This window comes from Triturus cristatus, chromosome 10 (assembly GCF_964204655.1).
Source record: "Triturus cristatus chromosome 10, aTriCri1.1, whole genome shotgun sequence".
In the NCBI taxonomy this organism is placed as follows: domain Eukaryota; kingdom Metazoa; phylum Chordata; class Amphibia; order Caudata; family Salamandridae; genus Triturus; species Triturus cristatus.
The window spans coordinates 863,648,443-863,932,935 of record NC_140593.1 but is presented as its reverse complement, the minus strand read 5'-3'; the positions used below and the strand labels follow the sequence as shown (position 1 = coordinate 863,932,935).

At 43.4% G+C, this 284,493-nt stretch overlaps 1 protein-coding gene and 1 pseudogene across 2 annotated transcripts; both read right to left on the bottom strand.

Moving 5' to 3' along the window:
* Positions 1–66,556: 66,556 nt before the first annotated feature.
* Positions 66,557–67,514, bottom strand: LOC146796123 (uncharacterized; annotated as a pseudogene).
* On the bottom strand, positions 66,762–283,897 carry LOC146796122 (stonustoxin subunit beta-like). Of its 2 annotated transcripts, none has more exons than XM_085628493.1 (3): positions 269,901–270,122; positions 226,629–226,763; positions 66,762–71,072 (listed from the first exon to the last, which is right to left on the bottom strand). In XM_085628493.1, exons 2-3 carry the CDS (start codon positions 226,726–226,728, stop codon positions 69,019–69,021), a joined length of 2,154 nt encoding a protein of 717 aa, XP_085484619.1. In that variant the 5' UTR covers positions 226,729–226,763; positions 269,901–270,122; the 3' UTR covers positions 66,762–69,018. The 2 variants fall into 2 exon arrangements, with proteins under 2 accessions (XP_085484619.1, XP_085484618.1); XM_085628492.1 differs by lacking the exon at positions 269,901–270,122 and adding an exon at positions 283,857–283,897 and having other exon boundaries at positions 67,782–71,072.
* Positions 283,898–284,493: the final 596 nt, after the last annotated feature.

Here is a 284,493-nt window from a genome sequence, read left to right as displayed (position 1 = left end):
ATTGTATTTCGCCTGTGATAAAACTCTGATCGAGTTGGGAAAAATGGATGGGAGGAGGAGGGAAACGCTGGACGGGGGTGCTTTACATTTCCAATTTGTAACCCCGTACGGTTTCCAGGATCCAGGGATCCTGCGAGAGCGTTTGCCAAGCATGCAGGAAATATTGAATGCGACCCCCCAACGTTACTTCTGAACAAAGGATAAGTCTCACCTGCTGATCCGGAATCATGGTGGTTTCCCAGGTTGCCACCGAACCTGCCTCTGCGGAAACGGTTCCGCGCCCGTCTGGAGGGGTAGAAGTTAGAGTTCCCTGAATAGTTATCTTGGTAACCTCCTCTGTTGTGTTGTTGCCCACGCGGGGCGCCTTGGGGCTGACCTCGGCCGGACGACCGCCCTCGATTTCGTCCGGCCCTGGCGAAAACCGGTCGGAAGGCACGTCGCAGCGATTCCTGCGCCTTATCCAGGCCGCTGAAAGTAGCCACGAATTTGGTGAGCTCTTTCAAAAAGGGTTGCCCGTAAAGGAGACCCTGGGCTACTGGATCTGCCTCCGAGGAAGATAACTCCGCCAGTTTAGAGTCTAGCTTCAGGAGGATCGATCTCCTCCTTTCGCTAGACATAGCGCAGTTGGCATTGCCCAACAAGCACACCGCACGCTGCGCCCAACCAATGAGGTCGTAGGGATCCACTGGAGACCCGGACTCTTTTGCCTGGAGACCTATCTCGAGAATTTTTGCCAGAGGCCCTGACAAATCTAGAAGCTTATCTTGCATGACCGCCAGGCGCGGTCAATGCCCTTTTTCGAGTCCTTAGAGTATTTCTTAAGATAGGTCATCATGGTCGGGTCCACTTCAGGGGTCTCCGCCACACGGGCTGCCAGGTCAGGTCTGGGGCACTCAGACTTAAGGCGTGCCCTGACGTCCTTTTCGAAAGGGCGTCGGAGGTTTGACTGGAGATAGTCCGCCACTTCTTGCAAGGGGGTCCATGCCGTAGAATTGGGGTGAATGATATCCGTTGGGTCGAAGGTCAGATGTCTAGGCGGTGGCGTGGGCTTCACATGGTGCTCCTTCCTAGTCTTTTTAGCAGGCTGAGCGCATTCCTCCTGATCGGACTCGCCGTCAGCCGAGGAATCTACCTCGTCATCGTGAGAAGACTCAGTCTGGCCAGTTTGCGCCAAATAAGCGTGATCATTCGCTAGGGCCTTGGATAGCTGAGCGAAGTCCTCAGAGTGAGGGTTAGCAGCCTCCTTACCCGTTGGCTTGGGGCGGGTATATGCGGCCGGAAGCCAGCCCTGCTGCCGCGTGTAGTCATTCAGATGCTGCTTAAGGGGTGCAATCGCCCTCACAAGCGCCGAGCTTACAGAATGCTGCACTCCAGCATCTAGGGCTTCAACAAGCTCTTGCTCAAACTAACCCGCAGTTTCAGACTCAAAATACTCCTCCTCGTAAGAATAGTCAGCCATGGTGCTAGCAGCAGCTGTCACCTTTATAGCACAACAATGGTGCGAAGGGAGGAGCAAATCAGGGGGAGAGGAACAACCCCAAGCAGGCCAGGCAAACAAGTGCCAAAATAATGAATTTAAACAGTGGAGGGAGGGCCTGCTACCTCTCTCGGCAGAGCCTATGCAGTTATTATTCAGCCCTTAGCTAAAATCCAGCTTTGGACGTCAGTTGGGGCAAAATACGGGCTTGCAAGTTTGAATACTGAGCGTTTCCTGCTCCGAAACGAACTCCGATAGCAACCAAGTCAGAAAATGGCCGCTGCGCATGCGCAGTAACGGCCGCTCGTAACAATAGAAAGAGGACGCGCGCGAGTATAGACGCGCCGTCCTCAGGCCCCCATACACTCCCGCTCCACTCCGAGACAAGGCCACGGGCACAGAGCGCCCGGCCAAGGAGGCCGAAGCGCTCCCAGACTACCAGACACACACGCGAGCGATCCGCTGCATGAGCAGCGCGAAACCCAAACGGAAAAGGAGCACTAGCGTCTACACCCTAAAACACGACAAAGACGAACGCTAGTAAGCAGGCAAAACGCTTTGGCAACGCTAGTCTAGTGCCAAGACATTAAAATAGAATTTTGTAAATAATTATCATAAACAGTGCGCGTCAGACCCATACACCACAATCATAATAAAAGCAGTAAGGGAGAGGCACTTAACTGGCTGCGGAGCAGCAAAGAAAGAGGAGGTGTTTGCCTCAGCTGGACTTTATATAGTGATAGTCTCTATGGTATTGTGATGCATTGGATTCATGGGATTTGTAGTTTGGAATAAAAATGATGTTTTTTATTGGCTGCTGTTGTAATAAAGCAAAGAATGAGAAGCATAATCGGAGCCTCCGGTCCTGACATAGAATTCAAACAGTTCAACTTTTAGTTTTTAAAAAGTATTATTTGGTTCAAAAAGCTTCCGTAATGTGTATTCGTCTAAAGAGCTGCGTTCCACGATGTGCCCAAAGGCCAGATGCTGTAATTTTACGTTTCACAGTAAACGAGCGCGCACCTGCAATTAGCAGAATTCAACTTCAAATAAAGTTTGAAGAAATATAGCTGCCAAATGTTTCATATTGATATGTGCGACATTTTTTAAATGCCATTGTAATTAGGAGTGACATTTCAAAGACTGAGAGGCAATTTCTCCCGAGCAAAATCAAACAATGAAGACGAGGGAAACCTATAAATATCAGGAATTACAGTGTAGTGAAGACTGACACAAGGTACGCAGAATATATCCTTTATTGAGCAACCTCGTGGGACGCAGGTAGACTTGTACTGTACATACACCAGTACTCCCCAGCGTCAATTCGTCCCCCACATTCCAAACTATTACCTATATACCTAGAACCCACTAAGCAACCTTCTATATGACTAATACAAGAAAGTTAGACATTCTACTCTAGCCCATTACCACACATTCCTTCATTTATAAAATAAAACAAAGAAATTAAAAAACAAATATTCTATAAATAGAACGTAGGAACTACGTCTCCCAAACAACTGTAAATAGAAACAATTACATACTACTATCGTAAATTTTTAAATTCTTAGGCCTCTCAGTACTCCCCCCTAAGGTACTTGTTCTAATTTCTTCTGAAGGACAACTCTGACTGAACAGATTATTCCGACTCTCCACCTCTCTCATACAAATCCTATCATTACCACAAACATTGAACTGTTCCTCGCCTGCAATGTCCTCACCATATGCAACTTCAGCGCACATCCACCAGTACTTGTCTATCCAATCGTTCTCATTGTACTTCCTTTCCTCCATCCTACGAATTTTACCCCTTGCTAACGCTAACCAACTCATAGGAAAAAAATACTGCCATCATCCAATTCCACCGCACTATTTCTTACTTTTACCATTTGTTTAGGCAAGCTAATGATAGAGGGAAAAATAGGATACATTTTGTGCGAACACACATGGAGTTAAGGCTTGCAACTTCTATGGAGAAGTTCTAAGTTAAAAGCAGCTTTAGGCCTCAGTAGAAATACAGGCCCAGGCCTCTGCACGAGAAATAGGTCAGAAAATAGCATGTTACGACGGACAATGAGTTTAGCTGAACTTATCAGATCACACAGTTTGTTGAAAGGTCAGGAAATGGCCTGCAGTCACAAAGATAAGCTACTGCATGAAGAGTAGATCATATCTTCTTCCAGACTCAGGAAACCAGTAGTGTTTTAAATGTTGGAACTACAAAGACCACAAACCACAAGCCCATGTGCTAGAGAGACTGAGCTGGAAGGTAACAATCATGTCTTTTGCAATCGTGTTACTAATGCATGCACACATAGATTAAGCATGCACACAGGATGGACTGGCCCAGGTGCAAGCCTTGCCACTGCTCATAATGACATGGATGTTGCTTCAATTGAAAATGTAAATGTGCAGATATTTATATAGCGCAAATCACCAACTGGTCTCTAAGCGCTTGCTTAGGGAACCCGTCCTGGTATTCCCCTGTGAGATAACCCAGCAGGCATCCACAAGGTGAAAGCCAGGCATCCCGCCACGAGGGGCCATTGTGGAGATTAAGCAAGCTATTGCCCAGAGTCGCAGAGTGTGAACCCATGAATCGAGTATGCACTGGAGCGAGAATTATCAAGTCCATGGACAATTTATGGACTCAAGACCCAGCCGAGCCAGGAATTGAACCCTGGTCCCGGGCTGACTTCTGCTTCCAGGTCTGCCTACTCTAACCAGTGAGCCACACTTCTCCACATGTCACACTTACACGATGCTAGGCATGATGGATGAAACCACAGGTCAGAGGTCAGATAAGCATGGCCAAAAAGGGTTAGGCAAAAATATAACCACTTGCTTCACAGGAAAAACGATGTGTGTAAAAAGTTGCTAATAATGTCTGAGAATAGGAAAACCACGAGGAGGTTTCCACCAATGTGAGATGCGAGGGCCATGTGGCCCATATCTATATGTGCTTTGTTTTCATGAAATTGTTGTAACTGCTGATTTTAATCTACTCATTTGTGACGTAAATCCTATGCTTGTAACTTATTTCTCTTGTGGTTTTAGCGTATATAAGCCACTGCTTTTGAACTGTTTGTTGGACATCAGATTTCAGTCTCTGCTGAGCCTGGTTGATCTCCCCAGCTGATTAATGCATTAAACCATATTGTATTGTCCACCTGCTCCTGTGTTATTCTTACAGAGATCTTTTCCCTTCAACACTAAATTAGCTTTTTCCTTTTGCAACTTTCTTAATTGACTTCTTCATCCATCCAGGGTTTACTTTAGAATGTGGTACTCGTCCTCTCATCAACCCAAAGGGACTTTCGCCCACCGAGCCATGAGATGTCACTCTATATGTCCAAATCATTTTGATCAATTCTACTTCCCAATCTTTCTTTCCTTGACTAGCCAATTGCAAAATACCTTTAATTAATCTATCTGTTTTCTCAACAGTGCCATTTCCCCAGGGAAGATATACCACTGGGAATTTGTCCTCAATACCTGCAATAAAATTCCTAACTTTTTCTGATCGAAACTGTGCTCTATTATCCGTTAAGGACGCTGGAAAACCCTCTTTCAAAAATATGTTATCCAAAAACTTGATCGCTGCCTTAGTGTCCACTTTGTCCACCTCTTTTACCTCCAACCTTCTAGAGAATAAATCCACCAACACTAAAATGCACTTGCAAAACTCATTACTCCATGCAATAGATCCCATGATGTCAAATGCTATTTCTTCTCATAGTAAATTGGAACATCCTAAAGAACCAAGTGAAGGATTTAAAATCTTCTGAGACTTATCAGATCCTTCACAATCAACACAGGTATGTATGAACCTCTCTGTTTCTATGTCCACCTTGGGCCACCAATACAATGCCTTCGCATTGCGTTTGGTACATACCATGCCAGCATGTCCTTGGTGACAAAGTGAAACAATTTTATTTCTGACACTTGTAAGTATAATTTTGTCACCTCTCACTACATAATTTTCCTCAACACCTAGTTCATATCTGTCTTCCCAATATGATTTCATCTCACCCAATACTTGTGTCATATCACACTTTCCCCATCCTTTAAACACTCTCTCCTTAACTTTTTTACCATCCTTGTCATATGCTTACACCCACTCCTGCAAGTGTTTGGCCACATTTAACATAAATATTCTGCAACACAGGTATCATTCCAATGATTCAAGTCAGTCTCCTTGATGGGTAACAACATTCTGCTTAGAAAATCTGCCGTTACTTTTTTTTTGCACCAGGCATATACTGGACCTCATATGAAAAATCCTGCAAATGCAATCGTGCAATTCTTGCTGAGGCACCAGATAACCCTTCTTTTGTTAACAGCTTGGTCAAAGATTTTTGGTCTGATCTTACCACAAATTTTCTTCCCCACAAGAATTTTCAAAAATGCTCAAGTGCCCATACACATGCCAGTGTCTCTCTTTCTATTACTGAATACGTCTCCTCTGTTGGGGGAAAGAAACCAGTGTCAGTTGGTGCCCTCTCAGGATATGACGTTCATTGGGGCTTGTTTTCGCACCAACCTCATCAGGGTGTCCCGCCCGGTCCTAGGATTTAGGTGCTTCAGTTCTTTGCCCAGGAGGCGAAGAGCAAGTCCTGTCTGACAGCGCACCTGTGGTTATGGATGTTGCGCTACATGGCAGCAGCAGTGTTTTTGGTACCGTGGGCTCGGTTTCACCTCCATCCTCTGTAGATGTATTTGCTGTCGGTGTTGGATTCTTGTATCAGCAGCTTCGATCTTGTGGTTCCATTGTCCCTGGCAGTGTGCCAGCAACTGGAGTGGTTGACTGTGCTGGACAATCTGGATCGGGGGTGCCTTTGCAACCACCCCTCGGTGTTAACAACGGATGCCAGCGCTTTTGGTTGAGGGCGACTCTGGAGGACAGGTCCTTGTAGGCCCGCTGGTGTCTGAGGGAGGGGCAGCGTTCCTCCTACTGGATGGAGCTGATGGCTGTTTCCCAGGATGTTTTGGGGTTTCAGGACCTGCTGGAGGGTCACAACCTGGTGGTGCGTTACGATAACCAGGTCACTGTGGCTTATTTGAACAATCTGGGGATACGTTCCAGGTCCCTCAATGCTTTGGCTCTGCCTTTGTTCTAGTGGGTGGAGCAGCGCCTTCAATCCCTGCGAGCTGTACATATTCGGAGGGTGGACAATGGGGTGGTAGATGCCCTCAGCCCGGTGATACACTGCTCAGGTGCACCTTTCCTGGACCTTTTTTCTACCCAACACAATGCTCATGTTCCTGGGTTTTGTTGTCTGGTTCCTCAGGACGGGGTGTGGGGGCTGGATAGTCTGGGGTACCTTTGCCCATCCGCCGGTTGTATGCCTTCCCTCCAACTGCGCTGGTTTCCCAGTTTCTGACTCATCAGATGAGCGAGTCCAGGTTGGTGATTGTGGCGGTGCCCTTTTGGCCCCGTTGGGAGTGGTTCCCCAGTCTCAAGCTGATGGCTGTTTAGGGGCTATGGATGGTTCCGTACTTCCCCTCTCCTCTACGGTCTGTTTCGCCTCTGGCTTTCCCGAGGCTCCATCTCTCAGACTGGAAATTGAGAGGAGAGAGTTGCAGAGCAGGGGGCTGCCTCAACACCTAGCGGTTGCTATCCAGCAGTCCCGTAGACCTTCCACTCTTAAATCCTATGAGAGACAGTGGGGGAATTTTCGGCATTAGTGTAGTTTCCTCCAGCTGTCTAAGTTGGACTGTTCCTTAATGGATGTGTTAAAGTTTTTGTGGTAGGGGTTTGAGAGTTGCCTGGCGGTGCCTACCATATGGGCGCAATGGGCAGCCATTAAGGCTTTTCGGGCCCCGTGGGGTAATCTGCCTGATGTGGATGATCTGGTGATGCGCTTGCTGTGCGGTTTCTGTCTTACCTGTCCTGTGGTGAAGCCACTGTTTCCCTTATGGGATTTACTGTTGATGTTGAAGTCTCTGGTTTCTGCCCCTTTCAAGCTCTTAGAGTTGATTGATATTAAGTTTCTCACCTTCAAGGTCATTTTCTTGGTGGCGATCGCTTCCGCTCAGCGGATTGGTGAGCTGGATGCTCTGATGGCCAGGGAACCCTACTTGTCGTTTTCTGAGGATGGAGTAGTTTTGATATTGGAAGCCTCTTTTGTGCCTAAGGTGGCATCTGAATTCCCAAAGTCCTAGGAGCTGGTTCTTCCGGCTCTGGCGGTGGTTCCTAGCTCTTACAGTGATTTGGATTGGTCCCTGTTGGACGTGAAGAGGACGCTACTGATATATCTGGAGCGCACTCTGTCTTTTTGTAAATCTGTTTGTTTTTTTGGGTCCTCTTCTAATGGGGAGAAGGCCTCCTTTCTGTCCATCAGTCGGTGGCTGAAGCAGTTGATTGAGCTGGCTTATTTCCTGGCTGGTGCTCGGTTGTAAAGAAATGTCCTCCATGGTATATGTAGATAAGAAAAGTACTTTATTGGAAGCACAAAGAAGCGTTGGCAATCCCACACAGATCAGCTTACACTGGCAATACTCCAGAATACAGTTATGTCACTGAACATAGCAACACTACAATGATACGTAGAACTCTATACTTAAAGTAACAGGACACATGTCCTGTAACATAACAACTTAAGATTACAACATGCTCCTCCTCCGGCGGGGGTGCAGGAGCATTCCACAAGGGGCTGGCATCCTCCTGGGCAGATTTGCAGAGGGTGTCCATTGCTGAGGTTTGTCGGGCTGCAACATGGGCTTCCTCCAATACCTTAGTTAGCCATTATCGCCTCCAGTATGTTTTGGTGGAGAAAGCCAATTTTGGGTTGGCGGTGTTGCAGGCTGTGTGCTCCTAACTGTGTTTTGTTTTTCTGTACCTTCCTTGAATAAATGCACTTGTGTGCTGCTTATGTGTGTGGTCCTTGGTGTTTTGTTTTGAGTTCAGAAGGTTGAATGTCAGGCCTTGGTATTCTCCATTTGTCATGAATGGGATGAGGACTTAGGGAGCTGGGGGTAATGCCTTTTACTTACTGGTAATCTTCATTACCCCTGGTCCCGTTGTCCTTGTCCAATTCAATACAACCCACCCTCACTCCCAAACTGTTGGCCTTCCATGGTGGACTTGGTAGTTCAGAACAAATGCTTGGTAAGTACTATTATGTACTTCCGGTGGGATGGGTGGGGTAGGGGTAACCAGCATTCCTTGTGTTATTTTTTCTGTCTATGTCTATGAGAATATACCTCCATTTGTCATGAATGGGACGAGGGCAACGGGACCAGGAGTAATGAAGATTGCTGGTAAGTAATAGGGGAATGCCTGAAATTAATTCTTTGAGAGCACAGAATAATCTCAATAACCAATGGACTGACCACTAACTTTGGGGTTCCAGTTAGAGTGTTTCTCGCTGTAAAGCACTTTAATGCCTTGTCAAGGGTAGTGAGTGAAATATAGATGAAATTTCAACATGATAATAAAGCGAGCAGAGGGCCAAAGCTTACCATGACAATCAGTTCTTCACTTCAGGCAGAGATGAGCAAGCTGGCAGCATATAAATGTCAACTGCTGGCGAGTGGCTGACAAACATTTTACACAACTGTACATCAGAAATCACAAATGAGTTTCCACGAATTCCTTGGGGTCAATGTGATTGTAAGTAATAATTTGCGATAGTCTAAACCCTCCTTTGCCCCTCCTCTGCCCTGCCTTGATAATTAACACTTGGCAGAGCTTCATTTATTATCCTTGCGGTATGTTTGTACTTGTATCACAAATTTTTTACAAAGTTATATTTATAATCGGAAATCATTATAATGATAGAAAATTATTGTATATAAAAGACTAGTAATTAGTTACATTGTAAATACATTAATTTGCTTAAAACACAAGAATAGCTATGAATACAATCTATTATAATTTCATGCATTTGACGCTAGTCATAGCAAATTTTATTATTCTATTATTTAAATATTGATTGGTTTTAAGTATCTTTTATGGTTGACATTTTGCAAGTATAAAGATTTAAGTGAATCGAATTGAATTATAATGTGTTAACACAACTGCCTTTTGCAATTGAGAACTTTCTGTGTGCTGGCAAGATAGCCCAGTGGATTCATGTGCCGGCTGCAGAGTACTGTTCATATCGTCAGACTTAAACTTATATTTCAAAACCCTTTATTACCCCTTGAGCAGTGGTGGCTCCTCCGCTAAGGCGGGGAGTTTCGCCCCACTGCTTTTTGGAGAGACACAAAGGAAAAATAAAATATTAATAACTCACGTTATTATCATTTTATTTTCTCCTACCTCCGCCTGCTTTGTGTTAGGGGGCAGGGGAGGAGTGGTAGCACCCTCCTAAAATGTGATCAGGCCGCCCAAAACAGTCTTGCACACTTCGCATGATCTCCGTGCAGACTCCATTACAGCCTACATGGAGAACATGCCCAGGCCCCCAGTCAGCGTCTGAGTGTCGAAACACAATGCTCAGACCAATCACAATGCTTCTAAGGCAACGTTGTGATTGGCGGACTGGTCGCCTGGGTGTGCTTCCGGTAAGACCGAGTGAGGGAGGACTACAGAGGCGAGGAAGCGGCAAGAAGGTAATTTTTTTTATTATTCCCGCTTCCCCCGCTTTCTCCCACCCACCCCATCCCCCTACCTCATGCGTCTTCCCCCTCTCCTGCCCTGCCCCCTACCTCTATATCTTTTACATTATGTTGGATTTTGTGGAGTGTGTCTTCGCTGTCTCTCTTCAGCACGTTGCTTCTTTTTGTAAAGTATGTTATCAATTCATATGGATATGAATCACAGATTATATGATATATATAGACCATTAGGAGGGCCATTGATTGCCCATAAATTTATAATGGTAGATTCTGCACCGTGTACGAAAGATCCTGGTCACACCAATTGGGTGGTTTGCGAATGTTTGGGATTGTTTGAGAGCACACATTTATTAAATTTTCTTTGTATTTTATATTGGTTGCCGGAAACAATTGTTGTTTTTGTTTTGTCTTTTGTCTTTCAGTTTCTATTGGAAGAGTAAAGTTACAAAAACACTCCAAACTCACAGGTGGAGTATAGCCCATTACAGTGGGCAGTGAGAGGGGTTTTGGAAAAGTAGCATAGGGATCCAACTTGTCCTGATGAATGCCGGAGAATAAGCTTTGAACCGGCAGAAACGTGTTGACCGCTATGCAGAATGGAGGGGTGGTGAGCACTTAATTTACTCACACCACCACTATCCAATAGGTATATACTTTCTTATATACCTTTTTAACCCTGACTAGGGAATCTAGGAATAAAATTATTATAGAGATATCCCTTAGCCAGTTTTTAAATTCACGACTTTTCTGCACTTTAGGATCCTGTCTTTTCCATTTGCCTTTATTACTGTTGTATTGTTTACCCCTCCCTATTGCTCCGCCTCTAGCGTTGGTTTTGCGCAGAGGCGTTAGTAGCAGCCCTATGATGAAGCATGCCCCAACTTGTTGTGGGTGAGGGCAGTTTTTACAAAGTGTGTGTGCTCTCTTAAATCTATTACATTTGCAAACATACATAGGCCGACTTTTGGTTGCTCTACCTCCTTGTGTGTGTTTACGGATCACTGTTCGATCCCCGGCACCGGCGACAGATTATCCCAGCACCATGTGACTCTGGGCAATAGCTTGCTTAATCTTCCCGACGGCCCCCAGCGCCTAGAGACCCTTACGGATGATTGTTCGCGCTTAACAAATGTGGATTATCATAGGGTGAGGCAACGCCGTGACTTGCGCTGCGTTGCCTCAGTCCATATCTACAAGGCCATGAAAAGCTGCTCCGGGTGGCTTTATGGCCCTGCAGTGTGCACCACCGGAGCGTGACTAAAAGTGACGTCCCAGCGGTTCAGGGGCCTCGTAAAGGAGGCCCAAGAGCATATTTACAATATTTGTCGTAGGGCATGCCGCAAGCTTTCTAGGTGCACTGCCCTATGTAAAAAAAAGGCAGGAATGCGCCGTATCTACAACAACTGTCCTTTCTGACAGCACTGCAGCACAAACTGCAGCCAAGCACCAATGCAGAGACCCTTGCACCATGGTGCAAGGATGTCTGTGTCATTGGCATGATTGTTTTGTGCAGGAAAGGACATCTTCCTACACAAAAACAATAAAAGGAGGTGTTTTACTCATTCTATGTGTGCTTCAGAATGCAGCAGACGTGGAAAGAGGAACAAACAAAGAGAAATGTTAACATTTCTCCTCGTTTTGCCTGCTTTGGAAAGGCGTCCATTTTGGCACTGCCCCAGATTTATGCTATATAGTAAATCTGGGGCAGTTAAAAAAATCAATGGTGTGGAGTGGGAACACTCACAGCAACACCCATGGAACACCCTACCACGCAGAGTAAGCATTGCCTTACTCCATATTTACAAGGCCATCAAAAGCCACGCAGGGTGGTTTTGCGTGGACTTGTAAATATGGGCCGGTAAACTGCACTACCAGATTGTCACAAAAGTGATGCTCTGGCGATCTAAAATATGCCCCAGGGTGTGCGCAGAGGGGGCCGGACTCAACAGGATTGGATCTCTGTCACCCAGGCGTGGCCAGTGCGGGTTAGCACAGTGGGGCAGGTGGGGGCGGTGTGGGGGGAGTCTACAGATGACGACGAGGAAAAATAACAAAAAAAAAAGAAAACCACTTACCTTGTGCTCGCCGCTTCACCGACATTGGCGAGCGCAAGGTAAGGTTTTATTTTTTTAAATGTTGTTTTCCCTCGTCATTGTCTGCCAGCCCCCCCCCCCGCATCACCGCACTTACTTGCACCAGCCGCTCCTGGTGTCAGCAATTTGACAGAACAGGCCATTCAATTACCAAAGCGCTTTCTTCTAGCATATCTTTTGTTCAGATAGTGGCAAACAGTGTTGGGGATTTGCACGCTTTAAAAAATTCCCTAATATTAACATGATGAACAGATGGAAAGTGGCCCTACAGTCCCAAGGGAGGAAGAGTTAGTCCTCTTTGGCCTTCCAGATGTCCCTCCCTTCTGCCGCACATGAGCGTTAATGTCCGACTATTTCTCTAGCAAAATGTGGTGAAAGATGGGGCAGATGGTTATCATTCATCAAGATGAGGCTATATCAACAGGGTTGAGAACCCCTAAAATTCACTATACAGGAATGCTTGTGAGGTGATTTTCATGAGACAGATTATCACACTTTGGGTGTCCATTAAATAGTGGATGTTTGGTGATAGGAAACTGAAGACCCCTAAACCTTGCTTTATAACCCAGTGAGAGATCTGAAAGTACCTAACGGGAACTCCGCCAACCCTACATGCTTTCATTTGACTTTGAAGGACAACTCAGTGCTTTTCATTACACACATAATGATGCACGTGTTAATAGAAGGGGTTGTTTCATGCAAACTATGGTAAGGTATGGCAATATGTCTCCGCCACCTTCTGGGTTATCATTACGCTTTTAGGTTTGTATAAGGACAGCCGAATGGCACCTAGACCCCGCACACAGATTCCCATGCATGTGCCTCCCCACCTGAACTCTGGTTATCCTGAGCATGAGATCACAGCAGTCTAATTTATCATCGGGTCCATGAGTTTCCACCCTGACACGTTTGGGCAGCCTTGTGCGATCCTACATAGGAAGTTTACAATGACATTTGCATTTTTCCACCTTCAGTTTTCTCAATGGAAAACGATTTCTTGATAGGCTTAAAGTATAGACGCGCATGTGAGTGCTTGTCTGCCCTTTTCTGCGCTAGGGATTGATTGTGCCTTCTGGTGTGGTCGTTGCTATCTCCTGGATCTTGTCATGGTCTTCCACTGTGTACTTGACCAATTACTGGAGTGGGCTATCCCTTTATTTTCTGTGAAATCAGGCTTTGAACCAACTGAGTCTGTTGCAGATTACAAGTACCAGGTCCCCATAGGCTTCACTCAAGGCAAACATGGTGCAGAGGTTTTTTCCTTGGTATAGTGCACGTTATGTTGATGGTCCATGAGTGTATCTTATAATGGTTTTTGGGTGCGAATAGGAGAGCCCAACACATGCTACTGTTGAAAACGTATACATGTTTTCTCTAGCTGATAAGTTCATTTCCTATGTAATTTAATTACAGTAGCTAGAATACTCTCTTCAGTGTTTAAAATTAAATGCCCCTTTTTAGTTTGAGCCTAGCGTTGCAGCGCAGGTGCTGCTCGCTTTGCGAGGCATGCAGTATTCAGTATAGCGTGGAAGCTTTGTGGAAGTTCCGCCCACTCTCCGCTCATCTTTTTTATTGTCTTAGTTCCCAAATGCGGCCTTCCGATAGGTTTTAGGTTTGTTAGTCCCTCCTCATGACGACCATGTCATCATTTGTATTCTTCCATGGTTACTGGCCCCTTTACTTCTAGCACTAATTTCTTCCCATGCCTCAGCTTTCCTGTTTATGGTCCGAGCTCTGCTGCTATCTCGGAGGGCCATCCGTGTTGACTTTGTTTCCGCCTCGGAGCTCCATCCGTGTTGACTTTGTTCCCGCCCCCCTCTTGCCGTAGTTTGTGTTTAATCCCACCCACTCCTGCTGTCCATTTTCACTTTCTTCCCGGCCCTCCTGTTCGTGTTCACTTTCTTCAATCCCCCCCTCTCGTTGTCTGTGTTCCTTTTCTTCCCACCCCCCTCACGTTGTCCATATTCACTTTCTTCCTGCCCCCGCCTACTGTTCATATTCAGTCACAGGCCGTTCACTTTAATGGGGCTGTCGAATTCCTGGCAGCTTGCGCAGGAGGCAACCTGCAAAAGGCCGAGGCCATGCTCCTGGGCAAAGGTGGAAGCGACCTACTCAATAACACCAACATCAATGGCATCACACACTTCTTCAGGTGAGGGATGTCATGGGTTGCATAATATCACTACCTGACCGTGATGTTAGTTACTGGGCGTAGTATTGTGTGAGTGATGTGTCTGGGAATTGGCATTCTGCCCCCCGGTTTGGTTATCGTATTTAGGGGATGTGACATCATAGCCATTGTAAAGGACTCACTCCTTTTGGCGAGTTTGTTTAAAATTGTGATTCATAGGAGGTGCAGTGCTGGGATGGATGTTTGAACTGCCCTTTCTGTTTGTCCTGAACAGTGGACAGGGCTGATAGTGATCACAACCTCCTTAGATTGGAATTACTGCATTACTTGGGCCCTAAACGAGTCCCAGGGATCCCGGACCAATCTATAGCACCTAATCTAACAGTGGTGGCAGGCGGTCGTCGTATCAGGTGGTCAAAGTTTTTGACTACCCCAGATAAAATCGCAGTACTTATACTGCCATGTGGCCAACCTCCTAGCTGAAGCGTTTGTTCTCACGGAGGGTAGACAGGATCCATTATACATCCAAGCGCTAGAGATTACCCACACTAAACTCATTACGATGGCCGCCATTTTTTTTTATGTTGCGGCCAATTCCAAGCCGAATGGGGTGAGGAAACAAGTTAACTGGTTTAATTCTAGTTGCAGGGATGCAAAACGGGCACTTATGCGGGAGGTGAAAAGTGGTACCCCGCACAGTATTAGAGGAGCCAGACTCTTGTATAAATCTATAACATCGGAATCTGAAAAAGACTGGGAAGCTGCCAGGTGGGCTAGTATAAAGGACGCCCTGGATAACCATGATTCCAGGACCTTCTAGGAATTTAGTTAGGTGTGGCAGACAAGAGGGATCTTCTGCTATAACTCCCGGCTTGAGTGAAGAGGTTTGGCTGAGGCATTTTAAGCCTCTTTTTTGTCTCCCGACAAGTGAAATCGTAATTGAATCAGCACCAATTTTGACTGGTTTATCTCCCCAAGTGCTTAATGAAGTATGGGTGTCTGACCCACCACTCTGCACCTCTTGTGAAATTCAGGCTGCCTTAAAGAGTCTTTCCCCTGGTAAAGCTCCCGGCTTAGATAGGATTCCCGGGGATTTATTTACAAGTGAACCGCTGGTTTGGGTACCATACCTACAGTTATATTTTAATGCAATCTTCCTGGGTATGGACATCCCTTATACTTGGAAGGGCGCAGGAATTATTCCCATCCACAAGAAGGCCTCTCCACTAGACCCGGCAAACTATCGGCCCATCAGCCTTATTGACGTCTTACAGAAAGTGTTTGCCCATCTCTTGTTAACTAGGCTTGAAGGTTGGATGGATGAACATCATATCCTATCCTCCCTTCAAGCGGGCTTTCGCTTTAGGGTTTCAACAACTGACCAACTGTTCAGGTTACAGCTGGTATACTGGAAGACGGTGCTTTTGGGGAAGGGTTCCCGCTACCTGATCTTTGTGGATCTTAGATCCGCATTCGATCTGGTTCAGAGGGACAAGCTCGGGTCAATCTTGTTTGAGATGGGTGTTCCCCCATACCTTTGTGACCTCTTTAAGCGTCTCCATTCTGGAACGTATGCGAGGGTCCGCTATGGTAGGAATGGTGAGCTCTCTGCTCCCTTCCCGGTAGACAGGGGTGTAAGGCAGGGGTGTGTGTTGGCTCCCACTTTTTTTCCCCTGTTTATTAATGGTCTGATTTCACACCTATTGGGGGTAAAAGATCTAGACTCTCCGATTCTAGTAGCGCGCAGAATACCCGCCCTAATGTTCGCTGATGACACCCTTCTACTTTCAAAATCTCCAGTGGGTGTCCAGCGAACTTTGGAGGCCTTTTGTTCTTTCTGCCGCTCTAGAAATCTGGAGATAAATCTTTCAAAAACCAAATTCATGGTTTTCAATTCTAAACCATCAACTTATCCCCACCCACACTTAGAGGGATGCATTTTGGAGAGAGTCTCCACTTTTGATTATCTGGGAGTCACCCTGAATGATAGGATGGAGTGGGATTCCCATATGGTTAAGGCCAACCTTAAGCTGACTCAATCAACAGGTGGCATCCTAAAGGTTTTTAATGAATGTTCCTATAAACCTCTAGGTTCCCCAGTTGAAATATATAGGGCACAGGCTAGGGGAGCGGCTCTATATGGCGTAGAGCTTTGGGGCCATGTTAACGCCAGCTCAATGTCCATTACTGAGAATAACTTCATCAGGCGTCTCTTAAACCTTCCCAAGAGTACTCCTTTGACCCCTCTAAGATTGGACCTGGGATTGGCTCCTATTCAGGAGACCATCCTACACCGACCTTTGCTATATTGGAGGAGACTCTGGTCCACTCCAGAGCTGCTAAGATATAAGGAGTTAATCGATCTACTGTCTATAAGGGGATCGGGCAACATCTCATGGCTCAAACATGTAAAACAGCTCTGCTATGATTTGCACAGGGCAGATCTGTGGACTTCGCCTGAAACATCTTGTCCTTTGATTAGTAAGAGGGCGTTGGGGGTTATTCTTAAACAGTACCACCTGAATCTCCGTGATCTGATTTGTAGCTTGGGCAGGTTGTCCCTCCGATTTCTGGAGGTGAAAGATCACTATTTTTTTGAAATTTTTTTGAATGACATCCAGCCCTCGCTAGCAAAAAAATTATACCTTCAATTCAGACACGGATCTCTCCCACTCCGGGCCTTGTTAAACAAAAGGTCAAGCTCTTCCTCCATGTGGAGCCCTTGCCCTGGTTGTGACTCTGTAGAAGAGACCGATCTGCATGTTTTGCTTTTTTGTCCCTCTTACATCGGGGCACGAACTAAATGGATTGTACCCCTCTGTAAATCGAGAGGCCTCAGGGACTACAGGGAGGTTTACAGATTATTAAAATATGACACGACCCCTGTGTTTGTATTCGCAACTTCGAGATTCCTCCTTTCTATATGGTATGCAAGAAGTGCAATAATCAAGTTAAAAGGTGTCTAGTTCTATGACGCTTTACCCTGATATTTATTGTACTCAAATTGGCCCTTGATTGTCTTAATGTTTTATCTTTTTAGTATATTTTATGTATTTTAATTAATATATTGTGGAATAGTATGATTTATGAACCCCTATTAATGTGCAATAAGTATTGTATATATGTGCTTTTATGGTTTTTAACCGAAATAAAGCTTTATGATGATGATGATGATGTTTTTCCTGAACACTTTCATTTCGTAAATATGAGTGGAATTCGAGTTACATCAATTGCGGTGAAGTGCAGCTTCACCGGTTACTTGCAGTGTGACCCGTCAGTCACAGGCGGATGTTTGGAGATGGGAGATCACCGACTGCTTCTAACCCACTGAGCTATCCACAGATGTTATTTAAGGACAGGAGCAGGGAGGTGCATGACTAAGAGTTAGGTTACACAAGGCCCCAGCTAGCCCACCTAAGTAGCTTCCAGAGAACCCCTTACCTGCTTTTGTGAAGCCACCAGACGCGTGACTGCTCCCCTGTTAATCCCTTAAGGATCTTTGGAATCTTTCATCCACCTATGAAACACTATGGCCCTATGGACACTAAATTTAAACTACTACCCACCCCTTCACCCCCCCTCCGCCTCCTACAAGTGTATTCCTATCATTTGCATAAGAAAAGTATACCTCTCAATGAATGCACTGGCAACGGATCGATACTGCCACTCTGCACCCTGCACTTTATTGAGAGCCCCTGCCTGGGCTACCGGAACGCTGCACTTTCTGCCCGGCCCCTGCATCACCTTATTTGAATCAGAGCCGGTCACGGAAGGTGGGAGACCGCTCCGCAATGGACCAATACTGCCGCTCTGCACCTTGCACTTTATTGAGAGCCCCTGCCTGGGCTACCGGCACGCTGTACTTTCTGCCCGGCCCCTGCATCACCTTATTTGAATCGGAGCCGGTCACGGAAGGTGGGAGACCGCTTTGCAACAGACCGATACTGCCGCTCTGCACCCTGCACTTTATTGAGAGCCCCTGCCTTGGCTACCGGCACGCTGCACTTTCTGCCCGGCCCCTGCATCACCTTATTTGAATCTGAGCCGGTCACGGAAGGTGGGAGACCGCTTCGCAATGGACCGATACTGCCGCTCTGCACCCTGCACTTTATTGAGAGCCCCTCCCTGGGCTACCGGCACGCTGCACTTTCTGCCCGGCCCCTGCATCACCTTATTTGAATCGGAGCCAGTCACGCAACGCGGGACACGCGGACGGCGCGCGGGCGAAGACCAGGCCAAGAGGTGCCCGTCATCGTTCGGAAGAGGCCAGGTTGGGCCACAGCTCTTGGCTGTCTGTTGAAATACACGCTTATGAAGGTACTGTGTTCCTGATTTCACTTATATCAAGCGCAGGGGCATTGTCTTGTTTCTGCACTCGACCCCTTGAAATCAACAGACTATTTATTGACTATTGGATTACCTGCAGTTTTGTGGGCCCTCCTGAAGTACTGTTAAGGATTTTGTTGGAATAATAAGATCAATTGTAGTATTTGTAATTAAGGTGATTATATTTAATTATATACAAAAAAATCCCCAAAATCCGAAGCTGAGTAAATATGGGGAAGAGAAAAAATACCTATTACTCAACATAAGAAGAAACGGAACAAAACAGGGGAAGGACCTTGTTTGACACTATTAAATTATCTGACAGGCGCTATGGGTGCTATAGAAAAGCAAATCTTAACTGTAGAAGAGGCTATGAATCCAGATACGATTAGTATTGCTGATGGCCCCGACATGTCTGATAACAAAGGGTTAACTGATCCATTGATTGAAAGGCACAGTAGAATAGATAAATCAAATGGTTGTGTCGTGAATATTTCAGATCATATTCTAGATAGTGATGTCGAAAGTGATACTCAACCGCCCTGCAAGCGTCCTAGAAACCCAGACATTTCACCCAAGTTGGATAGGGGAATTAGTACAAAGGACATGGCAACCCCACGTGTAATACAAAGTAGAGCCCCAAAGAAAAATAGGACATTGGCAACGAATAAGATATGCGGTTGGGAGAAGGCCCTAGTTAGCTCTAATTCCCGTACACAAAATGAAGTATTGAAATTGAAAAATAAATTGGATGCCCTAGATAACTATCTTAGGGAGACCTTAAATAACATAAGCAGAAGATTGGGGGCAATGGAAGACGCTTTGTCAAAATGCCAGGATAAATGTAAGCCTATTTTACCTGATTCTAATGATAGTCAGAGTATAAATCCTAGTACCCGGATAAATACCTACACTCCCAGGGAGTACATTAATAAGCGGTTGATTCAAGATCCACCAACACTTAACACTGATATGGGGGCACGACATAAGCCAACTACTTTAAGTGCAACTATACCTAACCAAGTGGATGGTCCTAAAGTGAGTAAAGAGCCAAGATCTATGGATGATTCTGAGCTTGATAATTTGCCAACTTACATAGATTTACCACCGGCAGCAACCCCCTATACAGTGGTATTAGTAAACGTCCCCAGACTGCACCAGGGGATGGTTGAAACCTGGGAGAATCTGAGAAATAAGTAGTTATCTTGGCTCGGGAGCAGGACTGGCTGAACAGATAGACTCTTTATAGAGTTAAAAATGGCAAGAAGGGTGAGCTGACTAGGGAGGGGGCGTAAGAATATGGCTGGCGATTGTGTTATATTAAACTTTAAGACTCCGCAACTTGTCCAGTCGATTTTGAGTAGGGCTGGAAATCACTCTATTTTAGCACAATACATTAATACTGTACCACTAGGATATTTTTACAAACCCAGTTATCAGAACTATATTAAACCAAGCGGCGTTTCTACCTATTACTGTTTTGATGTACTCCCGAACCTGGAAGAAGTGGACTGACTGAATGTATCTCCCATTAGCATAGCTAAACCTAAGGATAGGATCATCTCGCCTGAACATACCTCTGATATTCTAGCCACAGACATATGTATCCAGGCTAAAGTATCGAGGACTTATAGGGATGATGTTTTTATATGGGGAACAGGATCAATTGTTAGATATGAAAATGTAGAGTAATATGACATACCAGACACACATTTAGTGTCGACTATTTGTAATATGGATGCCCTGACCCCTTATAATAAGAGAGCTATTATCCCTTCATCTATTATAACGGCTGTTCCAACATTATATCCTATACCAGAAGCTAATTATTTGACTTCTACTAGAGGAGATAGCACAGATGCAAATGTAGTTAACATCGGGAATGGTAGGTGTAACTTCATGTTCTGGAATGTCACCAGTTTAAAATCTAAGGTGGCAAATAGAGTATGGAATGATTTCATCCGGAATTTTGATCCTATTAGCTTCCAGGAAACATGGGTGGTGGAGCCTATCCATATAAATGGTTATAAAACCCTACACACACCAGCTGTAGCATCAATGCATGGAGTAGCAAAGGGGGGTCTTTATACCTATGTCTCGAATCTAGAATTTTTTTGGGGGAGAATTAATAAAATCGCCGAGGACTTTTTTTTATCAGATTATCTGTCTACCTGTGGACAAATCTTGTATAGCAATAATAGTGAATTATTATAATAACGTTCCTCATAACTTAATTGAGGGGATTGTGAAGACCATACGTAGTCACCTACAAAATTTACAGGTGTCTGGAAATAAGGATTTGTTCATAGTATAGGGGGGGGGATTTTAACTCTGTACTATGTCAACAAGCAGATACTGGGAATTGTGGTATTGTTCATGATAATGACATGATTTTTTCCCATTTTCCGCATTCAAGGTGCGGTGACATACTAAATGAAACGGTGTTTCAATTTGGTCTAGGATTTGGTAACACTCCTATGTACCCCCCCTGTTCCCTTTGGCCCCAGCTTTAATGGCCGTGGAATCTTCTCTACAATAGATTTTATTCTGATACCTAACGGCATTGTTCAAGAATTACCGATTTCTGTATCCATGAGATATCCTTAAGCGATCATTTTCCGCAGAGCTTGGGCATTCTCTTATTTAGCCAAGGGACATACAGGGCTAATAATCCCACACCTATGGTGTGAAATATATCCCTGTCTAGGCAAAATGGCTATGCTTTACGCTGGGACAGAATAGAACCAAAGGAGTTTATGAACAAAGTTGTATCAAACTGTAATGATAAGATCATGGTCTGTTTGGATGAGAAGACTACATGTAAGGAAATTATTGATGGTTTTAATGCTATCACAGATTACATTAAGAGGGCTCTTACTCTTAAAATCAACAATAAGAAAGGAAATTTAGGGAAAGAAGGATGGTTTGACTCCAATTGCACAAAGGCATATAGGAAGCTCAAGCACGCCCTGCACTTAGAAGGGAAAAATAAGGATAAGATCAGAGAGGCCCGGCGAGAGTATAAGTATGCCTTAAAATATAGAAGAAATGCGATAAAAGCAGAGGCCTGGTTAGCATTGCGCGAAGCCTCTGTTGACAGAGACTCCAGCGCATTTTGAAAGGCAGTTAATGCTCCCTTCTTGATAGATAGAGATTTAGCCACTGTTGAGGTAGCAATTACTGAGCAATAGTGGAAAGAGCATTTTCCTTCCCTGTATAATGATCCACATTTTGGGTTGCAAGAATGAATGAATGAATGAAGAAGCATTTGTAAAGTGCCTGGTTACCCGGAGGCATCCCCGCGCTAAGCAAGACAATATAGATCATGAGAATGAGCATGAACTATTGTCAAAGGCTCAAGGGGAATATCCGTCTTTTGAGCTTAGTGAGGTAAATTTGGCCATTACTACAAGTTTGGGCGGAAAGGCCGCAGGGCCGGACGGCGTTCCTGTCGATCTCTTTAAATCTAATATTGCGTTATGGGGCCCTTTGTTGACACAAGTTCTTAATGCTTGCAGCTCTGCCGGTTTTTTATCTACATGGTATGAATCTATTCTGGTACCAATTTTTAAAAAAGGAGATAGGGCCGATCCGGCCTGTTATCGGCCAATATCCATGTTGGATTCAACCGTGAAAATTGTAGGTCGAGTACTATTGAACAGATTGCAGGACTGGGCTGAGAACCGGTCAATAATAAGCGACCTACAATATGGTTTCTACAAGAGGTTAGGCACAATTGAGCAGGGCCTTAATCTCAACATTTTAATGAATAAATACATTAAGGCAAAAAAGGGAACTCTATACTGCATACGTCGACTTGACAGCGGCGTTTGATTTTGTGATACATAGTAAATTGTGGATGATTTTAGAGGGGATGGGTGTAGATGCAGTTTTAATTTCCTTCCTAAGGCAGCTCTGTTCAGGGGCAAAGGCAAGGGTCCGATTCGGGGTTGGGGGAATGCACAAGACACTTTAGAGTGAGGAGAGGTGTGAGACAAGGCTGTGTTCTTGCACCTTTCCTCTTCACATTGTATATAAACAGTCTTGCTAAGTTTTAGTTCAGGAATGTAAGGATCTACCGGTAGCTGGCAAACGACCCATCCCTGTGTTATTATATGTAGATGATGCGGTCCTTATGGCTCGTACACCTTTGGGACTCCAAAAGGTCGTTACCAGTTTTACAAATTCTATGTCGGACGGGGCCTTACTATTAACTCATCAAAAACGTTTACAATGAATTGTGGTACAGGGTGCACAAAGTCTAGAAGAATATTTATTGATAACAAGCGGATCTAAAGTACAAAGACTTTTTCCTACCTTGGAATTTTATTTGATCGTACGGGCTCTTGGGTACAGGCAGTCAAAACTAGGAGACATTTGTATATAAGGACTTTATCTGCCTTATTACATTTTAGTAGGAAATTGGGCAGATGCCCCACGGTCGAATTGCTAAATATTTATAAAGCAAAATGCGTAACTGTTGCCTCCAATGGAGCTGGTATATGGGGGTATGCTGATGTGGGCCCTATTCAGGTAGCCGAAAACATGTTTTTACGATTCCTGTTGATGGTCCCAAACAGTACCTCCTCTTTCATATGCCACACAGAACTAGGGTTGCAATATCTAGAAGATAATATAAAAATTCAACCTGTTCTGTTGTGACATAGGATATTGACCACTGAGGAAATGCAGTTTAATTGTTGGATTTTAACAGATTGCATGGGCCTGGACGGGGTGAAGCAAGTTAGGTGGCTGTCATACGTGAAATCCTTTTTATATAATTTAGGCCACCAAGAATTTATGACAATCCTTGTACTATGAATATGATATCCAGGAAAGACCTTAAAAATCATTGTCTAAATTTATTGAGCTGATGGAGCGCAAAAACCCTGGTAAGGAGAAAGCAAATCCGTACCGGTATCCTCCCCTGCGTCACAGACCCGACGTCACACTAACTCATTCTCACATGCAGTCATTGGTGGGGCCCATAACACCAACACTCACACTAACCATGTACAGGTCTGCACACAGCAGGAGGGATGAGCGGTTCAAGCGCTCGACATGTGAGGGGAACACCTTATAACCTACAGGGAAAGAAAAGTTATTTTACAAAATGTACATCAACACCCTTTTCCACCTACAGATTTCAATTCTAAACATCAAGGCACTCCTCCCACATGGTCAATGGACCATTTAGTTGGATTGGTTGATGGTGATTTAAAACCAGCTAAAACACATTCAAGATTTAGATCTTACCTTTTTCAATAAACCACAAACTCATTTCTTGTTAATCAATATCTGTTTATCTAAAATTTCTTGAAGAGTTAGGTTCGCATTTGGAAAGTGTATATCAAATTTCAAATAAATCGCAGAACATCATATTTACCTAATCTGGCTATCTGGAGTCCTCTAAGTCATTGGGTCTGCATACTTAAATCTGTCGTCATTCGTCTAAGCAGATCAAAGTTCAAAGTTCTTTACTCAGCACGCTACAGTCTCAATGGATCGGCAAAAGACCAGAGACGTGCAAGCATCTATCAGTGCCCATAGAATTAGGAAAAGTTCGCAGTCATCAGATAATTGGGCAGCATCCAGACCATCTAGGATTCAGGAAAACGCAGTCAGTCGCCTAAGTAGCGTCATGAGTAGCGTCGTCGATGTAGGGAACGGTCGAGAGCGCGATTAACCCTCACTATTCTACCATGTACTTTTATAATAAAATAAAATCAAGAAGATACATTTTGTAATTTCAGCATGGTTATGATTGGCTGGTGCGATCGTCCGATGCTAAAGTTTGAGACTTTAGTACAGTTCGAGGGGTGAGGTCATCAAGTCAGTGAAAAGTCAGTTTGTTCCGGTTTTACTAAAATCAATTGTCTTCATTCTTGGCCGTCTTCCCACAGCGTCCTTGCTTGGGTACATGGAGATCACAGTTCACGACGGGGTCTGGAAGACTTTGTCGCTTCTGCGCATTTCAATCCGTGCCTTGTGTGTCAGTGGCCACTTCGTCGTGTCGCGTCAGCGGCCATTTTGGAATTAGGCCCAAACGCCAACTTAAGCGAAACAAACATGTGCTTGTATTTATCTAGCGTATAGCAATTTTTAAAGCATTTATATTCACCCTTTTGGTCTTCCTTCTCGGGTAACATTACAAGACATTTTAAAGCAACATATATCATGCAGTATTCTATTTACTAAATATACTACTGTTAGTATGCGTACGTATTTTAGTCATGTAGGTTATTTAGCCATGCAATATGCAAATCCCACGTATAATTTGGTTATTAGTTATGTTGATTTAATATACATGCAAACTCGTTTAATAATATTATAATTAATAGATTATTCAATTAGTATTCTCTTGCAGAATGGGGGATGTATACAACATTTTGTATTACCCGCTCCATCAATTCCCCCTTTGGTGATTTTATCACCACACCATTAAATATTTGTATCAATTTGTCAAGAAAGTGAAATGAATTCTTTTTAATTAGTTTACATCTCTGTTTCCCCAATTTCTTCTCTTCTTGCTGTTTTATACATACTTTCTTTCATTTCTTCTAATTCTACTTCTTCAAATTCCCTCTCTTGTCTCTTATTCTTTCTTCTTTTCAAATTTTCTCTTTTTAACTTTTTCTGTATTTTCTTTCTTTTATGACACAAACATCCTAGTCTTAAAGTTAATACTATAAAAATTACACATGTTAATGGAAATAAGATCCTACCTATAAAGGTACCACCTAAGTTTAACAGGAAATTTTTATTAGAAGAAAGTTTCTTCCCAATCTTTTCCCAAACACTTTCAACCTCCAGTGGTGTAATTTCCTCATGCAATTCAGTTATATTTTTTATGTAAATTTTCAGATCTTTACTTTCGTCAGGAATGTAAGTACAACAATGTTGAAGTTTTAGCATTCCACAGACTCCACCCTCTTTTTCCAATAATATATCAAGGGCAAGTCGATTTTGCATTAGCATAGCACGCATGGCAACCATTTCAGTATTTACCAATAAAACTCCTCCAGCGGTGCTTGTTGACAAGTGATCCACTACTGTTTATAGTTTTCTAATTTTGTGTGCATTTAGAGATATTCCCACTGCTGGTATCAATGCTCCAAAAATGTCTCCTACAATTTCTGACCAAGATTCTCTCTTTCTACATGCTAGATGACTACCTAACTTATGTACACCATCTTCTACGCTTCCCATGTGGAATATCTTTGGGAAAACCAGACCTACATAACATGTGCCATACCAATGGTCTGGCAAACGATAATATGCCTTGTTCCCGCAGATAAAGTGTAACCCAGGAAAAACTGGATCATTTCCTCCTTTAAATCGCCAACCACCCATGATTCGGTATGTATCATGGCACTCACTGTTACCTACAAAATAATTATCATATGCAGTTTGATTCCTTCTAATACACAACTTCCCTTTCGGAGGCCAATCTAAAGCCATAGTTGGACCAGCTTCTCCCTTCAAATGTTTTTCCATTTCAACATCCCAGACTGTCTTTCCCGCCTTTCTCTCAGATGCTTTCTTTTGCATTTTCAACCTCCTTTCTTCAACCATATCCAAGAACGTCTTTTCTTCTTTCTTTAAATTACAAGTCAAATTATTCCTACATATATATTCTAATGTTAGTTCTTTAGTTTCTAAGAAAAATTCACCTAACACCTTTGCAGGCTTTACTTTATTCAACTTGTTAATTGCAGGTACTTGTGAAAATATGTTATCTACATCTGAAAAATAATATGCTAATTTCCCTATTTGGTAAAACAGACTAGCTATTACGCTACATGTTTTCCATATGTTACTGGGAGGTGATGGTAGGTCACTCCCTCCGATACAGATGCAGGTAGCTGCATACAAACATAACAATCCCTCACATCCATTGTCTTTACATATTCATACAAAAGTTATGAAAACACATTGTTAGAGAAATCATTTATAGACCTGTCTTTATGTAGATAATTTCTATCTATTTTAGTCTGATATACTTTCTGAACCTTCTCTATATTAGTTTTATTCTCACTGTGTCCTTCTACTGTGTCTATTGTAACTTTAAATGAAATCAGTAATGCTAACACACTCCATAGAAGCATTAGTAATCCTGTACAACAACAACACATTTTAAACCATCGTTTTAGAAATACACATTTAGCTTTTCTACGTTCTGTGTTTGCCATTTCGCAAAATGATCAGTGTCTTTTGACTTAGCCTCTTCTACTTCACAACTAGTTTTGTCTAACCCAAGGCTCTAAGCACCTACTTGGTTCTATCAGTTATGTCTTTTCCTGTACTCTATTTTTTTTCCATTAGCAGCACTTTCGTCTTATTCAGTTTGGCACTTGATCGTCTTTCACTTTTCTCTCATAATCTTGGTACTGAACTTCCTGAACATCCATCTCTTCTCCAATATCGGACAAGATAACTCTCAGGATTTCCAATTCTTCGTCTTCCTCAACCACTTCCGGTACAGTCACCTCTGGATTTTCTTGGCTATCTGCCTCTTCTTTTATTTCAGGCAGGGCCACATATGACCATTCTGGCGACTTATACTTCTGGTTGGGCTTTCTTGTTCTTTTGTTTTCATCTGCTGTAGTTATTTTCTAATTTTTCCATTTTTCTTGACTTGATACTTCATTCACCTGCTCTGCTCTTGGTGAATTCACTCATGTCAGTCGGTATCTTAATCTCTTTATCTTATTAGGCCAGATTTCATCTCTTGATGGTCTTTTCGATTTGTTTCCTTTATCATTCTTTTCAGCTCTCCATGCTCTTTTCTCAGGACTCGACCTTCTGGTACTTCCTCATCACTTTCCTCTGATTCTGTTTCAACTTGTTGTCTGCTTTCAGCTGTTCTTCTTTCCACCACTTCTTTTATTTTCCCTACTTCTGTCCCTCCTTGTGTTTCTTGCACAATATCTTCCTGCTGACTAACTGTCCCTTCTTCTAACTGGATGTTGGAATTCCCTACAACTCCTCTGGGGTCTTCCGCAAGAATCTTTCCCTCACTTTCTGTATCTGGCACCTGTTCATCTACTTTTGTTATTTCGGGTGGAATTTCTCTCAGTTTTTCTTCAGGAATTTCCTTATCAATAACTTCTTTGATTGTCCCTTCACTGCTTTTCTCTTTTCCGGAGCATACCGGTATTTGATCAGTCTCTGAGTCTGAGCTGGTATCAGAAATCTGCAATCTTCTTCTCAGGGGAATATTCTCCGGGGCAAATGTCAAGTTTGGCTCTGTCTCCCCCCTTTCAGGAGTTTCTCTTGTTCTTACTTCTGCATCTGATTCAGAACTACTTTCTGACTCTTCATAATATTCTCGTTCTTGGTTATCCACTGGATTTGGGATTCTCAATGTGTGACTAGCATGGATCCAGTTCTTGATCCCAGCACACTTCACAGCTGTTGTTGTAGTCAAGATCACTTGTCGTGGTTTTCCCCAACGAGGGACCAGACAGTTCCTTCTTCTGTGTACTTTAATTCTCACCCAGTCTCCTGGGCTCAGATCATGAGCTTGCTTCTTTTCAAGGGTGGTGGCATCCGCTCCAACCTGATGAAACACAGAATGAACTGCGTCAGCCAGCCCCTTACAGTAATCCAACACCAAGTCATCAGATATAGGCAACAGCTTGTTGACTGGTATGAATACATGGCTCATTGCTCTTCCCATGATAATTTCATGTGGACTCAAACCTGTGTTCCTATCGGGAATAGATCTAATAGTCATGAGTACTAGAGGCAAGACATCAGGCCATTTCAAACCTGTGGCTAAACACATTTTTCCCAATCGGTTTTTAATGGTGCCATTCATTTGTTCCACCTCACCAGAAGCCTCTGGGTGATAGGCACAATGTAGTTTCTGTTGTACATTCAATGCTTCACAAATCAACTTCATGATCTCATTATGGAAATGCTTTCCTCTATCTGATTCAATTGTAACTGGGAACCCGAATCTAGGGATGAAGTCCCTCAAAAGCAGTTTTGCTACAGTAATTCCATCACTCCTTCTTGTGGGATATGCTTCTACCCACCTTGAAAACAAGCAGACCATCACTAGAACATACCTCAACCTGTTCCAGGGCAGCATCTCAATGAAATCAATCTGCATTCCTGAGGAAATATGAATTTTGTGATCAGTTATGTCCCCTATCGTAGACCCCAACGGCTCCATGTACATGCTATAAGTACATGTATGTTCCCTCCTGCTCCAGTTCTGAAGACGCAAATATATGTGCGTCCACCGCCAACATGTCCTCTTTCAGATCCGCCATGAATGGGTCAGATATTCCATTCCTAAGTATGAAAGGCCACCGACTTTATGTGGTTCACGTTCCACATTTTACAGATTCAGGCGAGTAGGCCCGAATTCTGTCATCAAGCCTTTTCTGCCTTCTGCCTCTGAAAGCTCCAGTCTGAGCCTGCATCTGTGACCATGAACTTTGTCTTACTCCCTGCGCGGCTAACGGTGCCTGATCCAGCCCGTCGCCTGCCAAAAACTGTATTTCACCTTCAAGATTATCTCCTCCGCCCCTCATCCGATGCATTCCTGTCTAGTAGTTTAGGTAAACATTCCTCCAGCTACCGTGCACAGGGCCAGGCCTCGCTGCCCTCATGCAAGTAATTCATAGCCCCGTTACCATGGAATATTCCTACCCCCTCGCATCTAGTGTAGACACTTAGACGCTTGTACACGCACTAACAGTCAGTATAGTCAGTATAGAATAAGATTCTATCCTAAGAGACCTCTCTTTTTGGATAACACAGTTCTTTAAACATAGGATATTAGATATGATTTGGGATTAGGTTGACATAACCCCAGACTTCTGTCTCCACATGTAGAGCTAAATGTCAAGTCCCCTTCACCCTCTAGTTGCACGTCAATCACACGTCATGCGGCTGCGCGCGCATCTCTGCCAACTATTTCTGCTGACATTGCAGGATTCTCTTATGGATCCACCCACTTGTGACATCATGTATGATGACGTTTATTAAATTACGCCCTCTATTAGCTACGTATGCACCTTTTATCTGCTGTTACGCCTCCTGCATCTGTTTCATTGTAATGTATTTTCTATAAAACTGCTTATCTGTCAATAATATATGCCCCTTCCTTCCTGAACTTTCGTGGTGATGGAATAGAAGGCCCACAATTCGAATTGTATTCCTTTGTATAGGAATAAAGCCTTTTTAAACCCTCTAATACCACGGATTCTGCCTCTCATTTTACTGAGTTGTTCTTAATAGACTTTACCGCATAAAAAATAGTACCGGTAACGAAATATTTACCACATAAATTGGCGCCCGAATAGGGACACTTTCTCATCTCACGCGCCGGCGGTGCGTTGCAGGCCCGGTCTCCTGCCACAGCTGAACGGACAAAAACGCGTACCCGCAGGATTTCCTGTATCTCCCTCCGGCCAAGCGGGGACGACTGAGGCTGCGATCAACACCCAGACGAGGCGGTGAGAAGTGCGAAGTATCCCGACCAGAGCCTAGCTGAGAGAGCAAGATCCGAGGTATACAGAGATCCGCCAGGTTCCGAAGTTCCGAGTCCAGTCCGGTCCAGTCCAGTTTCAGTTCCGTTCCGAGGCCTTCCGTTCCGAGCTACCCGGTGAGTACCATTACCGGGGAGGCATTTTACGTGCACATAGTCTGTACCGGTCAAGACGGGTTTGGGTACACAAATCCGGTCTGCACTGTTTTAGCAGTGTATCTGTACTGTTTAGCAGTATATATAGTATGTTTTGCATATAAATAAGTATAAATAAGTATTATCTAGTGTCAGTATAATGTCAGTAACTAGTTTTCTATTAGTTATCATTGTTCGTAAAACTGTTAAGTGTTAAATGTTTTAAATACGCTCTATATACTGTGGTGTGAATGACTGTTCATTATCGTGTTTTCTTGTATAAAGTGTGTTCTAGTAATAAGGTCTAAAAAAATGCCGCTCTTCTCGAAACTAAGACAGATCAAAACTAGGAAAGATGTACTCGAAGAAGCTGTTCCCATCCCACCGAGGGACACTCCAGGGTACTTTATGTATCATAAGCATGGCCTAGATGCCGTATTATTTCTTGATTTATGGGTGGACTACACCAAAGAATTACCAGAGAGTCAGAGATGGCCCGCAGCGGGGACCTGGGATGCAGATTGCATCATGCGAGTAGAAGAAGAATTATGGAAAAAGAAAGCCAGACAGTCACAGAAAGATGCCATTGAATTATGGCGTAAAGAATCGTATAGACGTACGGAAAAAGCACTTAGACAGGAAGATAAGAGTAAGGAGAATTCAAATAAAGTCCGAGAAAATCTGTTAATTGAGGAAGGTACCCGAGTAAAATCAGAACAAATAGATAGACAGAGAAATGCCCTTATGAATGGTATGTATCCACTTCTGGCCGAAGGGTTACCTAAGGCTACTCCGGAAATACCAAAAGACTTGCCACCCCCATTGTTTCCGATAAAAGTACACCCCAAGGGGCATCCCAGAACCGCAGAAGATGTTTTCCTTTCCTCTTATTTAGATGACGCAGCTCCCGAGTATGCTAATACCGCACCACATAGACCGCTTGCCGATGATGTGCATCGCCAAGATTCTCCGTCTGTACCTCCACAACAACCAGCTCTGACACACATTCCGACGAGCACATCTGTTTCTACCGCTTTTCCCGCAACGACGGTTGCTGTCTCACCTTCAACAAATCCTTTCACGTCCAGCACCCCAGACGGTGCTACAGGAGGTACAACAGACATTTTTTCTACGCCACCCAGAGGAAATAAATTTTCCCTTAGAGAATTAGCACACCAACGTACGCCCAAACTAGCAACTCCCGACATGCTTAAGGAACTTCTAGTAGATTGTAGATATGATCCTGTGCCCGGTAAACGGGACGAAATGCTGCTGTCATCATTACGTATTAGACGAGCTGCGATATATTTAACGAAGCTACCAGGAATGGCTACACATTTAGAAAATATATATCACTTTGTTCAGTCAGGACGAGGTCCTGAAAGTATTAGCAGAGCCATGGAGTACCAGAAAGCGGAGGTACAGGGACAACTGTTACGTTTCCTCATAAACTGTGTAATCAGAAATCAAGACCGGCCTGGGGTAAATCCGGAAGAAATGCAAAAGCTTGTCACTTGGGGCCAGAATATATCAGAAGGGAGACATGATAAACAGTTATGTATAGTAGCTATGTACCGAAAGATCCGCAAAGAAATAGAAAGAATACACGAAGAAAGATTAGAGATAGACGCCGCTGACCTAAACAGAGAGGAGGGGGAGCAAGAATCAGACCAATTAGATACAATAGCTTATGTAGGTAGAGGAAGATCCCATAATAATACCAGAGGTTTTAACGACCCAATACGTCCAATACGTCCAGAATGTAATAGACATCTTCCAAACCCTATGCTAAATACAAAATCCCCTGAACACTTATTCCAAGCCGCTGATAAATTACTCCGAGATCGAAGGGGATACCACGTGCTTGATTCCATGGACGAACAAGAATTAGCCAGGTCAGCAGTACAATGGGCTGACAGTCCCGGCGAATACAATGACGATGTACTTGCACACACGTTTCTGAATCTAGACCCATATGAACAGCGTTTAGCTAGTATATACATGATTCAACACCTCCTTATATTATATAAAAACCAACACTCCGATCCAGGACCCTTACCTGACATATTGACAGAACTACTCACGAATATATGGAGAGGGTCAGGTACTGATTTGATTAAGGAAATTCTAGAATCCCAAAACCAATATTTAAATTTCGTATGCCCAGAACACGTTCCAGTTCCCATCATGGGAAGAAAAATGTATCACATAGATAGACAGAACCCGTTACGCGAAGTACACCCAATTAGAGGTGCCGGTGATAATTTTACACGCGTGTTTGTGTACACGCCTATAACTAAACTGGAATTATTAGAAATGAAGAAAGTAGTACCCAGCCATGACAAGGACCCAGCAGGTTTCCACCGTGAGATAAAAGACATGTTACTCATGGGAGAGTATACCTACCCCGACATTATGAAAATATTAAAGGTCCTATTACCTGCCGGTGTTTATGAGAAACTCAAAGAAAAAGAATGGGAGGTGGGAGACCAAAAGATAGATTGGACAGCATTAGAAAACGAAGAAAAGGCCCGAGCTGCAGGAGCAGGGCTTGGGGAAAAGACTACAGCACTAGCAGGATTACTAATACAGGTATTGCCACGTTTATTAACTACGAAAAAGGAAGACTGGGGTGCAATCTCAGCCTGTAAACAAAAACCAGATGAAGACACTAGTGATTTCTATTCCCGATTTGAAAAATGTTTTAGTATAAATAGTGGCATAAAAGCCAGTAGTGAGTCATATCCACATCTGTTTGTGACAAAATTAGTTGAAAATTCTCTGCTACAAGTCAAGAATAGAGTATTGAAATTCGAAAGTACCTGGCAAGGTAATACCCCATCACAAATGCTACAGATGTTACAATATCATCACAATAGAATTAGAGAAGAACAAGAACACGAACAAAGACGTATGAAAGATACAAAAATGAAAATGCTTGTTGCACAGTCAGTTCCAGCTGATAGTCATCAAAAGGGTGATTCCACAGGTCCTGCAAAAGGGACATGCAACTATTCTAAACAACCAGGTCATTATATACACGATTGTCCAGTCCTGAAACATAATATAGCCACAGGTAGAACACATGAGAGACCACGTCCACCCAGACAGGATCAGAATCAACAACAGACGCCTCAGCAGGCACAACCTAGGTTAGCTCCGCAACAATTAGCTCCGCAACAGGCAGCTCCACAACAGATCGTAGTACCACCACAAGCGCAGCCTACTGCTGCAACTCAAGCAACAACACAACAAATGTATCAGTATGCACAAACAGATTATCCCGATTACCAGCGATACTCATGAGATAGCCTAGAGAGGGAAGTCGGCTTACCCCTTATAGAGGTTCCTGTAGACCAAGAGGGACCTTATGTACATAGTGAACTATTAGGGGAAGACAGAAAGTTTTTACTTGATACAGGGGCAAGCAGAACAACTATAAGACGCAGTGAAGTTCCAGGGGCACCCCTCTCAGGCTCACAGAATATTTCCCTTGGATTCTCAGGAAAACCGATAATAAATGACGTAACACAACCTCTTCCACTTACAGTCGGTCCATTAACACGTACTACAGATTTATTGCTTACTAAATCATGTCCAGAAAACTTGTTAGGTATAAAAACATTGAAAGCTCTAGGAGCCATAATATGTTGTTCTCCGGAAGGAGTATGACTATTTTTACGTGACTTTAAAGGTCACTACGTATCTAGAGACATGGATCACCGACTGCAGAATTTACCTACACATTTGTGGGCACAAGGCCCAACTGATGTTGGTTGCATGAACATTACACCATATCGAGTCACACTGAAAACAGGAGTAGTACTACCACGAATGCGACAATACAAGTTACCTCCAGATGCTGTAGTAGCTTTACTGCAAATCATTGACGAGCTTATTACCCAAGGAGTGGTTGTGGAAACTGACTCCAATGTATGTAATTCCCCGATAATTCCGATCCTTAAAAGAACGGATCCAAAAGCACCACCAGTATATCGACTAGTTATTGATCTGCGCGAATTAAATAAATGTATTATACCACAATACCCTGTGGTCCCGGATATCTCCTCATTACTCACAGCTATTGACTCAGAAGCAACGTTCTTCACTGTAATTGATCTCAAGAATGCTTTCTTTAGTGTCCCAATAGATTCAGAAAGTCAATATTTATTCGGTTTTAGTTTAAATGGACGAAGATTTAAATTCACACGCGCACCTCAAGGATTTACAGAAAGCCCCAGCATCTATAGCCAATCACTGAAACGAGAACTTGACAGTATACACATGCCAGTTAACACTGCCTTGCTTCAATATGTCGATCTACTGATCACCGCCCGAAGCGAGCCTGAATGTGAGACAGCGTCACTGACGGTTTTGAAATTTCTGGCTGACAAGGGGCACAAGGTGTCCCCTTCTAAGCTGCAATTCTGTGTCCAGCGAGTTGTTTACCTTGGGCACTCGCTGTCCAAGGAGGGAAGGCAGCTTACATCCGACCGCATCCAGTTAATTGTTAACATGCCAGCACCCAAGACACAAAAGGAGGTGCGGGCTTTTATAGGCCTCACTTCATACTGTAGGCAGTGGATCCCTCAATATGCATTTCTAGCAAAACCACTCATCCAGTTGACAACACAGGAGGCAGCCACATCGACTGTCCTCCCTTGGACTCCAGAACATACACACGCTTTTGAAAGCTTAAAGAAAGCTTTATGTCAAGCACCTGTCCTAGCAACACCATGTTACAGTAAACAGTTTACACTCTTTGTTACAGAACGCGAAGGTACTGCTTTGTCAGTACTCACTCAGGAACAAGCAGGATCACACAAACCGTGTGCTTATTTCTCTAGTACATTAGATCCAGTAGCGCAGGCACTTCCAGCGTGCCTGAAATCAGTGGCAGCAACAGCTTTAGCAATCAGACAAAGCGATGCCATAGTGTTAGGACATCAATTGACAGTACAAGTACCACACGCAGTAGAGGTTCTCTTGAACCGCACACAAACGCAACACTTGACTATAGCAAGACTCACCGGTTACGAATTAACCTTGTTTCAGCCACATATAGAAATCAGACGTTGTAATACGTTAAATCCTGCCACACTGTTACCAGTAGGCGGAACAGATCCATTGGCACATGATTGTGTCGAAGTCATTACTATCACGACGAAACCCAGACAAGACTTGACAGACATCCCTTTGTCGGATCCAGACTTAACATTGTATGTAGATGGGTCATGTATGAGAACAAGTACAGGAGAGTTAGTGGCCGCTTACGCAGTCACAACAGACACTGAAGTCATTGAAACAAATTGCATTAACACTTTGTCAGCTCAAGCAGCAGAGCTCATCGCTCTGACACAAGCCTGTATTCAAGCCAAAAATAAGAGAGTTAACATATACACAGATTCACGTTATGCATTCGGAGTCGTCCATGACTTCGGCGTACTGTGGCGAGAGAGAGGTTATTTAACTTCTCACGGTGCCCACATCCAACACGGACCCCTCATTCAAGCTCTATTAGACGCCATTCATCTACCTACTGCAATATCGATTATGAAATGCAAAGCCCACACAAAAGTTACCGATATCATTTCTCAAGGTAATGACCTAGCTGACAGAACAGCTAGACTGACTGCTCAGAATCAGACTCACACAACTGACATGACAAAGACAATAGTCCTGACACCAACACATTGCATGACAGTTAAGGATCCCGCCCTTGATGTAATTGACATACAGACACATGCTACACCAGAAGAAATAAAGAAATGGACTGAATTAGGAGGGATCCAAACAGATCAAGGATGGATGACGAAGGAAAAATCTATATGGTTTCTTCCTGACTCAATGGTCCAAGTCATCATTAACACTATACATAGTCCAGCTCACCTAGGAGAAAAAGCTATGCTAGACAGCATTCAACACATTTGGTTCAACAAACATTTACGAGCCGCAGCTAAACAGAAAGTTCGTACCTGTATGATATGTTGTCAGTTTAATCCAGGTAAAAGCATTCCCGTAGAACAGGGTGGATTCCAAACTCCCGATCATGCTTTTGAAGTCCTCCAGATGGATTATATCCAGATGGAACGATGTCGAGGATTCAAATATGTTCTCGTAGTTGTCTGTGCTCTTTCCCGTTGGACAGAAGCATACCCGGTTTCAGATTACACTGCCCCGACTACTGCCAAACAGTTAGTTCGAGAATTCTTCCCACGGTACGGTTTACCACGTGTTGTCTACTCAGATAACGGCCAGCCGTTCTCATCCGAACTAATGAAACACGTTTCCCTTCTATTAGGATACCAATGGAAATTCCACTGTGTCCGACATCCCGAGGCGGCAGGTCTCGTGGAACGCCATAATCAAACTCTGAAAATTAGATTGTCCAAAATATGTAGAGAGAAAGGAGTCGATTGGATAGTAGCCTTACCAGTTGCGCTCTTTTACATGAGAATGGTAGCACATTCTCGAACAGGGCTATCCCCGTATGAGGTGATCTTCGGTAGACCACCAAATACGTGGGGGACGCCTATACCTCGCAAAATCACTGATGTTGACTGTAATATGCTGACAGATTACCTGGCTTCCTTGATGTCTGCACTACAATCTTGTCGTTCACAGGTATCCGCAGCTTTTCCCGACAATACTGAGGTGAAACCCCATGACGTGGTTCCTGGTGACCTGGTTTTGGTCAGGAACTTTGACCGGAAGACCCAACTGGATCCTAGGTGGAAGTCACCGAAGTTGGTTCTACTTACCACAAGGACAGCTGTGAAAATCGAGGGAAGGAAAGGGTGGTTGCACTCGAGTCATATCAAGAAATTTTATGGACTACCATCCAGCGTAGAGACTCAACCCTGTATTCCCTCACAGACAAACTCAAAGCTCCCCTTGGTTGAGCAATCGAACTCGGAAATTTATAAACTAAAATTGAGGTCTAGTAAGTCAGACAATTTGATTGTTTAAGTCCTCTCCAAGGTGAATCGGTTGAATTTGTCTCTGACATGTATCCTCTGGACCGGAATAGAGAAAGAAATAATCAAATGCTGCTCAAAAAGCATGCGTATTGTAAATCATTTCGTAGTCATTGTACAGTAACATTATTAATTTTGTTTTTTCTAAATCTTCTGATCATCATTGTCAGCATCCTATTGCACATGTATTACCCTATTCCTAAGCGTGCTTATAATATAACTGCAGAACATTCTTTTAGTGAATTACCTCCACATGAATTGTCCTATAGATTTGCGCTGCGCAACAACACATTCATTAGTATGCTACATCATTCCCATCAAACCAGCAATGCCACAAATTGTTGGATATGTGGCCGACTCCCTCCCTATCAGAACTATAAGGGAGTTTTGCCCCTCTTTCCCTATCCGTTCACACACAATGGCTCCTGTGGAGCATGGTTTAGTTTGATTAATTCCCTAGACTCAAATTCCGCAGTTTATCAAGACAGCTGGGTATGGGGAAACCTGAACTTAGTTTTGCTTAAAGTCTGCTACCCTAACAAGGAGGGACTTCCCAAAAGAACAGGAACTGATCTAGAAAATGAAGTATATGGATTAGGTAATTTTACACTTAATCTCATGATCCTGAACGTTGAATCTGAAGCTACACCAATCTTGCCCGCCATGTCAGTATTCCCAGTAAAGGGGGAATTATGTATAAGAAAGAATGGTTCCATACACATGGGCCATAGTAAATGCACCACTGTAATAAAATTCAGTGATCAAGGCAAGTCTACATTTAGAGCTTCTCGTCATTCCTACTTTATATGTGGCCAGACCGCATATATACGTCTACCTTTGGATTGGGATGGTACCTGTTACATAGCATTCCTTCTGCCACCTGTTTTCCTAGCCCCTCCTGATTATCATAGAAATACCCATTTAGTACACAATAGACAGCAGAGAGATCTCCCAATTGTCGATTACACTGAAACAGCATGGGAAAAATACACAGATTTCAATAAAGGATTCTTTCCCTATATAGGTACAGTCACTAATAGTAAACTGATACGTAGATTAACCAGAACCCTTGAAGCAGTAGTGAACGAAACTATTTCCGCCTTAGGCAATTTAACAGAAGAGCAGTCTGCTATGCGGATTGTTGTGCTTCAAAATCGTCTTGTCCTTGACGTCATCCTGGCCGATAGGGGCGGAGCTTGTAGGGTCATCGGATCAAGTTGTTGCATTTTCATACCAGAAAATTCGCCGTCAGTATATAAAGCCATAACCCGCCTTCATAAGATTGTAAGCCAGATACACCAGAGTCCAGGCACCTGGACTTGGTCCGGTTGGTTCTGGGGCGTGTTGTCAGCCTGGGGATGGAGAATCCTATCCTTCCTTGGTATTGGCTTTCTCATACTATTCAGTTGCTGCTTATGTCTACAATGTGGGCCAGCGATTTGTGGTCTGTGTGCCACCTCGTGTATCCCACATCCAAGTTTTCGCTCAAGATCCCGGAAGAAGAAAGAAGAACAAATGATGCTATATGAACAGATCGATGGATTGATGAAGATCGATATCTCCTAAGGGTCCGAAGGGGACAAGGAGGGAATGAGGAAATATGAATTTTGTGATCAGTTATGTCCCCTATCGTAGACCCCAACGGCTCCATGTACATGCTATAAGTACATGTATGTTCCCTCCTGCTCCAGTTCTGAAGACGCAAATATATGTGCGTCCACCGCCAACATGTCCTCTTTCAGATCCGCCATGAATGGGTCAGATATTCCATTCCTAAGTATGAAAGGCCACCGACTTTATGTGGTTCACTTTCCACATTTTACAGATTCAGGCGAGTAGGCCCGAATTCTGTCATCAAGCCTTTTCTGCCTTCTGCCTCTGAAAGCTCCAGTCTGAGCCTGCATCTGTGACCATGAACTTTGTCTTACTCCCTGCGCGGCTAACGGTGCCTGATCCAGTCCGTCGCCTGCCAAAAACTGTATTTCACCTTCAAGATTATCTCCTCCGCCCCTCATCCGATGCATTCCTGTCTAGTAGTTTAGGTAAACATTCCTCCAGCTACCGTGCACAGGGCCAGGCCTCGCTGCCCTCATGCAAGTAATTCATAGCCCCGTTACCATGGAATATTCCTACCCCCTCGCATCTAGTGTAGACACTTAGACGCTTGTACACGCACTAACAGTCAGTATAGTCAGTATAGAATAAGATTCTATCCTAAGAGACCTCTCTTTTTGGATAACACAGTTCTTTAAACATAGGATATTAGATATGATTTGGGATTAGGTTGACATAACCCCAGACTTCTGTCTCCACATGTAGAGCTAAATGTCAAGTCCCCTTCACCCTCTAGTTGCACGTCAATCACACGTCATGCGGCTGCGCGCGCATCTCTGCCAACTATTTCTGCTGACATTGCAGGATTCTCTCATGGATCCACCCACTTGTGACATCATGTATGATGACGTTTATTAAATTACGCCCTCTATTAGCTACGTATGCACCTTTTATCAGCTGTTACGCCTCCTGCATCTGTTTCATTGTAATGTATTTTCTATAAAACTGCTTATCTGTCAATAATATATGCCCCTTCCTTCCTGAACTTTCGTGGTGATGGAATAGAAGGCCCACAATTCGAATTGTATTCCTTTGTATAGGAATAAAGCCTTTTTAAACCCTCTAATACCACGGATTCTGCCTCTCATTTTACTGAGTTGTTCTTAATAGACTTTACCGCATAAAAAATAGTACCGGTAACGAAATATTTACCACATTCCGGTGAAAGGCCCTCCTTCTTGACCTATCGTTCCTAGGCTTACCACTGTCTTTCTTCCAGGATTGAACTGCTGACATATAAGGCATCTTTGACAAAGGCTCTCAGCTACAAGTCTAAATTTTGCATTGTACCACGTTTGCTTGAAGGACCACGTTTGCTTGAAGGACCGAATCATCGCCTCCCTCCCTATGTGTCCCTGTCCATGATACATCCGTGCCATGGCAGACACCATGCTATCAGGCATGACTGGTCTTCCATCTCGATAAACCCACACATGAAAGGAGCGGAGTAATATTATATACTATAAACAAATAAATGCTGTAATCCAAAAGAAATGGTCCACAGAATATTGTCCATTCCAAAATAATTCTTTATTTTTTATTTTTTATTATTTTTTATTGTTATTTTTATTATATAGCTCTTATAACTCCTTCCTGCTTATTTCCCAATTAATCAATTGTTCAGTAGTATTCCAATAAGCTAATACATTGGTTTACACCTAAATCATCACATGTAAGTCTGTTACATAAATTCAAAAATAGCATTCAATCGATTTTCATAATTGAAAACACAAAAATGTTTGTAACATCAGTTTTGATATATCCATAGAGCAAATATTATTCAAACTACACAATCTAGTATTCAGTCACTTTCAAAGAAGAATATTATATTCATTCTAACACATCCGTTGAGTAAATATTTGCTCAATATACACAGCCACAAAGCCAACGCGTTTCGTATCTAGGACATCATCAGGGCTGTAATAAAAGGAAAAAAGAAAAGAACATCATATCACTTGTACAATACTAAGTGTATAATCCACCTATACAAGGAAGAATATATCCATAATTTGCAAAATATGCCTATTTAACAATACATTCATTCAATCAAAGTTAGAAATATCCATTTATGATAGAACAGTGTTAACAGATATTTTCTATTCTAGCAGTGATCTGATTGTCTCACAATTTTTTTTTTTCCCATCACGTCCGTTACCCGTTACCTCATTTAATAGATCCCCTGATTTCCCAGTTGTACTAGTATTCCTACCCACAGTTTATCATTCCTTTTACATGTTCTAATTTTCAGGAGGATAACCAACAGCAATCTGTCAACGACATACCTTTTTCCAAGTTTGTCGTCACTTTTAATTCTCACAATTTATTTTCTAGATAATTCAGGAAGATGTCATGTATCATTCAATGTGAATCTTCTCCAAAGTCACACCTTTTAATTTTCAAACATAAAAGTGCGATCTAAAAATAAAAATATATTACCTCAATGTTGATCCGTTCATCATAAATCAACCATACCATTTCCCTATCACCAATAATATCCAAAAGCTTCCATGTCCCCACTAATTATTTCTCACCTCAGTATCGAATTTTTCAAATCTATGCTCTCCTTTACTTCGATACGATTTTCAATCCTCCGTTACTTAGCACTTGTCATAAATTTTTCATCCCGTTCAATCCTTCTGTATGTGATTAATTAGTCTAAAAATATAACAAAAAGGCACCCCATTAGTAGTACTTCTTCTATCTCTCCGGTAAGAAAGTGAAGCGCCCCATTTCAAGCTCGTACCTTGCAACAATATGTCTTCGTGACTGTCACAGCCGGTCCGATAGCCCTGCTCTGTAGCCTGAATCCGCCATAGTTCCATTTAAAACAATCAAGCATCAATCATTATTCCTGGTATTTCCTCCTGTTCTATCCTCCTATAAGCAATTAATTAATCTGAAAATATAACCAAAAAAAGGGCACCCCATTAGTAGCACTCCTTCTATCCCCCCGATAAGAAAGTAAAGCGCCCTATTCCAATCTCGTACCTTGCAGCAATATGTCTTCGTAGCTCCCACAGCCGGTTCCATAGCCCTGCACTGTAGCCTGAAATCGCCATGGTCCCATTTAAAATAGTCAAGCACCAATCACTGATTCTGATTTTAAGGCCTCATTACCATATAACTTCGAGTGTTCCCAATCTGGTCCGCTAGTTTAAACCACCAATCAAATCACGTTTTACTGTGTCGAATTCTGAGCGGAAACCTTCCAATACGATCCAGGACCAATCATTATTCCTAATTTAAAAACCTCATTGGCATAATGCTTCAGTAGCTCCCTATCTAGTCCGCTAATTTGACCACCAATTCAATCACTATGTAATATTCTAAACATTATCCGGAAACCCTCCGATTCACGTGACTTTTCCCCAGCACTACTCACCACTGGCCCGTCCTAATTCGTGATACAAAAGCACCAATCACTGGTTCACCCAATGCCAGATCCAATCATGACGTTCTTACGATATTCAATCACAATATCTATTAATTCAAGCTCCTTAACCATTCACTTCATTTTTCTGAAGCAGGACCTACTGTTTTTTCCTCATTACTGTCTCTTGGGGTTTCTGATATGGAATCTGTAGTCATTATCAATCTTTCGACTGAACCTGGATTTGCTGGCAAATTTGTAGGCATACTCTGTTCTGATGTACTTACTGTTTGTCTCCATGGGTTTTCTTCAGAATTTATCCTTGGCCTCTCTGTCTGTTTATTACTATTATAAGGGACTGTTAAAAAATGTTCATTATCTTTTTGTTTTTCAAAAATAGGCATTACTGGACCTATGGTTACAGGAACAGTTACGGCTTCTAAGTTTTTAGTCAATTCCCTAATTTTTTCGGTTAATTCTAAAATGGTTTTTGCTAATTCTGCTGAATTTTCACTACTTACCTTACTATCCTGTTTTCTCTCTATTTCTCTGAAATAATTATTTTTCCCCAACTCTTGGGGTACTGGTTCAGTATTAATGCTTCGCAAAGTCTCTCTCATTGGGGCACTTGGTGTCAGCATGTCAGAATCTGGTTGATACGGGGGTGGATTTTTATAAAACATGTCGTCAAGAACATCATCCTCCGATTCATTCATCCCATACCCTCCTGATTCTATAATATGTCTTTTTTCTGTACATTTTCTACCACTAACTTCTTCAACATGTCTCACAGGAAACAAACCATCAGTCATATTTGCGTTTCGCCATCTCCTCATTCTGTCATCATGATTCTCCTGTCCATATGCTCTACCAAACATGTACCTATACCTTCCGCCACTCCTCTGTCTTTCTCTGTCATGCATCTCATCTTCCCATTCCGTCAATGCTTCAAATTGTGTCGGTCTAGGTCTCGATTCTAGATTCATCATTCTCTCTCTTAAATTTCTCAAAACCGCTAAATTAAATGAACCATGCTCTGGAAATGCTAAAACTCCATCGTCTTTTGTGTATTTCGCCCAATTGTCCAACCAAAGGCATGTATGATTTCCATATTTTGCAACCATAAAGGATGCGGGAGATTTTGGTGGAGGAAGCAACTGTCCCTCTCCAGTCACAATCGGTTTGTCCTTTTTAAATAAACCCTTGATTTTTCTAAACCAGGACATTTTCTCTTTTTCTGGTGGATCGTAATACATCATTTTGTCTTCCGTGTATCGCTAGTTTTTCCCTACGACTATTCTGTTGTTTTAACTAATCGTAGCGCGACTCACACTAACTCACCAATCCGAAGCGTCTATGTCACTTCTGTAATTCTCCAATCCCAGCGCGACTCACAATTACGCACCAATCAGCAGCGTCTACGTCACCCTGTAATTCTCCACTCCTAGCGCGGCATACACTAACACACCAATCAGGGGCGTCTACGTTTCTTACTGACTAGCCAATCTCAGCGCGGACTTTCTGACGTCAGCTTTTCTCGCTACCGCAGCTCCTGCTCCTGCTGACCCCTCCTTTCCAAAATTTTCTCGGTAAGCTTTTTACGTTCTTCTAACTTAAAATCTGTTAGTAACGACATAAAAACACCACCATTATCTGTTTCGCTAACCAAAGAACAGTCAATGACCTTTTTCACAAGAATTCCGTCTTTCCAGAGAGCAGCGCTTACCTCTGCCCTACTACGGAATCGTTACTTCCGTTGATAAAGTAGCACTTCCCTCTACCTTACCCTTCTAGCAAGCATCAGCTAACCGTTTCTCCAGAATTAAGACACCTAGTTGGAGACGCAATGCTCATGAGAAATAAAACCAGAGTTTCACAATTAACCTGAATGCCTTTTCATTCACGCACTTTCACACGGAAAATGTAGTACATTCACACAGAATCCTGTCTTTCCTGAGAACAGCGAACAGTCTGCCCTACTACAGAATTTTGACATACGTTAATAAAGTAGCACTTCCCTCTACTTTATCCTTCTAACAAGCTTAGGGAACACCTATTACCTTTCCAGTGATAAGCGTAATCAGAGTGCCTTTTGGACTCCTGGTACCTAAAACCAAAATTTCACAGGTGACCTTCGCTACCATACATTTCTCTCATACAGAAAATGTCCCTAATGGCAACACACGACGATGTTACCGAATCGAACCCAGACAATGCATCATGCAACTCCAATCGTCACACATTTTCCCCGTGTACCTACAGGGCAACAACAATTCCGTCTTTCCCGAGAGCAGCGATTGCCTCTGCTCTACTACGAAACCGTTACAACTTCCGACTTACTACATCCCAGAAGCCGTCAAACAACATAACATTCAACGCAACTCAACATAGAGTGTTATTAGATAAACCAATACTAATCAATAATCAATAAGGAATTTACAAGCAATAATCACCAAACCAAAACAATAAAAACCATCATCTTGCTACCAGAAAAACTGATAGAGTGCAAAAACCCTGGTAACGGGGAAAGCAAACCCGTACCGGTATCATCCCCTGCATCACAGACCCGACGTCACACTAACTCATTCTCACATGCAGTCATTGGTGGGGCCCATAACACCAACACTCACACTAACCATGTACAGGTCTGCACACAGCAGGAGGGATGAGCGGTTCAAGCGCTCGACATGAGAGGGGAACACATTATAACCTAAAGGGAAAGAAAAGTTATTTTACAAAATGTACATCAACACCCTTTTCCAGCTACAGATCTCAATCCTAAACATCAAGGCACTCCTCTCACATGGTCAATGGACCATTTAGTTGGATTGGTTGATGGTGATTTAGAACCAGCTAAAACACATTCAAGAATTAGATCTTACCTTTCTCAATAAACCACAAACTCATTTCTTGTTAATCAATATCTGTTTGTCTAAACTTTCTTGAAGAGTTAGGTTCGCATTTGGAAAGTGTATATCAAATTTCAAATAAATCGCAGAACATCATATTTACCTAATCTGGCTATCTGGAGTTCTCTAATTCATTGGGTCTGCATACTTAAATCTGTCGTCATTCGTCTAAGCAGATCAAAGTTCAAAGTTCAATGGATCGGCAAAAGACCAGAGACGTCCAAGCATCTATCAGTGCCCATAGAGTTAGGAAAAGTTCGCAGTCATCAGATAATTGGGCAGCATCCGGACCATCTAGGATTCAGGAAAACGCAGTCAGTCGCCTAAGTAGCGTCACGAGTAGCGTCGTCGATGAAGTCGATGTAGGGAACGGTCAAGAGCGCGATTAACCCTCACTATTCTACCATGTACTTTTATAATAAAATCAAATCAAGAAGATACATTTTGTAATTTCAGCACGGTTATGATTGGCTAGTTGCGATCGTCCGATGCTAAAGTTTGAGACCTTAGTACAGTTCGAGGGGTGAGGTCATCAAGTCAGTGAAAAGTCAGTTTGATCCGGTTTTACTGAAAATCAATTGTCTTCAGTCTTGGCCGTCTTCCCACAGCGTCCTTGCTTGGGTACACGGAGATCACAGTTCACAACGGGGTCTGGAAGACTTTGTCGCTTCTGCGCATTTCACTCCGTGCTTCGTGGGACAGTGGCCACTTCGTCTTGTCGCGTCAGCGGCCATTTTGGAATTAGGCCCAAACGCCAACTTAAGCGAAACAAACACAAAAGAGTAATTAATGCATAGAAATAATAAACCTAATGTTAATCCCTTACTAATCCCTCAATGTGCTTGTATTTATCTAGCGTATAGCAACATTTAAAGCATTTATATTCACCCTTTTGGTCTTCCTTCTCGGGTAACATTACAAGACATTTTAAAGTAACATATCATGCAGTATTCTATTTACTACATATACTACTGTTAGTATGCGTACGTATTTTAGTCATATAGGTTATTTAGCCATGCAATATGCAAATCCCACGTATAATTTGGTTATTAGTAATGTTGGTTTTAATATACATGTAAACTCGTTTAATAATATTATAATTAATAGATTATTCAATTAGTATTCTCATGCAGAATGGGGGAGGTATACAAAATGTTGTACTACCCGCTCCATCAGAGCGAAAGGAGATTATTTGTGGAAATGGAACAAAATTACAGTGCAAGCACATAATCTCACACTAACAACATTCAGAATGCAGCCGTATTTATGTTTGGTAACAAATGATTATGATAGATTTTTATTAATGCGTCTTCACCTGGGTATTCTACACAGATCATTAAGCTTTCCCGAGACAAATGATTGGTCAAGAGAGCTAGGTAAATGCCCATGTGATGATATATCGGTACAATCTCTAAACAGAGAAAATTATGGATTGTTCCTGTCTTAAAAGTATATGGTATAAAGCAATGTCGCACAGCGTTTGTGGCTCTACAACAGTTAGAGACAGAATTTGTAATAGCTTCTGTAACTGTCTTTAAAAAAAATATTTTTAATTGCAGGAAATCAATTATGATGTGAACATATGAAAAATGAAATAAGGATTATGTACCCGGTCCACTACCTTTTCTGCAAACATTATGAACAGCTTTTTACATTTAAATCTTTATTATGTTTTTATGTGCTTTTATGGTTATTGTTGTAACCGAATAAAGTGTTGTTGAATTGAATTGAGAATGCACTGGCAAATGTCGAGCACCGCCAAAGCAAAAAGTACATCAATTTCACACATGTGGAACTATTTTTTAATATGCATGGCACGTGCTCGTTACTTAAAATAGCTCTTAATGCCGCACTCGAAGGTGGAGGCAGGCATGATACCCATTATACGGGTCAGAAGGGTTTCTGTTTAACACAAATGGTCTGTGTTCCATGTCATTGATTAGAACAAATAAAACACTGACATGTGCTTTGCTTGAAAAGTTGTGTTTCTCCTTCCAGGGACAATCAGAGGGGGCTCACTGCACACGAGGAGTCCCTGATTATAATCAGAGCTTTGCAAGAAGGGAACCTGCCCAAGTTTCTGGCAGAAGATGTCCCTCTGTTTGAGCACATTATGTCAGATCTGTTTCCAGGCATTTTGTATCCAGAAAACCAACACTAAAAGGCTTGAGATCATTTTATATATCTTACATTTTTTTGTATTTTCATTTCAATTTGAAGTACAGTTAAAAAAACTTCACCAGAGTCCCAGGTGTGACCAAAACACTTGGAACTGTAATGAAGAGTTTAAAAATATCTCCATCCCAGTGACATACATTATTTAACTATTTTGATTTGTGCCATAAGGTGATACATGTACTGGCCTTTCTGCCATTACTGCAAATGTTCTTTTTGTATGTGTTAACAAACAGTAACTACTATTCTTAGACTTGCCTGTGCAAAGTTCAAGGGTCAAGTGTTGGAAGGTCAGTGGGTAAACGTAAGGTTCTAATGGATACTCTTTTCTCGGAAGACTCTTTCTTTTTAACTTGTTCATTTTATTTTAAATTTTAATTTGGAGTTACAGCGTTGTATGGCATCACTGATGTCTCAAATGTAGTTGGATGTCGATTGGACCTGTCAACGCCGAGCACATAAATGATTCTGCCCTCCATGAACCAACTCAGTTCCCTTTTCCAGTTGGAGATGCCTAGACACGAACGTGCATGGGAAATCCCTAACATAACACACCTTCAAAATTAATGTAAGTCATTTTCTTCTTCCTGATGTTGAGTTAAAACATTTTGGCATATGAGGGTTACAAGAAATGATGATTCTAATCTTGAAAATCATGAGTCCTTTATGTAGTTCTTGTATGTTGGGCCTAGCAGCAATACATGTAGGGCAATTCAATTCAGTACCTTGGCATGTTTGTATGCCACAACATTGTTCAAACAATACATACCTACAAAATGTTGCATTCGCAGCATTGCCTGCCACCTGTTTCATCTTGGTAAGTATATTATAGTCTTATAGCTGCCGAGGGATATACCAGTTGTTAAAGGCCTTGAACCCGAGTTATAGGGCCGAACCACAGACGAGGGCATATAACGAGGGATAGGACCTTTAACAACCGGTATAGCCCAAGACAGAAGGGCAGTAAGGCTATTAGAACATTCCCCCACTGAGAGTAGAATGTTCTAAATTAAAAAGGGAGAAACAGAAAGACAAACATTGGAATGTTGGAGCAGAAGGCCTATACCAGCCATTATAAGCCCGGAGCCACTCCATTGTCTGTAGTCCCCAACATCCCAATGTTCTAAATTGCATTTTAGCCCTCTGCCGAGGGCTTTACCCATTGCTGAAGGTCCTAAACCTGAGTTATGGGCAGGAGCTACAGGAGAAGTCTAATGGAGATGGACTTTAACAAACAGCATGGTGAAAGGTCGAAGGGCTATAACGCCAGTAGAACATTTCACCCACTAGGGGCTGAATGTTCTGAATTAAGAAGAAAGAAAGACAAACAATGGAATTTTGGAGCAGATGGTCTATATTAGCCATTACACGTAATAAGCTAGTGAGCTTTGACTACTGAGGCCAGCCTTAATATTCCTAATGCTGGCTCAGTTAGTAACTCCTGCTGCTACTGTAAGACCGTTAAACGTGGCTTTGCATTCTTAAAATATGCAAAAGATAATCTCCAATGGGTTAGTTTTGAAACTTGAATTTTGTTTTCCATCTCTCATTTTTATCCGCTAGTAATGGGAAATTCTTCAGAAGCACTGTGGAAATGAGCCTTTTTAGAGGCCAACCAGTGCAGGGGTTCACCCTTATTTGTCCACTGGTTCCTAAACCAACAAAGAAGAGATTGGCATGGAAGCTGTACTATCAAAGAAATAAGTTTATTAACCTCTCATGAGTGTGACTACATCAATACAGTACCCTCAGGCTACTGTAGGAAGTAGTCCATAGAATACAGAGGCCATGGGCCTTATATACCCAGTTTACAGCTGAGTAAGCATGGAAACTCAAAGAGGAGGTACAGGCATATACAGGAATAGTTATTGACTAACATGGGCATACAGAAATTGCTTGGTCAACAAAGTGGGAGGAGAGATATTACTGCTTATGTCAGTTGGAATAGCCTGACACTTATACTCTAAGACAGGTGCATTCTAGCAGCTACATGCCTTTCTGAGCATGCGCTGTGCTCTGGCTCAGTACTGAAGGAGTTAACTATAGTTGATGACTAAAGCAGAATAGAAGAGCAGGTAACAGTAAAGACAGAAGAAGCACATGGCTAACACATGTCTAATGCAAATGGATGCCACAAACAAAATGGCTTCAGCTTATGCTAACGGTAATTTCTGCGATTTCCACAGCACAACTAATTCTAATTGTAATGTAGCATAGAAGAAAACTGCTTTAAGAAAACCCTGTCTTTGTTGCAGCTGAATGTTCACAGCACATGCACAGAAGACAGTGTTATCTGATCTAACCCCATCTACAGCAGGCATATTTCAACGCAACAGGTCTCGCAATTGAGAGTTTTTGAGGCAGGCAGTGCACTGTAACTAGCCTGCTTAAATTCTAGAAGCACTTATTTTGCCTTAGCTTTCCTGTTTGTATTCTGAGCTCTGCTGCTATCTCGGAGCCCCATCCATGTTGACTTTGTTCCTGCGCCCCTCTCGCCGTAGTTTGTGTTGCCTTTAATCTCGCCCCCTCCTGCTCTCCATGTTCACTTTCTTCCTGCTCCCTCCCGTTGATCGTGTTCACTTTCTTCCCTCCCCCTATGTTCATGTTCACTTTCTTCCCACCCCTCCCATTGTTGGAGTTCACTTTCTTGCCACCCCCCTTCTGTTGTCACTTTCTTCCTGCCCCCCTCCCATTGTTCATGTTCACTTTTTTACCGCTCCCTCCCGTTGTCCACATTTATTTTCTTCCCTCCCCCCTCCCGCTTCTCCATATTCAGTCTTGGCCGCTCGCTTTAATGGGGCTGCTGCATTCCTGGCAGTTTGCACAGGAGGCAACCGGCAAGAGGCCGAGGCCATGCTACAGGGCAAAGGTGTGAGCAACCTACTGTTATTTAAAGTTAGTGACTTTGGCTGCTGGCTCGCTTCATGCCACAGCACCAACCCACTACAGCGTGGATTCCACGGCAGCAGGTAAGACAGCAGGCCCTAGTTCAAATTTCTCTGTGCTCTTAGGATTTTTTAGCCCTATGTTAAACTAACCTATTCCTCTTACAGCTATCTCCAGCCAAACCACAAACGTTACTTGCATGCAGTAAGTTGCACTATGGTGCACCTGAAACACTTGTGGCTTAACAGTGTCTCTGGAGGGTTGGGTATCTGTTGCTCCTGGGTGAACTCCCGTTAGTGTTCATCTGATTTCGAAAAGGATTTATTACATTAATGCCAATGCCAGCAACATCATTTACTTAACATGTCCTTTAGAAATTCTCAGAAGAAAGGAGAGGTTATTCCGAAAGTGGACACCCAGTCTCTGCTCTTCACTCTGCCTCTTAAACCTTTCTCCACCTGAGTAAATGCTACATAGAAACAACACAGAACGGTATGTAGGCCTTGTGTATTCAGGATCTACAGGAATCAAGGGTTTCAGGAATTTAGCGCTTTGTCTGCCACAATAGTTCTGCAAAAACTGCGTACTAAACAGAGCCCAGTCAGATGCTCTTAGGAGTGTACGCCTTGTGTCAAGTGTTTCTAGTATTCAGGGACGTGCCATAGACTGTTTTTCGCCCGCCATGAGGGAAACGGCCAACAAAAACTTCATTCCCCAGCAGCCCCAGCCCAGGCGCCTGACACCAGCGTTACCAGACAGCGCCAGGGCTGCATTAAAGCAGAGCCGGTGCCCCGCAGCGTGGGACGTGCCATAGACTGTTTTTCGCCTGCCGTGAGGGAAACGGCCAACGAAGACTTCATTCCCCAGCAGCCCCAGCCCAGGTGCCTGACACCAGCGTTACCAGGCAGCGCCAGGGCTGCATTAAAGCAGAGCCGGTGCCCCGCAGCGCGGGACGTGCCATAGACTGTTTTTCGCCCGCCGTGAGGGTAACGGCCAACGAAGACTTCATTCCCCAGCAGCCCCAGCCCAGGCGCCTGACACCAGCGTTACCAGGCAGCGCCAGGGCTGCATTAAAGCAGAGCCGGTGCCCCGCTGCGCGGGACGCGCACGGGCGTGCGCCGGGCAAAGGGCGGGTCGTCTGTGGCCGTCAGGAGCCAAAGGAGGCCGGGCCATCCCTCTAGGCGGGACATACCGCATTTGGACTTGGACTGTTTTCTGGTAATTTTAATATGTTGTTCAGTCAAAGTTAGGCTTTAAAGTGATTATTTCATATGACTCACTGTTATAGCGTTTTTTAATGGTGCTATTGTTAACCCCTTAAAGACCACTACCCTTTGCAAATTGTGAAGTACTGGGTTACTACTATCCTAAACGATCAAGCATTGTACGTGTTGCAGCATGGGCAAAACAAATCCTTCAACCTCTCGACGTCTCACACGACATAAAGTAGCCCTAATACCCCCAATCCTGAGTTTAACTGCTATAGATAAAATGTTACAAAAAACAATAGGGGTGGTAGCATCGGCTATTGAGAATACCGAAAGACGCCTTTCCCTTACTCCAGCTATACCACCCCTTTTGCCGTCTGGGAATATATCTTTAGCCACTTGTAATTCACCTGACTCACTGTTAGCCTCCTCCTTTGCTGAGCTTCCTTGCGCACAGGTAGTGCAAGATGTTAGCTATCCTACTAATGTGGTCACTAAGACAGCTCCTAAGGCGATTAAAAAAGCACCTAAGCACCGCCCCAGAAATAAGAAATCAAAAACGAAAAAAAAAATACCGAAGACTAATACATCTGCCCTAGACACCTCTCAGGATGATTTAGGCACCCCTTTCTCTACTTTAGCACCCCCGGTCTGGGCCACTCACTTATTAATTGATTTTCAGGCCCAAATGGAACAGCTTATCAAATCTCAGTTTAAAATCTTGATGAGTAGAATTGATAAAGTAGTCTCAATGATTAACAATAAGAGTCATGGGGGTGAACAGTTGCCCATACGCACTGGGAATAACTCTGCGACATTGGCTGCAGGTAACATTGACCAGGTGGTTCAGGGCCCTAGTCCTAATGAAGGGTTTCGATCTGACGTCCAGGCACAAGGATCGGTATCAATGAATACGTGTAGACGCATCCCTAACAACATTGGTCCCGGCCCTGACACCCGTCCCAGGGTGCACCCGGACAAAGTTACTCTTCCCACTCTAGACCCACCCATATTCCAAAAATCCATCAGTAAGCAGCAGCCGGAGGGGGGTCCGGCACCTCAAAATCCCAACATGAATTTTTCCAAAAATGGAAATCGACAATCATTATTTTATCCCCAGCTACCACCGGAGGCTTCTCCGTACGTGGTGGTATTAACCGGTGTCCCTCCGCTGTCGGGCGAACGAGGCAAAACATACACCGCGCTGAAGAATAAAATCAATTTGTGGTTAAATAGACATAGACCACTAATGAGATCGGGTCAGGGGGAAATACTATTTGTTAGAAGAGTTACCTGGTTGGGGACCAAACTAAAAGATATTGGAGGGGAGTGCGTGATTGTTAATTTTAGGGATCCTGGAGTAGTTAAGCACATCCTTGATTCGGGGGGACCCTGTCAAATGGGTGCAATTATTCCACTTCCTTTGCGGTACTTCTACTCTCGGGAAATAGTATCAGGGGGACTTGAATCAACTCATTTTCATCAAGGTGGCCTGGAGGGGGAATATAATATACCCACAGCCAACGGATTTAGTGCCTTGAATAATGTAGATTGACTATTTTACTCATCGGGGTCTAAAAAAACGAATTCCAACGTAGCTGGGTGCCCCGTGGAGGTTTCTGGGGTTAAGGAAGTAGGTCTGGGAATAATCCCCTTAAGCCCAGGTGCAGATACAAGCTTGTCAAGAGATGGATTTGAACTGGACAATTCTGCAGGGACTCCTTCTATCAACATGCCCTCTTCCACCTCACCCAGTCCTCATAGGGTGGAACCCCCAAGATCATTATTAGGACCCTGGAATGTAGCAGGGCTGAGATCTAAGCTATCCAATCCAGAATGGGGTGAGTTGGTGGATCAGTATGATCTGTGCTTGTTTCAAGAAACCTGGATGATGACTGCCCTACAAGGGTGGGATTTGCAACATTCCATCTACCCGCTGTACAGGGACCTAGAGGAAGACCTTCGGGGGGACTGTGCATCTAGGTATCTACGCACCTGGGGTGTACAGTGAAAGTAATAGATTCTCATTCCCCGGACATTCTCTCTATCGTCCTTAAATTTATGGATGGCTCGAAGGTGATGGTTGCTAACATATATTTGCGTCTTACCCCCCACGAGCTGGGGCTATCTATGTTAGAGGCTCTTGACGAACTTCTTTCATTTTCTTCACCATCAACACATAGAATTATCGGGGGTGACTTTAACTGTCACTTCGAACCTCTTGTGGGGATCCCCTCTGTAACCTTAGAGGAGAATTCTACCTGGCATATCCAGGAGTGTTCTATGTACCCAGCAATGCGCTTAATGCCAGTGGCCATACAGATTAATAAGCTTCTAGTAACCCACTCTCTTAGAGCCTGCAATGGCAGATTCCCTCCTGATGTTCCAGGGAATTTTACCTTCAATAGAGTGGGGAAAAGCACTACTACTGACTACATTATGGTCAATGTAGAATTCTGGTCTCAAATAAGGGCTTTTTGTGTAATTCAAAGGGTAGATAGTGACCACAATCTTTTGTCTTTAGAACTAAAACACACACTGGGTCACCCACATGGATCTGGGGAGTTGGAGATCCGTGTTGACAGGAACTTAATCTCAGTAGCGGGTGGCAGACGCATTAGGTGGGCCAAGCTTGTGCTAGCACCTGAAGAAATTGCTGAGCTATATTTACATGTAGCTCGCTCCCTAGAAGAGGCCTTTGAACTTCCACCTGTGAATTATGAACTTTCTTATTTTCAAGCACTGGACTGTATTCACACTAACCTAATAGCCAATATGGTCGATTATTTTTATACCACAGTGAATAATAGGATACGAACAAAAAAACAGGTCCAGTGGTTTAATAAAGCTTGTAGGGAGGCGAAATGTGCACTTGTTAGCGAGGTTAAAACCGGTTCTGTGCAGAGTATTAGAGTGGCCAGAACTGCTTATAAAAGTATAATCGTGGAGGCCAAGTCGGAATGGGAGGCCCTAAAATGGGCAAGTATAAAAGAAGCCTTGGACAGGCGCGACTATGGCGCGTTTTGGAACCTTGTGAGATCAGGCTCGTCAGAAAGGACGCCCGCTATAACACCCAATCTGAGCGAAGAGGTTTGGATAGCCCACTTTAAGCCCTTGTAATCCCACACTGACATTGTTTCCTCGGTAGAACTAGGTTTCCCCGCAAAGTGCATATCCCCTTTAGTATTATTGGAGGTGAAGGACTCCGATTGTCAATCTTGTTCTATGCAGGAAATTAAGGCGGCCCTCAAAAGTTTGTCTTCTGGGAAGGCTCCGGGATTGGACAGAATCCCAGGAGATCTATTTCTGAGTGAGCAGAAGGTTTGGGTTCCCTACATCTGGTTATATTTTAATGCCATCTTACATGGCATGGAAATTCCCCGAACTTGGTTGGGGGCCGAGATCATTCCTATCTATAAAAAGGCATCCCCACTTGATCCGGCTAATTACCGTCCCATTAGCCTCATTGATGTCTTTCAGAAACTGTTTGCCCGACTTTTACTAACGAGGTTGCAGTGCTGGATGGATGATCAACACATCCTGACCTCCCACCAAGCGGGCTTTCGTGTTAAGGTCTCTACCATCGACCAACTGTTTAGACTTCAATTGGTCTATTGGAAGACGGTGACTCTGGGGGCTGGTAGCCTGTACTTGATCTTTGTAGATCTTCGATCTGCATTTGATTTGGTCCAGAGGGATAAGCTCTGGGCCATACTGATAGAGATGGGTGCCCCAGCATACTTGTGCCAATTGTTCAAACGTCTACATCAAGGCACCTTTGCGAGGGTGAGGTATGGGAGAATTGGGGAGCTTTCGGCCCCCGTTCCGGTGGAAAGGGGAGTGAGGCAGGGGTGCATGTTGGCCTCTACTCTCTTTGTTTCTTAATGGATTAATTGACCATCTTTTGGGGGTGAGGGATTTAGATTCTCCTAGCTTAGCAGCCCGCAAGATACCAGCCCTGATGTGCGCTGATGACACCCTTTTGCTAATAAAATCCTCTATGGGCATTCAGCGAACACTGGAGGCGTTCTGCTTTTTTTTTGCAAGACAAGAAATCTGGAGATCAACCTCTCCAAAACCAAATTCATAGTCTTTAATGCAAAATCACCTAATTGTCCCCACCCCCATTTGGATGGCACGGTGTTGGAAAGAGTCTCCACCTTTGACTATTTAGGAGTAACACTCAACGATAAGATGGGTTGGGGGTCGCAGATGGCCAAGGCAAACATGAAGCTGGCCCAATCCTCTGGTGGTATCTTAAAGGTCCATAAAGAGTGTTCACTTAAAACCCTGGGATCTCCTTTAGAAATAAACAAGGCCCATGCGAGAGCTGGGGCGCTCTATGGGGTGGAGCTATGGGGTCATCTTAGTGCCACCCCCTTGTCCATCACTGAGAATAGCTTTATTAGGCGTCTATTGAGTCTCCCGCAGAGCACACCTCTGATTCCTTTACGGTTAGATCTGGGTCTGGCCCCCCTACAGGGGATCATTTCGAACCGACCTGTGATGTACTGGAGGCGACTCTGGGCTACCCCAGAACTGCTAAGCTACCGGGATGACCTAAGGGATTTAATGACCATAAGGGGGGTAGGGAAAATCCCCTGGCTAAAATATGTTAAGCAGCTCTGCTATGCACTGGGTAGGGGAGACATTTGGCTCTCTCCGGAGCAGACATGTCCTTTGATGCCTAAAAGGGTGTTGGTCAACTTACTCAATCAATATCGAATGGATCTTGTATGTTCTAGTCCATCCCTGGGGAGGTTGACCAACAGATTTCTGGAGGTGAAGGATACTTACCGCTTAGAGAAATTCTTGGATGACATTCAGCCCTCACTAGCGAAGAAACTTTATGTCCAATTTAGACATGGGACACTCCCACTGAGGGCAGTGACAAACAAGTGGTCAGTCGCTTCACACGTTTCTAGCTTATGCTCATGATGTGATGGCTGTGAAGAGACGGATCTGCACGTTCTGCTCTTCTGCCCTCTTTACACCAGGGCTAGAGCTAAATGGATTGTCCAGCTTTGTAAGTCACTGGGTCTCAGGGATTACAGGGAAGCATTTAGAATATTTAAATATGACACCACCCCCCTGATTGTCTTTGCGACCTCTAGATACCTCTGGGCCATGTGGTGCGCCAGAGGCGCAAAAATTAAAAAACAATTATCTGTTACACCCGCGTTACCACAGACCCAGCATATCATTGGGATTCCCTGATATTAACTTGTGAAGGGATTGATTTTTCTCTTTTATCTGTTATGTTTTAAATTGCATAGGATTATTTGCTGGTTTTATACTTGTATTTAAAAACAATTTTAGGAGTATTCCTCTTCATCATGAATATATTGCATTGTGGGATATTGGTATGTTTTATTTAAATCTTTGTAAATATGTGCTTTTATGGCTTTTAACCGATAATAAAGCTTTTTTTGACTTTGACTTTGAGTATTCACTTACTATATTTGAAGAGTGAAATAAATGACTGGTTTCTTATTTTCAAGGTTCCTCTGTGCAGGTCAGACGAAAGCATCATTACCTGTAATCACTGACTAACTTGTACCATTCTTTCTGTTCTATTGCTTTCCTCTCATACTAACTCAATCTGCCTTTCTCATATGTTTATTTCTTCCCCCTACACACACCCTCTTACATCTGTGTTTCATTCTCTATCTCTGGCCTCAATGCTTCTACATTTATTATATTATACTGAGTTCAGACTTTGGCCACACAGTTTCTAATATGTCCAAATGCCATAAGTGCATTCTGCCCTCGGAATCTGGCATCTATTGATTCTCCCCTAGTGTCCGTCCATCTCTCGTGTTGTAATTCAGGTACTATTTCCAAACCTCCACCTTCCTGTTGTTTATTTTCCCCCCAATAACAAAAAAAGCTATAACAAACAAGCATTACAACAGGCAGGAAGAAGATGCCAGCATTACAAGGACAAGAAAAGTAGAAGACATTTTTTGTTAATTCTTTTTTTAATAGGGTTGTTCAGTTGCACATGATGTCTTCTTGGTTATATATATAAGGTAACAAAAATGCTTATAACACTTTTTTATTATACATTTTCAACATGCTTCACAGCAGCCACACAGTTTACAACAGAGCTTAAAGACATTGGCAAAGCCAATTGCTCTGGCTAAACACTTATAAGGTCCCAAAAGCAAGACCTATTGGCTAGGCCATTGCTTGTTTAGGGCTATGCATGCTTTTTACAGCTGTTTCAGTCAGTGGTAGAGTCCACCCTTTTTTGCCAGTGCTGTACAGTGATGTGATATTCCACATATTCCAGTTTTGATATAAACGAATATGTTGCCTCTCTGTGTGGCTTTGTGTCACATTTATTTGAGTTCACCTAACACATAGGTGAGTTTGTTACATTTGAAGAAAAAAGTACTCATGCTATTGGGCTGTAGTCCTAAGTATAAGCACATGCAAGCCTTTAGCAAATGCACTACACTTGTTTCCTTAGAGGCATTCTACCGAAATTGCATAGATCCATGCAATACATTTATGTCTTTAGTTTGTTGAACAACAGAAAATACAACCCTACCCTCACACCTACCATCCACCGAATGGCAATACTCAGGAAGAGTTCATCTGCAAGCCCTTCTAGCAAAGCCTCCATGGAATTTCTGAAGGTAGTCCTATCTTCATCCTCCTCACTTTAATGTGTTTCACGAATGCATGCAGTGAGCTTCTACTGTATGAGGAGGCTGTTCTCATCCCAATTGTGGGCCATACTAAATCAAGAGCATCCAAAATGGATCCCACTATGCTTTTCTAATTATAACTGTGAGCTAAACTTCAAAGGTTGAAATCAGAAGACATCTGCTCCAGCAACTGTAGAATCTCAGTTTTGAAGCCTGCATTATTTACCCTGTACATTTTGCCACGTTGCTATGATCTTAAGGTTACTGGTCCTTTGAGGATAGATTGAAGCACTAGATATTTCCCCCATATATGCATTCAGCTATTGGTTTTCAGTTCCAACTCCTGAGCTGATCAGCTGCCCTTGCTAAAGCTGTGGTCTAGTCGTGCCTAGCTTCAGACACGATCCAGGGTGGTGCCAAACTCAGGAGGGGGTAAGACTGCATGCCCTTATTTCTGCCCCTGCCGCGAGTCAGAGCCACGGGCTCTAGCAGCACGTCACCGTCGTTACGGCTGGGGAATTCAAAATGCCTCACTCCTGCTTCTGCTCTCCCGCTTTGATTGTTGTCACAAGTGTCTCTGGCCTAAGCACGCTTCCAGGAGGGGTGCAATACTGTTTTTGCTCTACTTTGTTGTGGTCCTGCTGGAGTGGGACTACGTCATCCAGCATACCCCAATGTGAAGGAGGGGCTGACCTCACACACTCAAAAGCACCTGACATCACCCATGGCGCGCGACGTGCTTCCAGGCGGGGTGCAAGCCTGTTTTTGCTCTTCTTTATTGTGGCCCTGCTGGCATGGGACTACGTCCCCCAGCATACTCCGAGGTAAGTGAAGGGCTGCGCTTACGTGCTCAAAAGCACCTGAAATCACCCGCAGCGCAGGATGCACGCGGGCCATGCCTGGGCACCTGCCTGGGAGAAGACCGGGCCAAGACTGGCCCGTCTTAGGCTAGACTGGGCCTGCTCTCTTGGATTTAGGCTTTAACGCCCTATGGCACCGTGTGGCCATTATCTTAAGGTACTTTGAGGTTTTTTTTCTCTTTACTTATTTGATAAACATGGGCAAGAGAAAGGTTGCCTCTGGAGTAGCACCTTCACAGCATTCACATACCACATTTGACAGATTTTGTACTCGAGCTGTGGATTTGGTTTCTAATGAAATTAAGCTGGCAGAGAGACATCTTTCACTTACGTCAGAGGGGCTTCATCTTTTGCCCTTGCCCTCTAATACTTACCCCATATCTACATGCAGCTTAGAGCACTCATCTCTTGGGGTACATAAGGCCCCCAGTGCAAATTTGTCTGTGAGGAAAAGTACTAATGTAAGTATATGCAATCAGGGGCCTGCCAGTAGGGATCTGATGGTTGGGGTTGGCGAGGTTGGTATGGAAAATGGAACTGTATCCAGTGCTCACTCCCTGTATCCTGATCTTGAAACAGGTCCTGTGGTCAAACGTCGGAAAAAGGCCCAAAAATATAAATCCTCTGAACCTAAGTATAAACCTGTGACACTAATGAGGGCGGAGGCAGTGATCACACCTGTGAATGAGATGGTTCTTCGGGCTAAACATTGGAATGATATGAGCACTCACTTAGGTAAGCTGTTGGACGCCAAATTACGACCAGTATATGACCGGCGTGCCATCATTGAAGCTAATTTGCTGAATATGGACATAAGTAGGGAAGGTGGATGTGTCTGCTCCCAGAAGGGTCAGTTTCCCAAAGCTAATGGGCTCAATCTCCCACCTAACACTGTGACATCGACCTTTTTACATCTGGCTGGTGATCTAGAGGATATTTCGGTTGTTAATATTCATCATCTGGATGCAGCTACGGGTTCAGCATGAGCCAGGGCTGTACAGAATAAATGTGATCAGGTTCTTCCAGTCCCCCCTGTAAAGCAGGGAAAAAGGACTAATTCTTATTGGACTCTTTACCTGTGATTGATCAACCCCCAGCATCATGCCGTTATGTGGTCATCCTAGCCAACGCACTAAGTATACCAGCTGATAGACCTGAAACTACAAGGGTTCTCATGAACAAAGTTATTCACTGGTTGAATATAAATGTGTGTTGCATTAGGACTTTTGTAAAGAGGTCCTTTTTGCCCGACAGTCAGGGGGCATAGGCTGTGTATAAAATCATTATAATGGAGATGTCATTGTGGTGGTTTTTAGGAACTCTATGGTTGCCGGTGAAGTTTTGAACTTAGCCAGGACAGGTATGGTTAAATCAAGCCAGATTAAGATTTTGCTATAGGGCTTCTTTTATAGACACATGACAATAGCCACTCCTAGGTCTGGTGGCCTCCAGCTTCCAAACAGCAACCTAACTTGCCCATTTTATAACCATTGCTTCCCCTTCAAAATAGATTTGCTGCATTTGAAGGGCTGGAAGCTATTGAGTGACAGCCCCGTAGGGAGAGTGTCTGTCCTGATAATGATACAGTTTGTGGAGCCTCTGAGGAGGTTACTCACACTTTGCATGTGATTACTCTCCCACTGTCTGTGGACCCCTGATCACACACTTTTAGATTCTGATCAAGATCAGGGGTGAAGTCTATACCAAGTACTATACACAGGGGCTTGTCAACTGTAAGGGTTCTCAAGGTTATGTCTTGGAATATAGCAGGTTTGCGGGAGACACTTGAAGACTCCGATTGGTTTAAGACTCTTTTTACGTACGATATCATATCACTACAGGAGACCTGGGAAATGGGGGGGGGGGGACTTTATTTAGATGGTTATGTCTCTTTTCAACCAAGGCTTCCTCTTCATCTAATGGAAGAGCTAGTGGGGGCCTTGTGACTTTTGTCAAATTAATTTAGCTTATAAAGTGGAAGAAATTATGGATAGTTCTCCTCATATTTTTGTGTTCCTCTATCTTTTAAGAACACCACTAGATTTATGTGTTTAAATGTTTATAATGCAACCCACGGGGTGGAGGTTTTAGGACGTGATGTCTTCTTTAAGTACATTTTTGCACTCCTTTTCAGCGGGTTGTCCAAGGTTTCACATTAATTTGTTGATCCCTGGGGATTTTAACTTACACCCCTGTGGTGGTTGATATTTATATGGGGGAGGGGATATTGAGACAGATGATTATGAGGACTGAATTCATCTTAAGCATCTGTTATCTCACAAAAAGGTCAATATGGAGAATTAATGCCCACACACGGTACTACTCCTTTATCAAATCTCACAAAAAGTACCGTAATGGAAAAATGTTAAAGATGAAATTCAAAGTGTACAGAAACTGCACCTATAAAAAAGTTTTAAGTTTAAAGACGAGAACACTCACTCACCGTAATGGTGACATGCTTCATCATTGGGTCCCCTCTTACACACAGTGTCCGCAAGGTACAACTCTCCCTTCGGAGAGGAGCTTGAGAAACTGTGAATGAGGGGCAGAGTGCAAAATAATATCAAATGTGTGTTAAAACCATCTCTAAATTGAGAACAATTATTTTTTAGCTCTCCCTTATGGATGGATCTAAAATAAGTAGTGTGACGATAGGAGTAAATATATTTCCTATCTGACTAGGTCATTCACAGTTTCACATTGGAGTGTAGAACACCTCAAGCTCCTCTCCGAAGGGAGAGTTGTCGCCCACACAGTGTACCTTGCGGACACTGTGTGTAAGAGGGGACCCAATGATAAAGCATGTCACCACCACGGTGAGTGAGGGTTCTCGTCTTTAAACTTAAAACTTTTTTATAGGTGCAGTTTCTGTGCACTTTGAATTTCATCTTTAACATTTTTCCATTACGGTACTTTTTGTGAGATTTCATCTTGAGCATCCCCATCAAGGGATTTAATTAATGCTTTGTTGGTGAAATGTAATATGGTGAACCTTATGAGCTTAGAGAGTGCAGGAAATAGTGTCCCTACATTTAAGGACTCTGGTAAGGGATCTTATATTGACTACATTTATGTGTCAGAGGATCTGTTTTCATCCCTTAATTTTTTCTTAGTAGGCTGGAATGTGGCCAGCGACCATAATCCACTTGTTGCTGGCTTCTACTAGGAAACAGGGCAGTCTGAATTTTATGATTACTTTAAATCACAGGTTAAGGCAATTGACCAGGGGCGTAGACTAAAGTGGTGTAAAATTATTCCTGAGACTTTTTTTACTAAGTTAGTTACATCCTGCGTTTTAGAAATTCAGACCTGCTTGAATCCAGAGGCCTCTTGTCTTAGTATCCTGTTAGCCTATGATAAGATTGGGTCTTATATTAGTACTGCCCTTACAGGGCCAGCTAGGAGGGATATCTTGGTACCCTGTTGCTGGTTTGATAACAAGTGTGCTAATGCACGTAAGGTACTTTTAGCAAAGCTAAAACAAAAGCCTAGGGACAGGAGGGAGGTAAGACAACACAGGACAATGTATAAAGCAGCTGTTAAATAATAGGAAGAAGGAACTGAAGATAGAGCTGTGGGAGGATCTTCTTTTGGGGGGTACAGTTAAAGATAGCACCCAGTTTTAGAAAGGGGGTTGCCACCCTTTTTTAGGAAGGATAAGGTGGTCGACCAAGCTGCGGTGATTTCTGCTCAGACCTGGGAAGATCCTTTTTCCACTTTATATCTGGGGATTATCCATTTTCTTCTCTGACCCTGGCACAGGGTGCTAGACTGACCTTACAATGGGAAGAGGTCGGAGATGCTATAGTGTCTTTGCCTGGAGATAAGGCTCCTTAGCAATAAATATGTGCAGGTGAAAAAGGATCCCTTCATTTAGCGTTCATGGACCTCAACTCTGCTTTTTACTTAGTCAACAGAGAGAAGTTTTGGGCATAGCTGAATTCCATGGGGGTGGATGCGACTTTGGTAAACCTTCTTAGGGATCTCCATTGTGGGTTGATGGCTTCGATCCATTATGGTAGTAACGGCGAATCCTCAAAGCACTTTGCTCTTAGAAAGGGGGTCCGGCAAGACTGTGTCTTGGCCCCCTTTCTTTTTACCCTTTACGTTAATCGCCTAGAGAATGCACTCCTTGTCTCGGGTATTGACGTGCCAAGAGCTTAGCGCAGATTGCTCATGGCCCTTTTGTATACTCATGATGCTGTTTAATTGCCCATACTTCTAGAAGCCTGCAGCAGCTTTTAGATGCCTTTGAGGATTTTATGAGTAGCATGGATTTGCGTACTAACTTTAATAAATCACATGTGATGGTTTTCGGGCCTAAAAACACAAAAAGTGCTATGCTATCCATTCAGGGACATACTATAAGCAAGGTTGATAATTTTACATATTTAGGTATTTTAATAGATTCGAGATTGAGCTGGCAACCCTTAATAAAAAAGAATACCTGTAATCTCACAAGAGCTTGTGCCGGAGTTAATAACTTCTGCTCGACTGGGTCAAAAAAAGTTTCAAAATGATGTTGGAGGTTTATAAAGCCAAATGTATCCCTATCTCAACCTTTGGGTGTGAGATTTGGGGTTATACAAATCTAGACCCTCTAAGGGTAGCAGAGAATAAATACTTGAGGAGTCTTTTAGGGGTGGGGCAATATACCCCAAGTGAAATAATACAAGAAGAGCTAGGTATGAGTTACATTGTGGATTACATCCCGTTGCGATCCCTCGTGTTATGGTGTGCTGTTTGGCTAAACGTTTCTCTAAGTTTAAACAGGCTAATCATTTTAGATTTATGAAATTAGATAACATGTGTTATATTCCCTGGCTGGTGTTTATTAGAGAGAATTTTTGAATTTTAGGTAGGCCAGAGTTATACTTTCATCCTCTAAGTATTATCGAAAAACTGTTGTATTGCTGAAAGAGTCCTTTTACCAAAGAACGACAGCTGAAAGAGATCTCTAGCACTAGCCAAGTCCCTCTACAGAAAGTTTGTTTTAGTAAAACAATACACGGGATAGAGCCATATCTTCTTTTTGAAATGCCTACTCATCAGCGTTGTCTCTTGAATTTTCTTTTAGATTGGATCCCTTTCATCAGCTGCTCTATCCCAAAGGTACCTGGTATAAGTATTCTGTGCAACCTACATGAACTTGTGATCGTCTTTCTAAATATGATGCCTTGCTCATTGTATTGATATGTCCTTTTTTTTATAAAACTTTTGCTAAAAGTGTTTAAAATCTCTTTTTTATCCTTAGATTTTTATCCGGCTAGGCCTGCTTTTTATATCTACAACTTTCAGCTTCTAATGAATTTCTTTAAAATGTGTCAATATTTGATATGGGGCTTTACAGATCAGTATTGATCTGGCACTTTACGTTTTTATGCAGTGTCAATATTTATATTTTTGCCTTGTTGAATATCTGTGTTATATTTTTTGCTGCACTTGCATGAATTTTTTTATAAATCAAATAAAGTATTGATTGATTGATTGTATAGCAGCAGATAGAATATTCACCTGATTCTAGTACACATAAATAATGTTTTTTTCTACAGTTTTCCATTCTTGGATTGTGTGCTATCTCAAAAATTATCATTTAAATTCCTAAAACCCTGAATGAAAATTTATTTTTGACTTAAAACTTCTGCTTGTAATCTGTCCTTTTTTCTTTCAAACAACCGGTTCCTTACTTTCCATCCTTGACACGTCTTCCCCTCTCTGAGTACAGCCTACTTTAAGTCACATGCATGTTTGCTTTTAACCCTATTATTATATTTCTGCAAATAGTTCACTCTTCATTTCGAAGATCACAACTTCTCCTTCTTTGAAAGTTATAATACTGCCGCATAATAATAGCTATTCTCCTCTTGCACATCCAATAACTTCACCCAAACATCTGCATTAACTCTGATACCTGTTCTTACTACTATTCATTTAATTTATCACATGGAAACTGGAATACATTCATGGAATTGTTTCCCTGAGAAGAATGCAAAACTAATCCCAATAACAAACAATAACCACTAGATTAACTATTAACCTTGAGTTCCGAACCATGGTGTCTGGCTTAAAAGTGCTTTAGTGCCTTATCAGAGGTAGTAAGTGCCAGATAATGTAATTATATCACAGTGCAATAAAGACAAAACCTATTGGCTTTACAAATGCTTGCGTTTGTAACAGTGTAGTTCAAAGTATGCTTTATAACAAGGCCAAACTATTACACAACATATAGAAACTATCATCAGTCATATCATAAGATTACTCAATACCATTATTTTTTATTATGTTTTTATTGGTATTTAATCAGGAGACATAAGTACACATTCCTATGTATTACACTGCCATACATTTTGGTATCTTTATGCAATGGCAAACAGAAAATGTATTAATAAAGAAAGAGTGGTTGGACTATGCTAATCTTGCAGTTTGAAGCTGTCTACAAGCGAACGTAAATAATTAACTGTGCATTTATACCAGTCGAGATTGCAAAACTCATGATGCAGTTACAAGAATAATAATGAAATATTATTAAGGGAAGTAAGATGGGAGCCCTGAAGGAGCTGGGCAGGTTGCGATATATATATATATATATATATATATATATATATATATATATATATATATGTAGGTATCAAAAAGGGGTGTTTTCTACCTCATGGTCATAAGTGTCACTAAGACAACTGAAGCTCCTCCCCCTTCGCCAATCATGGCCCTTGGGACCCATTGCTTCAATACAGCTGGGTTTGATGTCACCTTCTTTTCTCCAATATAATACATAGTACCCTCTTTCTCACTATGTCTCAGTTTATGTGGAACTTTTTAGTGATGACTCTCTTGTTTATTTTCATAAGTGACACTTTGAGGCAAGAGAGTTCATAATTGCACATACACAATTCGCCCAATATGTGTACTAATGTCTTGCGGGAAAAAAGCATGCCTCTTTGGCAAATTTTTATTTTTGTTATCTTTGTAAATTCCCCTGATAAGCAAAGGCAGGCTCGCCTACAGCATAGTGAAATCGAGTAAGCTTGACCAATGAAAGGAACATGTCGGGTCAGAACATTCAACTTACTGTGCTCCAGCTCTTCTAGCTTTTCAGAGATGAGCCTATTATGTCACCCAATCCACTTCAACCCTCCCCTCTAGCGTTTCAGAAAATATCGTTATATTGAAATATATTGTGTTACTATAAATTAGGCTTATCTATTCATTGGTTCAATATGCAGAAGAGAGGTATGATGCACCTGCCCCAAATTCTATCAGCTAAACCATAACTAGAGCAAAACAGACAAAGAAAAATAATAATATAGAAGCATAGTTAATGAGGGCGCATTTATATGGTTGAGAAAAACAAGTGCAAAACAGATCACTGAAGGTGGCTGCACGGTGGGGGGGGTGGTGGTGTATAATCACGGCTCTTGTTCACAGCTCTCTGTACCTGCCAACCTTTATGCTTTCAAACATTTTTAAGTAGACTTATTCTGGTTAATTTATTGGATAGCTGTGAGTAAAAAAAAATGTTTGGGATTTAAAAAATCTTGGTAGACCAGAAAAGAAGGCTCTTATATCAGTGCACGCATGAACATTTATTCCTCCAATCAAAAGCATGCAAGTCAAGAGCAAAAGTTAACTTTCTCTTCGGTCCAAGTGCTTGGGTGCTGTGGGATGGTGTGTGCATAGGAACAACTTGTGCAAATAGTGACTACAACGTAACATAAAGCCTTTTCTTAGTATTACAGCATTTGAGATTAATAGTCGCCCCAATGGTTGACACTGCCAGTGCCATGGCGGGGTAATATCTACAATAAGATGTTACCATATTTATTGTCCTCCATATAGAATTAGCATGCTGAGACTTTTTTTCTGCATAGGTGTGTACTTTTTACTTTCTTTTGGCAGCAGTTCCTCGTTATTGGCAATATTATGGATCAGGACAGCCTGCTCCCTGACCACACGCAGCGATCTGATCTGTTTTTGTACCCTGCTTTCAGGTCCTGCTCCTCCACCTGGATCATCAGATCGATGTATTTTGGAGTTGCAAGAGGGTTGGGCTTTAAGGTAATATCCTGGAACCTGAAAATGCTCTATCAAGATTTCTCAATGAGGTTTGCTACAGTATTTTCTACCACAGCATATTCAAGGAGAAGCTCATAAAAAACCTCTGCTGTCATCTCTTCACCAGATGCACTCTCATATTAAGGTCTGCATCATTGGGGTCTGCATAGGTTTTTTCTCTATAACCATATGATGCTCAAATGTATACCTTTGATTGTAGAGAAGGTTCCATATGCACTTTCCAGGACAAACAATGCTATATCCGTTACACATTGAAGCACACACATGTTTCTCACGATCAGCAGAAATGCCGCAGGGATGGCGGCAAGTGTAGTGGCATGTGATACAATTTGTTAGTAGGCCTATAATCTCCACTTTATTTTGTTTGGTGGTCTCCACTTCATACTCAAAGTTTTGATTGGCCGTCATCTCATTCTTGTGCTGCTCCAGAGCATGCTGTGTCTTCCTTATCTCTTCTAGCTTTGATTTGCGGTTGCAGGCCCTGCACAGAAACTTCCTGTTCTCTTCGCTCCTTGAGGGCCTCTTGGTGCTCTGTAAGCAACTTACAACCTGCCATTTTTTGCTACCATGAGTGTAGTTCCTTGGTCTCTGTGGTTGTTTCCTTACGTGCACTAGCGCTATGACACCTTCAGGTTTAGTGCGCTCTACAAATTTAATTCCTTTGCATTCCATTCCTTGGTTAAACGTTGGCTCTTTGACTGAAATCTGGACAACGACGTAAAAAATGTCTGCATGCTCATAATTAGGGGTGTAGCTTCGGGGGGGGGGGTGTGTTTGGGATGTTACAACCCCTAATAGATGTATTATTAAGTAAATAGTTGGGTACAAGTGCTTTCAGTCAGGTATGGTAAGGTGTTTGCCAGATTTTATCTAGGATTTTTAAAGACTCATTCAGATAAAAACACACACACACAATCTTCTGTTTTGAAGTTCCTAAAACACGGGTAGTTTACAAAATAAAAATACTATGTTTAAAATACCCCTCACAATTCACTGTCCTTTCTCTTTCCATTGGCCCTGAAGCTCCCCTCATGCGTGGCTTCTCATATAATAGTTAACACAAAATGCCTGCATGATTGTTGGAAAATGTCAAGCTCACACCCCACAGTCTTACTGACCAAGCTACGCCCCTGCTCCTAATTCCCATTTTCCAGGACATTTTGTTGAAATTAACAGCATTCACCTTCTCTGTACCCACATTACTAGCAAATAAAGCTGAATTATTGAACTTGAAATGAATTAGAATGGCCTGAACATGTTTTGGACAGATAACACTAAAGACCACATTTATAAAGCATTTTTCTTGTTTACAAACAGGAATTTGCTTGTTTGTGACTGAAAAAATTAAAAAAGTTAAAAGCCCAAATTGCAGAATCCTAATTTGGGCTTTGCATTTGGTTTTTGGAAGGGGCATGTGAAGGGCATCCCTTCCAATTACCGAATCGCATTAGTATGTACGAATGTTTTGAGATCGATATGCGGTCTCAAAACATTCGCACTTTACGTCTTCTCAAATTGAAAGGGGTCCCCATTCCTCTTTGTGGATTTTGGGAAACTTTTTTAAGAGCAGGCAGGGGTCCCACGGACCACTGCCTGCTCTTAAAAAATGAAAACAAAACGTTTCACTTTTTATTGTTGAAACGCATCCTGTTTTCCTTTGTTTTCTTTTAAGGAAAACGTGCTGCTTTTCAACAGAAAAACCCTTTATTCAAAAGCAATCACGGACATGGTAGTCTGCTGACCTCAGCAGGCAACCATCCCTGTGATGGCTGCAATTTCTAATGGGTGCCAAACTGCGACCTATCTCATTAATATACATGAGGTAGGTCGATTTGCAACCAACTAGGAATCCCAAGTATGAAATATAAAGTTTCATACTTAATGCATAGCGTTTTCCAAATAATGATTCGGAAAAAATCGCTTTTTGAAATCGCTATTTCTATTCTTTTGTGTGTTTTCTGTATGCTCCATCTGGGTCAAAGGTGGCTGGCACTTCTTGGATGGAAGGCTGGTCTTCATTTACTTTCTTGCATTGTACTAGTGACGATTCTAGGTCCTCGTCAGTCATCTAATGTAATGATAACAGCCTTTTCACTTGGGGTGCTGACTACCACATCCTTACAGATAGCATATACTCGGAATCGGTATGATGTGTTTGGATCAAGACCTTTAATTGTGAAAGTCTCAAGCTTCTTTCCCACTTTTTGTTTTAACCAGCCCCCTTTCTTCTCTTCTATCCCCCCACCTCTTGTCTGTCTGTATTCTATCTCATAGTCAGTGATAGTGACTCCATTTGCAATGACAGTTGGGGCCTTCCATGAGAGAGTTATGGCTTGTGGGTGTATGGCTGTGCCTGCTAATGTACAGGGTGGACTGGTTGGAAGAGTATTTGAGGCTGTTGTTATATCACTGACAGCACTGAGTCCTGGTTTGCACACGGCACAGTAGCGAAACTGATATTTTGAATTAGGTTTGAGGCCTTTTATAGTGAATGTCTCCAATTTCTGGTCTGTTCTGATGTCTACCCATTTTTCCTCATTTGTAGATCGATACTCTATCTTATACATCTCTATCCATTCCTGGCCAAACTCTGATGGTCTGAGGGTGAGTTCTACACTATTGTGTGTTATTCTGCCTGTCAGAGGTGGATTGGGTTTGGAGGGAGGCTCAAACTTCCTACACAAAAGATCTCCTGCTTCATACAGATAAATGCAAGCACCAGGATTACTCTGATCTAAAACTGATGACACAATGAACTGTGTGGCTTTGCTAGACTCATTAAGAAAGAAAAATTCTTGGAATGCCATGACATACTTCCTTGTAGTTTTGGAAATATTCGCCTGACTGATCCACTGTTTTGTATTCTCCTTCTTGTAGACAATACTCTGTGCTTTCTTGTTATTTATCTTCTTGAGGATTTCTGCCTGAAGCCAGTTTTTCAAATCTGATAAGAATAGCTCTTCATCTTTCAATGAGGTGAATGTAAATGCCATAACATACTCTGTCATGGGATTCATAAGTATACAGTTGAGGTCATTCTCTGTGGATATTGCTCTCACATCCTTAAGGATAGTAAGGAAGGAATTCACAAAATCCATCTCTTGGAGTTTGTCATCCAGAAACTCTGACAGAGACTGAAAGTTGAATGGCGATTGCCTTTGGCTGATTAGGATATCCACCAAGGCTTGTTCCTCTTTCCCGCCTCCACGGATAGATGGCAAAGTCTCTGCCAGCTTTCTCTGGAAAGTCAGGGTATACTGCATACAGTGCTCCTGAAATTGCTGGACCTTCCTTCTGATCTCTGGAAACGTTGCGGCAGCCGGGTGCTTCATCAGGTCATTGCACTGCATGTTAATCTCAGACATTGTCTCCAAGACAGCCTGGGCATCAAAAACTAGTTGATGACTAATCTCACGTACAACCTGAGCAGCTTTGCTATCCAGTTTTTGGAGTGGATATAACCAGACCTTCACTGGAACTGCCTTTTCTCCCTTCTCACCAAGCAATTTTGGAAAGGTGGAGTAGATTTTTATAGCCTCTTGATAATTAGTAGGATTGCTTTGAAGAGAAAAGTCCCCATGGAATTTACAACTAAATGTTTGCGCATTCTGAATATCTTTCTCACTAATTGTAAGAGAGGCCTTTGCCTCGATAGCAATATATGGTATCTTTTTTATCATTAGTTGAAGGTTTCCCTGTATATCTTGGATATTTTCTGACGTTGAAAATCCACAGTCAAAAACAAAGAAAGCCTGTGCCCCATACAGGACAGCAGTCACGACATGGGTTGCTGTGCCTTGGTCAAACACATCAGGATAAGAGACATTTTTTCGTCCTAAGTGGGTCATAGTCAGATGCTCAAATACTGTAGTGGTTGAATACTGGAGTGACACTCGCGCCTGCTGCTTCGACGTTTTCTTGTTATTTAAATAGGAAGCCGATCCATTGACTTCAATCAGTCCGCCAAGAAAGCTGGCCTTTAGTGACGCTGAAACACCGAGAGAGGAAGCCTTCTCTTCAATGCTGTCAGAGGTGATGACCTGGAATTCAGTCTTTGGTTGAGGCTTGGTGCCCACATCCATCTGAAGTGTTTCATTGTTCCATAAAGTAATACCTGTAGAATACAAATAGACACATTACATGTTAAAATCAATTCCAGCATAGAATTTCTTTAAGCCTAGAGAGATACAATAAATATATATATATATATATATATATATATATATATATATATATATATATATTATAATATATATATATATTATCTACTGGCGGTCGCCAGTAGATAGTTATAGTTAGGACCGAGTTTCCATAGGAAATCTCAAAATTCTATTTTGAATAACTTTGGCGCCGGTTGACGAATCCTCGCGAAATTTTAAAAACTAATGGGGCGCTCCGCTCAGCTCCTACCCTGAAAGTCTCGGGGTGATTCGTCAAGCAGGGGCCGAGAAAAAAGTGGGGTCCCAAAACGTGTTTTCCCCATGCATTTTCCCATAGGACCTTTAGTCGAAGGTACAGCCCGAACGGCTGAACAGAATTACTTGAAATTTGGCAAAGAGGTAGTCCTCAGGTCAGGGAAGTGCCTTTTGCATATATGGTGTCAATCTGTTCAGTAGTTCCTGAGAAAATTGCAGTTAAAAGTACATAAATATCTATAGGCGCGCACCGTGTGCGCACGGTGCCGTGCGCGAGCGTAATTCTGATTGGTGGATAGATGTCAGTAAACACTCAAATCGGTCGAAATCAGGAAGTGTCAGCCGCCATTTTGTCTGTCGTAGTCTGTGGCAGTGAAAAAGAAAGGTGGAGAACGTGAAAAGGGGGCAGGGTAGAGAGTTCCTGACCCCCTAGCCTTTGTCAGGGGGTACCTGTAGGACCCCGAAGGGTAAAAAAAAACATTTAATAAAAAAAAAAAAAAATCGCGGGGTGCGCGCACGGTGAAAAACCCTTAAAAAAAAAAACATTTTATACTGTTTAAGAGGGCATGGTAGAGAGTTCCTGACCCCCTAGCCTATGTCAGGGGGTCCCTGAAGGACCCCGAAGGGTGAAAAAACATTTTATTTTTTTTCAAAAAATCGCGGGGTGCGCACGGCAGAAAAAAATCATTAAAAAAATAGATTTAAAAATCAAGTTTAAGTGTTTAGATGTTAGGTGGCTCTAAAAAGAGCCGTTGTGTTCATTGAGTGTTTTTTGTACCTACAAGTAAGTACCGATGCAGAGTCTAAAGTTCAAGAGGAAGGCTCTGTTCCCTTCATCATTGAAATGTACACCGTCTCCTCTATAAATGCCTTGCATGTTGTAACGCAAGTTGTTGTGGTATATAGAACCCATACCATAGTCTCTGAGGAAAGCAGAAACCGACTTATTGACGTGCTTTCTTGCTTTGTCAATCTGCGGACAATGTTGGTTGGACCAGTTCCACTTTTGCCTTTGGCATATATCAGAATATACAAAGGTAGTTTGTGGAAAAAGTGACATCAATTGCACAAAGGTGTCCTTAACAAGCATTTCCAGACCTACCCCAGTTAAAGTGCCTAGGTCATTTCCACCACAGTGCACAATTATAAGGTTAGGCTGTGGGATATGTAGAAAGGATTTCACCAAAGGCATTAATTGGTGCCACTTTAACCCTCTCTGACCAATCCATTTAATGTCTACATTTGGCAAAGCAAGGTCTTTCACAATACCTCTTTTTTCTGCATACTTTTCACTCCAGAAGACATAGCTATGACCTACAATCCACACTGTGAACATCTTTCAAGGAGATCTGGATGCACTCAGAAGGTGTCTTTCAGTAGAATGGCAATATGAAAAGAAAGATAGTTGTAAAATGGAGGCTTGCATACTTTTTTTTTTAATAAAAAGAACTCATTGGCTGTTTCAGAGCATTCAACACTAAAAACTAGGCTGTATGTTTACATTTTTAAAAGCATGTTTTGTATCGGTTCAGAAAAATGTGTTCCCACAGAACATTACTTTGGATTTGCTGTTAGGTTTGAAAAGTCAAGCAATCTTGCTCTTTGGATTAGAAACATTGGGGCAGATTTACAAGCCCCTTGCGCGACTTTTGCATCACTTTTTCCATGTTAAAAGTGACGCTAAAGTGGCACAAGGGGCTTGTAAATCTGTCCCATTGTGTGCTGTAGTTCTGACCTCTCTGCTCACACCAGTGTTCCATGACCTGTTGCTATGCTAGCAGGTAGAAGTCATGTTGGGGGTAGGAATCATTTGGAAAGGGTTGAAATTTGCAACCAATAGAAATGTGTGTTTCCATTTAAAAGAAAGGTAGAGAACGTGAAAAGGGGGCAGGGTAGAGAGTTCCTGACCCCCTAGCCTTTGTCAGGGGGTCCCTGAAGGACCCCGAAGGGCAAAAAAAACATTTAATTTTTTTTACGAAAATTCGCGGGGCGCGCACGGTGCTCACACGGCAGAAAAAAATCATAAAAAAAATAGAATTAAATATCAAGTGTAAGTGTTTACATATTAGGTGGATCTAAAAAGAGCCGTTGTGTTAATGGAGGAACAGAGGAACAAAAAAACAAAAAAATGAAAAAATTATGGCGTGGAGCAAGTGTGCTGCTGTATCTTCCTCTCTATCAGGTTAATGCTGGTGTCACCATAAGAGAGAAGAGCATTGCACAGATTGCACCGTATATGCACCATCTTGAATAGAGGGTGTATATCCACAGGAACAGAAGTAGGTGAAGGTGCGGCTGCAGATGAAGTGCTCAGCTGAGCTGCCGATGATGTGCTCGGCTGAGCTGCTGCGGATGTGCTCGGCTGAGCTGCTGGAGGGTTGTCTCTAGCAGCTCGAGCAAAAGCCACAGGATGTACTCCTTGAACGTGCCTGATCATAGAGAAAATACTAAAAGAGTATTTTTTGTTAGTATTTCCTCTTGATAAGATCACTCCACAAATAGTGCAGGTGACTTTATGTGCATTCGCCTTCTTCTGACCCTCAGGAAAAGTGAAAAATTGCCATATAAAAGAGTCTTTCTGTTTCCTCTGCCTCTGTGGCACAAGAGTCTCCTGCTCACTCCCAGAAGATGTCTGCTGCTCTGCCATTCTCAAGTACTGGAGTACTGGAAAAGCTGCTCAGCTCCTTCTCCCAGGGAATCAGAAGAAATAATGAGGCGAGTGGGTGTGGTGTTGGAAGATTCTGGAACTGAAACTACTATGAACCAATGAAAAGTGTTGTTTCTTAATCACATGACAAGCCGTGCGCGCACGGTGCGTGCACGGAGCACGCGCGCTTGCGCGCACGGAGCACGCGCGCATGCGCGTATGGAGTACGCGCGCATGCGCGTACGGAGCACGCACGACGTACGCATGCGCACGTGGAGCACGTACGCATGCGCACACCATGCGCGCACCGTGTGCGCATGGCTGGCCAAAAAAAAATGCGTTTAATTTTGGCGGTGCGCGCACGGTGCGCGCACGGCCAAAAACCCATAAAAAAACAAATAAAGTGTTTATAAGTTTATTGAAGATATTAACTATGCTGTTCAACTTTATCCAAATTCAGAAAAAAAAGAGCTGAGCCATTCCATATTACAGGATACAGTCAATCTATAACTATATACATAGGTAGCTTATTGTAAAATAGTTATATAAAAAATATAATAATACATTCATAAATTAGCATTTAAAAAACCTTTGAAATTCACTGAAAAAACCATAGGTTTCACACACGTTATAGTTAGGAATTAGCATTTAAAAAACCTTGCAAATTCACTGAAAAAACCATAGGTTTCACACACGTTATAGTTAGGAATTAGCATTTAAAAAACCTTGGAAATTCACTGAAAAAACCAAAGGTTTCACACAGGTTATAGTTAGCTGGACATTTCACTCGTACAAAACCATTGAAATTACCCCGTTATAGTTAGTTCAGCTAACTATAACTCGTGCGCCCGCAATCCACTGCTGATGACGTCACATATTATATCACTCATGACATGGTCAGTGAAATCACTCATGACATCACTGATGACATCTCAAATGACATCACTGATTACATCATCCTTGTGTAAGAGTGGCAGACCTCCTCTTATCCTAATATAAACTTTGATACACACATTGAAAAATACAAACTAAAGTTTTGAAAACTATAGAGATACCAATACCAATTAGAACAACCTATTCAGTAATTCCAAAATCTACATACGCATCCACTCATTCATCAACACTTCTATATAGTCACTCATACATGTACTCAGTCATCATATCTACTCATATACCTATACATCCTGTTACACACCTACACTCATACATAGAGTTACTCAAACACATACTCACACATGCAAATAAACATCCATTTACTTGCATATACAGCTATACACACACCACTACACTTCTAAAGAAACGTACACTTACTTACTCTCTAAAACAATCACTTACAGAAACACATACTTATTTATACAGGAACTCTTCCAATCTCTCACTCTCATATATCCTCACTTATATACATCAATACTCACATATACTAGTTTAAAACATATGGACTTACTCATAAAGACACTATTGAGACAGTCATTTACTCTCTTACTCACCCATACACACACTCATCCACCCATACTGCCCTGCTCACATACTGTCTTCAAAACACATACAAACAGTGAGTCACTCATTCATGCATCTACACGCTAAGTAATATCCCCCACTGAACCACACAGACACTCATACTGATACTCTAAGAACGAACTAATAACCCATATACACACTCATGTAGCTACTCACCAACCCATGCAGCCACTTATACACAAAGTGAGACACTGATACAGATATTTAAATATTTAAACATTACTCACTAATACTTGTATTCAATAAGATACTGTTAATAAGTCAGTTATACAATTAATTTTACAAAAAAAACATCCATTTAGACACTTATTTACTCATTTATTCTTCCATTAACCATTAGATATACATATATAAAAAATATTTATTTTTCAGAAAGACACATATTCACTGGATGATGTGTGAAACCTATGGTTTTTTCAGTGAATATATATATATATATATATATATATATATATATATATATATATATATATTCACTGAAAAAACCATAGGTTTCACAAACGTTATAGTTAGGAATTAGCATTTAAAAAACCTTGGAAATTCACTGAAAAAACCATAGGTTTCACACAGGTTATAGTTAGCTGGACATTTCACTCGTACAAAACCATTGAAATTCCCCAGTTATAGTTAGTTCAGCTAACTATAACTCGCGCGCCCGCAATCCACTGCTGATGATGTCACATATTACATCACTCATGACATGGTCAGTGACATCACTCATGACATCACTGATGACATCTCAAATGACATCACTCATGACATCATCCTTGTGTAAGAGTGGCAGACCTCCTCTTATCCTAATATAAACTTTGATACACACATTGAAAAATACAAACTAAAGTTTTGAAAACTATAGAGATACCAATACCAGTTAGAACAACCTATTCAGTAATTCCAAAATCTACATACGCATCCACTCATTCATCAACACATCTATATAGTCACTCATACATGTACTCAGTCATCATATCTACTCATACACCTATACTGTAAGGGATAACTGCTGTTCCGCAGGAGCGTCAGGAACCTGTAGCTTAGTCCTCAGCCCTCCCCAGCGGTCTCCCAATTCTATCAGACTCTAGAAACTCAGGAGACGCGCTAGGGAAAACAGGGAAACAAAACAAGGGTAGGAGGGTACACTTCAATGAGTCACCAGCTTCTGGACGGGAAGGACTTCGATATACGACTGGCGTACTCCCTGGAAGACAAACACTATGTAACAATATCACTTGCTAACAATCCCCTCCTTTGTGATATTTTGTCAACTTGAACCTCACCTACCCGTAGATCGTGTTGTCTAGTGGGAACCAGGAAAGCATTCATATGGCAAAATAACCCTATACGGAAAAGAAGATACCATCACTACAGAGTACAGCGTAGTCCTATGTATCTTGTTGTATCGCTAATCTCTGCTTACCCTTCTTTTAATGATAGAGTGGAGTTACCAACTCCTTGGACTCTGTCTGTGTGAGCCACACTGTGGAAAGTAATCTACAGAGACATATAACATAATATGTTAAAGTAAATCAGTACATTCATAGTTGTTTGAAATAAAGAAATAGCGCAAAGGCGCCTTTACCGTGATTCTGGCGAGAAGGAGCTCAACAACCCAGTGTTTCACGCAAACCCCAAAGGAGTTACAGGTAACGGAAGGAGAGAGGGAAAGTGCAATCCTCTCTTTCTGGGGGGAATATTCAAAGGCACACGATACGGGTAACGGTACTAATGACCAGGTGAGTGACAAATGGAAGGCATGGTACTACCCAATAGGAGTGCAGATGATAAAGGGTAAAATAAAGGGAGGATAAGGTCAGTACGACAATGGGATAATACAAGTTATATTGAGTGAAGAATAGACATTCCCTGGGTACGCCTGGAAGGTATTGGGGGACTGTCTGGGTCTCAAGGGTAACCTGGGGGACACTCCGCTGTAGCACCGGAATGCAGGGCACAGGAGAACAGGACAACTATCCCGGGCACTACGGTAAAGGAAACAATTCCTTCAGGATACCCCCAGGGTCGTTTTTACCGGGGTACCTCTCTTGGTAGGTCCGAAGAGTTGCAAGAATAAGGGTCCGCCCAGCAGACGTGGAACAACGGGCACGGTGAAGGAAGAATGTCAGCGGGAACTCAGGATGCGGTGTATTACCGCGAGCCGGCTCCGTACAAACGAACGAGGCCGGAAACAGGAAGAACCTGAAACGGAAGTCAGGCAGCTGAGCGTTGGGACACAAAGGGATCTCGAGACAAGAACGCTAAGCGCGTTTCCTTGTCTCGAGTTCCCTTAAATACCAATGCCCCGAGCGACGTGGACCACGGGGCATGACAGCACACTCCCCCCACAACACCCTCCCAACAGGTTGGGCTTATCAGGATATCGTAGGTGAAAAAGACGAATTAACCGTGGAGCGTGCACAGCTCTAGCCGGTTCCCATGTACGTTCTTCCACACCATATCCCTTCCAATGCATCAAATACTGGAGGGTTTTCCCTACTATACGAGAATCCACAATGTGATCCACCTCGTATTCCTCGCCACCCTGAACTTCAAGGGGCGCGGGCCGTTTAGGTAACAAGGTGCCCGGCTCCACTGGCTTCAGTAACGAAACGTGGAAAACAGGGTGAATCTTAAATGAGGCAGGCAGATCTAATTTCAAGGCCACCGGGTTGATTACCTTCACGACCTTGTATGGACCAATGAATTTGGGATTGAACTTGCGTGAACCACTGAGTGTCACATGTTTGGTGGAAAGCCACACCTTATCCCCCGGATTATAGATAGGTTCCAGTCTCCTGTGCAAATCTGCTCCCTCCTTATATCGCACTTTTGCCATGTCAAGGTTCTCTGTAGTGTCTTTGTGTAGATCTACTAATTTGTGTACCAGATTCTCTGCTGCTGGAATGGGACTATTTGGGGAACACCCGGATGGCAATAGTTTAGGATGAAACCCCGCAGAACAAAAGAAAGGTGAGTACTTGATGGAGGAGTGTGGGCTGTTATTGTATGCTATCTCTGCCAACCACACCCACTCATCCCAATCTGACGGTGACTGCAAAATCTGGTTTCTAATATATTGCTCAAAACACTGGTTGACTCTCTCAGTTTGCCCATCTGACTGAGGGTGATGGCTAGAAGATAACCTGACATCTATGTGAAGCAAGGAACATAAGCCCCTCCAGAATTTAGACACAAACTGGGCCCCCCTGTCAGAAACCAGAACAGAAGGGAAACCATGCAGACGCACAATGTGCTGTAAGAATACTGCTGCTAAATCCATAGCTGTGGGCAAACCCTCTAGAGGAATAAAGTGAGCTGTTTTTGTGAACAGATCCACTACCACCAAAACAGTATCGTGATGTCTTTTGGTAACCGGCAACACCACAATGAAATCGAGAGATACCGTATGCCAGGGACCGGGCGGAGAGGCCAAGGGCAGGAGAAGACCTACAGGATTGAGATGGGATGCTTTAGTTTGGGCACATGTAGAACAAATCCTGACGTAAGTTTCAATGTCCTTTGACATGTGGGGCCACCAAAACCGTTCACGAATAGTCTGGATGGTCTTCTTTATGCCCGGATGACCTGCTAAAGGATGAGTATGATACCATTTCATAACTTGTTCTTGTAACTCTGGGGTAGGTAACACAACCCCACCTTGAATGCAGACATACCCATCGTTCATCACCGTCTCGTGGGTGCCCACCACCTCCTGCATCTGGTCTGAGGCTTGAGCCAGCCGAATCTTTTTGCAGAACTCATCTTCGGTGAACACCCCACCTACAATCGCCTCTGAGGGTATGATGTGTGGTATTTCTACTGGCTCATTGGGTTGTGTGAAACCTAAGCGCGATAAAGCATCGGCTTTCCCGTTCCTCCTCCCAGGCCTGTAGTGAATCGTAAAATCATATTCCCCAAAGAATTGAGACCAACGTAATTGTCTCATTGACAATGCCTTGGCGGATTTGAGGTATTGGAGATTGCGATGGTCTGTGTACACAGTAGCTGGAAAACGTGCACCTAAGAGATACTGTCTCCATTCCTCAAAGGCCTTTTTTATCGCAAGAAGCTCCTTCTCCCCCACTGCGTAATTGTATTCAGCAGGTGTGTATTTGTGTGAAAAATAGGCTACAGTGTGACAGTGTCCTATAACAGGGTCCTTTTGACTAAGGACACCTCCCACAGCCACCTGTGATGCGTCTACCTCAACCACAAAGGGTAAGGCCGGATCCGGATGCCTCAGGACGGGAGCTCTTGTGAAGGCTAATCTTAAACGTTGAAACGCATCCTCTGCTTCCCTAGACCAACTAAACAAAACACCTTTCTTCAACAGAGCGGTGAGGGGGCTTGCCAAGTCCGAAAAATCACATATAAAACGTCGATAAAAATTGGCAAAGCCCAAAAAGCTTTGTAGTTCTTTAACTGAACCAGGGGCAGGCCAAGAGAGAACCGCTGCAACCTTACTGGGATCCATAGCCAAACCCCATGGGGAAACGACAAAACCTAAGAAAGGCACTTCCTGTGTGTGAAAGGTGCATTTTTCTAACTTACAGTACAAATGATTATCGCGAAGGCGTTCCAACACCCTTCGCACGTGGAGAACATGGTCTGACATAGAGGCAGAAAAGATTAACAGGTCATCAATGTAAGCGATTACAAAATCGTCAAGCATATCTCGGAGTACCTCGTTTATGAAAAACTGAAATGCTGCCGGAGCATTACACAGCCCAAAAGGCATCACGAGGTATTCGAATAATCCATATTTAGTACAGAAAGCGGTTTTCCACTCATCTCCCTCCTTGACACGCACCAGATGGTAGGCGCCACGCAAGTCCAGTTTCGTGAAAAACTGGGCTCCGCGTACTCTATCAAGGAGGGAGGAAATCAAGGGCAGAGGATACCGATTTTTTATAGTGACTAGATTCAGCTTTCTGTAATCTATACAGCAGCGAAGACCCCCCTCACGTTTGGGTATGAAAAATAATGAGGAAGAGGCAGGAGAGCGAGAGGGACGGATAAAACCCTTGGCCAACATGGTGTCTAGATATTCCCTCAAATATGTGTTCTCCTTTTCAGTCAGGGAATACACCCTGCTGCACGGTATTCGGGCTCCTGTCTCTAAGTCAATGCGACAATCATATGCCCTATGGGGAGGAAGGACTTCCGCCTCCTTGGGGTCGAATACGGTAGTTAAATCCTGGTAGGGAGAGGGCAATTTAGAAAGACCTACGGCCTCTTCTGAGTCCTCAGTGATGTGTGTACTTGCAATTTTCACTTCTGGTTCTGCAAGAGGGCGAAACAAAAGAGTGGATTTCTCCCAATCTATTACGGGATTGTGGAGTTTTAACCATGGTATACCTAGTAAAACCGGAATTTGAGGAGACTGAATTAAGTCGAACTCTATATCCTCGTGATGATCAGGATCTATGACCATGTGTAACAGAATAGTTTGATGAGTTACAGGTCCTGAGACAAGGGCCCGTCAATGGTAGTGACCCTATTTACTGCATTTCGTCGTCTACAGGGGATCATATTTTCTCTAGCCCACTCTGAGTCCATGTAGTTCCCCGATGCCCCGGAATCGATCATAATGGCAACCTGCAGTCCTGTGTGAGCGTGGATTAGTTGGGCGGATACACAGAGATGAGAAACAGGATTAGAAAGGTGAACAGAAGAGACAAAACCATTTGAACCACCCGGGATCCTTTCCTCACAGGGCCCTGGGCTCTCTAGTTTCCCGTCTTATCCGATTGAGTCGGTTTAACCGGACAGGATCTCAAGAAATGGCCTGCTTTTCCACAATATAAACAGAGTCTGTTAGTACGCCTTCTTTGTCTTTCTTCTGGAGTTAGAGGACCCTTTAACACCCCTATTTGCATGGGTTCACTCTCATCTGTGGTTTTGGGAGATTCGCTCTTCTTTTCCCTAGACGGTATGTATCGATGTTCCCCTTTTCCCTTTTCTTGCTTTCGCTCTTGTAGTCGATGGTCAATCTTTACTGCTAGATCTATGAGTTCCCCACACACCTCGGGTAAATCTAGGATCTGTGAAAGAGCATCTTTCAAATCATCGCGTAGACCCCTGTAAAAGAGGGTACTACGCTTTTCCTCTGGCCAGTTAGCCTCCACCACAAGTCTCTGAAAGGACGTGATATACTGGACCAAGTCTTGATTTCCTTGCTTGAGCGCTAACAATTCTGTGTCAGCTGAGTGAGTGTATGTGTGCCGATCAAACAATTTGCGGAACTCTCTTCTAAATGCTGCATGGTCATGCAGCAATGGATCATTTCTATCTACTAAAGGAATGGCCCAATCTGCAGCGGAGCCACTCAAATATGAGATTGTAAAAGCCACTCGGGATTGGTCAGATGGAAAACAATTACTTTTACATGTAAAGTGTAATTGGCATTGGCTCAGGAATGTGGCACACCGAGCAGCATCCCCCGAGAACCGTTCAGGGGGTGCTAAAGGAATGGAAGGAGGGGTAGTGACTTGGATGATAGATGACGGGGCCTCCGGCCTCTCTCCTTGCTGTCGCTGCAGCGCATCTAATCTCGCAGCCAAAGCCTGTGTTTCTATTTGTAGGTTCCCTATCATGCCGGCTACATCGGCTAGGGAAACTGCTCCCAGATCCATGACGCTCGGGCAGAACACACCACTAGGGCTTAGCGTTCTGTAAGGGATAACTGCTGTTCCGCAGGAGCGTCAGGAACCTGTAGCTTAGTCCTCAGCCCTCCCCAGCGGTCTCCCAATTCTATCAGACTCTAGAAACTCAGGAGACGCGCTAGGGAAAACAGGGAAACAAAACAAGGGTAGGAGGGTACACTTCAATGAGTCACCAGCTTCTGGACGGGAAGGACTTCAATATACGACTGGCGTACTCCCTGGAAGACAAACACTATGTAACAATATCACTTGCTAACAATCCCCTCCTTTGTGATATTTTGTCAACTTGAACCTCACCTACCCGTAGATCGTGTTGTCTAGTGGGAACCAGGAAAGCATTCATATGGCAAAATAACCCTATACGGAAAAGAAGACACCATCACTACAGAGTACAGCGTAGTCCTATGTATCTTGTTGTATCGCTAATCTCTGCTTACCCTTCTTTTAATGATAGAGTGGAGTTACCAACTCCTTGGACTCTGTCTGTGTGAGGCACACTGTGGAAAGTAATCTACAGAGACATATAACATAATACGTTAAAGTAAATCAGTACATTCATAGTTGTTTGAAATAAAGAAATAGCGCAAAGGCGCCTTTACCGTGATTCTGGCGAGAAGGAGCTCAACAACCCAGTGTTTCACGCAGTGTTTCACGCAAACCCCAAAGGAGTTACAGGTAACGGAAGGAGAGAGGGAAAGTGCAATCCTCTCTTTCTGGGGGGAATATTCAAAGGCACACGATACGGGTAACGGTACTAATGACCAGGTGAGTGACAAATGGAAGGCATGGTACTACCCAATAGGAGTGCAGATGATAAAGGGTAAAATAAAGGGAGGATAAGGTCAGTACGACAATGGGATAATACAAGTTATATTGAGCGAAGAATATACATTCCCTGGGTACGCCTGGAAGGTATTGGGGGACTGTCTGGGTCTCAAGGGTAACCTGGGGGACACTCCGCTGTAGCACCGGAATGCAGGGCACAGGAGAACAGGACAACTATCCCGGGCACTACGGTAAAGGAAACAATTCCTTCAGGATACCCCCAGGGTCGTTTTTACCGGGGTACCTCTCTTGGTAGGTCCGAAGAGTTGCAAGAATAAGGGTCCGCCCAGCAGACGTGGAACAACGGGCACGGTGAAGGAAGAATGTCAGCGGGAACTCAGAATGCGGTGTATTACCGCGAGCCGGCTCCGTACAAACGAACGAGGCCGGAAACAGGAAGAACCTGAAACGGAAGTCAGGCAGCTGAGCGTTGGGACACAAAGGGATCTCGAGACAAGAACGCTAAGCGCGTTTCCTTGTCTCGAGTTCCCTTAAATACCAATGCCCCGAGCGACGCGGACCACGGGGCATGACATATACATCCTGTTACACACCTACACTCATACATAGAGTTACTCACACACATACTCACACATGCAAATAAACATCCATTTACTTGCATATACAGCTATACACACACCACTACACTTCTAAAGAAACGTACACATACTTACTCTCTAAAACAATCACTTACAGAAAGACATACTTATTTATACAGGAACTCTTCCAATCTCTCACTCTCATATATCCTCACTTATATACATCAATACTCACATATACTAGTTTAAAACATATGGACTTACTCATAAAGACACTATTGAGACAGTCATTTACTCTCTTACTCACCCATACACACACTCATCCACCCATACTGCCCTGCTCACATACTGTCTTCAAAACACATACAAACAGTGAGTAAATCATTCATGCATCTATACGCTAAGTAATATCCCCCACTGAACCATACAGACACTCATACTGATACTCTAATAACGAACTAATAACCCATATACACACTCATGTAGCTACTCACCAACCCATGCAGCCACTTAAACACAAAGTGAGACACTGATACAGATATTTAAATATTTAAACATTACTCACTAATACTTGTATTCACTAAGATACTGTTAATAAGTCAGTTATACAATTAATTTGACAAAAAAAAACATCCATTTAGACACTTATTTACTCATTTATTCTTCCATTAACCTTTAGATATACATATATACAAAATATTTATTTTTCAGAAAGACACATATTCACTGGATGATGTGTGAAACCTATGGTTTTTTCAGTGAATATATATATATATATACAAGAACCACTGAAATTCCCCCGTTATAGTTAGTTCAGCTAACTATAACTCGCGCGCCCGCAATGCACTGCTGATGACGTCACATATTACATCCCTCATGACATGGTCAGTGACATCACTCATGACATCACTGATGACATCTCAAATGACATCATGTTGCAGGGATTCTGCTTATACACAGAACTATGCGTAGAACCCCAGGACCTCAGTGAGTTGTGGTGTACCAGAAACTCACCTCAGAACCCAGAACCCAGTATCCGGCTAGCATAAGTGTCCCATTCGTTATCCGAGATTTAGCTCGGCGGTCCCAATGAAAAGACAACCCAGAACACGCGACTCAGTACATACTCAGGAATGGTGGGAATCGGAAATACCTGTTCGTATATTATTCTCACATCAGTCCACAACAATAATCAACAGAGACACGGTGTAAATAAAAAGAGTTTATTTTTATAGACCACGTGTCCTAAGATGCAGTACTTTGGCTATTACAAGCAGACAAATGATTAATATCAAAACCAGCAACATAGTTACAATACCATAGAATATAAACGGGGTGATCATATTATAATGACAGTGGATACTACCACCTTCCCTTTACTAAGAAGCTAATATTATTATTATGCTAATAGAAGGTCTCTTAGGCTTGAATAGGGGACCCCATACCTCAAAGATCAGCTGAGTGAAATCACATCACAGGAGCATCAGGAGTCTTCTCGCAGGAAGGCTCGTCTTCGGTCTGAATAATAAACATGATGTCTGTGATATTAAAAGCACCAACTTTCAGGTATGTGCAGCTGCGCGTGTGTTATGGCTAAATAGTGGGTCGATCAACCTAGAGTGGAAAACATGCATTGTGTAATAATCCAGACTGTTTGTCACACCATGTACAGACCAAGGTCGCTGCGCAGAGCTTGGGATGGTAACAACAGATTGCTCTTGTGTGAAGCAAGTCTCGATTCAGCAGTTTGTTTAAGAAATAACATGTAAACGCAGTGTCGTGTGCAAAAGCAGAAAGATGGCTTTCTAACATTTAACGTGGTTATGCTAACTTAACAATGTATATACGTATTCAGGAAGAACTCACTACACGCCCCCTTGATCGAAGCACTATTGAATAGGCAAGAAAAGAGAGAACGCAGAGTTCAGTTTCGTCAGAGCAGAACAAGGCGTAACCAATGCAGAGTTTCAGAATGCGCCAAAGTCCGAAACCACAAAAAATATAAACCTGGGTTTTTCTGAAAAAAATAGAAGTAAAAAAAAAAAAACTCAAAACGACCATCAGGAAGGAAAAAAAGAAATGTTGTGCCAGGGTGCTGTCCAGTAGCATAGGCGCAAAGGACAACTGTCCAGTTAATCCATGAATGTATAGGCAGCATATGTGGCCACTGCTTCCAACAAAAAATCGTTTGCAGGTCCACTGAAAGTCTCAGCCATCCAATCCATCAACGAAAAGGAACATACGTGTTCTTCAACCATCGGAGCCTCTAGCACGATCAGAGGGCACCCGGAATGTTCCTCCAAATAGCTCATAGCCAAGAAGTTGTAGGCAGCAGTTGAGATGTCCCAATTACCCAGGATACCATGCGCCGCACCACAGGCCATAATCCGGACACCAGAACAGGCCAACTCGTGAGACACTAAGGGCCTCATCAGTCGATCGAAATCCGGCACCGGAGACACCAGGTTGGTCAAGCACAAATCCAAAGGCCATTCAAAGGGACAATCCAGGCAGTGAAATACAGGTTGCACACAAGTGAAATAGGAATACCGGAAGGACAATCCATATGCCAGGCTTAAGGTCGCCAACGGCAGAGTTCCATAAAAGTCAAGCATCCTATCACGAAGAAGATGCAGGCGGGACAGGCGCTCGTGTGGCACAGAAGGAGCAGCCATTCCGGAGTATGAAAAGTAAAAGCAGCACACCTGCCACTAGCGCCAGAAGCAGCGGAACACCTCCAAAGATGCTCGAGAAAAGCGAATGAAAAAATGCCGGAATCACACCAAAAATAGTTTTGAAAGAGGTCACGAGACCCGAGCCCACAAGTTTAAAAAAATGAGCCAGGCCGGTCGTGGACGAGGCATTAAAAATAGTTTGGATCAAAGAGCCAAAATGGAGGGGGAGGTCAGTATTCAGAAGCGCCTGTACCTCAGTGCGCGTATTAGCAACGTGAAGGACAAATGTTTCACGAGAGGAAGTCAATGGCACCTCTTTTTGGGACAATAGAGCTCTTATTCGGCTCAACTTGTTGAACTCTGCTTTCAAGGTTGGAATCGAAGGCCAGATAGAAACATCCAGCCGCCCATGCGGGGGTGGAAAGAGAACATTATTGCAGCAGACAACTTTCTGCGAGACAGTTACTATGTACGGGATTCCCACTAACATCCCGCAGCAAGCTTCATTATTCAAAATTAAATAACTGCCGTTTGCAAGCAGCGTGAAAGAAGGCGTAATCACAGGCACTGGGATACCTCGTAGGACGCAGGCCAAGTTCGGAGCTTGTACATTGCATGCGCCGTGTAATTGAATGTGCCTACATACCAAGGAATGGTCTGGTGTCGTGGTACATTCCTCGCCTTTCAAATAAACCTCAGTTCCATCCCTCGTACATCTATATGTAAAGGGGAGGGACCAAACCTCATGTATGAAAGCGGTGCCCAGCGGTTCATATCTACCCAAAGCATAATGTTTCATACAAGACGTAAACTTAAAAAGCGCGAAAGGGAGAGTTATCAATCCGTGTACTAACCACGTAGCTGAATTGATCTCTGCCACAGAGAAAGGCAACGGTTCTAACTTTTCAATATGTAACAATGAATATGTAGCATCCTTCATGGACATAAATCGCTGCTTGTCAGTAAGGTTAAAGGGAAGGAATAACGATGTAGTGTTCAGATAGTCCCAAGGGACTCTCCCTGCCTTTAACGTCTGCAATGTCCATGCAAACTGCATAACAGAACGCAACTGGTTTTGACCATGATACAACACAGACATATCATCATGCACAATATCAACAACAGAAGAAACAATATTATCTAATGTATAAATCCTAGAAGAGAGAGTGCTAATGCTATTATCTATAACGGCTAAAACCTTCTCCATGTTTGCTTGGTCAATAGCTCTCAATCTGGAAGCCGCCTCAATCTGGGACAACTTCCAGACTTCGTTGTAAATAGCATACGCCCACCTTTTGGTTCTGCCACCCACAGGACCCTTAACAAAATCAGTCAAATCTATTTTGTCATGTAATTGTGATAAATGAACTTTGACAGACGCCAAGGTGGAATGTCGCAGCCAAGATTGACATAACTTGCCCACCGAGTATGTAGTTACAGTATGTGACGACTCAAACCGAGGGTCTACGCGTTCCCGAGTATACCCCGGTTTCAGTTCCAGAAAACGCCGTTGACAGGTGTCTGAACTGCTTTGCCAAACTAACCAACCCTCACCATTAAATTTCGAAATATTAAAAGATGTATTTGAAACTAAGGATTGCAAAGCAGCAAGGGATAGATCTGTGTGGTTATCCCAATTGGGATAAGCGCCCAAATCCGGCACAGCAGGTGACTTTAATTGTTTAGACGTAGCCAATCCAAAACAGGTGGTTTGGAAGATGGATGAATTTAAAAACAAAATATGATTTGGTATAAGACAGGCACGATGTAAAGCCTCTGTACCCTGAACCTGCCACGGTCTGGAACCCCAAACCGACTTTAGATCAATAGTATCCTTCCATAGATCATAACCTTTGATTGACAACTCGTCCATAAAGGACTTGGAATAAAGCAACTTTGTGTGTGTCAGTCGAACCTTTGCGGCAGACTCAGGCAGCACCTTAAAATAAAACGCTGCCGGGTTGGAAACACTGAAATCGGTAAAATAAGAATACTTGTTAACTAGGGTTTGTGAACTTCCGAATGCGGGAGTAGGACAGTGTTCCCATTGGGTAAAATTTACAAAATTTCTAAATGTATTTGCTTTATGCAGGAAGTGATTGCCATAATGTTGAAAACAATACTGTTCCGCATAATTAGCCGCATTTTCATATAAATCTTCAGCATCAAAAGCGGCATAATATTTCAAATCAGAAAACAGTGATTCAATGGCGTGTACATCCCAATCATCAGAACGTATGTTCTGCCTAACCACATCACCCATAGAAACACGAAATACATTAGGCACATTAATGACCTCTGTAGGCCCATGAATTTGGAATTTAACAGCATCCCATGCGATTCCATCCAAGACGGGCCAGGCAGTAATATTCACAAAAGTCTGGTCCCTTTTCATGATGTGGGACGAGGAGTGGGGGGCCAAAGTTCCATTGATAAGTCTAATTGTCGATCTCTCACTCAGATAGTGGCCATCCACAAGACGGAAAAAAACTATTACAAATCCAATTGACATAAACAAAAAAATAGTAAAAAGCATCAACCAGATGTATGTCCAAGGGGCAATCAAAAAATGTCTCTTAAACCAGCTGAAAAAAACAGCAATGTTTGATGGGGGGCTTGAGGGTAATGAGTTAGTGTCAAAGGAGAAACGGGACTGGCCAAGTGCTGTAGATTGTAAAACAGGCGAGGGACCACGTGTAGGATAAGCATACTCAGTCTCTTCGGGCAAACCACCAGCCGATGGTATCAACAAGGGATCAGTAACAGATTGCATCTCGATGGCAACCTCAGGCAAGGTGTTAGAAGCAAGAGCCAACATTGAATTTCTTTGCATCGTCTGGCATGAAACTGCTGGAGTCATACTAAGAAGTATCGGCCACTCGCTGAAGTTTGACATTGTCAATAGAGATGTACCTGTTTTCTTTGCGACCAGGAAGTGGAGGTAAAATGACTGTTCTTGTACCCTGCACTCCAAGCACTGGAACTGGTGCACGATAAGAGGGGCCAAACTCCTTCTTGTTCTCCACCTTCTCACGGACCAGGTCTCCAACTCTGGGTAGCCAGCCGACTACCGGAACCTGAACTTCAGCTTCAGATGTGGAGGGCAAGTGTTCCTTCGAAAGAGTGTCTCTTGCTTCTTGTAGAGTCTGTAAAACAGCACAGTGATCATCTACGTCAAAGGGTGCGGTCGACGCCGCCATGTCTAGACCATCAAGGTCTGGGACAAACATTCTGATTCCGAAGAGCATCATGTACGGGGTCCGCCCACCCAGAGACCTTCTAGGGAGATTATTAAGTGCACGTTGGACGTTATACAAATGGGCTAGCCAGTTCCGGCCTGTGCCTAAAACACGTGCTGTCAATGATTGCTTTAAGTCACGGTTCATTCGCTCCACCACACTATTACCCTCAGGTCGGTAGGGGGACGAAAATTTGACTAGGACCCCCAAATTTCTCATAGCCTCCTTGTAAGCCTTAGAGGCGAACGCGGGGCCTTGATCAGAATGGAAGGTACCACACGCAAAAGTTCCCACAAAGACACGCAAATCCCTGATGACAGTCCGCGAGTCAGCACTCCTTTGTGGCCATACCCATAGAAAACGTGTGCACGAATCCACTGCAACCAAGATGTACTTGTACGCAGTATCAGAGGAAAAAGGACCGCAGTGATCTAAATAAACACAACCAAATGGCTTATTAGAGATGTACAGCTGTGTCTGTGGTGGGCGCGCAACAGTAGAAGGTTTAATCTGTTGGCAAATGTCACAATCAAGAACATAAGCGCGCGTTTGTTTATATAAACCAAACCACCAGTAACGTTGTTGTAGCAGAGATATTGTAGCTGACACACCGGCGTGGGCAGACGCCAACCCCTCATGTGCAGCCAAGATCAGTGCTGGCCTGCAGTCCGCGTTGGGAATAATTCTGTCACCAACGTCGTTAATCCTCACTAATGGGACATTATCAAGACTTAAATGGTAAATGTAACGAGAAGGAAAACCCTTCGGGTAATCGCCTCCCTTTTCTGTAGCAGCAATAGCTGCCAAGATGTCATCATCAATCTTACTTTTTGATCTGGTAACTGCTGCCACTAAGTATGTAGCCACTGCTGTTTTTGCTGCCTCGTCAGCCAAGCTGTTGCCGACAGCATGGACACCAAGTCGCTGGTGACCAAGAGTGTGAATAACATTCACGAGAGGGAGACGGTCTTTAAAGTCTGCCACTCGAACCCAAAGCGTTTTATGCTTAATTGTGCTACCTTTTGTGTCTCGATAATCATTCTGAGACCAGAAATGTAAATTGTCATTGTAGGACTGGACACAGTAGAAGGAATCACTCACTATAAGAGTAGTGACCCGGGGATCAGCAAACTCCAGTGCAAGCACTAGAGCCCGAAGCTCCGCCAATTGCGCGGTACAATCACCCAATGACTGCGTATGCACTGCATCAGATTGGAATTCACCATTTACGAATGTACCTACGACAATTGCGCAAGCCGCTGAGTAAGCGTGCTTCGATCCAATCGCGGGCTGCGCAGACCCGTCAGTGTATATGACACAATGGTATTCTTCGAGCGGGCGCAAAGACAGAGGTGCCGGATGAACGAATTCATACTGCAAGAACTCTTGAGTCTGTAATGAGGCATCAAAGATGTAGGTGACGTCTGGCGACGTCAGTGTTGTGGCCCATTGTATCCACCGAGGATGCAAAGCTTTAGAATTTGGTACACTTGCCTTTGTCACTGCTTCTAAGGCAGGATAGGGTGTTACAACCAGAATCTGTTTCCCATGTGACAGTGCGCGTTCTTTATTGATCGCCATCTGTACAGCAGTCAGAACTTTTTCGACCGCGGAAAAACGTAATTCAGCAGAGGTGTACAAGTGGGATTTGTACGCAATGGGGACGGTATCGCCCTCATTAAACGTCAAATACGTGAAACCCACGGCGCCTGGCACTACTCGTATTACCAGGTTAGTGCGGTTATCACGTGTCAGCAAATATTGTGAAGCAAGAAGGTCAGCCTGTAAAGACTGTAAAATTGTAGAATGTTCCAGCTGCCAGCTAGACTTCGAAAATGTAGGTTGTACCAAGGCGTAAAGCGGCTTGATACGCTGGGCATAATCAGGAATGTACGTACGGCCGAAATTCAGAAAGCCCAGCAAAGATTGTAATTTCTTTAGTGTCGTAGGCGCACTCAAGCTTGCGCACTTCTCCAGAAAGTGGGGAGCTAACCCCTTTCCTTCATTATTGAGCTCGTAGCCCAAAAACAACACCGTATATTCCGCGATGTGAGACTTCGCAAAATTGAATTTGTAGCCATAGTCAGCAAAACTCACTATAAAATTGTCGACTCGAGACAGATGTGGCAACAGCTCATCATCCGTGAGGTAGATATCGTCAACATAGGAGTATGCCTCGGGGTCTATTCTTTCCAAGAGAGAAACCACGCGAGCGGAAAAGACGCCAGGGCTATTTTTGTACCCCATGGCTAATCTGGTAAACTGTTTTTGTTTTCCGCCCGAAGTAAACGCTGTCCACTGGCTACTCAGTGTGGACAGGTTATGGCTAAAAAAGCCATTGGAAATGTCAAGTGTCGTTTTAAATCTTTTACGCACGAGACTGTCGACTAGAGCCGAGCTATGTGTATTTTGTACCGCGCAGGTCCGGCAATGGGAGTTTAGGTGCCGGTAATCCAAAACTAAACGGTACGAGCCGTCAGGCTTCGTTACAGTGAATAAAGGGTTATTCATAGGGGACACACAAGTTTCAATTACACCCTGATATTCCAATTGTTCAAGGATCGCCGCGACGTGGGGTCTAGCTTCACGACGCATGGGATACTGGGGCTGAGGCTGGGGCATAGACCGCAATGGAATCTCATGGCAGGGGGACAATCGGTCCCAACCCACCTGAGTACGATACACCGCTGGCGCAAGCGCCAGCGCCCACTCCCCAGCGTACATTTCAGCCTGGTCCTTAGGCACTGTGTGCGCAAAGGACGGGAGGATTTTCTCCTCCCCTTTAGGAGCTTCCAAAATGAAGGCTGGGGGCCAATCTGCCTCCGCTAGGAGGATGTCATAGGTGGTGGTCAGGCACTCCATACTGTGTCAAGTGACGTTTCAGTGCCGCACGGCTATGCGCCACAATATTTATCGCCATAAGGACAAGCTACACTTCAAGTATTCAGTAGCACAAGGGTTCAATAACCTTTTTAATAATCAAGCTTGAAGGAACCTATATCAATAGAACTAGGTAGGTTTAAAATCCGTCAGACTTGTTATCCGGAAACAAGAATGAGGGTGCTGTGGACTAAATGTAAGCACTACTAAGGCGTTTCAACTCATAGACCAAACGTTAGGTGCGCCATGTTGCAGGGATTCTGCTTATACACAGAACTATGCGTAGAACCCCAGGACCTCAGTGAGTTGTGGTGTACCAGAAACTCACCTCAGAACCCAGAACCCAGTATCCGGCTAGCATAAGTGTCCCATTCGTTATCCGAGATTTAGCTCGGCGGTCCCAATGAAAAGACAACCCAGAACACGCGACTCAGTACATACTCAGGAATGGTGGGAATCGGAAATACCTGTTCGTATATTATTCTCACATCAGTCCACAACAATAATCAACAGAGACACGGTGTAAATAAAAAGAGTTTATTTTTATAGACCACGTGTCCTAAGATGCAGTACTTTGGCTAATACAAGCAGACAAATGATTAATATCAAAACCAGCAACATAGTTACAATACCATAGAATATAAACGGGGTGATCATATTATAATGACAGTGGATACTACCACCTTCCCTTTACTAAGAAGCTAATATTATTATTATGCTAATAGAAGGTCTCTTAGGCTTGAATAGGGGACCCCATACCTCAAAGATCAGCTTAGTGAAATCACATCACAGGAGCATCAGGAGTCTTCTCGCAGGAAGGCTCGTCTTCGGTCTGAATAATAAACATGATGTCTGTGATATTAAAAGCACCAACTTTCAGGTATGTGCAGCTGCGCGTGTGTTATGGCTAAATAGTGGGTCGATCAACCTAGAGTGGAAAACATGCATTGTGTAATAATCCAGACTGTTTGTCACACCATGTACAGACCAAGGTCGCTGCGCAGAGCTTGGGATGGTAACAACAGATTGCTCTTGTGTGAAGCAAGTCTCGATTCAGCAGTTTGTTTAAGAAATAACATGTAAACGCAGTGTCGTGTGCAAAAGCAGAAAGATGGCTTTCTAACATTTAACGTGGTTATGCTAACTTAACAATGTATGTACGTATTCAGGAAGAACTCACTACAATCACTGATGACATCATCTTTGTGATAGAGTGGCAGACCTCCTCTCCCCCTAATATAACCTTTGATACACACATTTAAAAATAGAAACTTAAATTTTCAAAACAATGGACATACCAATATCAGTTACAACAACCTATTCAGTAATTCTAAGATCCACATACAGATCCACTCATTCACCAACAGTCCTATACAGTCACTCATACATGTACTCACTCATCATATGTACTCATACACCTATACATCCTGTAACACAACGCCACTCATCCATAGAGTTACTCACACACATAGTCACTCATGCTAATAAAGAATCAAACATCCATTTACTTGCATATACAGTTATACACACACCACCATACTTACTTCTACAGAAACTTACACATACTTAGTCTTTTAAACAATCACTTATAGAAACACATACTTATTCATACAGGAACACTTTCAATCTCTCACTCTCACATATACTCACTTATATACACCAATAGTCACATATACTAGTCTAAAACATATATAGTTACTCATAAAGACACTATTGAGACAGTCATTCACTCACTAACACACCCATGCACACACTCATCCACCCACACAGTCCAGCACACATGCTGTCTTCAACACATACAAACAGTGAGTCACTCATTCATGCACTTATGCACTACGTAATACCCCCCACCGAACCATACAGAACCCCAGACACTCATACTGATACTCAAAAAACCAACTAATAACCTATATAGACACTCATGTAGCTACTCACCAACCCATGCAGCCACTTATACACAAAGTGAGAGACTGATACAGATATTTACATATTTAAACATTACTCACTAAGCCATGTATTCACTAAGATACACTTTTAATCAGTCAGTTATACAATCAATTTTTCAAAAACAAATCATCCATTTAGACACTTATATACCCATTTATTCTTCCATCGACCTTGAGATATACATATATAAAACATATGTACACAGAAAAACACACATTCACTGGATGATGTCATCAGTGATGTCATCAGTGATGTCATTTGAGATGTCATCAGTGATGTCATGAGTGATGTCACTGACCATGTCATGAGTGATGTAATATGTGACGTCATCAGCAGTGCATTGCGGGCACGCGAGTTATAGTTAGCTGAACTAACTATAACGGGGGAATTTCAATGGTTTTGTACGAGTGAAATGTCCAGCTAACTATAACGTGTGTGAAACCTATGGTTTTTTCAGTGAATTTGCAAGGTTTCTTAAATGCTAATTCCTAACTATAACGTTTGTGAAACCTATGGTTTTTTCAGTGAATTTCAAAGGTTTTTTAAATGTTAATTTATGAATGTTTTATTTTTAATATATTTCTTTTACAAAAAGTTACCTATGTATATAGTTATAGATTATCTATATCCTTTAATTTGGAATAGCTCAGCTTTTTTTTTTTTTAATTTGGATAAAGTTGAACAGCATAGTTAATATCTTCTATTAACTTATATACAGTTTAATTAATTCATTTTTTTTTAAGGGTTTTAACCGTGCGCGCTCTGTGCTTGCAACGTCATAGTGTGCGCTCGGTGCACGCACTAAGTACGCATGAGTACGTTCTCCGTGTGCGCATGCGTACGTTCTCAACGTACGCATGCGTACATCGTGCATGCTTCGTGCTCTACGTTCGCGCATGCGCGCATGCCACACGCGCTAAGTTTGCGCATGCGCGCGTGCTATGCGCGCTAAGTTCGCGCATGCGCGCTTACTACGTGCGCACGTGCTTCTTTCGCGCGCTACGTACTTGCATACTTCGTACGCGCATGCGTGCGTGCTTCGTACGCGCGTAATTAGTACGCGAATTCGCGCGTACTTGTTCGCGCATTCGCGCGTACTTGTTCGCGCATGCGTGCGTGCTCCATGCGTGCTCCGTGCACATCAAGTCATGTGATTAAGAAACAACACTTTTCATTGGTTCATACTAGTTTCAGTTTCAGATTCTTCCAACACCACACCCACTCCCCTCATTATTACTTCTGATTCCCTGGGAGAAGGAGCTAATCTGTTTTTGTGATACAATGGCAGAGCAGCAGCCATCTTCTGGGAGTGAGACAGAGGAAGCAGAAAGATTCTTTCATATGGCAATTTTTTACATTCCCAGAGGGGCAGAAGAAAGTGAATGCACCAAAAGTCACCTGCATTCTTTGTGATCGTGTCTTATCAAGAGGAGATCCTAAAAAGAAATACTCTTTTAGTATCTACACTATGATCAGGCACGTGAGAGATGTAAATCCTGTGGCTTTTGCTCGAGCTACTAGAGAAAACCCTCCAGCAGCTCAGCCGAGCACATCCGCAGCAGCTCAGCCGAGCACATCATTGGCAGCTCAGCCGAGCACTTCATCTGCGGTGGCGCCTTCACCTACTTCTGTACCTCTGGATATACGCCCTGCTTTTCGGAGGGTGTATACACGGTGCACTGACTGTCATGCTCTTATTTCTCTTGGTGAAACCAGTATTGATCTCATTGAGAGGAAGATAGAGCAGCACTCATGCACCCCGACATAGTTTTTTTCATTTTTTCGTTTTTCTGTTCCTCTGTCCCTACATTAACACAAGGGCTCTTTTTAGAGCCACCTAAAACCTAAACATAAAAACTTTTGAAATCTACTTTACGAACTTTTTTTAACCGTGCGCGCACGGTGCGCGCACGGTATGATTTTTTTCACCCTTTGTGATCCTTCAGGGACTCCCTGACAAAGACTAGGGGATCAGGAAGTCTCTACTCTGCCCCCTTTCCATGTTCTCCACCTTTCTTTTAAATGGAAACACATTTCTATTGCTTGCAAATTTCAACCCTTTCCAAATGATTCCTACTTCTAACATGACTTCTACCTGCTAGCATAGCAACAGATCATGGAATACTGGTGTGACCAGAGAGGTCAGAACTTCAGCACACAATGGGGCAGATTTACAAGCCCATTGCGCCACCTTTGCGTCACTTTTAACATGGAAAAAGAGACGCAAAAGTGGCTCAAGGGGCTTGTAAATCTGCCCCAATGTTTATAATCCAAAGAGCAAGAGTGCTTAACTTTTCAAACCTAACAGCAAATCCAAAGTAATGTTCAGTGGGAACACATTTTTCTGAATCAATACAAAACATGCTTTTAAAAATGTAAACATACAGCCTAGTTTTTAGTGTTGAGTGGTCTGAAACAGCTAATGAGTTGTTTTTAATAAAAAAAAAGATGTAAGCCTCCATTTTACAACTATCTTTCATTTCATATTGACATTCTACTGAAAGACACCTGAGTGCATCCAGGTCTCCTCCTCACTCCCTGAAGTAGTCTGCTGTTCTGCCATTTTCAAGTAAAATTGATACCTTTTCAGCTCCTTGTCCCAGGAAATAAGAAGAAATAGTGAGGGGAGTGGCAAAGCATTTATAAAAGAGACGGTGTACATTTCACAGATGAAGGGAACAGAGTCTTCCTCTTGAACTTTAAACTCTGCATCGGTACTTACTTATAGGTACCCTAAAACTGTCAAAAAAGATAACGGCTCGTTTTAGAGCCAACCACCATCAAAACAGTTAAATTTGATTTTTAATTCTTTTTTTTTTTTTTAAAGGGCATGAGGATTAGAAAAGGGGGTAAGGGAAAGTGAGAAATGGAGAGTGAGGGGATGGAGGGATTTAGGAAACTGGAGTGAGGGAAAGGGAGTCAGGATGTCAATGAGCAAAGCAGAGTGAGGGAGATTGAAGGAAAGAATGCAAAAAGGAGAAGGGGTGTGAGATACATACAGAAGGAAGTGAAGTAGGAGAATAGGAGTGACTATGAGTAAAGGATAGTGCCAGTTACGGAAGGTGAGGGAAGGAGAACGATGGAGAAGGTTAAAAAATTAACATAGATGGAAAATGAGTGATGGAGAGAGGAGGAGTGGTAGAAACAGAGGGGCAGATTTATAACAAACTAACGCAGCACGGTGCAGCAAGTAATTTTGCTGCGCCGTGCTGCGTTAGTTTCGAAGCACAGGAATGCAACATATTTACAAGAATATGTTGCATCTCTATGCTTCCCCTGCACTGGCGCACAAACTGCAGCCATACGCCGGCGCAGGCTCCCTTGCACCATGGTGCAAGGATGCCTGAGTGGGGGGGAAATTGTTCTTGTGTAGGAAGGGACACCTTCCTCAAAAAAACAATCACAAGAGGCTTTTTCCTCTTTCAATGCATGCTGTAGCATGCAGCACGCACTGAAAGAGGAAAAAAAGAAGAGAAATGAAAACATTTCTCCTTGTTGTGCCTCGCAACGCCACCTCCATTCACACACAACTTCAGACTTACGATTTCTCGTAAATCAGGAGATATGTGTAGTTCTATGAGTGTTGCGTGGGAACACAAACAACAAAGAGTAGTAAAGCAAGAAGAGAGAGAGGGAAGAGGAATGAGAAAAGCAGAGTGAGGAGAGGTGAAGAAAAGGGAGCATGAAAGGGAAGGAGTGAGAAATACAGATATTTTAAACTTACCTGACCATCAAAATAACTTAATTAGAAATAAATGTTTTTTTTTAATTGCAAGTAAAATGAATTACATTTTTTAAATTTTCTTTCAAGATATGAAAAAAAGAAAAAAAGTATTAATATTCAACAATACATTTTATTAAACAGTACATGTTTTTTCATATTTAACAAAGCAATTTTTTGCCCTTTTTTAGCTGTTTTCAGAATGTATTGAATTTCACTGAAAATAGTGATATCAATTATATTCATCATTTAACAGCGGACAAAAAAAAAAACAATCTGAAAGATTGTTTAAAAAACCCCAAATGTATCCTCACTAAAACATACCTTGATAGAAATGTCACATATATATTAAAAATACCTTCTAAGAACATTAACAATTTTCAATAAATAACATCTTTAAACCTTGTTGCATAAGAACATACACCAAAATAACATCTGTCAAAGAAGTCCACAATTGTTACCTTTACCTTTCCATGAGGCCAAATGGTAATTTTAAAATCCTTTTTAAGTGAAATATCAAATTTTAATCCTTTAAAATTGAAATATTGGTTTCTTCAGATGCTGAAATTAGTATCTAAAATTTTGGTTTTAGAAAAATTAAGTAACAATTTGGTAAATCATAAGGCAAACGTTGCTTGAAAATCAATTGAGAATCATTACACAGTGTCCATCCTTTTTCACATTTAAGATAAACTGTGTAATGACCAGAAGTTATAGAAGGACCATCATGAAAAATTATTGCAACTGCAACAAAAGTTTTTCCAGAAATTGATAATTGATTACCTACAAACTTCTTTAGTAAAGTTTCCAATTTTGTTCCATCTGCTCTACAACGTTGTATCATCAAAATTACATACTGTCCATATTTCTTAAAAAATAACGTTGACAACATGTCTGATTTACATTGAGAACATTCCATGTTGTGATTAGAATCTTTAACTAATTTACTAAAAGTCACTGATTTACTCTCTGGTAATGTTAAATATATGAACCTTTCAGAATCAACATTACTGCTGCATGTGTTCATACAGTTTTCACAACAATGTTCCCATTTATAAGAGACACCAAATATATTTTCTACTTCTACCCCTTCATCTTCCAGTACCATCAGCATATACATTAAAAATTCCTGTGCATCTTGCTGGACATTTTCTTTAAACTTTTACAGATATTCTCAATTCTCCTTTTCCGACAAACAACACGTTTTTCAAACACAGGATACTGACCTAAATGAGGAGCATAGCTTCTTCTTAATCTATTATACTCCTTTACACAGTTTGCATCAGCACTAACTTTTGAGTCATCAAAGTCTATCATGAATAAACCAGATCATTTTTTCACGCGTGAGAAAGCAACATATGCCATACCGTCTTTAAACACACTAGATCCAATGTTTACAAAAGCACTATCTACAGTTAATCCTTGAGACTTGTGAATAGTTACAGCATATGCTAGAGAAAACAGACACTGCTTTCTACGTACATATGTCTTTCACTAGCAAAAAACGAACTGAACAACAACTAATGTCTTTAACCTCTTCAATCTGATCAAATTTTATTTTAAAAAATTCAATTCCATCTTTTTTCTGGTACTTTACAAAACCCACAACTTTACCCATAGCTCCATTCACTAAACCTTTTTCTACATCCAAATTACGTTTTAAAATTAATCTACAGTTCATACATACATAAAGATTCTTTTCCAAACCAGCTGTTTTCGAAATGTTTTTCTCTAGAGAATCCAATTTAGTTGCCAATTTGCCTGTCAATATAATAGTTATTCCTACATGTTGAATTTTATCCACAGCTTCCAGTTTTATAATCTCTTCATTTTCCAATTTAAAAAGTTCTTGATTGAATATAGAGCATTCATGTAGTGTTGGCATTAAGCAGATTACAGTATTTTTTCAGCAATTTTCTTTTATATTTTCTCTGGAACTATTTGTTCTGTTGTAAACAAATTACACAGCAATCAACTCTGTAAAGCTTTTCTGCCATGTTCTGTGAGTAGTCCAATTCTGATATCTTTCAGAATACTTGCATAATCCTTATCATTGGCTTGTCTCATATTGGTAATGAGTTCTTTATACTCAAAGTATGTCCAAATATTCACATTACCTATACTTCCTAACGACTTTTTGGTGTCTTCATGTGTAAGTGTATGGAATACTGGTTGTTCTTTAACTGGCGTAAGTTGCAAAAGATCCCCAAAAACTATGACGTGTTTTCCTCCAAATAACACGTCATAGTCTGTCTTTAGAATTTGCTGAATTCTTAAATGCACAAAGGCAAGCATTAAGTTTGATACCATGCTTACCTCATCAATAATGAGTACTTTCATTTTCTTCAATACTCTTGAAACTTCAAAGCATGCTTTTCCTGTTAGCTTGTGGTGTTGTATTTTGTTCTCATGCTCTACTGGTAACATTAGCAAACGATGTAAGGTAACTCCTTTTATGTTATACGCTGCTAACCCAGTTGGAGCAGTAACAACACAAGACAAAGTTGAATCCGTTTTGTTCTGTAGGTAGCTTCTAATTACATTAATTAAGAAACTTTTTCCAGTTCCTGCTTGTCCACTCACATACATTCTGATTGGTTCAAAAGATGTGCATGAGCACGCTTTATTTTCATGTAGTAATCCGTGATCAATTTTTTTTCTGACTTCCTCATAAATTTGTTGTTGTTCATCATTCAGTTGTTGTTCCAAATTTGGTAAGTTTATTAAATCTTCCTGAGCTTGATTCATAGCTGTTTCCACTTCAGTCATGGCTATTGCTGCTTCATTTTCTACGATTGGTTGTCCTAGAGGATCTTGACTGAACGTCCCAGAACTTTGACTGTCTTGAGAACTGTCTCTAGCTACTTCAGCTGCAATTGTTGCTTCTTGTTCAATTTCTTCATTTAACATTTGAACATAAGTTGTGAAAGTACTGCATTCTATGCTATCTTTGCAAGAATTAAAGGAATCTTCATAACTCTGAAAATCTCCAAGTAGTTCGTCCTCTGAACGCCATGGTTTAAACAGCTGTAAAAGTGCCAAGTAGTAAAATTCCTTTTTGTCAGTAGTGCCGCAACTCAGCTTCCGGTGATTTATCAAACTTACTTTTGTTTGCTTCACCAAACATCCTTCCTCACCAGTGACTTTATATTTTCCATTGTTGATGTCTTCTGTGGCATTCCGTTTAAAAATGTAGTTCTGCAGCACTTTAAAGAGACACATGTTCTCAAGATGATGACTTCTTTGTGGGTAATATGTGTCCAACATGTTTGTTCTTAAAATGTCTGTACTTTCTGGTTCGTACTCAGCTAAATATTCAATTTCTCGAATAGATTTCAGTACCCGATTTCGCATTCCTGCAAGGCCTAAACTTACCCAAATTATTCTTCTGGATTTGGAGTACAGACTTGCAGATGATAACCTATCTGAACATTCGTATGATCCAATTTCTCAATGCGATAACATCTTTAAACTGAAACTGTATAGCTTTTTGTTGACAGTCTTCTCGTGAGAAATCTCTTCCCACATTTCTTTCAATTCCATTTTCTCAGATTTTGTGATGTAAGATGTGACATACCGAGCAACAGCAATAGAATTGTCAGCTACATATTGAATATCCATGTTAGCATTCCACATGGATAAAATGACTGGGTTGTAGTCATTTATGTATTTCGACTCTTCTTTTCTTCTTAGGTTGTAGGTATTTTTCGGCGATTTTCTTGTAATTGTATGTCGCACAGCTGACATAAAACTGTTTACTCTTCCTTTTGAAAGAACAGGTCGTGGAAATCCAAATCGACATTTTGTGTAGAATTTATCTTTACTCTTGTACTTTCGTCGACAGTATTTTCCACACCCATGACTTTGGAAAAATAAAACTTTCTCTTTTAAGTTTTTTTCTTCTGTGCTTTTAGGTATAGCACATGTTGCATATTCTTCAATGAAAGATAAAACTGCTTCATCAGCATCTGTTCCAAATTTTGTGGCATCCTTGATCCACAACAGCATATAAATATGAGGAGCACCTCTTGCTTGGTACTCTTTTCTCCAAAAGAAATCCACAGCTTTTCCAAGAGTTGGATTTTTTTTATTGCAGATGAAGGACATCATAGCCTCAAATCTATGATTGAAATATCTGCAAACATTAACCGGATCCAATGAGCACAATTCTCCTGCTGTCTTGTATTGGATGTTTTCAATGTTTGAATTTGCCTCTCGAAGAAAATCCAGTAAATCATCCCAAGCGTACTCAACACAGCTTAGGGTAAGGAACCATGTAGGAGTTCCTAAATTCCGTAGCATACATTTCAATTCTCCATGGCGTCGGTACCAATATTCATTAGTCCCACGCTGACAAGCCATCAGATTGATCAATTGAGATTCCAAATGATCATCTCGCTGTTGCACTTTGTTGATAAAATCCTTTGCTGACACATTATGTAGATGTACTCCAGTTTTTAAAATGTGATTTACTGCATAAGATAGTGCAGACAAGTCACTTTCAAATAAAAGATGGAATGAATAAGGAATACTTTGATGAAATCGTGGATCTTCTGCATATAATCTTGTAGTCCGATACTCAGAAGCAGGAATCTGTACTGGACGTTCATCATATCGTCCACCTTCTCCTGTAGGAAACAGCTGGGGAAAACAACGAGTTTCCAAGCTCTCCTCCCATACACTCAGGGGAGTTCCTTTTGCTTTTTTTGATCTGAAACAGATCAATAGCGTTTCCCATAACTTCTTTAGAATGAAGAGGATGTATGCTGAAATGTTCATAAATTTCTTCTTCTTTTGACTTATCCACTTTTTCAATTTGCCCAGTTGGTATTCCTGTGTCTTCTAGTAAAACTTCTTCATCTTCATCAATATAAATTGATTCATACCATTTATTATTTCTTTTCAAATATAAATTTGCTCTTTGTACTTTTCGTACATCTACCAGCTCCTGCCAAATTTTCTTATTCTTTGTAGGTACACCATTAACCAGAATAACTAATAGTTCAGTTTCCAAACTATCTGCATCAATTGTTTCAATATTTTTTTTCAAATCCAATGGCAAATAGACAACTCTTCCTTTTAAACCTCTTTGTAAATCTGAAGGAGGTAATTTACCTGTTTTGGGCTCCATACGCACTATGGTCTGAAACGGATGGACACATTGAATGAGTATAGACTCATACGTATTTAAATCAGAAAGTTCTGCAGGAATATCAACCAATTCTAAATTATTATGTACAGCTCTAGCTGGCATTCTATTTTCTTCTAACTTGTTATAACAGTATTTACAAATACGCTGATCTTCACCCAAATCAAAACAATTTTCAAGAAATATATATGTTGCAAAATCCTTCCACTTATAATTATCTTCATTTTCACTTTTTTTATAGAGATCAACATTCCTTGTTTGAATTTTATAATGGCTTCTCCGGCAACAAATACAAGTAATATTTGGTCTTTCATTAGAGATGATAGTAAATTTTGTCATTTCATCTTCAAAATGTTTACTAACAGTGAGTTCTACATTCTCTTACACATTTTCCTCAATAACTGTGTCATTTCCTGCACTTTCTTGTTCTGGACCAAAGTAACAAAACCGAATATCATCAGTAACCGTCACTACATCTGATACAGATCCATGGAACAGAGCATTATTCAACTCATTTAACTTTAGTGCTGGACTTATAGCAAAATACAATGTTCTCACAAACTTTCTCATTTCAGTATGATGTACTGCCAGCATCCTAAAATGGTGAAAAACACTTTGACAAACTTTCCTAGATAGACAATCCAGAGAATGTCCTTGCAAACCAGTATTCTCTCTCACTCTGCATGGATTTAGTCTTTGAAGCACCTTAATCTTCTGTTTAACACTCTTTTTACTATATTCTCTTAGAAAGTCACGTAATTTATCAATAGATTCCTGTCGCACAGTACAAATACTACTACAATTCCAAGTGTACACTGGGGCTTTAGGATGTCTCCCCATAACCTCATCAGCTAACACTTCTTCCTTATTTCTTGGAACCATTTTCTCCTTTTCCATTACACAACCATCTTTAATTTCATAAGCTCGACCATTGGTGTCAACTGCATGCAACAAACTATTACTTTGAAGATAACTCTCTTCATTAAAAAATGGTCCAGCAATTGAACTATGCTTCCATTCTCCTAAGAACACTTTACAAAAGTTATTTTTTTTCACTACTCTTTTCCTTTTGCTTTGTGACTTCATTGCTTTGACTAATTTATCTAATCTACGCATCCTGTTCAAAATTAAAATGAGTAGTTTTCTTTTTATTTCCAAAGCCTTTGTAACAATTGTTTCAATATATTTCTTTTTCTTATAAAATTTGGTTTTCTTCTTATATTTTTTCACATCCTTTAGCAAATTTAACATCACTCTTCTCTGAAACATTTTTCGACGAATGATTTTAAAATCTATTTTTCGTGTTAAGTCACTCTTTCTTACTTCTGATTCTACATTAGCTTTTAGTTTTTGCTGTCGACTCTGTTGTTGTTTTGTACTTGAAACACTATTTGCAGTGGATATATTTTTAACATTTTTTCTTTGTTTGAAGATATTTTTTATAAAATCCTTAGTCTGCTTACCAGAAGACTTTTTCTTTTTTCCAACATGAGGTTCTTCAACTAATTTTTTTTGTCCAGTTGTCTTCAAATATAGATGTTGTTGCTGTTCTTTTCTCTTTCTTGACTTTATAGGCATCTTTAATTTTTTTCACTGTTGTTCAGCAATACCTGAAAGAAACTAAAAAAAAAATACCTTTATGTAATTTTAATACATTACGATTTTTTTTTGAGCTTTTCAAATCCCATCATATGATCTGAACCTTTCCTACGAGTGCAAGTCTTACAAAACAAGAGCAACATGACTTAAATCTCTGACAACAATTCCTGTGTGCAGATAGACTCATGGTGTGATTCTAGGCAGAAAACGATATTTGATTGGCAATTTCAAAGCACATTTACTACTGTGGTAGAGCAAGTGATAATTACTGTAACAGACTGACACATTTTCCTTATAGTTTAGAGAGGCAGAAAAGAGCACATGTCCTAACGGCTACTTGAGACCATGAGCATGTGGAACCTGGGTGAGTGATTAGACTAGAGCTAAGGAAATGAGCCTTGGTGACGTTGAATGTGTTAGCGTTACACACTGCTATCTGAAATACCACACAGTGCTGAATAGTTAGCATGCGAGTACAGGAGAAGCAGCTGCCTGTGTGCTAAGAGTGTGTTTCTGGAGACTGTGTATTGTCAGGTGCAAGAGAGATCTGCATGGACGCTTGCACAACTACATGAAGACTGCAGAGATGTATGTAAGAGTACATGTGTGGTAAGGGTTAATTGGAGTTTTGAACATGTAGGAACTACCTCACCCATTGCAAGAGTGGAAGGAAAATCTACCCTGTTGATTTCAAATGTGTTAGCATTTGCCTCTCATTTGTGAGATAGTGATTTCTGCTGAGTGCTAACCATCACAGTTGAAGAAAACAAACAGCCCCTTTCCTGCAAGTGCAAGTCTTTTAGAACAACAGCAACACAAATTAAATCTCTGAGAACAATTCCTGTGTGCACACAGACTCATGGCGTGATTCTAGTCAGGAAACGATATTTGATTGGCAATTTCAAAGCACATTTAATACTGTGGTGGAGTAAGTGATAATTACTGTGACAGCCTGACACATTTTCCTTATTGTTTAGAGAGGCAGAAAAGAGCACATGTCCTAACAGCTACTTGAGACCATGCTCATGTGTTACGTGGGTGAGTGATTAGACTAGAGCAAAGGAAATGAGCCTTTGTGACATTGAATGTGTTAGCGTTACACACTTCTATCTCAAATACCACACAGACCTGAGTAGTAAGCATGGGAGTGTAGGAGAAGCTGCTGCCTGTGTGGTAAGAGTGTGTTTCTGGAGACTGTGTATTGTCAGGTGCAAGAGAGATCTGCATGGACACTTGCACAACTGCATGAAGACTGCAGAGATGTATGTAAGAGTTCATGTGTGGTAAGGGTTAATTGGAGTTTGGAACATGTAAAAACTACCTCACCCATTGCAGGAGTGGAAGGAAAATCTACCATGTTGATTTCAAATGTGTTAGCATTTGCCTCTGATTTGTCAGATAGTGATTTCTGCTGAGTGCTAACCATCACAGTTGAAGAAAACAAGCTGCCCCTTTCCTGCGAGTGCAAGTCTTACAGAACAACAGCAACACAAATTAAATCTCTGAGAACAATTCCTGTGTGCACACAGACTCATGGTGTGATTCTAGGCAGAAAACGATATTTGATTGGCAATTTCAAACCACATTTACTACTGTGGTAGAGTAAGTGATAATTACTGTAGCAGCCTGACACATTTTCCTTATAGTTTAGAGATGCAGAAAAGAGCACATGTCCTAACAGCTACTTGAGACCATCACCATGTGTTACCTGGGTGAGTGATTAGACTACAGCAAAGGAAATGAGCCTTGGTGACGTTGAATGTGTTAGCGTTACGCACTGCTATCTGAAATACCACACAGACCTGAGTAGTAAGCATGGGAGTGTAGGAGAAGCTGCTGCCTGTGTGCTAAGAGTGTGTTTCTGGAGACTGTGTATTGTCAGGTGCAAGAGAGATCTGCATGGACACTTGCACAACTGCATGAAGACTGCAGAGATGTATGTAAGAGTTCATGTGTGGTAAGGGTTAATTGGAGTTTGGAACATGTAAAAACTACCTCACCCATTGCAGGAGTGGAAGTAAAATCTACCATGTTGATTTCAAATGTGTTAGCATTTGCCTCTGATTTGTCAGATAGTGATTTCTGCTGAGTGCTAACCATCACAGTTGAAGAAAACAAGCTGCCCCTTTGCTGCGAGTGCAAGTCTTACCGAACAACAGCAACACAAATTAAATCTCTGAGAACAATTCCTGTGTGCACACAGACTCATGGTGTGATTCTAGGCAGAAAACGATATTTGATTGGCAATTTCAAACCACATTTACTACTGTGGTAGAGTAAGTGATAATTACTGTAGCAGCCTGACACATTTTCCTTATAGTTTAGAGAGGCAGAAAAGTGCACATGTCTTAACAGCTACTTGAGACCATCACCATGTGGAACCTGGGTGAGTGATTAGACTAGAGCAAAGGAAATGAGCCTTGGTGACGTTGAATGTGTTAGCGTTACATACTGCTATCTGAAATACCACACAGAGCTGAGTAGTAAGCAAAGGAGTGTAGGAGAAGCTGCTGTCTGTGTGGTAAGAGTGTGTTTCTGGAGACTGTGTATTGTCAGGTGCAAGAGAGATCTGCATGGACACTTGCACAACTGCATGAAGACTGCAGAAATGTATGTAAGAGTACATGTGTGGTAAGGGTTAATTGGAGTTTTGAACATCTAAAAACTACCTCACCCATTGCAGGAGTGGAAGGAAAATCTACCATGTTGATTTCAAATGTGTTAGCATTTGCCTCTCATTTGTGAGATAGTGATTTCTGCTGAATGCTATCCATCACAGTTGAAGAAAACAAGCTGCCCCTTTCCTGCGACTGCAAGTCTTACAGAACAACAGCAACACAAATTAAATCTCTGACAACAATTCCTGTGTACACACAGACTCTTGGTGTGATTCTAGGCAGAAAACGATATTTGATTGGCAATTTCAAAGCACATTTACTACTGTGGTAGAGTAAGTGATAATAACTGTGACAGCCTGACACATTTTCCTTATATTTTAGAGAAGCAGAAAAGAGCACATGTCCTAACAGCTACTTGAGACCATGAGCATGTGGAACCTGGGTGAGTGATTAGACTAGAGCTAAGGAAATGAGCCTTGGTGACGTTGAATGTGGTAGCGTTACACACTGCTATCTGAAATACCACACAGAGCTGAGTAGTAAGCAAAGGAGTGTAGGAGAAGCTGCTGCCTGTGTGGTAAGAGTGTGTTTCTGGAGACTGTGTATTGTCAGGTGCAAGAGAGATCTGCATGGACACTTGCACAACTGCATGAAGACTGCAGAGATGTATGTAAGAGTTCATGTGTGGTAAGGGTTAATTGGAGTTTGGAACATGTAAAAACTACCTCACCCATTGCAGGAGTGGAAGGAAAATCTACCATGTTGATTTCAAATGTGTTAGCATTTGCCTCTGATTTGTCAGATAGTGATTTCTGCTGAGTGCTAACCATCACAGTTGAAGAAAACAAGCTGCCCCTTTCCTGCGAGTGCAAGTCTTACAGAACAACAGCAACACAAATTAAATCTCTGAGAACAATTCCTGTGTGCACACAGACTCATGGTGTGATTCTAGGCAGAAAACGATATTTGATTGGCAATTTCAAACCACATTTACTACTGTGGTAGAGTAAGTGATAATTAGTGTAGCAGCCTGACACATTTTCCTTATAGTTTAGAGATGCAGAAAAGAGCACATGTCCTAACAGCTACTTGAGACCATCACCATGTGTTACCTGGGTGAGTGATTAGACTACAGCAAAGGAAATGAGCCTTGGTGACGTTGAATGTGTTAGCGTTACGCACTGCTATCTGAAATACCACACAGACCTGAGTAGTAAGCATGGGAGTGTAGGAGAAGCTGCTGCCTGTGTGCTAAGAGTGTGTTTCTGGAGACTGTGTATTGTCAGGTGCAAGAGAGATCTGCATGGACACTTGCACAACTGCATGAAAACTGCAGAGATGTATGTAAGAGTTCATGTGTGGTAAGGGTTAATTGGAGTTTGGAACATGTAAAAACTACCTCACCCATTGCAGGAGTGGAAGGAAAATCTACCATGTTGATTTCAAATGTGTTAGCATTTGCCTCTGATTTGTCAGATAGTGATTTCTGCTGAGTGCTAACCATCACAGTTGAAGAAAACAAGCTGCCCCTTTGCTGCGAGTGCAAGTCTTACCGAACAACAGCAACACAAATTAAATCTCTGAGAACAATTCCTGTGTGCACACAGACTCATGGTGTGATTCTTGGCAGAAAACGATATTTGATTGGCAATTTCAAAGCACATTTACTACTGTGGTAGAGTAAGTGATAATTACTGTAGCAGCCTGACACATTTTCCTTATATTTTAGAGAAGCAGAAAAGAGCACATGTCCTAACAGCTACTTGAGACCATGAGCATGTGGAACCTGGGTGAGTGATTAGACTAGAGCTAAGGAAATGAGCCTTGGTGACGTTGAATGTGGTAGCGTTACACACTGCTATCTGAAATACCACACAGAGCTGAGTAGTAAGCAAAGGAGTGTAGGAGAAGCTGCTGCCTGTGTGGTAAGAGTGTGTTTCTGGAGACTGTGTATTGTCAGGTGCAAGAGAGATCTGCATGGACACTTGCACAACTGCATGAAGACTGCAGAAATGTATGTAAGAGTACATGTGTGGTAAGGGTTAATTGGAGTTTTGAACATCTAAAAACTACCTCACCCATTGCAGGAGTGGAAGGAAAATCTACCATGTTGATTTCAAATGTGTTAGCATTTGCCTCTCATTTGTGAGATAGTGATTTCTGCTGAATGCTATCCATCACAGTTGAAGAAAACAAGCAGCCCCTTTCCTGCGACTGCAAGTCTTACAGAACAACAGCAACACAAATTAAATCTCTGAGAACAATTCCTGTGTGCACACAGACTCATGGTGTGATTCTAGGCAGAAAACGATATTTGATTGGCAATTTCAAAGCACATTTACTACTGTGGTAGAGTAAGTGATAATTACTGTAGCAGCCTGACACATTTTCCTTATATTTTAGAGAAGCAGAAAAGAGCACATGTCCTAACAGCTACTTGAGACCATGAGCATGTGGAACCTGGGTGAGTGATTAGACTAGAGCTAAGGAAATGAGCCTTGGTGACGTTGAATGTGGTAGCGTTACACACTGCTATCTGAAATACCACACAGAGCTGAGTAGTAAGCAAAGGAGTGTAGGAGAAGCTACTGTCTGTGTGGTAAGAGTGTGTTTCTGGAGACTGTGTATTGTCAGGTGCAAGAGAGATCTGCATGGACACTTGCACAACTGCATGAAGACTGCAGAAATGTATGTAAGAGTACATGTGTGGTAAGGGTTAATTGGAGTTTTGAACATCTAAAAACTACCTCACCCATTGCAGGAGTGGAAGGAAAATCTACCATGTTGATTTCAAATGTGTTAGCATTTGCCTCTCATTTGTGAGATAGTGATTTCTGCTGAATGCTATCCATCACAGTTGAAGAAAACAAGCTGCCCCTTTCCTGCGACTGCAAGTCTTACAGAACAACAGCAACACAAATTAAATCTCTGACAACAATTCCTGTGTACACACAGACTCTTGGTGTGATTCTAGGCAGAAAACGATATTTGATTGGCAATTTCAAAGCACATTTACTACTGTGGTAGAGTAAGTGATAATAACTGTGACAGCCTGACACATTTTCCTTATATTTTAGAGAAGCAGAAAAGAGCACATGTCCTAACAGCTACTTGAGACCATGAGCATGTGGAACCTGGGTGAGTGATTAGACTAGAGCTAAGGAAATGAGCCTTGGTGACGTTGAATGTGGTAGCGTTACACACTGCTATCTGAAACACCACACAGAGCTGAGTAGTAAGCAAAGGAGTGTAGGAGAAGCTGCTGTCTGTGTGGTAAGAGTGTGTTTCTGGAGACTGTGTATTGTCAGGTGCTAGAGAGATCTGCATGGACACTTGCACAACTGCATGAAGACTGCAGAAATGTATGTAAGAGTACATGTGTGGTAAGGGTTAATTGGATTTTTGAACATCTAAAAACTACCTCACCCATTGCAGGAGTGGAAGGAAAATCTACCATGTTGATTTCAAATGTGTTAGCATTTGCCTCTCATTTGTGAGATAGTGATTTCTGCTGAATGCTATCCATCACAGTTGAAGAAAACAAGCTGCCCCTTTCCTGCGACTGCAAGTCTTACAGAACAAAAGCAACACAAATTAAATCTCTGACAACAATTCCTGTGTGCAGACAGACTCATGGTGTGATTCTAGACAGAAAACGATATTTGATTGGCAATTTCAAAGCACATTTACTACTGTAGTAGAGTAAGTGATAATTACTGTGACAGCCTAACACATTTTCCTTATAGTTTAGAGAGGCAAAAACGAGCACATGTCCTAACAGCTACTTGAGACCATCAGCATGTGTTACCTGGGTGAGTGATTAGACTACAGCAAAGAAAATGAGCCTTGGTGACGTTGAATGTGTTAGCGTTACACACTGCTATCTTCAATACCACACAGTGCTGAATAGTAAGCATGGGAGTGTAGGAAAAGCTGCTGCCTGTGTGCTAAGAGTGTGTTTCTGGAGACTGTGTATTGTCAGGTGCAAGAGAGATCTGCATGGACACTTGCACAACTGCATGAAGACTGCAGAGATGTATGTAAGAGTTCATGTGTGGTAAGGGTTAATTGGAGTTTGGAACATGTAAAAACTACCTCACCCATTGCAGGAGTGGAAGGAAAATCTACCATGTTGATTTCAAATGTGTTAGCATTTGCCTCTGATTTGTCAGATAGTGATTTCTGCTGAGTGCTAACCATCACAGTTGAAGAAAACAAGCTGCCCCTTTGCTGCGAGTGCAAGTCTTACCGAACAACAGCAACACAAATTAAATCTCTGAGAACAATTCCTGTGTGCACACAGACTCATGGTGTGATTCTAGGCAGAAAATGATATTTGATTGGCAATTTCAAACCACATTTACTACTGTGGTAGAGTAAGTGATAATTACTGTAGCAGCCTGACACATTTTCCTTATAGTTTAGAGAGGCAGAAAAGTGCACATGTCTTAACAGCTACTTGAGACCATCACCATGTGGAACCTGGGTGAGTGATTAGACTAGAGCAAAGGAAATGAGCCTTGGTGACGTTGAATGTGTTAGCGTTACACACTGCTATCTGAAATACCACACAGAGCTGAGTAGTAAGCAAAGGAGTGTAGGAGAAGCTGCTGTCTGTGTGGTAAGAGTGTGTTTCTGGAGACTGTGTATTGTCAGGTGCAAGAGAGATCTGCATGGACACTTGCACAACTGCATGAAGACTGCAGAAATGTATGTAAGAGTACATGTGTGGTAAGGGTTAATTGGAGTTTTGAACATCTAAAAACTACCTCACCCATTGCAGGAGTGGAAGGAAAATCTACCATGTTGATTTCAAATGTGTTAGCATTTGCCTCTCATTTGTGAGATAGTGATTTCTGCTGAATGCTATCCATCACAGTTGAAGAAAACAAGCTGCCCCTTTCCTGCGACTGCAAGTCTTACAGAACAACAGCAACACAAATTAAATCTCTGACAACAATTCCTGTGTACACACAGACTCTTGGTGTGATTCTAGGCAGAAAACGATATTTGATTGGCAATTTCAAAGCACATTTACTACTGTGGTAGAGTAAGTGATAATAACTGTGACAGCCTGACACATTTCCTTATATTTTAGAGAAGCAGAAAAGAGCACATGTCCTAACAGCTACTTGAGACCATGAGCATGTGGAACCTGGGTGAGTGATTAGACTAGAGCTAAGGAATTGAGCCTTGGTGACGTTGAATGTGGTAGCGTTACACACTGCTATCTGAAATACCACACAGAGCTGAGTAGTAAGCAAAGGAGTGTAGGAGAAGCTGCTGTCTGTGTGGTAAGAGTGTGTTTCTGGAGACTGTGTATTGTCAGGTGCAAGAGAGATCTGCATGGACACTTGCACAACTGCATGAAGACTGCAGAAATGTATGTAAGAGTACATGTGTGGTAAGGGTTAATTGGATTTTTGAACATCTAAAAACTACCTCACCCATTGCAGGAGTGGAAGGAAAATCTACCATGTTGATTTCAAATGTGTTAGCATTTGCCTCTCATTTGTGAGATAGTGATTTCTGCTGAATGCTATCCATCACAGTTGAAGAAAACAAGCTGCCCCTTTCCTGCGACTGCAAGTCTTACAGAACAAAAGCAACACAAATTAAATCTCTGACAACAATTCCTGTGTGCAGACAGACTCATGGTGTGATTCTAGACAGAAAACGATATTTGATTGGCAATTTCAAAGCACATTTACTACTGTAGTAGAGTAAGTGATAATTACTGTGACAGCCTAACACATTTTCCTTATAATTTAGAGAGGCAAAAACGAGCACATGTCCTAACAGCTACTTGAGACCATCAGCATGTGTTACCTGGGTGAGTGATTAGACTACAGCAAAGAAAATGAGCCTTGGTGACGTTGAATGTGTTAGCGTTACACACTGCTATCTTCAATACCACACAGTGCTGAATAGTAAGCATGGGAGTGTAGGAAAAGCTGCTGCCTGTGTGCTAAGAGTGTGTTTCTGGAGACTGTGTATTGTCAGGTGCAAGAGAGATCTGCATGGACACTTGCACAACTGCATGAAGACTGCAGAGATGTATGTAAGAGTTCATGTGTGGTAAGGGTTAATTGGAGTTTGGAACATGTAAAAACTACCTCACCCATTGCAGGAGTGGAAGGAAAATCTACCATGTTGATTTCAAATGTGTTAGCATTTGCCTCTGATTTGTCAGATAGTGATTTCTGCTGAGTGCTAACCATCACAGTTGAAGAAAACAAGCTGCCCCTTTGCTGCGAGTGCAAGTCTTACCGAACAACAGCAACACAAATTAAATCTCTGAGAACAATTCCTGTGTGCACACAGACTCATGGTGTGATTCTAGGCAGAAAACGATATTTGATTGGCAATTTCAAACCACATTTACTACTGTGGTAGAGTAAGTGATAATTACTGTAGCAGCCTGACACATTTTCCTTATAGTTTAGAGAGGCAGAAAAGTGCACATGTCTTAACAGCTACTTGAGACCATCACCATGTGGAACCTGGGTGAGTGATTAGACTAGAGCAAAGGAAATGAGCCTTGGTGACGTTGAATGTGTTAGCGTTACACACTGCTATCTGAAATACCACACAGAGCTGAGTAGTAAGCAAAGGAGTGTAGGAGAAGCTGCTGTCTGTGTGGTAAGAGTGTGTTTCTGGAGACTGTGTATTGTCAGGTGCAAGAGAGATCTGCATGGACACTTGCACAACTGCATGAAGACTGCAGAAATGTATGTAAGAGTACATGTGTGGTAAGGGTTAATTGGAGTTTTGAACATCTAAAAACTACCTCACCCATTGCAGGAGTGGAAGGAAAATCTACCATGTTGATTTCAAATGTGTTAGCATTTGCCTCTCATTTGTGAGATAGTGATTTCTGCTGAATGCTATCCATCACAGTTGAAGAAAACAAGCTGCCCCTTTCCTGCGACTGCAAGTCTTACAGAACAACAGCAACACAAATTAAATCTCTGACAACAATTCCTGTGTACACACAGACTCTTGGTGTGATTCTAGGCAGAAAACGATATTTGATTGGCAATTTCAAAGCACATTTACTACTGTGGTAGAGTAAGTGATAATAACTGTGACAGCCTGACACATTTCCTTATATTTTAGAGAAGCAGAAAAGAGCACATGTCCTAACAGCTACTTGAGACCATGAGCATGTGGAACCTGGGTGAGTGATTAGACTAGAGCTAAGGAATTGAGCCTTGGTGACGTTGAATGTGGTAGCGTTACACACTGCTATCTGAAATACCACACAGAGCTGAGTAGTAAGCAAAGGAGTGTAGGAGAAGCTGCTGTCTGTGTGGTAAGAGTGTGTTTCTGGAGACTGTGTATTGTCAGGTGCAAGAGAGATCTGCATGGACACTTGCACAACTGCATGAAGACTGCAGAAATGTATGTAAGAGTACATGTGTGGTAAGGGTTAATTGGATTTTTGAACATCTAAAAACTACCTCACCCATTGCAGGAGTGGAAGGAAAATCTACCATGTTGATTTCAAATGTGTTAGCATTTGCCTCTCATTTGTGAGATAGTGATTTCTGCTGAATGCTATCCATCACAGTTGAAGAAAACAAGCTGCCCCTTTCCTGCGACTGCAAGTCTTACAGAACAAAAGCAACACAAATTAAATCTCTGACAACAATTCCTGTGTGCAGACAGACTCATGGTGTGATTCTAGACAGAAAACGATATTTGATTGGCAATTTCAAAGCACATTTACTACTGTAGTAGAGTAAGTGATAATTACTGTGACAGCCTAACACATTTTCCTTATAATTTAGAGAGGCAAAAACGAGCACATGTCCTAACAGCTACTTGAGACCATCAGCATGTGTTACCTGGGTGAGTGATTAGACTACAGCAAAGAAAATGAGCCTTGGTGACGTTGAATGTGTTAGCGTTACACACTGCTATCTTCAATACCACACAGTGCTGAATAGTAAGCATGGGAGTGTAGGAAAAGCTGCTGCCTGTGTGCTAAGAGTGTGTTTCTGGAGACTGTGTATTGTCAGGTGCAAGAGAGATCTGCATGGACACTTGCACAACTGCATGAAGACTGCAGAGATGTATGTAAGAGTTCATGTGTGGTAAGGGTTAATTGGAGTTTGGAACATGTAAAAACTACCTCACCCATTGCAGGAGTGGAAGGAAAATCTACCATGTTGATTTCAAATGTGTTAGCATTTGCCTCTGATTTGTCAGATAGTGATTTCTGCTGAGTGCTAACCATCACAGTTGAAGAAAACAAGCTGCCCCTTTGCTGCGAGTGCAAGTCTTACCGAACAACAGCAACACAAATTAAATCTCTGAGAACAATTCCTGTGTGCACACAGACTCATGGTGTGATTCTAGGCAGAAAACGATATTTGATTGGCAATTTCAAACCACATTTACTACTGTGGTAGAGTAAGTGATAATTACTGTAGCAGCCTGACACATTTTCCTTATAGTTTAGAGAGGCAGAAAAGTGCACATGTCTTAACAGCTACTTGAGACCATCACCATGTGGAACCTGGGTGAGTGATTAGACTAGAGCAAAGGAAATGAGCCTTGGTGACGTTGAATGTGTTAGCGTTACACACTGCTATCTGAAATACCACACAGAGCTGAGTAGTAAGCAAAGGAGTGTAGGAGAAGCTGCTGTCTGTGTGGTAAGAGTGTGTTTCTGGAGACTGTGTATTGTCAGGTGCAAGAGAGATCTGCATGGACACTTGCACAACTGCATGAAGACTGCAGAAATGTATGTAAGAGTACATGTGTGGTAAGGGTTAATTGGAGTTTTGAACATCTAAAAACTACCTCACCCATTGCAGGAGTGGAAGGAAAATCTACCATGTTGATTTCAAATGTGTTAGCATTTGCCTCTCATTTGTGAGATAGTGATTTCTGCTGAATGCTATCCATCACAGTTGAAGAAAACAAGCTGCCCCTTTCCTGCGACTGCAAGTCTTACAGAACAACAGCAACACAAATTAAATCTCTGACAACAATTCCTGTGTACACACAGACTCTTGGTGTGATTCTAGGCAGAAAACGATATTTGATTGGCAATTTCAAAGCACATTTACTACTGTGGTAGAGTAAGTGATAATAACTGTGACAGCCTGACACATTTCCTTATATTTTAGAGAAGCAGAAAAGAGCACATGTCCTAATAGCTACTTGAGACCATGAGCATGTGGAACCTGGGTGAGTGATTAGACTAGAGCTAAGGAAATGAGCCTTGGTGACGTTGAATGTGGTAGCGTTACACACTGCTATCTGAAATACCACACAGAGCTGAGTAGTAAGCAAAGGAGTGTAGGAGAAGCTGCTGTCTGTGTGGTAAGAGTGTGTTTCTGGAGACTGTGTATTGTCAGGTGCAAGAGAGATCTGCATGGACACTTGCACAACTGCATGAAGACTGCAGAAATGTATGTAAGAGTACATGTGTGGTAAGGGTTAATTGGATTTTTGAACATCTAAAAACTACCTCACCCATTGCAGGAGTGGAAGGAAAATCTACCATGTTGATTTCAAATGTGTTAGCATTTGCCTCTCATTTGTGAGATAGTGATTTCTGCTGAATGCTATCCATCACAGTTGAAGAAAACAAGCTGCCCCTTTCCTGCGACTGCAAGTCTTACAGAACAAAAGCAACACAAATTAAATCTCTGACAACAATTCCTGTGTGCAGACAGACTCATGGTGTGATTCTAGACAGAAAACGATATTTGATTGGCAATTTCAAAGCACATTTACTACTGTAGTAGAGTAAGTGATAATTACTGTGACAGCCTAACACATTTTCCTTATAGTTTAGAGAGGCAAAAACGAGCACATGTCCTAACAGCTACTTGAGACCATCAGCATGTGTTACCTGGGTGAGTGATTAGACTACAGCAAAGAAAATGAGCCTTGGTGACGTTGAATGTGTTAGCGTTACACACTGCTATCTTCAATACCACACAGTGCTGAATAGTAAGCATGGGAGTGTAGGAAAAGCTGCTGCCTGTGTGCTAAGAGTGTGTTTCTGGAGACTGTGTATTGTCAGGTGCAAGAGAGATCTGCATGGACACTTGCACAACTGCATGAAGACTGCAGAGATGTATGTAAGAGTACATGTGTTGCATGGGTTAATTAGAGTTTTGAACATGTAAAAACTACCTCACCCATTGCAGGAGTAGAAGGAAAATATAACATGTTGATTTCAATTGTGTTAGCATTTGCCTCTCAATTGTGAGATAGAGATTTCTGCTGAGTGCTAACCATCACAGTTGAAGAAAACAAGCTGCCCCTTTCCTGCGAGTGCAAATCTTACAGAACAACAGCAACACAAATTAAATCTCTGAGAACAATTCCTGTGTGCACACAGACTCATGGTGTGATTCTAGGCAGAAAACGATATTTGATTGGCAATTACAAAGCACATTTACTACTGTGGTGGAGTAAGTGATAATTACTGTGACAGCCTGACACATTTTCCTTATAGTTTAGAGAGGCAGAAAAGAGCACATGTCCTAACAGCTACTTGAGACCATCAGCATGTGTTACAGGGTGAGTGATTAGACTAGAGCAAAGGAAATGAGCCTTGGTGATGTTGAATATGTTAGCGTTACACACTGCTATCTGAAATACCACACAGAGCTGAGTAGTATGCATGGGAGTGTAGGAGAAGCTGCTGCGTGTGTGCAAAGAGTGTGTTTCTGGAGACTGTGTATTGTCAGGTGCAAGAGAGATCTGCATGGACACTTGCACAACTGCATGAAGACTGCAGAAATGTATGTAAGAGTACATGTGTGGTAAGGGTTAATTGGAGTTTTGAACATGTAAAAACTACCTCACCCTTTGCAGGAGTGGAATGAAAATCTACCATGTTGATTTAAAATGTGTTAGCATTTGCCTCTCATTTGTGAAATAGTGATTTCTGCTGAATGCTATCCATCACAGTTGAAGAAAACAAGCTGCCCCTTTCCTGAGAGTGCAAATCTTACAGAACAACAACAACACAAATTAAATCTCTGACAACAATTCCTGTGAACACACAGACTCATGGTGTGATTCTATGCACAAAACAGTATTCCTGGGTAATACCAGTACACCTTAAATTATGGTGAAGACATACTCCATCATATCTTACAAGTTCAAGGCAGATAAATATCTTCCAAAACATAAAATGTAATACACAACTTTAAAAGTGGAAGGAAAATCTACCATGATAATTTCAAATGTGTTTGCATTTGCCTCTCATTTGTGAGATAGTGATTTCTGCTAAATGCTAACCATCACAGTTCAAGAATGATTTCTACTGAATGCTAACCATAACAGTTAAAAAAAAAGCTGCCCCTTTCCAACAACTGCAAGTCTTACAGAACAACAGCAACACAAATTAAATCTCTGACAACAACTCCTGTGTGCACACAGACTCATGGTGTGATTCTAGGCACAAAACAGTATTCCTAGGTGATACCAGTACACCTTAACTTATGGTGAAGACATACTCCATAATATCTTACAAGTTCAAGGCAGTTAAATATCTTCCAAAACATAAAAAGCAAAACACAACTTTAAAAGAAGAATCACATTTCTATTATTTATATCAAAATGCAACATATACATCCCCTCTCAAATTCATAACTCACTTTTAAAATTAGTTAGTTGAGAAAGAAATGTGGCACTCACACAGCAGATTATCAGAGCCAGAATCTCTGAACTGTACTCCTCTCACCAGAACCAGTAAATGGCACAGTTTCCCTCTCTTTTTTCACACATATACATGTTAACTTCAAATCACATTGCTTCCCACATTTTTTCAAATGGAAACACACATTTTTATTGGTTGAAAAAATCAACCCTTTCCAAATGATCCCTACCCCCAACATGACTTCTACCTCCTAGCATAGCAACAGGTCATGGAACACTGGTGTGAGCAGAGAGGTCAGAAGTTCAGCACACAATGTTTCAAATCCAAAGAGCAAGAGTGCTTGACTTTTCACACCTAACAGCAAATCCAAACTAATGTTCTGTGGGACCACATTTTTCAGAACCAATACAAAACATGCTTTTAAAAATGTAAACATACAGCCTAGTTTTTAGTGTAGAATGGTTTGAAACAGCCAATGAGTTCTTTTTATTTTAAAAAAGTATGTATGCCTCCATTTTACAACTATCTTTCATTTCATATTGCCATTCTACTGAAAGACACCTTCTGAGTGCATCCAGATCTCCTTGGAAGATGTTAACAGTGTGGATTATAGGTCACAGCTATGTCTTCTGGAGTGAAAAGTATGCAGAAAAAAGAGGTATTGTGAAAGACCTTGCTTTGCCAAATGTAGACATTAAATGGATTGGTCAGAGAGTGTTAAAGTGGCACCAATTAATGCCTTTGGTGAAATCCTTTCTACATCTCCCACAGCCTAACCTTATTATTGTGCACTGTGGTGGAAATGACCTAGGCACTTTAACTGGGGTAGGTCTGGAAATGCTTGTAAAGGACACCTTTGTGCAATTGATGTCACTTTTTCCACAAACTGCCTTTGTATATTCTAATATATGCCAAAGGCAAAAGTGGAACTGGTCCAACCAACATTGTCCACAGATTGACAAAGCAAGAAAGCACGTCAATAAGTCTGTTTCTGCTTTCCTCAGAGACTATGGTATGGGTTCTATATACCACAACAACTTGCGTTATAACATGCAAGAAATTTATAGAGGAGACGGTGTACATTTCAATGAAGAAGGGAACAGAGTCTTCCTCTTGAACTTTAGACTCTGCATCGGTACTTACTTGTAGGTACCAAAAAACACAACGGCTCTTTTTAGAGCCACCTAAGATCTAAACACTTAAACTTGATTTTTAATTCTATTTTTTTTAAGATTTTTTTTTACCATGCGCGCACGGAGCGCGTACCCCGCGATTTAAAAAAAAAATTACAATCTTTTTTTTGGCCCTTCGGGGTCCTACTGTGACCCTCTGACAAAGGCTAGCGGGTCAGGAACTCCCTACTCTGCCCCCTGTTCACGTTCTCCACCTTTCCTTTTCAGTGCGACAGACAAAATGGCGGGTGACACTTCCTGATTTCGACCGATTCGAATGTTTACTGACATCTATCCACCAATCAGAATTACGCTCGCGCACGGCACCGTGCGCGCACGGTGCTTGCACTGTGCGCGCAAGGTGCTTGGCTATAGATATTTACATGCTTTTAAATGCTATTTTCTCTGGAAACACTGAACAGATTGACACCAGACCTGCAAAAGGCACTTCCCTGACCTGAGGACTACCTCTCTGCCAAATTTCAAGTAATTCTGTTCAGCCGTTCGGGCTGTACCTTCGACTAAAGGTCCTATGGGAAAATGCTTGGGGAAAACGCGTTTTGGGACCCCCCTTTTTCTCGGCCCCTGCTTGACGAATCACCCCGAGACTTTCAGGGTAGGAGCTGAGCGGAGCGCCCCATTAGTTTTGAAAATTTCGCGAGGATTCGTCAACCGGCGCCAAAGTTATTCAAAATAGAATTTTGAGATTTCCTATGGAAACACGATCCTAACTATAACTATCTACTGGCGACCGCCAGTAGATAATATATATATATATATTCACTTAAAAAACCATAGGTTTCACACATGTTATAGTTAGCTGGACATTTCACTCGTAAAAAACCAATGAAATTCCCCCGTTATAGTTAGTTCAGTTAACTATAACTCACGCCACCACAATCCACTGCTGATGATGTCAGATATTACATCACTGTATTTAGACACTTATTTACCCATTTATTCTTCCATTATCCTTTAGCTATACATATATTACAAATATTTATTTTACAGAAAGACACATATGTCATCAGTCATGTAATATCTGACGTCATCAACAGTGGATTGCGGTCACGTGAGTTATAGTTACCTGAACTAACTATAGCGGGGGAATTTCATTGTTTTTTTACGAGTGAAATGTCCAGCTAACTATAACATGTGTAAAACCTATGGTTTTTTAAGTGAATTTGCAAGGTTTTTTAAATGCTAATTCCTAACTATAACGTGTGTGAAACCTATGGTTTTTTAAGTGAATTTACAAGGTTTTTTAAATGCTAATTCCTAACTATAACATGTGTGAAACCTATGTTTTTTTTAGTGAATTTCAAAGGTTTTTTAAATGCTAATTTATGAATGTATTATTTATTTTTTATTTTTATTTATTTTTGAATTTGGATACATTTTAACAGTATAGTTAATATCTTCTTTAAGGCTAGGGGGTCAGGAACTGTCCACCCTGCCCCCTTTTCACGTTCTCCACCTTTGTTTTTCACTGCCTCAGACTGCGAGAGAAAAAATGGCGGCCGACACTTCCTGATTTCGACCGATTCGAATGTTTACTGACATCTATCCACCAATCAGAATTACGCTCGCGCACGGCACCGTGCTCGCACCGTGCGCGCTTATAGATATTTATATGCTTTTAACTGCAATTTTCTCAGGAAATTCTGAACAGATTGACTCCAGACATGCAAAAGGCACTTCCTTGACCTGAGGACTACCTCTTTGCCGAATTTCACGTTCGGGCTGTACCTTCGACTAAAGGTCCTATGGGAAAATGCATGGGGAAAATGCGTTTTGGGACCCCCCTTTTTTCTCGGCCCCCGCTTGACGAATCACCCCCAGACTTTCAGGGTAGGCGCTGAGCGGAGCGCCCCATTAGTTTTGAAAATTTCGCGAAGATTCGTCAACCGGCGCCAAAGTTATTCAAAATAGAATTTTGAGATTTCCTATGGACCGCCAGTAGATAATATATATATTACCTACTGGCGGTCGCCAGTAGGTAGTTATAGTTAGGACCCCTTTTCCATAGGAAATCCGCAACATTCTATTTTGAATAACTTTGGCGCCGGTCGATGAATCCTCGCGAATTTCTCAAAATAGGTGGGGCGCTACGCTCCGCTCCTACCCTGAAAGTCTCGGGGGGATTCGTCAAGCGGGGGCTGAGATAAAAGGGGGGTCCCAAAACGCGTTTTTCCCATGCATTTTTCCATAGGACCTTTAGAACGAGCTACAGCCCGAACGGCTGAACAGAATTACTAGAAATTTGGCAGAGAGGTAGCCATAAGGTCAAGGAAGTGCCTTTTGCAGGTCTGGTGTAAATCTGTTCAGTATTTCCTGAGTAAATAGCATTTAAAAGCATATATATATGTGGGCGGAGCCTAACCACACATCTCATCCTGAGATCTGATTGGCTGTCAGCACTTCATCTCAGAAGTGTTGGCAGCCATCTTGGGACAAATATACATGATAGCACCTCATTAAAAAGCATTGCAGTTAATAGAAGGTTTTAAGACTTTAGTTACATTATAAATCATTTGTTGATGGTACCATACTCATTTTAGGAATTGTGGTATGTTCTAAGGTGATTTCACCATGTGAAAAAGCCTTCTGCTGGGATATCATGATTGAGAGAAAATTATTTTCTCATGCTTTTACCACAGAGGTTTGGAAGGTGATCTATAGGCTAAACTGAGAGCTTATTTTTTGTAAATTCACATTATCTTTCTCAGTCATGTGAGAATGAAGTCTGATATTCTCAGTAAAACATGTACATCCAACAAGGGCAGAGACTGTCAGTTGATTCCTTTGTGTTCTACTGCAGCTTCCCAGAGTGTTCCAAAGAACTACTAGAGCGCTAACAGTCCTACTTATGATAAACGTATGGCACACCTGAAGCCATCTTGCTTGGATTAAAGTGGTAACTCTTAAAACATTTAATTTAAAAAGGAACAAAATGAGGGGGTTCATTTTTCCATAAAAAGTATGATTAGTGCTGCAGAAAGAAAAATTAGGGCACATTTTGAGTGACTTCTCAAATCCTCTTCTATTTCATTAAAAAATTCTGACATGCAGACTGAAACATGCACTTTCAATACCAGCAGCAGTTTTCCCTGGTGAGCAGTAGCTTTACTACAGTGATCTAATGAGCAAAAAGAGTGCTAACATTCTGAATTTATGGCAAATGTGTGACACATCTGAATGCCTTCTTGATGGAATCAAAGTAAAAAACTGAAAGTATTTCCTACTGAGGAGACTGCAGTAAATGAGGAAATTAGGAAACTTCATAACAAATAAGTCTCCCAAGATGGCCACCAGAGACAAAAGAGCCCAAATGTAGCCCAAATATCACCCAGATGTAGCCCAAGTATAGCCCAATGACAGAATGTCCCAGAATGTTCTTAAAAACAACTAGAGCGCTTACTGTCTTCATTATGACAAAAGTATGGCACACCTGAAGCCATCTTGATTGGAATAAACTGGTAACACTTAAAACATTTAATTTAAAAAGGAACACAATGAGGAGGTTCATTTTGCCATAGAAATTATGATTAATACTGAAGAAAGAAAATGAGGGCACATTTTGAGTGACTTCTCAAATCCTCTTCTATTTCATTAAAAAATTCTGACATGCAGACTGAAACATGCACTTTTAATACCAGGAGCAGACTTCCATGGTGGAGTAGTTTTACTACAGTGATCTAATGAGCAACTAGAGTGCTAACATTCAGAATTTATGGCAAATGTGTGACATATCTGAATACCTTCATGATGGAATCAAAGTAAAAAACTGAAAGCATTTCCTACTGAGGAGACTGCAGTACATGAGGAAATTAGGAAACTTCATAACAAATAAATCTCCCAAGATGGCCACCGGAGACAAAAGAGCCCAAATGTAGCCCAAAATCAACCAGATGTAGCCCAAATATAGCCCAATGACAGAAGTGTGCAAAACACTTATTATTTTGTGTTTTTGCAGTGTTATATAGTGCAGACTTGTCAGGTATTGGAGTGCTTTACATGAGCATTGGTTACATCACACAAGAACAAATTCATTTTGGTTGTAGACATGGGGAGACTAAGTGATTTGACCAGAATCACAGAATGTCGAGCTGAAGCAGAAACTTCAACCTGGTTCCCCAGTTGCAAAGTCTGCAGTTCTGGAAGTAACACCACATCCTCTCCCCTAAGTGCAACATTTAATCAAGTGGTCAACTGGATAAAAAAACATAAAGATAACAAATAATTTAAAAGTGCTTTGTCGCTATTTGAAAACTCAGAAAATATGTCCTTATTTTAGTCTTTTAGAGCACTAACCATAATTTTGATGCCAATAAGACCCTCTCATATATGTAATTTCTAAAGGAAATGCTCTAGGTATTACAGTTTTGATTACATCAAGATGATGTCAGGCGTTCCACACTTTTGTAATAAATATAGAATGTTAGCAATCTAGTTGTTCATTAGGATACTGTTGAGAGGCAGAGGCCAGGGGCACGGACTCTGAAAATTGAAGGCAGGTAGGAGGGTGCAAAGGCAACAATTTAACCACACTGAGCAGGCAGGAAGGGCCGTGGAAGCACAACAGACTATGGAGGGCAGTGGAAAGGGGGGCAGGGGCAACAAACCAACAATACAGGACTTGCAAGAGAGGCTGTTGGAGGGAAGATCTATTACGGGTCAAGGAAGATAGGGGCGGTCCCCAGATCCCCGGGAGCCACCACAGAACTGAGCAGGAGAGTGAGTCAGGGACAAAAGGGGCACCTTAATTTGAGCCGGGGTGCCTAGGAACGCTTGCTCCAAAAATGAAGAAAACAGACATATGAGACATGGAATTGGAGGCAGAATACAATGGCAGTTTAATGAGAAGATGCAACTTCAAAGAAACCGCAGAATAGAGACATAAAGTACAAAAAACAGAATCCAGATAATCATACAGCTGTCATAATATTCTCTGTATCTCAATTAATGTACTGACAGAGAGAGAGAGAAAACACATCTATAAATGCATCATGAGAAACAAGTTACACCAAGGAAAATGTTACCTAGGAACACTCACGTTTACTCTTAGAGCAAGCATTCCTGCAATTACAATACAAAATCTTTTAAATGCAAAAGTAAAGAGAACAATGGTTAAACATAACATGACATTTCATATAGGTAAAATAGAATAAGATACTTCAAGCAAAGCAGAGCAAGACATTTTAAGCAAAGGAAGACAAGAGCTCCCAGCTCTTGGGGAAAACCTGCACTGCCTGTTAACCTACATACAGACGGCGAGGTAGTCCGTCGATATCTGTGGGTGCTCCCTTTTTGTATCATTTTGTGGGCTCCTTTGCACGCTACATCTACCTACGTATGCTACCCAAAAGCTTCGACTGCAGATTTTACCAGACATTTCGTCATTTACCCACTTAATGCTGACAATGGACTGGGTGAAAAGGTCAGTCTCTCAGGCCAATCGCTTATCGTAAGTTCCATAGAGCAAGCAGAAAATAATGGGTATTGTACGGGAATTCAATATATTCATGTATAAAATCTCCTCAGTTCTCCTAACTTGACGCTCTGCGGTTGCCACTTCCTTAAAAGCGGGAAACCTGCCCAGGAAGCAAGTACCAGTCCAGGATGCAGCCTACTGTATGTCGACAGCTTCAGGGGGATGTTGAACTTTGATACCGAGCACGGAGCACTCGGGTAGGGTGGGGGCTACTAGTTTGGATCAGAAGGCCTCGCAGACCTGCCTTCAGACTGCTATACACTAAAATTGCAGAGCTATGGTCAATTTAACAAAGAGGCCTACATATTGAACAGAAGGGCCTACACAGGGGTTTTATGCTGGCTGAGTGGTAAGGATGTCTCAGGATAATTATATAGCAATACAGGACCCGCTGGTCAATTTAATACGGCCTACAAATGCAGCTGGCAGGGCAAGGACAAGGGTCTCATACTTCAGGTGTGGACAGAACGGGCCAGGGGCCCCCTGTGATACAAAATCTACCCTCCTTCAAGGCTGTGGCAATGTAATAGACCATTGTGGGCAGAAGGAAGAGGCAATGGTAGTACAACCATACATGCCAACAGACCCGATTCAGCCAGGAAACGTCCAATGTTTTTAAGCTCAAATGGGCTTTATTTGATCTGTCTCCTGTCTACAATATCCTCTTTTTCAATGTAACTCAAAGGGGAAAATCAATACCCCAGTTTTTTTTCAAAATCTCCCTCTTACCAAGTTCAAAATGTTCGCAAGTATGGTACATTGGATCATGGAAGGAAATGGGATAGGGACATGGACTTGGATAACAGAGGACAGGAGGGACATGGAGAGGTGCACCAAACTGACCCTGCAGGGCAGGCATCAGGGTTTGCAGCAGCACAATACACCACACAGGGCATGCAGGATGGGAGTGCAGCACAACAATCCATAGAAAGCAAGAGGGAGGGGACAGGACCATGCACATGGACAACAGAGAACAGAGGGGCAAGAGGCAATGGTAGCTAGCTGACCATAATGGACAGACAGGAGAGAAAGCTGCAGCATAACAGACCATAAAGGGCAGGAGGGACGGATCAGGGGCATTACAATGGAACAGACAAGCCAGGAGGGAGGGAGTAGGGCTGGGGGCAAGGGGGCAGGGCAGGAGCAGCAAGATAGCCATGGAGGTCAGGCAGGATGGGCACTAGAAGCAAGACACACCATGAAGAGCAACAGTGAGACTGTGATGGCATACACACAGACCATGGAGGGAAGGTGGGAGGGGGTCAGGGGCAGCTAACTGACCACACAGGGAAGGTGGGAGGGGCCATGGCAGCACAGAAGACCATGCATGGCAAGTGGGAGGGTTAGTGGCAGCACAATGGCTATGGTGGGCAAGAAGGAGGGTGGAGGGGCATGCACAAAGGACAATGGAGGATAGAAGGGAGGGTCAGGACCTGTGCACAGACAAGAAAGTTCAGGGGAAGGGACCTCACAACAGACCACACGGGGCAGGCAGGAGGAGCAGTTGCAGCACAACAGACCAGGGAGGGCAGAAGGGTGTGGCAGTACAATGGACCATGTAGGACAGGAGGAAGAGGATAGGGGCATGGCATGTGGACAGGCAGGGTGGAGGTGGCAGGGACAGGTTACAGTCATCTGACAATGCTAGGCAGGTGGGAGGGGAGTGGCAGCTCAACAGAACACTCAGAGTAGATAGGAGTGGCAGGTCCATGGGACATGGTGGGCAAAAAGGATGGAGCAGGGGCATGCACAAAGACATCGGAGGGCAGGGGGAAGGAGAATAGGGGCAGCAAGCTAAGCACAGAGTTTAAGCAGGAGGTCAATGATGGGGCATAGAATTGGGCAATGGAGGGCAGGAGGACTGGACTGGTACATCATACTAAATTGAGGGCAGTGGCAGCACATCAGACCATGCATGGCAGGAGGGAGGAGGCTAGTCCATGGATTCACACAACAGAGGATAGGGAGGAAGGGGATGGGGCAGCAAGCTAACTGTTCAGAGAAGGCGGGTATTAGGAACTTTATTATTTTTAAAACATTGTGTCTGTGCGAACTACTTAAAATATGAACAAGTATGCAGCATAATCTCACTTTTATTCAGGAAGAAGAGGACGTTTGTGACTGTGACTCCGGGCTCACTTGGCAGAAACACCCCCTGACCCTCCACCCCCTATCGCAAAATGTAATGCCCGTGAAAAGGGTAGGTGAACACAGTGTTATATAGAACATAGTCCTGAGAGCACGATTGAAAATGAAAACTAGATATAGTGTATGGTATAAACTATGCACCAAAAAGTGTGATATAAGATGAACCGGGCGTGAAATATAATTTGCAATACATTGTGCGCAATGACAGATTCATTGGAGAGCGCGAGATAGCACAGGCACTAGCGCGTGCTATGCGATATGCGCCTTGGAGTGTAATATGCACAGGGCAGTGTTGTGTAACCTAACTAGTCTCTAAAGTTGTAATATAAAATATGTGCTGGGGAGTGTAACGTTGCATATGCACTGTGACAAATATATGGATCCCAGATTGTAATATGTATGGCATAGCACTGTGCGTTATAACATAGGCATCGAGAAAGGCACGTTAGATGGGGCAATATAACCCGTGCGAAGACAAGTGTGGCATGACATATTCACGGGGTGGTGTTACAGTGCACATGGGCTAGAGAGTGTCATAGCATATGCACTAGCTAGTGGAATACAACACAGAGGTGTGTGGCACTCGGCAGGCAATGGTGGGTGTAACACAGCATTGGGCTCTGTCAGGAGCACGCTGTGACTCTCAAGTGATGTTCGTCCCCTTTCCAGAGAGTAAAATAAAAAGTATTACACATCCGGCAGTGGATGTGTGTTTTATTAACCGTGAGGGGGGTTTCTTGCATAGTTTTGGTCGAATTTTTGTCGAATCCCCTTTGAATGGCTTGGTGTGCATGTGTATTAAATGTGCCCGTCAATAGCTACCCATGTTTGTATAAATAAACGACACGGGTGTCTACCAGGATTAGGCACGGTAGGGCATCAGACATGTCAGAGCTTCACTAGTGGTGTAAATACATTCCACGTGGATTTATTGCATGCATAGTCGCCTTTTAATGAATATCACGCAAATCATCATGGTGATAGGTACGTACGGTTTGTCCAGCATGTCCTAGGTGTGTCTATAAATATATATTTTTTAAAAATAATAAAAAACTGTGGCCGGCCCTGGGGATTGGGGTCAAAAAAATATAATTAGGAGACTGGCCCTGGGGGATAGGGTCATCAGGGCCAATAAATTAGAATAAGAAGGGGAACCAAACAGCCCCCCTTCTTAAAAAACTAAAATAAATAAAAGACTGGCATCGTGCCGGAGGCCATGCCCCCTCCGTGCAGCACTCTGCAAACGCGCCCCCAACAGGCATCTCCAGTATGCGCCAGGGAGCTGCGCTGCAGCCAGGTGTTCTGAGGCCAAGCCCCTTTTTACACCTCTCTGCAACGCAGCTCTGTGGCGCTTACTGGAGGTACCTAGTGGTCTAGTTTGACCCTAGGGACCCTTAGGATTCAGGGGGACTCTCAACTTAGAACAGCCACAGGGCGCGTTTACACAGTGGTGAAGGGAGGGGACGGGGCCTGAGGTGACGTGTGCAAACACGCACTATGGCATGTTTTAAATTGGGGATATAATTTCCCTTCAATACTGAGGGCCCCTGGGGGCTAACTAGCCCACCAAGTGCTTCCAGTAAGCGCCACTGAGCTGCATTGCAGAGAGGTGGTCCAGGCCGTGCCACTTTTTACACCTCTCTGCAATGCAGCTCTGTGGCACTTACTGGAGGTACCTAGTGGGCTAGTTGGACCCTAGGGACCCTCAGGATTCAAATGAACTTAATCTCCCAACTAAAAATGGACACAGGGCGTGTTTACACAGTGGTGAAGGGAGGGGACGGGGCCTGAGTTAATGTGTGCAAAAACGCCCTGTGGCCTGTTTTAAGAGGTAGATTTAATCCCCATGCCCTATTATACACTAGGGGCTTACAGAGGAGGTCATGCTAATCACAGGGGGACCCCAACGCATAATGTTCCCTAGTGTATGTAGGTGTTTTCACTGTATTCTAAGTGTCTTTTAACATAGCACTGGCTCTAGGACTGGTTAGTCAGACTCAGTTACCACCAGTATCCGTCTGAAAAAGTTGAGGGTACAGGATGATTTTGCAACAAGGCTTCTTTCTGCTCTTCTTTTTGTTCTTTCTGCACGTTATCCTTCTTCCTGCACTTATCTTCGTATTTGAGGACTTCTGTTGCTTCTTTCTGCACTTCTTTTGTTTCTTTCTGTGCATTTTTTCTTATTTCTTCACATGTCCTATCTCTGTAGGCATAGTTAGAAATTAGCATTTAAAAAACCTTTGAAATTCACTGAAAAAACCATGGGTTTCACACACGTTATAGTTAGGAATTAGCATTTAAAAAACCTTAGAAATTCAATGAAAAAACCAAAGGTTTCACACATGTTATAGTTAGCTGGACATTTCACTCGTAAAAAACCATTGAAATTCCCCCGTTATAGTTAGTTCAGCTAACTATAACTCGCGCACCCGCAATGCACTACTGATGACGTCACATATTACATCACTCATGACATGGTCACTGACATCACTCATGACATCACTGATGACATCTCAAATGACATCACTGATGACATCACTGATGACATCATCCAGTGATTGTGTGTTTTTATGAAAATTATATATTTTTTATATTTATGTATATCTCAAGGTCAAAGGAAGAATAAATGGGTATATAAGTGTCTAAATGGATACTTTTTTTTGGAATTTTTTTGTGTAACTGACTGTTTAAGTGTATCATAGTGAATACATGGCTTACTGAGTAATCTTTAAATATTTAAATATCTGTATCAGTTTCTTACTTTGTGTATAAGTGGCTGCATGGGTTGGTGAGTAGCTACATGAGTGTCTATATAGGTTATTAGTTGGTTTTTTATCACTATGAGTGTCTGAGTTTCTGTATGGTTCGGTGGGGGGTATTACTTAGTGCATAGGTGCATGAATGAGTGACTCACTGTTTGTATGTGTTGAATACAGCATGTGTGCAGGACTGTATGGGTGGATGAGTGTGTGCATGGGTGTGTTAGTGAGTGAATGACTGTCTCAATAGTGTCTTTATGAGTAACTACATATGTTTTAAACTAGTATATATGACTATTGGTGTATATAAGTGAGTATATGTGAGAGTGAGAGATTGGAAGAGTTCCTGTATGAATAAGTATGTGTTTCTATAAGTGATTGTTTAAAAGAGTAAGTATATGTAAGTTTCTGTAGAAGTAAGTGTGGTGGTGTGTGTATAACTGTATATGCAAGTAAATGGATGATTGATTCTTTATTAGCATGAGTGACTATGTGTGTGAGTTACTCTATGGATGAGTGGCATTGTGTAACGGGATGTACAGGTGTATGAGTACATATGATGAGTGAGTACATGTATGAGTGACTGTAGAGGACTGTTGGTGAATTACTGTATGTGTATGTGGTTCTTAGAATTACTGAATAGGTTGTTGTAACTGATATTGATATGTTCATTATTTTGAACATTTTAGTTTCTATTTTTGAATGTGTGTTTCAATGGTTATATTAGGGGGAGAGGAGGTCTGCCACTCTATCACAAGGATGATGTCATCAGTGATGTCATCAGTGATGTCATTTGAGATGTCATCAGTGATGTCATGAGTGATGTCAGTGACCATGTCATGAGTGATGTAATATGTGACGTCATCAGTAGTGCATTGCGGGCGCGCGAGTTATAGTTAGCTGAACTAACTATAACGGGGGAATTTCAATGGTTTTTTACGAGTGAAATGTCCAGCTAACTATAACATGTGTGAAACCTTTGGTTTTTTCATTGAATTTCTAAGGTTTTTTAAATGCTAATTCCTAACTATAACGTGTGTGAAACCCATGGTTTTTTCAGTGAATATATATATATATAGATATATATTCACTTAAAAAACTATAGGTTTCACACATGTTTTAGTTAGCTGGACATTTCACTCGTAAAAAAACATTGAAATTCCCCCGTTATAGTTAGTTCAGATAACTATAACTCACGCGCCCGCAATCCACTGCTGATGACGTCACATATTACATCACTCATGACATGGTCAGTGACATCACTCATGACATCACTGATGACATCATCCTTGTGATAGAGTGGCGGTCGCGCGAGTTATAGTTATCTGAACTAACTATAACGGGGGAATTTCAATGGTTTTTTACGAGTGAAATGTCCAGCTAACTATAACATGTGTGAAACCTATGGTTTTTTAAGTGAATTTGCAAGGTTTTTTAAATGCTAATTCCTAACTATAACGTGTGTGAAACCTATGGTTTTTTAAGTGAATATATATATATATATATTCACTGAAAAAACCATAGGTTTCACACACGTTATAGTTAGGAATTAGCATTTAAAAAACCTTGCAAATTCACTGAAAAAACCATAGGTTTCACACATGTTATAGTTAGCGGAAATTTTACTGATAAAAAAACCAATGAAATTCCCCCGTTATAGTTAGTGCAGGCAACTATAACTCACGCGACCGCAATCCTCTGCTGATGACATAAGTGTCTTTATGAAAAAAAAATATTTGTAATATATGTATAGCTAAAAATTTATGGAAGAAGTCATGGGCAAATAAGTGTCTAAATACAGTATTAGCATCAGCAGAGGATTGCGGTCGCGTGAGTTATAGTTGCCTGCACTAACTATAACGGGGGAATTTCATTGGTTTTTTTATCAGTAAAATTTCCGCTAACTATAACATGTGTGAAACCTATGGTTTTTTCAGTGAATTTGCAAGGTTTTTTAAATGCTAATTCCTAACTATAACGTGTGTGAAACCTATGGTTTTTTCAGTGAATTTGTACGGTTTTTAAAATGCTAAGTTACTTTACGCCATTCGTGGCGTGCGCGCCCACTTAACGCAGTTCGTTCCGTGCGCGCACCGTGCGCGCACCGTGAGCACGCGGTGCGCTACGCGCACCGCGTGCCCACGTTACGCTAAATGGGCCATGTACGCACGATGCGCTTCGCACACCGTGCACACATGGAGGACATATGATGCGCTTCGTTGTGAAAGGTAATATTTTAATTTTTCTCTGTTTAAAATAAGCCATGTACGAATGGTGCCCTTCGGGCGCTATTTGCACATGGGGTGGGGAGAGTGTGGATATTTTTTTTTTTCAGAATTTTCAACGTACGCGTACGGTAAGCGTACTCGGCGAAATTATCGAAAAAATGAAAATTCCGTTTTTGGCTTTAGGGGAACTTTGGGGACTCCCTCAACATGGCTAGGTGCTTAGGAGCTGTCTAAACAGCCCCTTTACATGTTTTTGCTCTTTGTTTTTTAACCCCCTCTCAGAGTGCGAGAGAGAAAATGGCGGCCGCCAATTCCTGGTTTCGACCGATTCGAATGTTTACTAAGATCTAACAGCCAATCAGAATCGCGCTCGCCACCGTACGCGTATGGTAAGCGCACCGTAAGCGCACCGTAAGCTGGCTCAGATATATATATTGATTTAAAGGCTATTTTCTCAGAATCTACTGAACAGATTTACACCAAACCGACAAAAGGCACTTCCTTGACCTGTAGACTACCTCTCTGCCAAATTTCAAGGAACTCTGTTCAGCCGTTCGGGCTGTAGCTGTGTCTAAAGGCCCTATGGAAAAATGCATGGGAAAAACGCGTTTTGGGACCCCCCTTTTATCTCAGCCCCCGCTTGACGAATCCCCCCCGAGACTTTCAGGGTAGGAGCGGAGCGGAGCGCCCCATTAGTTTTGAAAATTTCGCGAGGATTCGTCGACCGGCGCCAAAGTTATTCAAAATAGAATGTTGCGGTTTTCCTATGGAAACAGGGTCCTAACTATAACTACCTACTGGCGACCGCCAGTAGGTAATATATATATTTATATATATATCCAACATCAAAAGTTTCCCACTTAGAAGAGCCAGCTTACAGGTAGGTAAATCTTCGTTTTAATGTGCAGGAAAACAGCGCAGGGCAATGAAAACAGAGTCCAAATGAATTTGTTGCCTGACGCGTTTCATGCTCCATGAGCATTTCTTCAGAGGCTTCTTTTAACATTGCAAAGAGCACCGGCATTTTATAATGATTATCACCTGCCCCAGTGGGCGTTGGCTCACCCAGAGCCTGCTGGTCTTTGAAGTGCCACAATAACGCTACAGTGAGCTGCTCAAATGCAATGTCAGTTTTCATTAAAATAAAACACCACAGTGGGTATGGAAAATGTCTCAAAGTCTCTGCGCTGCCCTCTGACCTGCATCACGACCTTCCTGCCCTCAATGCTGCTTGCATAATACCTGCAGCTCGGTCCACACCTCTGTGGCAGGGCTCTTCCCCGACCGGGACCAGCCGTAATATATCCAACATCAAAAGTTTCCCACTTAGAAGAGCCAGCTTACAGGTAGGTAAATTTGGACTCTGTTTTCATTGCCCTGCGCTGTTTTCCTGCACATTAAAACGAAGATTTACCTACCTGTAAGCTGGCTCTTCTAAGTGGGAAACTTTTGATGTTGGATATATTACGGCTGGTCCCGGTCGGGGAAGAGCCCTGCCACAGAGGTGTGGACCGAGCTGCAGGTATTATGCAAGCAGCACTGAGGGCAGGAAGGTCGTGATGCAGGTCAGAGGGCAGCGCAGAGACTTTGAGACATTTTCCATACCCACTGTGGTGTTTAATGAAAACTGACATTGCATTTGAGCAGCTCACTGTAGCGTTATTGTGGCACTTCAAAGACCAGCAGGCTCTGGGTGAGCCAACGCCCACTGGGGCAGGTGATAATCATTATAAAATGCCGGTGCTCTTTGCAATGTTAAAAGAAGCCTCTGAAGAAATGCTCGTGGAGCATGAAACGCGTCAGGCAACAAATTCATTTGGACTCTGTTTTCATTGCCCTGCGCTGTTTTCCTGCACATTAAAACGAAGATTTACCTACCTGTAAGCTGGCTCTTCTAAGTGGGAAACTTTTGATGTTGGATATATTACGGCTGGTCCCGGTCGGGGAAGAGCCCTGCCACAGAGGTGTGGACCGAGCTGCAGGTATTATGCAAGCAGCACTGAGGGCAGGAAGGTCGTGATGCAGGTCAGAGGGCAGCGCAGAGACTTTGAGACATTTTCCATACCCACTGTGGTGTTTTATTTTAATGAAAACTGACATTGCATTTGAGCAGCTCACTGTAGCGTTATTGTGGCACTTCAAAGACCAGCAGGCTCTGGGTGAGCCAACGCCCACTGGGGCAGGTGATAATCATTATAAAATGCCGGTGCTCTTTGCAATGTTAAAAGAAGCCTCTGAAGAAATGCTCGTGGAGCATGAAACGCGTCAGGCAACAAATTCATTTGGACTCTGTTTTCATTGCCCTGCGCTGTTTTCCTGCACATTAAAACGAAGATTTACCTACCTGTAAGCTGGCTCTTCTAAGTGGGAAACTTTTGATGTTGGATATATTACGGCTGGTCCCGGTCGGGGAAGAGCCCTGCCACAGAGGTGTGGACCGAGCTGCAGGTATTATGCAAGCAGCACTGAGGGCAGGAAGGTCGTGATGCAGGTCAGAGGGCAGCGCAGAGACTTTGAGACATTTTCCATACCCACTGTGGTGTTTTATTTTAATGAAAACTGACATTGCATTTGAGCAGCTCACTGTAGCGTTATTGTGGCACTTCAAAGACCAGCAGGCTCTGGGTGAGCCAACGCCCACTGGGGCAGGTGATAATCATTATAAAATGCCGGTGCTCTTTGCAATGTTAAAAGAAGCCTCTGAAGAAATGCTCGTGGAGCATGAAACGCGTCAGGCAACAAATTCATTTGGACTCTGTTTTCATTGCCCTGCGCTGTTTTCCTGCACATTAAAACGAAGATTTACCTACCTGTAAGCTGGCTCTTCTAAGTGGGAAACTTTTGATGTTGGATATATTACGGCTGGTCCCGGTCGGGGAAGAGCCCTGCCACAGAGGTGTGGACCGAGCTGCAGGTATTATGCAAGCAGCACTGAGGGCAGGAAGGTCGTGATGCAGGTCAGAGGGCAGCGCAGAGACTTTGAGACATTTTCCATACCCACTGTGGTGTTTTATTTTAATGAAAACTGACATTGCATTTGAGCAGCTCACTGTAGCGTTATTGTGGCACTTCAAAGACCAGCAGGCTCTGGGTGAGCCAACGCCCACTGGGGCAGGTGATAATCATTATAAAATGCCGGTGCTCTTTGCAATGTTAAAAGAAGCCTCTGAAGAAATGCTCGTGGAGCATGAAACGCGTCAGGCAACAAATTCATTTGGACTCTGTTTTCATTGCCCTGCGCTGTTTTCCTGCACATTAAAACGAAGATTTACCTACCTGTAAGCTGGCTCTTCTAAGTGGGAAACTTTTGATGTTGGATATATTACGGCTGGTCCCGGTCGGGGAAGAGCCCTGCCACAGAGGTGTGGACCGAGCTGCAGGTATTATGCAAGCAGCACTGAGGGCAGGAAGGTCGTGATGCAGGTCAGAGGGCAGCGCAGAGACTTTGAGACATTTTCCATACCCACTGTGGTGTTTTATTTTAATGAAAACTGACATTGCATTTGAGCAGCTCACTGTAGCGTTATTGTGGCACTTCAAAGACCAGCAGGCTCTGGGTGAGCCAACGCCCACTGGGGCAGGTGATAATCATTATAAAATGCCGGTGCTCTTTGCAATGTTAAAAGAAGCCTCTGAAGAAATGCTCGTGGAGCATGAAACGCGTCAGGCAACAAATTCATTTGGACTCTGTTTTCATTGCCCTGCGCTGTTTTCCTGCACATTAAAACGAAGATTTACCTACCTGTAAGCTGGCTCTTCTAAGTGGGAAACTTTTGATGTTGGATATATATATATATATATATATATATATATATTACCTACTGGCGGTCGCCAGTAGGTAGTTATAGTTAGGACCACGTTTCCATAGGAAAACCTCAACATTCTATTTTGAATAACTTTGGCGCCGGTCGACGAATCCTCGCAAATTTCTCAAAATAGGTGGGGCGCTACGCTCCGCTCCTACCCTGAAAGTCTCGGGGGGATCCGTCAAGCGGGGGCTGAGATAAAAGGGGGGTCCCAAAACGCGTTTTTCCCATGCATTTTTCCATAGGACCTTTAGAACGAGCTACAGCCCGAACGGCTGAACAGAATTACTCAAAATTTGGCAGAGAGGTAGTCCCTAGGTCAAGGAAGTGCCTTTTGTAGGTTTGGTGTAAATCTGTTCAGTAGATTCTGAGAAAATAGCCTTTAAATCAATATATATATCTGAGCCCGCTTACGGTACGCTTACCGTACGCTTACGGTAAGCGTACGGTGGCGTGCGCGAGCGCGATTCTGATTGGCTCTTAGATCTTAGTAAACATTCGAATCGGCCGAAACCAGGAAGCGGCGGCCGCCATTTTGTGTATTTCACTCTGAAAAAAAAGAGTGAAAACAAGGAAAGGGGGCAATGAGGAGAGTTACAGACCCCCTAACAATTGTAAGGGGGTCAAAGAAGGACAGAAAAGTACAAAAAAAACATTTATTGATTTTAAAAAAAATCACGGGGTACGCGTACGGTAAGCTTACGGTAAGCGTACGGTAAAAAAATAAATAAATAAATAAATGAAAAGCAGATTTAAGAGTTTAGAAATTAGGGAGCTCTAAAAAGAGCTGTTGTGTTTATGGAGTCATTTTTTTAGTGGTACCTACAAGTAAGTACCGATGCAGAGTCTAAGGTTCAAGAGGAAGACTCTGTTCCCTTCATCATTGAAGTGCACACCATCTCCTCTATAAATGTCTTGCATGTCGTAACGCAAGTTGTTGTGGTAAATGGCACCCATACCATAGTCACGGAGGAAAGCAGAAACAGATTTGTTGACGTGCTTTCTTGCTTTGTCAATCTGAGGACAGAAATGATTGGACCAGTTCCATTTTTGCCTTTGGCATATGTTGGAAAACACAAAGGCAGTTTTAGGGAAAAGTGTAAACAGTTGTGCAAAGGTGTCCTTCATAAGCATTTCCAGACCTACCCCAGTCAAAGTGCCTAGGTCATTGCCACCACAGTGCACTATTATGAGGTCAGGGTGTTGGATTTGAATGAAGGATTTCACCAATGGCATCAATTGGTGCCACTTTAACCCTCTCTGACCAATCCATTTAATGTCTACATTTGGCAAAGCAAGGTCTCTCACCATATCTGTTTTCTCTGCAAACTTTTCACTCCAGAAGACATAGCTGTGCCCTACAATCCACACTGTGAACATCTTCAAAGGAGAACTGGATGCACTCAGGAGGTGTCTTTCAGTAGAATGGCAATATGAAAAGAAAGACAGTTTGGAAATGGAGGCATACATATTTTTTACAAAACAAAAAGAACTGATTGGCTGTTTCATACCATTCTAGAAAAAAAACTAGGCTGTATGTGAAAATTAAAAGAAGCATGTTTTGTATTGGTACAAAAAAATGTGTAACCAAAGAACAGTACTATGGATTTGCTGTTAGGTTTGAAAAGTCAAGCACTCTTGCTCTGTGGAATTGAAACATTGTGTGTCGAACTTCTGACCTAACTGCACACAGCAGTGTTCCATGAGCTGTTGCTATGGTAGCAGGCAGAAGTCAAGTTGGGGGAAGGGTACTAGGCAGAAGTCAAGTTGGGGGCAGGGTACTTTTGGAAAAGGGTTGGTTTTCAACCAATAGAAATGTGTCATTACATTTGAAAAAAAGGGGGAAGCACTGAGATTTGAAACTTACATGTATATGTGTGGAAAAATAGAGGGAAAGTTTGCCATTATCTGGTTCTGCTGAGAGGAGAGAGGTGAACACAACAGAGATCCTGGCTCTGATAATCTGCTGTTTGAGTGTCACATTTCTTTCACAACTAACTAATTTTAAAGGTGAGTTTACAGTTTGAGAGGGGATGTATGTGGTAACTTAAGAAATGAATAATAGAAATGGGAATTGTTTTTGTTGTAGTTACACATGGTGGTTTCATAATGTGTCAGTCTGTAAAAGTGATTTTCACTTGGCCCGAAAAAAAAAGAGCAGTAAGTGTGCTTTCAAATTGGCAAAGAAATTTCGTTTTGGCACTAATGTGAAAACATGACTCTGTGTGCATAGAAGAATTATAGGCAGAGATTTATTGCGTCTTGCTCTGGTGATTTCACAGTTGCAGTAGATGGAAAGGAGGAGCGAATTTTTGGGGGAAGAAGCAGAGGCTTAGCACACACCCATGTGCTTGCCATGTATAGTCATGCACAGTAATTAGAAGCGAGTGGGGTTTTCAGGTTTAAGTCTGTAATGCAAATACATTCAGCATCACTAAGGCTGGTTGCCCCTGCTGGAGTGTAGGCAGTCACAGAGAATACACACGGTGGTGGTCTGAAAAAAAAACAGCTTGGACATGTGCATTTAAATAAATTTAAAAAAAAGGTTTCAGAATGTGTCAGTCTGTAAAAGTGATTTCAAATTGTAAAAAGAGATTTTCACTTGGCCCGAAAAAAAAAGAGCAGTAAGTGTGCTTTCAAATTGGCAAAGAAATTTCGTTTTGGCACTAATGTGAAAACATGACTCTGTGTGCATAGAAGAATTATAGGCAGAGATTTATTGCGTCTTGCTCTGGTGATTTCACAGTTGCAGTAGATGGAAAGGGGGAGCGAATTTTTGGGGGAAGAAGCAGAGGCTTAGCACACACCCATGTGCTTGCCATGTATAGTCATGCACAGTAATTAGAAGCGAGTGGTGTTTTCAGGTTTAAGTCTGTAATGCAAATACATTCAGCATCACTAAGGCTGGTTGCCCCTGCTGGAGTGTAGGCAGTCACAGAGAATACACACGGTGGTGGTCTGAAAAAAAAACAGCTTGGACATGTGCATTTAAATAAATTTAAAAAAAAGGTTTCAGAATGTGTCAGTCTGTAAAAGTGATTTCAAATTGTAAAAAGAGATTTTCACTTGGCCCGAAAAAAAAGAGCAGTAAGTGTGCTTTCAAATTGGCAAAAAAATTTCGTTTTGGCACTAATGTGAAAACATGACTCTGTGTGCATAGAAGAATTATAGGCAGAGATTTATTGCGTCTTGCTCTGGTGATTTCACAGTTGCAGTAGATGGAAAAGAGGAGCGAATTTTTGGGGGAAGAAGCAGAGGCTTAGCACACACCCATGTGCTTGCCATGTATAGTCATGCACAGTAATTAGAAGCGAGTGGGGTTTTCAGGTTTAAGTCTGTAATGCAAATACATTCAGCATCACTAAGGCTGGTTGCCCCTGCTGGAGTGTAGGCAGTCACAGAGAATACACACGGTGGTGGTCTGAAAAAAAAACAGCTTGGACATGTGCATTTAAATAAATTTAAAAAAAAGGTTTCAGAATGTGTCAGTCTGTAAAAGTGATTTCAAATTGTAAAAAGAGATTTTCACTTGGCCCGAAAAAAAAAGAGCAGTAAGTGTGCTTTCAAATTGGCAAAGAAATTTCGTTTTGGCACTAATGTGAAAACATGACTCTGTGTGCATAGAAGAATTATAGGCAGAGATTTATTGCGTCTTGCTCTGGTGATTTCACAGTTGCAGTAGATGGAAAGGGGGAGCGAATTTTTGGGGGAAGAAGCAGAGGCTTAGCACACACCCATGTGCTTGCCATGTATAGTCATGCACAGTAATTAGAAGCGAGTGGGGTTTTCAGGTTTAAGTCTGTAATGCAAATACATTCAGCATCACTAAGGCTGGTTGCCCCTGCTGGAGTGTAGGCAGTCACAGAGAATACACACGGTGGTGGTCTGAAAAAAAAACAGCTTGGACATGTGCATTTAAATAAATTTAAAAAAAAGGTTTCAGAATGTGTCAGTCTGTAAAAGTGATTTCAAATTGTAAAAAGAGATTTTCACTTGGCCCGAAAAAAAAAGAGCAGTAAGTGTGCTTTCAAATTGGCAAAGAAATTTCGTTTTGGCACTAATGTGAAAACATGACTCTGTGTGCATAGAAGAATTATAGGCAGAGATTTATTGCGTCTTGCTCTGGTGATTTCACAGTTGCAGTAGATGGAAAGGGGGAGCGAATTTTTGGGGGAAGAAGCAGAGGCTTGGCACACACCCATGTGCTTGCCATGTATAGTCATGCACAGTAATTAGAAGCGACTGGGGTTTTCAGGTTTAAGTCTGTAATGCAAATACATTCAGCATCACTAAGGCTGGTTGCCCCTGCTGGAGTGTAGGCAGTCACAGAGAATACACACGGTGGTGGTCTGAAAAAAAAACAGCTTGGACATGTGCATTTAAATAAATTTAAAAAAAAGGATTCAGAATGTGTCAGTCTGTAAAAGTGATTTCAAATTGTAAAAAGAGATTTTCACTTGGCCCGAAAAAAAAAGAGCAGTAAGTGTGCTTTCAAATTGGCAAAGAAATTTCGTTTTGGCACTAATGTGAAAACATGACTCTGTGTGCATAGAAGAATTATAGGCAGAGATTTATTGCGTCTTGCTCTGGTGATTTCACAGTTGCAGTAGATGGAAAGGGGGAGCGAATTTTTGGGGGAAGAAGCAGAGGCTTAGCACACACCCATGTGCTTGCCATGTATAGTCATGCACAGTAATTAGAAGCGAGTGGGGTTTTCAGGTTTAAGTCTGTAATGCAAATACATTCAGCATCACTAAGGCTGGTTGCCCCTGCTGGAGTGTAGGCAGTCACAGAGAATACACACGGTGGTGGTCTGAAAAAAAAACAGCTTGGACATGTGCATTTAAATAAATTTAAAAAAAAGGTTTCAGAATGTGTCAGTCTGTAAAAGTGATTTCAAATTGTAAAAAGAGATTTTCACTTGGCCCGAAAAAAAAAGAGCAGTAAGTGTGCTTTCAAATTGGCAAAGAAATTTCGTTTTGGCACTAATGTGAAAACATGACTCTGTGTGCATAGAAGAATTATAGGCAGAGATTTATTGCGTCTTGCTCTGGTGATTTCACAGTTGCAGTAGATGGAAAAGAGGAGCGAATTTTTGAGGGAAGAAGCACAGGCTTAGCACACACCCATGTGCTTGCCATGTATAGTCATGCACAGTAATTAGAAGCGAGTGGGGTTTTCAGGTTTAAGTCTGTAATGCAAATACATTCAGCATCACTAAGGCTGGTTGCCCCTGCTGGAGTGTAGGCAGTCACAGAGAATACACACGGTGGTGGTCTGAAAAAAAAACAGCTTGGACATGTGCATTTAAATAAATTTAAAAAAAAGGTTTCAGAATGTGTCAGTCTGTAAAAGTGATTTCAAATTGTAAAAAGAGATTTTCACTTGGCCCGAAAAAAAAAGAGCAGTAAGTGTGCTTTCAAATTGGCAAAGAAATTTCGTTTTGGCACTAATGTGAAAACATGACTCTGTGTGCATAGAAGAATTATAGGCAGAGATTTATTGCGTCTTGCTCTGGTGATTTCACAGTTGCAGTAGATGGAAAAGAGGAGCGAATTTTTGGGGGAAGAAGCAGAGGCTTAGCACACACCCATGTGCTTGCCATGTATAGTCATGCACAGTAATTAGAAGCGAGTGGGGTTTTCAGGTTTAAGTCTGTAATGCAAATACATTCAGCATCACTAAGGCTGGTTGCCCCTGCTGGAGTGTAGGCAGTCACAGAGAATACACACGGTGGTGGTCTGAAAAAAAAACAGCTTGGACATGTGCATTTAAATAAATTTAAAAAAAAGGTTTCAGAATGTGTCAGTCTGTAAAAGTGATTTCAAATTGTAAAAAGAGATTTTCACTTGGCCCGAAAAAAAAAGAGCAGTAAGTGTGCTTTCAAATTGGCAAAGAAATTTCGTTTTGGCACTAATGTGAAAACATGACTCTGTGTGCATAGAAGAATTATAGGCAGAGATTTATTGCGTCTTGCTCTGGTGATTTCACAGTTGCAGTAGATGGAAAAGAGGAGCGAATTTTTGGGGGAAGAAGCAGAGGCTTAGCACACACCCATGTGCTTGCCATGTATAGTCATGCACAGTAATTAGAAGCGAGTGGGGTTTTCAGGTTTAAGTCTGTAATGCAAATACATTCAGCATCACTAAGGCTGGTTGCCCCTGCTGGAGTGTAGGCAGTCACAGAGAATACACACGGTGGTGGTCTGAAAAAAAAACAGCTTGGACATGTGCATTTAAATAAATTTAAAAAAAAGGTTTCAGAATGTGTCAGTCTGTAAAAGTGATTTCAAATTGTAAAAAGAGATTTTCACTTGGCCCGAAAAAAAAAGAGCAGTAAGTGTGCTTTCAAATTGGCAAAGAAATTTCGTTTTGGCACTAATGTGAAAACATGACTCTGTGTGCATAGAAGAATTATAGGCAGAGATTTATTGCGTCTTTCTCTGGTGATTTCACAGTTGCAGTAGATGGAAAGGGGGAGCGATTTTTTGGGGGAAGAAGCAGAGGCTTAGCACACACCCATGTGCTTGCCATGTATAGTCATGCACAGTAATTAGAAGCGAGTGGGGTTTTCAGGTTTAAGTCTGTAATGCAAATACATTCAGCATCACTAAGGCTGGTTGCCCCTGCTGGAGTGTAGGCAGTCACAGAGAATACACATGGTGGTGGTCTGAAAAAACAGCTTGGTTTCATAATGTGACAGTTTGTAAAAGAGATTTTCACTTGCCCAAAAAAAAGAGCAGTTTGTGTGCATTCAAATTGGCAAAGAAATTTCGTTTTGTGACTATTGTGAAAAGAAATGTAGTAATATATTTAAATACAATAAAGGATTTTTTTTTTAGTTTTTTTCAGGTATTACTGAAGAACAGTGAACAAAATTTAAGATGCCTACAAAATCTCGAGTTCAAAAAACGCTAAAAAAAAAACTATATTTGAAGACAACTGGAGGACCAAAGTTAGTAGAAGATGCTGATGTTGGGAAAAAGAAAAAATCTTCTGGTAAGCAAAAAAAACAATTTCTAAACAAAATATTCAAAACAAAGAAAAATGTACAAAATGTCTGTTCTCGGAAAAATGTAACAAAACATAGAGAACAGCAAAAAATTGAGAATTTAGTTAATGCAAATATACCTTCTGCAATTGAAAAGTTTAACATAAACAGAAAAACAGCATTTAAAGAGATACGTAGAAAAATGTTTCAGAGAAGAGTTATGTCCAATTTGATAAAGGATATAAAGAAATATAAGCAAAAGGCTAAATATTACAAGAGAAAAAAAGAAATTGAAGCCATTGCAGCAAAAGCATTAGAATTAAAAAGGAAACTATTCATATTAATTTTGAATAGGATGCGTACATTAGATAAAATGGTTAATGTACTGAAATCACAAAGCAAAAGCAAAAGAGTAGTGAACAGAACAAACTTTTGTAAAGTGTTTTTAGGAAAGTGGATGCATAGTTCAAGTAGTGAACCTTTTTTTAATGAAGAGAGCTATTTTCAAAGTAATAGTTTGCTGCATGCAGTTGACACCAGAGGTCGTTCATACGAAGTAAAAAATGGTTGCATAATGGAGAAGGAGATAATGGTTCCAAGAGATGAGGTACAAGTGATGGCAGATGAGGCAATGGGGAGACGTCCTAAAGCCCCAGTGTACACTTGGAATTGTAGTAGTATTTGCACTGTGCGTCAGGAATCTATTGACAGATTTCGAGAGTTTCTAAGAGAATATAGTAAAAAAAGTGTAAAACAAAAGATTAAGGTGCTTCAAAGTCTGGATCCATGCAGAGTGAGAGAGAATACTGGTTTGCAGGGTCATTCTCTTGCTTGTCTATCTAGAAAAGTGTGCAATAGTGTTTTCCATCATTTTAGGATGCTGGCTGTTCATCATACTGAAATGAGAAAGTTTGTGAGACGGTTGTATTTTGCCAAAAGTCCAGCAATAAAGTTAAATGAATTGAATAGGGCTCTGTTCCGAGGAACGGTATCAGATGTAGAGAAGGTTGTTGATGAAATTCAGTTTTGTTACTTTGGTCCTGAACAAAACAGTGCAGAGAAGGACACAGTAAATGAGGCAGAAGTGGAAGAGAATGTAGAACCTTGTGTAAGTAAGACATTTAATGATCACATAACAAAATTTGCAATAATCTCTAATGAAAGACCAAATGTTACTTGTATTTGTTGCCGCAGAACTCATTATAGAAAACAAACTAGGAATGTTGATCTCTACAGAAAGAGTGAAAATGAAGATAATTATAAGTGGATGGATTTTGCCACATATATATTTCTTGAAAATTGTTTTGAATTGGGTGAAGATCAGCGTATTTGTAAATACTGCTACAACAAGTTAGAGGAAAATAGAATGCCGACCAGAGCTGTACATAATAATTTAGAATTGGATGCTATTCCTGCTGAACTTTCTGAATTAAATACATATGAGTCTATACTCATTCAATGTGTTCATCCGTTCCAGACCATAGTACGTATGGAGCCCAAAACTGGTAAATTACCTCCTTCAGATTTACTGAGAGGTTTAAAAGGTAGAGTGGTGTATTTGCCCTTGGATTTGAAAAAAAATATGGAAACTATTGATGCGGATACTTTGGAAACTGAACCATTAATTATTCTGGTTAATGGTGTACCTACAAAGAATAAGAAGATTTGGCAGGAGCTGGTAGATGTGCGGAAAGTACAAAGAGCAAATTTGTATTTGAAAAAAAATAACAAATGGTATGAATCAATTTATATAGAAGAAGAAGAAGAAGAAGAAGATTTACAAGGAGACACAGAAACACCAACTGGACAAATTGAAAAAGTGGACAAGTCAAAGGAAGAAGAAATTTATGAACATTTTAGCATACATCCTCTCCATTCGAAAGAAGTTATGGGAGACAATATTGATCTCTTTCAGATGAAGAAAGCAAAAGGAAATCCCGTGAGTGTATGGGAGGAGAGCTTGGAAGCTCGATGTTTTCCCCAGCTGTTTCCTAAAGAAAAAGGAGGACGATACGATGAACGTCCAGAACAGATTCCAGCTTCAGAGTATCGAACTACAAGACTATATGCTGAAGATCCCAGATTTCGACAAAGTATTCCTTATTTGTTCCATCTTTTATTTGAAAGCGACTTGTCTGCACTGTCTTATGCAGTAAATCACATTTTAAAAAGTGGAGTACATTTACAAAATGTGTCTGCTAAGGATTTTATGGAGAAAGTGCAGCACCGAGATGATCATTTGGAAACACAACTGATCAATCTGATGGCTTGTCAGCGTGGGACAAATGAATATTGGTACCGACGCCATGGTGAACTAAAATGCATGTTACGCAATTTAGGAACACCAACATGGTTCCTTACCCTAAGCTGTGCCGAGTACGCTTGGGATGATTTACTGGATTTTCTACGAGAGGCCAATTCAAACATTAAAAACATCGAATACAAGACAGCAGGAGAACTGTGCTCATTGGATCCGGTTAATGTTTGCAGATATTTCAATCATAGATTTGAGGCTATGATGTCCTTCATCTGCAATAAAAAAAATCCACCCCTTGGAGAAGTAGTGGATTTCTTTTGGAGAAAAGAGTACCAGGCAAGAGGTGCTCCTCATATTCATATGCTGCTGTGGATCAAGGATGCCCCAAAGTTTGGAACAGATACTGATGAAGCAGTGTTATCTTACATTGAAGAATATGCAACATGTGCTATACCTAAAAGCACAGAAGAGAACAAGTTAAAGGAGCAAGTTCTACGTTTCCAAAGTCATCGGTGTGGAAAATACTGTCGACGGAAATACAAGAGCAAAGAAAAATACTACACTAAATGTCGATTTGGATTTCCTAGACCTGTTCTTACAAATGGAAGAGTCAACAGTTTTATGTCAGCTGTGAGACATACTATCACAAGAAAATCACCTAAGAATACCTACAACCTTAAAAGAAAAGAAGAATCAAAAAATATAAATGACTACAACCCAGTCATTTTATCCATGTGGAACGCTAACATGGATATACAGTATGTTGCTGACAATTCCATTGCTGTTGCTCGATATGTAACGTCTTACATTACGAAATCAGAAAAAACAGAATTGAAGGAAATGTGGGAAGAGATTTCTCACGAGAAGACTGTCAGTAAGAAGCTGTACAGTTTCAGTTTGAAGATGTTATCGCATCGAGAAATTGGATCCTACGAATGTTCAGATAGGTTATCTTCTGCAAGTCTCTACTCGAAGTCAAGAAGAATAATTTGGGCAAGTTTAGGCCTTGCAGCAATGAGAAATCGGGTACTGAAATCTGTTGGAGAAATTGAATATTTGGCTGAGAATGACCCAGAAAGTACAGACATATTGAAAACAAACATGTTGGACACATATTATCCCAAGAGAAGTCATCATCTGGAGAACATGTGTCTCTATGAAGTGTTACAGAACTACATTTATTCACGGAAAGCTGCAGAAGACATCAACAGTGGAAAATATAAAGTTGTTGGTGAAGAAGGATGTTTGGTGAAGCAAACCAAAGGAAGTTTGATAAATCACCGGAAGCTGAGTTGCGACACTACCGACAAGAAAGAATTTTACTACTTGGCTCTTTTACAGTTGTTTAAACCATGGCGTACAGAGGATGAACTACTGGGAGAATTCCAGAGCTATGAAGATTCTTTTAATGCTTGCAAAGACAGCATACAATGCAGTACATTCTCAACTTATCTGCAAATGTTAAATGAAGAAATTGAACAGGAAACTACAATTGCAGCAGAAATAGCTAGAGACAGTTCTCAGGACAGCCAAAGTTCAGGAACACACAGTCAAGATCCCCTAGGACAACCAATCGTTGAAAATGAAGCATCAATAGCCATGAATGAAGTGGAAACGGCTATGAATCAAGCTCAAGAAGAATTTATAGACTTAGAAAATTTGGAAAGACAACTGAATCAAGAGCAGCAACAAATTTATGAAGAGATCAAAAACAAAATTGATCACGGATTTCTACATATCAAAAAAGAGTGCTCATGCACATCATTTCATCCAATCAGGATGTATGTAAGCGGACAAGCTGGCACTGGAAAAAGTTTCCTAATTAAAGTCATCAGAAGCTACCTAAAGCAAAAAACGGATTCTACTTTGTCTTGTGTGGTTACTGCTCCAACTGGGTTAGCAGCATATAACATAAAAGGAATCACCTTACATCGTTTGCTAATGTTACCAGTGGAGCATGAGAACAAAATACAATTCAACAAGCTAACTGGAGAAGCATCCTTGGAAGTTTCACGAGTATTGAAGAAGATGCAAGTTCTCATTATTGATGAGGTGAGCATGGTATCAAACTTAATGCTTGCCTTTGTGCATTTAAGAATGCAGCAAATTTTGAAGACAGACTATGACGTGTTATTTGGTGGAAAACACGTCATAGTTTTTGGGGATCTTTTGCAACTTACTCCAGTTAAAGGACAACCAGTGTTTAATACTGTGACACATGAAGACACAAAAAAGTCATTGGGAAGCATTGGAAATACAAATATTTGGTCCTTCTTTGAGTACAAGGAACTTACAACTAATATGAGGCAAGCAAACGATGAAGAATATGGAAGTATTCTGAAAGATATCAGGATTGGACTACTCACAGATGTTGGGAAAAAAGCATTACAGAGTCGGCTGCTACATAATTTATTTCCAAAGGAAGAAATAGTTGCAGAGAAAATATACAAGAATATTGCAGAAAACAAAAGTGTCATCTGCTTAATGCCAACTCTACGTGAATGCTCAATATTTAATGAGGAGCTTTTGAAATTGGAAAAGGAAGACATCAGGAAATTGGAAGCAGTGGACAAAATTGAGGATGGAAGAATTACAGTCACAGTAACAGGCAAACTGAAAAATAAATTGGACTCACTAGAGAAGAACATCTCCAAAACAGCAGGATTAGAAAAAAATCTTTATGTTTGCATGAACTGTAGAGTGTTTTTAAGGAGAAATTTGGATGTTGAGAAAGGCTTAGTGAATGGAGCGATGGGAAGAGTTGTGGGTTTTATTAATTATCAGAAAAAAGAAGGAATTGAATGTTTACAGATAAAATTTGATCAGATAGAGGAAGTTAAAGACATTTGTCGTTGTTCAGTTCGTTTCATGCTTGTGAAAGACTTATATGTACGTAGGAAGCAGTTTCCGTTTTCACTAGCATATGCTGTAACTATCCACAAGTCTCAAGGATTGACTGTAGATTGTGCATTTGTGAACATTGGTTCAACTGTGTTCAAAGAAGGTATGGCATATGTAGCTTTGTCACGAGTCAAAACATTATCAGGTTTATTCATGATAGACTTTGATGACTCAAAAGTTAGTGCTGATACAAACTGTGTAAAGGAGTATAATAGATTAAGAAGAAGCTATGCTCCTCATTTAGGTCAGTATCCTGTGTTGGAGAAACGTGTAGTTTCTCGTAAAAGGAGAAATGAGAATATCTGTAATGAAGATATAGAGAAGAGGAAAAAAAAGAGGAGTGATGTAATTGCAAGCAAAAAGAATAAGGAAAATGAAGAACAGGTTGTAGGATGTCATTTTGAAAATAGCTCTGGTGTCAACTGCTACGCTAATGTAGTGCTGAATGTTGCATTTTATCTGGAAAGTTTGCAAGAGCAGATAATAGTAAATCAGGGAAAAAGATTCTGTTCAGAGCTCAGTCTCCTTTTTCAAAAGCTGAGTAAAGATAAAACTCAAATAGAAAGTGCTACTGATATTAGAAAACTTTTAGATGTATGTTCAGGACGAACACAGTTTTCTCAAAATGAACAGCAAGATGCACACGAATTTTTGATGTATTTTCTTCAGGTACTGGAAGAAGAAGGGGTTCCCATTGACATTTTTTTTGGTCTCTCTTATAAATGGGAACATAGTTGTGATAATTGTTATAATATATGTGGCTCTATTGTTGATAATGAAAGGTTTATTTATTTGACATTGCCAGAGAGTAAAACAGTCACTTTTGCAAAATTAGTTAAAGATGCTAATCATAGCATGAAATGTGGTGAGTGTAATTCTGACATGTTATCAACATTAATTTTAAGGGAATACGGACAGTATGTAATTTTAATGATGCAACGATGTAGAGCTGATGGATCAAAATTGGATACTTTAATAAAGAAGTTTACAGGACAGCAATTATCAATTTCAGGAAAAACTTTTGTAACTGTTGCAATAATTTTCCATGATGGACCTACTGTTACTTCTGGACATTACACAGTTTATCTAAAATGTGAAAAAGGCTGGACACTGTGTAATGATTCCCAATTGATTTTCAAACAACGTTTGCCTTTTGATTTAGCAAATTCCTATCTAATCTTCCTGAAACCTAAATTTTAGAGAGATTTGGCAAGATCTGGACAAAATAATTTTACCATTTTACTGGATTACCATTGCAATTTTGTAGAAAAAAGATTTTTAAAATTATCATTTGGCCTAAAGGAAAGATAACCAATTGTAATGTGGACTTTTTTAAATTTTAATGCAATTTTCAAAAACCAATAATTTAGAGATAATCGGTAACTTCTGCACATTTTAAATTATGGAATGCTATTGGACTGCCATTGGAAATTTTTTCAAAAATGATTTAAAAAATTACTATTTGGCCATGTGGAAAAGTAAGCAATTCTATTGTGGACTAAATAAATTATTCAAAAAATTTTCGTGAACCAAAATGTTACAGAGAATTGGTGAGATCTGGACAGATTAAACTTTAGAATTTTAATGGTTTTCCCTTGGAAATTTATTCCAGGAAAAAAAAAAAAATACTATTTGGCCTAAAGGAAATAAAATCAGATGTATTTTGGAGTTATTTGAGATATAATATTGTGATTATACTTCTGAAACAAACATATCAGACGGTATTTTAAAGAAAAAAGTATTGTTTTTAGATGATATTTTTTTAGAATAATATGCATTTCTGTAATGATAAGTGAGAAGACATTCTGGGCTTTTTTAATACAATCTTTGTGATTGTTAATTTTTTTTGCCCGCTGTAAAATGATGAATGCAATTGCTTTCACAATTAATAGTGAAATGCAATATATTCTGAAAACAGCAAAAATAAGGCAAAAATATTTTTTTGTAAAAAATGTAAATATGTGTATTGTATTATAAAATGGATAAAAAATATTAATACTTTTTTCTTTATTTTCAGATCGATATAGAAAATTTTCGGAAACTACAACCATTTTAAAAACTATTTTTAAAAAAAACAAATGAATAAATATTTTTTTGAGTGAGTATGGTAAGTTAAAAATAAAAATTGTAGTCTCTCAAGGACTTTGTAATGAGATAAATGATTTTTAGTGTTTTTTTTAAAAAAATAAAAAAAAGGTACGCTTACCGTACGCGTACGGTAAAAAAAAAAAAAAAGTTTTTAAAAAAAAAGAAAAAAAAAGATGAAAGATAAGGTTGGCTCTTAAAAGAACCGTTGTGTTCATGCAGGGACAGAGGAAAGAAAGATTGGGAATATTAGACGGTACGACAAGTGTGCTGATCTATTTTACTGTTCACCAGGGAAACACTGGTCTCCCTATAAGTAATTAGATCGTGACAAGTGGCGCACCGTACTTCAACCCTCGCAAACCGAGGGTTAATTTCCAGAGGGCCAGCAAAAGGAGATTCTCCCCCCACAGATGAAGGGCTCACCTGACCTGCAGAAGAAGGAGTCTGCCCTGCAGATGATGGTCCAGGCTGAGCTGCTGTGGATGTACTGGCTCGTCTTTCTGAAGAGTTACCTCCAAAAAGATGACCATGTGTCCTTCTGTGTACATCCTGGAGGTGTCTCTTCATGGTGTGATTCCCAAAGGAATACTTCCTGTTAGGATTACCTCTAGAAAGTACACGCTTACACAGCTTGCAAGTAACTAAGGGTGCATTCACCTTTTGCTGGCCTTCTGGAAAAGTAAAATAATCCCAAACATAAGAAGGCTTTACTTTCCTCGCTCTCTGCCTCAAGACAGTGCTGCTGGTGCTAGCCTCACTCTCAGAAGAGCTCTGCTGTTCTGCCATCGTATCCCAAAGACAAACCAGCTCCTTCTCCCAAGGGATCACAAGCAGAAATGAGGGGAATGGGTGTGGTGTAGGAGAGTTCTAGAACTGAAAGTAGTTTCAACCAATCAAAAGTTGTGTTTCAAGATCACATGACCTACCGTACGCTTACGGTACGCTTACGGCAAAAAGTACGCGTGCGCGTAAAAAAGACACGCGCTTGCGCGCATGCGCATAACAGTCACTCCCCGGCACTTCCGCGTAACGTGCGCGTGTTGCGTAAGCGCGCACGCGTCCCACGCGCAGTACGCGCGGCTACGCAAAGTACGTAACTATACGCAAGCAGCGTAGATAGATTACGGACGTTGCGTAAACCGTACGCTTACCGTGAGCTTACGGTACGCGTACTATAAAAAAAAATAAAAAATAAAACTGGAAATAAATTTTACATGTTTATTTTAAAAAATATATATAAAAAAAATATTTAAGGATTTTAAAAATTTAAGCATAGTCTTTATAAAAGATAAGAAAATTAAATTAAAAATATGTTTGAAAAAAATGAAGAATAAAAAAAAAAAATAGCATTTAAAAAACCTTGCAAATTCACTGAAAAAACCATGGGTTTCACACACGTTATAGTTAGGAATTAGCATTTAAAAAACCTTGCAAATTCACTGAAAAAACCATGGGTTTCACACACGTTATAGTTAGGAATTAGCATTTAAAAAACCTTAGAAATTCACTGAAAAAACCATAGGTTTCACACACGTTATAGTTAGGAATTAGCATTTAAAAAACCTTAGAAATTCAGTGAAAAAACCATAGGTTTCACACATGTTATAGTTAGCTGGACATTTTACTCGTAAAAAACCAATGAAATTGCCCCGTTATAGTTAGTTCAGCTAACTATAACTCGCGCGCCCGCAATGCACTGCTGATGACGTCACATATTACATCACTCATGACATGGTCAGTGACATCACTCATGACATCACTGATGACATCTCAAATGACATCACTGATGACATCACTGATGACATCATCCTTGTGATAGAGTGGCAGACCTCCTCTCACCTTAATATAAGCTTTGATACACACATTCAAAAATAGAGACTAAAAATTTCAAAACAATGGACATACCAATACCAGTTACAACAACCTCTTCAGTAATTCTAAGATCCACATACACATCCACTCATTCACCAACAGTCCTATACAGTCACTCATACATGTAGTCACTCATCATATGTACTCATACATCTATACATCCTGTTACACAATGCCACTCATCCATAGAGTTACTCACACACATAGTCACTCATGCTAATAAAGAATAAAACATACATTTACTTGCATATACAGTAATACACACACCACCATACTTACTTCTACGGAAACTTACACATACTTAGTCTTTTAAACAATCACTTATAGAAACACATACTTATTCATACAGGAACTCTTTCAATCTCTCCCTCTCACATATACTCACATATATACACCAATAGTCACATATACTAGTTAAAAACATATGTAGTTACTCCTGAAGACACTATTGAGACAGTCATTCACTCACTAACACACCCATACACACACTCATCCACCCATACAGTCCTGCACACATGCTGTCTTCAACACATACAAACAGTGAGTCACTCATTCATGCATCTATGCACTACGTAATACCCCCCACCGTACCATACAGACACTCAGACTGATACTCAAAAAAACAACTAATAACCTATATAGACACCCATGTAGCTACTCACCAACCCATGCAGCCACTTATACACAAAGTGAGAGATACACTTAATCAGTCAGTAACACAATCAATTTTTCAAAAACAAATCATCCATTTAGACACTTATATACCCATTTATTCTTCCATCGACCTTGAGATACACATATATAAAACATATTTAATTTTCAGAAAAACACACATTCACTGGATGATGTCATCAGTGATGTCATCAGTGATGTCATTTGAGATGTCATCAGTGATGTCATGAGTGATGTCACTGCCCATGTCATGAGTGATGTAATATGTGACGTCATCAGCAGTGCATTGCGGGCGCGCGAGTTATAGTTAGCTGAACTAACTATAACGGGGCAATTTCATTGGTTTTTTACGAGTAAAATGTCCAGCTAACTATAACATGTGTGAAACCTATGGTTTTTTCACTGAATTTCTAAGGTTTTTTAAATGCTAATTCCTAACTATAACGTGTGTGAAACCTATGGTTTTTTCAGTGAATATATATATATATATATATATATATATATATATATATATATATATATATACAAAAAACCAACTCCCCAATATCGAAATCTAGCATATGACCAAGGCAAGACATGTGGAGTTGAAATAGTAAATGTAAGCTTCCTCATGTGTATTCACCCCAGCCATAGAGTGGTGCTTAATATTTTGGAGTCGATCTGTGTGTAACTATATATTTCTGTCCTCGACATTTTGATGTACAACCAACGAAAGCACACACAAGGTTTTCTTTTTTTTTCATCAAAATAGTTTATTCTGAACCTATTTTGAACCGCCGTACATTTTTACCTCTAATCATTCACGAGAACATCAATGATTGGTTAGCTAGAGATGTATTCTGAATTTCTGAATATATTGTACGCAAAAGAATGGTGGTCAACCTTTAAGTGAATATTGTGTTAATCTTACCACCAAGATAATAGTTTTGATTCTTTTTTAGTATCTATAATATACTGTTTGGAGAGTTCGAACAAAAAACAGATCAGGCAGGGGCCATATTATATAAGGTGCCCCGGGGGCGCAACGGGCATTTGCGCCCGCTTTGCGTGCCCCCGGGGCACTATGCTATAATAGAAGGAGGCGCAGACGCTTGTTCGTCCCCTTCTATAATACCAATAGCGCTGGCGTACTTCAAGCACCAGCGCTGTCAACATAGGGTGTTCCCTCATTTGCATAGGGGCGTGTCCTATGCAAATAAGGGAATTCCTTTGACTCTGTGCCCCTGCCATATTACAGACATGGACACTGAGTCAAAGAAGCCCTCAGAAGGCGCACTGACAGTGCACCATTTAAAATGTGGCGCACTGTCAGTGCGCCTCTTGACAGCAGCCCTCTGCAGGGGGTAAAGGGGGTCCCATGGACCCCCAGACATCCCCTTGCATGCGGGTGCCATCACTGACTGCACCCACCAGCAAGGGGATCTCTAATCTCCACCTGCACTCTGAAAACACGGAGCAGCTGCTCTTTGTCTTCACATGAATGCGCTGCCCCCAGGGCAGCACAAGTTCGCCGCTGCCCCCAGAGCAGCGCATTCACCATAATAGGGCGCATTGGCATTGTTTGCACCCAGCGCACCTTTTCAAAGATGCGCTGGGCACAAACAATGCCAGTACGTAATGCGGCCCCTGATGCTCTTTGTCCCAGCTGTAGACGTCTGCCACATAAAAGCTGAAGAGACAAACTTGCTGCAGCCAACGCTTCAACCCTGAGCTACTTACAATCAGTGTGTGGCTGCACAGTGGTGGGGAATGGCACATTATTGCATTCATCAGCACTCTTAACATATTACACGCATCAGCTATTGTGTGCCATACTCTAAATAAAGTGCTAATGGGCACACATTTGCAGGTGATGCCTTTTCAATTAGAAACAGATGTTTTCAAAGTAAGCTGCTACTCAATACACCAAAGGGATTTGGACACGGATTGCACAATTCTGGCTTTGGTGGTCTGCCCACTGCTAGCATCATGCAATGGCGAGCTGTTTGTTCATGATCTCGCTGCCGGTTACAAATCTGTTTGAAGTGTGCTGAGGTAGATCTATTGGATTGGGACCACACTACATACAGCAGTGTATGAGAGGTCTTCCTGGAAGCCTCTAAGAACTCCCATATCACTATGATAGGCTGTAACACGTACCAATACATTCTCTTCATATCCACCACCTGCTTATTCCACGCCTTTGGATCCTCCCTGAATTAGCCTTTACCAGTCCCCTCAGGCTCCCAGGATAGAGCACCTCAGATTGAAGAAGAAACCCTAAAATTAGCAGCCTTGCTCAATCATATGTAGATGACACTCTCATACTTCCATAATTGGAGGGAACACTGTGAGGCATATTTACAAGCCCTTGGCGCCAACCTAGCATCACTTTTTTTGATGCTCTGGTGGCGCAGCACCATTTTCTATATTTACAAGGTAGCGCTAAGCCACTTTGCATGGCTAAACGCCACCTTATAAATATGCCCCTTTCCGCCGCAGTCCTCTGCTGCAAAGGGGCGTGCAGTGGGTGTTGCTGTGGTCATTCCGCCGCAAAACACCCATTGCTTTTTGATGCTGCCCCAGATTTGCAAGACTGATGCAGCTCCAAAAACGAATGCCATGGAATACCAGGTGTTAGAACGGCTCAACGAGGAGAAATTATTAATTTCTCCTCGATTTTTGCTCTTACCATGTGTGCTGCACTCTACAGCACACATAGAAGGTGCAAATAACCATTATGAATTGCTTATGTGCAGGAAGGTGTCCCTTCCTGCACATAAACAATTGTCCCTCTAGCGCAGGTACCCTTTACAACATGGCGGCAGGGTGCCTGCTCTTGCTCCTTTTTTTGCGCTAGGAGAAACACAGAAGTGCGCCGTATTCTTGTGAATACAGTGCGTACTGCGTTTTGAAAATGTCAGGACCTGGAGCTGCCAAATTTGGCGCACCTCCGCACTACGATATTTTCTTTTGAATATGCCCCTGTGTTCCCAACAGCCTTTGACCACACTCACTCTCCCAAAAACACAAAGCTGTCCATGTAAGCTCACCATCATTCTGAAAAATGCTTGAACATGCAGAGTAAACCTTTCCAAAAGCATTCAGTGTCCCCTCCTGCACTAACATACAAATGGCACCTTCCGAAAAAAAATCCTTTTTGCTGCAGGAAGAAGTTGCTGCAAAATCAGATTCAAGCACACAAGCCAATAATAAACTCAGATCTTAGAAGCAATTCATACCAACACTTCTACAAACATGCTGATAGTCGGTTGTCCCATAACCAGATTCTGTCTGCTACACCGCACAATGACATTTGTGTGCCTGCCCGTCTTGAATATTGTTGATCACTCTATTTTAGAAGTTCATACACCACTTCTTCCATCGCCAGAACCTGTAAATCACAGGCATTATTGTCGAACAATTTAATGTTAATCAGTTTATTAACCATAAAAAGGGTGGAATGCTAAGCTGACGTTGCCAGGGTTCAACTTTGGGATGTATGACGTTACAACGCATACTATTACAACGCATACCTTTACAACGCATTTTTTACAACGCACAATCCATTACAACGCATGACATTACAACGCAGTACACTACAACGCATTTTTAAAAACTACCTTTACAACGCATATCCATTACAACGCATACTACCTTTACAACGCATACCATTACAACGCATAATATTAAATTGCATTTAAGGTAAGTATTAGATAGTATAGGGTTAAAAATTAGTATTCTAACTCCAGGGGGTGCAACAGTAGGGTAAGTGTTGGATAGTATAGGGTTAAAAATTACTATTCTAACTCCAGGGGGTGCAACAGTAGGGTAAATGTTGGATAGTATAGGGGTAAAAATTACTATTCTAACTCCAGGGGGTGCAACAGTAGGGTAAGTGTTGGATAGTATAGGGGTAAAAATTACTATTCTAACTCCAGGGGGTGCAACAGTAGGGTAAGTGTTGGATAGTATAGGGGTAAAAATTACTATTCTAACTCCAGGGGGTGCAACAGTAGGGTAAGTGTTGGATAGTATAGGGGTAAAAATTACTATTCTAACTCCAGGGGGTGCAACAGTAGGGTAAGTGTTGGATAGTATAGGGGTAAAAATTACTATTCTAACTCCAGGGGGTGCAACAGTAGGGTAAGTGTTGGATAGTATAGGGGTAAAAATTACTATTCTAACTCCAGGGGGTGCAACAGTAGGGTAAGTGTTGGATAGTATAGGGGTAAAAATTACTATTCTAACTCCAGGGGGTGCAACAGTAGGGTAAGTGTTGGATAGTATAGGGGTAAAAATTACTATTCTAACTCCAGGGGGTGCAACAGTAGGGTAAGTGTTGGATAGTATAGGGGTAAAAATTACTATTCTAACTCCAGGGGGTGCAACAGTAGGGTAAGTGTTGGATAGTATAGGGGTAAAAATTACTATTCTAACTCCAGGGGGTGCAACAGTAGGGTAAGTGTTGGATAGTATAGGGGTAAAAATTACTATTCTAACTCCAGGGGGTGCAACAGTAGGGTAAGTGTTGGATAGTATATTACTATATTATGCGTTGTAATGGTATGCGTTGTAATGGTAGTATGCGTTGTAATGGAATGCGTTGTAAAGGTAGTATTTAGAAATGCGTTGTAGTGTCCTACGTTGTAATGTCATGCGTTGTAATGGATTGTGCGTTGTAAAAAATGCGTTGTAAAGGTAGTGCGTTGTAAAAGTTGCGTTGTAAAGGTTGTTCCCCTCAACTTTGTGACCTGCAGAATACAGTAGATGTCAACGTCAAGCATTAACTTTACTGAACCACCTTGCCTGGTGAAATACCACATTCGTTAACAATCCGCTCACAGGCAAGCATGTTCATCCCTTATCACTCACACAAACAGGATGTGACCCACAGTTGACTCCTTGGGGATATTTATCATAGTGTTACGACGCTCTTGCGCTGCTCAAGGGGCGCAAGGGCGCTGCAACACTAAAGCCAGATTTATCAAGCCATGCAAGGCCACCTTGCGGGGCCCTGTATGGGCTGATAAATCTAGAGTAACGCAAGGCAGTGCAAATTGCTGACTTGCGTTACTCTGCCCTAAAGAAGCATTCCATGGATGGAGCGTGGGTGCTCTGACCCATCCATCCATGGATTTTTGGTGCATTCCCCGATTTTCGATTAGTGGTAGACCTAGGAATACAGCAAAATGCTACTCCTCCCCAGGTGAGACCTAACAAGGAGAAAAATCTTTATTTATCCTTGTTTTTTTCCTCTTTCTATGTGTGCTTCATTCTGCCTCTCAGAATTGTTTTTGTGCAGGAACGTGTCTCTTCCTGCAAAAAGACAATCCTGACTACAACGCAAGTACCCTTGCAAAATGTTGCAAGGGTGTCTGCGTGTGCGCTAAGCAGCCTAAAGAGCGTCTGCACTTGGAAAGGACAGGAATGCGCAGTATAATGTTAAGTAGAGTACATTCCTCCAATTTCTCTTTCACACAGCACAAGGTGGCTTGCTGCGTTGCCCTGCGTGAAAAATTGTTAAATCTGCCCCCAGATTTCTAGGTGTTAATAGCATTTTCGGCAACAATCACGCAGTATCAGAGGAGTAGGACTAGCATGAGTTTTAGCCCATAAAATGAATTACAAGAAGTTGGTCTTTTATCGCTATCATCCTTCACATCCCCGGCATGATTCCCATGGCTGCCTCATTAATTATGATTCCCCTCATGACTCTAGAAAACTGCTTTTTCTTGGATATGTCAGCATGTGACCTGGAGATAGCTCCAACTCCCAAACCCGAACTCTACCGTCCACAGTAGACAGCCAGCTTTGGCTTTGTCCTAACTTTAAAGAGCAAAGCCAATTAGTTAGATCGCCTTAATTTCAGTGCTTGTGGATACAAAAGGACCTTTATAATCTACTGCACTAAAAATGTCACTGAGGCCGATAACTAATTACAAAACGTTTGTTAACCTTTAAATGCTTGCCTACAAATAAAACAACCCCTTGCAGTGCTTAATTTGAGCCGGTGGTTGCCGGTGGGACACACTAGCACTAATTTTTGTGAACCTGCACTCATCTTTCCTCATCAGACATTGTCTGAGATCAGGGCAGGGAAAAACACACACACACAAAAAAGGAGGATAAAAAAAACGAAAAAAACGGAGAAAGCAGGGACCTGCAAGGGTGAGATAAAGAGGCAGCTGAGTCTGGTATTGGATTAAAGAGGACTGATGTGGATTTAGAAATGTACAAACTTGGTATTTGGCACGCTGACATTTAGCAGTGTCGGCAGAGGACTTTTGGGCAGAGCTTTAGCCATTGGCGCTCATACTTTTACAAATCAAGCACTGCCCCTTCGTCTGAAATCTCTTTCCATCTTTATAATAATTTCTTTTACAACTTACAACCAGAAATTAAAGCACACCCTTATCAGTATGCACGTCTCTTCTCATTTCCAGACAGAGGGTCCCATTTGCCCATCCCTCCCGCATGCTTATACCGTAATGTGATGCAGACTCATGTGCAACCACTAACCAGGAAAAATGTTATGCTTTGGCTACCACCTCAGACACTGTACCATTTTAAACAAGCATTGGCATAGCCAATAGGTCTCGCCTTTGGGACCTTATAAGTGTTTAGCCATGCAACAGTTGCATAACTAAATACTTATAAGGTCCCAAATGCGAGACCTATTGGCTATGCAAAGCGGCCGTGAAAGTGATCGCGATCAAGCATCAAAGCGCGAAAGTGAAAGTAATCGCGGTAAAAGCCGCGCGCGCACATGCACTGTAGCTCTAGGCTGGCCTGGTAGCACTTTTTGGAGCCCTCTCAATAAGTCTCGCCAGACCAGCGCATGCGCTGGGTCAGGCGAGACCTAAAAAGCATTGAGAATGAGAATGGGGCCGGACTTTGTCCGCTAACTCATGCAATATTAACACATTAGAGTCAGATGCATGGGAGGGAGCAGATAGAGGGCTATAGTTGAAAGCCCTCATGCAGATCACGGCAAGCACTTGAGTGGAGCTGGAAGGATACACCCAAACAGTCAATAGCATTAGGTTAGAGATGAATACTCCACTGAGCTGAACCAAGAGGGAAATAAACCCATTTGCTAATCTCTGAAAGAGGCAGACCCAAAGCCCACTATGTATATTGTTAGCAATAGGCCTGTTTGAAACCTGCACTGTTTAAACCTAGACCTAAAAATGAAACACCTTTGAAGACAAAATTCACAGCTTCCTGAGCTAGATACCCTGATATCCCCCTCCACTCAGACCTAGAGGCATCTTTAACTTTCCATTTTTTAAAATACCCCAAAAACTTTACACTTCTGACATTGCTTTGACATCTTCACCTACATATTACTTCCACCCACCCTTCACACCTCTTGCAATGTTTATCTTCGTGTAATCCCTCACTCCTTTTCCATTCCCTCTCTTTATCCTCCTTCCTGTCTTTTTTTATTATTTGTCACAGTGTGACACGTGTTCTGAAGGCACTACCTGGTGCTTTACCAATTAAATAAATAAATAAACAAATATTTGCAGGCTGCGAAGGCCAAATATTCATCAAATACCTCCACCTTGTGTCTGCACATTTTATGGTAACCGTATGTTGTCTGACACAAATATTGTGCCCCTAATATAATGTATAATAAGCATTGGCATAGCCAATAGGTCTCGCCTTTGGGACCTTATAAGTATTTAGTTATGCAGCACAATATCCTTAGTGCAACAACATTAACTGTTGCATGGCTAAACACTTATAAGGTCCCAAAGGCGAGACCTATTGGCTATGCAAATGCTTGTTCTATGATGTTATGTTTCTACTGATTTCATGGAACATATCACTCATTCATAGTTCACACCAAGAAGCGTCGACTTTGTGTATCCGAGTTCAGGTTGTAGGTTGGTGTTTATAACGACCCAGAGGCCCCAGGCCGAGCGAATTTCACACACTGCCCATCAGCGGATTATAAAGAGGGTCAGAATACGTGTTCATCCAATCCTTGGCCTCTCTGCAGATGGCACAGAGCAATGGCCAGGTGTGACAATTGTAATTGTGATTCTATAGAAAAGAGTGTGAAGGAGGTTCACAGCTGTCTAAATATTGACAGGGTGAAGGTTAAAGAAAGTGCAGTGCTTACAGTGTAGTGGGTGCGTGAGTGCATGGGTGGTGGTGATGAAGTGAAGGATTTGAGAGGTGCAGAAAAGAGTTAAAAGAGGGCACTGAAGAGGCAGGAGGTGTGAGATATGTAGATGGGAATTTTCAGAAAAATATCAGGTGAAAAAGTGTGCAAGTTTCTAATCAAGAGACTGCAGAAAAAAGTGGTGTTAAGTGGAGAAAGGGATTGACTGCTAATTCTCGCGGTGCACTAAATCGCAATCAGTGTTCGAAAAGCGCGCTTGCCAACCCCGCAGTTTACAGCACGTGCAAATCTTTCAATTAGTGCGAAGAAACAAGGAAGCCGGCACTGGGGGAGTTGATTCCACTGTATTTTATTGCATTCCAGCAACCACTATCGCAACGCGTTTCTGGTGAATTCTCAGCCTTTTTCGCTGTGTTATTTGGGGCCCATGTGTGTTCTTCCACTCACAAAAACTAGACACTTCATTGCACCTCAGATGTTCGTCCCCAGAAGAAGGTGGCAACCTCCTGCTGTCAGACCACCTTGAGGACCGATGACCCCGTCCACCCCCCGGATCTTCCACACCCCGTACCCCATGGGTCCCACTCTACTTTACCTGCCTGGCTGTCGTCTGCACTGCTACTTGGCACAGAGTCCGAGGGGGAGGTTGTCATACTCAGCTTGCGACGGAAGCGCAAACCCACTGCTCGCACCCTTCCAATCCGCAGCCGCTTGTGGCTGAAGTTCACGCAGATGAGCGCTTTGCACCTCGAGTTCGCTGCATGCGGGTCCTAGCGGCCAGAAGCGTGACTCTCACGGCTTTGTGTTCATTTCCAATATGTTTGGAAACGTCATCTGTTTTCCAGGTGAGTTCCGCTCATTGAGATGATTCTGGTGTGAGGTCTCACGGTTTATTGTGAGGAGAGAGGTTCATGTCCTGTAGGCCCCGGTAAGGCAGGAGCCCTGTGCAGTGTTCAGTGAAAAGCGGCCAGAAGCACGGGGCCGTCCCTCCTCCGGGATCCTTACAGACTTTGAAAAATTCTGCAGACTTAGGGAGCGGTCGGTGGCCCCAGTCTCTTAGTGGGATTGTCGTATGAGGACGTGTGTCCTTCTGCCTCCTGCCTGCCTGCGTCTCTATCTGCCTGTCCATTCTGCCCGCCTCGCTGTCCTCTTTTCCGTCCCTGGCTCCCTCGCCTGCTCTCTTCAAGGCTTCTAAGCGCAGGCTGCAGATTAGCTCTTTGCGCTGTGTAAGCAGATGCCTCATCCTCTTAATCTTTACTGTCTCCAAAGGTGGATCAATCAGCCGCACGATGAAGAATTAACAAGGTGCGGGGATTCACTCGCGAGCCGGACCGCGGTAACTTGACCCTTTGCCCCCGTCCAGCCCCCCTTCAGACACGAGCCACTGACAGAAATATGGCCAAAGCAGCGACTGCGCACCCACACAGAACCGCCACACACATGCACGCCTGCTCACGAACACACACCGACAGACCCACGCACACCCACAGACCCACGCACAGTCTACTCTCCCACCTTACGCCAGGATTGGATTGGGATTCAAAATCTGCCTGGACACGCAAAAAACAAGCAATCACACCTTGTTGAGGGCATGAAAGCAGGGCTAACAAGCGCTCGCCATGACGTTTTCGTTTGGCTTTTTCTGCCCTCCCACTTGGACGGCCTCGCCTGCTAAAAGGTTTCTTGTCTTTATGGGACCATGTGTTTGGCCCCATAACGATAGGAAACTTTTGCGACGCAAGGAAGGCAGACGAGCCCGTCCAAATGGGACAGCTCAAAAAGCTGAGCAAATACGTCATGAACAGCTCTGTTCCAATGGCTGGCCACTGTTTACCATAAACGGTGACACCAGCAAATGGAAAAGAGGGGCGGGCTTAAAGCCCTTTACCGAAAAGACCTCAAAACGTTAAATCTCGCCAGCCAGACTGCGCATGTACGCAGCCTACGCTAGCCGAGACCTAAAAATGCCATTCTATTGGAGTTAATATTAGAAGCAAAAATGTCATCTTATTGGCGTTAATAATAGAAGCTCTACACCCAGTGGCACTTGCATTAGGTGTGTTGGAGGTGCTGCAGCATCCCCAAAATAACCTTGAAGGAGTTCAGAAGGAGAATGAGTAATAATGAGGAATTTTGTTTTAACTTGTATTTGCTGTGAGATTTTAAAGACAGAGGTCAAGTGTCAGGCAATGTCTTCTGACAAACTGCTGCTTATTTAACATGTAGATTGTATTACTTGCTTTGATACAGGAAGTGTGACAGGAAAGACTTTAGGATGTTAAATGTTTCCTAACACTTGTAAGTTAACTTTACAAATATTTTAAAATATATGAGCAGGAAGGAAAGTACAAATGAGGGACAATGCTGTTTTTGTAAATCTGTAGTGTAACATAAACAAAGGGTATGATTTCTTTCTGAGTAGATGGCCTGCCATTACGCTATGGGGACAAAGTAATTTAATCTGTCTACATGGTTTGAAAATGATAAAGCTCATATAATCCCCTCTATTTGCAAGCCTCATCAGGCTAAACCATGACAAATCATATTTAAAATTTTGAGACATCATCATCTCCTCATTAGGAAAGCTGCAGGAGAAACCCCAACTCTTTTGATAGAAGGAAATAAAGTTTTTATCCATCAGGACTTTCCCAAAGAGACAGTTCAAACATGACGTCAATTTTCAGATTTGCGGCCGCGTCTGTGAGAAGCTGGATACAAATATGGCCTCTTCGACCCTTCTGTTATCCATATTTGGAACAATTATATTTCCAAGTCTTTCTCCTCACCTTCACATCTGATACGATTTTTGGGCCAACATGACCCTATCCTCACGGACTCTCAACCTTCCAGATTTCCAGGCTAATGTCTGTTCCCCTTATTGATTAATGTTATTCTGTTTTTATAGCAGGTGCTTCCAGGGTGGCTACTCTTGCCTTGTACCTCTGTCTCTACTGTTCTATTTGATATGAGGTCTTGGAGGTCGATGTCTTTATATGTTGTATGTCTTGTTTTGTCCTTTTTATATGGGCTACTTCCCTTTTCCTTACTTTTTCTATCAGTTTTTCTGTTTTTCCACAACTTGCTATGGCTACACCACAAAACTTAGTTGTTTCTCTAAATGTTAAAGGTTTGAGGCATCCTGTTAAAAAACGTAACATTTTAGAATATTTTAAAAAGTTTAATGCAGATATTTGTTTTTGCAAGTAATACATGGAGATGATAACATTTTACATACTATGTCTAAGGGATAGGTAGGAAATACAGTTTAATCTCCTGCTGCAAAACATAGAAATGGTGTAGCTATACTTTTCCTCCGCAAGGCACATATACAACTATTATGTTCATTATGGTTCCACAATATTTCTCCTTCTAACTCACCCAAGTGGCTCGCTGTGGAGGAAAATATACTAGCACCACATCCACTACCTGCATTCCTTACCATGGCTAATAATTCATTTGGAAAACGATCACCCAATATTGAAGCCTCTAAGTCCCACCATTTTTTTTTTTTTTTTGCATATCTGTTTTTATTATATTTAAAGAATACACGCTTTGGCAGCATACATTACACACAGGAGTTCGTGAGCATGTGCAAGTTGTTGATCGGTACTTGGTCTATAGCTAATATAATGTAACATGCATTCGAATTATGCGTCAACCACCACCCGCTCAGGAGCTGGCTGCATTTTCTTTATCAGTTCTGGTGCAGTTTTTTAAGGATTGACAGTAGCAAGCGTATATCAGCAACTTAGCCGTACATGCAAACTTATGCCGCCCACTCAATTTAGGCTTTAGAAACAGATGAGTTACCTACAATTCAAAAGAAGAAACCATAACAATGTCAGCGTGAACAGTTTTATACATATATGGCTCCCCCCTTCTACCACTGACTCCCCCCTCTCACCCCCGGGGCCACCTTCATGCCCCACGACTGCAACCGCCCCTATGTGGTCGCAGACGCCCCGTCATTAGTCCAGAGGAAATAGGGGCTATGCTATCCCGTCAGCAAAGCAGCCTGTGTTACACCGTCGCTCGCGCAGGCATTTCCAACCACCCCCGTGTGGCCCGTATGACCCTCCCCTTCCAGGCGCCGGAGCTCACTAAGCATCTGCTCCCAGCGGTCCGCCATAGGTTCCTTCCGCAGCTCCAGAGTTTCCTCCCTTCGGATGGTGGTCCCCTCTGCCCTAGCCCATGCCTGAAATGAGGAGCTCCATGCTCGTGCGTGTGGCGGGTCATGTGCCTTCCATCTCCTCGTAATGAGGCGTTTTGCTACTACGAGCCCCAGGTCCAGGAATCGTGACGTTACCTTGTCTTTGGGTGATCTTTTAAAGTGGCGCAGAATGTGTTCGGGCCAGTCTAATGGGATGTTACGACCCACACTCTCCTGCAACAACCCACTGACTACTCTCCAATAGGTGCCCAACCCAGGGCAGCTCCACAGCATGTGCAAGAACCCCGCCCCTAGTTCACTGCACCTAGGGCAGAGTGCATCATTGCGGTGAAAGTACCTGTTAATCAACTCTGGTGTGAGGTAAGCCCTGTGTACAATGAACAGCTGGATTTGACGGAACCGCGTGTTTCTAGGGATACGCACTGGGCCTTTAAGGACCCTCTCCCACTCCTTGTCTGCTAACGGCCTCCCCAGGTCTAGTTCCCATTTGCCGCGAAGCGGGTCCAAACTGACCGCTGTGTGCTCCCTTAACGAAGCCGCGAACCAGCGGACCAGATGTCTGCCTCTCCCCATGACGTGCAGGTATTGCATGGTTAGGAGCTGACTAGGCTCTGTGGTCATGTACCCCATTTGGCAGTCAATCTCGCTATCAGTGAGCGGTGCGCCAGGAACCCACCGGGTGGGAGCCCGTCCTCTGACACTAGATTCTCATATGGTATAAGCTCACCGTCTCGATATAGATCCCCCAGTGTGTGCACATCTGCTTCCCACCAGTCCGCCAGTGCAGGAGCCGCAAGCACCCCTCCACCTCCGGGGGAACCATCCAGAGGTATTGCCGGCGCGTATGGAACAACAGCACGAGTGAGGTACAAAGCCCTCCGAAAACACTTGTGTGCCACAGCCAGAAGGAGCAGCATCGGTCTTGTAACTGTGGCAAGGGGGTGAAAGAGTCCGGTCACACGTTCCAGCGAGTAAGGCGCCACTGCTGTGGCTGTATCGTCCCTGCCTCTATCAGCCAACCAGCGGGCAACCCATTGCAGCTGAGCGGCCAGGTAGTAGTGTTCGAAGCAAGGAGCCGCCAGACCACCCCTGTCCGTTGGCAGGAATAGCTTCACGAGCGCCAACCTGTGTCTGGCAGTGCCCCAGACAAAATCCCGCAGCATCCTATTGAGCCTACCAAAAAAGGTGGGGGGAACATACGTCGGTAAATTAACAAAGTAGTACAGGAGGCGGGGAAGTATGACCATTTTGGCGAGCGCCACCCTGCCCGTGGTCGTCAGTGGGAGTGTGCTCCAAAAGTTCACCTGCGACTTAAGCGCCGTGACCGCCCTTCCCAGGTTCCCATCAAATAAGTCAGCCGGGCAGCGGTAAATTTGTATCCCCAGGTATTGGAAGGTGCCTTCCCTCCACTGAACCGGCGTACCATCCAGACGATAACCCGGGTCCTCAGTCCCTGCGCTAAAAGCGTACAGACAGGATTTACCTGCATTCACACGGAGTCCCGAGATAGTGGCGAAGGTCTGCAGCAACTGGGTCAGCCGCTCCGGCATGCACCCCACATCCTTAACATACACTAACAGGTCGTCTGCATAGAGCGACACTTGGTGCCTCTAAGTCCCACCATCATGACTCAGATGGTAGATATGTTTATGCTCAAGTTAAAGTTGACAAACATATCTTAAACTTTGTTAATATATATGCCCCTACATTAGATGATCCTTCTTTTTGGACATACATTTCTACGGAAATAATAATATTTAATAACGCGTCCCTTTATTTTCGGTGGTGATTTTAATCTCATTCGAGATCCTTTGTTAGACCATTCCTCTACATTTAAATTTTGTCCAAACAAATCCTTTTTTCTTCTGAAATCATTTTTCTCTACTACCAAGCTAGTTGATTTCTAGAGATTAGCACATCCTACAAAAAAGGTACTTTTTATTCTAATGCCCATTCTACTTTCTCTAGGATTGATTACCTATTGACCTCACGTAATTTATACCACATGATTAATGACTGTTATACAGCCTATCACAATTTCTGATCATGCTCTAATCTCCTTTTCCTTATCTCTCTCTAATTCTCATACTTCTAGTAAGAGAGTGAGAATGAACTTGGATGTAGTTATTAATCCAATTAACTCTAAAAAACTTTCCTCAGTCATTAGTATTTTTTGCTTAATGATTCGCACGCTACCTCTAAACGTATCCATGTGATGCCTTTAATGTATATATTGGGGAAGTCACAATTTCTATTATGGCTCATGACAATAAAATATTCTACTCTCATTTTTCCAAATTAGAAAAACACATAGCAGCTCTTGAAAGACTTTTAATTTTATCTCAAGACCTGCAATGTAAATGCCAACTTCAGAAGTATAGATATGAATATAATTGTATATTTAGTAAAAGAGCAGGATTACTTATTTCAAAAGAAAAATCAAACTTTCATTTTAACTCAAACAAATGTGGCCGACTTTTAGCTAACTATTTACACATTAAACATAATAAAATCCAAGTCCTTGCCATCAAAGCAAATAAAGGTACTCTGCTTACGAGTACTGAGGAGATATTGAGAGAGTTATTATCCTTTTACACCTCTTTATATCATGAACCTCCCGCTCTTCAAAATAAAGTCATCATTGGCTTCCTTCATACTTGTCAATTACCTCACATTTCTGCTACTGATAGACTTGTTTAGGAACCCCTATTGATATTCAGGAAATAATCACAGCTATCAAAGCATTAAACTTCAATAAATCACCTGGCCCAGATGGTATTCCTGCTGAATTTTAGAAATGTTTCCAATACCAACAATCTCCTATTCTGCTTTCCCTATTTATGGAATTTTAGCACACTTCTATGATGGGTGGCTCTTTTAACAAACCCGCTATCTTTGTCCTCCCTAAACTAAATAAAGATCCTACTTTAGTTTAATATGATCGTCCCATATCTCTTATTAATCAGGATTGTAAAATATATGCCAACAGATTAGCAAATTGATTATCACGCCTCCTTTCCTCAATTGTTTAACCTAACCAAACTAGATTTATGAAGGGTAGATTGTCAGCTCATAATACTCGCCTACTATGTCCTGTTCTATCTGTTGAAAAGGACATTAGTTATCCAATTGCTGTACCGGCCTTGGATGTGGAAAAGGCATCTGATAAAGTAAATTGGCAATTTTCACTTAACACGGCAGATTTTCATTTTGGCCCCACATTCCTCAACATTGATAAAGCACTATACTCAGCACCTTCTGCTTCTATTTATGTTAATGCTGTCTGTTCTTCTCCATTCCATATAGATAGAGGTACACGTCAAGGATGCCCACTATCCCCTTTGTTATTTCTAATTTCCATAGAATGCCTCTTGTACTCTCTCCGCATTAGTGACCAATATACAGGTGTTGTTTTGAAAAAATCTATTAGAAAAGTTCCTGCATATGCCAATGATGTTTTGTTAAATGTTAATGATCCTCTTTCTTCCTTACCTATTATTCTCAATAATATTCATAAGTTTGCTGAAGTTTCTGATTACTCCTTGAATATTAATAAAACAGAGTTTTTTCCCCTAAATATTCTATGTAATTCTACAATGGCGGCAAATACCGATATATTATGGTCTCCAAAGACTCTCAAATATTTGGGCATAACATTTGCTGATTTGATTAAAAGTACAGTTGAAATCAAATGTTCTACAATAATAACCAACATTAAAGAGAAACTTGATAAATGGTCCAACCTTCATTTAAATTGGTGGAGGCGTATCGAGGCACTTAAAATGACTATCACCCACAAATTATTTATTTGTTGTCCATGTTACCCTTATCTTTTCCTTCTCATTTTTTTGTAAATCTTTACAAATTGTTTACTAATTTTTTTGGAACAATAAGCCTACACACATTGGTCTCAAAATCTTACAAATGTGAGGGAGTAGTTGGCCTTCCTGATTTTAAGAGATACCATGAATTGTTTCTTGTGGCACAATGTTCATTATGATTCCACAATATTTCTCCTTCTAACTCACCCAAGTGGCTCGCTTTGGAGGAAAATATACTAGCACCATATCCACTACCTGCATTCCTTACCATGGCTAATAATTCATTTGGAAAACGATCACCCATTATTGAAGCCTCTAAGATTGCCCTCTTATCTTTTCTATTCGGTTTAACCCCAAACTCCAGTTTCATAAACATATTTCCTTTTGGAATTTATGGATTACTGCTGGTATTTTTTATATTGCTGATAAATGTCACAGAAATGTGTTTTATTCATTTGATGAACCTAAAGCCAAGTGTAATTTACCTTTATCTGAATTTCCTAAATATCCATTACTCTGTATCACCATTCTTAATGCGTATCCTGAATTGTTACCTGCGACTCAACTTTCTATTATGGAGTTTTGTATCAGCATGTTAAGTCACACAGGACACATAGCCTCCAGAGAGTATACAAACGTTTTACTCCTACTTCCTCTTTTATACTTCTTACTCAAAAATGGTCGCCATACATCAATATACCGCTCTCAACTGTATCATAGAAGGATATTTGGAGATCCAATACTGCTAGTTAGCTCCCAGCTACTGTCATACAAATTAATATTTATTTGTTATACCAATGCTTCTGGTCTGTGGATCAATTATTTAAAGCTAAACTTTTGGATACACCCAACTGTTGGAATTGTAATACCATGACCGGAGATTTACTACATATATTAAATAAATGTTCTGATATTTTTTAGTTTTTGACTGATGTATGGAATATTATTTCCCAAATTCTTAAAATCTGAACATTTTTATCCTTTTCTATTTTAATCCTTAAATAGTTTTCTCTTAACTGTACTATCCCCTACGGATGGTAAACTTTCTGATTTCCTTATTTCTATTGCACTTAAATCAATTACTTCAAATTGGAAAGATGCGAAATTACTATTGGTTACAGTTTGGTGGGAATGGATTGTGTTTTTTACATACTCATAATTAATCTTCTATTTTTAGCCCTAACTTGGTCTAGCTGAGATTTATATATTACTGCATGCACTTCAATTTAAAACATGTATTATAGTTTTTACTCTCTATTATAGTCTCATTGTAGTCCTTTTTTGTTTTTTCTTTCTTTGTTCTGATACTTAGTGCCCCATTAGGATGGCGGTCGGATCGCCCCCGCCAGGCCGGCTGTAGTCACCGCCGGCTCGGCGGGGGCGATCCGCCCGCCATCCGTGCAGCAGAGACCCCCCGCCATATTACAATGGCTGGGCGGTCCACGGCGGACGGAAAGACCGTCCGCCGCTTTTCCACCCGGTCGTCAAGTCGACTGGGCGGAAAAGGGTTCCATATGGTTGCGGTGTCTGTTAGACACCGCCAGCCATATTACAATGTTGGCGGGAACATGCCTTTCTGTTAAACCGGGTCCCTGTTACATTCCTCTATAATGTTGATTCATTTCTATATATTAATTTCCTATATTTTCCAAACTATGTGTGGGTAAGACCTGAGAAATTAACAATATCTGAAGAATCTTTCAGAAGACTTGCAAGACTTGTTTGAGATCCAGTATCCATTGAACCCTAGGAGGCACCTTTTGGGTTCTGCATGATAGCCATAAGTCCTATTCCTCCACTTTTATTACTCATGATATAGAGGTTTTTGACACAATTGTGCATGTCAGGCACTTTTAACAAACTACAACTCTAATTGGAGATTCAATATCTACATGTATATGACAAATACTGTAAGGATGATTTTATACCACCTCCTGAGCACCAGCAAGCCACACTTTTTCAAAGCTTGTATCTCTTATTTTTAAACAGATCCTAAACACCTCTTTAGAGCCTTGTCCAGTAATTTCTGCCACTACATGAAACTCTTGTACTGAAACCTATCCCTTCTTCCCTTAATCTACAACTGGATGCTTGCCTGGTTAGACTAGCCAGCATTGTCAAATTTTCAAACCCCGTGGCCACACAGGTAACCCAATAGAAACAAGTGTTTTTGAAGAGTGTAGCAGTAGATCTCTCACAGGCTCTAAAACAAGACGACAGTCTTCTTTTAAAATGTGTGCTCTGGTTGCTAAAAATATATTTTCGAGAACATTTGAAAGCTGCACTTGTAATGTGACAGAAAACCTGGAGACAACTGGGAGGGGAAAACAATCACACCATTTGCCAAACTGCAAGTGGAGTTTGATCTCGCAGACTCAGAAGTCATTTGATATCTATGGCTCAGGCATGCTTTAGCGGTTCACATGACCAAAAATACAATGTTTAAGACTGTTCATCGCTAGATAGTAGGGTGTCTGTAGAGAAGTTAACACGTTAAACTGTCTCACTTATTTATAGAACACTGATTAGTTATAAAACTGATAAGCTTCACAAACTTCGGGGGAAGTGAGAAGACAACCTAGGAAGAGTAGACATCTATGAGTGGGAAGAAGCACTATAATTTTCTAGAATGCATCTTCGGTGGGGTTCCAACTGGCTCCGATTATGATTCCTCATCAAGTCTACTTCTGGAGCTCAATTTAAGTGCATTGGAAAAACTGATAACAATATCTGTCTAAGGAGTTGTAATCAAGTGGATATATTTTCATACCATTTGGACATGTCTCAAGATGGTGATAATCTGGGAGGGAGTAAGGACTTGCCTGGCACGGGAAAATCCGGAGGGTAAGGCGACAGTGGGTAAAAGTATTGCCATTGGGTATATGGAGCAAAGACATGCCACACAACAATGTCAACATTTTTGTGACTTGGGCCATGTGATCACCCATCAGGATGTCACCAGACTCTGGAGCTGGGAGGAACTCCTGACTGTGGTCAAAATGGCAAGCCAGTATGAATTGGTGTATATCTGCTGAAAAGTACATTTATGAAGATATAGATTGTCTTCTGGAGAAAAGTCCCCTGTATAACTCTGGAGCGCATGCTCTCCTGCTTCAAAGTTCCTATAGAAAGTTTTACTGTTTTTTGATCCCTACTTCAGGACGCATGATGATCATGCATGTGCACTTAGAACTTTCCATGACCATATGTGTGAGACCAAGGGCGGGCTCTCCTCAGGATAATGACTACTGTCCCTTCTCCGGGCTGCAGAGACCTTACAGTGCTGGAACCAAGGATATCTCAGTACATAATGTGCTTTTCCCCCATTTGCCTATAATTGTTGCCTACACACCTTTCTTGTGTTTTAAGGTTTTCTACCCATTCCCTATAACAGTGTCCTTTGTCCATCCATCAAAGATATGGGCTGTGCATGTACATGCTCCATGAGGTGTGGAAGTTGTATGTGCATACTTGCATGCGTTATGAGCATTTAAAGGGTGCTAATGGGGAGCAAGCAAGTGAATGTGGATACACTCACAGTGGGTTCCATATTGTGTAAGGCATAATCTATATGATCCCTAAGGTAGAGACTTGGAGGGAAAACCACAACAGCAAATGTATATCGTAAGGCTGCACCCATCACAACCTTCCAGGTATCTATTTCAGTAGATCAGACAGTGCATTGTTGCTGCAATTAAGGAAGGAGACAATGGGCCCCTGAAAGCTAATGAGTTTTCTATCCCCTTCCTGACCCACTGATTAATGGGAGAGCTACCCCCCACGCTAACAGGTAGGTAAGTGGTCAGCCTCTCTTACCTTTGGGCTCTTGTTTTGGGTCGCAACAGAGAAGAGCTACCTCATGCTTTCCTGCTTAAATGTGTCACCAAGACAATTTCTACACCAGTCTCAAAGACCATTGCTGGGCCAAACTGTGCAGATTTTTAAAAAATGCAGAACTGCCAAGAACTGATCACAGAACTGAACTGCTGGAATAAACAAGGACTGTCTGTAACATGGGAATAAAGATGAGACAGAAACTTCCAGACTCTGTGCCAAGATAATCTGACCAAAATGATGGGGTCCGACACTAGTGGTGACTAAAAGACTTCTGTGACGTCCAGGGTTCGGGTATTGACCACCAACTCTCCTTACCAGGTTTGGGACCAGTAACCTGAGCAAATGTGCAGAACTTTCCAGGAGAGGATACTTTCCTCCTACTTGGTAGAGACAGCTGACGACTTCTCAGGAGGAAAACCAGAGGTGTCCTTGCACGAAGAAGATGCTACTCAGAAGGAGCAAAGACTGTTAGTGTCTCAGACAAAGCAATGCCAACCCCACATTACAGAGTGTGACCCACATCAACAGATTGTAAGCGATGTCTAGTGGCCAGAATGGGTCTCCTTGGTAGGGATGACATTGAAACCTATGGCTGAGGGTGACCCAGAATACTAAAGAAAAGAAAGTTCCCAATTGCCGTCTAGAGCCAAGAAGTACTGAGGTGCTGTGACAACCACGAGTATCCTCATGGCCAAACTTCAAAGAAAGGTCCAAGTGCTGAAGAGAAGCCCAACGGAGGAATACAGAAAAATGGTGGGTGGGATGCTCAAATGAATCCACTGGTAATTACTCAGGGTTGTATTCCAGTTCATTCTTTTTTCTTCCACCATGCCACCTCAGATAGGAACCAACCATATGCAAATCAGCCATTTTCCTGCTGCAATAGGAACAGTCCAGCCTGAACTGCCAGGCTGGGTCTCTTCTGAACCAGAACACAAGCAACCCCAGACTGGTTTTGATCTAGTTGTGCCTTTTCGGTAGGTTGCAGCTTGGTTTCAGTGACACAGAAAGTATCCGCCACACTGAAAAATACAAAGCAGAATATTTAAAAGTGATGGATAGAATGCTCAAATTAATCTTAGTCAATGCTAATTACTCGGGTCAGCATCCCAGACCATGTGTTTTTTGCCCACAATGCACCTCAGACAGAAACTAGCAATGTGTAAATCAGTCTTGGTCTGACTCCAGTAGGAGCAGTCCAGCCGAACTGCCAGGCTATGTCCCCGTTAACCGGAACACAAGCAACCTCAGACCAGTTTCGGCCTATTTGGGTCTCTTCAGTAGGAAGCAGCTTGGTTCCGATGGCACAGTAAGCATGAGACTCAAGTCTGTGTATACCTACTTAGGGTGTCTCACTGAAGAATATAAAAAATAAGAAATCACTCCCAATTACATCTAAAGAGAGTCACTGCTGCCACTGTGGTGGGAGCCTCCTTGTTTGGGAGGTGGTTTAAGATAAGATCAGAGGAAGACCCAAGATGCAATATCCCAGAGACCCCAAGCTCTGCATCCCGTGTGCCCCTCTGAATGTCATGTACTGGCTCTGAGGTGACTTACTTTAGGCTACGGGTAGCACAACAATGTGAAGCATGAAGTCCATCAGCTGGGCCAGGTTTACAAGCAAAGCATCCATGCTGAAGGGACATGCCAGAGGCAAACCACTGGAGCAGGGGCAGCCCAGCTGTCAGTGGCGTATACACAAGCAGCATCTGTTGAAGGATGTCACACACTCTATCACCCGAACAGAGAAAGGTAGTTTGATTGTGCTACTTGAGGAGAAAATCGAGTGCACTTGAGTGAGATGTGATTGCATTATTTGCTCTGACTGCAAGTAACCCAAGCAATGGGTATTATCTCTGAAATTCATTGTACAATTCCCCTGTACAATACCAAGGGCCAATGTGACATAACTTAGAATGCTGTCCAATAAAATGAGGGTACAGCTCCCATTACTACCAGGTCAACAGCCCTCTTTTTAATTGTGTACAGTCATATATCTCTGTATATACAAATATTAAAATGCTTTTGGTTATTTGTCATCCAATTTATGTTGAATGCCAAGTCTCCAACCCCACACCACCTCTCTCAGTAAGCCTCGGATTACTTGACTTTAATACTCTAGGAGTCAAGTCCTACATGGGTAGACTTTGTGATCAGTTTTGGGGCCAGCAGTAATACTGAGACCCTAGACACCAGAAGTGCCAAGCTTTGATGGATTCAATTTAAACCTAGTAACTTTTGGCAACAGGAACTCTAGAAAAAGATACAACAACTGGCAGCAATCAGTGACAATTTCTAGGTTCCAGCACTAGCAGATATTTGTGGCAGTTAATAAGTCCAACTTTTTAGAACACAACTTTTACACAGTAATGGCAGACTATAAATGGGTAGAAGCAAACCTGAGAAACCTGTCTGTATATGTGCTGAATGCGGTGTGTTGGGATAGGTGTGGTGGGCTCAAAGGTTCAGTGATGGGGAGATCATTATAGATTTTAGGATGGGCGGTGGGACAGACAGGCCCTGACAGAGAAGAAGATATCAGGAATCTCTAGGGAGGGCTCTCTAGAATATACTCTAAAGAAGAGTGCTGCGGTTACAGGCTCTCAGAGTCTCAGATCGCAGGCTTCCCCTCGACTGTCATCCTCAGTGTCCCCTAGATTGTTTTCAAGATTATCCCAAAACAGTCTCCTCTACCCATCTTTAGGTTACCCATGTCACCTGGATCACACTCATTGATAAGCTTGACTTCAGTGAGAGCGAGACACTTGAACTACAGCTCCAGAAATCTAATGAATAGTAGGGTGATAATGCTAAGCATTTGAGATGGAAAAACTCAAGTTAGCCAACCAGGAAGAAGAAAAGAGGTAAAGGGATAGCCAAGGTCAATGAACTTGAGAAGAAATGAATAGGAAACAGAAGAGGCAGAAAAAAGAGAGAGGTAGAAATTGAAGAAAGAGTTGAAAGCTCTCTAAAAAGACAAGCTGAATTTAGCAGCAAACTAAAGCGCTAGCTCTTGGGATGGTGACTACTTCTCCAAGCCCTAAGAAAACACAATCTGCGTACCAAAATGTTAATACTTGCTGTTACACAGTTTTGACATTGCATGTAAAGCTCAAGGCTGAGTGGTAAGACTAAAGTCACAACTCCACTGAGTTGTCTCCCTGTGGAAGAAAGTGAGGTCATTGGAAGAATGCCTGAGCATGTTAATCCGATTTATGAGTGTTTGAAAGATGCTTTGATAGGCTTTTTGAGTTGAAGGTAGTTCAATACCTGGAGATCATCCTTGAAGATGGATGGAGTTCTTCTTAAGACTCTAGTCCATACATAGTGCCAGACTAGAATGAATAGGCAAGGGGGATGGAATTAAAGACTACAAATCCCTGAATCAATTAATGGTTTCAGAGTGACTCAGAGAAGAGTGCTTTAACCCACTCAGACAGAACATGTCTGACCTTTCTGAGAGGAATCTTGAAAGGGAAGACATAGAGTATCCACTTGCCAGGATTGAGGTAGAGTTCAATGGCAAGACAGCCTTGTTTGATGTATGGGTACGAGAGAAGGAGGGTGTGGTGAAAGGATGCTGCAATGGATCCAGAACCTGGAGCCAGCAAATGTCAGGCAGTTCCACATGCACCCAGAAACTTTCTGATGTTGTTTGGACATGAGGTATCTTTAGCAGTGCACCTGAGCTTTAGGGAAAATAAGGACACATTAGAACCTTTGTTCTACTGGCCAGAGAGTGACCAAGATGTCAAAGAGTTTTTAGAGAACCTGCCCATGTTCTTAAGTGAATGGCAAGCATGGAGGCCGGCCCAAATTATCAATTGGCATCAGTCAAACCATCACCAACTGGGGATCGCTCACTGCCCTGACCACCTCAGCCATCATGTCTTCCATACACTCACGGACACCCACCAACCCCTACCACATCTACAACCTCACAACGAACCCAATCAGCACGCAACTCACCAGCATCCTCAACACCTCCATCTCCACAGCAACCTTCCCAGATAGGTGGAAACATGCAGACGTCAAACCCCTCCTAAAGAAAGCCTCTGCTACCCCAACAACCTCAAAAATTACCGTCCGGCCTCCCTTCTCCCCTACCCGGACAAAGTTCTCTTGAGAAAGCAGTCAACCAGCAGCTCACTGAATTCCTGGAACAAAACCACCTACCTGCCTCTCAATCAAGATTCAGTGCCAACCACAGCATTAAGACCACACCAATTTCTACCACAGACGACATCATAACATTCCTCGACCTTGCAGAAAGTGTGGCCCTGATCCTCCTTGACCTCTCTGTGGGATTCTACACAGACACACAACACCCTCATCAACAGACTCTACAGCATAGGCATTCAGCAAAACACCATCAAGTGGATCACATCCTTCCTCACAGGAAGCACAGAGAGCATCCGACTGCCTCCCTTCACCTCTGCACCCGAAGATATGATATGTGGTGTACCACAAGGATCATTCCTCATACCCACCCTGTTCAACATCTACATAACCTTCCTCACAGATGTCGCTAGATCCCACAGACTCAACATAATCTCCTACACAGATGACACTCAACTGATCCTCTTGCTCACTGAGGTCCCCTCCAACGCCAAAACCAACTTCTGCAACACCATGACAACATAGATGAATGGATGAGAGACAACTGCCTTCAACTGAACTCTGACACGAATGAAGTACTGATATTCGGAAAGAACACTTCTACATGGGACCACTGCTGGTGGCCTGCAGAACTCGGCCCCACACCGACTGACCGTGCACGCAACCTCAGCATCAACCTCGACAGCCAACTGACCATGAAAGTTAATGAAGTCGCCTCGTCCTGCTTCCACACACTTCGCATGCTCTGCAGAATCTTCAGATGGATCCCAACCAACACCAGAAGGCCCTCTTCACTAGCCACCTTGACTACGGCAGTGCCCTCTACGCCGGCATGTCCACCCATCTCCTCAGAAGACTCTAGACCATACAGAATGCTGCAGCCAGACACATCCTGGATGTCCCCAAACGAACTTACATCGCCCCCACCTGAGAGACCTCCACTGACTCCCCATCCAGAAAAGATGCCAGTTCAAGTTCCTCACGCACAGCTACAAAGCCCTCCACAACTTAGGACCTGCCTACCTCAACCATCAACTGAACTTCCACCAACCCACTAGACACCTGCACACCTCTTCACTCGCCCTTACACATCAACCCCACAGCCGTTGCAGCCACAGCGGTGGCCGATCCTTCTACATTGCCTCCAAGACCTGATCCAACCTTCCCCTCTAGCTCCGTACAGCCCCCTTGCTGGCAGACTTCAGAAAGAGACTCAAGGCCTGGCTCTTTGATGGAGATACAGCACCCAGATACCCCTAGGAGTGGCATTGCTGCGCTCTACGAATGCTTATTGATTGATTGATTGATTAATTGGAACCTCTATCCTTGTTTGGTGTGCCATATGAGACTGTCAATCATTGAAAAGAACACAATAGGAACTCAACCCAAGACTATCAGGAGGAAATGGAATCTCCTTCTGCTATGCCTCTTGTTCACCTACAGGGAATACTACAGAAGGTGGTAGGCTTTAGTCTCTTTGAGCTTCTATTTGGGCATACACAAAGGCTTTTGCAGGGGCAAATAGAATAATTTGTATAAACTTTTTGCGTGTGTGTGTCTATGACCTATGAGACACCTATGGCAGGCAGGGGGTGCAGGGAAAAATCAAATAATAGAAAATAATAATTGCTGGTGTCTCCCTAGAGACTATGAGAAATCATATGGGAGGCGTAGAGGAAAATGGAAAAATGCATAAAGAAACACTTTACTACAATCATAGTCAAGCACATTAAACTATTGTCAGGGAAAAAAGCAAAAATGAACAAAAAACAAAAAGGTATCAGCCTCCACTATTAGTGTCTGTAGGAATTGGCTTTTAAAAAGTGGAAGAAAAAGATTTACAGTACACACCGGCTACACAAAATGTCCGCTGGCCACATGTTCAGAACAACAAGCAAGAAGGCATGCACATTAATGAACACATGCAGGCCTACGGTAAAAGCAAAGCACACTGGCTGCACAAAATGGCGGCCATGGCACAGGGCCACCATGGGTGAAGGCATGGACAGCAAATAACGCATAAAACACACAAAAGGTGATACAAAAGGTGATGGGAGGCTGCTTGCAATAAGTCTAACCACTGACATAGCTCAGGTAGGACTTCAACCGACATTATTTTGCTCACCATGCCGCCTCAGTTTAGACCCAACAATATGCAAATCAGTCTTGACCCTGCTCCTCATGGGAACAGTCCAGCCCAAACTGCCAAGCCAGGTCCTGCCTGAGCCAGAACACAGGGAACCCAGGACTGGTTTCGCCCTAGTGGTTAGACAAATTGCAAGCATTCTTCCCATCACTTTTTGTGTGTTTCATGCAACAAAGAACACATGCAGGCCTATGGCAAAAGCAAAGCGCACTGGCTACACAAAATGGGTGCCCTGCTAAATGGCCACCATTGGCAAAGACATAGACAACAAAGACAACATGCAGGCCTATGGCAAAAGCACACTGACTATACAAAATGTCCGCTAGCTACATGTTCACAACAACAAGAAAGACGCCATGGACAACAAAGAACACATGGAGACCTATGCCAAAAGCACACTGGCTACACTAAATGGCCGCCCTGCTACATGGCATGGAGAACAAAGTGAGTCTGGACCAAAGACAAAATGGTGGCCATCCACAATCAAGTTTAAAAATGTCAGAAAAAAAAACAGGTAAACAAAATGCTGGTGCATATCCTTCATCAAAAAGCAATCTAATCCAAAAGTTATTTACCTTTCTTGACTTCTCACAAAAAATCCTTAAGATCCAATTGTGTATGCAACAGATACTGCAGATAAGGAAGAGAGTGATAATTTCCACTCCAAATCCAAATAAAAAGTGTCCAAGGGTTGGACAAAGCAGTGGGAAGAGGAAGTGGGAATTTCTGTGGCACTGTGGCACTTCCTTGCTGTTGATAAAAATTAATATAGAAAGAAATTTGTTTTGCACAAAATAAATACACAAACCATCCTTTTGGGTAGAGTACCTACTTGAAAACTATTTGAAGTTGATTTTGCTGCTTCTCGAGTAGAAAATAATCTCGAGAAGCAGCTCTCTCTCCGTGGCGACTCAAATTGGAAAATCATGCAGGAAGGCTTCCTAGCGACTGGAATCTGCGCTAGTTCACCTGCTGGAGCCTCGTATTTTTCCCATTCTCATCGCGTTGCTCTAACGTGATTGGTAGACTGTGGCCATAACTCTGCATCAAAAGAGTAACATGGAGTCGCCAAATTCCTCCAATTCCAAAAGCGAAATGAAAATTCCACCTAGACCTAATTGGTAGTGGTACTGGTATACACAAAAAAGTGATAGATGGAATGCTTAAATTAATCTCATCCGCAGGTAATTACTCAGGGATTTATCCCAGTCCACTGCTATTTTTCACACCATGCAACCTCAGTTTTGACCCAGCCATATGCAACTCAGTTTTGACCCTGCTCCAGTAGTTGGAACAGTCCAGCCAGAACTGCCAGGCCAGGTCCTCCTGAACCGCAACAAAAAGCACAAGACCAATTTCTTCTTCACCAGGGCTCATCAGTTGAGTACAGCTTGGTTCCAGAGGCACAGTGTGCACAAAACCCACATCTGGGCATACCCCTCCCAGGGCGTCACAGTGAAGTATACAAAAAAGTAATGGATGGAATGCTGAATTAATCTCAACCACTAGTAATTACTCTGGACACGTACCAGTCCTTTGTTATTTTGCACACTGTGCCACCTCAGTATGGACCCAGCTATATGCAAGTCAGGCTTCACCCTGGTCCAATAGGAACAGCTGAGCCTGATCTACCAGACCAGGTCATCCCTGAATAGGAACACAAGCAACCCAATACCGTTTTTGCCCTTATTAGGGCTCATTAGTCTGGTATTGCTTGGTTCCAATGGCACAAGCACTGAAAAGAAGCCCAACAACATCTGAGGAGTATCAGAGCTGCCATTGGTGTTGGGAACCTCCTTGTTTGGAAAGTGGTTTGTGCCGGAGAAAGAGTAAGACCCAAAAAGCATGATTCTTGTGACCATGAGCTTTGCATCAGCTGCACACCTAAAACTGACTTGTATTAGTGCTGCCTTGACATCTTAGGTTATAGCAGTGTACCAATATGAAGAACAAACCCTGTGCTGTGTGATAAGATGACAATACTTTTGCTTTTATCTAATACTGTAGACCTGGATGGAAAATGTATTATTATTAGTCAGCTAATTGATGTTGAGGTCTAAGGGCCAGATGTAACAAAAGTTCTTACCCATTCTGTGCAATGCAAAAATGTGTTCATACATGTGGCCCTAAGCCTCTAAACCCGCACCACTTCTCTCCCTAAGCCTTGGTTCGCTCGACTTTGATACCCTGAAAATCAACTGCTAATGGTTTGTATTTTGTAATAAGTTTTGTATCCAACTGCAAGACTGAGCCCCTGGACCTCAGTGATCGATGACTCTATTTTGATACAGCTGATAGCTTTAGTAACCCTTGATTGCCCAGGGACTTCTGAAAAAGTTTCCAAAGCCCGAAAATACATGAAGATCTGTGGAAAATAGTAAATCTATTAAGGAGTCAACCAGTGGGTTACCAAATAATAGCCAGGCCCAGAAATATAAGGGTTAGTCACTGTCAATGACCCTAATCTACTACTGTCTTAGTGAATATCAAATGCCAATAATGTAATGTAGAAGATAACCCTCAAAAGTTTAGTGAAGGGTTGTAGATGGTTTTTGAATGTTACAAATCGATCCGGGCTGATGTTAATCAACTATAATACATGACATTCTGCAACCCCTGCATATTCACCTGTTTCTAAATTTTTTATAATTGGTGAATTGTGAGACACCCAGTTGTCGATTATAAAGAAAAGACGGCAGAACTTGACTATTCTAAGGTATTACAGTCGAGTTGTGCTGTCACAATGCCTGCTGCCAGAGTAGGCAGCCGAGGTGAAAGGCAGGTCAGGTCACGAACATATTTGAAGCAACTGTTTAGCAACAAAAGCTGCACATTGTTTTTGTTTCTGCTCTATTTTCCTAACTTACAATGACCAGCAGAGAGAACATGTTTATTTTTGGCACTCCTTAGATGGAGAAAAGCTAGAATCTTTCTGCATATTTCTACACAATCTGAGCTACTGCAGCTTAAAAACAAACACTGACTTGTGTTGAACTGTTTCTAATATCTGTCTGCACCAATTACCTAACAGGTTTCTAATGTGTTTAATTTTGCACTAGAGGTTTTATTTTTATTCTTCTGGTTCTCTTTCATATGAAAGAGCTATGCATCAAGGTTTTAAGTGGTTTGTGAGAAAGATGATGGTGTGACCCTAAATTAAATGGGATAAAGTACCTCCTGGTGTACATGATAAGGATACTGCAAGTCACCTCGGAGTTTCATAGCCTTATAAAGTAACTCAGCCTACTGCTTCGATCCTCTATATGCTTATTGAACTACTTGGTTACTTGGAATATCCTTATAACGTACGGCAGGGGTTACTTTATCCCTTATATTATGCATTGTTCTGTCAAGAGCAGTGAGGGACCAATTACTAGAACAGGCCAATTGGCCATGGCATGTACCTGCTGATGTAGCCACTCTTATTGCTGCTAACAAAACAAAGGTGAATTCCTGCTGAATATCTCACCATTTTAAAGATACATTTGATCGCTATTCTGGTATTTGCTAATGCTACTGCTAATGCTACTGCAAATGGTGTTGCATTTGTTCAGAGATTGTACAGGAAGAGGCAAAGTACAGGAACAGTTGAGAACCATCCCAATTGTGTGGTAGATTAAAGATATTTCTGAATTGATTTCTGTTGCTAGTCTTTGCTTTCCTGTACAAGAAAGAAAGTATCTATTGATTAAGCTAGTAGTTTTGCAAAGGCAATCTTGTCAGCAAATGGTCAGAGGGAGGTGCTGTGGAGGAAAGGAAGGTCAGAATGAGGATGATAGGTAGGTGGGAGGAGAGGAAGACCTGCAATAAACCAAAGGAAAGCAACCACCTGGTGTTCATCATTTTGTTTTCTTCTGTGGCTGGTAAGGGCACTGGCAATGTAACAGCCATTATTTGGCCTAGGACGAGTAACCGGAGTTTGGCCAACTTTCACAAAATCAGTATCCTGATTTTTAAGACAGTCCAAGAGAAACACTTTGCCATGTGAGTACTTTAATACCTATAATTCAGAAGAGGCCATACATATAATGTAATTAGCGTAAATCCATGTAATACCTTATTTATGCTGGATATAGTAGATCTGCATTGAAACCACTGAGTTATTTTATTATACATGCCTAGAACTAAACCATTGGTGCAGTCAGCATTTCAAATACATGTGTGCCAGACTGTTACTGATTCTGTCCTTGCGTCCTATTACTGATTGACATGCCTTTCTCTGGAACCCTACCACATTTGCCAACCTCCTAGGGAGGGAGCTGCTGTGCGAATTGAAATGTACTGTACATTATAACAATGATAGTATCTACTTGAACATGCCTAGAGGAAACAAAATGCTATTTAGCGCTCCCAAACATTCACACCAGTCCCTGTGCTATGTGCTTGATCAGATCCTTTCTACCTTGTGGTCTGAGTATGCTAATGATGTTGGTTTCGTTCTCACTGCAGGGCCTTTAAAGACCAGAGGTGAACCCCATCAAAACGCTTCCCTGTATCCCCCAAAATCGTCTTCATCCTGAGGGGAAGTTGGGATCCAGCAAGTCATTGCCACTATATTGAATAAAGGAATTCTAGTACCTACTGTGAGTTTCCCTTAAGGCCCCCATTTTGCTGATCAAAAAGCCTGGTAAAGAAACGTACAGGATCTGTGTGCCATAAATGCTGTTGTATTGCCCAGTTTCCCTGCCGTACCTAATCCTGCTCCTATATTGTCTAAGGGTGGGCGTAGTTCGCAAAGTAGCACTTCGCGAAGCTACGCAAAGTGCAGTTCGCACTACGCGAGCTACGCGTAGCACTTCGCGAACTGCGTAGTACCTTGTTCGCACTGTGCCAGATGTCGGTTTCAATGATAGTACAGTGCGGACAAGCAACCGGCACTGTGCAATCATTGAAAATGGCATCTTGCACAGTGCGAGCTGTAGTTTTCTGCTGCTCGAGTAGATTTTTACTCGAGCGGCAGCTTTCTCAACGCGAACTGGTAGTTTCTCATCGCGAGCGGTCGCGAGCATACGCGACCCCTCGCAATGAGAAACCTGACCTCCTCGCGTTGGGAATCTCGCTGGGAGGTTTATTTTCCAGGCTCGCGGTCGCCAACTTGACATTGAGGACCGCGAGCAAGCAAAAAATGACCGCAGCACTACGCAGCACTACGCTACGCGTGTTCGCACTGTGCTACGTGCAATTCGCGTAGTGCGAAGTAGCGCGAACTTCGCAAACTACGCGAGCGTAGCGTAGTGCTTTGCCCAGGCTTAATATTGTCATGCGTTTCAGCAATGGCTTCATGATTTACCACTATGGATTTTCTTCTTCCTTATTTTCTATTCCAGTACACCCTGACAATCAGTACAATCTTAATGCGAACTACATCATTGCTCATCCCCTGTTTAATTTCTAGGCCACCACATTTCTGCAGGGTTATGACATCCAGTTGCAGACTTAATTTTATGTATCTGTTAAGCTACCCAGACCAGTTACTGTCTCTCAGATACCCACTCTTTTGGGGATGGTAAGCTACTGCCAACAATAGGTTTTGGGTTATGCCACTGTTGCCAAACCATTGCAAACTTTTGTGTGGAAAGACAACCCAGAACCTTTGCTTTTGGCCAAGGAGGCATAGCTAGCCTTTGTATCTCTTACACAGGCATTCGTTTCTGCAACTGCATCTGGACTGCCTGATTATTTAAAGACTTTTATACTGTACTGCCAAGAGCAAGAGAGTTTTGTTTTGGGCAATCTAATCCAGGATGATAGTGAAAAAACAAAGCCTGTAGTCTACTATTCCTTTGGTCTTAATGTTGGAGCTGCAGGGCTGCCTCCTTTCCTGCACACGGTGGACCAAGCTGCTCATCTTCAAGACGCCTCTGAAAATATAGTTCTTGATTCTCCTTTCACTGTTGCAGTACATCATGCTCCAGACACACTGTTGTTATCTGCAAACATTCAACACCTTTCTATATAGATTGTCAAAATATAATATAATTTTGTTGTCCACATCTCATAGTACTCTTGGAAGATGTCCTTATTTTAACCCTGATTACCCTCTGCTGTTTCTTGATGGGGAACCTCACAACTTGTCTTACTGCCCACCTAAGAAAACCTTGTGTAAATTTCAGAAATTTCTGAGATGCACCTCTACCCAAATGTGATCTTGTATATTTTGTGGATAGTTCAGGCCCTATTTAGGTGTTGTCCTCGCTGTGTGGACCTTTTTATGAAATCTCTTTCATTAGCAAACCATTTTGTTTTTGTTGATGAATTAACTGTTCTTACACGCACATGCATCTTGGTCACTTGTAAGTCTGAGACAATATTCACTGATTCCATGTATGCTTTTGGAGACACCCACAACATTGGGTTTTTCTGGATGCAGAGGAGATTACTTACTTCCGCTGCCATCCATATAAAAATGGATTTAATGTTAAATGTTTACTTGGCACACTTTGATTCCCTTCTAAAATTTGTATTGTTAATCTGACTGCACATCACTCCACTCAAGATGAGGTATCCCTAAAAAAAACACCCTTGCTGATAAGGTATCCAAAAGGGTGGCTTTGTCTCCCAATTCATAAATAGCTTTGCATGTATCTCAATATACTCAATCATCTGTGCCATCATTGAAAGATGTGTACACTTCATATTGATAAGAATGCTTGGTTACAACAGGACTGTAAAACGGTCCCGAATGGATTGTGGAAAAACACAAAATGGAGAGTTTTGCTCCTAAATTGCTGCTCCCTATTCAGCTCAAATGCACTGTGTTATTGCCCACAAAAGCAGAGAAGGCATGATTCATTCAGCAAGCACTCACTGCTTTGCTTCTTTGTTTCCTTCCATTGCCCAAAAGTATTGTAATTTCTGTGCCACGTGCCAAACCCACAATATTGGACAGGGTTTCAAGACCAGCTCCGGTGCACTCCCCCACCTCCTGGGAAACCTTTGATTGATTTCATTCAAATGCCTCGATGCTGCTCTTATGTTTATGTTCTGGGCTCCAGTATGTATGTTTTTGTGATGAATTGAAAACTATCTAGGTTCTCAAGCTGATCCAATTACTGTTGTAGAAAAATATGCTTAGGAATTTCATTCATGATTCACTGTACTTCTTTGGATAGAAAGTGACAAGAATACTTATTTTATGTCGTCTATAGTTTAGGGACTAGTTTAGGGTTCCATTATGCTTATTGTACTAGGGAAAGTTGAAAGATGCAATTAAACTCTGATAAGCAAAGCCAGATTCTTTACCCTTGGTACTCTAGTCACGTTGAGCTACTCAGTGTCACAAGAATAAAATAAGTCCTCATGGGCTATACTGGGGCGAGTAATGGTCTTCTTTCCTATCTCTCCTCTCCTTCCAGCTCTTCTTGATTTGCAACTGAATGATGGTCTGACTCTTCAATATTGCAAACAATTGATTCACTGCCTGCCTGACTGAAGCCTGCCTTGACCTGTAGCTTGGTGGCTGGGTCTACAACCAAGTCGATAAGCAAAGTCAGCACTCCAACCTTGTTTGCTAGGCCCTTTTCAAACCTTGCTCATTACAAACATCACTTGGAAGTGCCAAGGACTGCTTGCCTGGATTAATGTATAGTACCACAAGCTTTCTTTCATGTTACGTAAATCCGCTGGATGCACGCCGGAGGAGCAGGGAGAGTGGAGTGCTAAACCAAGGCACGGGCCCTGGCCTGCCAGAGAACACAACCAAGGTTCTACAAAGAATGCATCAGGAATGGGGGGGTCGTGGCTCAACATCATGGCCGCATAGTCGTGTTTTGCCTGAGCTCCTCGTGGAGGCCCACTTTTAATAGATATCCTGCATAATCCTTCCCTCTACAGATACCGGATCGAACCCCTGAAGTGGCGCTAACCAGCATCGGATTCAATCCAGGTCACAGAGAGAGTGGGGACCGGTGAAAATGCCAGAACCATACAGACGAGGCCTCGGGAACACCGAGGCGCCATCTTGGGTCTGAGGTGCCGGCAGCAACGGAAACGCAGGAGGCCCGAGACTTGATTGGGCACCCGAGGCTGGCAGCGCATTCCTGCAAAGTGAAGTGGTGCGGATGAGAGGGTGTCTTCGCCGTGGTGACTGGGGAACAGGTGATTGTCATTCCCGCAGCGTTGATCAACCGCGGAAGGACGTTGGGGCCTTGTGGTGGTAGTGGCCTGATCCTGTGACATAGGGCCGAGAGTGCCGGCGGCTCCTTGGATGTAATTGGGTGCACCGAGTGAGAATCGCATGCCCGGTGGACCCAGAAGTGCATTGCGACGTGGTTCTGTGCACCAGAAGAACCGCATACTCTGGTGAGTGAGGCTTGTGTCTGGTGCCCTGGACTATGCCTCGAGCAGAGCAGTTGGCAGCTCGGGGGTCCTGGAAGAAGGTGGCTGGGCTATACCCAAGTGCCGCAAGAGGGCTGTGCCGCTGATCCGACGCACAGAATTTTGAAAAACGAGGCCCAGCACAAGATGTGAAGGTCCCGATTTATACGTATGTGGAGCAGCTGACCCACAGTTACAGTGTACATAAGAGAGGGGCATTCTTGTTTCCACTGGAGGACCACTGACTATTGCGTTGGGACACCCCGGAGTGGAGAGCTACTCTACCACATTCATTGTTTCCGGCTGGGGATTTGGAGATTGCCACTGCGGGTGCCATGGTGTGGGCCAGGGACCAAGGAGGATATACCAAGGTTCCATACGTCAATGTGCACCACGCTCGAGCGGCGGCTTGTTCGCCCCTCACCCTGTGCTGTAGAGGCCAGAGGAATGCACGACTGCTGAAGTTGGAAGTGCAGGCCATTATACGGTAACAGAGTATTCATTCCCTGCAACGGCAACGGGAGCTTGGGAGACGATAAGGATTGGTGCCCGATGGATGGTTAATCTGTGATCTTATTAGGAGGCAAACTGTGAGCCAGTAATCTCGTTCTAGTGTGTGGTGATCACCCAGGGGGAGAAAGATGTTGGATCAACGAATATCATGGGGCAAGATAAGGCCCCCAAGACACAAGCTCTGGAACACCGAGACAAAAGTAATGGTGATGATCAGCCTCCTCCAGACAGGAACGGAGGGGGGATCCCCCCACGTTGGTAGATGTGCTCCAGGCCATCCAAATGACCAGAGATGACATGGTCAATAGAATAGACTCAGTGGCCATTGATTGTTAATTTGCTATGCGCTGATTTGTGGAACGTGTCGGATAGAGTGTCCGTCGCTGAAAAAGATGTGAGCACACTGCAGTCAGATATCAAATCTCTCAGCGCTACTGTGGTTGACTTGAAGAGGCAGGTGATAAAACTGGGTGAGAGGGCCGAAGATTCATAGAGGAGGTCAAGGAGAAATAATCTACGTTTTGTTGGATTCCCCGAGAAGGCGGAAGGTCCCTCCACTGAACTGTTCGTGGAGGACTGGTTCACTAAAGTGATTGCTCCTAGGACACTCTCTAAATTCTTGAATGTAGAGCGCGCACATAGGGCGCTTGTTCCCCCTCCCAGGCCAGGAGCGCCACCGAGGGCCATTATTGCAAAACTGTTTAATTATAGAGACAGAGATTTCCTCCTACAGCTCTCACGTACCTGAGGCCAGTTTCTCTTCGAGGGACACCCCATCTCAATATACACGGACTATACTCAGCAGGTACAAGATCACCGGCAAACATACATTGTGGTCAAATGACGGTTATGCAAGTTGAACTTGAAATATAGTCTCATGTTTCCTGGAAAACTCAGAGCTGAACATGGAGGACGTGCACTCTGTTTCCATTCGACAGGAAATGCCATCGAATGGTTGGATACCAGGGGACCACGGGGACATCGTTTGGTCTCAACCACGGAGTCATCCGGGAGCCAGTCTATGCCAGATATATTACAAGATCGTCGGCGACCCCAAAGACAACAGGTGGATCTACGGAGGGATAAGGGCCGGATTAAAGTTCTCCAGGATGGCACTTTACACGCACCAGACACAGAGACTGTCCCGGAATCCATTTAGGTGACACAGGACCCAGAGAGAGACATTGGGGAACAAGAAAGTGGGCAGGAATGACGGTGTTGTGCTGCAGTAGGATCTGAAGTACAGATAAGTACTAGCAATCGTGAACATGTACTATTGTAATGCTAACAACACACGGACTGCCAGTTGTCGAGGGTTATCAGAGACTCAATGTTAAAGATTCCTTTTTGTTTAAATTTCAGAATGGGGGTGGGCAGCCGTGGGGCAGCAGCACCCTCCAGCAGAGGTTGACCTCACGGAGGACGCTTGAGAGCAATCTTGCTCCTCGGTCAGGTTCAGATCTCTAGTGCAGCAATCAGTTTGTAAATTTTCCTGGGTTTGTTTTAAGTTCAGAATAGTGCCTGAGTTATGGCTCTGACTACTAGGCATTCTTTGAGTTGGGGAGGGATGGGCGGTTTGGGGCGGTATGTGTTGAATTTTGCACTGGATTTATTGCTAGCGGAACTCACGTGACTGCCCAAGGGGTGGGATGGGGAACGGGACAGTTGGGCTTGCAATATTCTTATGTTTGAGGGGTGTTACACGCGGTCATGGGATGAATATGGTAGTGAGCAAGATTTACTGGGGCGGGCAGAATGGAACGACTGGGGTAGATATGTCCTGATACATTTATTTCTACGGATTATGATCAATGGCAGCACAAACTTTGAAACTCCTTAGTTGGAATATTAGGGGCATGGTGGGACTGGTGAAAAGATGCAGGGTTTCCACTTTCCTGAAACGATACAAAATAGGGATCGCAGTGTTACGGGAGACGCATGTGTGGGGGTGCACTGTTGCAAGTGTACGTAAAAAGTGTAGGGGCAGCTGTACGCTACTTCATATTCGGGATTCGCAAGAGGGGCATTGATCTGGGTGGCTCCCGGGGTCCCATTCCACCACATGAGTCATGTTTGGAATCCCAATGGGCGATACGTTATCCTCCATGGGAAATGGGAGGGTAGAGAGCTTTGTCTTATTAATGTGTATGCCCCGAATCTGGATTGCCCTGATTTTTTCCCAGCCATACTTAAAGCGGCGACACCATACATGGGGGCTGAGATTGTCCTTTTTGGGGATTCTAATTGTGTTTTTGATACAAGAGCCCATAACAAACCACGTATACTGCTGAGATCACTGGAGCTGCTGCTACAAGGTATGCAGCTCAGGGATGAATGGAGGGCTAGGAACCCATTGACAAAGGCGTTTTCGTGTTACACTCCTGCAGCCAACATGCTCAGCCGCATTGACCATTGCTGCCTTACACCTGGGTTGTCAGCAAACACGGAGGGTATTTCATATCTCCCCCAATATATTTCAGATCATGCACCATTACTGCTCATGTTGAAAAATGGTCCAGGCCAACTGCCCATCCCACTTTGGAGACTTAGGGTGGAAGCATTATTGGATCCCCCATACGCTGCAGTGGTCTCAAAGGCAATACAAAACGATTTTCAGGAGAAGTGGGGGTCTGCCACCAACAGGACGACTGAATGCGAGGCCATGAAAGTGGTCATAAGAGGTGTGTATGAGGACCTCCTATGGGGTGAAACAAGAGTTAGAAAGGGATATATCTAAATTAGAACGTTAGCTGCAGGAGCTAGAGGGCATGGTGCGTGAGACACAGGAACATTTGGCTACATGGACCAGGGTGCGCGTGGAGCTATTGGATGCCAGGGCCAGCCTGGAAAAATATAGGCAGAGACTGCATATGCAAGAGGATAGGTCATGGGCTTTGCTCGCGAGGTTAATTAACACAGAAAAAGAGCAATCACCTTTACTGCAATTGCAGACCAGGGATGGGGTCTGCCTTCAAACACAGGGAGATTTTGAGGGAAATTTGCATCACACTTGGAGTCCACGTGTGTGGGTACCTGGACAACTACTACGGGAGGGTTGTGGGATTTTTTGGATGGCATGGCTCTCCCCACACTTGAAGAAGCAGAGGTGGACATCTTGGGGACACCAATTTCTTGGGAGGAAGTTCTGGCATCTATACGACACTTGAAACCAGAGAAATGTCTGGGTGGGGATGGGCTAACGGCAGAGTTTTATCAAAAATACGCTCCTCTCTTAGTAGATCATTTGTTGGAGGTATTTAATGAGGCCCTAGCTAATAAAGTGTTACCGAATACGATGAGGGAGGCAATCGTATCCCTGATCCTTAAACCAGATAGGGACCCCATCTTGTCCAGTTCTTACAGGCCAATATCTCTCCTCAACATGGATGCAAACATATTGAGTGGTATTTTGGTGTCCCGATTACTGCCATACTGCCATACATGCCCCAATTGATTCATCCAGACCAGGCTGGGTTTATCCCAAAACGAAATACCACAAATAATCTGCAGAGGTTGGTTCATGTTTGGCATGCCCCGAGCCTTGAGTCGGAAGACTGGGCGTTGTGATTGCTTGACATTCAACAGGCCTTCGACTCGGTGGAGTGGGACTACATGTGGGCAGTGTTATCCAAAATAGGAGTAGACAACGGTTTATAAAATGGATACAAGTCATATATACTAAGCCAACCGCAAGGGTGCATATCAGAGGATAGGTCTCAGAGAGGAATATATGGCGTTACTACTCCCCCGCAGTAGGTTACAACGGGGACATTACATCGTCCGTGTTGTTACTACGCATGACTTTACATCGCAAGTCGTTTCTACGACTTGCACTAGATGGCGCGCTGGATTTAGGAATAGTATAAATTACTATTCCTACTTCAGTTAGCGCAAAAGCAGGGAATGTGTTGGATTTAAAATTCAACACATTCCCATGTGTTGCGCGCCATCCTGCGCAAGTCGTAAAAACGACTTGCGATGTAATGCCATGCGTGGTAACAACATGGACGATGTAATGCCTGCGTTGTAACCTACCCGCTTGGTATTGACAGCGTTGTAAACGCTGTTTCCCCTCAGAGAGTTTTGAGTTAAGACAGGGTACGTGGCAAGGGTGCCCCTTGTCAACGCTTCTGTTCGCTATCCCGATGGAGCCCCTTGCTGCCACTTTACGAATGAAAATGGAAGAGTGGGGGTACGACTGGGGGAAACGCATCATGTGGTTTCTATGTATGCCGATGATACGCTGGTATACTTGCGTCGTCCGGAGGAGGCGGTCCCGGTACTTAATGCCGTACTGGAAGGGTTTGGTATGTCATCTAGTCTACACCTTAACCCCAGGAAATCTAAGCTGTTCCCCATGGAGAGATTGATAGGGAACCCTGAAACAGAGTTCCCTACTGTCGGGATGCGTTGGGTATCGGAGGGGGTACGATACCTGGGGTTTACACTGACATACACTAGCAGAGCGTATTTGACCAACAATATCGGGAAGAGGATAGATGGTATCAGAAGGTCGGTAGCCTTCTGGAAGGAACTCCCGCTATTATTGATGAGGAGGGTGGCAGTGACTAAAATGGTCATCCTGCTGAGATCCCTGCACACCCTACAGAACTCGTTATATATGGTTCTGAAGAGGTTTTTTTTGCAGCTAGACATCCTGATAGTGGAGCTACTGAGGGTCACCAAAGGGAAACGGCTAAAGCTGAACACCCTACAGAGGCGATGGGGGGCGGGGGGGTTGGAGGTTCCCCGTTTTAACCTTTATTACATGGCCGCACAACTGCAGCATGCAGTACATTGGTTTGATGAGCAAGACAATTGGGAGAAAGATTGCTGGCGGGCATGCACAGAGAGAGTTCCCTCCCAGAACTTTTTGTGATGGGCTCAAAAGTGTCCGGATCCCTTCCTTATATTATACGTCATGTAGCATTGGTATGGAGCACGGTAGTGCGGAAGGTACTTAATAAAGCACTGTATGCTCTGGAAACCCCATTGTGGGCGTTGGTACCCTTCAAACGGATAGGGCAAGTAATGAATATTAATAAATGGAGGGAAGATGGCTGCTTATTGATGGGGGACTTATCTCGTGGAGCAGTTTATGATGAGAGTGAAGGCAGATACTGCCTTCCAGTTAGGCGCGGGACAGTTTTACAGTATGCTAAGATCTCCTCGGTGGCCAGGGAACTATTCCCACAAGAGCCGCAGGCCACATCAGTATTACGGATGATAATTACCCTGGCGGGGGGACGTAGGCTGGTCTCGCACATCTATGGAGCGTTGCATGAGGATGTCCCCTCAGCTCCCCTCCCACTACACAGGAAATGGGATGATGCAATGGGGGAGCCTCTTACGGAAACACAATGGCAAAATGTGCATGAGAGGGTCAAACAGATAAGCTCCAACGCACGTTTTAAATTGATTCAATACAATGTGGTGCATCAGACATACCTCACTCCCCGCATAAAATATATCCGGATTGGGAAGACACATGTCCCAGATGAAAAAGTTCAGGTGCACATTTTCTCCATATGCCGTGGGACTGTCCTGTACGAACATGCTATTGGGGGGCCGTTATAGACACCCTGCAGACCGTCACCGTATGGATTATTACACTCACTATAAAGGAGGTTGTATTGGGGCTCCTACCTTTGCCGAAAGGCAAGAAGCTCATTAGATGGTTTATACAGCTGGGGCTCGTACTAGCAAAAACGCGAATCGCAATCCACTGGCTAAGTCCAACTTCACCCAGGATCGAGAAGTGTCATAAAGACATGCTGGAGTAGGCCACTGAGGAATCAGTATGAATGGATAAGGTCGGAGAGATGATAAACTTGAAGAAGATCTAAGGGTCTGGTGCCTAAGGATTACAAATTAAACTAAAGATAAAGATTCCCAGGGAGCGGAGACGCCTGCTCCATGCTCCACTCAAGGAGAGCCTGGCCCGATACCCATGCCTGACGCCTCTGATACGCAGGGGACTAACATAGGTAATGGAAGCAATTGATACTACAGATGGACTCCAAGCCCTGGAAGGAATATTGCACCCATGACTGGGGGGAAGGGGGGGAGGGATGGGGAAGTGAGGGGGTACAGTTTATAGTTATTGTTATTAACTTCCTACAACTAGAAAAGAAATGACGACATTGACAATTTGGGGACTTGGGTTAGTAATATGTAAAACAATGTTAACACTCTATGTCGAATGTTCAAATATTCTCATTTCCTTTCAATGAGAACAATGTACTTGATGTGACATACCTGTTTGAAGAAAAAGTTGTCATGCAGATGGCAATAAAAAATATAAATAAAAAAATGACGAATGCATCAGGCATTGTGCAAGATCTGTGTCTGGGGAAGGAGCAAATGGGGCTCCTGGGGGTGGCATTCAAAGAATGTCCACCCCTGGGCGGCTTTGGGCCGATGGTATGGTCCAAGGCTGCAGCGATTGGGCGGGTGAGGCGCCTGCTTTAGAACGCGGCGATTCAAACTCCGCGTTCTTCAATCAACGAGTGTTTGTGGAGGTAGGCGAGGCGTTTTTCTTTGTTGCGCTCTTTGTTTAATGTAAAGCTGAGTCACTTTAAATTTCACGCATTACCGAGTCTTCCGCTGTCGCGAGGAAAGCCCTGAGGCTATTATGCGAAGCAGGGCAGGAGGCTCTATTGCTCCCAGGCATCTTTAGTCAGGCTTGGACAGGTTTTGAAAAAAGGAGGAGGCCGTCAGCGGATGGTGTTTCTGCCGCAGTTCTGGCTTGCTCCTCATCTCACAGCTCCCCCAGTGTGGAATAGCCTAAGGCGCTTCGCTTTGAAAATGAAGGAAGTTTGAAGGAGGAAACTCCTCTTACCTCCTCTCAGCAGCCTGCCTTCCCTGTTCTGAGGAGAGGGAGGGGCAGATCCCGCACACGAGCTATGAGAGGCAGGCTCCGAGGGAGAGGGAAATCCCTTAAAGGAGCCTTTTTTGTTAAAGGTGAGGAGGTTTTGGTTAAAAATCCAGCGGCAATGCCGCCTAGTAGTTCTTTGGTTACTGAAAAGTTTTTTCCTTTAGCAGGCTGCTATTGTAGATGAAAGCAATGTCAAAAGAAATATTTCTATCTTCGGTAAAAAGTTACAAATGTCACAAAATTTAATAAATGCACCAGGTGAGAGGTCATTATTCCTTATGATTTCTGGAGCGGAGGCTGATATATTGTTACCTCATAGCAAGTCTCAGAATGGTGAGGCTTCGCTTGATGTAAGGAAGGTGCAACCAAGTTTGCAATCAGTAAATCAATCTCAGTCTTAATCCTTAGTCAGAATAAAGAGAATATTTGCGCTAAGCCAGGGTTCATTAAGGGTATGGATATATCAAATAAAGCTGGGCAGGTTCAGGAAGATCCAGGTAAATGGGTGTGGGTTCAAGATGGGAAGAAGGGTGTTGACGCGTTATCATCAGTGGTTCTGAATGTTCCAGCGTCAGCATGTTTTGGTGCCTTACAGGCTAACGCGGGGATGATACTGCAGACGGACAAAAAGGGCAGTAAAAAACCAGCAAGCAGGTCTAAAGCATCCTGCATGATGTTGGAGCATTAAAGGGAAGACAGTATGGCGGTTTTCCCGGCATCGTTGGACAAGCAAAGAATTGCGCATTTTAAGAAGGCTGTTAATTGGAGGGTTAACAATGGTAGGGTGGGCTATGGGGTACAGCCTGGCTGTAGTGGGAAAGTCAAGAGTGCACAATTTGAGGGGGATTATGACTCTATGGAGTTAGAAGAAAGGGAATTTGGGGATGAGGATAATGAAGTACCCTCCGGGGGTCTTAATTCATATAGGGGGTCTCTAAAAAGCTGTCCAAGGACACAGAGGATAGCTGGATGGACTGTGCAAATCGCAAAGGATATCAAGAATGAGACAAAAGGATGAAGACGTCAGTCTGGGACAAATCTTTCAAAGCATATGAGAAGCCCATTAGTGATAATTCTAGTGAATCAAAAATAAAAGCGGAAAGCAGCTGTAGTAATGTTTTAAGATAAAGGTGTGGAGACTGATGTCTGTTCTCATTGTAAAAAGACAGTAATTTCACCTGAAAATTAATTGTCAGCCGACAAAATTAAAGATAAGGGCGAGTTATCGAATTCGACTAATGCTAAAAACAGTAAAGAAGTGGGGGCGGAGAGAAAGATGAGAAGTTGAAATCGGAGGGCTTGAAGCGACATCCTTATATGAGTTTATTTATGCCTTTAGGTTCACATTTGAGTAAGAATACAAAGGAAAAAATCTGGAAAAGTGAATTCGTAGATGTCTTCAAGCTCCTTCAAAGACAAATCCAAGGAGGGTTCTACGGAAGAAGCTTGGGAGCTAGCTAAGAGACCAAGGGTTCCCACAACTATAGATTCATGGACGTCAGCTTTTCTAATTTTCGCAAGTGTTTATTGTGAAAATGTACCAGCTAGATCTGTGTCTATTTAAAAATATTTGGATACAATTAGAAAGGCCCATACTGAATTTAGGTGTTTCACTTGGCTTCATTACGACGAAGAATTTAGAGCTAGACTGGTCATTATTCCAGAGAAGCCATAGGGAGAAGTAGATAATGAGTTATGGGTACAGTGGATGTATCCCCAGAGGCTCCCTCCTACTATGCATACGGCGAGAAGGCTTGCAGTTTCACACCGTCCTTTTCTCAGCAGACCCACCTCAAGGGGGGGGCGGGGGGGGGGGGATTGGGCCAAGCCACAATCAGCGTATTCAGGAGCATGCTGGAATTTTAACAGGGGGTAGTGTCAGAAAAATCCCTGCAGATCCAAATATGAATGTTCTAAATGTGGAGGCAAGATTGCCATTTTACAATGTTTTGGGGAGCAGGCAAACTGGAGCACTTTTGTGCAAGGTAGAGGGAGAGGAACTTCATTCCAGCCTAACTACAAGAGCTCTTACCCCAATTAATATACAAAATTTATGCTACTGGTTACAATTCTATCCTTTAAGGGACAAAGCAGCCAAGCTAGAATGGGGGTTTAAAGAAGGTTTCCGGTTGGGTTATCAGGGACACCGTTGCCGTAGATTTGCAAAAAATTTGAAATTGTCTAGACAATTTCCACAGATTATTAATCAAAAGCTGCGGTCAGAAATTGCAGAAGGAAGTGTGGCAGGCCCATTTTCTACATGGTCACTTCCAGATCTTACCGTATCACCTTTAGGAGTTGTACGTAAAAAGACACCAGGTGAATTTTGTATGATTCAGCATTTGTCATGGCCTCAAGGTTTATCAGTTAACGATTTCATAGCCAAGGAAGATACTATTGCTCAATTTGCATCAATTGATGTAGCCCTTGAGCTGGTAAGTAAGACTGGTTCGAATGCTGAATTGGCAAAGTGAGACATTAAGTCTGCTTTTAGATTGTTACTGGTGCACCCGTTGGATTTTTCTTTGTTCGGCATTCATTTTGAAGATCAATTTTTGCAGACAACATTTTGCCAATGAGATGTGCAGTTTCTAGCAATCTTTTTGAAGAGTTTATTCTTTTATTCAACGGTGTTTCATTTTTAGGTCAGGTCACCTTCAAATAACACATTATCTGGATGACTTTCTTTTCATTCGAGAGGCTGGCACTCAGCAATGTAACAGAGCTCTTCAGTTTTTTAAGTCATTGGCAAAAGATTTAGGCGTTCCCTTGGCAGAAGAAAAGACAGAAGGCCCTTCAAGTTGGCTGATCTTCCTAGGTCTTGAAATAGACACAGTCAAGATGGAGGCAAGACTGCCCGTTAAAAAGGTTAAAGAGATAGTGGAGATGCTGGAACATGCCAGGTTATCACAGAGGTTAACTCTTTATGAAATGCAATGTCTTCTGGGGCATTTAAATTTTGCTTGCATAGTGGTGAAAGCTGGTAGATCTTTCTGTAGAAGGTTAGGTTTTACCATGTCAGGGCTTACCTTGCTTCATCACAGAATTAGAGTTTTAGCTGCCATGAGAGCTGATTTCGAGGTCTGGGTAATGCTTTTGAGGGCTTTCAACTGAGTTACAATTTGGTCTCTTGAGGAGGATTTTCTATGGTGCATTCAACTTTTTTCTGAAGCGTCAAGAGCCAATGGCTTTGGGCTCTTTTGGGAAGGTAAATGGTGTGCTGAAAGTTGGCCTCTGAAATGGATTTCTGAAAAAAGAAGCATAGCCTTTTTCAAATTTTTCCGTCTGATAGTGGCATTAGCTGTTTGGAGTAAGAGACTGTCTAAGAATACTGTTATTTTTCATATTGTCAACAAAACTGTGGTCGAACTGGTAAATGGTCAAAAGGCTAAAGACAGACTCCATCTTAAACTATCGCAAAGGCTCATGCTAGGTTGAGTGATGTTCAATATAATTTTTAAGGTTAAACACATACCAGAAATGGATAATAATATAGCAGATGTGTTATCTCGTTCCACAGGAGGTATGGGACCTAGCAGCCTAAAAATACAACATCTTGTAGAGAACTCTCTAGCTCACAGTACAAGGATAGCTTACAAAAGAGCATGGGCTGAATTTTTAGAGTTTTTAGAGCCAGCAGTGAATTAGGTTGGGAAAATCGCAGGAATGAAGTTCTGCGGTTTATAATGGGCAACAAAGAACGAAATATTTCTGCCACTACAATTGCTGGCAAACTCGCAGGCATAGCCTACTACGGTAAGTGTTTTTGGGGCTATGAACCGTCAGCGGGAGAATTAGGCAGGAGAATTTTGCAAGGCTGGGCAAAAATGAGGAAGCGTGGCCAGTTCGTGAGAAAGCCAATATCTTTTAAAATATTGGGCAACATCTTTCAAGTCTTACCACAAATTTGCTATTCACAATTAGAATTCTTATTATTCAAGCTTTGTATGGTTTGATTATTTTTTGGGGCTTTCAGAATCTTGATGTTACAGGGTAGAGCCGAGTCTGAAGGGCTTAAGTTTTTAAATGTGTTGATAATTAGACTGTATTTACGAATTCTGTTAGAAAAATAAAAAACAGATCAAAAAGGGAAAGGGGCTACCTTGGTATTGCGGAAGCTGAGCGGCCCGCTTTGACCCGATGAAATCTTGGTTTGAATTTAGATCAGTGAGTGGTTCTTTGCCCATTTTTATTTTCAAACATCAGGACGGGTCTTCCTCAAAAGCATCACAGATTTGATCAATTTTAAGGAAAGCATTAGGCCTCTTGGGTTAAAATCCTAGTGATTTTTTTACTCATTGCTTCAGAATAGGTGCCGCTTCAGAGGCAGTAAGAAGGGGTTTTTTTTTATACGAGACAATTAAAAAGTTTGGGATGCTGGTCTTCCAATTGTTGTTTAAAATATGTTAGAGATTTGGATGATTTATACATTTTTGCTGCGTTTCTAACATTTTTCTCTTTTTAGGTAATCAGTTGAGCCCACCTGCGTCCATGGCAAACATCTGGATTGTTGGACATTCTTTTATAAAACGGGCAGCAAAGCAAGGAAATTTTTTTATGGACAGGACCTTGGCTTTAGCTTTGATGATATTAAGATCAATTGGTGGGGCAAAGGTGGTATGAAATGGGGTCAATTGATGCTATTCGTAAGTGAGCTGCTTTCGGCTAGAAAATGTCCAGACAATTTACTTATTTATTTGGGAGAAAACGATATTGTACAGCTTTCAGGCCTTGGGCTGCTGATTGAGATGAAATCAGATTTAGAATTAAAAGTCAAAGCCTGGCCAAATACGAAGCTGATCCTGACTGCTCTAGTGCCCAGAAGGTTTGGAGGGGAGCTGAGAAATTCACAGCTGTAGATAGAGCGAGGCGGAAAGTAAACAGAAAGCTTCATTGTTTTGCAGTATTAATGGGATAAGTTGGCTGGATCATGTGGATATAACAAAAGACAATTTAAAATGTTTCCATCCGGATGGGGTACATCTTTCATTTATAGCGAATGAGCTGTATTTGCTAAATATTAAGGAGAGATTGTCTGATATGCTGGGTTTGAATGCTTGGTGCTAGAAAAGTGACTGTTTAATGGCATCTCTTTTCAACTCTTTTTTTCAAACCACCATCTTGTAGTCGGTGGTATGTTTGATTAAACTGCTTAAGCGACAGTGTGAATACAACATTAGTTATGTTGCTCAAATTAAAAATCTTTTGTCTTTCCTAAATTGTTTTGGGGATTTTTGTATCCTATGCAAGTTTGAACATTGTCTCAATAAAAAGCATTGGGGGGGAGGGGGGGGGGGGGAGGAAATACGCCTGTCCAGGGTTTTTTCCTGGTGGAAGATTTGGACGAGATTGAGGCAGGTAGGAAGGGTTGGGGCAGTCAGAGTAGATTAGGACAGAGGGAAAACACATGACCGAGGAATGAGGCAGTTGGTATGCAGGTGGTGAAATGAAGGGGTTGGGGAGGAGGTTCAATATGGGGAAAAGTTCATGGGGAATCAATTAGGGGCGGCAGGGGGTGTTAGACTTGATTTGTATTAGTTAGACCTTATAAAATTTGTTGTAAAATCACGTAAGCTGCATGCCTTTTGCAAATAAAGCGATTTTTTACCCCATATGGACTTTGACGTACTCGTTGCCCGATGGGGGCTTCTGGGGGTGGCATTCAAAGAATGTCCAACCCCGGGTGGCTTCAGGCCGATGGTACGGTCCAAGGCTGCAGTTATTGGGCGGGTGAGGCCCCTGCTTTAGAACGCGGCCATTCGAACGCCGTGTTCTGCAGTCAACAAGTGTTTGTGGAGGTAGGCGAGGCGTTTTTCTTTGTTGCCCCACCCACCCTCCCTTTAGGTTAGTTGACTTTAGCTTTGCACTTGATTAGGTAGTGTTTCAAAAAATGTTATGGTGTTAATCAATTTTTGGACAGGCAGATGGATGAGATTGAGTCAGGTAGGAAGGGTTAGGGCAGTTAGAGTAGATTAGGACAGAGGGAAAACAGATGACTGAGGAATGAGGCAGGAGGTAGGCAGGTGGCGAAATGAAGGGTTTGGGGAGGAGGTTAAATATGGGGAAAAGTTAGTGGGGAATCAATTAGGGGCGGTGGGGGTGTTAGACTTGATTTGTATTAGTTAGGCCTTATAAAAAGCTACATGCCTGTTACAAATAAAGCTACCTTTTACCCCATACGGACTTTGATGTACTCATTGCCTAATACCAGCTCCCTCCAAACACACATGAGGGGGTCGAGAGTGACGAGAGCAAGCCGCAGAGAAGCAGAGCCACAACAGCTTCTAAAGTGGCTGGGTGCTTGTGCCACCACCAGGCAGACAGACTTGTCCGCCCAAACCCCCCGGACTTTCATCAACCGTTTTTCCTCCTGTCACACTCCCATACCAGGGGACTGCCTGGAGAATAGGCTGTCTGCGAGTCCCGTGGGGAGAGCGGAGGCAGTGGTTGCCGTGAGAGGAAGTGCTGCATTGTTTGTGGGGGGTGGTGGTGTTGTGTTTTGCTTTGACCAGTTGGCAGCCTGGTGCGGCTTGCAGCGGAGGTCCACCTCAAGATCCTGTTTGGGCGATGCCGAATTGCCCAAAACTTCACAAATACTGTTTTCAGCATGCGATACGTCTGAGCAGTTACACTCCTCTGTGTCCTGCAATCCGCCCCTCTGCACCAGCATTGTGCCAGCCGATGAAGCTTTTCAATGCAAGACACTGAAGACTGCTGCTCAAAATTTCGTTTTAACTCTGCACAACATATTGCAGTCAGGACAAAACAGCATGCAACCTGCGAGCCAAATGCTCTTCTAATGACCCAATTTGAATATGAACTCGGATGTTTAGGGACTACAGAGTGCAGGAGTTTCCTCCTGGGTCAACCCCCTCAGTAACCCAAGGAGCAAAGAGAAGTGCATGGCAGGGGTGCTTAAGGAGAACCAGGTCTTTGCGTTTCACCATGATTCAGGATCTATGAAATGATTCGGGTTAACCCCATTAATCTATTAAGATTTGGCCTAGCAATGTGCTCAGGTAGAACAAAGCTTGCGGACTCCACCACCATGAGGAGAAAGTGATAAGCACTGGTTATTACAGTGAAGAACGTCAAAGCCAGTTCGATGAGACTGAAGGTGACACGCCAATGGCTGCAAAAAAACAGGGATTCACTTTTACCCCTAAAATCACTTGATTTATTTCAAGGCACAGAGGGCACTCTCCCCGAAGAGCATGGATTTATGAGTAGTCACACAAAACAGTTTTAAGACAGAGACACTAAGCCAGCAATTCTTAGAAGCAGACAACGGTTCTAACGTCCTTGCGGGCTTAGCTGATCAAGCTACCAGCAATCACATAACCTGTGATGTCTGACCTTTATCAACTCTATCAGATGGGGGGCATGGTTTGACAGGTGAGCAAGATGGCAGCACTCTGTTGACTCTCCGGGGATGGTGAAGTAGTGGTGATGCAGTGGCTGCTTCCCTGGCCGACGATACCTCAAGTATATCATAGGTAAAGTGTGGCAGCTATCATAGGAGGTGTTTCTGACTTCTAGGAGGCATTAATTTAATTTATCCAGTGAGATGCTCAGCTCCCTCAGATGCAGCTGCAATTTTGAGCTCGCAGTGACGCATGATGAGTGCTAACACAGACTTTTGGTTTGCAATGCGTCCTTATACTGTATAGTAGGAAACTGCTCTGCTGCTTGATTGTTAGAGGAAGCAGTAACTTTCCACTTGGAACATTGACAATGCCTGTCAGGATTGTGAAGGTTTACACTTCTTCTCTTTGGATTTATCATTTATTTTATCAGCTGGAGGTTCCTAATGTGTGACTTTGAAACCCTTCTGTGAGGAGTGCATTATAATTTTCTCTTTCTGATTGTAACCGTTCATTTTCCCTTCTGGGCACACCTGCCCCAGGCCCTTTAACTGCATGGTGCAGTGCTCTGGCAGTATGCTGACCCTGCAACGGCCATAGATGATAGTGCCCCAAGACAAACATATACAGTGGCACTTACATCAGCCGCACCCACCAATCAGACGTCACGCCTCTGTCTTGTTCCTGCAGGGCAAGGACTTTGTCACCCCGCACCTTTGTAGTACAACCCTCCATTCTAAAAACAAATAAAAGAAAATACTGTCCCAAACAATTTCATGACTGAGCAGCCATCTTTTTCCCTAGAGCTGCTAACTCTACTCAGTGTAGGGCTACACCCCTTTCACCAATGAATACCAGCCGCCCCTGGTTACCCAACCCAGACTGAACAGAGACAGGCAGCAGACACCAAATGTCTAAAGTAAGTAAATGTAAACTTTCTAAAAGTGCCATTTGCTAAACTGTAACTTAAAATCTAACTTCACCATAACTTGTGATTTTAAATTGTGAGTTCAGTGACACCAAACCTGAAAATCTATTGCTTCACAATTGGGAATTATACTTAAAAGATGCAATAAGGTAATCCCAATGTTATCCTATAGGAGTGAGAGGCCTTGCAGTTGTGAAAAACGAAATTGGGAGTCTTTCAATACCAAGACATGTAAAACTTAAAAGTTGATGTGCTGCCTTTTAAATACATGGCACCCTGCCCTAAGGGTCATACAGGGCCAACCTTAGGGGTGACCTATATATAAAGGGAAAGTTTAAGCCTGGCAAGAGGTTTGTCTTGCCAGGTCGATGTGGCAGTGTAAAACTGCACATACAGGCTGTGCAATGGTTGGCCAGAGGCATGGTTAGAGGGCTACTTAAATAGGTGGCAGAATGAGTGCTGCAGGCCTACTCTTAGCATTTAATTTACAGGCCCTGGGCATAAGTAGTGCACTTTACTAGGGACGTATAAGTAAATTAAATATGCCAATTGGGTTTAAGACAATATTACCATGTTTAGAGGAGAGAGCACAAGCACTTTAGCACTGATCAGCAGCGGTAATGTGCGCAGAGTACTAAAGCAAAAACGAGGTCAGAAAATGGAGGGAGAAAGACAAAAAGTTGAGGGAAGACCACCCTAAGACTGTTAGGTCTAACTTGTGTCCCCTTAGCTGATAGTGGGGAGAGATGCCCAAGCCCTTGGGAGTTCTCTTCACTAACGCGGAGGAATCTGAAGGGATCATCACCATTAGCGAGGTCTGTCCCGGGGTGATGCTCCACTGTAAAGTTCATTCTCTGTAGGGAGATGGACCACCTCAGCAGTTTGGAATTCTCACCCCTCATCTGCATGAGCCATCTGAGGGGCCTGTGGTCTGTCTGATCCAGGAAGTGAGTCCCAAACAGGTATGATGTCAACTTCTTCAGTGCCCTGACCAGAGTAAAAAGATTCTCTTTCAATGGCACTCCACCTCTGTTCCAGTGGAAGTAACCTCCTACTAATGAAGGCTACCGGTTGGTCTAGGTCCCACTCGTTTAGCTGTACTAAGGCTGCCCCTATGCCATGCTCTGAAGTGTCCATTTACACAAATAATTCCTTGAAGAAGTCAGGGACCCTGAGCACAGGTGCTGTGCACATGGCATCCTTGAGGGAGTCAAAGGCTTTCTGACAAGCCTCTGTCCAGATCACCAATCTGGGGTGTAGGAGAGTAGGATCTGCTTCTTATAGTTACCCCCACTTTTTGCTGATGCTTCACTGTTTTTATTACTTTAGTCTGGCTGGGATCCTGCAATCCAGGACCCCAGCCTAGCTGCTTCCTCTCTAAATTGATTGCACGTACATTATGTACACCACAGATTGGATTCTGGGTTACCCTTGTAAGTCCTTAGTATATAGTATACTATGTACCTAGGGCATAGGTACCTCAGAGGCCTCTCAGGGGCTGCAGCACGTATTATGCCACCCCTGGGAGACCATTCAAAATAACACAACAGGTCTGCTACAGCAGCCTGTGTAAGGTGGTGTATGCACCCCTTACTTAGATATAGGTTCACTATATCTATCCATATCACTGCACATATAAACCTATCAGTCACCCCTTTGGCAGGCCTTATCAATCCTGAAGGCAGGGTACTGGGTTTTATGTGAGAGGGTGCCCATGCAAGAGCAGAGCCCCTCTGCAGCATTCTGAACCTTTATTCCGGGGTTGTTTGTGATGCAGCCAACCCATATACTCTTAAGTGCATTATAACCTTGCGGTAAATGCTAACTTTGGAATAGCTGCATGGAAACATGTTGTGTTTGGTGTCAAACACCTTGGAATCATACCTCCACACCAGTAACTGCCAGCCACAGACACGAGTCTGCCCTCCTGCTGCTGGATGAAACTCCGGCAGGGGACAGAAGGACAATAGGTTTCATGTCACAGGGAGGTGTGACCACCTCCCAGACAGGCTTTAGTGTATTGTGGCTGGGTGGGTGCACTCCAAGAGTGTTTGATGTCTGCACTGGGGGCACATTTGGTGTCCCTGTGCATAGTCCAGCTCAAACCGGTTGCCGGGGCTACCATCCCCTGCTCTGGCAAGAAACTGGACAAAGGACATGGGTGTAGCCACCCCTCTGTCCTGACCCTCCCATAGGTGGGTCCCCAGACTTTGTCCCACCCCTTCCTTGGGTATAAAGTAGGAACCCCTGGCTACAGGACTTTAGATTTACCTTGGCAAATCTCTGCTATAGAATCCCAGAACTTCAACTATCTATACGACGTTTGATGACCGAAGAATCTTCCTTGGAGCAAAGGAGTTACTCCCCTGCAAGGCAGGCACCAAAGACGCATCTGCCTGGTTTGCAACTACGCAGCTCCTGAAGGACTCCGAAGACTTTTCAACACAGGAGGTGGGTTTCCAAGCTTCCCCGAGGCCGATCGTGCTCTCAGCAAACCTGAGATCCAAAGCCCTCGTGGGGACCATGCAACCCAAACCCCTAGACACCGTGCACATTTGCAGCAGCATATGCTTTTTGGCAATCCCTGAGGCTGTGCTTTGGGCTACTTGTAGTCCAGACCCCGAGGAGTGATTCTACCGGAGATTACTGGCCTACCATTGAGTGTCCCGTGGACTGGTATTTAGTGATTCCTCTCAAGGTCCCTTCGCGATCCCTTGTCCGTCGACTTGTGGGTCCCTGAAATGGGCTTACCTGGTTGCTCCAGATGTGCCCTGACTGCCCATCACTTGGGGAGTTCACAGGTCCTTGCTGATCCACACCAAAGCCGTTTTACTCACACCTCGTTGGTTGCCGTTGCCAAGGCTTGTTGGTCTCAAATCCGGACACCGACCCCCCAGCACTCTACATCCTTCATGGGACAGTTCGCCTGTGGACTGTGGTTGTCGTCGACGTCACCTGGTCCCCGTGGCAGTGAAGTCAAGGTTCACCTCTTCGCACCTGAAACAACCGACATTGGTGGGCATTGGTCTACCGTGCCTCTGGTCACTCTGAAGTGACCCAGACTCTGTCCCCTCTGCTTTTAGGTTCTTCACATATCCGATCCAGGCTTGGATCACACCGGACACTTTTCCTCTTCATGGCAGCAGCTCTTTGCAGCAACTCTCCATTGAAAAAAACGAAGATTCCCGACACCATTTGACACTTTTGCACCCGGCTTCCCTGGGTTAGGTAACACGAGTACTCCGGTGCTCACATGGGTGCTGGCCTTAGAACCTTCTAAGTCCAAGGGTTTGCTCCAAGTCCTCGCCTAAGTGTCCTTAATCATTACAATTCCAACCACGACTTTCCCATAGGATTGTACGGAGCTCGCGGCTGTGTTCTCACACTGCACACGTCCCCCGTGGGTCCCCTGTGTCACTACCTTGGGTGGTTCCTTGGGGTCCCAGCAATTCTACGTGCTCTAGGCACTGTGTCTAGTCAAGTCGTGGTTCTTATACCACTTTCTTAATATATGGTTTGGTCTTCCCTTGGGGCCCATTGTATATTGTGCTATTTACTGTCGTTCTAGTGCTTTAACCCCTTCGGTGCTCATGACGGAACGGTTCCGTCATGAGCGTCGGTTGAGCTGTGCTCATGACGGAACCGTTCCGTCATGACCACGCCCGCGCAAGCAGCGCTCAGCACAGCGGGGGAATCCGCCCCGCATGGAAGGGGTTAATATTGTGTATCTTGTTCTCTAATCTCATAAAGAGGTTAGTAGAGAGTGTTTAGAAATAAATACATATATTTTATATATACCATGTGTGGTTCTCCTTTCATTTGGTCATTCAGGAGGTTATAATCTGGTAAAGCAAGCTGCTTTACATTTCTTCAAGACTTAGGCTGAAGGCTGCTCTCCATAGCTACCACTAGGATAGCTTTCAATAAAGGTTGTCTTTAACCTAATAATCAATAAAGGCTGTTTGGACTGGTACGAGGTGCCCACTTTAATTAGTAGATAGCATATACCAGGCCAAGTAAGTCAGGGGTCTAGCACACCCTTTATCCAACTCAAGAGAGTTTAGTAGTTCACACTAGGTTAGGTAGGTGCAACACCTCACAACACTAGTATGTCTTCAAGAGCAGAAGCCAGTGGCTCCTTGCTGAATAAGTATGACCACCTCTCATTTCAGGAATTGAGAAATATGTGTGCATCAAGAAAACTGAAGACAGGGAAAAACCCTAGAACTCAACGTCTCATAGAGGCACTGGGTCTGATGAGGCAGGCAGGTTGGTGGGGGCAGCAGAAGTAGAAAGGCCAGGAAGTGAAAACATCCAGGACCTAGACTCTGATGCTGACCAGGAGGATCAAAATGATTGTAACCTGGACAATCCAATGCTTCCTGAAGGTGAGGGAGAAAGCCTCAGTGTCCCTCTCTTTACCCCACCTGGAAGGGTTAACAGTGTACCCAGAATGTCCAGATCTCCTTCTCAGGTATCTAATCATTCTGTAGGGACCTCTGTTTCTCATAGGACTACCACCTCTCATAAAAGGGAGTCCTCCTATGAGAGGAAGTGCCTACTGCTTGACTTTGAGAGAGCTAAGCTCAGACTCAAAAGAGCGCAAGTGGCCCTAGATAGGGAATCCCTGGAGTCTCATAAAGCTTCTCAAAGGTTGGGGCTAGAGCCCCATGGTGGCAGCAACAGTGTCCCTAGAGGTAGAGAACATACTCATGACCATAGGAACCTGAACAAGATTGTCCCTCCCTTCCAGAGTGGGGATGACATTCACAAATGGATAACTGCACTGGAGAGGGCCTGTAAAGTACAGAGTGTCCCACAGGAGCAGTGGGCAGCAATCTTGTGGCTCTCCTTTGCAGACAAACGTAGATACAAGCTCCTCACTGTTAGAGAAGAGGATGCTGATCATTACAAAGTCTTGAACAGTGCACTGATTGATGGGTTTGGCTTAACTAATGAGCAATACAGGATTAAGTTCAGAGACACCCAAAAGGCACAGACTCAAGACTGGGTTGACTTTGTAGATTGTGCTACTAAGGCTCTGGAAGGCTGGTTACTTGGCAGTAAAGTGTGGGATTTTAAAGGATTGTACAATTTAATTATGAGGGAGCAGACCCTTAATTATTGTCAAAATCAGTTGTTGCATCAGTACCTGGTGGACTCTGATCTGACCTCTCCCCAAGAATTGGGCCAGAAGGCAGACAAATGGGTCAGAACCAGGGTGAGGCAGAAGGTTCAGAACCAAGGTGGTGACTCCAAGAAGCAGGATTCTAAAAACTCTGATAAGGGTGGGGAGAAGGGTAAAGACCAGAAGTCTTCTCAAGGGCCCCAACAATCTGCATCTGGTGGGGAGTCCCAATCTAACCAAGGAAAGGGCAAGAAGAAACCATGGTTTAAAATCTGTAAACAGAAACCCATTGGACAAGTGATTGTACCAAGTCCAAGGACTCAACTCCAGCCACCATTGCCCCTAAGGCAACTGTTTCCCCCAGTTCAGCTCCACGTGGTGGTACTCAGAATAAGGGTGTAATAGGGTTAACCCTAGGATCTGAGATGGACACTGGCCTAGTCAGAGTTCCTACTCAGGCTGTACTGATCTGTGATGGAGGCATGGATATGGCCTCCTTATTTGTCAGTCCCAGTAATCTAGGCAAATACAGACAACAGCCTTTGATAAATGGAAAAGAGGCCTTGGCATTCAGGGACACAGGAGCAAGTGTCACGATGGTGACAACAGATCATGTGGCTCCTGAGCAAATCATACTTGGTGAAATGTACCAAGTGACCAATGTTAGCAATGTCAGGACATACCATTCCTTGGCAGTTGTTAATTTCACCTGGGGAGGGGTAACTGGCCCTAAGAATGTTATGGTAAGTGCAGACCTCCCTGTTGAATGCTTGCTTGGCAATGATTTAGCTGGGCTGAAGTGGGGCTCAGGACTCATGCAGAAATGTTGGGAATCCCTGCAGATGTGTTTGCTATGACAAGGTCACAGGCAAAAATGTCTAGCACTGAACAGGCCCTGGATCCTGGGAGAATGGACCAGGCGCCTTCCAAGAAAACGGGCAGTAGGGTTAAGGCAGTGTCTTCCCCTCTGACTCAGAAAGCCGATCAGTCTGTTAAGGGAGATGATCTCAGTCCTGAAGAAGTAACTGTCCCAGATGAGCTTGAACCTGATCAGGTTGAGTTCTTGGGGACAGGGGGCCCTTCCAGGGCAGACCTGAGCCAGAAGCAGCTGAGCTGCCCTTCGCTTGAACCCCTCAGAAAGCAAGCTGCTGATGAGGCTTCTGGGAATGCTAGTGGAACCCATAGGAACTATTGGGATGATGGACTCCTTTACTCAGAGTGTAGAGACCCCAAGCCTGGAGCTACCAGGAGGTTGGGGGCTTCCTATTAACACTAGCCCATGATATTCCCTCAGTAGGTCACCTAGGCCAAAACAAGACGTGGGACAGAGTTGTCCCTCACTTTTATTGGCCTCACATATCTGAAGACACCAAGGAGTTTTGTCGCTCCTGTGTCACCTGTCAAGCCAGTAGTAAGGCAGGTGGTACCACAAAGGCCCCCATGATACCACTACCTGTGGTGAGGGTTCCCTTTGAGAGGGTTGGTATTGACATAGTTGGTCCCATGGATCCTCAAACAGCATTTGGGCACAGATTTATACTGGTGGTGGTGGACCATGCCAGTAGGTATGCAGAAGTTATTCCCCTTAGGACCACCACAGCACCTGTGGTGGCAAGAGCCCTCCTAGGTATCTTTTCCAGAGTGGGTTTCCCTAAGGAGGTAGTATCAGACAGGGGTGCAAACTTCATGTCTAGTTACTTGACTGCTATGTGGAAGGAATGTGGAGTGAATTACAAATTCACCACCCCTTATCACCCACAATGCAATGGGTTAGTTAAAAGGTTCAGCAAAACCCTCAAGGGCATGATTAAAGGTCTCCCAGTAAAGCTTAGGCGCAGATGGGGCATACTTTTGCCCTGCCTTCTCTTTGCCTACAGATAGGTTCCACAGAAGGGGGTTGGTTACAGCCCATTTGAGCTTCTGTTTGGATATCCAGTTAGGGGTCCGTTGTGCCTAGTGAAGGAGGGATGGGAGTTACTTCTCAAACCCCCTAAACAGAATATTGTGGACTATGTACTTGGTCTCCGCTCCAGGATGGCTGAATACATGAAGAAGGCAAATAAAAACCTTGAGGCTAGCCAAGAATTACAAAAGGCCTGGCATGACCAAATGGCTATGCTGACTGTTTGCCAGCCAATGCAGAAAGTATGGGTGCTGGAGCCTGTGACCCCAGCAGCCCTCCAAGATATGTGGAGTGGTCCCATACCATAATTGAGCAAAAGGGAGAGGTTACCTACCTGGTGGACCTTGGAACTCTCAGGAGCCCCCACAGGGCGCTCCTTGTCAATAGGCTCAAACCATATGTTGACAGGGCTCACATGGGCTTGCTCATGGCTACTGATGAGGGACAGGAGGAAGAGAGTGATCCACTCCCTGACCTGCTCTCACAGAACCCTGATGATGGTTCAGTAGATGATGTAGCCTTGGCAGGCAGCCTCACTGTCCAGCAACAAACTGATTGCAGAAAAGTTCTCAATCAGTTTAGACATATGTTTTCACTGACTCCAAGTCAGACTACCTGGTGCACTCATGAAGTGGACACAGGGGACAGTCTGCCTGTTTAAAATAAGATTAACAGGCAACCTGACCATGTCAGGGACTGCCTAAGAGCTGAAGTCCAGAAGATGTTGGAATTGGGAGTTATTGAACCCTCAGATAGCCCTTGAGCTAGTCCAGTAGTCTTAGTGTCTAAACCTCACACCAAAGATGGCAAGAGAGAGATGAGGTTTTGTGTAGACTACAGGGGTCTCAATGCAGTTACTAGGACTGATGCCCATCCAATCCCTAGGGCAGATGAGCTTATAGACACTTTGGCCTCAGCCCAGTTTCTGAGCACATTTGACCGAACAGCTGGCTACTGGCAGATCCGACTAGCTGATGATGCAAAGCCAAAGACAGCATTTTCTACCCCTAGTGGGCATCACCAATTTGTGGTAATGCCCTTTGGTTTGAAAAATGCACCTGCCACTTTTCAAAGGTTGGTGAACAAAGTCTTTACAGGCCTGGAAGCCTATAGTGCAGCATATCTAGATGATATTGCAGTCTTTAGCTCCACCTGGGAGGATCACCTGGTCCACCTAAGAAATGTTTTGGAGGCCTTGAAAAAAGCAGGCCTAACTATCAAGGCCACTAAGTGACAGATAGGATAGAGTCAGGTTGTGTACCTGGGCCACCTTGTGGGTGAAGGTCAGGTTCAACCATTGCTCCAACCACCCAGACTCAGGTCAGAGCTTTCTTGGGCCTGACTGGGTACTATAGAAAATGTGTCAAAGGGTATGGGTCCATAGTGACCCCTTTAAATGACTTAACTTCTAAGAAAATGCCAAAGAAGGTTTAGTGGAACGTTGGTCAGCTATTGAGAGGGAGGCCTTTGCTGTGGTTTGGGCTCTGAAGAAGCTGAGGCCATACTTGTTTGGCACTCACTTCTGTTCAGACAGACCATAAGTCCCTCTCATGACTAAAACAGATGAAGGGTGAAAACCCCAAACTTTTGAGGAGGTCCATTTGACTACAGGGGATGGACTATACAGTGGAACATAGACCAGGGAGTAACCATGCCAATGCAGATGGACTCTCCAGGTATTTCCAAGTAGAACATGAAGACTCAACTGGTCAAGGTGAGTTTAATGTCCTTACGTTTTCGGGGGTGGGGTTGTGTAGGAGAGTAGGATCTGCTTCTTATAGTTACCCCACCTTTTGCTGATGCTTCACTGTTTTTCGACTTTAGTCTGGCTGGGATCCTGCTATCTAGGACCCCAGCCTAGCTGCTTCCTCTCTAAATTGATTGCATGTACTTTAGGTACATCACAAATTGGATTCTGGGGTAGCCTTATAAGTCCCTAGTGTATCGTATACTATGTACCTAGGGCATAGGTACCCCAGAGGCCTCTCAGGGGCTGCAGCCTGTATTATGCCACCCCTGGGAGACAATTCAAAATAACACAACAGGTCTGCTAAAGCAGCCTGTGTAAGGTGGTGTATGCACCCCTTACTTAGATATAAGTTCACTATATCTATCCCTATCACTGCACATATAAACCTATCAGTCACCCCTATGGCAGGCCTTATCAATCCTGACGGCAGGGTGCTGGGTTTTATGTGAGAGGGTGTCCATGCATGAGCAGAGCCCCTCTGCAGCCTTCGGAACCTTTATTCCGGGGTTGATTGTGATGCAGCCAAATCATATACTCTTAAGTGCATTATAACCTCACGGTAAATGCTAACTTTGGAATGGCTGCATGGAAACATGTTGTGTTTGGTGTTAAACACCTGAGAATCATACCTCCACACCAGTAACTGGTGTGGGAGGTATGCTTCCACCCTACTAGAGGGAGAAACACGACAGCACCGGTACACCCGGTACCAGCTTCACAGACCCTGGCATCACAAAATGGATGCTGCCAGCCACAGACATGAGTCTGCCCTCCTGCTGCTGGACGAAACTCCGGCAGGGGACGGCTGGACAATAGGTTTCCTGTCACAGGGAGGTGTGACCACCTCCCAGACAGGCTTTAGTGTATTGGGGCTGAGTGGGTGCACTCCAAGAGTGCTTTGATGTCTGCACTGGGGGCACATTTGGTGTCCCTGTGCATAGTCCAGCTCAAACCGGTTGCAGGGGCTACTAGCCCCTGCTCTGGCACGATACTGGACAGTGGACATGGGTGTAGCCGCCCCTTCCTTGGGTATAAAGTAGGAACCCCTGGCTACAGGACTTTAGATTTACCTGGACGGAACTCTGCTACAGAATCCCAGAACTTCAACTATCTACACGACGTTTGATGACCGAAGAATCTCCCTTGGAGTAAAGGAGTTACTATCCTGCAAGGCAGGCACCAAAGACGCATCTGACCGGTTTGCAACTACGCAGCTCCTGAAGGACTCCGAAGACTTTGCAACACAGGAGGTGGGTTTGCAAGCTTCCCCGAGGCCCGTCCGTGTTCTCAGCAAACCTGAGATCCAAAGCCCTCATGGGGACCGTGCAACCCGAACCTCTGGACACCGTGCACATTTGCAGCAGCATATGCTTTTCGGCAATCCCTGAGGCTGTGCTTTGGGCTACTTGTAGTCCAGACCCCGGGCAGTGATTCCACCGAAGATTACTGGCCTACACTCCTCGAGTGTCCCGTGGGCTGGTATTTAGTGATTCCTCTCGAGGTCCCTTCGCGATCCCTTGTCAGTCATCTTGTGGGTCCCTGAGAAGGGTACTTTAACTTTCAATGGGCTTATCTGGTTGCTCCAGACCTGCCCTGACTCTCCATCACCTGGGGAGTTCACAGGACCTTGCTGGTCCACACCGAAGCCGTTTTACTCTCACCGCGTGGATTGCCGTTGCCAAGGCTTGTTTGTCTCCAATCCGGACAACGACCCCCCAGCACTCTATATCCTTCGTGGGACCGCTCGCCTGCAGACTGTGGTTGTCGTCGACGTCTCCTCGTCCCCATGGCAGTAGAGTCAATCTTCACCTCTTCACACCTGAATCACCCGACATTGTGGGCATTGGTCTACCATGCCCCTGGTCACCCTGAAGTGACCCAGACTCTGTCCCCTCTGCTTTCAGGTTCTTCACATTTCCGATCCAGGCTTGGATCACACCGGACACTTTTCCTCTTCACGGCAGCAGCACTTTGCAGCGACTCTCCATTGAAAATGACGAAGATTCCCGACACCATTTGACACCTATGCACCCGGCTTCCCTGCATTAGGTAACACGAGTACTCCGATGCTCACATGGGTGCTGGCCTTAGAACCTTCTAAGTCTCCAAGGGTTTGCTCCAAGTCCTCTCCTAAGTGTCCTTAATCTTTTAAAATTCCAACTGCGACTTTCTCATAGAATTGTACGGAGCTCGTGGCTGTGTTCTTACACTGCACGCGTCCCCCGTGGGATCCCGGTGTCACTACCTTGGGTGGTTCCTTGGGGTCCCAGCGATTCTACGTGCTCTAGGCACTGTGTCTAGTCAAGTTGTGGTTCTGATACCACTTTCTTAATATATGGTTTGGTCTCCCCCTGGGGCCCATTGTATATTGTGCTATTCACTGTCATTCTAGTGCTTTAATATTGTTTATCTTGTTCTCTAATCTCATAAAGAGGTTAGTAGAGAGTATTTAGAAATAAATGCATATATTTTATATATACCTTGTGTGGTTCTCCTTTCATTTGGTCATTCAGGAGGTTATAATCTGGTAAACCAAGCTGCTTTACATTTCTTCAAGACTTAGCCTGAAGGCTGCTCTCCATAGCTGCCACTAGCATAGCTTTAAAAAAAGGTTGTCTTTAACCTAATCATCAATAAGGCTTCTCACATGGGGTGCTTGTTAGAAGTCATCTCACAGGCCTCGAAAAATGTACTAGCTCATTCGCAATGGCTAGTTGGATTTTATCAGATTGAGCTATTTTTAGCATCTATTAGTTCACCTTGGTGAGGGAACTTAAGCTGGAAAAGAACAGTTGTTCTGTTCATTCAGAAAGTGAATGATCAATAAAGATGCCATTTAGGGCCATATGTAGGTAGGGTCACATTTACCGACTCATAAATACCGAATTTTACCGATTCGGTATTTATGAATCGGTAAATGTGATGTAGGTAATCAATCGGTAATATTTACCGATTCGGAAAGGGTCGGTAATTTAGAATTGGTATTTACCGATTCAGTAATGATGCATGCCTTCCCATTGATTCCTATGGGCCAGGAGGCCCATAGGAATCAATGGGAAGCCAGTTACCATTACCGAATCGGTAAATACCGAATCGGTAATGGGGGAGGCAGTATCATGGATGGCAGGGTGTCACATTGACACCCTGTTGCACCCCTGATTCGTCCATGTGTGCACATGTGGCGCACATACATGCCCTAAGGGCATGTATGTCTGCCACATGGCACTTTGATATCAGCAAAATATCACGTTTTGCTAGGTATTCGGTATTTATCACCAACCTATATTTGGTGGTAAATACCGAATTATTTTTCCTAGACATCACTCATTTGAGTGTTACCTACATATCATTTCAGGATTCGGTATTTACCGAATCGGTAAAATTACCGATTCGGTAATTTTACCGATTCGGTAAATTACCGAATCCTGAAATATGCCCCCTACATAGCAAATGCCTAAATACCGGTCGGTAACGGGATATTTACCGAAAATCGGCCGTTACCGACCGGTATTTGGCTTCCTACATATGGCCCTATATCTCGTTTTTATCCTGATACGATTGCTGTCTGTTCAAGGAACGAGGTCAAATGTCAGTTTGTCTTTAAAAATTGCTGCTTAGAAGATTTTTCTTTCTCTTACTACAGTTAAAGTTTTTTGTCAAGTGAGCTGTCTGAAGGTGTCAGTTTTTTTTCTAACACATAACATTTAAATAGCCTGTAAATGAATTGTAGAAATATTTCAAAATATATCAGGAATTACAAAATAACATTTTGTTTTGTAATTAAGAAGTGTGATGCAAACAAAGATTTAAATAGGAGCAAACAATTCAGAACACTTTACTTGGTGATGTGCGAACAGCCGCGGTCGGTAGTGGGAGTAGCTGCAGGGCGGTGACATGGGGAGGGGGAGGGGCAGGTTGGGGGGTAGTAAACTATGGATTACGGAGATTTACAGGTAAGTAAACATATACATTTAAAAAACGAATTTCGTTGCGTGCACTGCATCGCTTTTGGGGATGCAGTGCGCGCAACGAAATTCATTTTTTAAATGTATATGTTTACTTACCTGTAAACCTCCGTAATCCATAGTTTACTACCCCCCACCCTGCCCCTCCCCTCCCCACATCACCACCCAGCAGCTACTCCCACTACCGACCGCGGCTGTGTGCAAATGACACATATTTGCAAATCTCGCTTTCCAAATATTATTATTTGTAGACCATATTGTTTTATCAGTAAAATCGCATGTCAGTAGGAGAGTTTATGATCATTTCAGTGTAAAATCTGCTGATTGCAAATGGCAGTGTGCTACCACTTCATGCTGTAGTTATGTATTTATTAAAAGTGATGGTTTTGAAACATGATTTGAGAAACATTTCTGCCCAGCCCTGATGACAATACTGTTAATGAACTGAGAGGCAAGTCAGGTGTTGTGTATCTTATACGTGGCTACATTTGTATTATATATGGAGCAAACATTTAATTTTTTAATTTACACTAAATAGTTTAAATTTAGATTGAGAGGGCTCTATCACCCCTAATGCTAACATCTTGGAGACCTCCTCCTTGATGCTGGCACTTATCCTGTCTGACAGGCTTTACATTTTGTTTTTTACAGGGGGCTGTCCCTGTTGTCAACATCATGGATGCACAGATGTGTGAGTCCAGGGTAAGGGAGAACATTGAGGCAAACTGTCCCAGCAACTGGTAACAGTTCCTCTGTTGTTCTGGAGTCTGGGTGGAAGAGAGGTTGACACCCTCCACTGACCCATTGTGTTCCTGTGCAGAGAGGAGATCAGGGAGAGATTCACTCTCCTCTTCCACTCCCCCATCTGTCAAAAGGAGCATGCTCACTTCGGACCGCTGAAAGTAAGGCTTTAGTCTGTTTACATGGAACATCCTTAGGGGGTTTCTAGGGGTTTGGAGATCCACCAAGTAGGTGGTCTCCCTCTTACACTCCTGACTTCATGTGGACCAATCCAGTGGTCCTCGAGAGCCCTGGGCTCAACTGGTTCCATGACGCACACCTTCTGGCCAGGCTGAAACTCCAGCAGGGCAGCCTTCTGGCCACACCAGAGTTTCATAACTGCTTGGCTGGCCTCTAAATTGCTTTAGGGCTTCTTCCAGAAGCAGTGCATCTGGTTGCAGAGGGCCAGCATGTAGTTGACCACATCCTGAATAGGGGGCGTTCTTGGGAGCTTTCTCCCACCCTACTTGACATAGCTCAGAGGTCCTCTGACAGGATGGCCATACAGGAGTTCAAAGGAACTGAACCCTACTCCATTCTCTGGCACCTCCCTGTAGGTGAAGAGAAGGCATGGCAACAGAATGTCCCACTTATTCCTCATGTTCTCAGGCAGCTCCATAATCATGCTCTTCAAGGTCTTGTTGAATCTCTCCACAAGACCATTGGTTTGGGGAGTGACATGGTGTGGAGAACTTATAAGTTACACCACATTCATCCCACATTGACTTCTTGTAGACAGACATGAAGTTAGTGCCTCTTTCACGCACTAGTTCCTTGGGGAACCCAACACGGGTAAAGATCTCAATCAGAGCACTAGCTACCACACGCCTCAAGCCCTTAAGAGTGGGACACTCTTTCTGCCTTTGGCAGAATTCCTTCCTGGTGGGCCACCCTCAACTCGCCAGCTGGCAAGTTCAGGTAGGTCCCCTCCCGGTTGGCTCAGGGGTCTCCTTTTCAGGGACCCAGTCAACCTCCCCCCGTGGAAATTCAGGGACTGGTTTCCCATGCCCCTTGCCCCACTCCTTGGTAGCTGTCTGGGCCATTGTTCCAGGCACCAGACATCCATTGACTCCCTTTCTAGGAAGCCATGGACCTGAGCTCTGTCTCCCTCCAGGTAGTGTGCTACAGGTCATTGCCTAGCAAACAATCAACAGGCATGGCAGGGCTCACAGCAGCTTTCATAGAACCTGAGACCGCCCCCCCATTCAAAGGGAACCAGAGCCACAGGTAGATGGCTCTTGCGATTGTCGGCAACTACAACTTGCTATAATGTGTTCTGTAGGACATGCTCTGCAGACACCAGCTGACACTTGACATGCTGGTTCCTGTTTCTCGAAGAGCCTCCACCTATTGCCCATTAATGTTGACCCACTGAAGTATTTGAAGGCATGTGAGCGATTAGCACCATTTCTCTATCCACCAGGTAAACTAGGGTAACCTCTGTCAGTTCCCCAAAACTGACTGGGACTACCTCCTCCCTGAGCGTTACACTCTCCAACCCTGGTGTCTGCCACTGGTGGGGGGCTGTGTCCTCTTGAGACATTTGGAGTCGCCCATGTTGTTACTATGTTTATAGCACTCTGTACATTGGGGTTCAAACCTCCCAGTCTTACTATGAAAGAACCTCTTCTTTTTAGGATCAGACTTGGACTGGTTACCACTACTCCCTTTGAAATTATTTTGGGGACTTTTTGAGAACTCCTTGTTTTTAAGTTTTTCTCCTCCTCTTTATTTTGTTGGGAACACTGACCACCTTTGTAGGTGTCCCCCTAAGATACCTTTTTGGACACTCTGGTGGTAGCCCGGAGGTAGGCCTCCTTAGCAAGCTTCCTGGGGTCAGTCAGGTTACTGTCCACTAGGCGCTGGTGCAACTCTGCAAAACAGATACTGAGCATGTGCTCTTTCAAGAGCAAGTGGTACAACTCATTAATCTCACTTAGTTTACTGCCCCTCACTCAACTATTCAGCGCCTTACTGGAGTAATCAACAAAGTCTGCCCAGGATTGGTTGGGGATCTTATGGTGGTCCCTGAATCTTTGGCGATACTTTCCAGGAGTCAGCCCAAATTTGGCAATCAAAAAGGTCTTCATGGGGTATACTGTGTTTGGTGCCCAACCTCTAATGTTAGAATGTGTCCCTCCCACATTTTGGCATGTGTCTCCCCAGTGCTCCTCAGGAACCCTGTGAACCTTCAGTGCAACCTCATAAGAAGAAAAACACTTATCAATGTCATCTCCTACCACATAACTGGGCACCAAATCCTTGGGTATACGAACCCTCTTGCCTCCATCAGGTACTGTATGTATGCTGCCACCATCACTGCTGGAATCAGACTGACTGACCATGCCCAGCTCTTTTAGACATGGGCCATGAGCCAGTAGAAGGTTCTTCTCTGCTAAGGCTCTCTCTACCTCAGCCTTTTTGACCTCCCTGTCAGCCTGTATCTCTTCAGTCTACATTTTTTATTTGGCCATCTGCAGGTTGAATTCTCTCTCCTCTTCTGTGGCTCCTCTGGGGATAGGCGACAGGAGGAGCAACTGCTTCCTGCTCTCCTCTGTAGCTCAAATTCAGGGGTGTCTCCCTCAACTACTGCAGGTGGCTCCTCAGAAGAGCCATTCTCAGGGTCTCCCATTCCATCACTCTCATTGGAGCTGGCTTCGACCCAGGCCCTTAGTGCCTTTTGAAATTTCACTTTCTTAGTGGTGCCCTTGGCAGGAACTCTCTTGTCCTATAAAAGTCTTTAAGATAGACTACTGTGTATGTTTCCAGATTGGCCAGCTTGAATTCTTTGGCTCCAGTTGTGGAACCCTCAGTCAGAGACATGATGTAGAGGAAACATTTTAAATGCAAAACAAGGAGAAATTGGAAACAATCTGGATATGGATGTGTAGTGTAGGCCAAGTTACTGTATGGCACTGAAAAAACACAAGTCCTTGCCTCACCGCTGATCACCAGTGTTAGAAATTGGGTTTCTGGTTAGCAGATGTATGCACCCTGATCATGCAGGAACCACAATCGTAGTCAGGGTAAGTCACAAAACACCATCAATTATCCTCTGCTTACCCTCTGGCAGCTTAGCACCGAACAGTCAGGCTTAACTTATGAGGCAATGTGTATAGTACATGTGCAACACTTCACACAGTAACACAGTGAAAACCCCAGCAAAAGACTCCACACCAGCGTAGAAAAATAGAATATGATTTTATAAATTAAATAATATCAAAACGACAGAAATTGAACAAGTAGAAGTTGAGATATGAATTTTCAAAGACAATATGAAATAATAGCCCTTAGAAGCAATAAGCACTTGAATGGGATATCTGGTCGCACTAGACCCGGGCAAAGAAAAAAATTCAGGCTGACCATGATGGAGCGCATGACAGTCAGTACCTTGACCCGGGATGTGTTGTCATCAATAAAGATGTGAGGTACACCCGAAGTGATGCGTCGGTGTCGAGCCACGCAGTGGATGAGAAGCATTAATTTGCGTCTTTGGTACCTGCAGCTGCAGGGGAGTAGGTCATCTACTCGAAGGGAGTTTCTTCAGGCAATTTTGGAAGCACTGCTAGCCATCCTGCTTTCTAGGACACTGCACAGTGGCAGGAAGAGTCTTCTTCTTCCAAACTTGTTTGGGGCAGAAATCAGGCTGACAGGGTTGGTGCCAAGTCAGTCTTTGCTCCTCGGTTCTCATGACAGAACTCTTCTTTGTCCACTCCTTCTCTTGATCTATCGGAATATCAGGGGCTCCCTAAATACTCAAGTATGGGTGTAAAGGGGAGTGAGGGATAGGAGTCAATGGGCTACTTAACCCTGTGGTCACTACCCTCACTATACTACCACTTCCTGTGGGAAGTGGGCATAACCCTGTCCCAGAATCCCTAAGTTTTCCATCATTAAGATTGCCAACTCTGAAAAGTTGTGTCCACTTCAGGTAGCCCACCATAACTTGGTATTTTAATAAATAACCCGGCATTTGTAAAGAGCGAACAAATCACCCCTAAGGGTCTCAAGGCACTGGGGGCCGTCGGGAAGATTAAGCAAGCTATTGCCCAGAGTTACTAGTGCTAGACTGAGCTGCCGTGGGCCTGGGGATAGAACCGTGAGCCCTGTGCTTTGGAGTCAGCTGCTCTGGTTGCTGCGCCACACCTCCCCCTAGGGGTGGTACTATCTTGGGGGGGTGGGCACGCCTTCCTGACTAGCTAATTTTCCCACCTGTCCAGGAGCCAAAGGGCTCTGGACTAAGGGGGTCAGCATCCTTTTCTGTGAAGGAAGCTAGACTCAGATCTCAAAGGCGGTGGCTTCTTTGAAGATCCCCTGCCTTGGAATGCTAATCAGCAGGTAATCCTGTGAGAGGGGGTGTGAACACCCTCCACCCAAACAGGCTTTCTTTCTGACCTCCTGAGAGTGGTGGCCATCCCCCACTGGGGGTCATAAATGTGTCTCTGGTGGCAGGCTGGCATTAACTAGTTAGTCGGCAAACCAGTGGCTGGTAAGTTTTCATAGGCACCTCTAAGGTGCCCTCCGTGTGCATGTATTAATACATCCAACACTAGCATCAGTGTGGGTTCATTAATACAAGATGTTTGATCCCAAACATCCCTTTTTCCAGTGAATCCCTCATGTAGATGGGGAAGTTGTTTTCACCAATGACCACCACATGCTTTTAAATTGGCTTTCCTGATCACTTGTAATATCTAATAAAAGAACTAGATATCACAGGTACATATCTGCTCATGCAGATATGTCCTCACATCAAATATAATGCACCCTGCCTTAGGGCTCAAAGGTCGGCTGTAGGGGTGACATATGTATTTGATGCAGTGACTTTGGCAGGATGCATAGGAGGGCGTTTTCAGTCATGGTTTGCACCATGTCACGCAGCCTGCAATAGTAGTTTGTGTGAAATTTGTATGTGGCACAAGATGTGCTGCAGCCCTCAGGGACAATCTTTAGTACCCATACCCTAGGTACCTGGGGTACCATTTGCTAGGGACTTATGAGGGTGCTAAAGTGCTCTGCCAATTGTAGCACAATTAGATAACATCTTGTGTTATGGAAGGAGCACTGGCACTGAGGTCTGGTTAACAAGCCTCACTACACTGTCAGAGTTGAAAATCAGCACTAGTAGCTAAAAAGGACCAAAAAGTAGGATGAACTCATCTAGCCAGCAGGAACACTAGAGCGTGACCAAGTCAAAATGGCACCTCTATGTGTCCCGGTCGAATGCTTCAACCATTTTAGGAACAAGGTTAAAAAAGTAACTACACAGCTCAAACTTAAAAGGTCCGTCTCGCCCAAAATAGCAGCATCAAATTCAAATATTGAATTGCAGCCAGTAATTCTGACCTTTATGCCTAGATGGTTAGCACGTCCGCATAGCAGCCATATTTTTATAGAATTACCTCATCTAGGCCGCAGGAACACTAGAGCGTGAAGGAGTCAAAATGGCGCCTCTACATGTCCCGGTCGAGAGCCCAAATCCTCAATAAAAGAGGATTTCCTTAAAAATGCTTCAACGGTTTTAGGAGCAAGGTTACTTTAAAATCAGAGTCAGTTTCAACATAGCTCAAACTTAAAATGCCCCTCTCCCCCAAATAGCAGCATAAAATTCAAATATAAAATTGCAGCCCGGTATGTCCTACCTTTATGCCGAGATGGCCTGCTTAGTCTGGTGGCTTGCTGAACTAATGTGTCCACTGTAGGAGCCTGTGTTCAACCTCGTGGTCATAGGTTAAAATCTCAGTGAGTCTACTCAGCCTTCCATCCTTCTGAGGTCAATACAATGAGTACCATTGAGTTGGGTAACAATAAACATCTGCTATTCAGCGCCAAGATAGCCCATAGGTGAATGTGTGCTTTACAAATACCCGTTATGTTTACAAACACCTAAGTTATGTAATGGAGATGGAGAGCTGCGAGCCACACCCTCTCTTCTTAACTGACCACTTAGGTGGAAAGAGCGGAAGGTCGAGTGCCACCATTGTGCCGACAGGAACCTGGAAGAGGGGTAAAGGACTAGGGTGGGGAGTCCCGCAGCGCAAGCCGCACCGGTATCTAAACAGGCCGCTTATTTGCTAGCCAGGACTCAACTCTGCAACGGCACCTATCACACTGCCGCACGCCTCCAAGCCATTCCGTTTCCCTAGCTCCAGCTCTGCCGATTTCCTCCTCCACATTTGGCTTGCTAACCTCCACGCTGCCTGCTACATTGCTACAATGTTACTGCTACAATGCTTCTGTCAGCGTCATGCAAACTAGTTGAATCTGATTGCAGGGTGAGCAGTCTTTGCTTGCAGGATGAGCAGGATTATCAGTCAGTGGTCGAAGTGGGCGGGATCAGTAGGCACAGCATGCAACCTACTTCCTTAATTTAATAGGATCCGTTCCCCAACTTTTTTATTTTAAAAATGCATCCTAGGACGGTAGAAATAGCCAAGGCGTATAGAAATGGCTTGGCATTCGTGGCTGTTTAGGGACAGGCGGGTGGGCAGAGAAGGAAAAGGACTCTGTCTTTTTCTTCTTGCCCTGAGAAGACAAGGACGGTGTCCTTTTCTCCTGCTCTGCCACTGGCAGCTGCCCCCTCTTTCTTCCTCTTCTTCCCTCTCTTTCTATGTCACTCCTCTTTGTTTGCTGATAACCATGACTTCAAGAAACTGTTCTTCCCCTCTTTCCTTTCCTTTCCTTTGGTTTATTTGTTCCCCTGTGAAATGGATACAAAAAACAGAAAAACACTTGTTGCTGGAAATGTCTTTTTCTGACATGTTTCTATTCCAAAGTACAGCCTCGGGACAGACAGAAATAGAAGGTTCAAAATATGAAAAATAAATAAATAGCGACACAAAGCAAGACAGAGTGGCCGCAAAGTGGCCTGATTGATTTTATTCACATTTAAACACATTAGCACCACTTTGCAGAGTATGTCATTGAAGCGCTACTTTTGTTTTCTCGTCTTTCTTTAATCAACATTGTTTTCCCCAGGTAGGGAAGCGCACCACCATTTCTGGAGGTACTGCAATACCTGGCTGATGGGTGGATTGGAAAACAAAATGTGTATCGCAGCTCTGTGGTCACGGATGTGGTCTTTTCACCATACTGCTTATGTTTTGTAAGGATATAAGTAATGGACATTGAAACAGGTCCCTTCTGGGCCTCTAGACATGTCCTTAATGTTTCAGGTAAAAGCACTCATTGATTTCTGAATAATGAGTGTAAAGGCGTTAAGGTAGACATGTTGTTTGTTTTTCCTGCTTACATTTCACATACATTACCCAATCTTGCATTCCCTATGAGTGTTTGCTTTTTCCAAAATGTTGTTACTTTTTTTTAAGCAGCAAATTACTCTTCTTCAGTGCATAATTTGAATTGAGTCGCAGCCAGGTGTTTATAGCGGGCATAATTGGGTTGTAGCTGAGCTGAAATCAGTGTGAGTTTCTCTCAGTGGGACAGTAACGTGTTCAGTGAGGGACAGGTTGCAGCACTATGGCCAGAGCTACCGAATCTGGTACTGGGGAACCAGGTTCAGCCCTAATGACCAGTCCACCGGACCACTCTCCTGAGGGAGCACATTCCCATGCTAGATCTTAGAAGGCCCGCTAGACCTTAGAAGCCCTGGTGTCTTAGCAATAGCAGGTGGACCCTAGCTTGGACAAGTGTGGGTTAACCTTGGAGGCCTGTCCACCACAATCCATACTGAAGTTCACCTCCAGTCTTGCAGGCAGGCCTATGAAGCAGCACACCCTAGAGCAACAGTGACTCTGTCACAGAGGTCACAGGACCCTTGAGGCCAGTCCGCCTCACCCATCGGTACCGCCATTGGCCTTGTTTCAGCATTAGTAGCTGCAACTCACCAGGAATCAGCAAAGCATGATTTGCACGCACACCATACTAAGTTTGCAAACTTAACAGTCTCGCTGCTTCATGCGCAAACATTTTTAATATGTGCTGCCTGCTTTGAGGCCACTGGAATTTTGCAGCAACAGAGGACAAAATTATTCTGCAGTGTTGACTAAATTATGCAGCAAAAAAACAGGCTGCAGTGTAATGCGGTATATTTTTTGATACTTTATTATTTTGACATTTTTACACATACTAACAGTCTCTGAAAAGATTTGTGTTATTAGTACCAGTGTAACATACAAATGCAGCAGTGAGCAAGGTGGCCAGTCAACCTTTGCAAAGGGCCCTCCACTTTGCAGCAACACAAGTCACATTTTTTTAGTAACTTTTGATCCATTTGAGCTACAAACAATGTATTAGTCAAAATCGTCAGATTATGCAGCAGATACTGTATTATGTGGCAAATATGGCAGAGCCATAATTATGTGGAAAACATTTGCAAACTAGGATATTTTGCCAGTCATGTTTGAACTGCTCTTGTGGTAAAAGGAGAAGTGCTGATGAGAGAAACTACATGGTTTGGAGACAAATGGCTTGTGATTTCACTTTTAAGCATGTTTGGGGCATTCTGTGATTGAAAACGTAGCCAACTTTGTGAAAGTACTTAAATGTCAATAACTCATATTAAACCTTAAATAAACATGTGTATCGGTTGGTTGAATCAAATAATGTAATAAGCTGTAACTGGTCAGTGAAATGCCAAACAAATACTAAAACTGGGATGTTTTGCTCTTTCTGGCCACACCTCTGACTCCGCCGACTGACCCAATCCTCAGGTTATTCCCACCCTCTGATACACCGCCCACAGTTCTCCTACTTTTTTCCCCCACTTTGTCCACTGTTAACAGTGCATGAGTGTGTAGGGTATCTCAGTGCCTGAGGTACATCAGTGTTTGGGATGAGCAGTTCAAGTGCAGTTTGTGAGTGCAGGGTGAAAGGTGTGTGAGTGCAGGTTCAGCAGTGTGTTCAACAATGGGTGAGTGGCAAGGGATTGCAAGGTGAGCAGTGCGTTAGGGCAAACTGAGAAGTGCATCAGAACAATGTCTGTGGTGTGTGTGTGCTGGCTGAGCAGTGTGTGAGCCATCTATGAGTGCAGGTTGAGCTGTGTATGACTTTATGTGGTGAACGCTAAGCATGATGAAAGAGCGGTGCCTGAGTGCAGGGTAAGTGAGCATATGTGAGCGTACAGGGTATAGGATTGCAGGAGGGCAAGGTCAGCAGTTAGCACGAGTGCGTGTGACTATAGGGTGATGGATATTTGAGCAGTGTGAGTGCAGGGGGAGAAGTGTGTGAGTGTAGAATCAGAAGTTTCTGTTAGGCAGTAGTTCATGAGTACTGGGTGACCAGTGTCTTGAGTGTAGGATGAGCAATGGTGCAGGGTGTTTATGCCGGGTGAGTGGTGGGTACACCGGCAGTTGCTGCCGAGAGAACAGCCTTGCCAAGACTAGTCGCATTTCAGTAGTCAGCCAGTTACAATTGCACATTGCTTAATGGTAGTAAAATAGGAAACTCCACTCGAAATTTCCAATTTTCCACAATATATACATGAATAATTGACACTTTGCACATTTTGAATGCATTTACCTGGAATAAGTTTATCACTGCGGCAGTCATAGAGCATCCCTAATTGGAAGGGACGCCCCAGAGCTGGCATTGTAATTGCTGTCTGTTCTGAAGTGGACATGATCTTCCTGCTGTTGGCTTGCTACGTAGATCGACCTAAAAATAAAAGAGGATTAATGAAAGATCCTCCTGATTACATTAAGTAGAACAACTCAACAACAACTGTTACATAACATCTGAATGGAACGATCACCAATTTTGTAGAGGCAAATAGCAGCCTAGGGCAGAGAAACTGAAGGCAGATAGGGAGTGGTAGGCCTTCGACCGTCTTTACTCTTTATTCCCATTTTGATGTTTTATTTTCAATTTGCATCTCCTTCCCATCTGCAATGTACACATATATGTATATATATATATATGTATATATATATATTTATATATATATATATATATGCCTGCCAACAAACCCACTGGGGTATTATATTTAAGACTACCGGTCCCAGAATGCAAGTGTTCTATTTACTCACCTGAGAGTGATTGTTGAAATAAATTTAATTGGGAGAAACACTGGAGTCTTGTGGTTGGCAGTCGTTCAGTTTGCAGAGAAGCCTCAGAAGAAGGGAGGAGTCCCGAAACGCGTCAGGCTCTGCGGGCGCTGGGTATTGTCTGCCTCTTGCCTTGATTTGAACGTGCTGACAGGGAGTGCACCCTGCACCTTTGGGTAACTGTGAACCTTGATTTATTCCGGCTGACCCAGCCGGGGGGATGCACCGCCGCAAAACATGCGGTTCCGCTGCTGGTGTGAAAATCGGCGTAGCGGACCAATCTGGCATAAACTTGAACAGGAGAGAACCCGGCAGATATACCTGTGATTTGTGATTTATTTTTTACTGGATGCCTGCCACCAAACCCACTGGGGTATTATATTTAAGACTACCGGTCCCAGAATGCAAGTGTTCTATTTACTCACCTGAGAGTGATTGTTGAAATAAATTTAATTGGGAAAAACACTGGAGTCTTGTGGTTGGCAGTCGTTCAGTTTGCAGAGAAGCCTCAGAAGAAGGGAGGAGTCCCGAAACGCGTCAGGCTCTGCGGGCGCTGGGTATTGTCTGCCTCTTGCCTTGATTTGAACGTGCTGACAGGGAGTGCACCCTGCACCTTTGGGTAACTGTGAACCTTGATTTATTCCGGCTGACCCAGCCGGGGGGATGCACCGCCGCAAAACATGCGGTTCCGCTGCTGGTGTGAAAATCGGCGTAGCGGACCAATCTGGCATAAACTTGAACAGGAGAGAACCCGGCAGATATACCTGTGATTTGTGATTTATTTTTTACTGGATGCCTGCCACCAAACCCACTGGGGTATTATATTTAAGACTACCGGTCCCAGAATGCAAGTGTTCTATTTACTCACCTGAGAGTGATTGTTGAAATAAATTTAATTGGGAGAAACACTGGAGTCTTGTGGTTGGCAGTCGTTCAGTTTGCAGAGAAGCCTCAGAAGAAGGGAGGAGTCCCGAAACGCGTCAGGCTCTGCGGGCGCTGGGTATTGTCTGCCTCTTGCCTTGATTTGAACGTGCTGACAGGGAGTGCACCCTGCACCTTTGGGTAACTGTGAACCTTGATTTATTCCGGCTGACCCAGCCGGGGGGATGCACCGCCTCAAAACATGCGGTTCCGCTGCTGGTGTGAAAATCGGCGTAGCGGACCAATCTGGCATAAACTTGAACAGGAGAGAACCCGGCAGATATACCTGTGATTTGTGATTTATTTTTTACTGGATGCCTGCCACCAAACCCACTGGGGTATTATATTTAAGACTACCGGTCCCAGAATGCAAGTGTTCTATTTACTCACCTGAGAGTGATTGTTGAAATAAATTTAATTGGGAGAAACACTGGAGTCTTGTGGTTGGCAGTCGTTCAGTTTGCAGAGAAGCCTCAGAAGAAGGGAGGAGTCCCGAAACGCGTCAGGCTCTGCGGGCGCTGGGTATTGTCTGCCTCTTGCCTTGATTTGAACGTGCTGACAGGGAGTGCACCCTGCACCTTTGGGTAACTGTGAACCTTGATTTATTCCGGCTGACCCAGCCGGGGGGATGCACCGCCGCAAAACATGCGGTTCCGCTGCTGGTGTGAAAATCGGCGTAGCGGACCAATCTGGCATAAACTTGAACAGGAGAGAACCCGGCAGATATACCTGTGATTTGTGATTTATTTTTTACTGGATGCCTGCCACCAAACCCACTGGGGTATTATATTTAAGACTACCGGTCCCAGAATGCAAGTGTTCTATTTACTCACCTGAGAGTGATTGTTGAAATAAATTTAATTGGGAGAAACACTGGAGTCTTGTGGTTGGCAGTCGTTCAGTTTGCAGAGAAGCCTCAGAAGAAGGGAGGAGTCCCGAAACGCGTCAGGCTCTGCGGGCGCTGGGTATTGCCTGCCTCTTGCCTTGATTTGAACGTGCTGACAGGGAGTGCACCCTGCACCTTTGGGTAACTGTGAACCTTGATTTATTCCGGCTGACCCAGCCGGGGGGATGCACCGCCGCAAAACATGCGGTTCCGCTGCTGGTGTGAAAATCGGCGTAGCGGACCAATCTGGCATAAACTTGAACAGGAGAGAACCCGGCAGATATACCTGTGATTTGTGATTTATTTTTTACTGGATGCCTGCCACCAAACCCACTGGGGTATTATATTTAAGACTACCGGTCCCAGAATGCAAGTGTTCTATTTACTCACCTGAGAGTGATTGTTGAAATAAATTTAATTGGGAGAAACACTGGAGTCTTGTGGTTGGCAGTCGTTCAGTTTGCAGAGAAGCCTCAGAAGAAGGGAGGAGTCCCGAAACGCGTCAGGCTCTGCGGGCGCTGGGTATTGTCTGCCTCTTGCCTTGATTTGAACGTGCTGACAGGGAGTGCACCCTGCACCTTTGGGTAACTGTGAACCTTGATTTATTCCGGCTGACCCAGCCGGGGGGAGGCACCGCCGCAAAACATGCGGTTCCGCTGCTGGTGTGAAAATCGGCGTAGCGGACCAATCTGGCATAAACTTGAACAGGAGAGAACCCGGCAGATATACCTGTGATTTGTGATTTATTTTTTACTGGATGCCTGCCACCAAACCCACTGGGGTATTATATTTAAGACTACCGGTCCCAGAATGCAAGTGTTCTATTTACTCACCTGAGAGTGATTGTTGAAATAAATTTAATTGGGAGAAACACTGGAGTCTTGTGGTTGGCAGTCGTTCAGTTTGCAGAGAAGCCTCAGAAGAAGGGAGGAGTCCCGAAACGCGTCAGGCTCTGCGGGCGCTGGGTATTGTCTGCCTCTTGCCTTGATTTGAACGTGCTGACAGGGAGTGCACCCTGCACCTTTGGGTAACTGTGAACCTTGATTTATTCCGGCTGACCCAGCCGGGGGGATGCACCGCCGCAAAACATGCGGTTCCGCTGCTGGTGTGAAAATCGGCGTAGCGGACCAATCTGGCATAAACTTGAACAGGAGAGAACCCGGCAGATATACCTGTGATTTGTGATTTATTTTTTACTGGATGCCTGCCACCAAACCCACTGGGGTATTATATTTAAGACTACCGGTCCAAGAATGCAAGTGTTCTATTTACTCACCTGAGAGTGATTGTTGAAATAAATTTAATTGGGAGAAACACTGGAGTCTTGTGGTTGGCAGTCGTTCAGTTTGCAGAGAAGCCTCAGAAGAAGGGAGGAGTCCCGAAACGCGTCAGGCTCTGCGGGCGCTGGGTATTGTCTGCCTCTTGCCTTGATTTGAACGTGCTGACAGGGAGTGCACCCTGCACCTTTGGGTAACTGTGAACCTTGATTTATTCCGGCTGACCCAGCCGGGGGGATGCACCGCCGCAAAACATGCGGTTCCGCTGCTGGTGTGAAAATCGGCGTAGCGGACCAATCTGGCATAAACTTGAACAGGAGAGAACCCGGCAGATATACCTGTGATTTGTGATTTATTTTTTACTGGATGCCTGCCACCAAACCCACTGGGGTATTATATTTAAGACTACCGGTCCCAGAATGCAAGTGTTCTATTTACTCACCTGAGAGTGATTGTTGAAATAAATTTAATTGGGAGAAACACTGGAGTCTTGTGGTTGGCAGTCGTTCAGTTTGCAGAGAAGCCTCAGAAGAAGGGAGGAGTCCCGAAACGCGTCAGGCTCTGCGGGCGCTGGGTATTGTCTGCCTCTTGCCTTGATTTGAACGTGCTGACAGGGAGTGCACCCTGCACCTTTGGGTAACTGTGAACCTTGATTTATTCCGGCTGACCCAGCCGGGGGGATGCACCGCCGCAAAACATGCGGTTCCGCTGCTGGTGTGAAAATCGGCGTAGCGGACCAATCTGGCATAAACTTGAACAGGAGAGAACCCGGCAGATATACCTGTGATTTGTGATTTATTTTTTACTGGATGCCTGCCACCAAACCCACTGGGGTATTATATTTAAGACTACCGGTCCCAGAATGCAAGTGTTCTATTTACTCACCTGAGAGTGATTGTTGAAATAAATTTAATTGGGAGAAACACTGGAGTCTTGTGGTTGGCAGTCGTTCAGTTTGCAGAGAAGCCTCAGAAGAAGGGAGGAGTCCCGAAACGCGTCAGGCTCTGCGGGCGCTGGGTATTGTCTGCCTCTTGCCTTGATTTGAACGTGCTGACAGGGAGTGCACCCTGCACCTTTGGGTAACTGTGAACCTTGATTTATTCCGGCTGACCCAGCCGGGGGGGATGCACCGCCGCAAAACATGCAGTTCCGCTGCTGGTGTGAAAATCGGCGTAGCGGACCATTCTGGCATAAACTTGAACAGGAGAGAACCCGGCAGATATACCTGTGATTTGTGATTTATTTTTTACTGGATGCCTGCCACCAAACCCACTGGGGTATTATATTTAAGACTACCGGTCCCAGAATGCAAGTGTTCTATTTACTCACCTGAGAGTGATTGTTGAAATAAATTTAATTGGGAGAAACACTGGAGTCTTGTGGTTGGCAGTCGTTCAGTTTGCAGAGAAGCCTCAGAAGAAGGGAGGAGTCCCGAAACGCGTCAGGCTCTGCGGGCGCTGGGTATTGCCTGCCTCTTGCCTTGATTTGAACGTGCTGACAGGGAGTGCACCCTGCACCTTTGGGTAACTGTGAACCTTGATTTATTCCGGCTGACCCAGCCGGGGGGATGCACCGCCGCAAAACATGCGGTTCCGCTGCTGGTGTGAAAATCGGCGTAGCGGACCAATCTGGCATAAACTTGAACAGGAGAGAACCCGGCAGATATACCTGTGATTTGTGATTTATTTTTTACTGGATGCCTGCCACCAAACCCACTGGGGTATTATATTTAAGACTACCGGTCCCAGAATGCAAGTGTTCTATTTACTCACCTGAGAGTGATTGTTGAAATAAATTTAATTGGGAGAAACACTGGAGTCTTGTGGTTGGCAGTCGTTCAGTTTGCAGAGAAGCCTCAGAAGAAGGGAGGAGTCCCGAAACGCGTCAGGCTCTGCGGGCGCTGGGTATTGTCTGCCTCTTGCCTTGATTTGAACGTGCTGACAGGGAGTGCACCCTGCACCTTTGGGTAACTGTGAACCTTGATTTATTCCGGCTGACCCAGCCGGGGGGATGCACCGCCGCAAAACATGCGGTTCCGCTGCTGGTGTGAAAATCGGCGTAGCGGACCAATCTGGCATAAACTTGAACAGGAGAGAACCCGGCAGATATACCTGTGATTTGTGATTTATTTTTTACTGGATGCCTGCCACCAAACCCACTGGGGTATTATATTTAAGACTACCGGTCCCAGAATGCAAGTGTTCTATTTACTCACCTGAGAGTGATTGTTGAAATAAATTTAATTGGGAGAAACACTGGAGTCTTGTGGTTGGCAGTCGTTCAGTTTGCAGAGAAGCCTCAGAAGAAGGGAGGAGTCCCGAAACGCGTCAGGCTCTGCGGGCGCTGGGTATTGTCTGCCTCTTGCCTTGATTTGAACGTGCTGACAGGGAGTGCACCCTGCACCTTTGGGTAACTGTGAACCTTGATTTATTCCGGCTGACCCAGCCGGGGGGAGGCACCGCCGCAAAACATGCGGTTCCGCTGCTGGTGTGAAAATCGGCGTAGCGGACCAATCTGGCATAAACTTGAACAGGAGAGAACCCGGCAGATATACCTGTGATTTGTGATTTATTTTTTACTGGATGCCTGCCACCAAACCCACTGGGGTATTATATTTAAGACTACCGGTCCCAGAATGCAAGTGTTCTATTTACTCACCTGAGAGTGATTGTTGAAATAAATTTAATTGGGAGAAACACTGGAGTCTTGTGGTTGGCAGTCGTTCAGTTTGCAGAGAAGCCTCAGAAGAAGGGAGGAGTCCCGAAACGCGTCAGGCTCTGCGGGCGCTGGGTATTGTCTGCCTCTTGCCTTGATTTGAACGTGCTGACAGGGAGTGCACCCTGCACCTTTGGGTAACTGTGAACCTTGATTTATTCCGGCTGACCCAGCCGGGGGGATGCACCGCCGCAAAACATGCGGTTCCGCTGCTGGTGTGAAAATCGGCGTAGCGGACCAATCTGGCATAAACTTGAACAGGAGAGAACCCGGCAGATATACCTGTGATTTGTGATTTATTTTTTACTGGATGCCTGCCACCAAACCCACTGGGGTATTATATTTAAGACTACCGGTCCCAGAATGCAAGTGTTCTATTTACTCACCTGAGAGTGATTGTTGAAATAAATTTAATTGGGAGAAACACTGGAGTCTTGTGGTTGGCAGTCGTTCAGTTTGCAGAGAAGCCTCAGAAGAAGGGAGGAGTCCCGAAACGCGTCAGGCTCTGCGGGCGCTGGGTATTGTCTGCCTCTTGCCTTGATTTGAACGTGCTGACAGGGAGTGCACCCTGCACCTTTGGGTAACTGTGAACCTTGATTTATTCCGGCTGACCCAGCCGGGGGGATGCACCGCCGCAAAACATGCGGTTCCGCTGCTGGTGTGAAAATCGGCGTAGCGGACCAATCTGGCATAAACTTGAACAGGAGAGAACCCGGCAGATATACCTGTGATTTGTGATTTATTTTTTACTGGATGCCTGCCACCAAACCCACTGGGGTATTATATTTAAGACTACCGGTCCCAGAATGCAAGTGTTCTATTTACTCACCTGAGAGTGATTGTTGAAATAAATTTAATTGGGAGAAACACTGGAGTCTTGTGGTTGGCAGTCGTTCAGTTTGCAGAGAAGCCTCAGAAGAAGGGAGGAGTCCCGAAACGCGTCAGGCTCTGCGGGCGCTGGGTATTGTCTGCCTCTTGCCTTGATTTGAACGTGCTGACAGGGAGTGCACCCTGCACCTTTGGGTAACTGTGAACCTTGATTTATTCCGGCTGACCCAGCCGGGGGGATGCACCGCCGCAAAACATGCGGTTCCGCTGCTGGTGTGAAAATCGGCGTAGCGGACCAATCTGGCATAAACTTGAACAGGAGAGAACCCGGCAGATATACCTGTGATTTGTGATTTATTTTTTACTGGATGCCTGCCACCAAACCCACTGGGGTATTATATTTAAGACTACCGGTCCCAGAATGCAAGTGTTCTATTTACTCACCTGAGAGTGATTGTTGAAATAAATTTAATTGGGAGAAACACTGGAGTCTTGTGGTTGGCAGTCGTTCAGTTTGCAGAGAAGCCTCAGAAGAAGGGAGGAGTCCCGAAACGCGTCAGGCTCTGCGGGCGCTGGGTATTGTCTGCCTCTTGCCTTGATTTGAACGTGCTGACAGGGAGTGCACCCTGCACCTTTGGGTAACTGTGAACCTTGATTTATTCCGGCTGACCCAGCCGGGGGGATGCACCGCCGCAAAACATGCGGTTCCGCTGCTGGTGTGAAAATCGGCGTAGCGGACCAATCTGGCATAAACTTGAACAGGAGAGAACCCGGCAGATATACCTGTGATTTGTGATTTATTTTTTACTGGATGCCTGCCACCAAACCCACTGGGGTATTATATTTAAGACTACCGGTCCCAGAATGCAAGTGTTCTATTTACTCACCTGAGAGTGATTGTTGAAATAAATTTAATTGGGAGAAACACTGGAGTCTTGTGGTTGGCAGTCGTTCAGTTTGCAGAGAAGCCTCAGAAGAAGGGAGGAGTCCCGAAACGCGTCAGGCTCTGCGGGCGCTGGGTATTGTCTGCCTCTTGCCTTGATTTGAACGTGCTGACAGGGAGTGCACCCTGCACCTTTGGGTAACTGTGAACCTTGATTTATTCCGGCTGACCCAGCCGGGGGGATGCACCGCCGCAAAACATGCGGTTCCGCTGCTGGTGTGAAAATCGGCGTAGCGGACCAATCTGGCATAAACTTGAACAGGAGAGAACCCGGCAGATATACCTGTGATTTGTGATTTATTTTTTACTGGATGCCTGCCACCAAACCCACTGGGGTATTATATTTAAGACTACCGGTCCCAGAATGCAAGTGTTCTATTTACTCACCTGAGAGTGATTGTTGAAATAAATTTAATTGGGAGAAACACTGGAGTCTTGTGGTTGGCAGTCGTTCAGTTTGCAGAGAAGCCTCAGAAGAAGGGAGGAGTCCCGAAACGCGTCAGGCTCTGCGGGCGCTGGGTATTGTCTGCCTCTTGCCTTGATTTGAACGTGCTGACAGGGAGTGCACCCTGCACCTTTGGGTAACTGTGAACCTTGATTTATTCCGGCTGACCCAGCCGGGGGGATGCACCGCCGCAAAACATGCGGTTCCGCTGCTGGTGTGAAAATCGGCGTAGCGGACCAATCTGGCATAAACTTGAACAGGAGAGAACCCGGCAGATATACCTGTGATTTGTGATTTATTTTTTACTGGATGCCTGCCACCAAACCCACTGGGGTATTATATTTAAGACTACCGGTCCCAGAATGCAAGTGTTCTATTTACTCACCTGAGAGTGATTGTTGAAATAAATTTAATTGGGAGAAACACTGGAGTCTTGTGGTTGGCAGTCGTTCAGTTTGCAGAGAAGCCTCAGAAGAAGGGAGGAGTCCCGAAACGCGTCAGGCTCTGCGGGCGCTGGGTATTGTCTGCCTCTTGCCTTGATTTGAACGTGCTGACAGGGAGTGCACCCTGCACCTTTGGGTAACTGTGAACCTTGATTTATTCCGGCTGACCCAGCCGGGGGGGATGCACCGCCGCAAAACATGCAGTTCCGCTGCTGGTGTGAAAATCGGCGTAGCGGACCATTCTGGCATAAACTTGAACAGGAGAGAACCCGGCAGATATACCTGTGATTTGTGATTTATTTTTTACTGGATGCCTGCCACCAAACCCACTGGGGTATTATATTTAAGACTACCGGTCCCAGAATGCAAGTGTTCTATTTACTCACCTGAGAGTGATTGTTGAAATAAATTTAATTGGGAGAAACACTGGAGTCTTGTGGTTGGCAGTCGTTCAGTTTGCAGAGAAGCCTCAGAAGAAGGGAGGAGTCCCGAAACGCGTCAGGCTCTGCGGGCGCTGGGTATTGCCTGCCTCTTGCCTTGATTTGAACGTGCTGACAGGGAGTGCACCCTGCACCTTTGGGTAACTGTGAACCTTGATTTATTCCGGCTGACCCAGCCGGGGGGATGCACCGCCGCAAAACATGCGGTTCCGCTGCTGGTGTGAAAATCGGCGTAGCGGACCAATCTGGCATAAACTTGAACAGGAGAGAACCCGGCAGATATACCTGTGATTTGTGATTTATTTTTTACTGGATGCCTGCCACCAAACCCACTGGGGTATTATATTTAAGACTACCGGTCCCAGAATGCAAGTGTTCTATTTACTCACCTGAGAGTGATTGTTGAAATAAATTTAATTGGGAGAAACACTGGAGTCTTGTGGTTGGCAGTCGTTCAGTTTGCAGAGAAGCCTCAGAAGAAGGGAGGAGTCCCGAAACGCGTCAGGCTCTGCGGGCGCTGGGTATTGTCTGCCTCTTGCCTTGATTTGAACGTGCTGACAGGGAGTGCACCCTGCACCTTTGGGTAACTGTGAACCTTGATTTATTCCGGCTGACCCAGCCGGGGGGAGGCACCGCCGCAAAACATGCGGTTCCGCTGCTGGTGTGAAAATCGGCGTAGCGGACCAATCTGGCATAAACTTGAACAGGAGAGAACCCGGCAGATATACCTGTGATTTGTGATTTATTTTTTACTGGATGCCTGCCACCAAACCCACTGGGGTATTATATTTAAGACTACCGGTCCCAGAATGCAAGTGTTCTATTTACTCACCTGAGAGTGATTGTTGAAATAAATTTAATTGGGAGAAACACTGGAGTCTTGTGGTTGGCAGTCGTTCAGTTTGCAGAGAAGCCTCAGAAGAAGGGAGGAGTCCCGAAACGCGTCAGGCTCTGCGGGCGCTGGGTATTGTCTGCCTCTTGCCTTGATTTGAACGTGCTGACAGGGAGTGCACCCTGCACCTTTGGGTAACTGTGAACCTTGATTTATTCCGGCTGACCCAGCCGGGGGGATGCACCGCCGCAAAACATGCGGTTCCGCTGCTGGTGTGAAAATCGGCGTAGCGGACCAATCTGGCATAAACTTGAACAGGAGAGAACCCGGCAGATATACCTGTGATTTGTGATTTATTTTTTACTGGATGCCTGCCACCAAACCCACTGGGGTATTATATTTAAGACTACCGGTCCCAGAATGCAAGTGTTCTATTTACTCACCTGAGAGTGATTGTTGAAATAAATTTAATTGGGAGAAACACTGGAGTCTTGTGGTTGGCAGTCGTTCAGTTTGCAGAGAAGCCTCAGAAGAAGGGAGGAGTCCCGAAACGCGTCAGGCTCTGCGGGCGCTGGGTATTGTCTGCCTCTTGCCTTGATTTGAACGTGCTGACAGGGAGTGCACCCTGCACCTTTGGGTAACTGTGAACCTTGATTTATTCCGGCTGACCCAGCCGGGGGGATGCACCGCCGCAAAACATGCGGTTCCGCTGCTGGTGTGAAAATCGGCGTAGCGGACCAATCTGGCATAAACTTGAACAGGAGAGAACCCGGCAGATATACCTGTGATTTGTGATTTATTTTTTACTGGATGCCTGCCACCAAACCCACTGGGGTATTATATTTAAGACTACCGGTCCCAGAATGCAAGTGTTCTATTTACTCACCTGAGAGTGATTGTTGAAATAAATTTAATTGGGAGAAACACTGGAGTCTTGTGGTTGGCAGTCGTTCAGTTTGCAGAGAAGCCTCAGAAGAAGGGAGGAGTCCCGAAACGCGTCAGGCTCTGCGGGCGCTGGGTATTGTCTGCCTCTTGCCTTGATTTGAACGTGCTGACAGGGAGTGCACCCTGCACCTTTGGGTAACTGTGAACCTTGATTTATTCCGGCTGACCCAGCCGGGGGGATGCACCGCCGCAAAACATGCGGTTCCGCTGCGGTGTGAAAATCGGCGTAGCGGACCAATCTGGCATAAACTTGAACAGGAGAGAACCCGGCAGATATACCTGTGATTTGTGATTTATTTTTTACTGGATGCCTGCCACCAAACCCACTGGGGTATTATATTTAAGACTACCGGTCCCAGAATGCAAGTGTTCTATTTACTCACCTGAGAGTGATTGTTGAAATAAATTTAATTGGGAGAAACACTGGAGTCTTGTGGTTGGCAGTCGTTCAGTTTGCAGAGAAGCCTCAGAAGAAGGGAGGAGTCCCGAAACGCGTCAGGCTCTGCGGGCGCTGGGTATTGTCTGCCTCTTGCCTTGATTTGAACGTGCTGACAGGGAGTGCACCCTGCACCTTTGGGTAACTGTGAACCTTGATTTATTCCGGCTGACCCAGCCGGGGGGATGCACCGCCGCAAAACATGCAGTTCCGCTGCTGGTGTGAAAATCGGCGTAGCGGACCAATCTGGCATAAACTTGAACAGGAGAGAACCCGGCAGATATACCTGTGATTTGTGATTTATTTTTTACTGGATGCCTGCCACCAAACCCACTGGGGTATTATATTTAAGACTACCGGTCCCAGAATGCAAGTGTTCTATTTACTCACCTGAGAGTGATTGTTGAAATAAATTTAATTGGGAGAAACACTGGAGTCTTGTGGTTGGCAGTCGTTCAGTTTGCAGAGAAGCCTCAGAAGAAGGGAGGAGTCCCGAAACGCGTCAGGCTCTGCGGGCGCTGGGTATTGTCTGCCTCTTGCCTTGATTTGAACGTGCTGACAGGGAGTGCACCCTGCACCTTTGGGTAACTGTGAACCTTGATGATGCAACTATTGGACTAATATGACCCAGTACAAATGAAAATAATGAATAGGACATCAAATTTGCACCTTTGTTGGTAAAAAAGCATGTGAAGTTTTAATGTTTGAATATCATTTAGATATCACACAAGTTTAAAGTAATGCGTATAAAGACAAGCTTTTTTCTATGTCCATTCTAAAACTAAAACGTCATGCTTGTCACGTGGTCATGTATTCACTTGCATTTGCACTTTAAAAGGGAGTTACCTCCAATAGGCCACTGTCATGTGATCAAGGCTCTGCTGAGCCGAAACGCGTAATGGCGACTATGGAATAAAGGAAACTTTGCACAAAAATCGGGTCTGTGTCCATCCTTCGGGAGAGCCGTCTGGGAAGAAGCAGCGGAGGAACATTTGCAATATAATTGGTCGTTTACTTGTCTCGCACGACCATTCACAGAACCCCCTCCTCGATACAGGTCGACGCAATAGTGAGACTCCTCTTCCGGGGCAACCTGGAAGTTTTTCTACATCCCGTAAAGGATTTTGCTCGTCGGACCCCCCACAACCCAGAAGCAGCCGGGAAACCTAGGAAATTCAGTAAACGCCGAGTCGGAGGACCCGGGGATTACGGAAGATTTCAGGTAGGCACACAAGTGGGTATTGTGGGGTGAGGAGGAGTGCTACTCTCCGGTCAACGCAGTTATAATTAACGTGGCATCTACTGGAGTTTAAATAATACGAACAATTTCCACAATGTCGGCCGACGTGGCTAGAGCAAGGGAGGCGGCAGCAACAGAGATGTTCTCTGACGCCCTCCCGAGTACAAGCAATGTAACGGAGCCTTTGCCGGATAAAACAAATACAAACAATTCAGTAAAGGACTTGTATAGAAAACTTGAGAAAAAAATGAAATCTGAAATGAGCAAATGGTGGGAATCAAAGTCGCTACAAGGATATATTGAAGTGAATAGGATACCTAGAGGCTTACGCATACTAATGGCACCGAGTTACGAGGAACCAAATCCTGAACTAATGAAAGAATGGGCGGAATGCAACCTTGAATCTTCGAGGAAACTGACTATGATTCTAATCAAGTACGCAGACATTGACAGAGCAAAACTCCTAAGTGAAATAGATGAAATAAACGAGGAACTCGAAAAACATGAACACAAGGAAGAACAAAATAAACTTAGGAATGAAATGACAATGCGCCTACAAAAAGAGGAGGAAAAAATTAAAACAAGGAAAGCATTTAAATTTCAGAGAGACAGAACGGATTATGAGATGGGCCAAATCTTCACTTTTGCCAAACGCTATGACGCATTGAGAAGGTCGAAATTTCACAATACAGACAGAGCGACACCAATGTCTAAACGCAACGAGGGCCAATATAATCCAAAGCCAAATACCCCCCAATTGGAAATCAGCTCAGGGGGAAGCAGCGAATCTGAATCCGAGATGCGCAACCCCACAACGGCGGGGGTCAATCCCAGACCATCTCCAGGAGAAGAACTTAATTTTTTATGCCTAGAACGCAGACAAACTCTGCGTCCAAGACCTCCAACAAGTCAAGTGCCTCCAACTACAAACGGCGGCAGAGGCGCAAGGCCAGCAGCAAACGAACAAAAACCAACAAGAAGGAGAGGACGGGGATACTGGAGGAACAAACAACAATAATGGATGAGCAAGTAGAAAACACCATCATCAATTTGTCCAACGTTGTTTTGACGAAACAAGAAACCAACATACTAAGACTTGGCCTCTCATATGCGCCACGAAACAATTTTGATTACGCAGCCACCAGACTAGATTTATATAAAGGGGTACGGAAATTGAAATTAAAAAAGCATTTTCTGGTTAACACATACAATCAAGCAACTAACAAACAAGCACTTATAACTCAGACCGGACAAGTGGCAACGACTTTGACACAATCTGATATACCCCTTCTACAAGTTCTGGGAGATTTAAATGACGAAAGCAATTATACAAACCCAACTCCGCAAGTGAGCCCATTCAAACCTAAGTCTTCCTTCAATCCAATAATGATTCGTGATTCCATCGATATTTTCCACGAAGCAGCAATTACACAATTAAAGGAACTGCACAAAAGGACACAAACCAAAACCAGACATTATAACAAAGTAGATCAACAATATCGACTACTAACTTCCAAATTGCAGAAAAACAAGGAGATTGTAATCCGCAATAGCGATAAGGGTGGCAACATTGTAATATGGCCAATATCCTTGTATAACAAAGAAGCATATAAACAACTAAATGATCGTGACTGCTACACAAGGATCACTACTGGGAATATGAAAATCACACACAAAGAATTCCACCACAAGCTCATCAAATGGAATAATGCGAAACTGATCAGCAATGATGAACTCAAATTTTTAAAACATGATAATCCCACAATACCTACCATCTATTTTATTCCTAAGATTCACAAGAACTATAATGAGCCTCCTGGAAGACCAATAATCAGTGCTAAAAACAGCCTTATGGAAAACACTGCGAGATATATAGATTATTACTTACAAGAGCATGTACAGAGTCTGCCTTCCTATGTAAAGGACACTAGTGACTTTCTTAGAAAAATATCAAACTTTGAATGGAAAGAGGATTACTTACTGATGGCTTTAGATGTAACCTCTCTATACACCAGCATTGAGCATATGGACGGGTTAACAGCTATACAATATTATCTAGCACAGAGATCCACACAACATCAAGAACACAGCAAAATGCTCACGGAAATGATTGACTTCTGTCTGCACAATAACACCTTTATGTTTAATAGCCAGCTATACCAGCAAACCAGAGGAGTCGCTATGGGGGCCAGCTTTTCACCAAGCTACGCTTGTCTGCACATGGGCAGATGGGAAGAGCTGGTCCTCAGACAGGAATATAGTGATATTTTCATGTATAATGTCAAAATTTGGCTTAGATACATTGATGATTTGTTTATAGTGTGGCATGGTACATCACAACAAGCAAATGAATTCATTCAGAATATCAATGTTAACAACATGAACCTGCACTTCACCGCCACAGTCAGTCGATCTCAGATTGAATTTCTAGATACCCAAGTCTACATCAGTAAGAACAAAATTGAAACTCGATTGTATAGAAAAAAGACAGCGGGTAATTCTACCCTTCATGCATCCAGTGCACATCCCAAGCACCTTATCAACAGCATCCCCTACGGGGAAATGCTTCGCATAAGGCGCATATGCAGTAATGATCAGGACCTCAGGGTAGCACAAGATGAAAGCAAGAATCGCTTCTTGCAACGTGGGTACAAAAACAGTGTTATTGACAATGCGATTAAAAAATCTATGGCCTACAGCAGGGAGGAAGCAATTAAGGATAAAAAAATCAGTGATAAAACAGTGGATAAATCGAAGATATCCTATCCTGATGACATGACACAAAACATCACAGACAGTACAAACTCTAAAAAGGAATTCCGACTGATTATTCAATATAGTCAACAACACAAAAGTCTATATCGAATTATTCAGCAAAATTGGCCGTTGGCACTAAGTGACCCAGTAATAGGACCCCTGCTCCCGCAGAGGGTGTCCATCACTTACAGTAAAGCACCCTCAATGAGGGACAAACTAGTCCACACAAGTCCTGAAGTGATCAACAACAGTAGCTGGATACAATCGGTCAAAGGGTTCTTTAGATGTAAAACGTGCAAGGCATGCATTCAGGGAGTTAACACCAGCACATATAAAACCCCTTTCAGCGATTACAATCACACTGTCTCTAAATTCTTAACATGCAAGACAGAATATGCTGTTTATGTCCTCTCATGCCCATGCAACTTACGGTACATAGGCAGCACAAAATTACCTGTCTTTAAACGTATCCTCCAGCATCTAAGAGCTATCGCCAATCAGGATAACACGTACCCCGTCGCACGCCATTTCAGGGAATTTCATAAATCTGACAATCATTTCCTGAAATATTTTGTCATAGATTCAATTCCACCAAGCAGGAGAGGGGGTGACCGTGAGAATAAATTAAGAAAACTTGAAACACGGTACATCCTACAACTGGACACTAAGCACCCTGCAGGTCTCAATGCCACGGAGGATATGTATACCTGTCTGACCTAAAATAACATACTTGCAGACAGTAGAAATATATTAGATGCAGCCTGATCGCCTAAAATACCTATTACATTACGGTTTCATTTTTAAGTCTTTTTATTATTGGTCATTTATCTTTTTATTAACAGATCATCTTATGTCTTAATTTAAAAATACGATATTTTAATATTTTATAAGGTATTTTTATATAATTTTATGGCTTTTATGTAAATTAAAGTTTTATTATATTAACTTTAGTTATAACATAATAGTGGTTAGTGGCACCTATCTATGTGAGAAATTATGTAGATAAGTTGATAGATATAGTTTTTAGGCCAGATTACCTTTTATCTATCAGTTAGCATATTTTGCACACACTATTTTGCACTAATGCGTAGGCACTTTACAGGTGCGTTCAGCTTACCATGAATTAATAATGCTGTATCGGACAGATGATCATGGTCTCAATCCATCAGCAGCTACAGACAGAGGATTTGTATAATAAGATGTGACCATAATTTAAAACGACTGCAGGTTCAATAAATGTAATTATTACCAAAATATAGGTATAGGTATTTCACAAGTACACACCATTTGGTTGGTATCTCTATCCTAAATGAGACTGTAAAAAACTTAAGACATGCTCTGATTCCCGCCATATAAATGTGACGAACCATTTCTGAATACAGCATAATGAAACTGAAAACATAATACACTATCTATATATAAAAAATTCGGAAATGAAGTTTGGTCCCATATATTACTGAAACATGATTCATTTTATTTATTTATCTATTTAGGCTACATTTGCACATATATTGCACTTTAGATATTGCACTTTTACAGAAACAATTGTCATATGTTTTTATTGATTCTGTTTTTAATTCATGTACCACTATTTATGTAATTGCGAGTTATTTTAAAACAGATATATCTACAACCCGGTTTTATGCCTAAACAAGCACTGGCAAACAAGGGACATTATAAACTAAATCATGGTATTGTACCGAGATGCAACTATTGGACTAATATGACCCAGTACAAATGAAAATAATGAATAGGACATCAAATTTGCACCTTTGTTGGTAAAAAAGCATGTGAAGTTTTAATGTTTGAATATCATTTAGATATCACACAAGTTTAAAGTAATGCGTATAAAGACAAGCTTTTTTCTATGTCCATTCTAAAACTAAAACGTCATGCTTGTCACGTGGTCATGTATTCACTTGCATTTGCACTTTAAAAGGGAGTTACCTCCAATAGGCCACTGTCATGTGATCAAGGCTCTGCTGAGCCGAAACGCGTAATGGCGACTATGGAATAAAGGAAACTTTGCACAAAAATCGGGTCTGTGTCCATCCTTCGGGAGAGCCGTCTGGGAAGAAGCAGCGGAGGAACATTTGCAATATATATATATATATATATATATATATTATCTGCTGGCGGTCGCCAGTAGATAGTTATAGTTAGGATCGTGTTTCCATAGGAAATCCGCAACATTCTATTTGGAATAACTTTGGAGCCGATTGACGAATCCTCGCAAAATTTTCAAAACAGGTGGGGCGCTCCGCTCCGCTCCTTCCCTCGAATTCTCGGGGGGATTCGTCAAGCGGGGGCTGAGAAAAAGGGGGGGTTCCAAAAAGCGTTTTCCCCATGCATTTTTCCATAGGACCTTTAGTCCAAGCTACAGCCCGAACGGCTGAACAGAATTACTTGAAATTTGGCAGAGAGGTAGTCCTCAGTTCAGGGATGTGCCTTTTGCAGGTCTGGTGTAAATCTGTTCATTAATTCCTGAGAAAATTGCAGTTAAAAGCATATATATATCTATAAGCTTGCACCGTGCGCGTACGGTAAGCATACCGTACGCGCACGGTGACGTGCGCGAGCGCAATTCTGATTGGTTGTTAGATGTCAGTAAACATTCGAATCGGTCGAAATCAGGAAGTGTCGGTCGCCATTTTGTCTCTCGCAGTCTGAGGCAATGAAAAACAAAGGGGGAAAACGTGAGAAGGGGCAGCATGGACAGGTCCTGACGCCCTAGCCTTTTGTCAGGGGGTCACTGAAGGACCCCCAAGGGTAAAAAAAAAATATTTTTTTTTGTGAAAAATCGCGTGGTGCGCACACCGTACGCGCACGGCACGAATAACGTATCGTGGGCGCTTGGTGCGCGAAGCGCACCAAGCGCCCACAGCGCGCGCACGGTGTGCGAAGCGCACCGTGCACGTACGGTGCACGCACGGTGAGAAACCTGAAAAAATAAAACTATTAATAAATACATAACTTAGCATTTAAAAAACCGTACAAATTCACTTAAAAAACCATAAGTTTCACACACGTTATAGTTAGGAATTAGCATTTAAAAAACCTTGCAAATTCACTTAAAAAACCATAGGTTTCATACATGTTATAGTTAGCTGGACATTTCACTCGTGAAAAACCATTGAAATTCCCCCATTATAGTTAGTGCAGGCAACTATAACTCACGCGACCGCAATCCTCTGCTGATGACGTCAGATATTACATCACTGATGACATGTGTGTCTTTCTGAAAAAAAAATATTTGTAATATATGTATAGCTAAAGATTAATGGAAGAAGACATGGGTAAATAGGTGTCTAAATACAGTGATGTAATATCTGACGTCATCAGTAGAGGATTGCGGTCGCGTGAGTTATAGTTGCCTGCACTAACTATAACGGGGGAATTTCAATGGTTTTTCACGAGTGAAATGTCCAGCTAACTATAACATGTGTGAAACCTATGGTTTTTTAAGTGAATATATATATATATATATATATATATATATATATATATATATATATATATATAGTAGGAGTAGGGAAAAGTCTAGAAATGGTTATTTTGGGGATCATAGTAGTGGTATGGGGTTTAGAATGAATGAGAGTGGAGGTAGCGGATATATTGATCGAGGTCTAGGGTTTGAAATAGGGTTGTGCATTGGAAAGAGTAGTAGAATGTAAATGTAAATGTATGTGTCTTGTAAAGCACACTGCTGCCCTGAGGCGTCCTGGCGCTGTAGACCGCTGGGGAACCCGTCCTGGCTATCCCTGTGAGATGGTCCCTCCAGGGTATCTCCAAGGTGAAACCAGGCATCCCCGGCGAATGTGGGGGGCCGTTGTGGAGATGAGGCAAGCTAATGCCCAGAGTCGCCGAGTGTGATCCCTGGTTAGAGTAGGCACCGAAGCGAGAATTATCGAGTCCGCTGGCCCTGGTCCACGACCCTGCCGCGTCGGCGATTGAACCCTGGTCCCGGGCCGTCCTCTGCTTCTGGGTCTGCTTCCTCTAACCAGTGAGCCACACCTCTCCAGAATGAGGGTTGAGATGAGTCCGAGATTCGAGGTAGAGGATATATTCAGAGCTGTTTAGGGTGAGAAATAGGGTAGTGTATTGGATATGCTGAATTTGAAGAAAAATAATAAATATATAGATACACAAGTACATGGAGGGTATATATATGCATAAGGAAGGTAGTATATGTATGTTGTACTTACATTTAAAAAAAATTTTTTGTTGTAATTTAATAGTGAAGCAATTGTAGCTAGTTATGACAAATGTTTGATTACAATGGCGGTGAACCCGCCAGTGACAGGCTGTCGGTGGCGGGTTCACCGCCATCCTGAGGCCATTTCCCACCTGACATATTATGATGGCGGTGGGTCCGTGGCGGTTGGAAACTCCGACTGCCACGCATTTGACGGGCTCCTTGAGCCCGCTAGTGCTGCGGAGGCCTCCCAATCCCTGAAATGGCAACGGTGCCTACCAGGCAGTAGAGATTACGATGGTCCATCTTTGCCAGCCTTTCCATGGCACTTCACCTGCCATGGAAAGGCTGGTGTGGATGGACATTGGAGGCCAGTAGGGGGCCCCCCTTCACCCCGGGCCCTTTCTTTTGGTGGGTGCCCCCCAACATTTTCCTGCGCCATGTGGCAGGCACCGCATGGTGCCTGCCACGTAGTGCAGGGAAATGTGAAATGTGCTGTTTATACATTGCGGGCGGTGCTGCAGCCAGCCAGGGTAGCTGTGGAGAGCAGCATTCAGGCTTATTCCAGAAGTAATGTTAAGCAACTTTTTTTACCTGATCTAATCATGTAGTGCAGGTTAAACAAAAAAGAACCACACAGCGTGGTTTTTAAAATACGTCTATTCATTACACAACACTTACTAACATATGAGTATATCTCCTACCTGGAGATATCAACAAAAATGCACACAATACTTTAATTGCAAATAGGTAAGTAAGCACGATACACAGTGGTCTCCAGGAGGAGACCAAATCATATACTAAAAAATTGGAGTGCGAACTGCGACCGAAGTTGGGACTTGGACCAGGAGACTCATAAGAGTTGGGGACCCAAGGAACCACCCATGGTAAGTACCCAGGAACCCCACAGAGGCTGTTTGCAGAGTGTAACCACATTGCATACTCAATAGCAGTCAACGGGAAATTCCCGGTTGCAGTTTTGAAGAAGGACCCTTCCCAGTGGACCCTCTGAAGAAACCCCGTTGAAGACAGAAGGTTGGAGAGTCCCCCCACCCAGGGATACCCCAGGAACCAGGATCCCTGCACCAGGGAAGCCAGGTGCATAGGTGCGAATTGACATCGGGAACCACCGTAGACCACAATGGAGGGCCTCAGTAAAGATGCCGCTGGTGAAGACTGTGGAAGAGTCTAGTGGAATCCAAGCATGATTTGGATGGTGCAGCAGGTGCAGTAGCACCAGGACCAAAAGCTCTAGGCACCCCACTAAACACCCAATATTGCTATATTTTCCTATGAAACAGACAGTCACAAGTGCAGTTATCTATCAGGCACTAGGGCCATGATTTGAATGGTGCAGCAGGTGCAGTGGCACTGGGCCCAAACGTTGTCAGAATTTCTCTAAACACCTAATATTGCTATATTTAACTACTAAATCCGCACTCACAAGTGCAGTTACTGTGCAGGTACTAGTCCCATGATTTCAATGGTGCAGCAGGTGCAGTGACACCGGGCCCCAAAACTCTAGGAACCCCTCTAAACACCAAATATTACACTGTTTTACTACTAAACTGGCAGTCACAAGTGCAGTTACGTTACAGGCACTAGGTTCATGATTTAAGTGGTGCAGCAGGTGCAGTGGCTATGGGGCCAAATGTTTTCATAACTCCTCTATACACAAAATATTGCTATATTATACTGCTAAACAGGCACTCACAAATGTAGTTATCTTGCAGGCATTAGGGGCATGATTTAAATGGTGCAGCAGGTGCAGAGGAGAACTCATCTAAACACATAATATTGCTATCTTACAGTTGGAAAACAGTCACCTGTCTCTAGAAGCACCAAGGAGGCATGGGAGGGGAAGAAAAAAATAGCACCTCATTCACAGTACGAGCAGTGGAAGGATACTAATCAAAAGGAGTCAATCTGTTCTTGGTCCATGATCCTATTAAAAACAGGAAGTGACATCTTGTTTGTGGTGGCCAATTTGGAGGCAGCAAAGAAGAGTGCCAGTAAAGCCAGTGAATGGTAAGCAATGGGCGGGCCATAAAGCACTTTATTGTAAACAATACCTTTGCACGTGACAGTGTGCCTGCTCTGTCGCCAGGCTCAACTTAAAAATGGGGTCGAACAATGATCGGAATGTAAAACAGTATAAAAAGGGAGTGCTTAGAAAGTCCAATGCTTTACTAAAAGGTCACTTAATCACATATTAATCGAGATTATTCAAACATATGAATTATTCTTTGAGATCATATCCAGGTTTGAGAAGGCTTCAATTGGCTGGGATGCCATGTCTTTCTGCTTAACCTGGCAGGCCCTACTGGGGATACAGATATTCAGCCTTCTCCGTTCCTTGGTTTACACTTATCCAGGAAGAATCATTAAGGATTTTTTTAATGAACCTTGGGTGATACCTCTATTCAGCCCCCACTTCTTCTGTGTGACTTGCACTTGCCCACAAGGAAACACTAAGAAATCTCTAAACCCTTATGAAGTCCCTTGTCGGGATGAAATACATTGGCTGGGCTGTAGCTAGATGTTGTGAAGAATATAGAAAATCTTTTTTGGAATATCATATCATTGCTCCTGTGTTATATCGCATCTGTAATAAGAATTTCTATGTTTGAATAACCTGAATTGTGATGTGATCAAGTGAACTTTTAGTAAAAACATTGGACTTCCCAAGTTCTCCTTTTTAGGTCGAGCTGGACTGCGCAGCTGTCCCTTTGAGACCCGCTGTAATTGGTCTGTGTGCTTCAAGTCCATCCCCTTTGCTGACATTAGAAGGGGTGGGAGCACACTGCTGACCTCCCAGCACAGTTCGCCCCTTAGCATTATGGTAAATGCAGTTTGTAGTGCACGCTTACTTGGTATTTTGCAGGAGTGTGCCACCAAAGTTGGTGCAGATTAGTGCTGTCATCTCTAGACACATATATTTCTGTATTTTATCCGTCATCAGTAGAGATCAAAACATGATTTACTTCTGGGGCTGCTGAGCAGGCTGCCAAAATTCTTACAGGTCTCAGTACCTCTCGCAGGCGCACAGGTGCATCTCCACTAGCTCGTCAGCTCAGTAGCTCAAGGGAGCCTTTTTAAATAGGAAGGGGTGGGAGCACATCGCTGACCTCCCAGCACAGTTCGCCCCTTAGCATTATGGTAAATGCAGTTTGCAGAGCACGCTTACTTGGTATTTTGCAGGATTGTTCCACCAAAGTTGGTGCAGATTAGTGCTGTCATCTCTAGACACATGTGTTTCTGGATTTTATCCATCATCTCGGGAGATATAAAAAACGATTTTCTTCTGGGGTTGCTGAGCAGGCTGCCAAAATTCTTACAGGTCTCAGTACATCTCACATGCGCACAGGTGCATCTCCACTAGCTCGTCAGCTCAGTGGCTCGAGGGAGCCTTTTTAAACAGAAGTCTGCCAGAATGTTGCCTATAACCCTTCCCATCACAGTGTTAGGCTGGAATTCCAGTGTAGCTCCAGGGTCTTGGGAAAAAACTCAGATACACCCCAGCTGTAAAGTTTTATATGGAGGCATTGGGGTCTGATGCTGGTAGTAGTCCTGCTCGACCAAAACTGTTGGGGTGCTGGATGTCCTACTTCTGCCAGAAACTCGGAGGCCAAATTAATAATTTCTCATTATGTCAGCAATCATGCAATGCGGGTTGATCCAGCATGTCAATAGTGGTTGAGTCAGCATTTTTTGTTTTTCAAATATAAAAACCCAAATGATGGGCTTGTTTCTGAAAAACATAAAACCAATGCCAATAATCTACTGGGAATTTACTCACTGTGCTGGGGGTACTTCGGTACTCTGTTTCCTGTTGACCACCACTCTGGTTTTTATGGCAGTCATGAAACAAAAAACAGTATTGGAAAGCTTGCCATCAGTAGGGAGAGTATTCCGGCAACCATAACCAGGGTGGCCCATCAGCAGCTCAACCACTGCGTAAGGCTTGCTCATAGCATAGTCAGCAATAATGAGGGCTTTAGATTAAGTGCTGTGGTCAGCTCAGACCACCTTGAGCATCTGCTGTGGAACACCCTTCTAACTTACTTTCTTCAGTTCTGGATGACACATCTAGAGAGCCATGACAAGTTCATGAGATTTCATAATGAGTGTTGGCCTCAGTTACACACAAAAAAGAGAGAATTCCCCTTTCAATGAGATCAGATTTTAAACAAGATGAAAATATAATACGGAATGCGCTGCCCCCAGGGCAGCAGTGAACTTGTGCTGCCCTGGGGGCAGCGCATTCACCTGAAATTTGGAGCGGTTGCTTTACAGCCACTTCATGTTTCACTGTGCACTTTTCAAGGGGTTGTCTGAAGGGTCCATTGACCCCTTTACCCCCCGCAGAAAGATGCTCTGAGGAGGGGCAGGCAGTCTGCCACCTTTTAGGTGGGGCACTGTCTGTGCGCCTCCTGAGGGCTTCTTTGGCTCTGCGCCTGTGTCGGTAATATGGTGCGGGCGCAGCGGCAAATGGATTCCCCATTTGCATGGGGCACTCCCCCATGCAAATGAGGGACTGCTCCCTTGAAGATATCGCTGGCGCATTATGTGGGCCAGCACTAATTGGTATTACAGAAGGTGCTACACAAGTCTGCGGTCCCTTCTGCGGTCCCTTCTGTAATAAAGGGCCAAGGGAGCGCACACAACAGGCACAAATGCCCATTGCTCCCCCGGGGCACTTTATGTAATACAGACACGGGTAGATCCACACAAAAAAAAATACCAAAACAAGATGGTTGGGTAGGCTTCGAGGGAGGTGATGAAAGGAATGAAGAACAAATTCCCCCTGCGAGTCCGTGTGAAGAAAACGTTCTCCCCTGCCCTACACCACCTACTTGTCTCTCCTCGTGGGGCCAAGTTACAACAGAAGAAGTACGAAACACGCTTAAATCTATGAAGAGCGGATCCCCTAGGGACCCTGCTCCACTCCGAATCCTCAAGGAGGTAGCCCCCCCAATCATCCCCCCTCTCACTCATCTGATCAACACCTCACTCCAACAAGGAGTTGTACCCCTGAGTTGGAAGACGGCCGTCGTAAAAGCCCTATTGAAGAAACCATCCCTCGACCCTGAAAATCTGGCTAATTACAGGCCCATTTCCTTACTCCCAGGAGTCAGCAAAATCGCTGAAAAACTGGTCAATAGGAAACTCTCGCAGTTTCTGGAGGCCAACAACAAGCTAAAAAGTTCCCAGACGGGCTTCCGACCAGGGCAGGGCACTGACATCGCCCTCCTGGCAGCGGTGGAGGAGGCCAGAGCGCTATTGGATGGGGGAGGATCAGTGGCAGTGATCCTCCTCGACCTAAGTGCGGCGTTCGACAACGTGAACTACCAACTCCTCATCAAAAGACTCAAAAGAGTTGGTGTGGAAGGCACAGCCCTGTCCTGGCTTTCATCCTTCTTGGCCCAACGGACCTACCAGATCTGGGAGAACAACGCCCGCTCCTCCGAAATGCCCCTCCAATGTGGTGTGCCTCAGGGCTCCTCTCTGAGTCCCACATTATTTAATATCTATATGTCCACATTGGAGGAGGTCATCACCCCATTCGGAGTGCGCGTTATCAGCTATGCTGACGACACGCAACTAGTGGTGTCTCTGTCCCACCCCAGACAACACTCAGCTGACCTATACAACTGCCTCACGCAGGTCCACCGCTGGATGAATAGGTCAGCCCTAAAGCTAAATGGGACGAAAACTGAGGTTCTTCTTCTTGGCCCGAAAGGAATCTCACTCTCCCCGAACATCTGGCCAGCTTGTCTGGGCCCTCCCCCTGACCCAAAAACAGAGGTAAAAAGTCGGGGCGTGTGGATTGACACTGACCTCTCATTCACTATTCAGGCAAAGAAGGTAGCCGGGACCTGCTTTGGTCTCCTGAAATCTCTGAGGAAAGTCCTGCCCCTCCTACCCTTCAACTCCCAAAATTTGCTAATCCAAGGCCTAATAGTATCGAGGCTTGATTACAGCAACGCGATCTATCTGGGCGCTCCGGAAGCGACCCTCAACAAGCTTCAGAGAATCCAGAACACCGCTGCCCGGATTATCACAAATACCCCTGCCAGAACCTCTGCTAAACCTGCTCTCAAACTTCTTCATTGGCTCCCCATAAGGGAGCGAGTCAAATTCAAGGCCCTATGCCTAGTCCATAAATCACTACAAAATCAAGGCCCCCCTATTCTTAGCAAATTCATCACCCGCTATAAAACTACAAGACCCCTCCGTTCAGACTCAGAAAACCTCATCACCACCCCCAGATTCAAGAAAGCCCGATCAGGAGGAAGACGTTTCTCGGTCCAAGCTGCACGCCTCTGGAATTCGCTCCCCCGCTACCTGCGACTCGAATCACAATACCTGCTCTTCAGGAAGCAGCTAAAGACTCATCTCTTTCCCTAAGGTCTTAAGTCCTCCCATTATTCGGAGCCTTTGCTTCCCCCCTCCCTCCCCCCCCTCCCTCCTTTGCTCTGCCCCGGGTCCGCCGAACTGTAGAATTAAGGTTCCTAGCGCTGGGATACCTCTTGGTGACTATGCGCTCTACAAAATAAATAATAATAATAATAATAAATGTCCCAAGTCGGACGTGGGGATGAGCAAGAGAGACAAAGATGGGACAGGATAATGTAGAAAGAATTAGAATAAAGGAAAGCAAAAGTGGGGAGAAGAGGAGAGTTGGAGAAGGTAGAATAGAGATGTGGGTATCCCTTTAGTGGGAGGGAAAAAGAGAGTTTGGGCAAGTCATGGAGAGGTCAAGAGGCAGAAAGAGGTGAGCCAATAAAAGAGAGCGAAAGCAATGGTGAACATTAGAGACAAGAGATGGGTATAGCAGTTTACTGTAAAAGCAGGGAGTGTAGGAAAAAAGCTTGTTAAGTGAAGAAAGGGCGTAATGGTAAAAAGTTTGAATAAGAAACGAAAAGTGAAGCTTAAGGTAGAAATGGATGGTGCAGCGGATGAAATAGAACATAGTAAAGAAGGATTAGAAAAGAAAGTGGAAAGGCAAGATGGCGGACTCTTCACGCCCTGCGCTCCGTGCTCCGCACTCTGTAATCCGCACCTCTTACTCCGCATTCCGGGATTCCGGGATGAAGACGTAGGCGGACATCGATCGAAGTCGTCGTAGCGGTGAAGTTGTCCTCTGGAACTGATATGAGGCTGGTGGGAGCTAGAATATTGCTCCAAACAAACGTGTTTGCTGTCCTGCTTTGGTTACTGGTCCGCAACTCAAACTCCGGTCACCGGGGCGCCTGTGCGGCGGTGTTGGTGTTTAAAGGAAACCATGGCTCCCAAACAAGATAGAGCGGCCCGGGGGGGGCCAAGGAATTCATGGCACGCCAGCGGCTATGGCGGAGATCCGAGGAGCCTCTAATCTACATAAAACAGCAGAAGTGGACGCTCTGGATAACCCTTCCACCACAGCTCGCGGACCGAATCCATGATGACGGGGCGGTCAAGTAAAAAAGGCAGCTGTCTCCAAAGATTCTACCAAAGACTCTGTTATCGATATTTGTGCAGCAGGAGGGACTTGTCTACAAACACAGCTGCCACTGCAAACACTGAGGGAACGCTGAGGCAACAGATGATGGTAGAGGCATTTGCGATGGCCTCGCCAGCACTTCCTACCACCGTAAGTAGTAAAAAAATAAAAGCATCTATAGCTGTCCCCATGACTCCAGAGACCATGGAAAGGGGAGAAATAGTCGAGAAAGGGAAGATTTTGAATACAGGCTCTACAACTGGGCTGCGAGGATAACCCGGTCCGGAGTCGAGTTTACAGATGGATCTGGAGCTGCTTAATGGAGCTTTGATAGTTGGCCACTTGGAATCAGTGGATCCAGTGGATCTAGCAGAAATAGATGTATTATGTGACTCACCACAGCCGGTAGCCTCTCTGGGGGAGAATAATGCCTTATTGGAAAATAGCGGGATTGTATCTGTGGATAAAACAAGGGATTTGGTCGATATTGTCCCGATGTTTCTAGTCAATTATCACAATTGCTACAATCATTACAACTTCCGGTGACAATAACGCATGGCTCTCCCAAGGGGGATACATTTTATTCATTAAATGATGATTCTGACTCACCTATTCACAGCGATTTCAGTATAACGGATGAAACAGACTCGGGGGAATCATCTACCGTACAAAAGACAGTTCATGGTAAATTAAACACTCATAGGCGAAGAACCAGATCTAAGGCAAGCCCAGTAAACACGGACCGCCCCATGGCGTGTAATTTGGAATGGGACTATTCGGCTACTAGTCAAGTCTATGAGAATGGGAGGCAGGGGGCAGCCGGTGGGTTAGCCGCACCCACCGGGACTGCAAATCCTACCTCCTTAGACTTAGTGTACTCTACTTTAAAAACAATGCAGTCTGAGGCCAGAATGGAAAGCAGGAGGTCGCTTCAAGTAACAAAGAAACTGCAGGCCTCTATCCGCAAAGTAAACAAGTTGTGCTCTGAAATGGCCGAAAGGGTAACCCAGGTGGAGGACAGAACAGTTGCCTTGGAGGAGGCTGTAGACAAATTGCAGGAATCTAAAGGGTTGCAGGAGAAGCAGGCGATGGACATGTGTTGGAAGCTCGAGGATTCCGAGAATCACCAATGGAGAAACAACGTCCGTATTCTTGGGATTGCTGAAAATGTAGAAGGGGGAACATTATGTCCTTTGTCGTCTCCCTGCTAAAGAGAGCATTCCCGGAACTTTCACATTGGAACTGGGATATGGAGATCCAACAGGCCCATCACTTTCCAATGGTTCAGAAGAGGAACTTTTCAACCAGGCAAGAAGAGCGTCCTAGAGCAATTTTGATTTTTGTTGGGAACTTTATTTTGCGACAGCGGAGCTGTGATGGACACACTTTTTTTTACATGACCTGACTTTTGCCATGCCACAGTGCAGCGTAGATGGAGGCTCCGACAAATGATTTCTGGTTTTCAGGGGATGGGATGCGAAGCCTATCTCTTTTACCCTGCTCACCTTAAGATCATAGCTAAGGGCCAGATTCATATTTTCTCTTCAGAAATTAAGGCTCAAGAATTCATGTCAAAACTGAAGGCTTCCAAAGAAAGGGAGGGTGCAGTATGATGTTTATTACGTTCAACCTTTGTTACTATTGAGGGTTATAATGTAGATGCAATATATGGAGAGGGTTTCTAAGTTTGTAAGATGAGGAGGGTATGCGGGGTGTGTGGATGTGGGGGTGCGGGAGGTGTGTGGGGTGGGGTGCCTATGGCAGCTCGAGTTGAGTGCTCAGATTGCCACACATAGGTCTGATTGACCTATTTGCCTATGAGGGGAGTGGGGGGTGGGGGTAGTTTTGCTCAGGAGGGCGCACGGGGTTCGGGGAGAGGTAGCATACAGCACAGTATAGTCTTGCAAATGAGGAATGTTTATAAAGGATATAAGAAGCAAATAGTAGGAGTTTGGTTTAGAAAGGCTGTCAAGCGAAGGGCTGAATTAAGAGAGAGGAGGAGTAACGATAATATGCTTAGGGAAAAGCATCAAAATCTAACTTATGCATTCTGGGGGCATATGTATCAAACGATTTTGTATTCGCAAACGCTGCGATTCGCAAAAACACAGCGTTTGCGAATACAAAATCGCAAAACGCGATGTATGAGCCATTTTCGCATCGCATTATTAAGGAATCTCTAATTTTGCGATTCCTTAATTTAGCGTAAGCATTTAAGGAATCGCAAATTGGATTCCTTAAATGCTATGTAACAAGCACCCAAGTTGTGCGATTCTCCTTAAGAAATCGCAAATTACCACCAACTTCAAGTTGGTGGTAATTTGCGATTTCTTTGAAAAATGCACTTTTTGGCATTTTTCATAGTGCCATGTGGCGCACATACATGCCCTTAGGGCATGTCTGTGCGCCATATGTGCACACATGCTCATTTCAGGGGTGCATCAGGGAGTCCTTATGACACCCTTGCACCCTTGAAATTATTCTTAATTTGCGATTCTCTAATTGCAAATCGCAAATTGAGAATTACTTCCTATTAAATCCTATGGGCCTCCTGGCCCATAGGAATGAATAGGAAGGTATTCCTTAATTGCGATTTCGCAATTTGCTAATCGCTATTAAGTAATAACAAGAAATCGCAAAATATTTGCGAATTTTTAAATACATCCCGTTTTGCGATTCTCAAAAAAATCGCTATTTGAGAATCGCAATAACGGATTTTGATACATATGCCCCCTGGTTATCTTAGAATTGTTACGATCAACATTTGTGGGCTCAATGATCAAACCAAGTGACAAAGAGCCGCCGTTATCCTAAAGCCTATGCGAGCTGATATTTTATGTCTCCAAGAGACTCACATAGAGGGTAGTAGAGGAGGAATCCTCGAACAATTGGGATTTCGCCTACTGTTTGCTACCAAACATGGCACTAAGACAAGAGGGGTTGCGATTATGACTAGAAGGAAAGACATAATTGTTAAAAAGAAAATTTCCGACAGGTGGGGCCGGTGGGTTGTATTGAATTGTTTATTTGCTAGGGAGCCTTTTACTTTGTGTTCAATGTATGGCTCCACGCCGACGATCCTGAGGCACTGGAGTATATAGACGCTGAGCTAGTAAATTGTCCTACCCCACTACTAATATGTGGTGATTTTAATATTGATGGTCTTAGTGGGCTGTAGGGCAGTAATGGAGATACTTATACAGGACATAAAAAGAGAGTTTTTAGGGAACTTACAAATTTAGTTTAATAGACTCATGGCATTACTTAAATAGCAAAGACCCAGGTAGTATCTTCTTCTCTGCCCCACATAAGTCAATCTATAGGCTTGACTACTTTTTTGTCTCACATTCACTAGTGCATCGGGTTAAAATTGAAAAATACCCTAGGATATTATCGGATCACAACCCCCTTGTACTTACACTGGAGTTCACTAATAATGTACAGGGTGAACAGGCTTGGACGTTTGAAAGAGGGCTTTTGTTAGACCCTGATTATGTTTCTCATATGAAGAAATGGATCCAAACATACTGGGATATAAATAGATTTAGTGCTCGTGCTGCGGTTGTATGGGACGCTTTTAAAGCCGGGATTAGAGGGGAGAAACTTCGTTTTATCATGTCGCAACAGAAAAAGGAGAAGCAACGGGAGGCACTGCTGTATAAAAACTTAGTTAAAATTGAGGAGGAACTGGCAATTGCAGTAAAGATAGGTTTAGCTTTAGAGCACATTGTACTCAGGTTAGCATGGTCCAAGGCAGAAATCGGAGACCGCGTTGCCTCACAAGCAGCAGAGGTCTTTTTAGCAAAAAGAGAACATTGCCACGAGTTTGGCGAATGGGTGGGCCACACGTTGGCAGTTAAACTTAAGCAAAGGAGTGCTGGATGTGAAATAAATGAAACCACAGATGAACATGGAAGCCTAATCACGGACCCACCCGGGATCCAAGAAGTGTTTCGGCAATTCTACCAAAAATTATATGATGCAGAACCCCCGATACAGCAGAGTCTAATTCAGGGTTACCTCAACAACATACCACTGCAGATCACTGTAAGTGAGGATAGCATGAAGCTTTAGGCCGCCCTGACACAAGACGAGATCCTCAGTGCTTTAAAAAATGTCCCGTCTGGGAAGGCCGCCGGACCCGACCAGATCCCTCTGGAATTTTATAAAACTTTCTGGGAAGAAGTAGGACCTGATCTGGTCGCAATAATAGGCTTGGCACAACTCGGGAGTTCAATATCTGACTCTTGGTCAGGGGCCGACATTATAATAATTCTAAAAAAGGGGAAGCCACCCCAGGAACCCGGGTCATATTGGCCAATCACTTTAATAAACAGTGATGTAAAGATACTATCTAAAGCCATTTCTTCCAGATTAAATCTTATTATCGGGAAGGTAATACATCCATACCAACATGGGTTTATCCCGGGGAGAGGGACTACCCAACACATTCGGAGGGTAATAACATTATTTGACGCAGCAGAAGTCTCAGGGGACCCTATGGCTATGCTGTTATTAGATGCAGAGAAAGCTTTTGATAGGGTCTCCTGGGATTACCTATGGGAGTCAATGAGATTGTTTGGATTAGGAAAGGGGTTTATTAAGGCCATCAGCAATTTATATAAAGTACCAACAGCGCGCCTTAGAATTAATGGAAAATATACTGCACCTTTTGGGATAAAAAGAAGCACTAGGCAGGGGTGTCCCTGCTCACCTCTTTTATTTGCAATCTATGTAGACCAGCTATTACTTCAACTTGGATCCAGCCAGGAAATTTTGCCCATTATATATCATGAAATACCTACAAAGGTGCTTGCATGCGCGGATTATGTCGCCCTGGTAACCCCCAATCCTTTATCAGCAATAAAGGCAGTTGAGGATATGGCTTTAGCGTTTGGAGAGATCTCGGGTTATGCTTTAAATAAACAAAAGTCCCAAATCGTAGTAAATCGGGAGATTGTTCGATCTGATCCCTGAATGATAGATTCAGCAGTGTACCTCAGGATCACTATAACCCCAGATTTGGATAAATTAGTGGCAGTAAATATTGATCCGATAGTACGGAAGGCTAATACAGACCTTGATAAATTTCACAACTTGCATCTGTCACTGGTTGGCCGATGCAACGTGATCTAAATGGCTTTTCTTCCAAAATATTTATATTTGTTTAGGGCTCTCCCCTTGGAATTTGAGAAAAAATGGTTCACCATATTAGATAATATAATTAATCGATTGATTTGGGCACATGGCAAAACCAGAAGGGCTCTACGTTATATGACTTTACCCTCTGACAGAGGAGGCTGGGCAGTTCCAGATTTTAAGCTTTATTATTGGGCTGAGGCACTTCAGTATATGTGTGGGATGGTTGGCAGCGGTTTTAAAGAATCTGCTATGGATGACAAGATACCAGATGTATATAGGTTATTGGTGGGGGAAGACGCAGTAAATTGTTTTTTTAAATTCAGCGAGCCTAGTTATTTCAAGAGAACTAAATTTAAAACTATGCATGCAGGTTTCAAAATCTGGGCTGCATTAAAGAAAAAGTCGGGCTTAGGGAGAATTAATTTTTATATACAATTGTTTGGTAACCCTACGCTCCCACAAATTTTCTCGGATCAAATTAGAGCTAGATAGGCAGAGCATGGTCTTACGAAAGTCGGGGACCTAATTGGTCCAAATGGTTTTTATCAATTTAAGTAAATTCAGGATAAGTTGGAAATTGACACCAAGAATTTTTTTAAATATCTTCAACTCAGAAGCTTCTTTGGTAAAAAGGCCGGTGGGCTTATTGGATTTGGCAAGGTTGAAACGATTGAGGCAATAAGAAGTAGTCAGGGTTGCACTATTAAAAGAATCTATAATGAATTATCTGCAACAAAACCAGATGACCTTGAAAAACATAGCAAGAAATGGGAAGACAGGCTGGGCATCGAATCGGACAACTTTATTCAATCCCTAGAGTTGGCGTGGACAGTTTATAGCTCTGCTGAGCTTCAGGCCCAACACTATCAAATGGCTTTTTCTTTATATTATACACCGGCTATCATTTTACAATGGGGGGGCCAATAGGGTATTACATGTCCACGGTGTAACTCATCTAACGCTGATATAGTCCATATGTTTGCCACGTGTCCATGTCTTGACCGGCTTAAATCATCCATTATGGAATTCTTTGAATCCACCCTGGGTTTTAAAGTCAAACTAACTCCAGCTTTGATGCTCCTTGGGGTGGATAAGAGCCAGGGGCAATCGATGTTGGATTATTTTCTTTTTCTGGCTATGGCTGTTTTACGTATAATTATTGCTTCAGTTTGGCTAGATCAAGCCGCACCAACATTTCAGTTATGGCTTGCTCGGCTTCTCTCGATATTTAATTTGGAAAGGGGAATATATGAGAGGAAGGGTAAAAGAGGGAAAATCTTAGGTAGACGGATATAGGCTCCTATGTATAGCTGGAAAAAATCGCTGATTTATAATGGACCTTAGACATTTCTTTGTATCAAGCTCGAGATATGAGATAGTCTGCTCACATTTTAGTTGTTCATCTACACTTCCATTCCATCCTTTGTCTTTTTTTCCTTCTTCTCATGTTCTTCTGTATTTCCTTTTTTTTTTTTGACAAATATTTATAATGTATTGTTGCTTCACAAAATGTATGGTGAATATTTATTCTCTTGAAACCCCTAAATCACACTTGAGACTAGACCCAGGCTGGTCCCAGCGGAGATGTTGGTGTGGTGGTTGGGGCCAAATACTGCCTGCTCCTTATCCGACCATTCATCCCTGGATATCACATTGCTTCACCATTCCACACAGGAAGGGAGACAATGGCAGCCCTGGTAGCTGCATGATGGGAATTTTCAAGAACTTGTCGGCGGAGGTATAGACAACTATTTAAAATAAAACTCTAGGCCAGTGTCTTCAGGTGCAGTACTTTGGGAGGCCCTAAAGACGGTCCTTAAGTTCAGAATTATTTGTAAACTCTTGGGCTAGAAAAAAGACAAAGGAAGAAAATATACCCACTTACAGCAGCATATATCACAGATACCCGCACCAAAATATAGATTAATGTGTGGGCCCACATAAGCTGTGGGTACTATCATGGAACATTGCTGGTCTCACCACTAAATTGGACAATCCAGAGTGGGGGGTGTTTGTAGAAAAAAATGAGATCTGCATGTTCCAGGAAACTTGGGCTAGGGTGGACACACACAGACGAGGCTATGCATCTTTAGCAGTTGCAGCCACTTTTGGGGGAAGGGTAAGGCCCTCAGGGGGACTCTGTACCTGGGTTGATGTGCACTTGGGCTGCACAGCTAAACGGATAGAGACATCTTCTTGTGATATCCTTTGCATCTTCCTGAACTTTCCTTCAAAGGCCAGAATTGTTCTGATAAATGTCTATTCTTGAACGGTTGGCTACAGATAAGAATCAACGACTCTTAATCACTTGACAACCTTTTTGCTTACCATTCCCGACAATATTTTGGAAATTCTTGGTGGCAATTTTAATTGCTAGTTTGAGCCCTTGAATGGCCTGAATGCAGGTAACCTCAGCGATGAGGACCTGCATTGGTCCATTCCAAAGCCCAACATTCCGGCCAACTCGCGCTTGGACCCTATTGGTGCTCCAGATGATCACCCTTACATTGAACCACTCATTAAGGGCATGCAATGGGCGCACACAATTCGATTCACTGAGGAATCACACTTTTAATAGACCAGGACGTGTCTCTGATTTCAGATTATATTTTGGTAGACACTAAATCTTGGCATAGGGTAATAGACTTTAAGATTGTGCCCCGCCATGACAGTGACCATAATGCTCTCATTTTAGAGATGGTCTCGCCGTGTGCAAAGAGCGCACTTGAAGTTATGTTATGTTATGTTAAACCTTTATTTCTATAGCGCACGGCTACTCCGTGGAGTGTCTCGGCGCTTTATCGAGGCAGCTCAGTAAGACAAAAAAAAAACATAAAACAGACAAAAGAAAAAGACAGAGACACCCTAAAGGTTAAAAAGCCAAGTTTTGAGGCTCTTCCTAAACAAAAGGAGAGAATAGGTGGACCGTAGGTCCAAAGGCAAAGAGTTCCACAACTGAGGGGCCCTCAAACTAAAAGAGCGACCCCCAGCGCGGGCCTTCCTCACTCGAGGAACCACCGCGAGAAACAAAGATTCCGACCGCAGAGATCTAGCTGGGCGGTAGAAAGACAGTCTCCGCTGTAGATACTTTGCTCCGGCGCCAAAAAGCGCTTTATGCGCCAGGGTCAGTGCTTTAAACATAATCCGCTTCCGGATAGGTAGCCAATGAAGCGATCGCACCAGACCCGAAGCTCTCGCTCGCCTATGGAGGCCAAAAATAGCCCGGGCCGCGGAGTTCTGCACAACCTGCAGCCGCTGAACCAGATATTCCGGAAGACCTACATAAAGGACGTTCGCGTAGTCCAATCTGGAGCCTATCAAGGCTTGCACAGTGATCTTTCTATGCTCTTCTGTGAGTAAAGGCAGGAACTTCCGGAGCATCTTAAGAATGCCGAAGCAGGTACCCACCATGCCAAAAATATGTGAGCTCAGTGACAAATTATTGTCAACCTTCACTCCCAGATTCTTAGCCACGGACGATACCTGGGCAGGGGAACCCATACCTAATGGCCACCATGCCTGCCAGTCAGGGTCCAGAGAGCAGCCGAAAAACAACACCTCCGATTTACTGGAGTTTGCCTTAAGGCTGTTCCGTTGGAACCAGCCAAAGACCATATCCAAGCAACCCCGGATGTTCTCTCCATCAAAAGCCTGATCTTTCCCACACGTGAAGAGCAGTTGAGTGTCATCAGCGTAGGATACGATCCGGGCCCCAGAGGACTCCACCAGTGCCGCCAAAGGTGTCATAAAGATGTTAAACAGAGTCGGGCTCAACACAGAACCCTGTGGAACACCGACTCCCAATGGCGGCATCTCGGCGGAGCTCGGAGAGGCCCAGACCGTTTGTCGGCGGCCCTCGAGAAAAGATGTAAACCAATTGAACACCGTCCCCCTCAGACCGATGTCATAAAGTCTGGAGAGGAGCACCTCATGGGGGACGGTGTCAAAGGCCGCCGACAAATCCAGCATGATGAGCATGGCCCTTCCTCCAGAATCCAGTGTCTCCCTGATGATCTCAGACACTTCCAGAAGTGCCGTCTCCGTACTTAAATTAGGACGGAAACCGGACTGCGATGGATGGAACAAATCATTGGATTCGAGAAAGCTAGAGAGAACGCCATGTACATGCTTCTCTGTAATCTTAGCCAAGGCCGGCAGAAGGGAAATCGGCCTATAATTGGCCAGAACCTCAGAGTCCAACCCAGGCTTTTTGAGGAGGGGGATCACCATAGCTCTTTTCCAGGGCAACGGAACCCTCCCCTCCCTCAAGGACAGATTCACCAAAGGGTTGACTAGTGGGTTAACCACGGCCGCCATCTTGGCCAAAAATTTGGCAGGACAAGAATCCAATGGTGAGCCCGATTTAAGGTTGGCCAGAAGAGCTAAAGAAACATCAGCAGAGACAGGAGGAAACTCAACAAGAACCGCACCCTGCGCGGACGGGGAGGACAATCCGGCCATCGGACTGGAACACACCTCCACAGACCTCACTGGGAAAGAGTCCTGGATAGATTTTATCTTATCCGTGAAAAATTTGGCCAGATCATAGACCCAGCGCTCCGATGGAACACTATGGGACACGTTGGATCTGGGCGCCGTAAACTCCCTCACCACAGTAAAGATCTCTTTACAGGAGTTGGAGGCAGTCTCAATCCTCCTGGCCAGATAATCCTTTTTCTCCCGGAGAATATCCTGATGATAGGATTTAATCATTGTCCTATAAGCCAATCTAGCTTCCGGGTCATAGCGAAGGCGCCATGCCCTCTCGGCCACCTTACACTGGGCACGAGTAGCACACAATGCCTTAGTGAACCATGGTGCTGAAACCCTCTTAGCCATATCCCGAGGGGCCATTGCGGGGGCCAGATCATTCAGCCTCTCCAACAGCCATCCCTGCAAGGACTCCACATCCTGCTCTAAATCCCCTGAAAGAGGGCAAGGATGGTCCATAGCAGCCTGAGCCAGCAGCTCAGGTGTGACTCTGTGCAGAGCCCTTTGAACAGTGCCATGCTGTCTGGGGGTGCTATTGAGTGATTTTTCGCCACCCAATACACCGAAAAGTAAAACCTCCACATGACTCCTGCTTAACTTTGACTAATTCCAGGGGGAGAGTTCGATGGGGGGAAATCTGTCACTCTCAGGAAAAGTTGTCCTCTCTTCACCAGACTATCATTCCATTCCTTATGGCTGCATACCAATTCAGTTGGACCGATGATATCTCTAGCTCCCTTGCCAAAATCATTAACAACCATCGAGGTTTAATATCTGCCATGGCCAATATCTTCTATGTCAGCAAAAGAACAAGGGAAAATAGGAGGCCATGGAATCCCTGGTATAGCGATAATTGCCGCAGGGATAAGCTAGCTCTCATCTTTTCCATCAAATCCAATGACAGGCCATTAATAAGAGAGAAAAGGGCAGCCTATAAAAGCATCACTGAAAAGGCAAAAAGAAGTTGGGAATGTGATAAGCGGGACATGTTGAGAAGCGCCCTATGTACTCACAGCAAGAGGACCTTTTGGACTCTGGTAAATACGGGTTCCCCAGAGGGCAAACTGGCTATAGAACCCAAAATAGGGGCGGATGTATGGAAGGTTCATTTTGAACCTCTATATTTAAGGGTAGAGGGTGAGGAAGGGCTAGTCGGAAGCGAATTCTCCTCTACCCAGTCAATCTGTTCTGATGCGCCCACAATTTTCCTTAAGGAGATAACTGATGCCCTGAGCAGGGTAGCTCCATTTAAGGCTCCAGGGTCAGATGAGATTCCCGGGAACCTCTTCCGCAGCGAAATCACTATCTGGGCTCCCTACCCGTGGATTTTGTTCAATGCTATTTTGCAGGGAATGTCGATCCCTGCTACCTGGGCCGGGCGGAATTTATACCAATCTATAATAAGGGTTCACCACTCCGCCCCGTTAATTATCGACCCATAAGCCTCATCGATGTCAGCCAAAAAATATGTGCCCTAGTACTGCTGGGGTGACTCCAGAGCTGGATGGAGGAGTATACTGTTCTTAGTCCCTTTCAAGCCGGGTTCAGAGTAAAGATGTCCACAACAGACCAAATTTTTAGGTTACAACTATTACATTGGAAGACAGTGTGTATAGAGGGTGGCAGCCTCTATTTAATCTTTGTGGACCTAAAATCCACATTTGACTTGGTGCCAAGGGACAAATTGTGGGCTATTTTACTGGACTTGGGGTCAACTCCTTACCTCAGCCTCCAGCTGAAATGAGTGCACGAAGGTAATTTTGCCCAAATTAGGTAAGGCAGAAATGGTGAACTTACTGTCCCCATACCTGTAGATAGAAGTGTACGCCAAGGCTGCGTCTTGGCCCTGACCCTTTTTTGCCTTTTTATGAATGGCCTAGTTGAAGCTCTGATTGCTGGGAAGGACATTGATGCCCCTAAGCTGGCGAACCGTAAAGTACCTGCCATGGTTATCGCCTACGACACCTTCCTGTTCTCAAAGTCACCTATGGGAATTCAGAGGCCCTTAGACAGCTTTCATGTTTTCTGCAAAAATAGGAGGTAGTAGATCAATTTGCAGAAAACGAAATATATGGCATTTAATGCAGGTAATAGTGCCCGGTCAAATCCCCGCCTAAATGGAAAGCCACTTGAGAGGGTGACCATCTTTGAATATCTCGGAAATACGCTCACTGAAAAAATGGACTGGGGTGCACAAATCAAGAAGGCAAGCTTAAAGCTGGCCCAGACAATGGGGGGGCTAGCAAAGGTTTACAGGAGTTGTATCTATAAATCTGTTGGGCCTGTGGTGGAAATCTATAAAGCACAAGCGAGAGGTGCTGCCCTGTATGGGGCTGAAATTTGGGGCCACTTAACTCTGTATCAAAAATTGAGAATTATTTTGCCAGTCAATTGTTGGGTCTTCCCCCAAGCTCCCTGCTTACACCGCTTTGCATGGACCTTGGGGTCAGACCAATTGCAGACGATGCCTCTCTTAGACCTCTTTTATTCTGGCGACGTCTATGGAGCACCCCAGAATGGCCTGCATACAGGGAAGAGCTGAGCGAAGTGTTGAGTTTACAGGGTGCGAGCAAACTACCATGGCTGGCTTTTATGAAGAATACTTTTGCGGCCATAGGCAGAGGTAATCTGTGGAACAATGAAGGAGAAATCTGCTTGATAACATCTAGGAAGGAACTGATAGAGAGCTATAGGGAGTACAAACTTACCCAGATACAGGGGAGCTCTGCGACTGGCACATTGACTTCAGTGTCATTAGAGATTTTAAAAAAACAGTACAGATTAGAGCCTGCCCTTTACGATATCCAACTGGCCCTTGGCAAGAAGGTATACCTGCAATTTAGGCATGGGGTACTTCCGTTGCGCGCTTTTACAAATAAATGGGTGGGTTCATCCAACTTGGGATGTCCGCCATGTAGCAATGCAGCGGAGACGGAATATCATGGAATATTATTTTTTCAAGTGTATAAGAAGGCGAGACACCGATGGTTATTGCAGGTATGCAGAAAGCTGGGAACTAAGCACTGTATTGAGGCTTTTAGGATTTTGAAATATGATGCCCACATGCCCATTGTGTATTCAATCTCACGTTTTTTATTCTCCATGTGGTGTGCACGTCGAGCTATCCTAAACTTGAGCCCATCGGTCCTGCCTGATTATCCTATTTTATTTCACTAACTGGGTTTGGTGTTTTTAAACTAGAATTTTTTTTTAACGTGTAAAGCTCGCCTCTTGTACCTTTTTTATCTGACTATCCTTTTAATTTGCGATCATGTGACAGTTGTGATATTAGCAATATGAATTTCGGTTTCTTGGAAAATTTGTCCTATTACTATTGCTCATATATTGCATTCCTATTTTTATGGAATTTTATGAAATAATACTGTTATGCACACGCACTTTTTGAGTAACTCTTATTTAGAGCAATGAGAGTCTTTTTGGAAAATTCGATCGAATGAAATGTATTGTATTTTTACTTGTGCTTTTATGGTCTTGTTGACCGAAATAAAGATTTTCGGACTGACTGTTATAAGGTGAGACTCACGGCACTCCCAGAAGCTAACCCACTCTGGTCAGCGCTAATGCTCGACCTAAAAAGCACCGCAAACAGTAGCACACATTTTATTCCTGTGGGTTTGTGGTACATTTTCACCATAGATGTGTTTCGCTGTAAATTTGTAATCGGAATGGCGTAAAATTACCTAAAGGGACTTAATGGCGTAATTTTGGGAATTTCGTGTAATAGGCATAATGTGACATTTTCAAAATTACCATTAATACGCTACAGTCATTTACATTTTATTCAGGCCCAGTCGGCACTTGATTTCTGTGAAATTGGATTATAGGAAGGGGGAATGAAGGGTCATTTCTTTTATCTAAAATAACAGTTAATTTATAAAATTCATCCGTTCAGGCATTTGTGGGTGTTTGGAAATTGGACGTTAGTCTCTGGCCTTCAACAGTATACTGCAGTCTGCAGGTGAGCGTCGAGGTGACATTTACAATGCTGACTTGGGTGTTCTCATAGCTCCACACATTAAAACAAAGACAGTTGCCTTCCTAGGTCGAGCTCCAGCTCCGATCACGCATATCTATCTATCTACCTCTCGAACCAAAATTAAATGAATGAGAACTTTTAGGTTTGCAGCTTTTGAATCGGAGGCGTGGAGCTTTGCTCGTGATCCCGTCCAGTGTCGCCAGTATTGTTATGTTTGAATAACAAATGACAGCACAGCATGGGAGGTAAGCGGAGCTTTATTCCTTAGCACCACATACAATAACTATGGCACTCTAACTGCCGCACCGCAGGGTTCTAACAGTTGGCAGGGATCTCTGCCCAAGTTCCGTGGCTGAACTCATCATGTATGAGGTTCCACACCACACCGCGCCCACCCCAATGCTGTTGAACGTTGTGGGCAAAGTCGATGGACCCTTTTTATCTCTAGAGGGGAGAAGGTCGGCCCTATGAAGATAGAGAGGAGGTCCCTCAGAAAACCATGGATGTCGGACGCCTGCCCCTTGTTCTGGAAATCTGAAAAAACTAAGATTGTCCCTGCGGCTCCTGTCCTCAAGGTTGGTCATTTTATTGCCGAGGTGCCACAGTTCTGAGTCTTGGTCCGAATCCCAGCTGAGCCACTCTTCCACGATTGACAAGTGGTGCTCTGCTCCCTCCACTCTGTCATTAAACCAGCTGTGTCAGCCTGGATAGACTTAGATTTTTCAGTGAGGTACGTCATCTTGGCATCCATAGCCTCCAGGCGGAGACCCACATCAGTGCTCTCCTGAATGATGCTATCCACCGTGGGATCTCAATGGCCAGCGGCCCGAGTAGGGGCGGTTGAAGTATGTGGGGCAGTCGAGGGAAGTGATTGTAGATCATTTCCATGAAGAGCAGTTGTCAGAGAGACTTACCAGGAGGCATTGCCGGGGCTGATGGTGGGAGAAGGCAACACAGCTCCCAAACAGGACAGGCGAGGGTCTAGTAGCCAGATACGTGGGTCACACCATGACAAGAGGAAGCTGGCAGCAGGCACCCAGAGCAGACCGGGGTCAGGAGGCAGGATAGGGTGAGTGTGCGTAAAAGATGAGCTTCCCGCAGAGAATTCCAGCATAGTTACCGGTGCCAGGCACAAGGGTCTGGTGCCCAGGGGTCTCACAGCTCCGGGCACACCCAGGTAAAAAGGTCACGCTCTGGGGTTCCCAAGGGGTTACAGATACGCCCCAGTGAAGCAAGTGGAAGGAATCGCTGAGTCACAGCAGGTAGGCTTTAAGGCAGAACATGCGGGCCGGTATCGGACAGGATAGACCAAAAGGCCAGGACAGAAGGTCAGTCCAGGCGGGGCTCAAGGGTGCTCCAGGAGGCCCACAGAAGAGGAGGCAGGCAAGTGGTGAGCTTCAGGAGGCTGCCGCTGGTGATGGATATATGCGTGGTCCCCCACCAGATCCAAGGCAGAGAGAGTAGCTGACCCCGGCGGGTCCGAAGTCCAAGTGGGTCTCTCCAAAGCCTATCCAGCACTGGTCCCCAAATGTACCCCCCCCGGCTCCTCACAAAATGACCTCATCACACAGGCTCTCCATATGTGGGGGAGTGGCGACACAATACGGGGTAGTTGTTGTTGGGCCATCAACAAGACCAGAAGACAGCAGGGAGGAGGAGGGCCTCATGCTGCGTTGTTCAGTACCCCAACCAAGCATCAAGTAAGCTGGTCCCCAAGGGCTTGTTGATCTGGGCTTTCTAGACAGGCCCCTGGTCTGGGGCCCCAAAACATTTGCAAAAGGGGACTGCGGATCTTGGGGATGTCTTGAGGCCGCTACCACTGTTGACTACGTTGCAGGCAGCGGAAGGTGATAACCGGGCAGAATGGAGAACACGGGCTACTCCTCAATCATGTGGCCCACCTATTGTGGATGAGCCTACCTCTCCTGGGCACGCCTGTGGGTACGAACTGGAGTCTCCTCTGGATGGAAGGGAGATGGTCATGAAGCTCAGGCCTTCACTGTTGTAGGATGGAAGGGCCCGCCGCAGGGCCGCAAAGTCCAATCTAACGCATTGAGTACAGTGGTAGATGCGACGGGTGCAGTATTCATAGGAATGTATAACAGAACCCCGCATGCATTTCCCACACATGCCCTTACTCTGCAATCACTACCCTGACTGCGGCGTTACCAGGCATTCCTTTAACACGCAAGTCATTAAGACTTGCCTGGGGGGGGGGGGGGGGAGGGGTCTAGACTTTAGAATAGTATAAATTACTATTTCAACTCCAGTCAGTGTATGAGTAGGGAAGATGTTGGACTTAATATCAAACATCAGTCCAACAACGTACCTTCTAAAGCCAGTCATTGTAACTGCTTTGCTCGTCCTGCAGCCCACGTTGCTGCCGGATCGTCGTCACCCACCAGGCCAGTTTCTCCAAGCGGGTAAATGGACTGCTTGGCGGCTGCTTCAGCCAAACCCCCAACACAGGTGGGATCCGGAGGCCTTGTGGGCCAACCTTCGTTACCTCCTAAGGCCCCAGCGCCTCAGAGCTCCTTCAGCAGGTGGCCATCTGCGGCAGTGGGCAGCACAAACACAACAATATTTTTTTAATTATTTACATTTTTGTAGTAACATCATGACCATATTAAAAAATATATGTATGCATCTATTCTCTGGTAAGAAAATGGAAATGATCTGTACACAGCAAACAGTAATACATCTAAAGAAGAAACACAGTGGTTAAGTCTAAGGGCTCTGAAACAAGTTCCTCAATTGCTTTTATTCACTTGCATCCCATTACACAAAAGTTCAGTTTCCCAAATTTGGTACTGGTGTAATTACTGTCAGCAACAAACTAAAAAAATGGCATGTGGGTCAAGATTGTTTACCGCACTGACAACTGCTGCCTAAATCCCATCCCCGCAAACCTGGCTTACCCAAGAAAGCAGACAATGCCAGCCATATGTGCAGTGGCATAAAAATAGTAAACAGACTTTTAATGCTTCTCTTGTGGTGGTCAAGGTGATTTGGGGTGCTGTCTCAAAAGGGCTGCCATTGAACGGACCTGAGGGTAGTGACAGGCAAAGCCAATCTCCCCCAGGGAATTTTTGTGATATGAAGTGGGTCCAGGAGTATAGGCAGGGGATAGGCTAGGTGACAGGGGAAGAGCCGGGATTAAGGGACAGGATATTTAAGGACTTTGAGGAGGAGTTCATCCTCTTCCTGACTCCATCACCACGTAGCCTGAGAGGGAATGATTTTTCTAGAGAAGTGAGCGCTAAGTGGTTTAGGTAAATTTTTTTATGAAGAGATAATAAAGTTTAATTTGTGTCGAGAGATAGCATTGGAAAGAGGGAAAGAATGGCTGCATTTCACACTCTATACAAGATAGCGAGTGTGTCAGGCAGAAGCTGCACACTTTTATGTGTCACAGGTAGGGAAGATTTAATCAATCCAGGCACATTGGAGCAGGCATGGTTGGGCATTGTATGCCTACTTCAGCAAGCTTCAGTGGGTGTGGCAGCTGCAATAGTTGTGTGCTCTCCTCCTCGGGGCAGGTCCAGAAATTGAGGGGCTGCTATAAATAAGGAAAGATATGCCACATGGTAAAAAGGAAGCGAAACCTCCCCAACGGACATCAGTGAGGCGAGGAGAACACGCGAGGTGGGGTAAGGATAAGCACAAGTGGGAGCACAATGCTGTAAGAACAGAGAGAAGTGAGTGCGACATGCAGGGCGGGCAGCCAGGGGGCGCTGAATTGAAGCATGCTGTGGCTCAGCAGACCCCAAATGAGTTTGGAGTGGGCACGATGGGACTTGTAGTCCCTGAGGCCCCAAATACTGAAAAGTTGGCTCTTTATGGAGAAGTTACCACAAAACAAGACATCAAATGGCAAGAGATAGACATTGAGGCACAAATAAAAGAACAGAGGCTGGCTTTAAAGCAAACTGATACAACAAACAAATGATGGACGGAATGCTGACAATGCATACATTCTCCCCCAGTCAAGAGATCTGGGTTAAATCCATCGTTCTTTTGCCCACTACACCACCCCAGTTTAGACATGGCCATATGCAAATCAGTCTTGCCCCTGTGCCTCATGGGAACAGTCCAGCCCGAACTGCCAAGCCATGTCTTCCCTGGACCGGAATCAAGCATCCTAGGACCGGTTTCTGGCTATCAGCCGTCATCAGCCAGGATAGCTTGACTCCAGTGGCGTAGTGAGCACGGGTCCCACGTCTGGGAATACCCATCCCACTTAGGGCGAAAAGCGTTACAACAAACAAATGATGGACGGAATGCTGACAATGCATACATTCTCCCCCAGTCAAGAGATCTGGGTTAAATCCATCGTTCTTTTGCCCACTACACCACCCCAGTTTAGACATGGCCATATGCAAATCAGTCTTATGGCTGGGTTCAAACTGGAATGGCATGGTGAGCAAAAAAACGATGGATTTAGGCCCAGATCTCTGTACTGGGGTGAATGTATGACATTGTTCTGCATTCTGTCCATCAATTGTTGTTTTTGCATTTGTCACCCCGAGTGGAACGGGTATGCTCAGACGTGAGTCCCATGCTCTCCATGCCACTGGAATCAAGCTATCCTGGCTGAAGAGGGGTGAAACCCCGAAACCGGTCCTAGGATGCTTGTTTTCAGTTCAGTGAGGACCTGGCTTGGCAGTTCGGGCAGGACTGTTCCCATGAGGCACAGGGTCAAGACTGATTTGCATATGGCTGGGTTCAAACTGGAATGGCATGGTGAGCAAAAAAACGATGGATTTAGGCCCAGATCTCTGTACTGGGGTGAATGTATGACATTGTTCTGCATTCTGTCCATCAATTGTTGTTTTTGCATTTGTCACCCCGAGTGGGACGGGCATGCTCAGACGTGAGTCCCGTGCTCTCCATGCCACTGGAATCAAGCTATCCTGGCTGAAGAGGGGTGAAACCCCGAAACCGGTCCTAGGATGCTTGTTTTCAGTTCAGTGAGGACCTGGCTTGGCAGTTCGGGCTGGACTGTTTCCATGAGGCACAGGGTCAAGACTTATTTGCATATGGCTGGGTTCAAACTGGAATGGCATGGTGAGCAAAAAAACGATGGATTTAGGCCCAGATCTCTGTACTGGGGTGAATGTATGACATTGTTCTGCATTCTGTCCATCAATTGTTGTTTTTGCATTTAAAGCAAACTGAGGCAGAATGGGAACGATTATGCTGGAAACGGTAGGAAATTGCAGGACAAGGTCAACTGGAAAGGAATGTACGATACGTACAGGATTGGTTGGAGGGAAAGGAGATCTCACCAGAGGCACTATCACTCATTTCAGCTCAGAGAGGTCAGAGAATATGAGTCCCAGAACAGGAAGAAGGACAAGCAGGCACAATATGAGCTGGGGTGCCTCAAGGGGAATGTGGTGAAGGAGGGCCTATAGGTTGGTGCAGTGTAGAGGAGAATACTTCTTCAATGCCAAAAAGAGAGTTTGGCGAAGAGGTAATGAAGCCAACAGGGCATAGAGCGGCTCTTGGACATTGTCCTGAAGATATGGGTGAGGCCGGTGACGGCCCTCTCTGCGACCAGGGATCGTTTGAACACAGAGCACAAAACAAGGCAAACTACTTTGGAATGGGAGAAATTAGAAGTGGGGGACGTTCTCGTATGAGTGCATGGGAAATGCATGGGGAGGATGAATTTTTGTCGGATTATGGTGCTGATAGTGATGAATGGGAGGAAGGAAAACTAAGAGAGGATGAAAGGACAGTGTTGCAGGCACTTACAGATAAGAATGACAAAGTAGTGCTAACAGGCAAGGGAAGAATTATTGGTGTGCTTTAGAGGTCACAAGCAGACAAAGAAAGCATCATGTAATTTCTAAAGAATAAAGGGAGGAGTGTATCCAAAAACATGGAACATGGAGGCAGAAAAGAAAAACTGCAGCGAGGCAACAATGACTGCTGGTCAGTTTGGGATCCGGGGACATAAAGTTGGGTAAGAAAAGATGTAAATCAATTGAGGTTGAGGAAGGAATTTTTTTTAATGATGGTTATGGGACTAAAGATAAAGAAAAACAAATTTGGGAGGTACTGTGCAAAGCAAAAGAAAACAGTTGAGCATAACAAAGTGTGATAAAGAAATACAAAGTGATGTTAAGGATGATACTAAAACACAAGAGAGTAAAGATACGGAAGAAAGTAAGGATGAACAACATCATAGGAAGAAGCTTCTCTATATGGAATTAGCTAGGTCTAACATATAAGAAAATAAAAAGCTGTATTTGGAAGCACAAATGCATGTATGCGTTTAAACTGTTGCATAGGGACATTCAGGCTAAGTAAGGATCTAAGAAGGAGGAGCGGGAACTGGTGAGGTGTCTCAGGGTACCAATAAACATGGAAACTGGACATGTGCTTTGTTGATTTATACCATTATTTATTGTGAGTAGCATACAAATAGGCCAATAGCAATATATAAATATATGGATATATTTACTAAGGCTCATATTTCATTTTGAGGATATGCCTGGCTTAGATATGATGAAGAGTTGAGGGCAAGGCTTAATTTGAATCCTGATAAGCCCTGGTGATGTGAATTCAGAATTATGTTTGCAATGGATGTCCTCTACACAGCCACCGGCAACAACACATACAGCAAGTGGCTTCTTGATAACATATCAACCCTTTCAGTATTGCCCGGCAAAACAGGGGATGGGGTCATATGCAAGAGGACAAGGGAACAGTATGGGACATGCTGGAATTCCAACAAAGGTTTCTGCCCAAGGCAAATTTGCAAATGTAAACATGAATGGTTTAAATGTTGGGGTAGGCACCCAATCACACAATGTTTCACAATGGCTAGTATGAGGAACAATAGAGAGCACCCAGAGGGAGAGGATATCAAACTCAGGCTCCACCAAAGGGCTCCTACAACAGTTGAAATGGTGCAACTCAGTAAATCACTGAGGCATACCCTGATTGGGAGGCAGCCTTGAAACTTGAGTGGAGAGGGTTTTTGATTATAATACCAAGGTCCCAGGGTCCAAAGGTGGGCGGACAATTTACAATCTGAAAAAAATGTAAATGCATTATAGCAACTAAACTTGATAAATAGGTGAAGGAAGGAAGAATTGCAGGGTTGTTTTATGAATGGGCCATAAAGGAATTGATCATCTATCCACTAGGATTAGTTCCAAAAAAGAATAAAAGAGACTTCATACTGATTCATCACTTATCATGGACAAAAGGGGCATCTGTTAAGGATGTAATTGCACCAAATGACACAAGGGTAGTTTATACTTCAGTAGAGGATGCTGTGACATTAGTCCCACAGACTGGAGAAGGAACCGAACTAGCCAAATGTAATACTAACTCTGCATTTAGACTGTTTCCAGTACATCCGGCTGACTTTCCTCTGTTAGGCATGCAATTTGAAGAGGCAATTTATATGGATTGATTATTGCTGATGGGCTGTGCAATATCCTGCTAACTTTTTGAGACATTTAGCGCATTTTTGCAATGGGCTTTTTCAAGACAAAGCTGGCACAGTGGTGTTTCACATTATCTGGATGATTTTTTTATTGGCCAGAAGGATAGAGGAGAGTGACAGAGAGCTTTAGAACAGTTTGAGGCCATGGCATTGGAGTTAGGAGTATTATTAGCTCTGGAAAAAAACAGAAGGCCGACATACAGTACTGACGTTTTTGGTCATAGATTTGGATACACAGAAATTGGTAGCGATATTGCTGCTTGGTAAAGTGGTTTCAATAAGAGACTTTCTCGATAAAGTGATTGGCATGAGATGGATGGGATTGAGAAAGGGACAGAAGCTTTAGGGCTTTCTAAGCTTTGCGTGCAGAGAGGTGCAAGAGGGCAGAAAATTTTGTAGAAGATTGGCCATGGCAATGTCAGGAGCAAATCTTTCACATCATAAATTAAAAATTCAAATGGTAGTACGAGCTGATTTGTGCATTTGAAGAACCTTTATGGAAGAATGTAATGGACTATCTATGTTTTTCTTGAAAGACAACACAATTTGGCAGGTACAAAGTTTTTCGGATGCCTCAGGCTCAAATGGTTTCGGTCTTTTTTGGCATTGTAGGTAGAGTGCTGAGAAATGGCCAGAGCATTGGTTGAGTCAGGGCAGAAGCATTACTTTTTTGGAATTATTTCCCTTAGTTGTAGCACTAGTGGTATGGGGTAAATAATTATCCAACAGATCAGTGATGTTCAATGTAGACAACATGACTGTGGTGGAACTCATGAACAAACAAAAAGCACATGGCCTTAAAATGTACTCTTGTTGAGACAATTTATGCTCATGTTTTTAGTTAAATATTGGCTTTTGGGCAAAGCATGTGCCAGGTGTGAACAATAATATAGTGGATGCCTTATCTCCTTCGCAGTGGCAAAGCTTTTGAATGCTAGCTCCAGGAGCAGAAGACTTGAAGACTTAGTTACCATGCAACATTTGGACATGGGGTGGGTAAGAGTGATTGAACTTGTGTAAAGGTCTATAGCAGAATCCACATGGAAAAGTTATTAACACGCATGGCTTGATTTGATTTAATTTGATTTGAGTTGAAGGCAAAGGCAAAGATGCAGAATATTGAGGAGCATGAAGGCAGTGAATGCACATTGAAACATTTTGTTCTGCACCTAATAGACAAAGGTTTATCTCCAAATACCATTGCCAGAGTGTCATTCTATTGAAAACTATTCTGGGCTCATGATCCGGCACCGGGAGGGCTTTTGAAGAGGATTTTGAGTAATTGGCGGAGAACACCGATCCATTTCTGTGGCGATTGATCTGATAACATTTCAGCTATTACAGCACATATTGGAAATTTTGCCAAAATGCTGTTATGATTTCTTTGAAGTTGCTGTTTTTAGACCATGCATCCTATGGGTGTTTTTTGGTGCTTTTAGGGTTGGAAGTTAATAGGTTCTAAGATGAAAGCAGGAGTGCTTCATAGTGAAGTTCGTTTGGAGGGAGGGAAATTGAGGATATGATTAAGAAGTTCAAAAACAGATCTGATAGGCAGGGGTAGATGGGTATTGTTAGGAGAAGGAAGAAGAGCAGAGGCTTGTCCAGTGAAGGAATGGATGAGATTTGAGCAATGGCCTGGACAGAGGCTGGAAGAAGTTTTTTGTTATGAGAGAGGAAGAAAGGTAACGCCTTTTCATTTGCTAACAGTTTTAAGAATGGCTTTGGATAAATTGTGTTTGGACCCAGAAAGTTATGGGACATACTCATTTAGAGTTGGAGCATCCACAGAAGCAGCGAACCTTGGTTGGAGTTGGAAACAGGTAAGACAGATAGGCAGATAGGAATCAAAATGTTGTGAACGCTATGTGAGGAAATAAAATAAGAGCAGTTGTTAGCTTCTTTGTGTTCTCACACTGCAGATTCTTGTTTTTTGCCACAGGATATGTAAATGACCCCTTGAGGAGTAAGATGATGACATGGATAATGTGACATTCTTTTGTACCTTGGGCAGCTAAATATGCAGATCTGAAAATATATGGAAGAAGCCTCAAATTATCGAGTAGCAGACATGAGGTGATATGGTGGGGAAGAAGTAGTATGCAATGGGGCGGTATAGTGCCCTTCATAGCGGACTTGTCTACTCAGAGGGATGCCCATATATGTTGTTAATGCACTAGGGGGAGAATGATTAGGTTGGACTCTCAAGTTTAATGCTGTTGCAGCAAATGAAAGAGGTTTTAATGTTGATGAAGAGTAAGTTTGCAGGGACATATCTAATTAGGATGGAGTTTGTGCCCAGAAGACATTGGAGGGGAGCCCTGAAACACACAGTTAAGGATAAGGCAAGGAGAAAGTTGAACAGAGCATTGACTTTTTTTGCATGTCAGTTACCATTAAGGGTTTATTGCTTGGTTGTATCAAATAAATGTTTTTTTTGGATGCTGGCATATATTTGTCTCAGTTTGGCAATGCTTACTACATGATGGAATTGAAGGACATAGTGGGTAAAGTGTGGAATGTGAAGGTGTGGTGTAAAGGAGTTTATAAATAAAGCTGGCCACAGCAGTTGTCTTTATTTGGGGGGAGGGGGCAGAAAAACACACTTCTGGCTTTTCCTGAATGTCAGTAGTTTGGGGGGATGGAGAGTCAGGTGCAGGACTTCGCACCTCTCCGGGGGAGCACAGTGGAGGGAAAATGAAGCTTGGGGCTTTAAGCAGGACATGGAGGTTTCATCTGAGATGCTTGGTAGAGTGAGAGAGAGAGAGAGAGACTGGGGGATGCAAGGGGGCCAGTAAATGAAAGAAGAAAGAATGAGATTTCATGGTAGTAGGACTTGTTTGGGGAATTGTTTGTACACCTTGAGGGAGTTGTTTAAGGGAGGGAGGTTTGTGAGGAATTTGATGCATTAATGAGGTTTATACTATGTTGTATTTGCATTTGAATTAACTACAAACCTGTCCTAATAAAGTGGCCTTTTATGCCACACGATGATTTGTGGCATGTGATTATTTTACAAATTTGAACACTGAAATGGACAACATGCCAGTCACCCATGCTAAATCGAGAATTATACTAATTAATGTTGAGGTATTTCTTTAGAAACTGAAAAGTATTAATGTTGATTTAGACTACTCTAAAAATGCACTTTTGTGATAATGCGTGTGCATGCCTATCTTTTCGAATCTTATTCCATTGTTTTATCTATTCTAATACTGGATTGTTTCAAAAAGTTATTTCGAAATATTGGTGCAATACCTTTAATATCTTTAATATTTATTACACATATTTTGGCGATATCAACAGAGGTGAGTGGTTTACCTCAGATGTCGATAGGGTTTTCCTGGGAAGGAAATGCCCAGGTAATGTTGGTCAGCAAATGGGAATTCTCCTGGGCTCTACTACATTAACAAAAAGCTGAGAGGTGAAGCAAAGTGTGGACTATTAACAAAATTTACTATTTTAGGTTGTGATGACAGTTTAAATGTGGAAAAACAATGCCAAGCACAGATACAAAAGAAATATGAAGTACAGGACTAATGTCACTAATGGTGCATCTGAGATTAGCTTTTTTGGGAGGTTGGGAGGTTGATAATAATGGTAAAGGGGCTAAATGCTGTCACTCAATATGCCCGACACTTCAAGTACAATGGCTGAATTGTAGGCTGATCAAAATTGTGGGTGACCTTTTAAAGAAAGCAATGGCCAGGGTGGGCTGCCCCGCTGTGTGCATGCTGCTTGTTGGTGGAGCCAAAACGTGAATGACACTAGAAGCAAGCAATGGATGTAGGGGGCTAAACCAATGCTTTATGTATTTTATGTATAAATGTAAAAAGGTCTGGGAGAAACCTTTACACAGGCTTAAAAAGTTGCCATCGCTCTCTGCATGTCTGTGACTGTCATCTGTGCCTGTGTGTCCTTGACTGAATCCTTCCTGCGGGTTGTATGATAGAGGCACGCAAGGGTCAACCACGCATGCCTCTACCACGTAGCCCGAACCACGAATGCGACTTAACCACACATTGCTTTACCACGCATGCCTTTACCACGCAATTTTGTGGTAAGGGCAAGAATGGCAAGGGTGTATGCGTGGTTAAGTTTGCCTCTACTCTGACCCCCGATCCCAGCCCTAAGCCCTAAATTGCAAAGCCCCCACCTGCCCCCACCCTAAATCCTAAATTACAAACCCCCTACCTGCCCTCCCACCCTTAGCCCTAAATTATAAGTCCCATACCTGACCCCTGCCCTAAATTACAAACCCCTACCTGCTTGCCCGCCCTGAGCCCCCAAAACAGCCCATTCTTTAACTGCTCCCCCAATCCCAGCCTTTAAAGCTACCCCCCTCCTGCCCTGAACCCTAAACACGTGCCCCTCCTTAAAAGTACTCTGACCCCCTTTCCCTCCCTGAGCCCTCAAAACTTGCCATCGACACCTCAGAAAGTGACCTCCAGACCTGAGCCATAACAATGTGCCACCAATCCACCTGCCCTAAGCCCTAAATGATAAAAAAAAACCTTACCTGCCCCCCGCCCTGAGCCTTCAAAACGGCCTATTCTTCAACTACTTCCCTAAACCCAGCCCTTAAAGCTACCCCAGCCCCCCCGCCCTGAGCCCTAAAAACGGCCCATCCCTGAACTACTCCCCCAAACTCAGCTCTTAAAGCTACCCAAAGCCCCCCGCCCTGAGCCCCAAAAATGGCCCATTCCTTAACTACTCCCCCAAACCCAGTCTTGGCAATGACGCTGAACATCCTGTAAGTCTGGGCAAATCACTTAATCTCCCAGTGCCTAACAAAAATGAATGTGTTCTCATGTAATGCAACTGGTGCTATGTAAAGCGCTTTGATACCCAATTCGGGTCAAGTTAGCGCTATATAAAACTCCATTAAAAAAAACCAAGGTGAGTCGATGCAATGTCATCAGGCATATGCAAGCGTATGCGCTTTTACTGCATGAGCTGTGATGGAGGGTAATGATCATAGAGGAAGGGAAAACATCTGAAAATACGCAGCCAGAGCCACGAGGTTCGGAAACCCGCAAGAGTAACCACGCTTGCCCGAATACTGCATTTGCCTTAACCACGCATGTGGGTGGTTAAGGCAAATGCGCTCTAGTGTTTTTGGATGGGCGGGGACTTGGAACAGGTGCGTTGGAAAGGGAAGTGGACTCGGACAGGTAAGTTTGGCTGGGGCCGGGTCTGGGGGTTGCTTACAGGGGAGAAGGGGGTTGGGGTAGCTTTATCGAACCCAGTTCCCCAGATTCGAGGTTGACCGCCCTAGCCGTTAGGCCAACTCCTCTCTCCACCTTCCACTGCTGAAAGACTGCGCACCTCCACCATGGCCTCCGCACCTCACTCAATCCCGCTGTCTCTGAGCACAGCAGACACAGTGAAACCCCCAGGGACCCAAACTCTTGCAAGTGACCTCAAAAAGTAAGCTGCACCCCCATACCGACAAAAAGTTAGAATGCAGTCTGAGCACTTGGTTAGTTTTTGGTTAAAATGTATAATTCTTTAACTAATTCCCTATGCATCTCTTCATACCTTGCTTAACAGAGAAGGTGGTAGCATCGTAGTTTTTGTTTTTACCCCATGTCACTCAATGCTTCAGAACTTCTTAAAGATACCGCGCAGGTTTGATTAATTATAATTCGTCTTACTCTTTTTTCTGAAAGTATAACACTGCTTGAAGTGATAAGTGGCTTACCCGAGCTAAATGTTCTTTCCCCCACCAACTGTTTGAGCCCTCTGCACCTAGAAAGCCACGACCATGAAAGTTGGTTGTAGCATTGCAGCGAGCGCACCGTAGTTTCTGGCTACTGCATTTCAAGGGACAATGGAAATCCTTACAAGGATTGCGTAACTGCTCTTAAGTCCTCTGAACCCTGGAGAACTTGCCTGGCAAATTTTCATCCACATCCAAAGTCATGCAAGTAAGCCCAGGATGCAACCTTGTCTCATTCCCTGCGTGATGCTAAGGAAGGCCCCCTCTGTGCAGTCTATTCAGAATCCTTATCATGGGAAGAGCTGTAACTTATGCTGCTAAAGTTGGTCACTAACCATCAGAGCTCCAAAGAATAGGGACTGTGGGCTTTTATATGTATGAGGTCCAACGTAGTTGCCCAGGAGGTATATGATTACAAAAGAATACGAAGTTCCTCAGTGTGTCACTGAACAGAAAAGTCAAACAGGCACATGCATCAAAGCTTTTTGCGATCGCAAACGGAGCGATTCGCAAAAATCGGTCGTTTGCGATCGCAAAAATAGCTTTTGCGATGCATGAAACAACTTGCCACTCGCAATTTAAGAATTCGCAAATTTTTGTGATTTCTTAAATTGCGATTGCATTTAAGGAATCGCAAATTGCGATTCCTTAACTGCAATGCAAGATGCCTTTAAAAATAGCGATTTCGCTATTTGGGACCGCTATTTACCGTGGAATCATACCACATGGTAAATTGCGGAAACTTTGAAAAATGCACTAAAGTGCATTTTTCAAAGTCGTAGGTTACACACACACATGTCCTTTGGACATGTGTGTGTGTAACATTTGTGCACAGATCGATTTCAGGGGTGCAACGGGGTATCTTCTTGACACCCTTGCACCCTTGAAATTGCATTCTCAATTTGCGATTCTCTAATTGAGAATCGCAAATTGAGAATGTCTTCCCATTGATTCCTATGGGCCTCTTGGCCCATCGGAATGAATGGGGAGGTATTCCTTAATTGCGACTCGCAATTTGCGAGTCGCAATTAAGGAATGTTTAGAAATCGCTATTTTTCAAGCGATTTCTACATGCATAGGCTTTTGCGATTCCTTAATTGCGATTCCTTAAAAATCGCAATTAAGGAATCGCAACAGCCAATATTGATGCATGTGCCAGTAAATCTGTTGAGTGTTCTGCGTGGAGAGGGTGTGTGAGGGCCCTAGTTCCACAAGGAAGAATTCCCCTTCCCCCTTATAACACTATCTACCCCCTCCTTTCTCTCCACGCAGAACACTGAACAGATTTAGACTTTTCTGTTCAGTGACACGCTGAGGAACTTCGTATTCTTTTGTAGTCACTAACCATCAGACCCATCTTGCCCTGACATAACTAAATAAAGTTCATGAACAAATGCAGGGCTTCTTCAGCCATGCTAATCCTACTGCAGATCCCTGCCAGTGCAGCAAAAAGAATATCACTTGCAAGCCAATGTTTATGTTCACAAATCATCTTTACAAAGACTTTCAATTAGAATCAAATTGGGAAATAGGGCTAGAGGTACAAGGATTTTCCCTGGAGCATTTCATATATATTGCAATGAGTTTTGCAAAGTTTTTGATTATGACCCTTCTCAAAATTTGACGGCTTTCATTCCTTTTAAAACAATTCACATTTTTTTCTCAAATGTACCTTTTTTCAGAACTCATCTGTGCACAATGACATTGCAAACGAAAATGGCACTAACTGTTTTCTGTAAGGTACATTTTATGCAGCACTAGATTTTTAATCTTAAGTATAAATGCAACATAAATTATTGCAAAAGTCAGGATGTATGACGGCACAATGCATTCTGTTTCAACACATGCCTTTACCACGCATGCGTAACAACACAAATGTCTTTATCACGCATAACCTTCACCACACATTTTTTTACGAGTATGCCTTTACCAAGCATGCCTTTGCAACGAATTTCATTGTAATAGCATATATGCTAAAGGTCTACGTGTGGTAAAGTATTTCCCTGATCCCTGCCCTCAGCCCACAAACCAGTCCCCTGCGCCTCCCAGCCCCGGCCTTTTTTAAAAGTACCCTACCCCTGCTCTGACCCTAAAACTAGACCCCAGCGTGGCCCCCCTGACCTCCCGCCTTTATTAAAAATACCCTTCCCCTGCCCTGAACACTAAAGCCGTACCCCGGCGCAGCCTCCCCTTGATCCCCAGCCCCTACAAAAAAACACCCCCAGTCTAAAGCCCTAAATCCATACTCCCCCACCTGAGGCCAGGTCCCCCTTAACTTAACAGGATGACGACGAGGCAACTCTTCTGAGGCGCAGCACAGGTCACTAAGAGGAAGTGGAAAGGTCTCTCCGTTCCCTCTAACAACGCCGATAGCCTTGACCACACCAGTGCCTTTACCACCCTTACTAGCATATGCCCTTACCACAAGTACAATGTATATTCCTTTCACCAGTCATAACTTTACAATTTTAATTCGTTGTAAAGGCATGCTTGGTAAAGGCATAAACGCTGTAAAAAAATGCGTGGTAAAGGCTCTGAGTGGTAACAGCCGCGTTGTAATGCCTGTTTCCCCAAAAATCACTGTTGGTTAGCTAGTATTTCAGAGTGAACACCGTCAATATATTTGCAATCTCTTTCTCAATAGTTTGATGTGTAAACCCTGGTCTGGCGAATATAAAAATAGCATTTTAAAGAGAGATAAAGAAAACCATTAAGAAAAATCAATGAAGTGCAAGTTAAAAAACAAAACAGCAGCTACGGATAAATAATTGATCATGTGTAATAACTAAATAGAAGATGTATTTTTATGTCCCTCAAACACTTTTACATTTTCTGCCTAATTTAATTAGACCCCCATCCCATCCCTGGTAAATAAAAGATAAAATAAAGTTTTCTCAACCAAATATTGAAAAAAGAAATCTTTTTAAACTGGACAGTCTGAAAAATTGCATATGTCATTCATTTATAATGAATATTTATTTTAGCACGTACAGATAATCTAAACAACATTCACATCATAGCATATGAGACCAAAAATCAAAATCGATTAAAAAAAAAAAATGATCAGGAATTGCAATCTAAATGAGCTATATGCTACTGACCTTGGGTTCTGAAACTGGTCAACATGCGCGAGTCTACAAAACACACAGAAAGGAATAAAGTACATTCTTATTTGTATATATTGGCACATCAATAAAATATAAACAACAGTTTTGCTCCAGTTCTCTATCGTTTTGTATTCTTCCGTATTAAAACAACAGTGTGCTTTTGGATTAATACTTTGTTGTATTTCGCATTTCAAATGGCATTGACAAAAAATATTATATTTGAGAAATGTACCCGTAACAGAGACTGCTGTTGTATCTGTTTGGCGTGGTGACAACCCAGTTGGCGATAGCAATATATAAAATACATTTAAGTATACATTTCTGCTTTCCCTCCTTCCCTCCCGCACATCCTCCTCATCAATCCCCACTTTCATTACCGTAAAAAGATCTGCTTCTGATGAACTGAAACTGCTCAAGTGCGGTCTGCTGTTTAAATATCCTACACCAGGTCTATGGACCCAATAAAAATACAGCGTCAAGGTCACGTGTTTCCTTTTACGGCTGTTCATACTGTAGATGAAAGTTTTGGATCAGCATTCAATATCATTTTCGACAAAAGGCAGAAGTGGTAGACTAGCCATCGGTGTAGCAGAACTTTCCACACTCTGGGCTGGACATGTGGGGCTGCTTT

Coding starts and splice junctions, on each gene's coding strand:
- LOC146796122 (XM_085628492.1), bottom strand. CDS start 226,728: ATGTCCACTTCAGAACAGACAGCAATTACAATGCCAGCTCTGGGGCGT. Junction 71,073..226,628: donor CAGTGATAAACTTATTCCAG/GTAAATGCATTC, acceptor TGTATTCTACAG/GTATTACTTTATGGAACAAT.